We start from the raw sequence: 288,358 nt of genomic DNA, 5'->3' as shown, positions 1-288,358 counted from the left end.
GCAGACGAGGTGATATCGTGCAACCGTATCACCTCCGGGTAATTCGAAAAGTAGTCCACGATCAGGACATAGTCTCTACCCAGCACATGGAACAGGTCGATGCCCACCTTGGTCTATGGTGATGTGACCAACTCATGGGGCTGCAGGGTCTCACGTGGTTGGGCCGGCTGGAAGCACTGACAAGTAGGGCAGTTGAGCACTGTGTTGGCTATGTCCTCATTAATGCCGGGCCAGTACACTGCCTCTCGGGCCCATCGGCGGCACTTTTCCACACCAAGGTAGCCCTCGTGTTGTTGTTCCAGGACAAGCTGGCGCATGCTATGCGGGATGACAATGCGGTCCAGTTTTAGAAGAACCCCGTCTACTACCGCCAGATGATCTCTGACATTATAGAATTGAGGGCATTGGCCCTTGAGCCACCCGTCCATTAGGTGGCGCATGACACGCTGTAGCAAGGGGTCAGCCGCCATCTCGTGGCAAATTTGGACGAGGCGTTCATCCGAGGCAGGTAGATTGGAGACCGCGAATGCCACATGGGCGTCAACCTGGCAGACAAATCCTGCTAGGTCACATGGAGTGTTGACTGGCCTGGAGAGAGCATCAGCAATGATGAGGTCCTTGCCTGGGGTGTATACCAGCTGGAAGTCGGAGCTTGAGAAGAATACGCTGGAGGCGAGGCGTCATGTCGTTCAAGTCTTTCTGTATTATATTGACCAGTGGGCGATGGTCGGTCTCGACGGTGAATTGAGGAAGCCCGTGGACATAATCGTGAAATTTAACAACACCGGTCAGAAGGCCCAGGCACTCCTTTTCTATATGCAACGGGGGCCCATGATGAGGCCTAATCACGTTGAAGGAGGACTGCCCCAATGACGGATTGACTGACATCGGTCGAAATTTTGATCTCCTTTGCTGGATCAAAGAAGGCTAAGACCGGGGCTGTGGTCAGTTTTGCCTTGGGTTCCCTCCATTCGCGCTCGTGGGCATGGAGCCATTGGAAGTCTGTCGTCTTCCTGTCAGGTTCCTGCGAGCCGTGGTATGAGAGGCGAGGTTAGGGATGAATTTCCGTAAAAAATTGACCATGCCCAGAAACCGGAGGACCGCCTTCTTGTCCTCTGGTGTTTTCATAGCTGTGATGGCAGCTACCTTGTCCGCATCCGGCTGCACACCCAATTGGGAGATGTGGTCCCCGAGGAACTTAAGTTCTGTCTGACCAAAAGAGCATTTGGCCCTGTTGAGGCGGAGGCCATGCTCATGTATACGTCTGAATACGCGCTGGAGGCGACTAACATGCTCCTGCGGGGTGGTGGACCAAATGATTATGTCATCGACATAGACGCGAACACCTTCAATACCTTCCATCATTTGGTCCATAATCCTATGGAACACTTCTGATGCAGAGATGATCCTAAACAGCATCCTGTTGTAACAATATCTTCCAAAGGGGGTGTTAAACGTGCAGAGTTTCCTGCTGGATTAACGAGCTGGATTTGCCAGATTCCTTTTGAGGTGTCGAGTTTGGTAAAGAGCTTGGCACATGTGAGCTCTTCACGCTTGGGAATTGGATCGTGCTCTCTCATAACATTGCAATATAGATCCTTGGGATCAATGCAAATTCTCAATTCGCTGGAAGGCTTTTTTACACATATCATGGAACTGACCCAGTCGGTCGGTTCTGTGACTTTGGAAATCACTCCTTGGTTCTGGAGGTCCTGCAGCTGCTGCTTGAGACGGTCCTTAAGGTGTGCTGGGACCCTGCGAGGTGCGTGCATCACGGGCGTGGCATTCGGTTTTAATAAAATCTTGTAGGTGTACGGGAGCGTGCTCATGCCCTCGAAGACGTCGTGGTACTGGTTGATAATGGCGTCAAGCTGCGCCCTGATGTCAGTGTCCTGAAAGGCAGATGCGTCAACAGGAGAGAGAGAGTGAACTCTCGAACTGGGTTCAACAGCTTGCATGCCTGCGCGCCAAGCAGGGAGGAGTTTGAGGAGCCCATGATTTCAAAGGGAAGGATGGCTTTGCGTGACCTGTGCGTCACTTCAAGTTGGCAAGAGCCGCTGGCAGCAATGGCATTGCCATTATAATCTAATAGCTGGCAGGCTGATGGCAGGATGGCTGGTTTGACACAAAGGCTTTGGAGGTCAGATTGGCGGAGGCACCAGTGTCCAGGCAGAATCGGATTTGGGACCGGTTGACTGTAAGGGTGGCACACCATTCATCGTCCGGATCGATGCTGTATACTGATAGAGGCTGCATTCTTTGCTCCGGGGACACCCTGTTTTTTGTAATGATACCGACTTGAAAAGGCGCCCTCGGGTCCTTGGTGTCAATATCAGGTAGCAGGTCCGAATCGGTCTCGGTGACCGTGGGTTGAATGGCCCGGACATTCCTGCGAGTTTGGCTGGAGCGACGATGGTTGGCAGGCTGAGCTGATCTGCATAAAGCAGCATAGTGGCCAAGTTTGCCACATCGCAGGCATCGTCCGGATTTGACAGGACATTGCCGCTTTAAGTGGACGGAGCCACAGTTGCCGCACATTTTAGCGTCAGTACGTTCGCTGCGCCACCGCGCATGAACGGTGCGGTCGTACGTGGTGCGCGCCTGCGCAGTACGTTTGTCGACATCGCTGTCCCCTCGTTCGGTGCGCACAAGCGCGGGAGTCCGCGAAAAGCGTGTGAAATGGCCCTGGAGTTGCTCTATTGCTTGGAGCCATTCTGCCTCGTGGAGACCTTGCTGCGCTGTTTCAGCCGCTTGGATGTGGGAATACCAACTACTGGCGTGTTCATGTGGCACGCAGGTCTCAATGGCAATCGCTAGGGTGAGCTGCTTTACCTTGAGGAGCTGCTGGCGTAGGGGGTCCGACTGAACACCGAAAACGATCTTGTCGCGTATCATGGAGTCGGAGGTGGACCCGTAAGTACAGGACTGCGCAAGGATGCGGAGGTGGGTGAGAAAGGACTGGAAAGGTTCATCCTTACCCTGCAAACGCTGTTGCAATACATCGCGCTCGAAACTTTCATTCACCTCGATGTCGTAGTGACTGTCAAACTTAAGGAGGACCGTCTTGAATTTTGATTTATCTTCACCATCAGCAAAGGTGAGAGAATTGAAAATGTGGATGGAATGGTCCCCAGCCGTGGATAGGACGAGAGCGATTTTCCTGGTGTCTGAGGCAGCTTCCCGGTCTGTGGCTTCAAGGTAGAGCTGGAAGTGTTGTTTGAATATCTTCCAGTTGGCCCCTAGGTTACCGGTGATGCGGAGCGGCGGACGGACGCTGTCCATTTTGCAGGATGACTGTATGCTGGTGGAAGGCAGATCACTTGCAGGTAGGTCTAAGAAGTTCTAACATCCCTCAACTACTGGTACTATGATGTGTTGGGTGCTTTGGATCCGTGGAACACATACAGGCTACCAACACTTAAAATAGAACAACACTATTTTATTCAGCTAGAAACTGTTGAACATACTTTCACTGTGGGTTAACACGATGTTCGATTAAACTAAAGACCTATGCCTATCCTAACCAGTCTATTCACTCAGCACATGGTGAAGATCTGTGCTGTAAGCTGTAAGCTCTGTCCTTCTGAGAGGCTGCATCCCGAATGAGCGGGAAAACTGATGCCCTCTGTCTTTATAGTGAGTGTGCTCTAACAGGTGATTGGCTGCGGTGTTGTGTGTTGATTGGTCTTGCTGTGTGTCCATCAGTGTGTGTGTCTGCACCATGATATACTGGTGTATATTCTGACAGTCTTCAGCTCCCCTGAACTTTGACTCCATTCTAGAGCCTCCTTTGCAGTGTGTCACTTTGGGATGTTGCCATAAGATCCAATTTCAAAAGCTTCTCACCTCGAGCAACAGACTCAGCTGTTGTCTCTACCTTCTCAGACTGAGACCCTCTCCATCCGAGTGCTGCCTATGCTTACCTGCTGAGATTCACTCCCTCTGTCTGATCACTGCACATCCTATAAAATTGCTTGCCCCATGTAAACTTCCATTTACTTGCATCTTTGATCGCCTCAACTGACAGATAATTGCTCATCTTTGGAAGGTGGGAGGACTCCCGATTTCTCATCACACTTGCATTCTGTATTATTGCAGACAGACATCAAGATGTTCGGTTCGTAAAGGCCAGAATTTAGTGGCAAAGGTATAGAGGAACAAATCTGCAAGGAAATGACTGAGGTTCAAGAAGTAGAGAGTAGTTAATTATGGAGCACTTTAATTATCCTGTCTGCATCGAGTCTGCACCGGCCCTTAGGAAAGAGCACCCCACTTAAGCCCACACATCTACCCTATCCCCGTAACCCAGGAACCCCACTTAACCAACCCACCAATCCACCTAAACTGCACATCTTTGAACTGTGGGAGGAAACCGGAGCACCCGGAGGAAACCCACGCACACAAGGGGAGAACGTGCAGACTCCGCACAGACAGTGACCCAAGCAGGGAATCAAACCTGGGACCCTGGAGCTGTGAAGCAATTATGCTTACCACTGTGCCATTGTGCTGCCCAATGGAGTGAGAAAGTCTTGCCCAGATCAATTGGAATCAACTATTTGCAAAACTATTTGCAAAACCTTTAAAGAGGAGATAGTCTAGGTACAGTTACGATAAATTCCCATGAAGGGGAAAGGTGGGGTAACTAAAGCCAGAGAGCCATGGATGACAAAAGAGTTGGAGGGTAATAAGAAGGAGGAAAAAGGTGCAAATGATAAATGTCAGCCAGGTGGAAGATAAGATTGAGCACAAGGCTGGTTCAGAGGTAAAGTGAAAAAATAAATCGGAGAAGCAAAAATAGAACATGAAAAGAGACTCACAAGTAGCATTAAAGAAATCCAAAAGCCATCTAAAAGCATACAGAGAGTAAAGAAGTAAATAAAAATAAAGCACATTAAAGTGTGATATTAGAAGGTTTGGGGGTGGTTAGGTGGCAAATGGGGCTTTCCACAATGAGGCAGAGGAAATGGCTACGGTATGAAATGAATACTTTGTGCGCAATTCATCAAACACGCAATGGCGAATGGGCGAATCCTGCGAGAGCCCCAAAGCGGGTTCCGCGCCGGGCGTGGGCCGGTCGCAAGTACCCGACTCGCTATGCCTGCCGTAATCTGGATCTCGCCCTCGATGGAAGCAATCCAGATCCGCATGTTTAAATGATCCATTAGTCTCATCTAAATGAGACTCAGTTTGCACTGAGTGCTGAATTTGGTGCTTTTTGAGTGCGATAGTGAGAGTTTGGTGACCGAGGGAGTGCTGAATTTGGTGCATTTGAGTGCGATAGTGAGAGTTTGGTGACCGAGGGAGTGCTGAATTTGGTGCATTTGAGTGCGATAGTGAGAGTTTGGTGACCGAGGGAGTGCTGAATTTGGTGCATTTGAGTGCGATAGTGAGAGTTTGGTGACCGAGGGAGTGCTGAATTTGGTGCATTTGAGTGCGATAGTGAGAGTTTGGTGACCGAAGGAGTGCTGAATTTGGTGCATTTGAGTGCGATAGTGAGAGTTTGGTGACCGAAGGAGTGCTGAATTTGGTGCATTTGAGTGCGATAGTGAGAGTTTGGTGACCGAGGGAGTTAGGTGAGGAGGGAGTAAGGTGCTCCTTTCATTTTGTTTCTGACATTTCCGCAAAGAGTGCGAAGAGAGCCAGGGGTTTACAGGAAGTGTAGCTGACTGGGATAGGAGTCGGAGGGCGGAGATCTAGTTAGTCCACACAGCAGCTATATTCTGTAAGGTAAGAAGGGATGGAGGCTAGGCCAGTTACATGCTCCTCCTGTAGGATGTGGGTGGTGAGGGATACCACCGGTGTCCCCACTGACTATACCTGCGGGAAGTGCACCCAACTTCAGCTCCTCAAAGACCGTGTTAGGGAACTGGAGCTGAAGCTGGATGAACTTCGGATCATCCGGGAGGCAGAGGGGGTGATTGAGAAGAGTTACAGGGAGGTAACCACACCCAAGGTACAGGACAAGAATAGCTGGGTCACAGTCAGGGGGAAAAAAACAAACAGGCAGACAGTGCAGGGATCCCTCGTGGCCGTTCCCCTTCAAAACAAGTATACCGTTTTGGATGCTGTTGGGGGGGATGACCTACCGGGGGAAGGCCCTAGTGGCCAGGTCTCTGGCACTGAGTCTGGCTCTGGGGCTCAGAAGGGAAGGGGGGAGAATAGAAAAGCAATAGTTGTAGGAGATTCAATGGTTAGGGGAATAGATAGGAGATTCTGTGGTCGCGAGCGAGACTCCCGGAAGGTATGTTGCCTCCCGGGTACCAGGGCCAGGGATGTCTCGGATCGTGTCTTCAGGATCCTTAAGGGGGAGGGGGAGCAGCCAGAAGTCGTGGTGCACATTGGTACCAACGACATAGGTAGGAAAAGGGGTGTGGAGGTAATAAACAAGTTTAGGGAGTTAGGCTGGAAGTTGAAAGCCAGGACAGACAGAGTTGTCATCTCTGGTTTGTTGCCGGTGCCACGTGATAGCGAGGCTAGGAATAGGGAGAGAGTGCAGTTGAACACGTGGCTGCAGGAATGGTGTAGGAGGGAGGGCTTCAGGTATTTGGATAATTGGAGCGCATTCTGGGGAAGGTGGGACCTTTACAAGCAGGATGGGTTGCATCTGAACCAGAGGGGCACCAATATCCTGGGAGGGAGGTTTGCTAGTACTCTTCGGGAGGGTTTAAACTAATTTGGCAGGGGAATGGGAACCGGATTTGTAGTCCAGCAACTAAGGTAGCCGATATTCAGGACGCCAAAGCATGTAATGAGGCAGTGGGGAAGGGAACACTGACAAAGGAGAGTATTTGCAGGCACGGAGATGGGTTGAAGTGTGTATACTTCAACGCAAGAAGCATCAGGAATAAGGTGGGTGAACTTAAGGCATGGATCGGTACTTGGGACTACGATGTGGTGGCCATCACGGAAACTTGGATAGAAGAGGGGCAGAAATGGTTGTTGGAGGTCCCTGGTTATAGATGTTTCAATAAGATTAGGGAGGGTGGTAAAAGAGGTGGGGGGGGTGGCATTAATAATTAGAGATAGTATAACAGCTGCAGAAAGGCAGTTCAAGGAGTATCACCCTATTGAGGTAGTATGGGTTGAAGTCAGAAATAGGAAAGGAGCAGTCACCTTGTTAGGAGTTTTCTATAGGCCTCCCAATAGTAGCAGAGATGTGGAGGAACAGATTGGGAAACAGATTTTGGAAAGGTGCAGAAGTCATAGGGTAGTAGTCATGGGCGACTTTAACTTCCCAAATATTGAGTGGAAACTCTTTAGATCAAATAGTTTGGATGGGGTGGTGTTTGTGCAGTGTGTCCAGGAAGCTTTTCTAACACAGTATGTAGATTGTCCAACCAGAGGAGGGGCAATATTGGATTTAGTACTGGGTAATGAACCAGGGCAAGTGATAAATTTGTTAGTGGGGGAGCATTTTGGAGATAGTGACCACAATTCTGTGACTTTCACTTTAGTAATGGAGAGGGATAGGTACGTGCAACAGGGCAAGGTTTACAATTGGGGGAAGGGTAAATACGATGTTGTCAGACAAGAATTGAAGTGCATAAGTTGGGAACATAGGCTGGCAGGGAAGGACACAAGTGAAATGTGGAACTTGTTCAAGGAACAGGTGCTACGTGTCCTTGATATGTATGTCCCTGTCAGGCAGGGAAGAGATGGTCGAGTGAGGGAACCATGGTTGACAAGAGAGGTTGAATGTCTTCTTAAGAGGAAAAAGGTGACTTATGTAAGGCTGAGGAAACAAGGTTCAGACAGGGCATTGGAGGGATACAAGATAGCCAGGAGGGAACTGAAGAAAGGGATTAGGAGAGCTAAGAGAGGGCATGAACAATCTTTGGCGGGTAGGATCAAGGAAATCCCCAAGGCCTTTTACACATATGTGACAAATATGAGAATGACTAGAGCGAAGGTAGGTCCGATCAAGGACAGTAGCGGGAGATTGTGTATTGAGTCTGAAGAGATAGGAGAGGTCTTGAATGAGTACTTTTCTTCTGTATTTACAAATGAGAGGGGCGATATTGTTGGAGAGGACAGTGTGAAACAGATTGGTAAGCTCGAGGAAATACTTGTTAGGAAGGAAGATGTGTTGGGCATTTTGAAAAACTTGAGGATAGACAAGTCCCCCGGGCCTGACGGGATATATCCAAGGATTCTATGGGAAGCAAGAGATGAAATTGCAGAGCCGTTGGCAATGATCTTTTCGTCCTCACTGTTAACAGGGGTGGTACCAGGGGATTGGAGAGTGGCGAATGTCGTGCCCCTGGTCAAAAAAGGAACTAGGGATAACCCTGGGAATTACAGGCCAGTTAGTCTTACTTCGGTGGTAGGCAAAGTAATGGAAAGGGTACTGAAGGATAGGATTTCTGAGCATCTGGAAAGACACTGCTTGATTAGGGATAGTCAGCACGGATTTGTGAGGGGTAGGTCTTGCCTTACAAATCTTATTGAATTCTTTGAGGAGGTGACCAAGCATGTGGATGAAGGTAAAGCAGTGGATGTAGTGTATATGGATTTTAGTAAGGCATTTGATAAAGTTCCCCATGGTAGGCTTCTGCACAAAGTAAGGAGGCATGGGATAGTGGGAAATTTGGCCAGTTGGATAACGAACTGGCTAACCGATAGAAGTCAGAGAGTGGTGGTGGATGGCAAATATTCAGCCTGGATCCCAGTTACCAGTGGTGTACCGCAGGGATCAGTTCTGGGTCCTCTGCTGTTTGTGATTTTCATTAATGACTTGGATGAGGGAGTTGAAGGGTGGGTCAGTAAATTTGCAGACGATACGAAGATTGGTGGAGTTGTGGATAGTAAGGAGGGCTGTTGTCGGCTGCAAAGAGACATAGATAGGATGCAGAGCTGGGCTGAGAAGTGGCAGATGGAGTTTAACCCTGAAAAGTGTGAGGTTGTCCATTTTGGAAGGACAAATATGAATGCGGAATACAGGGTTAACGGTAGAGTTCTTGGCATTGTGGAGGAGCAGAGAGACCTTGGGGTCTATGTTCATACATCTTTGAAAGTTGCCACTCAAGTGGATAGAGCTGTGAAGAAGGCCTATGGTGTGCTCGCGTTCATTAACAGAGGGATTGAATTTAAGAGCCGTGAGGTGATGATGCAGCTGTACAAAACTTTGGTAAGGCCACATTTGGAGTACTGTGTACAGTTCTGGTCGCCTCATTTTAGCAAGGATGTGGAAGCTCTGGAAAAGGTGCAAAGAAGATTTACCAGGATGTTGCCTGGAATGGAGAGTAGGTCTTATGAGGAAAGGTTGAGGGTGCTAGGCCTTTTCTCATTAGAGCGGAGAAGGATGAGGGGCGACTTGATAGAGGTTTATAAGATGATCAGGGGAATAGATAGAGTAGACAGTCAGAGACTTTTTCCCCAGGTGGAACACACCATTACAAGGGGACATAAATTTAAGCTGAAAGGTGGAAGATATAGGAGGGATATCAGAGGTAGGTTCTTTACCCAGAGAGTAGTGGGGGCATGGAATGCACTGCCTGTGGAAGTAGTTGAGTCGGAAACATTAGGGACCTTCAAGCAGCTGTTGGATAGGTACATGGATTACGGGAAAATGATATAGTGTAGATTTATTTGTTCTTAAGGGCAGCACGGTAGCATTGTGGATAGCACAATTGCTTTACAGATCCATGGTCCCAGGTTCAATTCCAGCTTGGGTCATTGTCTGTGCGGAGTCTGCACGTCCTCCCTGTGTCTGCGTGGGTTTCCTCCGGGTGCTCCGGTTTCCTCCCACAGTCCAAAGATGTGCGGGTTAGGTGAATTGGCCAATGATAAATTGCCCTTAATGTCCAAATTGCCCTTGGTGTTGGGTGGAGGTGTTGAGTTTGGGTAGGGTGCTCTTTCCAAGAGCTGGTGCAGACTCAAAGGGCCGAATGGCCTCCTTCTGCACTGTAAATTCAATGATAATCTATGATTAATCTAAGACAAAGGTTCGGCACAACATCGTGGGCCGAAGGGCCTGTTCTGTGCTGTATTTTCTATGTTCTATGTAAACATCCGAAGCTGCTTTCACCCGGCGCCCGGGAGTCAATGGCCGGGTCTGCAAGGCCTCGGCCAGGCGCCGTATAACACTGGTTTCCATCAACTTGCACTAGGCATGACAGCACCTCGGGCATCTTACAGGCCATTAGAGTCCCCCAGGTGGTCGGGGTCAGGGCAGAGCAGTACCCTAGCACTCCCCCTGGTACCAGGGTACCTTGGCACCGCCAGCCTGACACGCTGGCACCCTGGCAGTGCCTCCAGGGAACCCTGGCAGTGCAACCCTGGCAATTCCAGGGTGCATGGGACATTGCCAAGGTGACAGTCTGGCAGTGCCAAGGTGTCCAGGTGCCAGGTTGGCACTGCCAGGGGCCAGGCCTCGGGGGGTCTTGTCGATTGGAGAGGGAGTGAGGGGGATTCCAGGAACCCCAAGAAGGTTGGTGGCGGTGATTGGAGGTCCAGAAAGTGGTGGTGAGGGGGGGGAGGGGGGGGTGCTGAAAGGGGCTGCGGAGATCGGGGCTGTCAGTCAAAATGGTGTCCCAGCCTTCAAGGAGCTATTCCAGCTTGCAAATTCAGCTCGCAACTTCAGGAAATCATTAAAGTGTGGCCTCGATGGGGAGAAACTCTGAGACCCAGAAAAACAGCAAAGTGCCAATGAATAGCCGGGTAAATTTTGGCGGGAAACCGGATGAATGGTGTGATCTAACAAAAAAAATAGAGTCCGTTCTGGGTGGGAGTAGGGGGTCATTTCCAGCGCCAGAAACACCGGGATGACTCCGCCATCTATTGGCACTCTGTGTTTGTTTTAGTGCTCCAGGGGAGAAGGCTCCCCCAGGCCTCACTAAGTGTCATTTCCTGCACTGAGGAGCTCCAGCAAGTGGGCATCGGAGTGCCTTTTTTAACTGTTGTCCCAATATCTCAAACCCCAACGTAACTACTGGACCTTTTCCAAAGTCCCAACTCACCTGTTGGGGGTCCTCAGGCCCCCCCCGCACTCCACCCCACATGGGCAGGGCACCCTCAGGACCGATCCCCGGTATGGGCAAAATGCCAGCCTGGCACCTTGGCACTGTCAATCTTGCACCCTGGCAGCCCCCGGCCAGCCTCCCAATGCCACCTGAGCACCCTCCAATTCCAGGCTATCATCCGGGTAGCACTGTTGGGATGCCCAGGTGGTACTGCCAGGGTGCCATGTTGGCAGTACCAAGGTGCCAGGCTGGTACCAGCAGAACCAGGGTGCCTCCCTGCCTGGAGACCAACCACCCGGGAGCCTCTGATCGCCTGGGAGACCACACCAGGTACAATTCTCCCTGGTCCCCAGCTGTTGCGACCAGTAAAGAACGGTGCCCGGCTGGGGTCTGCTCAGCAAGACCAGTAGATGCTGGGCAGCTGTTAGATTCAGCACGAGCATGGCTAAGCGGGTTCTTAAACTCCATAACTGCATAAATTTGCATGGCGAAGGGTTGGGAATTGCTTCCTGATCTACGCTCCCAGCTCTGACAGGAGAACATAATCTCCCAAACAGAGAATTTCACCCAGTATTACTTTAAATGTACACTGGAGGAGGTGGTGGAAGCAGGGACGATAGTGACATTTAAGGGGCATCTTGACAAATACATGAATAGGATGGGAATAGAGGGATACGGACCCAGGAAGTGTAGAAGATTTTAGTTTAGTCGGGCAGCATGGTCAGCGCAGGCTTGGAGGGCCGAAGGGCCTGTTCCTGTGCTGTACTTTTCTTTGTTCTTTGTTCGTTCTAAATGCAGGTGTTATTTTTGACAGGAAACAAAACACTCTTGCAGGAATCAGTACAAAGAGATCTTGGTTGACTGTTTGCTACTTAAGGTTAAACCTTTGTGAGTCTTTGTATTGTGCATGGAAGTAGTCATGGCTTCCCAAATGAAAGAAGAAAAATCAAACAACACAAATACTTTGAAACATTGCTAGTAGTAATCTGCGCTCTCCCTGCAATATATTTGCACAAAGATAGCATGGATCAGACAGATAAACAATAAGTTCATGGCTTTGTAGTAGTCTGGATGTACTATGTGATATCACATTAAAGGCCTTGCTGTTAACTGTGGATAGTTGGCTGTACTGCATACCTGAATCCTTGCTGTGCCTGAAGATGTTTTCACACTCCTCCTCTATAATGGCACTTTCAATAAACCTAATGCCTTACATAGTACCAGTTGTAACCTACACAGCTTCCACAGTTCCTGAGTTCCTTGGCCTTTTTTCTACCTCCTGTGCAACCTGCCAATTCTTGTTATATCTATGTCCTTGTGGAAGGGATCAAATAACTCCTCTGTATTATTACTTTAATAAAGGCGAAGTGAGTCAGACGAGTAACATAAAGAAGACGTTTATTTATAATACGTACTATTTACAAAGGGGCCCGGTTAGACTTCACTGGGTCCTGTCTCTGCCGATCGGTTCCTAGCTGGCTGACCTTATATACACATGGTAATAGCCCCGTAGTTGGCAGGGGAGCTCATACTTCCCGAGCCACACGGGGAAAACAATGTGTGTTTCGTGCAGGTTAACCTGTGTAACAGCAGGAGGAGTCGTCCTATGCCAAAAGAGGAAGTCTGTCAGCCTGATATCCATCAAACCTGTGGTTTGTTTCTTCAGACCCCGCTTCACTGTTTGCATGGCACGTTCCGCCAATCCACTCAACGGCGGATGATCGGGCGGAGTGCGAACATGGCGGATTCCATTCGCCTTCACGAAGGCAGTAAACTCCTCGCTAGTAAATGAGGCCCCGTTATCCGTGATAAGCATCTCTGGTAATCCATGGGTGGCAAAAGATGTGTACAGCCGCTCAATGGTTCTGGGAATGGTTGAACGTGATGGAGGCCATCTTGTGGACCTCCAGCCACTTCGAGTGCACATCCACCAAAATGAGAAACATGGAGCCCAAAACCTGGCCAGCGAAATCCGCGTGAATGCGGGCTCAGGGATGACCAGGCCACTCCTATGGTTGCAAAGGCCCCGCTGCCGGAAGCTTCTGATGGGTCTGACACACAGGGCAGCACTGGGCCACCAGCTCAATTTCTGCATCGATGCTGGGTAACTCCTGGCCAGAATGAAGGTCTTTCAGAACTAACAGTTGGCCTTTTGCAGGCATGACAACTCTTGTGCCCCACAGGAGGACACTGTCTTCAACGGTCAGTCCCGACATCTTGATTAAAATAGCCTTCAACTCCACTGGATGCTGTCGCCGGTGTTCGCTGGATAAAACACCAGATCAATTCACAATTGACATGCCTGGACAATGTTTGAATGAGTACTGGTACGCAGCCAATTGTCGCCCACCTTTGGATCCAGGCGGATCTAGATGACGGGACTGGGGGCATTCTGGCTAAGTTTGCCGATGATACAAAGATAGGTGGAGGGGCAGGTAGTATGGAGGAGGTGGGGAGGCTGCAGAAAGATTTAGACAGTTTAGGAGAGTGGTCCAAGAAATGGCTGATGAAATTCAACGTGGGCAAGTGCGAGGTCTTGCACTTTGGAAAAAAGAATAGAGGCATGGACTATTTTCTAAACGGTGACAAAATTCATAATGCTGAAGTGCAAAGGGACTTGGGAGTCCTAGTCCAGGATTCTCTAAAGGTAAACTTGCAGGTTGAGTCCGTAATTAAGAAAGCAAATGCAATGTTGTCATTCAGCTCAAGAGGTTTTGAATATAAAAGCAGGGATGTACTTCTGAAGCTTTATAAAGCATTAGTTAGGCCCCATTTAGAATACTGTGAGCAATTTTGGGCCCCACACCTCAGGAAGGACATACTGGCACTGGAGCGGGTCCAGCGGAGATTCACACGGATGATCCCAGGAATGGTAGGCCTAACATACGATGAACGTCTGAGGATCCTGGGATTATATTCATTGGAGTTTAGGAGGTTGAGGGGAGATCTAATAGAAACTTACAAGATAATGAATGGCTTAGATAGGGTGGATGTAGGGAAGTTGTTTCCATTAGCAGGGGAGACTAGGACCCGGGGGCACAGCCTTAGAATAAAAGGGAGTCACTTTAGAACAGAGATGAGGAGAAATTTCTTCAGCCAGAGAGTGGTGGGTCTGTGGAATTCATTGTCACAGGGGGCGGTGGAGGCCGGGACGTTGAGTGTCTTTAAGACAGAAGTTGATAAATTCTTGATTTCTCGAGGAATTAAGGGCTATGGAGAGAGAGCGGGTAAATGGAGTTGAAATCAGCCATGATTGAATGGTGGAGTGGACTCGATGGGCCGAATGGTCTTACTTCCGCTCCTATGTCTTATGGTCTTATGGATGCAATCGGCAGCACTGCCTTATCCTCGCAAAAGAGGCCAAGCAGTGGCTTATGATCCGATATTATGAAAAACTGGGGGCCGTAAATGTACTGGTGGAAGCATTTAACTTGGAAGATGACCGCCAGACCTTCTTTTTCTGTATAGGCATAATTACGCTCTGCAGCCGTCAACATTTTGGATGGAAAATCCTTTTGATGGTCCTGGTCATCACTCATACAGTGGAAAAGGACGGTGTCAATGCTGTACGGCGATGCATCACATGTCAAGAAAAGGGGTTCAGCGGCGTCAAAGTGAGCCAGTACTTTGCACAAAACGAAATATACCACCTCCTTCGCATTGAAGGCGTGCTTCGCTTTACGCAGCCGGATGCCATATTCTGAAAACCGCTGCAAAACTACTTCGTGGTTTTTCAGGTTTTTTGCCTCCGTCGCCCCCATGATGAACACATCATCAAGATAGACAGCAACTCGCAGGAGACCTCGTAATATACTTTCCATTTAAACTTGACACAAACCGAGGAAACTCCGAATGGAAGCCGGGTGTACTCATATAAGCCTTTATGGGTGTTGATCGTAACATATTTAATCGAGACCTTGTGCAGTTTGAGCTGCAAACAAGCATTGCTCATCTTTAATTTTCTGAAGGTGGAGCCTCCTGCCAGCCTGGTGCATAGATCTCCGATACGAGGGAGTGGGTATCGATCCAAACGGGAAGCCATATTTACAGTTCATTTGTAATCGCCGCAGAGGCGGACTGTGCAATCTGATTTCATCACTGGTACCACCGGCGCGCCCTGTCATCAAAACAAACCGGCCGAATGATCCGAGGTTTTCTAATCGCATAGGGGACCGGTCAAGCACGAAAAAATTGAGGCTAGGCCTGCGGATCTACTTGAATTTACATTACCGCCCCTTTTATTTTTCCAAGGCCTGGTCCATAAACGTTGGGGAATTTCTGCAGCACCATAAATAAACCATTGCCAGTCGAGCTGTAAATGGTGCAGCCAATCCTGATCCAGCAATTTGGGACTGTTGTCCTACACTATGATGAGGGGAAGACTCAAAGATTGACATCTGTAAACCACCGAGGTGAGCGTGGAGCCCTAATGCACTATCAATTACGACGAGACGAGAGTAGAATGTAATCGAGGCTTTATTACACAGAGATGTGTGACCTCCTACAGCAGCTTACGAAATGGCTGCTGTTCGGAGAGCACACACATTTATACTCTGCCTCCTGGGCGGAGCCAGCAGGCAGGGATGTACCCCCGTACCTGTAGTCCAGGGGCCTTACCGTAATACCCATATTTACAATATAATACAACAGTGGTGACTACCACATTCACCCCCTGTTAAAAATGAGTCCAGCGGGGGTGGTGGAAAACTATATACATACAGATTGGTTTTTAAATTACAGAGAAGGTTACAAATTTAGATGATCGGGCGCCTTGATCTGTTGATGAGAGCGCCGCAGTGCTGGTGGCGACTCAGGCGTCGGCTTGGTCTTCGGTGACTCCGGGAGCCTGTCGAAATCCTCTTCATCCCCGGGTGGGAGCAAGGGGAGGATGGATTGTCCTGGAGCAGGGGCTGCGGTGGGGTGCGCCCGGGGAGGGTAGGGTGATGCCGGGCCCGTCAGGCGGGGGGGAGGGGGACCCAGCTGGTGTCAGATCCCTGAGGGAGACTGTGTCTTGGCGGCCATCGGGGTATGCTATGTAGGCGTACTTCGGGTTCGCATGGAGTAGCTGTACTCTCTCAACCAACGGGTCCGCCTTGTGGAACCGCACGTGCTTGCAGAGGAGAACGGGTCCTGGAGCTGCCAGCCACGTTGGGAGCGAAACCCCCGAGGTGGACTTCCTGGGGAAGGCAAAGAGACATTCATGGGGGGTTTTGTTGGTCGTGGTGCACAGGAGCAACCGAATGGAGTGAAGTGCGTCGGGGAGGACCTCCTGCCAGCGGGAGGCTGGGGGATTTCTGGACCGTAGGGCCAGCTGGACGGCCGTCCAGACCGTCCCATTCTCCTGCTCCACCTGTCCGTTTCCCCTGGGGTTGTAGTTGGTCGTCCTGTTCGAGGCAATGCCCCTGTTGAGCAGGTACTGGTGCAGCTCCTCGCTCATAAATGAGCATCACCAGTCGCTGTGGACGTAGGCAGGCAAACCGAACAGAGCGAAGACTGTGTTGAGGGCTCTGACGGTGGCAGACATCATATCGGGGCATGGGACAGCGATGGGGAATCGGGAATACTCGTCGACCACATTAAAAAAGTACGCATTGCGGTCGGTGGAGGGGAGGGGCCCTTCGAAGTCCACGCTGAGGCGTTCAAAGGGTCGGGAGGCCTTCACCAAGCGCGCACGGTCTGGGCGGTAGAAGTGTGGTTTACACTCCGCGCAGACCTGGCAGTCTGTGGTGATAGCCCTGACTTCCTCGATGGAGTAGGGCAGATGCAGGCCTTAATGAAGTGGTAAAAGCGTGTGACTCCCGGGTGACAGAGATCATCGTGCAGGGTCCGGAGTCGGTCCACTTGTGCGCTGGCACATGTACCTCAGGACAGGGCATCGAGGGGCTCGATGAGCTTACCGGGGCGATACAAAATCTCGTAATTGTAGGTGGAGCGCTCGATCCTCCACCTCAAGATTTTATCGTTTTTGATCTTACCCCGCTGTGTGTTGTTAAACATGAAGGCAACCGACCGTTGGTCAGTGAGGAGAGTGAATCTCCTGCCGGCCAGGTAATGCCTCCAATGTCGCACAGCTTCAACGATCGCTTGGGCCTTCTTTTCGACAGAGGAGTGCCGAATTTCGGAGGCATGGAAGGTGCAGGAAAAGAATGCCAAGGGCCTGCCTGCCTGGTAGAGGGTGGCGGCCAGAGCGACGTCTGATGCATCGCTCTCGACTTGCAAGGGGAGCGTCTCGTCGACCGCGCCTTGGCGATGTTGGCCTTGATACGGTTGAAGGCCTGGTGAGCCTCGGCCGTCAGTGGGAAAGTGGTGGATTGAATGAGTGGGCGGGCCTTGTCCGCATAGTTTGGGACCCACTGGGCGTAATACGAAAAGAACCCCAGGCATTGTTTGAGGGCCTTGGGGCAGTGGGGGAGGGGGAGTTCCATGAGGGGGTACATGCGATTGGGGTCGGGCCCTAGAACTCCATTCTGAGCCAAAAAGCCGAGGATGGCGAATCGGTTCGTGCTGAACACACACTTCTCCTTGTTGTAAGTTAGGTTGAGGAGTGTGGCGGTGTGGAGAAATTTGGAAAGGTTAGTGTCGTGGTCCTGCTAGTCGTGGCCGCAGATGGTGACATTGTCCAGGTATGGGAAAGTGGCCCGCAGCCCGTGCCAGTCAACCATTCGGTCCATCTCCTGTTGGAAGACCGAGAGCCCGTTGGTGACGCCGAACGGAACCCTAAGGAAATGGTAAAGGCGGCCATCTGCTTCGAACGCAGTGTATGGGCGGTTCGCCTTACGGATGGGGAGCTGGTGGTAGGCAGATTTCAGGTCAACTGTCGAGAAGACCCAGTACTGTGCAATCTGATTGACCATATCAGATATGCGTGGGAGGGGGTACACGTCGAGCTGCGTGTACCGATTGATGGTCTGACTGTAGTAAACGATCATCCTGTTTTTCTCCCCGGTTTTCACCACTACCACTTGGGCTCTCCAGGGGCTGTTGCTGGCCACGATGATACCTTCCCGCAGCAGCTGCAGGACCTCAGACCTGATGAAGGTCTGGTCCTGGGGGCTGTACCATCTGCTCCTGGCGGCGACGGGTTTGCAATCCAAGGTGAGGTTTGCAAACAGGGAAGGCGGGGCGACCTTAAGGGTCGCGAGGCCGCAAACAGGAAGGGGTGGTAAGCGCACACCAAATTTCAGGATTAGGCTCTGGAGGTTGCACTGGAAGTCCAGGCCGAGTAGCAAGAGGTTGGGGAGGACGTAGAGCCGGACGCCGCTGAACTCTACGCCCTGGACGGTGAGGGTGGCGATACAGTAACCCCGGATCACAACGGAGTGGGATCCGGAGGTCAGGGAGATTCTTTGGTTAGCGGGGTGTACCGCGAGGGAGCAGCGCCTTCCCGTATCGGGGTGGATGAAGCTCTCAGTGCTCCCGGAGTCCAGAAAGCAGGATATCTCGTGCCCGTCAACCTTCACCTTTGTCGAAGCGGTCGCGAGGTTGTGCGGTCGGGACTGGTTGATCGTGACGGAGGCGAGATGCGGCTGGTCGGCGGCGGTTGCAGGCGATGAGTGGCCCGATGAGGTCCCTGACGGGCAGGGGTCCTGAGGCGAGTAAGATGGCAACGCCCATGGGCCGCACGTGTCCTGGGGCAGGCAAGATGGCGGCGCCCTCGAGCTGCACGTGTTGTGAGTGGAGCAAGATGGCGGCGCCCACGGGCCGCACGTGGTCTGAGGAGAGGAAGATGGCGGCACCCACTGGCCGCACGTGGGGGGTGCTGGGACAATAGCGGTGATTGAGCGGGCCTGGCACACTGCAACAAAATGTCCCTTCTTGCCACAGGCCTTGCAGAGCGCGCTCCGCGCTGGGCAGCGCTGCCGGGGGGGGTTTTGTCTGTCCGCAGAAGTAGCACTTGGGTCTCCCGGGGTTGGTTGGCTGCCGAGCGGTGCAGGCATGGGGTTGGCTGAGGGCGGTAGCTGATGGGATCTACGATGGAGGTGGCCACTGACGAGATCCACAATGCACAGGGGGGTCTGCCATGCGGTCGGGGGCATAAGTCTGTACGTTGCGTGAGGCGACCGTGAGCGAGAGCGGTAGTTTCTTGGTCGCCGCGAGGTCAAGCGTGGCCCCTTCTAAGAGGCGCTGGCGGATGTAGTCAGACCCTATGCCCGTAACGAACGCGCCTCTCATTAGCAGGTTCGAATGTTCAGTGGCCGAAATGGCCTGGCAGTCACAGTCTCTCACCAGGGCGAGCAGAGCACGCCAAAAATCTTCCACAGACTCACCGGGAAGTTGGCGCCGCGTGGATAGGAGATGCCTGGCATAGATCTTGTTGGTCTGCTGAGCATAATTCTCCTTCAGTAGTGCTGTGGCCTCTGCGTAGGTAGGCGCATCCTGGACAAGGGGAAAAATGTTGGAGCTCAGCTGGTGTACAGAATCTGGAGCTTCTGTGCCTCTGAGATTGGGTCTGGTGCAGACCCGATGTATGGTTCAAAGCAAGCTAGCCAATGTTGGAAGTCCTTTTTGGCGTTGTCTGCTTGAGGATGCAGCTGCAAGCGATCCGTCTTGATGTGGAGGTCCATCTCTGAAAAATCTCTGTGTAATAAATTGATGCACTTTCAATTACGACGAGACGAGAGTAGAATGTAATCGAGGCTTTACTACACAGAGATGTGTGGCCTCCTGCAGCAACTTACGAAATGGCTGCTGTTCGGAGAGCACACACATTTATACTCCCCCTCCTGGGCGGAGCCAGCAGGCAGGGATCTACCCCTGTACCTGAAGTACAGGGGCCTTACCGTAATACCCATATATGCAATATAATACAACAGTGGTGACTACCACAAGCCCACAGTCGACAAACGCTCCCCGGTATATATCATAAGCCGGGCGGCCGAATCAGCGAACGGCAATCTACTCCCTTCATGTCGGATCAAGTCGAACATGTGGTGTGGCCCACTGAGGCGGCAGCACCCGTATCCAATTCCATCTGAATTAAGTAGCCATTAACTCGTAAGGGGATGCGAATAGGGGCCACGCACGGGGCAGCCGCACAGTTCAGCTGCATTTTAGACCCATCTCCAGCTTCTTCAGGATCGTCCAAATGAAAGGCCGGTGAAAGGGGTTGACGTTTACTTCATTCCGAGCGATCAGGATACTGTCCATTACACTGCCGACGTCTGCATTTCCCACAGAGAATGAAAGTCATCCCCTCCCGAATCCGGAGAGAGCCTAGGTTCTCAAGACTTCTGGCCGACTGCATTGCGGCGTACTGTTCCAGTCGCAGAAAGGCGTTGAGGGGGACAGCGTTGAACAACATTAACCTCCATACCTTGGAGCTCCTGCACGCCTCGAGCAACACTTTCCTGTCAAAGGCAAATCTACAAAGCATACTGAAACGTGAGGGAAGCTTCACCCAGAAGTTTGTTTGTCGAGATGTTAATACCGCAAACCAAGCGGTCACGAAGCATATCTGCCAACACAGCCCCACATTCACAATACTCTGCGATTTTCCACAACCTGGAAACATACTCAGCAACTGACTCCCCTTCCGACCTTCCCGCCGTATTGAACCTGTACCATTGTTGTACAATGATGGACAGTGTCAGGTTGAAATGATTCCCCACCAGTGCGCTGAGCTGGTTGAACTGGTTAGTGGGGGTGCTCACACTCCTCGAGCCACACGAGGAATTCAATCAACCCAGCCCCTTGTGTTCCGTGCAGGTTATTACACTTTCTTCTGTCACTGCTGTTGTAACATCCTGACAGGCGGGGGACCACCAGGTAGATTAACGAATAAACAGTTTATTAAAATAAAAGACTATATACAAAGACGAGATAAAAGCTCAATGTTCCAAGATTCCAAACTCCTAACTAACCGGGAAACCCGTCCTCCGCCCCCAGGGTTCGTGTACTCTGGCCCCATTGGCCAATCAGGTCACATTAAAGGGACACACTACCACAGCTAAGATGGTACTTCACAACACCCTTTCTCTGAGCTCATTAACAGCAGGTCTGAGCTGGAGAAAAGTACTTTCTGTTTGCTCTCGATCCACAATCTCAAATTTCAACACAACTGTTTTTATGACTGGCCATTAATGAGACTTTTACAAGCAAAAAATAATAATAGTCTTTATTGTCACAAGTAAGCTTACATTAACACTGCAATGAAATTACTGTGAAAATCCCCTAGTCGCCACATTCCGGCGCCTGTTCGGATACACAGGGGGAGAATTCAGAATGTCCAAATTACCTAATGTGCTTTTCCTCTTGACCCCCGAGTTATCTTCAAATGTTTACCTTGTTTACCTTGTGGTGGTTGAATTATTAGTCCAGATGAGACTATCCACTCAGGATATTCTCAAAACCAATGCCAAATCTCAGCTGAGATTCCAGTATTACGGCCAGGTGGTAATTATCTCACTGTTGCTCAATTTGCTTCAGAAGGGCAAATTCAGGACAGATCTGAGAAAAATGCGAATTCACATGGGTGATCCACAGGCTGTTAGGAAGTGTGTTTGAGTCACGGACACCGGAGTCACTGAAGAAACCATTGGGAAGGACATAAATCTGCTGTTCTGGAAAGATGATGCCAAATGTGCTGAGAGACATATCTTGTACTGCCTCCAAGGCTTTTAGGCCTTTGTTAATTGTCACGTGTACAGAGGTACAGTGAAAAGTACTTTTCTGTGTGCAACTCAAACAGATCAGTTAGTACGTAAATATGTAAAAGGGCAACAATGTAAATACAGACATAGGCATCAGGTGAAGCATACAGGAGTGTAGTATTGATCAAATCAGTCCATAAGAGGGTTGTTTAGGAGTCTGGTAACAGCAGGGAAGAAGACGTTGGAAGAGTGAATAAGGCGCGTGGGAGGGGTCTTTGATTATGCTGCCTGCTTTCCCAAGGCAACAGGAGGTGTAGATAGAGTCAATGGATGGGACACAGGTTTGTGTGATCGACTGGGCGGTGTTCACGACTCAGTGAAGTTTTTTGCGGTCTGGCCTGATTAGTTGCCATAACAGACTGTGATGCAGCCAGACAGGATGCTTTCTATGGTGCACCTGTAAAAGTTGGTAAGAGTCAATGTGGACATGCCGAATTTCCTTAGTTTCCTGAGAAAGTATAGGCGCTATCTTGGTCGTAGCATCGACGTGGGTGGACCAGGACAGATTTTTGGTGGTGTGCACACCTAGGAATTTGAAGCTGTCAACTATCTCTACTTGGGCCCCATTGATGCAGACAGGGGTGTGTACAATACTTTGCTTCCTGAAGTTAATGACCAGCTCTTTAGTTTTGCTGGCATTGAGAGAGAGATTGTTGTCGTTACACCACTCCACTAGGTTCTCTATCTCCCTCCTGTATTCGGACTCATCATTGTTTGAGATCCGACCCACTATGGTCGTGTCGTCAGCAAACTTGTAGATCGAGTTGGAGCCAGATTTTGCCATGCAGTCGTGTGTGTACAGGGAGTATAGAAGGGGGCTAAGTACGCAGCCTTGTGGGGCCCTGGTATTGAAGACTATCGTGGAGGAGGTGTTGTTGTTTATTCTTACTGATTGTAGTCGATGGGTTAGAACGTCGAGGATCCAGTTACAGAGTGAGGAGCCAAGTCCTAGGTTTTGGAGCTTTGATGTGAACTTGGCTGGGATTATGGTGTTGAAGGCGGAGTTGTAGTCTGATGTAGGAATCCTTGTTGTCGAGATGCTCCACAGATGAGTGTAGGGCAAGGAAGATGGCGTCCGCTGTAGACCGGTTGTCATGGTATGCGAATTGCAGTGAATCTAGGCATTCTGGGAGTATGGAGTTGATGTGCCTCATGACCAACCTCTCGAAGCACTTCATTAAGATCGATGTCAGGGCTACTGGATGGTAGTCATTGAGGCACATTGCCTGTTTCTTCTTTGGCACCGGTATGATGGTGGTCTTCTTTAAGCAGGTGGGGACCTCGGAATGGAGTAGGGAGAGATTGAAGATATTCAGGTACCATAAATCCTTATGGAATCTATTAGTTTGTGCTGATTTTTTTTTAGTTTTCAATAAATATCTTGCAATGATTTACATCTCACTATGGACTTACGTCTTCTTTCACAGTGTTAAAAACCACAAGGATATTGATTGATGATTAAGGATAAATTCACCTTATTTAGTAGGATTTAGCAATGGCGTTAGCTGCGGTTATCTGGTGCAAGGAGAAATTTAAAGCCAGGCTGCTGGGAATGCCAATTTGTCCTATTATACATTGATCTCTTCTAAATACTCCCAGAGGGGACTGCCACATGCCCCTTGATGAAAATCAGGCCCATGTTTTTAAGATGTTTTGATATCTGCCCTGGGTTTACAGCTCTCATAAATGTTTGACCTCAGTGGCCCACAAGCATGAGTATTTATCCATTCAGCAGAAATGTACCGATATTTACAACAGAATGACAGTCATGAACTACACAAAGCAAGAAGGTTTGGAAGAGAGCCTTTTTAAAACTAAATTAATCTTGAGCTTTAAAGCTGCAATCGCCGACACTATTAAGCTAGTACTGGTCACATAAACAAAGCTTGTGTTTAGGCTATTTAGTGCTGCACGTGTCCTGTATTCCACATCAAAAAGAAAATGAATGCCAGTGGATACCATGGTGCTGCAACTGACAAACTAGTCTGTGAGCAACAAAGAATTAAAAAGTGCTCAACTTAATTTATGTCAGTAAATTTGCAATGGTGATTATTTAGAAGCAATATAGCTTTGCACAACAATTCTTAATGAGGGCGTGGCATTTCAAGAAAGCAAGCAAAAAATAACTTTCTGTGGCCATTTTCTTTAACAAATAATAAGAATAATCTTTATTGTCACAAGTTAGCTTATATTAACACTGCCATGAAGTTACTGTGAAAATCCTCGAGTCGCCACACTCCGATGCCTGTTCGTGCACACTGAGGGAGAATTCTGAATGTCCAAATTACCAAACAGCACGTCTTTCGGGACGTCTTTCGAGAACGTACCGACTCCGCACAGAAAGTGACCCAAGCCGGGAATTGAACCTGGGACCCTGGCGCAGTGAAGCAGTACTGCTAACCACTATGCTACCATGGCACCCTTTGTCAGGGCCCATAGCCTTTGCAGTATCCAGTGCCTTCAGCCGTTTCTTTATATTATCCGATCTGGCTGCATCACAGCCTGGTATGGCAACTGCTCGGCCCAGGACCGCAAGAAATTTCTGAGAGTCATGAACACCGCCCAGTCCATCACACGAACCTGCCTCCCATCCATCGACTCCATTTACACCTCCCGCTGTCTGGGGAAAGCGGGCAGCATAATCAAAGACCCCTCCCACCCGGCTTACTCACTCTTCCAACTTCTTCCCATGGGCAGGAGATACAGAAGTCTGAGAACACGCACGAACAGACTCAAAAACAGCTTCTTCCCCACTGTAAGCAGACTCCTAAATGACCCTCTTATGGACTGGCCTCATTAACACTATACCCTGTATACTTCATCCGATGCCGGTGCTTATGTAGTTACGTTGTATACCTTGTGTTGCCCTATTATGTATTTTCTTTTATTCCCTTTTCTGCCCATGTACTTAATGATCTGTTGAGTTGCTCGCAGAAAAATACTTTTCACTGTACCTCGATACACGTGACAATAAACAAATCCAATCCAATCCAATCCAATATTATGTTGAACAATAAATGCCTAGGGTGCTTGTGCAAAGGTGACCATTCGCTGTAGAATATTTAAAATAAAAACAGTATCCCCAATCATGAAACACAAATAAAGTTTGATTACATATGAAAATGTAATCACCTTAATTTTTCATCCTGATTGAAGCTGTCAGCCAAGTTGATTACAGCAGTAGTTTAGTTGAAGTTTTAATGTGTGATGTGGCCTGCAACCATCTTCTCTCCAGCTTTGTTGCTTTTGTTGTTCCACCGGCGGAAATGACATGAAATAGGCAACAACATTTCAGGTTTTTGTAGAAATATTCACAATTTCTTTTACTCACCTTCCTCATTTGTCATTTCAGGGGTTGTGCAGCACTGTTAAAATAAATGATATGTATATCTTACTACAGTGCTCTAAAGCTAAATGTGCAATATTTTAAAGTTAATTTCATGCACATTATTAACCCAGTCTCTAGCACACGGGAATCGTTAAGTGCAACATCCTCATGTATTTTGGACTGAAATACTATGACTGCCAAAACACCCAGAACAGCAATAATGAGCAAATTTGGCAATTCCGAATGTGAGCACTAAAACTAGAGATGTCAATGGGACCATCTCTATGAAATTGAAGAGTATTTAAAAAACTCTCGGTGAATTGTAAAGTGTCCCTTAACTTCAATCGACAAAAACAGTGGCACAACTTCTTTTTCAGTCTCATCCTTGTGTTTTATGCCCGCACAAGTCGAAGGAAGACCATGCTGAAGTGAGCAGCTCAGACATCTCTAGATATATTAAGTGCCACAAGGGGGCAGTAGAAGATTTTGTAGCCTCTGAGCCCAGGCCACCAGGCTGCGTGTTGTAAAAAACCATTTAAGTTTCATATTTGCATATTCTTTTTCATCATAACAAGTTTTGTTTGCACATTTACATTTTCTTCATGCAAAGTACCAAGTTAACAGAAATTAGTGATAAGAAAGTTCCACAAGTGTGCATCAAGTAACTTTTTTAATACTGATTCTTTTTACCTCACAATTGTTGTGGATGTAATATATTTATGGCAACTTTGAGTCTTTACTGGAGACTGATGTTATTTTTTCCACTTTAGTGGAATGTTCCTTAGCACCGATAAATTTTGTGATACATAGATTTTGCTTTTTTTTTAAAAAAACTTAATATGTCGCACAACATGCTTAGAATTGTAGAAGCACGATTAGTTGTTCCATTTCAGGAAAACCTGGTTGGTTGTTGATGAGTGAAATGGAACATTAGTTGATTATAGCATGGAACGTGTAATTGATTGTGTGGTCAGCCTCATTAGTTTAGAGCTTGCCAGCTAATCCAGGATGCGATCATAAAGTTCTTTCACTCTTACTCACAAGAACAGTTAAGGGCATCTTAAGACTAAGGCTGGTGATTTCCCAAATTGGACCAAGAGTAGAGGTCTTTGGCGAGACTAGGACACTGCCAACCTGTCTATGAGAGAATTATAATGTAAACGCACGAACATTGCCAAGTACAATTTACAGCACATTAGCAAATTGCACAATAGCGATTGGGCAATAAACCTCTAACGCTGAGGAGACCATTGATACAGCTCTGCTCTCTCGGCCCCCACCCCGTAATCCTCACTACCCCCCAAATATCTCCCCCTTCCCCACCCAACTCTTCCCTGGCCTTAACTAAAGATTATCTTGTGAGAAATGCCACAACTAGGCAAAGAACTGACATATGAACACCTTGTGAAACTAGGGCAGTACTTCAGCATGCAAAGAAAGATCGCAGAGAAGGATGAAAGTTGCAGGGGAGTAACTTTAGTTCCAGCATCTCCAACCACACTGAAAAGAGTTGTGTGAGTTGTTGTGGTTCCTGAACCTCCTCTCTTTCTTCTCTCGGATTTGTTTTTTCTTAAATCTTTAAAAGAAATTATCTTAGGCATGAGATCTTTACTATTCTTTTTCAATTATGGCTGAGTGGACAGACTATATTGTCGCTGGACATTTCCCTCCGATGACACAATGACCGTAACAGTTTTAAATGATGTATTGAGCTAAAAATTGTTTTTCACGATTGGAATTACTGGCCATTTTTAATATGGTTCAATGACCAAGGAACATTTAAGATCCATATGAACTCTAACTGTAGGCGAGCAGAAACAGCAGCTGGTAGTGTTGCAATAACTTCTGAGTCAGTGAGTCAGCTTCAGATGTACAATTCATGAGGACAGAGCCAAGAGATGATGAAGGACTGAGCAGGAGAAATTGGATGTGTCAACAACAAACATTACGATGGGCCAGGGCTTGTCTAGACGGTTAGACGTTTTTTAAAAATGTCATTTATCAAGAAATCATAAATGAACCTACATCATAACCTCAGGACATCCCAAAATCGTACACAATCAATGGTGTGTAGTCACCATTGTAATGTAGGGAAATATGGCAATCAATATATGCACAGCAAAGTTCCCCAAAAGCACTGAGAATGAATAACTAATGATGTTTGTTTCAAGAATAAACATTGGCCAGGATGCCAGCAGAATCTTCCTGCTCTTCGGGTTGAGCCCTGGGACCTTTTAAATATATCCGAAAGAACACACGGAGCCTCAAACATTTGCATTCTGACAAATCTGTACTACCTCAGTACTACCTCAGTTGCATCCCAAGCTGCTGTGGGAAGCAAGTGAGAAATTACAGGTGCTTTGACCCAAATTTGTAATTCCTCTCTGGCTGCAGGGAAGGTGCCAGAGAATTGGAGGACAACTATGTAGTTCCACGTTTCAAGAAGGGTAGTCAAGTCAAACCAGGGAATTACAGACCAGTGAGTCTCGCATCAGTGGTAGGGAAACTATTGGAGAAAATTCTGAAGGAGAGAATCAATTTCCACTTGCAGAGGCAAGTTTTGATCAGGGATATTCAGCATGGCTTTGTTGGAGAGAGGTCATGCCGAACAAATTGGATTGAATTTTTTGAGGAGGTGATAGGGTGTGTAGATGAGGGTCGTGCTGTTGATACAGTTTATATGGATTTCAGCAAAGCCTTTGATAAGGTCCCACATGGGAGGCATAGAAAGAAGGTAAAATTACATGGGGCCCAGGGTAACTGGGCAAGTTGGATCCAAAACTGGCTTTGTGATAGTTGACAGAGAGTGGTGGTAGAAAGCTGTTTGTGTGACTGGAGTTTGGTGTCCAGTGGCGTACCACAGGGATCAGTGCTAGGTCCTTTATTGTTTGTGATATATATGAATGATATAGATGAGAATGTGTGTCGTGGGGCGGGGACAAGTAAGTTTTCGGATGACACGAAGATTTACAGGGTCGTTAATAGTGAGGAAGAAGGTCTTAGGTTACAGTAAAATATAGATGCGTTGGGCAGATGGACAGTGGCAGATGGATTTTAACCATGAAACGTGCGAGGTGATGTATTTTGGAAGGAGTAACAAGACAAAGGTGGACTCAATGAATGGCAGGACACTAGGAAACCCAGAGGTACAGAGGGATCTTAGGGTGCTTGTCCACACATCCCTGAAGATGGCAGGACAGGTTAATAGGGTAGTTATGAAGGCACACGGGACACTTACCTTTATCAGTCGTGGCATAGATTATAAGAGCAGAGAGGTTATGTCAGAGCTGTACAAAACTTTGGTTAGTCCACAGCTGGAGTACTGTTTGCAGTTCTAGTCGCCTCAATATAGGAAGGATGTGATTGCACTGGAGAGGGTGCGGAGGAGATTTACCAAGACGTTACCTGTGATGGAGCATTTGAGCTATGAAGAGAGGCTGGATAGGTTCAGGTTGTTTTCTTTGGAGCAGAGAAGGCTGAGGGGCGACCTGATTGAAGTGTATAAGATTATGGGGTGTATGGATAAGGCGGATAGGAAGCAGCTGTTCCCCTTTGTTGAAGAATCAATAATGAGGGGGCATAAATGTAAGGTGAGGGGGAGAAGGTTTAGAGGGGATTTGAAGAAAAATGTTTTCAACTCGAGTGGTGGGAGTCTGGAATTTAGTGCCTGGGAGGGTGGTCGAGGCGGGAAGCCCCAGCATGGTGGCCTAGTGGTTAGCACAACTATCTCACAATGCCAGGGACCCGGGTGCGATTTCGACCTTGGGTGACTGTGTGGAGTTTGCACATTCTCCCCGTGTCTGCGTGGGTTTCCTTCGGGTTCTCCAGTTTCCACCCACAGTCCAAAGGTGTGCTTATTAGGTGGATTGGCCATGCTAAATTGCCTCTTAGAGTCCAAAGATGTTTAGGTTAGGTTACAGGGGCTGTGGGCCGAGGTCGGGTGCTCTTTAGGAGAGTCGGTGCAGACAAGATGGCCGTTCTGCATTGTAGGGATTCTATGATTCTAAGTACGCGGATGAGCACTTGAAATGTCATAACATTCAGGGCTATGGACCAAGAGGTGGAAGTGGGTTTAGTGTAGAATTAGTGTAGTTTTGTCAGTGCAGACTCAATGGGCCAAAGGGCCTCATCTGTACTGAATGTCTCTATGATGCATTGAAATATCATCCTGGACTATGTGCTCCGATGTTTGTGAATGGATAATGGATAGCCACAACACCAGCAGAATACCCTTGCACTTCTTCAAAAAAGCAATGGGATTTTTTTACATCCATCAAAGGGGTCAGAGAGGTTCTCAAACAGTAAATTAATCAGGGACCCTATTGGTCCACACTTAAGCAGAGTCTTGGAACTCTGTTGTCACGATTGTATAATCATTCCTCTTTCACTTGGTCTAAACTTCAAGATTGGACCTGTTACACCTGTTATAAAGGCTGTCATTTGGGGTGTTTAACGGTGTCCGATGCCACCTCAGCCTCGTAGCCAGAAACCACTTGGAAATGGTGTAAACTTATATGCAGCTTACATTGTGTGGTAGAATGCAGCTTAAATTGTGTGGTAATATGCAGCTTGTATTGTGTGGTAATATGCAGCTTGTATTGTGTGGTAGTATACAGCTTACATTGTGTGGTAGTATGCAGCTTACATTGTGTGGTAGTATGCAGATTACATTGTGCGGTAGTATGCAGCTTACATTGTGTGGTAGTATGCAGATTACATTGTGTGGTAGTATACAGTTTACATTTTGTGGTAGTGTGCAGCTTACATTGTGTGGTAGTATGCAGCTTACATTGTGTGGTAGTATACAGCTTACATTGTGTGGTAGTATGCAGCTTACATTGTGTGGTGGAATACAGCTTACATTGTGTGGTAGTATGCAGCTTACATTGTGTGGTAGTATGCAGATTACATTGTGTGGTAGTATACAGCTTACATTGTGTGGTAGTATGCAGCTTACATTATGTGGTAGTATGCAGCCTACATTGTGTGGTAGTATACAGCTTACATTGTGTGGTAGTATGCAGATTACATTGTGTGGTAGTGTGCAGATTACATTGTGTGGTAGTAGGCAGCTTACATTGCATGGTAGTATGCAACTTATATTGTGTGGTAGTATACAGCTTCTATTGTGTCCTAGTACGCAGCTTATATTGAGTGGTAGTATGCAGATTACATTGTGTGGTAGTATGCAGCTTACATTGTGTGGTAGTATGCAGATTACATTGTGTGGTGGTCTCCAGCTTACATTGTGTGGTAGTAACCGCTTACATTGTGTGGTAGCGTGCAGCTTACATTATGTGGTAGTATGCAGATTACATTGTGTGATAGTATGCAGCTTCCATTGTGTGGTAGTAGGCAGCTTACATTGTGTGGTAGTATGCAGCTTACATTGTGTGGTAGTATGCAGCTTACATTGTGTGGTAGTATGCAGCTTACATTGTGTGGTAGTATGCAGTTTACATTGTGTGGTAGTATGCAGCTTACATTGTGTTGTGGTATGCAGCTTACTTTGTGTGATAGTATGCCGCCTACTTTGTGTGATGGTATGCAGCTTACATTGTGTGGTAGTGTGCAGATTACACTGTGTGGTAGTAGGCAGCTTACATTGTGTGGTAGTATGCAGCTTACATTGTGTGGTAGTATGCAGCTTACATTATGTGGTAGTATGCAGCCTTCATTGTGTGGTAGTATGCAGCTAACATTGTGTGGTAGTATGCAGCTTACATTGTGTGGTAGTATGCAGCTTACATTGTGTGGTAGTAAGCAGCTTACATTATGTGGTAGTATACAGCTTACATTGTGTGGTAGTATGCAGCTAACATTGTGTGGTAGTATGCAGCTTACATTGTGTGGTAGTATGCAGCTTACATTGTGTGGTAGTATACAGCTTACATCGTGTGGTAGTATGCAGCTTACATAGTGTGGTAGTATGCAGCTTACATTGTGTGGTAGTATACAGCTTACACTGTGGGGTAGTATACAGCTTACATTGTGTGGTAGTATGCAGCTTACATTGTGTGGTAGTATGCAGCTTACATAGTGTGGTAGTATGCAGCTTACATTGTGTGGTAGTATACAGCTTACACTGTGTGGTATTAAACAGCTTACATTGAGTGGTAGTATACAGATTACATTGTGTGGTAGTATGCAACTTACATTGTGTGGTAGTATGCAGCTTACATTGTGTGGTAGTATGCAGCTTACATTGTGTGGTAGTATGCAGCTTACATTGTGTGGTACTATACAGCTTATATTGTGTGGTAGTATGCAGCTTACATTGTGTGGTAGTATACAGCTTACATTGTGTAGTAGTCTGCAGCTTACATTGTGTGGTAGTATACAGCTTACATTGTGTAGTACTCTGCAGCTTACATTGTGTGGTAGTATGCAGCTTATATTGTGTGGTAGTATGCAGCTTACTTGTGTAGTAGTCTGCAGCTTACATTGTGTGGTAGTATACAGCTTACATTGTGTGGTAGTATGCAGATTACATTGTGTGGCAGTATACAGCTTACATTGTGTGGTAGTCTGCAGCTTACATTGTGTGGTAGTATACAGCTTACATTGTGTAGTAGTATGCAGCTTACATTGTGTGGCAGTATACAGCTTACATTGTGTGCTAGTATGCAGCTTACATTGTGTGGTAGTATACAGCTTACACTGTGTGGTATTAAACAGCTTACATTGAGTGGTAGTATACAGATTACATTGTGTGGTAGTATGCAACTTACATTGTGTGGTAGTATGCAGCTTACATTGTGTGGTAGTATGCAGCTTACATTGTGTGGTAGTATGCAGATTACATTGTGTGGTAGTATACAGCTTACATTCTGTGGTAGTATGCAGCTTACATTGTGTGGTAGTATACAGCTTACATTGTGTAGTAGTCTGCAGCTTACATTGTGTGGTAGTATACAGCTTACATTGTGTAGTACTCTGCAGCTTACATTGTGTGGTAGTATGCAGCTTACATTGTGTGGTAGTATGCAGCTTACTTGTGTAGTAGTCTGCAGCTTACATTGTGTGGTAGTATACAGCTTACATTGTGTGGTAGTCTGCAGCTTACATTGTGTGGTAGTATACAGCTTACATTGTGTAGTAGTCTGCAGCTTACATTGTGTGGTAGTATGCAGTTTACATTGTGTGGTAGTATGCAGCTTACATTGTGTAGTAGTCTGCAGCTTACATTGTGTGGTAGTATGCAGCTTACATTGTGTGGTAGTATGCAGCATACATTGTGTGGTAGTATACAGCTTACATTGTGTGGTCGTCTGCAGATTACATTGTGTGGTAGTATACAGCTTACATTGTGTGGTAGTATGCAGCTTACATTGTGTGGTAGTATGCAGCTTACATTGTGTGGTAGTATGCAGCTTACATTGTGTGGTAGTATGCAGCTTACATTGTGTGGTAGTATGCAGCTTACATTGTGTGGTAGTGTGCAGCTTACATTGTGTGGTAGTAAGCAGCTTACATTGTGTGGTAGTATACAGCTTACATTGTGTGGTAGTATGCAGCTTACATTGTGTGGTAGTATGCAGTTTACATTGTGTGGTAGTATGCAGCTTACATTGTGTTGTGGTATGCAGCTTACTTTGTGTGATAGTATGCCGCCTACTTTGTGTGATGGTATGCAGCTTACATTGTGTGGTAGTATGCAGATTACACTGTGTGGTTGTATGCAGCTTACATTGTGTGGTAGTATGCAGCTTACATTGTGTGGTAGTATGCAGCTTACATTATGTGGTAGTATGCAGCCTTCATTGTGTGGTAGTATGCAGCTAACATTGTGTGGTAGTATGCAGCTTACATTGTGTGGTAGTATGCAGCTTACATTGTGTGGTAGTAAGCAGCTTACATTATGTGGTAGTATACAGCTTACATTGTGTGGTAGTATGCAGCTAACATTGTGTGGTAGTATGCAGCTTACATTGTGTGGTAGTATGCAGCTTACATTGTGTGGTAGTATACAGCTTACATTGTGTGGTAGTATGCAGCTTACATAGTGTGGTAGTATGCAGCTTACATTGTGTGGTAGTATACAGCTTACACTGTGTGGTAGTATACAGCTTACATTGTGTGGTAGTATGCAGCTTACATAGTGTGGTAGTATGCAGCTTACATTGTGTGGTAGTATACAGCTTACACTGTGTGGTATTAAACAGCTTACATTGAGTGGTAGTATACAGATTACATTGTGTGGTAGTATGCAACTTACATTGTGTGGTAGTATGCAGCTTACATTGTGTGGTAGTATGCAGCTTACATTGTGTGGTAGTATGCAGCTTACATTGTGTGGTAGTATACAGCTTACATTCTGTGGTAGTATGCAGCTTACATTGTGTGGGAGTATAGAGCTTACATTGTGTGGTAGTATGCAGCTTACATTGTGTGGTAGTATACAAGCTTACATTGTGTGGTAGTATGCAGCTTACATTGTATGGTAGTATGCAGCTTACATTGTGTGGTAGTATACAGATTACATTGTGTGATAGTATACAGCGTACATTGTGTGGTAGTAAGCAGATTACATTATGTGGTAGTATGCAGCCTACATTGTGTGGTAGTATACAGCTTACATTGTGTAGTAGTCTGCAGCTTACATTGTGTGGTAGTATGCAGTTTACATTGTGTGGTAGTATGCAGCTTACATTGTGTAGTAGTCTGCAGCTTACATTGTGTGGTAGTATGCAGCTTACATTGTGTGGTAGTATGCAGCATACATTGTGTGGTAGTATACAGCTTACATTGTGTGGTCGTATGCAGATTACATTGTGTGGTAGTATACAGCTTACATTGTGTGGTAGTATGCAGCTTACATTGTGTGGTAGTATGCAGCTTACATTGTGTGGTAGTATGCAGCTTACATTGTGTGGTAGTATGCAGCTTACATTGTGTGGTAGTGTACAGCTTACATTGTGTGGTAGTCAGCAGCTTACATTGTGTGGTAGTATACAGCTTACATTGTGTGGTAGTATGCAGCTTACATTGTGTGGTAGTATGCAGTTTACATTGTGTGGTAGTATGCAGATTACATTGTGTGGCAGTATACAGCTTACATTGTGTGCTAGTATGCAGCTTATATTGTGTGGTAGTATACAGCTTACACTGTGTGGTATTAAACAGCTTACATTGTGTGCTAGTATGCAGCTTACATTGTGTGGTAGTATACAGCTTACACTGTGTGGTATTAAACAGCTTACATTGAGTGGTAGTATACAGATTACATTGTGTGGTAGTATGCAACTTACATTGTGTGGTAGTATGCAGCTTACATTGTGTGGTAGTATGCAGCTTACATTGTGTGGTAGTATGCAGCTTACATTGTGTGGTAGTATACAGCTTACATTGTGTGGTAGTATACAGCTTACATTGTGTGGTAGTATGCAGCTTACATTGTGTGGTAGTATGCAGTTTACATTGTGTGGTAGTATGCAGATTACATTGTGTGGCAGTATACATCTTACATTGTGTGCTAGTACGCAGCTTACATTGTGTGGTAGTATGCAGATTACATTGTGTGGTAGTGTACAGCTTACATTCTGTGGTAGTATGCAGCTTACATTGTGTGGGAGTATACAGCTTACATTGTGTGGTAGTATGCAGCTTACATTGTGTGGTAGTATACAAGCTTACATTGTGTGGTAGTATGCAGCTTACATTGTGTGGTAGCATACAGCTTACATTGTGTGGTAGTATACAGATTACATTGTGTGGTAGTATACAGCGTACATTGTGTGGTAGTAAGCAGATTACATTGTGTGGTAGTATACAGCTTACATTGTGTGGTAGTATGCAGATTACATTGTGTGGTAGTATACAGCTTACATTGTGTGGTAGTATACAGCTTACATTGTGTGGTAGTATGCTGCTTATATTGTATGTTAGTATACAGCTTACATTGTGTGGTAGTATACAGCTTACATTGTGTGGTAGTATACAGCTTATATTGTGTGTTAGTATACAGCTTACATTGTGTGGTAGTATACAGCTTACATTGTGTGGTAGTATGCAGCTTACATAGTGTGGTAGTATGCAGCTTACATTGTGTGGTAGTATACAGCTTACACTGTGTGGTATTAAACAGCTTACATTGAGTGGTAGTATACAGATTACATTGTGTGGTAGTATGCAACTTACATTGTGTGGTAGTATGCAGCTTACATTGTGTGGTAGTATGCAGCTTACATTGTGTGGTAGTATGCAGCTTACATTGTGTGGTAGTATACAGCTTATATTGTGTGGTAGTATGCAGCTTACATTGTGTGCTAGTATACAGCTTACATTGTGTAGTAGTCTGCAGCTTACATTGTGTGGTAGTATACAGCTTACATTGTGTAGTACTCTGCAGCTTACATTGTGTGGTAGTATGCAGCTTACATTGTGTGGTAGTATGCAGCTTACTTGTGTAGTAGTCTGCAGCTTACATTGTGTGGTAGTATACAGCTTACATTGTGTGGTAGTATGCAGATTACATTGTGTGGCAGTATACAGCTTACATTGTGTGGTAGTCTGCAGCTTACATTGTGTGGTAGTATACAGCTTACATTGTGTAGTAGTCTGCAGCTTACATTGTGTGGTAGTATGCAGTTTACATTGTGTGGTAGTATGAGCTTACATTGTGTAGTAGTCTGCAGCTTACATTGTGTGGTAGTATGCAGCTTACATTGTGTGGTAGTATGCAGCATACATTGTGTGGTAGTATACAGCTTACATTGTGTGGTGGTATGCAGATTACATTGTGTGGTAGTATACAGCTTACATTGTGTGGTAGTATGCAGCTTACATTGTGTGGTAGTATGCAGTTTACATTGTGTGGTAGTATGCAGCTTACATTGTGTGGTAGTATGCAGCTTACATTGTGTGGTAGTATGCAGCTTACATTGTGTGGTAGTGTACAGCTTACATTGTGTGGTAGTAAGCAGCTTACATTGTGTGGTAGTATACAGCTTACATTGTGTGGTAGTATGCAGCTTACATTGTGTGGTAGTATGCAGTTTACATTGTGTGGTAGTATGCAGATTACATTGTGTGGCAGTATACAGCTTACATTGTGTGCTAGAATGCAGCTTACATTGTGTGGTAGTATGCAGATTACATTGTGTGGTAGTATACAGCTTACATTCTGTGGTAGTATGCAGCTTACATTGTGTGGGAGTATACAGCTTACATTGTGTGGTAGTATACAAGCTTACATTGTGTGGTAGTATGCAGCTTACATTGTGTGGTAGTATGCAGCTTACATTGTGTGGTATTATACAAGCTTACATTGTGTGGTAGCATGCAGCTTACATTGTGTGGTAGCATACAGCTTACATTGTGTGGTAGTATACAGATTACATTGTGTGGTAGTATACAGCGTACATTGTGTGGTAGTAAGCAGATTACATTGTGTGGTAGTATACAGCTTACATTGTGTGGTAGTATGCAGATTACATTGTGTGGTAGTATACAGCTTACATTGTGTGGTAGTATACAGCTTACATTGTGTGGTAGTATGCTGCTTATATTGTATGTTAGTATACAGCTTACATTGTGTGGTAGTATACAGCTTACATTGTGTGGTAGTATACAGCTTATATTGTGTGTTAGTATACAGCTTACATTGTGTGGTAGTATACAGCTTACATTGTGTGGAAGTATGCAGATTACATTGTGTGGTAGTATGCAGATTACATTGTGTGGTAGTATGCAGCTTTCATTGTGTGGTAGTATGCAGGTTACATTGTGTGATAGTCTGGAGCTTACATTGTGTGGTAGTATACAGCTTACATTGTGTGGTAGTATGCAGCTTACATTGTGTGGTAGTATGCAGATTACATTGTGTGATAGTCTGGAGCTTACATTGTGTGGTAGTATACAGCTTACATTGTGTGGTATGATGCAGCTTACATTGCGTGGTAGTATCCAGCTTACATTGTGTGGTAGTATGCAGCTTACATTGTGTTGTGGTATGCAGCTTACTTTGTGTGATAGTATGCAGCTTACATTGTGTGGTAGTGTGCAGCTTATATTGTGTGGTAGTATGCAGCTTACATTGAGTGGTAGTATGCCGCTTATATTGTGTGGTAGTATGCAGCTTACATTGTGTGGTAGGAAAAAGCTTACATTGTGTGGTAGTATACAGCTTGCATTGTGTGGCAGTGTGCATCTTACATTGTGTGGTAGTATACAGCTTACATTGTGTGGTAGTATGCAGCTTACATTGCGTGGTAGTATGCAGATTACATTGTGTGGTAGTGTGCATCTTACATTGTGTGGTAGTATACAGCTCACATTGTGTTGTAGTATGCAGCTTACATTGTGTGGTAGTATGCAGCTTACATTGTGTGGTAGTATGCAGCTTACATTGTGTGGTAGTATGCAGCTTACATTGAGTGGTAGGAGACACATACATTGCATGGTAGTATGCAGCTTATATTGTGTGGTAGTATGCAGATTACATTGTGTGGTAGTATGCAGATTATATTGTGTGGTAATATGCAGCTTACATTGAGTGTTAGTATACAGCTTACATTGCATGGTAGTATACAGCTTATATTGTGTGGTAGTATGCAGCTTACATTGTGTGGTAGTATACAGCTTACATTGTGTGGTTGTATGCAGCTTATATTGTGTGGTAGCATACAGCTTACATTGTGTGGTAGTATCCAGCTTACATTGTGTGGTTGTATGCAGCTTATATTGTGTGGTAGTATGCAGCTTACATTGTGTGGTAGTATGCAGATTACATTGTGTGGTAGTGTGCAGCTTATATTGTGTGGTAGTATACAGCTCACATTGTGTGTTAGTATGCAGCTCACATTGTGTGGTAGTATGCAGCTTACATTGTGTGGTAGTATGCAGCTTATATTGTGTGGTAGTATGCAGCTTATATTGTGTGGTAGTATGCAGCTTACATTGCATGGTAGTGTGCAGCTTACATTGTGTGGTAGTATGCAGATAACATTGTGTGGTAGTACAAAGAACAAAGAACAAAGAAATGTACAGCACAGGAACAGGCCCTTCGGCCCTCCAAGCCCGTGCCGACCATACTGCCCGACTAAACTACAATCTTCTACACTTCCTGGGTCCGTATCCTTCTATTCCCATCCTATTCATATATTTGTCAAGATGCCCCTTAAATGTCCCTATCGTCCCTGCCTCCACTACCTCCTCCGGTAGTGAGTTCCAGGCACCCACTACCCTCTGCGTAAAAAACTTGCCTCGTACATCTACTCTAAACTTTGCCCCTCTCACCTTAAACCTATGCCCCCTAGTAATTGACCCCTCTACCCTGGGGAAAAGCCTCTGACTATCCACTCTGTCTATGCCCCTCATAATTTTGTATACCTCTATCAGGTCGCCCCTCAACCTCCTTCGTTCCAGTGAGAACAAACCGAGTTTATTCAATCGCTCCTCATAGCTTATGCCCTCCATACCAGGCAACATTCTGGTAAATCTCTTCTGCACCCTCTCTAAAGCCTCCACATCCTTCTGGTAGTGTGGCGACCAGAATTGAACACTATACTCCAAGTGTGGCCTAACTAAGGTTCTATACAGCTGCAACATGACTTGCCAATTCTTATACTCAATGCCCCGGCCAATGAAGGCAAGCATGCCGTATGCCTTCTTGACTACCTTCTCCACCTGTGTAGTCCCTTTCAGTGATCTGTGGACCTGTACTCCTAGATCTCTTTGACTTTCAATACTCTTGAGGGTTCTACCATTCACTGTATATTCCCTACCTGCATTAGCCCTTCCAAAATGCATTACCTCACATTTGTCCAGGTTAAACTCCATCTGCCATCTCTCCGCCCAAGTCTCCAGACAATCTAAATCCTGCTGTATCCTCAGACAGTCCTCATCGCTATCCGCAATTCCACCAACCTTTGTGTCGTCTGCAAACTTACTAATCAGACCAGTTACATTTTCCTCCAAATCATTTATATATACTACAAAGAGCAAAGGTCCCAGCACTGATCCCTGTGGAACACCACTGGTCACAGCCCTCCAATTAGAAAAGCATCCCTCCATTGCTACCCTCTGCCTTCTATGGCCTAGCCAGTTCTGTATCCACCTTGCCAGTTCACCCCTGATCCCATGTGACTTCACCTTTTGTACTAGTCTACCATGAGGGACCTTGTCAAAGGCCTTACTGAAGTCCATATAGACAACATCTACTGCCCTACCTGCATCAATCATCTTAGTGACCTCCTCGAAAAACTCTATCAAGTTAGTGAGACACGACCTCCCCTTCACAAAACCGTGCTGCCTCTCACTAATACGTCCATTTGCTTCCAAATGGGAGTAGATCCTGTCTCGAAGAATTCTCTCCAGTAATTTCCCTACCACGGAAGTAAGGCTCACCGGCCTGTAGTTCCCGGGATTATCCCTGCCACCCTTCTTAAACAGAGGAACAACATTGGCTATTCTCCAGTCCTCCGGGACATCCCCTGAAGACAGCGAGGATCCAAAGATTTCTGTCAAGGCCTCAGCAATTTCCTCTCCAGCCTCCTTCAGTATTCTGGGGTAGATCCCATCCGGCCCTGGGGACTTATCTACCTTAATATTTTTTAAGACACCCAACACCTCGTCTTTTTGGATCACAATGTGACCCAGGCTATCTACACCCCCTTCTCCAGACTCAACATCTACCAATTCCTTCTCTTTGGTGAATACTGATGCAAAGTATTCATTTAGTACCTCGCCCATTTCCTCTGGCTCCACACATAGATTCCCTTGCCTATCCTTCAGTGGGCCAACCCTTTCCCTGGCTACCCTCTTGCTTTTTATGTAAGTGTAAAAAGCCTTGGGATTTTCCTTAACCCTATTTGCCAATGACTTTTCATGACCCCTTCTAGCCCTCCTGACTCCCTGCTTAAGTTCCTTCCTACTTTCCTTATATGCCACACAGGCTTCGTCTGTTCCCAGCCTTTTAGCCCTGACAAATGCCTCCTTTTTCTTTTTGACGAGGCCTACAATATCATTCGTCATCCAAGGTTCCCGAAAATTGCCGTATTTGTCTTTCTTCCTCACAGGAACATGCCTGTCCTGTATTCCTATCAACTGACACTTGAAAGCCTCCCACATGTCAGATGTTGATTTGCCCTCAAACATCCGCCCCCAATCTATGCTCTTCAGTTCCCGCCTAATATTGTTATAATTAGCCTTCCCCCAATTTAGCACATTCATCCTCGGACCACTCTTATCCTTGTCCACCAGTACTTTAAAACTTACTGAATTGTGGTCACTGTTACCGAAATGCTCCCCTACTGAAACATCTACCACCTGGCCGGGCTCATTCCCCAATACCAGGTCCAGTACCGCCTCTTCCCTAGTTGGACTGTTTACATATTGTTTTAAGAAGCCCTCCTGGATGCTCCTTACAAACTCTGCCCCGTCTAAGCCCCTGGCACTAAGTGAGTCCCAGTCAATATTGGGGAAGTTGAAGTCTCCCATCACCACAACCCTGTTGTTTTTACTCTTTTCCAAAATCTGTCTACCTATCTGCTCCTCTATCTCCCGCTGGCTGTTGGGAGGCCTGTAGTATACCCCCAACATTGTGACTGCACCCTTCTTATTCCTGATCTCTACCCATATAGCCTCACTGCCCTCTGAGGTGTCCTCTCGCTGTATAGCTGTGATACTCTCCTGAACAAGTAGCGCAACTCCGCCTCCCCTTTTACATCCCCCTCTATCCCGCCTGAAACATCTAAATCCTGGAACGTTTAGCTGCCAATCCTGCCCTTCCCTCAACCAGGTCTCTGTAATGGCAACAACATCATAGTTCCAAGTAGTAATCCAAGCTCTAAGTTCATCTGCCTTACCCGTAATGCTCCTTGCATTAAAACATATGCACTTCAGGCCACCAGACCCGCTGTGTTCAGCAACTTCTCCCCGTCTGCTCTGCCTCAGAGCCACACTGTCCATATTCCCTAGTTCTCCCTCAACGCTCTCACCTTCTGACCTATTGCTCCCGTGCCCACCCCCCTGCCATACTAGTTTAAACCCTCCCGTGTGACACTAGCAAATCTCGCGGCCAGGATATTTATGCCTCTCCGGTTTAGATGCAACCCGTCCATCTTATACAGGTCACACCTGCCCCGGAAGAGCTCCCAGTGGTCCAGATAACCGAAACCCTCCCTCCTACACCAGCTGTTTAGCCACGTGTTTGTCTGCTCTATCTTCCTATTTCTAGCCTCACTGGCACGTGGCACAGGGAGTAATCCCGAGATTACAACCCTCGAGGTCCTGTCTTTTAACTTTCTGCCTAGCTCCCTGAACTCCTGCTGCAGGACCTCATGCCTCTTCCTGCCTATGTCGTTAGTACCAATATGTACAACGACCTCTACCTGTTTGCCCTCCCCCTTCAGGATTCCCTCTACCCGTTCGGAGACATCCTGGACCCTGGCACCAGGGAGGCAACATACCATCCTGGAGTCTCTTTCACGTCCACAGAAGCGCCTATCTGTTCCCCTGACTATAGAGTCCCCTATAACTATTACTCTTCTGCGCTTTGACCCTCCCTTCTGAACATCAGAGCCAGCCGTGGTGCCACTGCTCTGGCTGCTGCTGTTTTCCCCTGATAGGCTATCCCCCCCGACAGTATCCAAAGGGGTATATCTGTTCGAGAGGGGGACAACCACAGGGGATTCCTGCACTGACTGCCTGCCCTTTCTGGTGGTCACCCATTTCTCTGCCTGCACCTTGGGTGTGACCACACTTACATAACTGCGATCTATGACGCTTTCCGCCACCTGCATGCTCCTAAGTGCATCCAATTGCTGCTCCAACCGAACCATGCGGTCTGTGAGGAGCTGCAGTTGGGTGCACTTTCTGCAGATGAAGCCATCCAGGACGCTGGAAGCCTCCCGGACCTGCCACATCTCACAGTCAGAGCACAGCACCCCTCTAACTGACATTGCGTCAATTAATTAAAATTAAAATTTGTCTTTTTTTTTTTATAAATACTTTTTTTTTTTTAAATTACAAAGTTACTGTCAACTATCTGTTTCCTAGCACTAGATTTCTAATAGAAATGCGATAGCTAACTATAATATCCTCCGATCTCTGGCTTAGATATCCTCTAAATTATAATTAAGTTATTATGTTTAATTAGTTCCCAAATAGTCAAAAAAATTTAGGTTAGAATCCCAACCAGCCACTCAGGTCACAGCTTTTCTGTCCCCCCCGACACACACAATTTGAAAAAAGGTATAAAAGTAAAAATCACTTGCTTACCTTCTGAGATGTTCTCAGGTTCTCTCGCTGACAGAGACTGCTCCTCCACCTCCAATCCTTGGCCTGCACAATGCTAATAATATATAATATAATATGGCACTTACCTTACACCAATGGGTCTTATTATTAGGTTAGAGGAGGAGGGTGGGTGGGAGACACTACACGTATGCAGCTTTTATTGTGTGGTAGTATGCATCTTACATTGATTGGTAGTATGCAGATTATATTGTGTGGTAATATGCAGCTTACATTGAGTGTTAGTATACAGCTCACATTGTGTGGTAGTATGCAGCTCACATTGTGTGGTAGTATGCAGCTTACATTGTGTGGTAGTATGCAGCTTATATTGTGTGGTAGTATGCAGCTTACATTGTGTGGTAGTATACAGCTTACATTGTGTGGTCATATGCAGCTTATATTGTGTGGTAGTATGCAGCTTACATTGTGTGGTAGTATGCAGCTTACATTGAGTGGTAGGAGACACATACATTGCATGGTAGTATGCAGCTTATATTGTGTGGTAGTATGCAGATTACATTGTGTGGTAGTATGCAGATTATATTGTGTGGTAATATGCAGCTTACATTGAGTGTTAGTATACAGCTTACATTGCATGGTAGTATACAGCTTATATTGTGTGGTAGTATGCAGCTTACATTGTGTGGTAGTATACAGCTTACATTGTGTGGTTGTATGCAGCTTATATTGTGTGGTAGCATACAGCTAACATTGTGTGGTAGTATCCAGCTTACATTGTGTGGTTGTATGCAGCTTATATTGTGTGGTAGTATGCAGCTTACATTGTGTGGTAGTATGCAGATTACATTGTGTGGTAGTGTGCAGCTTATATTGTGTGGTAGTATACAGCTCACATTGTGTGGTAGTATGCAGCTCACATTGTGTGGTAGTATGCAGCTTACATTGTGTGGTAGTATGCAGCTTATATTGTGTGGTAGTATGCAGCTTACATTGTGTGGTAGTATACAGCTTACATTGTGTGGTCATATGCAGCTTATATTGTGTGGTAGTATGCAGCTTACATTGCATGGTAGTGTGCAGCTTACATTGTGTGGTAGTATGCAGATTACATTGTGTGGTAGTATGCAGCTTTTATTGTGTGGTAGTATGCATCTTACATTGATTGGTAGTATAGAGTTTACATTGCATGGTATTATGCAGCTTATATTGTGTGGTAGTTTGCAGCTTACATTGTGTGGTAGTATACAGCTTGCATTGTGTGGTAGTATACAGCTTATATTGTGTGGTAGTATGCAGCTTACATTGTGTGGTAGTATGCAGCTTACATTGTGTGGTAGTATACAGCTTACATTGTGAGGTAGAATGCAGATTACATTGTGTGGTAGTATGCAGCTTATATTGTGTGGTAGTATGCAGCTTACATTGAGTGGTAGTATACAGCTAACATTGTGTGGGAGTATCCCGCTTACATTGTGTGGTAGTATGCTGCTTATATTGTGTGGTAGTATGCAGCTTACATTGAGTGGTAGTATACAGCTAACATTGTGTGGGAGTATCCCGCTTACATTGTGTGGTAGTATGCTGCTTATACTGTGTGGTAGTATGCAGCTTACATTGTGTGATAGTATGCAGCTTACATTGTGTGGTAGTATGCAGCTTACATTGTGTGGTAGTATACAGCTTACATTGCATGGTAGTTAACAGCTTACATTGTGTGGTAGTATGCAGCTTATATTGTGTGGTAGTATGCAGCTTATATTGAGTGGAAGAATGCAGATTACATTGTGTGGTAGTATACAGCTTACATTGCATGGTAGTATGCAGCTTATATTGTGTGGTAGTGTACAGCTTATATTGTGTGGTAGTATGCAGCTTACATGGTGAGGTAGTATGCAGCTTATATTGTATGGTAGTATGCAGCTTACATTGAGTGGTAGTATACAGCTTACATTTTGTGGTAGTATCCCGCTTAAATTGTGTGGTAGTACGCAGCTTATATTGTGTTGCAGTATGCAGCTTACATTGTGTGGTACTATGCAGCTTATATTGTGTGGTAGTATGCAGCTTACATTGTGTGGTAGCATGCAGCTTACATTGTGTGGATGTATGCAGATTACATTGTGTTGTAGGATACAGCTTACATTGCATGGAAGTATGCAGCTTATATTGTGTGGTAGTATACAGCTTACATTGTGTGGTAGTATACAGCTTACATTGTGTGGTAGTATGCAGCTTACATTGTGTGGTTGTTTGAAGCTTACATTGTGTGGTAGTACGCAGATTACACTCTGTGGTGGTCTCCAGTTTACATTGTGTGGTAGTACGCAGCTTACATTGTGTGGTAGTACGCAGCTTCTATTGTGTGGTAGTATGCAGATTACATTGTGTGGTGGTCTCCAGTTCACATTGTGTGGTAGTAACAGCTTACATTGTGTGGTAGTGTGCAGCTTACATTGTGTGGTAGTATGCAGATTACATTGTGTGGTAGTATGCAGCTTACATTGTGTGGTAGCATGGAGTTTATATTGTGTGGTAGTATGCACCTTATATTGAGTGGAAGAATGCAGATTACATTGTGTGGTAGTATACAGCTTACATTGCATGGTAGTATGCAGCTTATATTGTGTGGTAGTGTACAGCTTATATTGTGTGGTAGTATGCAGCTTACATTGTGAGGTAGTATGCAGCTTATATTGTGTGGTAGTATGCAGCTTACATTGTGTGGTAGTATGCAGCTTACATTGTGTGGTAGTATGCAGCTTTCATTGAGTGGAAGTATGCAGATTACATTGTGTGGCAGTATACAGCTTACATTGCATGGAAGTATGCAGCTTATATTGTGTGGTAGTATACAGCTTATATTGTGTGGTAGTATGCAGCTTACATTGAGTGGTAGTATGCAGATTACATTGTGTTGTAGGATACAGCTTACATTGCATGGAAGTATGCAGCTTATATTGTGTGGTAGTATACAGCCTACATTGTGTGGTAGTATACAGCTTACATTGTGTGGTAGTATGCAGCTTACATTGTGTGGTAGTATGCAGCTTACATTGCATTGAAGTATGCAGCTTATATTGTGTGGTAGTATACAGCTTACATTGTGTGGTAGTATACAGCTTTCATTGCATGGAAGTATGCAGCTTATATTGTGTGGTAGTATACAGCTTATATTTTGTGGTAGTATGCAGCTTACATTGTGTGGTTGTATGAAGCTTACATTGTGTGGTAGTACGCAGATTACACTCTGTGGTGGTCTCCAGTTTACATTGTGTGGTAGTACGCAGCTTACATTGTGTGGTAGTACGCAGCTTCTATTGTGTGGTAGTATGCAGATTACATTGTGTGGTGGTCTCCAGTTCACATTGTGTGGTGGTCTCCAGTTCACATTGTGTGGTAGTAACAGCTTACATTGTGTGGTAGTATACAGCTTACATTGTGTGGTAGTATGTAGCTTACATTGTATGGTAGTATACAGCTTACATTGTGTGGTAGTATACAGCTTACATTGTGTGGTAGTATGCAGATTAAATTGTGTGGTAGTATGCAGCTTACATTGTGTGGTAGCATGGAGTTTATATTGTGTGGTAGTATGCACCTTATATTGAGTGGAAGAATGCAGATTACATTGTGTGGTAGTATACAGCTTACATTGCATGGTAGTATGCAGCTTATATTGTGTGGTAGTGTACAGCTTATATTGTGTGGTAGTATGCAGCTTACATTGTGAGGTAGTATGCAGCTTATATTGTGTGGTAGTATGCAGCTTACATTGTGTGGTAGTATGCAGCTTACATTGTGTGGTAGTATGCAGCTTTCATTGAGTGGAAGTATGCAGATTACATTGTGTGGCAGTATACAGCTTACATTGCATGGAAGTATGCAGCTTATATTGTGTGGTAGTATACAGCTTATATTGTGTGGTAGTATGCAGCTTACATTGAGTGGTAGTATGCAGATTACATTGTGTTGTAGGATACAGCTTACATTGCATGGAAGTATGCAGCTTATATTGTGTGGTAGTATACAGCCTACATTGTGTGGTAGTATACAGCTTACATTGTGTGGTAGTATGCAGCTTACATTGTGTGGTAGTATGCAGCTTACATTGCATGGAAGTATGCAGCTTATATTGTGTGGTAGTATACAGCTTACATTGTGTGGTAGTATACAGCTTACATTGCATGGAAGTATGCAGCTTATATTGTGTGGTAGTATACAGCTTAAATTTTGTGGTAGTATGCAGCTTACATTGTGTGGTTGTATGAAGCTTACATTGTGTGGTAGTACGCAGATGACACTCTGTGGTGGTCTCCAGTTTACATTGTGTGGTAGTACGCAGCTTATATTGTGTGGTAGTACGCAGCTTCTATTGTGTGGTAGTATGCAGATTACACTGTGTGGTAGTACGCAGCTTCTATTGTGTGGTAGTATGCAGATTACATTGTGTGGTGGTCTCCAGTTCACATTGTGTGGTGGTCTCCAGTTCACATTGTGTGGTAGTAACAGCTTACATTGTGTGGTAGTGTGCAGCTTACATTGTGTGGTAGTATGCAGATTACATTGTGTGGTAGTATGCAGCTTACATTGTGTGGTAGTATACAGCTTACATTGCGTGGTAGTATGCAGCTTACATTGTGTGGTAGTTTACAGCTTACATTGTGTGGTAGTACGCAGCTTACTTTGTATGGTAGTATACAGCTTACATTGTGTGGTAGTATACAGCTTACATTGTGTGGTAGTATGCAGCTTACATTGTGTGGTAGTATGCAGCTTACATTGTGTGGTAGGAAAAAGCTTACATTGTGTGGTTGTATACAGCTTACATTGTGTGGTAGTATACAGCTTATATTGTGTGGTAGTATACAGCTTGCATTGTGTGGTAGTATTCAGCTTACATTGCGTGGTAGTATGCAGATTACATTGTGTGGTAGTGTGCATCTTACATTGTGTGGTAGTATACAGCTTACATTGTGTGGTAGTATGCAGCTTACATTGCGTGGTAGTATGCAGATTACATTGTGTGGTAGTGTGCATCTTACATTGTGTGGTAGTATACAGCTCACATTGTGTTGTAGTATGCAGCTTACATTGTGTGGTAGTATACAGCTTACATTGCATGGAAGTATGCAGCTTACATTGTGTGGTAGTATGCAGCTTACATTGAGTGGTAGGAGACACATACATTGCATGGTAGTATGCAGCTTATGTTGTGTGGTAGTATGCAGATTACATTGTGTGATAGTATGCAGATTATATTGTGTGGTAATATGCAGCTTACATTGAGTGTTAGTATACAGCTTACATTGCATGGTAGTATACAGCTTATATTGTGTGGTAGCATGCAGCTTACATTGTGTGGTAGTATACAGCTTACATAGTGTGATAGTATACAGCTTACATTGTGTGGTTGTATGCAGCTTATATTGTGTGGTATTATGCAGCTTACATTGTGTGGTAGTATACAGCTTTCATTGTGTGGTAGTATACAGCTTACATTGCATGGTAGTATGCAGCTTACATTGTGTGGTAGTATACAGCTTACATTGTGTGGTAGTATGCAGCTTACATTGTGTGGTAGTATACAGCTTACATTGTGTGGTAGTATGCAGCTTACATGGTGTGGTAGTTTACAGCTTACATTGTGTGGTAGTATGCAGATTACATTGTGTGGTTGTATACAGCTTATATTGTGTGGTAGTATCCCGCTTACATTGTGTGGTAGTATGCAGCTTACATTGTGTGGTAGTATACAGCTTACATTGTGTGGTAGTACGCAGCTTACATTGTGTGGTAGTAAGCAGCTTACATTGTGTGGTAGTATACAGCTTTCATTGTGTGGTAGTATACAGCTTACATTGTGTGGTAGTATGCAGCTTACATTGTGTGGTAGTATACAAATATTGTGTGGTAGTATACAGCTTACATTGTGTGGTAGAATGCAGCTTATATTGTCTGGTAGCATACAGCTTAGATTGTGTGGTTGTCTCCAGTTTACATTGTGTGGTTGAATACAGCTTACATTGTGTGGTAGGATACAGCTTACATTGTGTGTTAGTATACAGCTTACATTGTGTGGTAGTATATAGCTTATATTGTGTGGTAGTATGCAGCTTACATTGTGTTGTGGTATGCAGCTTACTTTGTGTGGCAGTATGCAGTTTACATTGCATGGAAGTATGCAGCTTATATTGTGTGGTAGTATACAGCTTACATTGTGTGGTAGTATACAGCTTACATTGCATGGAAGTATGCAGCTTATATTGTGTGGTAGTATACAGCTTATATTGTGTGGTAGTACACAGCTTACATTGTGTGGTAGTATGCAGCTTACATTGAGTTGTAGTATACAGCTTACATTGCATTGTAGTTAACAGCTTACATTGTGTGGTAGTATGCAGCTTATATTGTGTGGTAGTATGCAGCTTACATTGTGTGGTAGTCTGCAGCTTTCATTGAGTGGAAGTATGCAGATTACATTGTGTGGTAGTATACAGCTTACATTGTGTGGTAGTATGCAGCTTACATTGTATGGTAGTATACAGCTTACATTGTGTGGTAGTATACAGCTTACATTGTGTGGTAGTATGCAGATTAAATTGTGTGGTAGTATGCAGCTTACATTGTGTGGTAGCATGGAGTTTATATTGTGTGGTAGTATGCACCTTATATTGAGTGGAAGAATGCAGATTACATTGTGTGGTAGTATGCAGCTTTCATTGAGTGGAAGTATGCAGATTACATTGTGTGGCAGTATACAGCTTACATTGCATGGAAGTATGCAGCTTATATTGTGTGGTAGTATACAGCTTATATTGTGTGGTAGTATGCAGCTTACATTGAGTGGTAGTATGCAGATTACATTGTGTTGTCGGATACAGCTTACATTGCATGGATGTATGCAGCTTATATTGTGTGATAGTATACAGCCTACATTGTGTGGTAGTATACAGCTTACATTGTGTGGTAGTATGCAGCTTACATTGTGTGGTAGTATGCAGCTTACATTGCATGGAAGTATGCAGCTTATATTGTGTGGTAGTATACAGCTTACATTGTGTGGTAGTATACAGCTTACATTGCATGGAAGTATGCAGCTTATATTGTGTGGTAGTATACAGCTTAAATTTTGTGGTAGTATGCAGCTTACATTGTGTGGTTGTATGAAGCTTACATTGTGTGGTAGTACGCAGGTGACACTCTGTGGTGGTCTCCAGTTTACATTGTGTGGTAGTACGCAGCTTATATTGTGTGGTAGTACGCAGCTTCTATTGTGTGGTAGTATGCAGATTACACTGTGTGGTAGTACGCAGCTTCTATTGTGTGGTAGTATGCAGATTACATTGTGTGGTGGTCTCCAGTTCACATTGTGTGGTGGTCTCCAGTTCACATTGTGTGGTAGTAACAGCTTACATTGTGTGGTAGTGTGCAGCTTACATTGTGTGGTAGTATGCAGATTACATTGTGTGGTAGTATGCAGCTTACATTGTGTGGTAGTATACAGCTTACATTGCGTGGTAGTATGCAGCTTACATTGTGTGGTAGTTTACAGCTTACATTGTGTGGTAGTACGCAGCTTACTTTGTATGGTAGTATACAGCTTACATTGTGTGGTAGTATACAGCTTACATTGTGTGGTAGTATGCAGCTTACATTGTGTGGTAGTATGCAGCTTACATTGTGTGGTAGGAAAAAGCTTACATTGTGTGGTTGTATACAGCTTACATTGTGTGGTAGTATACAGCTTATATTGTGTGGTAGTATACAGCTTGCATTGTGTGGTAGTATTCAGCTTACATTGCGTGGTAGTATGCAGATTACATTGTGTGGTAGTGTGCATCTTACATTGTGTGGTAGTATACAGCTTACATTGTGTGGTAGTATGCAGCTTACATTGCGTGGTAGTATGCAGATTACATTGTGTGGTAGTGTGCATCTTACATTGTGTGGTAGTACACAGCTCACATTGTGTTGTAGTATGCAGCTTACATTGTGTGGTAGTATACAGCTTACATTGCATGGAAGTATGCAGCTTACATTGTGTGGTAGTATGCAGCTTACATTGAGTGGTAGGAGACACATACATTGCATGGTAGTATGCAGCTTATATTGTGTGGTAGTATGCAGCTTACATTGTGTGGTAGTATGCAGCTTACATTGTGTGGTAGGAAAAAGCTTACATTGTGTGGTTGTATACAGCTTACATTGTGTGGTAGTATACAGCTTATATTGTGTGGTAGTATACAGCTTGCATTGTGTGGTAGTATTCAGCTTACATTGCGTGGTAGTATGCAGATTACATTGTGTGGTAGTGTGCATCTTACATTGTGTGGTAGTATACAGCTTACATTGTGTGGTAGTATGCAGCTTACATTGCGTGGTAGTATGCAGATTACATTGTGTGGTAGTGTGCATCTTACATTGTGTGGTAGTATACAGCTCACATTGTGTTGTAGTATGCAGCTTACATTGTGTGGTAGTATACAGCTTACATTGCATGGAAGTATGCAGCTTACATTGTGTGGTAGTATGCAGCTTACATTGAGTGGTAGGAGACACATACATTGCATGGTAGTATGCAGCTTATATTGTGTGGTAGTATGCAGATTACATTGTGTGATAGTATGCAGATTATATTGTGTGGTAATATGCAGCTTACATTGAGTGTTAGTATACAGCTTACATTGCATGGTAGTATACAGCTTATATTGTGTGGTAGCATGCAGCTTACATTGTGTGGTAGTATACAGCTTACATAGTGTGATAGTATACAGCTTACATTGTGTGGTTGTATGCAGCTTATATTGTGTGGTATTATGCAGCTTACATTGTGTGGTAGTATACAGCTTTCATTGTGTGGTAGTATACAGCTTACATTGCATGGTAGTATGCAGCTTACATTGTGTGGTAGTATACAGCTTACATTGTGTGGTAGTATGCAGCTTACATTGTGTGGTAGTATACAGCTTACATTGTGTGGTAGTATGCAGCTTACATGGTGTGGTAGTTTACAGCTTACATTGTGTGGTAGTATGCAGATTACATTGTGTGGTTGTATACAGCTTATATTGTGTGGTAGTATCCCGCTTACATTGTGTGGTAGTATGCAGCTTACATTGTGTGGTAGTATACAGCTTACATTGTGTGGTAGTACGCAGCTTACATTGTGTGGTAGTAAGCAGCTTACATTGTGTGGTAGTATACAGCTTTCATTGTGTGGTAGTATACAGCTTACATTGTGTGGTAGTATGCAGCTTACATTGTGTGGTAGTATACAAATATTGTGTGGTAGTATACAGCTTACATTGTGTGGTAGAATGCAGCTTATATTGTCTGGTAGCATACAGCTTAGATTGTGTGGTTGTCTCCAGTTTACATTGTGTGGTTGAATACAGCTTACATTGTGTGGTAGGATACAGCTTACATTGTGTGTTAGTATACAGCTTACATTGTGTGGTAGTATATAGCTTATATTGTGTGGTAGTATGCAGCTTACATTGTGTTGTGGTATGCAGCTTACTTTGTGTGGCAGTATGCAGTTTACATTGCATGGAAGTATGCAGCTTATATTGTGTGGTAGTATACAGCTTACATTGTGTGGTAGTATACAGCTTACATTGCATGGAAGTATGCAGCTTATATTGTGTGGTAGTATACAGCTTATATTGTGTGGTAGTACACAGCTTACATTGTGTGGTAGTATGCAGCTTACATTGAGTTGTAGTATACAGCTTACATTGCATTGTAGTTAACAGCTTACATTGTGTGGTAGTATGCAGCTTATATTGTGTGGTAGTATGCAGCTTACATTGTGTGGTAGTATGCAGCTTTCATTGAGTGGAAGTATGCAGATTACATTGTGTGGTAGTATACAGCTTACATTGTGTGGTAGTATGCAGCTTACATTGTATGGTAGTATACAGCTTACATTGTGTGGTAGTATACAGCTTACATTGTGTGGTAGTATGCAGATTAAATTGTGTGGTAGTATGCAGCTTACATTGTGTGGTAGCATGGAGTTTATATTGTGTGGTAGTATGCACCTTATATTGAGTGGAAGAATGCAGATTACATTGTGTGGTAGTATGCAGCTTTCATTGAGTGGAAGTATGCAGATTACATTGTGTGGCAGTATACAGCTTACATTGCATGGAAGTATGCAGCTTATATTGTGTGGTAGTATACAGCTTATATTGTGTGGTAGTATGCAGCTTACATTGAGTGGTAGTATGCAGATTACATTGTGTTGTCGGATACAGCTTACATTGCATGGATGTATGCAGCTTATATTGTGTGATAGTATACAGCCTACATTGTGTGGTAGTATACAGCTTACATTGTGTGGTAGTATGCAGCTTACATTGTGTGGTAGTATGCAGCTTACATTGCATGGAAGTATGCAGCTTATATTGTGTGGTAGTATACAGCTTACATTGTGTGGTAGTATACAGCTTACATTGCATGGAAGTATGCAGCTTATATTGTGTGGTAGTATACAGCTTAAATTTTGTGGTAGTATGCAGCTTACATTGTGTGGTTGTATGAAGCTTACATTGTGTGGTAGTACGCAGGTGACACTCTGTGGTGGTCTCCAGTTTACATTGTGTGGTAGTACGCAGCTTATATTGTGTGGTAGTACGCAGCTTCTATTGTGTGGTAGTATGCAGATTACACTGTGTGGTAGTACGCAGCTTCTATTGTGTGGTAGTATGCAGATTACATTGTGTGGTGGTCTCCAGTTCACATTGTGTGGTGGTCTCCAGTTCACATTGTGTGGTAGTAACAGCTTACATTGTGTGGTAGTGTGCAGCTTACATTGTGTGGTAGTATGCAGATTACATTGTGTGGTAGTATGCAGCTTACATTGTGTGGTAGTATACAGCTTACATTGCGTGGTAGTATGCAGCTTACATTGTGTGGTAGTTTACAGCTTACATTGTGTGGTAGTACGCAGCTTACTTTGTATGGTAGTATACAGCTTACATTGTGTGGTAGTATACAGCTTACATTGTGTGGTAGTATGCAGCTTACATTGTGTGGTAGTATGCAGCTTACATTGTGTGGTAGGAAAAAGCTTACATTGTGTGGTTGTATACAGCTTACATTGTGTGGTAGTATACAGCTTATATTGTGTGGTAGTATACAGCTTGCATTGTGTGGTAGTATTCAGCTTACATTGCGTGGTAGTATGCAGATTACATTGTGTGGTAGTGTGCATCTTACATTGTGTGGTAGTATACAGCTTACATTGTGTGGTAGTATGCAGCTTACATTGCGTGGTAGTATGCAGATTACATTGTGTGGTAGTGTGCATCTTACATTGTGTGGTAGTATACAGCTCACATTGTGTTGTAGTATGCAGCTTACATTGTGTGGTAGTATACAGCTTACATTGCATGGAAGTATGCAGCTTACATTGTGTGGTAGTATGCAGCTTACATTGAGTGGTAGGAGACACATACATTGCATGGTAGTATGCAGCTTATATTGTGTGGTAGTATGCAGATTACATTGTGTGATAGTATGCAGATTATATTGTGTGGTAATATGCAGCTTACATTGAGTGTTAGTATACAGCTTACATTGCATGGTAGTATACAGCTTATATTGTGTGGTAGCATGCAGCTTACATTGTGTGGTAGTATACAGCTTACATAGTGTGATAGTATACAGCTTACATTGTGTGGTTGTATGCAGCTTATATTGTGTGGTATTATGCAGCTTACATTGTGTGGTAGTATACAGCTTTCATTGTGTGGTAGTATACAGCTTACATTGCATGGTAGTATGCAGCTTACATTGTGTGGTAGTATACAGCTTACATTGTGTGGTAGTATGCAGCTTACATTGTGTAGTAGTATACAGCTTACATTGTGTGGTAGTATGCAGCTTACATGGTGTGGTAGTTTACAGCTTACATTGTGTGGTAGTATGCAGATTACATTGTGTGGTTGTATACAGCTTATATTGTGTGGTAGTATCCCGCTTACATTGTGTGGTAGTATGCAGCTTACATTGTGTGGTAGTATACAGCTTACATTGTGTGGTAGTACGCAGCTTACATTGTGTGGTAGTAAGCACCTTACATTGCGTGGTAGTATACAGCTTTCATTGTGTGGTAGTATACAGCTTACATTGTGTGGTAGTATGCAGCTTACATTGTGTGGTAGTATACAAATATTGTGTGGTAGTATACAGCTTACATTGTGTGGTAGAATGCAGCTTATATTGTCTGGTAGCATACAGCTTAGATTGTGTGGTTGTCTCCAGTTTACATTGTGTGGTTGAATACAGCTTACATTGTGTGGTAGGATACAGCTTACATTGTGTGTTAGTATACAGCTTACATTGTGTGGTAGTATATAGCTTATATTGTGTGGTAGTATGCAGCTTACATTGTGTTGTGGTATGCAGCTTACTTTGTGTGGCAGTATGCAGTTTACATTGCATGGAAGTATGCAGCTTATATTGTGTGGTAGTATACAGCTTACATTGTGTGGTAGTATACAGCTTACATTGCATGGAAGTATGCAGCTTATATTGTGTGGTAGTATACAGCTTATATTGTGTGGTAGTACACAGCTTACATTGTGTGGTAGTATGCAGCTTACATTGAGTTGTAGTATACAGCTTACATTGCATTGTAGTTAACAGCTTACATTGTGTGGTAGTATGCAGCTTATATTGTGTGGTAGTATGCAGCTTACATTGTGTGGTAGTATGCAGCTTTCATTGAGTGGAAGTATGCAGATTACATTGTGTGGTAGTATACAGCTTACATTGCATGGAAGTATGCAGCTTATATTGTGTGGTAGTATACAGCTTATATTGTGTGGTAGTATGCAGCTTACATTGAGTGGTAGTATGCAGATTACATTGTGTGGTAGTATAGAGCTTACATTGTGTGGTAGTATGCAGCTTATATTGTGTGGTAGGATGCAGCTTACTTTGTGTGGTAGTATGCAGCTTACATTGAGTGAATGTATGCAGATTACATTGTGTTGTAGGATACAGCTTACATTGCATGGAAGTATGCAGCTTATATTGTGTGGTAGTATGCAGCTTACATTGTGTGGTAGTATGCAGCTTACATTGCATGGAAGTATGCAGCTTATATTGTGTGGTAGTATACAGCTTACATTGCATGGAAGTATGCAGCTTATATTGTGTGGTAGTATACAGCTTAAATTTTGTGGTAGTATGCAGCTTACATTGTGTGGTTGTATGAAGCTTACATTGTGTGGTAGTACGCAGATGACACTCTGTGGTGGTCTCCAGTTTACATTGTGTGGTAGTACGCAGCTTATATTGTGTGGTAGTACGCAGCTTCTATTGTGTGGTAGTATGCAGATTACACTGTGTGGTAGTACGCAGCTTCTATTGTGTGGTAGTATGCAGATTACATTGTGTGGTGGTCTCCAGTTCACATTGTGTGGTGGTCTCCAGTTCACATTGTGTGGTAGTAACAGCTTACATTGTGTGGTAGTGTGCAGCTTACATTGTGTGGTAGTATGCAGATTACATTGTGTGGTAGTATGCAGCTTACATTGTGTGGTAGTATACAGCTTACATTGCGTGGTAGTATGCAGCTTACATTGTGTGGTAGTTTACAGCTTACATTGTGTGGTAGTACGCAGCTTACTTTGTATGGTAGTATACAGCTTACATTGTGTGGTAGTATACAGCTTACATTGTGTGGTAGTATGCAGCTTACATTGTGTGGTAGTATGCAGCTTACATTGTGTGGTAGGAAAAAGCTTACATTGTGTGGTTGTATACAGCTTACATTGTGTGGTAGTATACAGCTTATATTGTGTGGTAGTATACAGCTTGCATTGTGTGGTAGTATTCAGCTTACATTGCGTGGTAGTATGCAGATTACATTGTGTGGTAGTGTGCATCTTACATTGTGTGGTAGTATACAGCTTACATTGTGTGGTAGTATGCAGCTTACATTGCGTGGTAGTATGCAGATTACATTGTGTGGTAGTGTGCATCTTACATTGTGTGGTAGTATACAGCTCACATTGTGTTGTAGTATGCAGCTTACATTGTGTGGTAGTATACAGCTTACATTGCATGGAAGTATGCAGCTTACATTGTGTGGTAGTATGCAGCTTACATTGAGTGGTAGGAGACACATACATTGCATGGTAGTATGCAGCTTATATTGTGTGGTAGTATGCAGATTACATTGTTTGATAGTATGCAGATTATATTGTGTGGTAATATGCAGCTTACATTGAGTGTTAGGATACAGCTTACATTGCATGGTAGTATACAGCTTATATTGTGTGGTAGCATGCAGCTTACATTGTGTGGTAGTATACAGCTTACATAGTGTGATAGTATACAGCTTACATTGTGTGGTTGTATGCAGCTTATATTGTGTGGTATTATGCAGCTTACATTGTGTGGTAGTATACAGCTTTCATTGTGTGGTATTATACAGCTTACATTGCATGGTAGTATGCAGCTTACATTGTGTGGTAGTATACAGCTTACATTGTGTGGTAGTATGCAGCTTACATTGTGTAGTAGTATACAGCTTACATTGTGTGGTAGTATGCAGCTTACATGGTGTGGTAGTTTACAGCTTACATTGTGTGGTAGTATGCAGATTACATTGTGTGGTTGTATACAGCTTATATTGTGTGGTAGTATCCCGCTTACATTGTGTGGTAGTATGCAGCTTACATTGTGTGGTAGTATACAGCTTACATTGTGTGGTAGTACGCAGCTTACATTGTGTGGTAGTAAGCACCTTACATTGCGTGGTAGTATACAGCTTTCATTGTGTGGTAGTATACAGCTTACATTGTGTGGTAGTATGCAGCTTACATTGTGTGGTAGTATACAAATATTGTGTGGTAGTATACAGCTTACATTGTGTGGTAGAATGCAGCTTATATTGTCTGGTAGCATACAGCTTAGATTGTGTGGTTGTCTCCAGTTTACATTGTGTGGTTGAATACAGCTTACATTGTGTGGTAGGATACAGCTTACATTGTGTGTTAGTATACAGCTTACATTGTGTGGTAGTATATAGCTTATATTGTGTGGTAGTATGCAGCTTACATTGTGTTGTGGTATGCAGCTTACTTTGTGCGGCAGTATGCAGTTTACATTGCATGGAAGTATGCAGCTTATATTGTGTGGTAGTATACAGCTTACATTGTGTGGTAGTATACAGCTTACATTGCATGGAAGTATGCAGCTTATATTGTGTGGTAGTATACAGCTTATATTGTGTGGTAGTACACAGCTTACATTGTGTGGTAGTATGCAGCTTACATTGAGTTGTAGTATACAGCTTACATTGCATTGTAGTTAACAGCTTACATTGTGTGGTAGTATGCAGCTTATATTGTGTGGTAGTATGCAGCTTACATTGTGTGGTAGTATGCAGCTTTCATTGAGTGGAAGTATGCAGATTACATTGTGTGGTAGTATACAGCTTACATTGCATGGAAGTATGCAGCTTATATTGTGTGGTAGTATACAGCTTATATTGTGTGGTAGTATGCAGCTTACATTGAGTGGTAGTATGCAGATTACATTGTGTGGTAGTATAGAGCTTACATTGTGTGGTAGTATGCAGCTTATATTGTGTGGTAGGATGCAGCTTACTTTGTGTGGTAGTATGCAGCTTACATTGAGTGAATGTATGCAGATTACATTGTGTTGTAGGATACAGCTTACATTGCATGGAAGTATGCAGCTTATATTGTGTGGTAGTATGCAGCTTACATTGTGTGGTAGTATGCAGCTTACATTGCATGGAAGTATGCAGCTTATATTGTGTGGTAGTATACAGCTTACATTGCGTGGTAGTATACAGCTTACATTGCATGGAAGTATGCAGCTTATATTGTGTGGTAGTATACAGCTTATATTGTGTGGTAGCATGCAGCTTACATTGTGTGGTTGTATGAAGCTTACATTGTGTGGTAGTACGCAGATTACACTCTGTGGTGGTCTCCAGTTTACATTGTGTGGTAGTACGCAGCTTAAATTGTGTGGTAGTACGCAGCTTCTATTGTGTGGTAGTATGCAGATTACATTGAGTTGTAGTATACAGCTTACATTGCATTGTAGTTAACAGCTTACATTGTGTGGTAGTATGCAGCTTATATTGTGTGGTAGTATGCAGCTTACATTGTGTGGTAGTATGCAGCTTTCATTGAGTGGAAGTATGCAGATTACATTGTGTGGTAGTATGCAGCTGAAATTGTGTGGTAGTATACAGCTTATATTTTGTGGTAGTATGCAGCTTACATTGAGTGGTAGTATGCAGCTTACATTGTGTGGAAGTATAGAGCTTACATTGTGTGGTAGTATGCAGCTTATATTGTGTGGTAGGATGCAGCTTACTTTGTGTGGTAGTATGCAGCTTACATTGAGTGGATGTATGCAGATTACATTGTGTTGTAGGATACAGCTTACATTGCATGGAAGTATGCAGCTTATATTGTGTGGTAGTATACAGCTTACATTGTGTGGTAGTATACAGCTTACATTGTGTGGTAGTATGCAGCTTACATTGTGTGGTAGTATGCAGCTTACATTGCATGGAAGTATGCAGCTTATATTGTGTGGTAGTATACAGCTTACATTGTGTGGTAGTATACAGATTACATTGTGTGGTAGTATACAGCTTACATTGCATGGAAGTATGCAGATTACATTGTTTGGTAGTATGCAGCTTACATTGTGTGGTAGTATGCAGCTTACATTGTGTGGTAGTATGCAGCTTACATTGTGTGGTAGTATGCAGCTTGCATTGTGTGGTAGTATACAGCTTACATTGCGTGGTAGTATGCAGCTTACATTGTGTGGTAGTACGCAGCTTACATTGTGTGGTAGTACGCAGCTTACATTGTGTGGTAGTATACAGCTTACATTGTGTGGTAGTATACAGCTTTCCTTGTGTGGTAGTATACAGCTTACATTGTGTGGTAGTATACAGCTTATATTGTGTGGTAGAATGCAGCTTATATTGTCTGGTAGCATACAGCTTACATTGTGTGGTTGTCTCCAGTTTACATTGTGTGGTTGAATACAGCTTACATTGTGTGGTAGTATACAGCTTACATTGTGTGGTAGTATACAGCTTACATTGTGTGGTAGTATATAGCTTATATTGTGTGGTAGTATGCAGCTTACATTGTGTTGTGGTATGCAGCTTACTTTGTGTGATGGTATGCAGCTTTCATTGTGTGGTACTATGCAGATTACATTGTGTGATAGTATGGAGCTTACATTGTGTGGTAGTATACAGCTTACATGGTGTGGTAGTATACAGCTTACATTGTGTGGTAGTATGCAGATTCCATTGTGTGGTAGTTGGTGTAATGCCCCCCTGTGGTCTTGTCACCTCCTTGTGTATCGTGAATGTCTATTTGTCGTGTCCTATCTACTTGATCTATGGGTTGAGCATGTGTGTGTGATGTTTCTGGTGCTGCCTCTAGTGTCTAGCTAGACTACATGTATTTACATTGATGCACATCACACATCCCCCTTTTTTTATATGTTACATATTTTCTGCACACTTTGAGAAAATTGAACAAAGAACAGGTAGATAAGGTAAGGTATCTTCAAGTCATGGGAACAGTGATTAAACAATAAGTCCAAATCATTTGTGCGAGTCCAAAAACCATCAATCATCATGGTCAAATGTCTGTCTTGGTTATGAACGCCATCAATGTCCCTGTGCCACAGGAACCAAGAAGTGGTCAAATCACTTCGCTGTCTGATTTGGACTCCCTTTCTTTTTTCGATGTTTGTGATGGTGCTGATGGATGGCATCTTGTAGCTGATAAAGTGTTGATGTTGAAGAGGTATCATCAACAGTATCATTCAAGGTCATGGATGTGCCATATGTTGAAGTTCGATAAGACTGTACATACTGGTTCTGGCCACATGCTGTGCTGGAAGGGTGATCCTGCTGAGAACCGTTGAAGCTTGTCGAATTGGAAACAGAATTGCTGCTCGCATAAATACCTGGTGATGGTGTGAAACTAGAACCTTGCATCTGATAGGAATATGCCGTCTGGCCAGGCTCGGTTGCAGAAAATCCTGGGCTGTAACTAAGGCATCCAGTCTGTAGTGCATCTTGCGCTTGTGGTAGTCCTCCTTCGGTCTTGATTCCATTGGTGGGCAATCCGTAGTGCTGGCCTGTTTGAGAATATGCTGCATAGACTGCTGGCTGCTGCATGCCTGAATACTGGGTTTGTCCAGCCTGAGCTGTCATTGGCTGCACTGCTGGTGTGGAAAAAATGTGTGGATATAGCTGTGGTGAATATTGGTGTATTCCTCTTGGACTGTAGCTGCTGCTTGTTATTACTAACCCAGTGTAATTGTTAAGTGATCCATCTCCTGTCGTTGTGGTATCTGCTGTCACCCTGAGCGTGCCATCACTGAGGTTGCGGCACTCCCTGTCTGGAGTAAAGTCCGGCTTATGTGAATAAGAGTCGGCGTTTGGTTGCTCCCCATCAGGAGTCTGGTTTGCTGAAACTGAGTTGTGTTGGTTTGTTGACTCCCCGTCCGGTGTCTTACCAGGTTCACTGGAGTCAGCTGAGATTTCTTGAAGCTGCACGTCTGGAGTCGGAACATGCAGGAATGCATTGACTTGTGGAGAGGCTCGAGCGAATGAGTGTGGAAGTATCGTGGTGTCACCGGAGTCACCAGTGGTCTCACAGTGATCGGCGGGTGCCTCTGTACACACTAGCTGAGGTCTGTCACTTTGCACATCTTGCATGGGAAGTGGGATGCTGTCGTCACTCGTCTCACATACCATGGGTAGAGCCTCAGTAGCTGCTTGTTGTTCACTTGGGTAGGGTAAATTGTCAGAGTCTTTATCTGGTGGTGCAAACAATGTGGGTGGACTGTCATTGTCTTGCTGTTGCCTTCATTTGGGCTTGGACTGTCATCGTCGCTTTGTTCTTCACTGTAGCATGATAAACCGTCATGGTCGTCCTGCTGTGCACTGGAGCATGGTAGACTGTCATAGTCTTCTTGATGTTTAATTGAGCATGGCAGAATTGCATTGTCTGCCGCTAGTTGGTCAGAGGAGGTTGCTAGACCCTCGTGGTCTTGTTCCTGCAAGGACTGTGCGTCGGAGTCTTGCATTGCTTCTATCGTGGAGGCTGTCAACGAGCCGCTGCGGAGGCTTATGGAGAATAGCCAATGTTGTTCCTCTGTTTAAGAAGGGTAGCAAGGATAATCCAGGGAACTACAGGCCGGTGAGCCTTACGTCAGTGGTAGGGAAATTACTGGAGAGAATTCTTCGAGACAGGATCTACTCTCATTTGGAAGCAAATGGACGTATTAGTGAGAGGCAGCACGGTTTTGTGAAGGGGAGGTCGTGTCTCACTAACTTGATAGAGTTTTTCGAAGGGGTCACAAAGATGATTGATGCAGGTAGGGCAGTGGATGTTGTCTATATGGACTTCAGTAAGGCCTTTGACAAGGTCCCTCATGGTAGACTAGTACAAAAGGTGAAGTCACACGGGATCAGGGGTGAGCTGGCAAGGTGGATACAGAACTGGCTAGGTCATAGAAGGCAGAGAGTAGCAATGGAAGGATGCTTTTCTAATTGGAGAGCTGTGACTAGTGGTGTTCCGCAGGGACCTTTGCTGTTTGTAGTATATATAAATGATTTGGGGGAAAATGTAACTGGTATGATTAGTAAGTTTGCAGACGACACAAAGGTTGGTGGAATTGCGGATAGCAATGAGGACTGTCAGAGGATACAGCAGGATTTAGATTGTTTGGAGACTTGAGCGGAGAGATGGCAGATAGAGTTTAATCCAGACAAATGTGAGGTAATGCATTTTGGAAAGTCTAATGCAGGTAGGGAATATACAGTGAATGGTAGAACCCTCAAGAGTATTGAAAGTCAGAGAGATCTAGGTGTACAGGTCCACAGATCACTGAAAGGGGCAACACAGGAAGAGAAGGTAATCAAGAAGGCATACGGCATGCTTGCCTTCATTGGCCGGGGCATTAAGTATAAGAATTGGCAAGTTATGTTGCAGCTGTATAGAACCTTAGTTAGGCCACGCTTGGAGTATAGTGTTCAATTCTGGTCGCCACACTACCAGAAGGATGTGGAGGCTTTAGAGAGCGTGCAGAAGAGATTTACCAGAATGTTGCCTGGAATGGAGGGCATTAGCTATGAGGAGCGGTTGAATAAACTCGGTTTGTTCTCACTGGAACGACGGAGGTTGAGGGGCGACCTGATAGAGGTCTACAAAATTATGAGGGCATAGACAGAGTGGATAGTCAGAGGTTTTTCCCAGGGTAGAGGGGTCAATTACTTGGGGGCATAGGTTTAAGGTGCGAGGGGCAAGGTTTAGAGTAGATGTACGAGGCAAGTTTTTTTACACAGAGGGTAGTGGGTGCCTGGAACTCGCTGCCGGAGGAGGTGGTGGAAGCAGGGACGATAGTGACATTTAAGGGGCATCTTGACAAATACATGAATAGGATGGGAATAGAGGGATACGGACCCCGGAAATGTAGAAGATTGTATTTTAGTCGGGCAGCATGGTCGGCACGGGCTTGGAGGGCCGAACGGCCTGTTCCTGAGCTGTATTTTTCTTTGTTCTTTGTTCTTGTTCTTTGAATGGGTCTTCACATGACCAGGAGACCTCAAAGCATTTCCTGGATACTGGCAGCAGCCAGGAGCCTGTAAGTTACACCTTAGCATTGGGTTGCAGTGCTTTTAGAGCAGCTATGGGGGGGGGGGGGGGGGTCTGCCAGGGCACCCCAATCCTGAGGGCGACATCTCAAGTCCACACACTTGCCACAATGTTGGTCTCCACTGTGGTGATATACCTGCACAGTTTTGTATATAGTTAGCGATGCAACCTCCAACCAGCTTGTGGTGATGGAGATCTACCATGTGACTTGAGCCACCCAGCAGTTGGTAGTAAGTCGTAGAGGACAGTCGCACAAGAAGTAGCTCCAGCAGAATTCACTGAAGTCAATCTCTAGTCATTGCCTATATTATAGTTCATTAGTTATCTTTCCATGTGTTTGTTAATAAATCATTTTACCAGTTAAAGAACTAGATGTTCTGTGTACATCATGTCTACGGCCATAACGCAGAACAGAACACCCACTGGTCCCAGAGCTCCACAGAGAGACACGGGCATTTCAATGCGGCCAGTGAGCCCAATTAATGTAAAAAGTTTTTTTACTTCCTTGGTCCCCCTCACAGGCCATGGCAGATGGGCCCTGCTTGTAAATATTTGCATCAAATCACACCCACGTGATTTGTGTCTGAGAGGGGTGGTGCATACCCGGGAGGGTGGAGAATTTGGCTTGCAGCCTGTTAATCACATTGAAATATATGCAAATCGGTGGTTTGCATGTGTGTGCCAAAGCGGGTGAGTAACTCACTGCGGCGGATGGTGGGGGAGCAGAGAATGGGAATGTGCCTGGCAGCCGATGCCAATTCCATTCTTCTGCTGACGCTCCCACAGGAATTCCCGATCGCAGCAGCAGGGAACAGAGTATCCCGCCCACAAATTTTCATTGAAAGTCATAGTTAAAATAAACAACTCATTAAGTGGATGAATTCATCCTCTTAAAGAGATAATGTCAATATGCTTAAATACCTAGCAATGATTGTTTTCTGGTTTCTCAGTTCTCATAAGGAGTGTTGTTGTTTCCTGAAATTAAAAGCTGAAGAACAAACCCTTTGCATCCAAACCAACTTTCAATCAGATAGATCGGTCTTTGAAATGTGGGGAATGCTGTGTATACCCCAGCTTGTATAATGGGGAGTTACGTTACACGGCAAACAGTGTATTATGCACAGAGAGACACAGGCATTTCAATGACGGCATGTTTAGTTGCTTACTACGAATACATTTAATTTTAAATTTCTATTCATCTCTCTGCTCAGAGTGCTTTTTAAAATAACTCCCTATTAGTTTCAGGTTCACTAATGCAGTCTACAAGTCCAGCCTCCCAGTAGGATACCGATTTGCTGCAGGCTGCAATGGGTTCCTGGAATTAGAATCCGTCAGTTTTGCCGGTAGCGTTCATTAGCAGGTCCATACAGCTACTACTGTACTGATTGCAGTCCATCTTTAACACTTAATGTCTGGTGTATATTGTTTGATTGCTTCTAGATATTGAAAGACAGACTCCAGTTGTTTCTTTAAGTTTCACAGGCAAAGCAATGTTTTTTTAATCTATTTTTAAGCGTTTCCAGACTCTTTTAAGTAAAACCATTGAAGCTTTTTCATCTTTTTGTTAAATCTAAACAATGGAATCCAACACGTTCTGACCCTGCAGTTTATAGTACTTTTTTGGTGCTTTTATTTATATTTCAGCAAATAATGAGGGAACACAGTGCAGGGTCATTGTTGTCATCACTTACACAAGGTTCATTTAGTTTTATCCAGTGTATGACAACGATATTTTTTTAAGGGTTTGAATTGCTTGATGTGATCACAGAAGAATGCCTCATTTGTAACAGATCACCTCCATTTCTGGAAACTTGCCTGAACCTTGTCCCAAAATCACAACTTCTTCCAAAACAGTATTTCTCTTTGTTTGCATTCTGGGAATACTTGGATCATCTTTGATTTAAGTCTTTGTGATCACTTAGATGAGACAAACCTTTGCTTATTAATGGACCTCAATTTTGGTTCACGCTTTGATACCAACACTAATGTTCCCAACCCAACTATTGGAACAAGATAAATTATGCACCATCATAATGACACCTCTTGATGTAAGTCCTATTCATTTTCATTCTTTTACACTCTCTCACTTCTTGTTTTCTTGTTTTTCCCTTTACTTCCATATCTTGTCCTTACTCCTTGGTCATAAATGTTTCCCTCTGTCATTATATATGACACATGCAAGTTGCATTTCTTAAACAAAATGTGTGAATCTATGTAAATCCATAAGCAGATATGTGTATTCACAAAAATGACCATTTCAGTCCATTTGGTGAGCACTAAAGTTTCCAAACTGAATGCATAATTACCAACATATATTGCTCATTGATTTTCTTGTCAAATATCTCTCACATCCCCTTGAAAATTACTGCTTTAGAAGCCACACTTGGCTCGCAGGACATTTCTTTTTAATCATTCACCATTATCAATGTGAATTAATTGTATATGATTTCAGCATTCACTTCCCTCGGAGATTCATCTCATGACTCCCCATTGTCATTCACAAGGCTACGATAAACAGTTTCTCAAGGATGAACATGCTAATCCCCTCAACAACCTTGACCACCTTTTCTTCGTCTTTTCTAAAATAAACAATCTCAAATTCTTGAAACTCGGGCATCCAATGCCAGGTCTTAGAGAGAGAACCCTTTGCTACATGTATAACAGTATCACAATGTCCTTCTTTTAACATGGTAACCAGACTGTATACAGTACAATGGGACAATTCTATTTCTTACATAGGCTTACAATCATATTCTGTGATTTCTGTTCTACTCCAGCAATACACCATGCACTTGCTTCCTCTACCACTGTTTTACATTGGTTCCAACTACATGTCTATCAATAATCCCAATTTATTTTCCTGTACAATTTCGTTTACAGTTTCAATATTTATTCTCCTTCCCTCGTCTCATCACTTTGCACTTGTCAACGTCAAATTTAATTTGTCATTCTCGGTGTGACATCCCAATCTATCTAGATCTCTTGACACCTGATAAACCCGCTCTTGATTGTTAGCAACCGCCGTTCCCTCACCTTGGTGGCCAGCAGAATGTTGACAGCTTTGTCTCTATTCTCACTTTCAAGTAATTAATATACAATATGAACGGCAAAGGTCTCATCACCGATCCTTGTGTCACCCCATTAGTCACTTCCCACCATTCAGTTGCTGTTCCAAGCACCTTAACTGAATCACTGCTTCACATGTCACATTGACGGCTGCTGCTCCCTCCAATGCTACGGTAATAATTGACATTGAATCAAAGCCTACTGCTCTTTGCTTCACAGTGATTGGAAATCATAAAATAGATAACATGTCTTTATTCTGCATCACATATATTGAGGTAAATCCAGACTTGTTATGCGCCAATTAATCATCGTTATTACAGGTGTATTGAGAACGAGAGAGGCAGAAAATGTTTTTGCTTAACACTGAATTCTTTCAGCTCTCATTAAGATCACTCAAGGCATCATATTAGGACTAAGTTCAAACAAAGAATTAGTAAGGGTTATATGCAGACTGTGATATGTTATTCCCAGTAAAGCTACAATTTGTTAAAAGTCCAGGTCAATATTGTTGGTACTGAAGTCTCTTTAAGATAAATTGTTTGCCTGTGGAAATGTTCGGTCCCATAAACCACATCTAAATTCTATTTCTTCCATCACTCTTTACCTATAAATTTACATCTTGGTTGTAGAGGATCATGATTCGATAAACCACAAAGAAAAATTGTTGAATTCTCTCAAAATCCCATAAATATCCATTAGATCTCCCAGTCGGGGGAAAATAAAGTTTTGTCTTGAAAAATAGAAATAAAACGAATGTTTGCTGGATAATTGTTTTTGCAAATAAATTCTATTCTCTGCCTTCAAATATTGGCACACTAGTATGACAAATGTTTGATTTTAAAGAAAAGTTATTTATTACATATCTCTAGCAGCACCATAAATCTACCATACAGTCATAATCTTCTCAGATTTATAATCCCCTATTATTCCATAAGAATTCAAATGTCTTCAATGATATTTTGATAGGACTCAGTGGCATGGATTAAAGCTGTGCCTGGGCTGAGCCTCAAAGTAAATGTCAAATTGTAACTGAGGAAGAATTTGGATATCCAAAAATCCAATTTTTGTCCCAGTTCAAAACATTTTATCTACTGTTTGGCTGGAATTTTACCTCGAGGAAGCAAGTCCTGCCACTGGGACTAAAGCGGATGACATGGCCATGTGGCCAGGGTTATGAACCCGATAGTACCAGAACACACCACTACATTATCCAAGACGTTTGCGAAGCTATGTTGCAGGGCTCCACCAGATCTATCCAGGTATCGCAACCATGAGTGGGATTTTCTGGCCATTTACGCTGGCGGGACCTTACCGTTCTGCCAACGGTGCATCCCACCATAGGTTTCAAGATGACGAGTGTGCGTTCAACAGGAAACCCTATTGACCACAAAGTAAGTACAACTAACTCGAGGCATTCTTTTTCGATTTGAGCGTACCTCTGCTCTGTTGTCGTCATGGATCATGATGCATATGTGACTGGTTTACAATCTGGGGCTGGATTCTCTGCATCCCAACGGCAAAATTGCGTCTGGTGCCGGGGCGGTGAATCCACTTTTGCGCATGGAATCGGGACAGCCTCCGGTTCCTCAATTTTCTGGCCCCCGAAAAGCGTACGCCATGCCGCTTATCACCCACCGGCAGCCATTGCCAGAGGCCCGCCCAGCTATTCTCCACCCCCGACCAGCCGAAGTCCTGACGGCGTGGATCGAATGTAGTCCTGCCGTTCGGGATACTCGCGTGGTGACTGCGGACTCAGTCCGCGGCTGCCATTGTCGGGGGTGGGTCAATCGGAGGGCCGGGGGGGCCTCACACAGAATCAGGCTATTTTGGGGGGTGGCGGTCCGGGTATGTGGCCGATCGAGGGCACTGTTTGCGAGGTCCAGCTCCGTGGTCTGATTCCGCCATGGAGCACAGCGCGGCCGCTGGAGGCTGCCGCCGTGCGCATGCACGGTCTCTGACCCGGACCCAGTTTCTGGCGTGAAAAGGCCACAGTTTTTACGACAGCGTGGGGACATAGTCCCTGAAACGGAGAACCCAGCCACTGGTTTCCGATTGCCATGCTTTAGTTGCAGAAGAACTGCTCCTAGACCATCTTTCGACCCATCTGTTGACACTTTAATCTGCTTAGATGCATCAAAAAATGAGAGAACTGGCTTGGTGGTTAGTGAAGTCTTGAGATCCTTCCTCTCTTGCTCATGTTGCTCAATCCAAGTGAATTCTATTGTCTTGTGCTGGAGATCACATAGATATGTTGTTTTTGCTGAAAGGTTTGGAATGAATTTCCCTATAAAAGTGATCATTCCCATTACTCTTAAGATGACTTTCTTGTTGTGTGGTTTTGGCACGTTGAGAATTGCTTTGATTTTGTCCTTGTCAGGTTCAATGCCATGCGATGAGAGCTTGTCACCTCAGGGATGTGACCTCAGTTACTCCAAATTGGCACTTTTACTTGTTGAGCTTCAGCCCATTTCTTCTGACACTCGTTAGAACTTTAAGCAACCTCATATTGTGCTCTTCTATGGTTGAGCCCCAAATAATGATGTCATTCATGTACACATGTGCACACTCAATGCCTTCGATTATGTGCTCCATGGTACAGTGAAAAATTTCTGATGCCGAGAATTATGCCAAACGGTATTCTCAGTACCTGGGACTGCTTTAGCATGTTGACGTGTGGCAACTTCTCAGCATCCTTGCACAAATCTGAAGGATCTGTTTGCAGTGGGCCCAGGCCAGTTGCACAATAAGCAAGTGGAAGCTCTTCCTGTCGATGAAGGCTGGGGTTTGATCTAGGAGTGCGTTGATGGCCACTTACATGCATTGATGGCACCATTCACCTAGAGAAATCTGGCAATAGTCCGGAAACGATTATCTTCATAGTCTTACGATCCAAATTGGTACGGAAATGCACATGCAGGCTGGCCCACTTAACATGGCATTGGTAAACATCTTGATGCAGCAGTAATCTGCAGACTGCAAAATCCCAGAGGGGATTGTTTGAATTATAAGACCATAAGACATAGGAGCGGAAGTAAGGCCATTCGGCCCATCGAGTCCACTCCACCATTCAATCATGGCTGATTTCAACTCCATTTACCCGCTCTCTCCATAGCCCTTAATTCCTCGAGAAATCAAGAATTTATCAACTTCTGTCTTAAAGACACTCAACGTCCTGGCCTCCACCACCCTCTGTGGCAATGAATTCCACAGACCCACCACTCTCTGGCTGAAGAAATTTCTCCTCATCTCTGTTCTAAAGTAACTCCCTTTTATTCTAAGGCTGTGCCCCCGGGTCCTAGTCTCCCCTGCTAATGGAAACAACTTCCCTACATCCACCCTATCTAAGCCATTCATTATCTTGTAAGTTTCTATTAGATCTCCCCTCAACCTCCTAAACTCCAATGAATATAATCCCAGGATCCTCAGACGTTCATCGTATGTTAGGCCTACCATTCCTGGGATTATCCGTGTGAATCTCCGCTGGACCCGCTCCAGTGCCAGTACGTCCTTCCTGAGGTGTGGGGCCCAAAATTGCTCACAGTATTGTAAATGGGGCCTAACTAATGCTTTATAAAGCTTCAGAAGTAATCCCTGCTTTTATATTCCAAGCCTCTTGAGATGAATGACAACATTGCATTTGCTTTCTTAATTACGGACTCAACCTGCAAGTTTACCTTTAGAGAATCCTGGACTAGGACTCCCAAGTCCCTTTGCACTTCAGCATTATGAATTTTGTCACCGTTTAGAAACTAGTCCACGCCTCTATTCTTTTTTCCAAAGTGCAAGACCTCGCACTTGCCCACGTTGAATTTAATCAGCCATTTCTTGGACCACTCTCCTAAACTGTCTAAATCTTTCTGCAGCCTCCCCACCTCCTCCATATATTGAGGCATAGATATTCAGCACCAACCCCAATGCTAAAATTCAGCTAGTTATGACTCTTCTAATCTGTTATATATTAGCACGTTTTCATCACCTTAGCTTTTGGTATTTGTGATGTTGAAGCAAATAATAGGACTGTTGTTCCATTTTCTGGTGGTGCAGCAGTATTAGGAATTAATCTTGAATGAGGGATGGTGAATCGTTGTAAAATCATCTCAGAGAAATACAGTCATTCTTTGGTAGTGGAAGAGGAGGATAGGTCAGATCACAGATTGTTAGCAGGAGAGATGTAAACCAGAGAGCCTCTGCTTGGTTGAAATGGCAACATAGCCTTGCTTATTTGTAAAGGAGAGGAAATTAAACCAGAATTCATTTCAAGATTTTATTTAAGACTCATTTAACAGAATATCCTTTAAATAATATATAACACGCATATATGTATAATAGTTGTGTTTTGTATCACAGACTATCCTTTCCATTCTCGACAGCTCAGAGCTTCATGACCAATATTCTGCCATAAAATTGACTGTTAAATACCTGTGGATATTTGTATCAATCTAAAAAAAAAAGGTTCATTCAACATTTCAAATTTTAAATAATAAACAAAATTGGAAGCTAAAGCTTTGGAGTCTGAAGTTACCATAGTCCCAGGTGACCGTAGGCTGCTTTCTCTGTTGAGAGGGAGAGCTGACTGGTAGTGATTTAACCTGAGGATCACCACACCTCAGGTGGTAGGTAAGGTTGAGAAGGCAGGGCCTCCATGAATAACCTCAGCCAGTATGGGAATTGAACCCACACTGTTGGCCTCACCCTGCATCGTGAACCAGCTGTCCAGACAACTGAGCTCTGATCACAGATCGCTCTGTGGTTTCGACCATTTCATTGTTAGTGTAAATAATTAAGCAGAATAATATATTATTTAATGGCAAACTAGCCAAATCATTAAAAATGTTCTACAAGGAGAGCGACCTGTTCAATATTATTGGTGCACCTGTCATGAAAGTTTGCATATTGAAAACCAAACTGTGGTCATATACAAATGAGACACAAAACGGTTGAACAGTTTCCTCACCAGTGATAAACAGTTGTGTTGTACTGCTGAACAGAACTATCTGATGGTTTAGTTGTTGCACTAATCAGGAAAATTCTCGGTTCTTCGGGCTGTGGTGCAGTGGATAGCATTGCTGCCTCACCATGCCGAGGTCCCAGGTTTGATCCCGGCTCTGGGTCACTGTGTGGAGTTTGCACATCCTCCCTGTGTTTGTGTGGGTTTTGCCCCCACAACCCAAAATATGTTCAGGGTAGGGTGGATTGGCCACGCTAAATTGCCCCATAATTGGAAAAAATGAATTGGGTACTCTAACCGTTGGTTGAAGCAGCATTTTCTCATCTCAGTCAGGGTGGCAATTTGGCCTCGCTACTGCAGGATTAGGATGAGAAGAGTGAGCGGGAATTCCTGTTCCTCATTGCTCAATATGGTGAATTAATGTCCTGGTTTAAATAAACCTCAAAGTAAATTCGAAATTGTAATTGAAACAAGTAACTCCTAAATTGTGTGCATGCATTGTTACAATCCATTTCGAGATCAGTAACTTTATGTTCGAAGTAGATAAAGTTTGAAATCCCAAGTACTTACTAAGTGACTAAAGCCACAATAATCCAGTTTTAAACAAACAAAATAAACGTGACCCCCCTTCCTGTTCATGAAGGCTCCCAGATGCCACGGATGTGTAGACTGACATGGGTGCAGTCGATCGCCCGCTGCATCTGTGGCAGACCAGCAATTGTGTCGAATCCAGTAGCCCTTTTCACTTGCTGGGCCTGGCCCTGGTCAAAATGAATGAAGCCATAAGCCCTTGCATAGAGTGCATCGGTTACCTCAAAGATGCACTTATGCGGAATGCCTGTGAGATGCCACACAAGTCACCAGTGGAGCCCTGGACCGACCCCGTTGTGAAAAGCTGAGGCTGCCGTGACCTTTACGGCCTCAGGGAGTGGAAGTTGTCTGCTGCCATGTGGCACCAAGTCTGCAAGGATGTGACACAGGTACCACACAGCCTCCCTGATGAGGCAGAGTTTACCACGGTACTTGTTGTCCGACTGCTCCGTGAAGGGTTCTATACACCCTCGGTCTCTTTCTGCATCTTCATGCCCCCTGCACGGCTGATCTGGCCCCTGGCCCCTGGGCCAGCTTTGTGCCCCATTGTCTCCTGTCGATGGGTTTTCCATGGGTCCTGCCGCTCGTTGCTGCTGGAATCTGTGCTCTGCCAGTGCAGTGATAAGAAGAATAGTCAGCCCCATTCACACTGTACCGATATTGCATGGTGATCTGCGACGGGTAAGATTGAGAGAGGGACAGATAGTCAGGTTGTTGTCTTAGCAGCATAACACTAGCGCCTCCCCTGACCTAATAGCTTCTCAGGCCTGGGAGCAGCCAGTCCCACACCTTAACTGACAGCTGCCACTCACTCACAGCTCAGGTGCTCTCCCATCTCCATAACATGACTGTTCTTGTCCAGTCAGAGTCACCTTCGGCCTCTCATCCGGTTCTCCACTACCTTATTCTGTACCTCACTGGGGGTTCTGACAGGAGGTTTATATGCTCGCAGATCCCTAATGGGCAGGTTCAACTGGACGGTGATATCCGCCTTGGGGTCCAATGGATCCTCACTGGCAGGCATTGGGATCTGGCACATAAGCAAGACCAGTGCTTCACGATCCTGCATACTCAAACATTGAGCCTTGAACCATTCATCCCATTCCTTGAGTTACAACCTGTGGGCAGCTGACATTGTTAAGCCAATTACTTTGACGAGCATGAGTCTCAGGCATGTTAAAGGACATAATTGCTTACTGATTCAGGGATAGACAAAGGTAATAGGCACATTTCTTACTCAGGCTACATCATTCAGTGATCTCATTGCATCATGCCTCATCACTTAAGACTTCTGGACAGCCACTGCAGACCTTGGCCAGCCGCCACTGGCCCCCTCCCGCAGCAAGACTGGGTACCCTTTGCCTTCGCTTTCAGCATCTCATCCATCCAGCCCAATGGACCTGCCTCCTTGACTCTCATCACACCCCAACACCCACCACATCTGGCCCACAACTGGAGCTGCCCCATACCCCCATGCCAGAGTCGGCCGACTAACACAGCTCTCTAAGAATTTTAAAGCAGCACAGGTAGCAGATCTCAGGACCACCTGTACTTGCCGCGACCCCCAACATTGTAACTGCCAACCCTCCCCCACTCCCTCCACCAGATAGCCCGAGCTTCCACAACCACCTCTCCCCTCCCCCCACCCCCCCACCCCCCCCCCCCACCCCCCACCCCCCCCACCCTCCCCGCAGGACAACCCAAGCTACCACCACGCCTCCATCCCCCCCCCTACTACAAGCTGGCCAGTGAGCTTTGGCCCCTTGGATTCCCTGGTTCTAGATGGAGACAGTGGTGGAATCTGTGCTCTGCCAGTACAGTGATAAGAAGAATAGTCAGCTCCATTCACTCTGTATGGGGCGGCAAGATGGCACAGTGTTGGAGACACCTCCTTCCTCCCTCTCGGAGGTCATGGCGCCTGGTTCCCATTTTTAAAAAAGCAGTAGTAATTTGCGCCAGTGTGATATCACGTATGTGAGGGCTAAGATGCTATGTTAACCACGCTAAGTATATTATAATGCATTCAAATTGACTCAAATCAGGTCGGCACACTCTCTGGGCATGAAACTGGGGAAAGTCCGGGGAAAATTGGGTTCCGAAATCTCGCTGCCACAAATCTCGTTTTTGGCCTATCGGGAGATTTTGTGGCCATGACGGGATATGGGCCCACAGCTAATGGACCCACTAAATCCCACCCATTACCTTTCAGTATGCAAAATACATCTCATGAGTACTTATCAGCTCGCTTTCAGTCACTGCCTTGTGGCTATAACAATATGCTTTGTCTTTACGGTTCAAATTAGCACAATTGCTGAAATGTTTGTACAATTCTCTATGAATTATTATCAGGATAATAGTTATATTGACAAATCTTCCTACGTGTTTAGTCAAAATTATAGTCTATTAATTGCTTATTTCCTTAAATGGTCTAAAGCACATAATGTTATGACTGACTTTAGTCCTTCAAATCCTTGAAACCATGTTGTCTTCTTTTATGATAAATTGGGAAAAACATCTTATGACTTTGGTTTCTCACACAGTTGAAGACTGAAGGAAGAATTTAAATTATTTTTCCTCATGTTGGGCGGAGATATAGCTGCTTCTTGTGTCTTGTAAAAGATGCGTGTTAGGTCTCTACAACGTGGAGGTACACAATGTTATGCATTACTTTCGGGCACAATAAAAAGGAAAAAAGCCTTTAATGTGCCACACAGTGTGTTGACAGTCTCCTGGTTCACCACATGGTGCCTTTCTGAGATCTGCTTGGAGGTATGTTGATTGGGAGAGGCTAGGATTTAACTGAAGCATTTCAAATGCATCTGCTAGTAATTAGGTGTGATATTCGTAGAGGGTAAAATGGTTGTCCACTTTCACCATGAGGAGATGGTATGTGTCCAGGGAAAACTAAATGGTAGAATATTTTTGACGTTGGAATGGGGTGGACTTACTGTTTATTTTGTAAAATACTTTGAATAAAATGTTAGATGATATTTTAACGTGCTAACTAACAAATAACACTAAATAACATCTGGAAAGGAGATTGCAAACATTGCTGAAGTAAAAAGTTCTCAACCCATGATAATCAAGATGTGGAGATGCCGGCGTTGGACTGGGGTGAGCACAGTAAGAAGTCTTACAATACCAGGTTAAAGTCCAACAGGTTTGTTTCAAACACTAGCTTTCGGAGCACTGCTCCTTCCTCAGGTGAATGAAGAGGTATGTTCCTGAAACATATATATATAGACAAATTCAAAGATGCAAGACAATGCTTAGAATGCGGGCATTTTCAGGTAATTAGGTCTTTGCAGATCCAGAGACAAATCTATGATAATCAATGCAAAGGGGAGATTGGGATGTGCAATGGGGTTTGTAGCGTTAGCTAGGTGGACATAGGAAGAGTGTCAGCGAGTGTCTTGCAAGGTTTATGGTTGATGTGCCTGTCAAGCTAAGAGCTTGATGTGTGGGGAGGCTGCAAGATGTGGGCGTAAGACTTGCAGTCTTGGTAAATGTGTGAGGGTGATGTGGAACATCCAATTTTCAGGTATGAATCCTGACCGCTAGAAGTGGCAGATGGATGAGCGATGGGGAATGCGGCGCAATGAGCAGTGCATGATGTTTGGGGTGTGGTGGGTCACATGTGGCACTTGGCACTGATGCTGATCAACCATGTGAGGTCATTGAACTTTTTGCTATGCTGCAGCCAGGACCGCAGGGTTAGACTCCTTGAAATGGGGCGGCAAGGTGGCACAGTGGTTAGCACTGCTGCCTCACAGTGCCAGAGACCCGGTTCAATTCTGACCTCAGGGGACTGTGCAGAGTTTGCGCTTTCTCCCAGTGTCTGCATAGGTTTCCTCTGGGTGCTCTGGTTTCCTCCTACAGTCCAAAGATGCGAGGTTAGTTGGATTGGCTCGGCTAAATTGCCCCAAGGTGTGGGATTGGGCCTAGGTAGGGGGCTCTTTCAGAGGGTCGGTGCAGACTCAGTGGGCCGAGTGGCCTCCTTCTGCACTGCAGGGATTCTATGAAATGATGTCCACAGATACCTGCTCCTATTTATTTCACACAGTATGCCAGTAGGGCCTCTCCCTCCAGAACTTTAACCTCTCTGTGAAGTTATTCCTTTTTTATTGTTGACAAACATACATTATCATAATATAACTGTCTCACCATTGTGACACATAGCTCTTCTGGCACTTTCACCCCCACACACAAAATGCTTGACAAACACTTTTTCATAAAAGCATTCTCTTTGAGATACTTACTTTTGTACGGGCCACGAAGAATCCAGCACGAGTTTTAAGGATACAAAATAATAACGTTTATTTATTATAACAATATATACATAACAGTAGCAGTAACTCCCCTTGCTACCTTCTCCTTCCTGCTGGTTCCTGAACTGGCCAGCTTATTTATACTAGGAGTTTCTCCGCCCCCCTCATTGGGGAAGTTCATACTCCCATAGGATTGTGGGATAGTCATTAGTTCCCAGCCAATCGTAAGTAGGCAGGTTATAACATCCCTCCCCCCCAAAGTCCAAGGAATCCACCGAAGACCCTGGCGAGGGAAGGCGTCAAACTCGTTTGGCCGCAGGCCGGACGCCATTTGCACGCGGCGCTGGATCAGGTGGCGTGTAACGAGACGGAGATCGGCGCTTCCGTGATGAACGGCGCGGTTGTACATCCACGGCCTGTGGCCCCGAGGATTCCCCCTCTGATGCATCCTGTGTCTCCATCTCGGAGTCAGAGTCTGCTGCATCCATCATGTCAGCGTCTCTATCTCCATTCGGTCCCGTAACGACCTGCGCAGGCTTCGAGTGAGGCACCAGTGGAAGATTGTGAGGACTACCTTCCCTTGTCTCTGGTCTTTGCGGCTGTTGAAATGAGCTCCGGGGGCGGGGAATCTTTTGAGGGGATGATCTTCTGGACCGGACGTGGTCTACATGTTTTCACTGGAGACGACCCTGGGCTTGCACTTGGTACGATATAGGGCCCGTTTGGCGAGAGATTACACCAGGAACCCATTGGGCACCACCAGCAAAATTCCGCACGAATACTGGGTCACCGGGCGCAAACTGCCGAATCGGACGATGCCGAGACAATCCCTGTCCCTGCCGTTCTTGTGTGCGGCGTACTTTTGCGCCAATGTCCGGGAAGACCATACTAAGGCGGGTGCGAAGTCTTCGGCCCATTAGGAGTTCTGCGGGAGCTACCCCAGTCACTGCATGGGGGGTGGTCCTGTACGTAAACAAAAAGCGAGCCAGTCTTGTGTCCATTGATCCGGAAGACTGCTTCTTTAGGCCTCTTTTGAATGTTTGCACTGCACGCTCTGCCAACCCATTTGAAGCCGGGTGATAAGGGGCAGTGCGGATATGGCGGATGCCGTTCATCTTTGTAAACCTAGCAAACTCCTCACTCGTGAATGGAGTGCCATTATCCGTGACCAGCACCTCGGGGAGGCCATGCGTACTAAATGATAAACGCATCTTTTCAATTGTTGCGCAGGACGTTGTCCCCTGCATCTTATGCACCTCCAGCCATTTGGACTGGGCGTCAATTAGTAGAAGGAACATGGATCCCTGAAAAGGGCCTGCGAAATCTGCATGTAAGCGTGCCCAAGGCCGCCCTGGCCATTCCCAGTGATGTAGGGGCGCGGCCGGCAGAAGCTTCTGATGCTCCTGGCAAATGGAGCAGTTTTGGCCACCTTCTCAATGTCGGTGTCGAGGCCTGGCCACCAGACATAACTCCGGGCCAACATTTTCATCTTGGTCACGCCCGGATGCCCATTGTGCAAGCCTGATAATATCAGCTCCTGGCCTTTTTCCGGGACAATCACACACGTCCCCCACAAGAGGATGCCGTCTTCCATGCTGAACTCTGACAGCTTGGAGGAAAATGCCCGCAACTAGCCTGGGAGCAATCTACGCTGCCCACCATACAGGACTATGTGCCGAACCTTTGAGAAGACTGGCTCCGTCTGGGTCCACTCACGGATCTGTGATGCCGTGACAGGCAAGGAGTCCATAAAATTTAGGGTTGCAACCACCTCACCGGTCGTGGGGGTCGACATGGGGCCGGTCGATAAAGGCAATCGGCTCAGTGCGTCGGCATTTGCTATCTGCGTACCTGGTTTGTGCTCCAGAGAATACTCATATGCAGCAAGCAACAAAGCCCAGCGCTGGATCCGTGCAGAAGCAATGGGGGTATTGGCTTATCCTCTCTGAAGAGTCCCAGCAGGGGCTTATGATCAGTCACGATAGTGAAATGGCGGCCGTACACATACTGGTGGAAGCGTTTCACCGCGAAAACCACTGCCAGGCCCTCCTTCTCGATCTGCGCGTACTTTTTCTCCGCTGCAGTCAATGTGCGGGAGGCGAAAGCTATCGGTTGCTCGGCCCCGTTCTCCATCTTGTGGGACAGGACAGCCCCAATACCATACGGGGATGCATCACATGTGACGAGCAAAGGCTTTCCCGGATCATAGTGGGTTAGTAACCCAGACGACGACAATTGTTGCTTTACCCGCCAGAAAGCGGTTTCTTGCGGCTGACCCCAAACCCAGGTGTGATTTTTCTTTAGCAGCAGGTGCAAGGGGGCCAGCGTAGTTGCCAGATTGGGGAGGAACTTCCCGTAATAGTTTACGAGACCGAGAAAAGAACGAAGATGCGAAGTGTCAGTCGGGGTGGGGGCATGTTGAATTGCACGCACCTTCTCTGCGACGGGGTGCAGACCCTCGCGGTCCACCCGTTAACCTAGGTAGACTACTTATTTTGCCTGAAATACGCACTTTGTGTGACGTAAACGGACTCCAGCCTCCGAAAGGCGTCTAAGGACAGCCTCCAGATTTTCCAAATGCTCTTGCTCCGACGTCCCTGTAATCAACACGTCATCTAGGTAGATAGCCACACGTGGTAAACCTCTCAAAATGCCCTCCATAACACGTTGAAAAATTGCGCAGGATACTCCAAAGGGCAACCGTGTATATTCATACAGGCCCCGGTGTGTGTTAATTGTTACATATGGTCGGGAGGCAGAGTCCAGCTCCAACTGCAGGTAGGCGTGACTCATATCTAATTTTGTGAATGAGAGTCCACCTGCAAGTTTCGCGTAGAGATCCTCTATGCGAGGCATTGGGTATCGGTCGAGTCGGGAAACTGTATTCACTGTAAGTTTATAGTCGCCACACAAGCGAACTGTGGCATCTGGCTTCATTACTGGTACAATTGGTGCTGCCCAGTCAGCAAAACGGACGGGCCTGATAATACCCAAACTCTCCAAACGAGTGAGCTCCCCTTCTACCTTCTCAAGCAAAGCGTAAGGCACTGGGCGCGCCCGGAAATAGCGCGGCATGGCTCCTGGTTCAACTTGAATACGGGCTACGGCCCCTTTTATTTTCCCCAAACCAGGCTGGAATACCTCTGGGTATCGTCCTAGCACCTCAGTCAACCCTCCAGAAACTGTTTGGAGGATGTGCTGCCATTGCAACCGCAAATGGCGCAACCAGTCCCGACCCAACAGGCTGGGCCCATGGCCACGCACTACGATAAGTGGGAAACGCCCCTCCTGGCGTCCATAGAGAACAGGGGTCATTGTAGTTCATGCAATGTCCAGTGGTTCCCCCGTGTAGGTGGCCAACCTGGCCTGTGAGTCAGTTAATGTAAGGGTCTGTATACCCTGCTTGATGCGGTCGAATGTCCTCTGGGCGATCACGGAGACCGCTGCGCCAGTATCCAACTCCATCTCCAGCGGGTGACCATTGACCCGTACTGTCACCTTAATGGGGGCCACACGGGGAGCTGCCACACAATGCAGCTGCAGGCAGTCGTCCTCCGTCTCCACGTCCTCAGGAGTGGTCGCCGCAGGTTCATCCACATGGAAGGTATGGCCTCTGGGCTGGTCCCAGTTACGGCCCCTGGGCTGGTCCCAGTTTCGGTCGAAACGACGGCGCCTCTGGCGTCCCCAGGACCGCCGTCCGCGACGGTGTCGGCGCCCACAAATCTGACACGGACATGGCTCCTCATCCATTGGCTCTGGAGAAGGCTCCCTTCGGGGAGGAATGTCCGATGGCCACTGGCGTCAGTCCGGTCGTTGCCTCGCCCAAGGTACCGCAGGAGTGCGGGGGGACGTTTTTGGGCGGAAAGGGTTGCGCCCCAAGGCATGCACTTCCATTCCCTGTAGCTCCTGTACTCCTCGCTCCGCGCTCTCTCGGGACAAGACTATTTGTATTGCCTGTTGAAAAGTCAATGTTGGCTCCGCTAACAACTTTCTCTGGGTTGCTGCATTGTTAATACCGCAAACCAAATGGTCGCGTAACATTTCTGACAAGGTCTCACCATAGTCACAGTATTCCGCAATCCCGCGTAGCCTGGATAAAAAATCGGCAAAGGATTCTCCAGGGGTCCTCTCAGCGGTATTAAACCGGTAACGCTGGACTATCGTGGACGGGGTTGGGTTAAAGTGTTGCCCCACTATATTCACGAGTTCGTCAAACGTTTTGGTGTCCGGCGCAGCTGGGTACGTAAGGCTCCTAATCACCCCAAACGTATGCGGCCCGCAGGCGGTGAGCAATATGACCACCTGGCGCTCGTTTTCAGTGATATTGTTTGCCCGGAAATAGTAACGCATCCGTTGTGTGTACTGGTTCCAGCTTTCCAGCGCAGCATCAAAAACATCCAAACGTCCGTACAGGGGCATGGTATAATAGAAAACAACTTCCAACCTGTATCCAACAAAAATCCAGGGAGGTGGCTTCAGCAGTGTAGACAGCTATTCACTTTTACCTTCGTCGCCAGTTTTGTAAGGGCCACGAAGAATCCAGCACGAGTTTTAAGGATACAAAATAATAACGTTTATTTACTATAACAATATATACATAACAGTAGCAGTAACTTCCCTTGCTACCTTCTCCTTCCTGCTGGTTCCTGAACTGGCCAGCTTATTTATACTAGGAGTTTCTCCGCCCCCCTCATTGGGGAAGTTCATACTCCCATAGGATTGTGGGCTAGTCATTAGCTCCCAGCCAATCGTAAGTAGGCAGGTTATAACACTTACCTTGGTCCATGAGTGCTGTGTTTTATTTATTTTTTGTTCTTTCATGCGATGTGGGCATCGCTGGCTGGGCCAGCATTCTTTGCCCATTCCTAATTGCACTTGAGAGAGCATTTAAGAATCAACCTCATTGCTCTGGATCTAGAGGAACATGTCGGCCAGGCCAGGTAAGGATGGCATATTTCCTTCGCTAAAGGACATTAATGAACCAGGCGGGTTTTTATGACAATCAACAAATGGTCATTATTATGAAATGAAAATCGCTTATTGTCACAAGTAGGCTTCAATGAAGTTACTGTGAAAAGTGGGTCCCCAGAGCATGGCCCTGTGTCTCTGGATTACCAGCCCAGTGACAATATCACTATGCCACTGCCTTGCCTTTATTGGAGAGGCACTCTCTAATGTTGTCCTCTAAATGTGGTTCATGGTCCTGTTGCTGCAGAATCATCCCTTTCTATGTTGTAGCAGATTTTGTACAGCAATTGGTTTTATTTAAAAGCAACAATATGTGTCTCAGCTTCAAATTATCAAGAGCTTGGGTGTCAACGTTGCTCTGTATCGCCTCACCAAACCTTAGTCAGATCACCACTTTTCATGCTGGATTGTTCTTAACAATACAGCTTAATGTCAACTAACTGAATGAAAATTTGGCAAAAATCACAGATGAACTTTTTTTTAATCTTCATATCTGTAGGCGCAAAAGAGTTTAATAGATTTGGGCACAATCCGGATGCCTAAATAGTCTGGTGGCAGAACCGCAGGGAATTGATCGATCAGTATCACTTGTTATCACTGCTTAACTGACACTCCATCCATCATGTTAAACATTCATTCCCTCCATCACAGGCACGCAGTGGCTGCAGTGTGCACCACATACACGATTCAAAGCAACAACTTGCCAAGCTTCCTTCAACATCACCTTCCAAACCAGCTACCTCTACCACCTTTAAGGACAATGTTAACAGAGCAGACACATACGAACACCAGCACCCACAAGGATCCCCATCAAGCCTCACATACTACCAGAACTTGAAACTATATTTCCATTCTTTCATTGCCGCTTTGTCAAAATCCTGGAACTACTTCTGATTGCCCTTAAACCGGGAAGCAATAACAGTACGGATATTTTGTAATTACTTTAAAATACTTTGCGAATCTGTAATTGTTTTTAACCAATGTTTGAAAGGGACTTTTAAGAGTTTGCATAAATTGTAAGTGATCATTTGTTGGTAATTTCTTCATTTGGAGTCTTTTGCTAAATCTTGTTTATCCCCACTGGGATTGTTACAGTCCTTTCCTAACAACAGTGGTTCGACATTACATGGCTTGCAGCTGTTCAAGAGAGTGACTCAACGCCAACTTCACTCGCTGGAGATGGACAGCATATGCTGGCCTTGTCAGTGAAGCTCACATCACAGGAAAGAATGTAAAGAAAATACCAACAATCTGCAGGTAGCATTACCTAACCTGGGCAGCAAGGCCGTTGCAGGAGGGGCAGTGACGAGAGCAGTATGGAATGGAGGTGAGGAGCAAGAGACAGAGAGCTGGTCTAGCAATGATTCACAGTTTAAATGTGGAGCCAATTGGAATATTCCTGCTCCTACTCTTTCTAGATCCTCTGTCATTTTGATGGCAATCTCAAGCAGTCCCCTCAATAATTGCAGTTTTAACAGCCATATTCTTGAGAAAAAAGACTGCAACTTGCATTGCAAATCCTACACTCATGCATGGCCCAATATGGTAAAATGAGGCCTGAAACAGACATTGGGGTGCTGATTTGCATGTACAATGGATGCCAAAAATATGGCAGGCAGCATACTTCCGGCACAGACTGAGCATGTGCATGCCATGTTAAATCCTTCAATGCTGATTCAAGCATAAAATGGGCATTATGCAATCAAATGTCTAAAGCATCACACTTGTGCACAAATAAGCAAGCTCTATGGTTCTAGCCAAATTATGTAACGCCACTAGTTTTGTTATATTAGAGTTCGAGGCAAATTATCTTAATTTTCTTGCTGGAGACAGTCAAACGTGATTGTAGAAGTAAATGCATTATGACAAGTTTTACCTTTTAAATCAAATGATATATAACCACAAATTTTGAAACTGGACCACATTAGCTAAGTTCAGAACAATTCATATGCAAACGCTAAAGGTTGCTTTTTGCTGCTTTTGAAAGGAGCCAGAATAATTATCTGATTTAAAAGCACTCACTGCGATGACACAGTGTGTAACATTTAGTTTTTTTAAACCACAAAAAAGCAATATTTAAAGCGATGATGGGCCATGCTTGTCACATAATCCACTTTGATTTGGTCTTTTTACACTTTCTTTGGCTCAGCGTCCACTTCCTTTCCATCTCAGTGAAGTACTTTGGATATTTTTCTTAATTAAAGGTGACATATGAATTAAAGTCACAGTTGTGCTATGGTTAACACTCAGCCATTTTGCGGGACTGCGTCATTAAAACAAAATGATTTGCTACACAGCGAAAGCCATTTTGTTTCAGCACGATTCCTGCAATGCCGATGGTTGTGGGGAAGCAACAAATTTAGTCGCATCCTGAAACCACTTTGCCTGTTGTTAAAAAAGGATAAGGACCCAGTGGACCCTGCTAAATGTGGATGCCAACGTTCTTGCCAAAGTGTTGCCGCTTAGGTTGGAGGAGTGCCTTCTGCAGGTAGTTGGGGAGGATCAGATAGGTTTTTAAAGGATCGGCAGTTGTCTTTGAATGTGTGGCGCTTGTTAAACATGGTGCTTTCCCCATCAGAAGGGGGCTGGATGGAGGTGGTGGTGGTGCTGGATGCGGAGAAGGCGTTTGATTGAGTAGATTGGAGTTATTTGTTCGTGGTGTTGGAATGGTTTGGGATTGGGCCTAAATTTGTGGCGTGGGTTAAATTGTTGTATAAGGAACCGAATGCGAGTGTTCGCACGAATAAGGTGAACTCAGGATATTTTCAGCTGCATTGGGGAATGAGGTAGGGGGGGCCCCATGTTTTGTTTGCACTGGCGATAGAGCCCTTGGCCATTGTGCTGAGGAGCTCAGCTCAGTGGAAGGGGTTAGTGAGGGGGAGAGTTGTGAAGCATAGGGTGTCCCTGTATCCTGATGACCTTTTGTTGTATTTTTCCAACCCGGTTCCCACGGTGGGGGATATAATGAAGCTGCTTACGCAATTTGGGGCTTTTTTGTGATACACATTTAATTTGAGAATGCTTTTTGGTCTCTCCGCCAGGAATGGGAGGTCACTTGGTGGGACTGCCGTTTCGTGTAGCGACTACTCACTTCAGGTATTGGGATTGCAGGTGGCTTGAGGTGGGCTCAGCTCCGTAAATTGGATTTTACGAGCCTGGTGGGGAGGGTCAAGGTGGATTTGTTGAGGTGGGACAGCCTTCCCCTATCATTGGCAGGCTGTGTGCAGGCAGTAAAGATGAATGTTTTGCCATGGTTTTTATTTTTATTCCAGTCTTTACCGGTCTTCTTAAGGAAAACAATTTTTATGTGGGTGGAATGGTTGAGTTTGTCGTTTGTCTGGGCAGGTAAGGTAGCGAGGATTAACAGCTAGAGCTTTTGGCTCTGCCGAATCTGACGTATTATTATTGGGCAGCAAAAGCTGACAAGGTGTGGGGCTGGGATAGGGAGCTGAAGGTAATGTGGGTGAGAATGGAGGCAGGCCCTTGTAGGGGTTTGGGGCTGCGGGCGCTGCTTCCATTTGCCCGAGGAGGATATTCGGGTAGTTTGGTGGTGGTGGCCATGCTGAAGATATGGAGGCAATTTCGACAACTCTTTAAGTTAGGGCAGGGTCGAAACTGATGCCGATCTAAGAGAATCATGGGCGGGATTCTCTGACCCCCCCCTGCCGGGTCGGAGAATCGCCGGGGGACGGCGTAAATCCCGCTCCGACGCCGGCTGCCAAATTCTCCGGCACCAGTTTTTAGAGCGTGGGCAGGGATCACACCATGCCGGTCGGGGGCCGTTGGCAGCGGCCCCCCCCAGCAATTCTCCGGGCCCCGATAAGCCGAGGGGCTGTCCATTTTCGGCCAGTCCCGCTGGCGTGAAATGGACATTATCCATTATGGCGAGACCTGGCTTGACGGCCGTCTATCGGAGTCCTCGGGGGGTGGGGTGGGGGGGTCAGGCTCCCGGGGGGGGGGGGGGGTCAGGCTCCGGGGGGGGGGGGGTCAGGCTCCGGGGGGGGGGGGGGGTCAGGCTCCGGGGGGGGGGGGGTGTCAGGCTCCCGGGGGGGGGGGGGGGGCAGTAGCCTGGTCCACGATCGGGGCCCACCAATCTGCGGGCAGGCCTGTGTCATGGGAGCACTCTTTCCCTCCACGCCGGCCTCTGTAGGTCTCCGCCATGGCCGACACAGAGAAGAAACTGCCTGCACATGCACAGGAAACACGCCGGCGGTTCTGCACATGCGCCAGAATACGCCGGCGGTTCTGCGCATGCGTCAACTCGCGCCGGCCACGGTGGCCCTTCAGCGGCGGTTGCCGCGGCGCCAACCCCTCCGCTGCCGGCCTAGCCCCCAGATGTGCGGAGGAATCCGTCACTTCCAGGCGGCCCGATGCCGGAGTGCTTCGCACCGCTCTTGGCGTCGGCCTATCCAGCCAGTTGCAGGAGAATCCCGTCCCATGTGTTTGAGCCAGGGGGAGTATTATTCTTTGAATCATATGTGGGTTGGTTGGTGGGGTGGGGGGGGGGGGGCGTCTTCTGTTATTCTTTTCCTCTTGTGTTGTCTTGTTTTATGTATAAAATGTTAAAAACAAATAAAAATATGTTTTTTGAAAGAAACTGAGGAAAAGGCTATTAGATGACCCGATTAATCTCCCCATGAGCCTTGTGGGGTATAAGCTCCCCACTGAGGGGTGGAGGCCAATCAGCGGGCTCGTTAATTCTTTGCCATAAAAGCTGACCCAGGTAGGAACCGTGCTGTGACTGGCACTTGGACTGCTACTTGTAAATACTTTCCTTTTGGAAATAAACCATTTCTTGACTCTCCTTTCCGGACTCATCCATGACCACTAAATTGGCGACAAGGATAAAGTGGCAACTTGGCTCTGCTAGTCATTTGGAGCAAACAACATCTTTTCACAGATGAATAAAGTTTACACCATTTTGAAAATGCAGGGGCGTCATTCTCCGACCCCCCGCCGGGTCGGAGAATGGCCGTTGGCCGCCGTAAATCCCGCCCCCGCCGAAGTCTCTGGTACCGGAGATTGGGCGGGGCGGGAATCGGGCCGCGCTAGTTGGTGGGACCCCCCGCTGGATTCTCCGGCCCGCATGGGCCGAAGTCCCGCCCAGAACTTGCCTGTCCCGCCGGCGTAAATCAAAGCTGGTATTTACCGGCGGGACCAGGCGGCGTGGGTGGGCTCCGGGGTCCTGGGGGGGGCGCGGGGCGATCTGACCCCGGGGGGGTGCCCCCACGGTGGCCTGGCCCGCGATCAGGGCCCACCGATCTGCGGGCGGGCCTGTGCCGTGGGGGCACTCTTTCCCTTCCGCCTCCGCCACCATGGCGGAGGCGGAAGAGACTCTCCCCACTGCGCATGCGCGGGAAGCTGACAGCGGCCGCTGACGCTCCCGCGCATGCGCCAGGAAACTGACAGCGGCCGCTGACGCTCCCGCGCATGCGCCGCATTTCCGCGCCAGCTGGCGGGGCAACAAACGCCATTTCCGCCAGCTGGCGGGGCGGAAATCCCTCCGGCGTCGGCCTATCCCCTCAATGTTGGGGCTAGGCCGCCAAAGATGCGGAGCATTCCGCACCTTTGGGCCGGCGCGATGCCCGCCTGATTGGCGCCGTCTTTGGCGCCAGTCGGCGGACATCACGCCGTTGGGGGAGAATTCCACCCCAGGTCTTTGGCAGAGTTAATGCATTCAAGGCGGGTGTAGAGGACTGGGCTCAGTACGTGGGGTCTATGTGTTTTTTGTAAGGCAAACGCTATGGCCCGGGATGAGTGCCAGACGATAATTCCTTTGACCGCACTTGTGCCCCACTTTCAGTGTCTTAAAGAGCCTAACATACCCTGTGGCCCCAGCCTCCAAGAGATTCAAGGAGCTGGTGGCGCTCATGACAAACCACTACGACCCCAAGCCATCGGTTACCATACAGAGATACCGATGTAATACGGCTGAGAGAACCCCAGGGGAGTCCGTTACTGGGTTTTTGGCAGGATTGCGCAAACTGAGTTTTGGGATGAGTTTTGGGCCATCCCTACCCGAGGTGCTACAGGACCGCCTTATTATGTAGAGTTAATAACATGGCAACCCAACGGAAATTGCTGACCGCGCCGTTGCTGGACCTGAAAAAGGTCATCGAGATCTTCCTCTCATGGGAGAGAGCTGAGAAGAAGGTTCAGGAACTCCAGGGGTGTTAGGGATGGAGGTAAACAGCATAGGATGCTTCCCTCTCCCCCTGCCTATTCTGGAAGCAGCACTCCTAGGGCTGGGACCCCCGGACCCCACCCGGGCCTGAACACCATCAGGACCAGACTCATTGGCCAAGGGCCACTACAGCCATGGGGACACCTCCCCGGCTACATTGGTTCCAAGGTAGTGCGGCACTTGTGGTCAACAAAACCACAGGGATGGGAAACTGCAGGTCAGCCAGCAAACTCACTGCTCTATCCAAAGGAGACAGCCCAGAGCCAGAACCCTCTATTTAGAACAACCTCATGTTGAGGAATGTATGCAATTTATGCATTGCCATGCCATGAGTTACCCCCAGCAGGATTACTCTCCGGGTGAATGAGCAACCATTAGAGATGGAGTTGGACAAGGAGGCTGCAATTTCTGTAATCGAGAGGCAGACCTTCGAAAAAATCAGGACTGGAGTTCAACAGTTGTGTATATGGGACACCAAAGCAAGGCCAGCAACCTATACGGTGCAGGCACATTGATGACCCAGGTTTCTCATGAGCAGCAGCCCATTAGGCTGCATCAATAATAGTGCAGGGTCTCAGAACGAGTCTGCTGGGCCATGACTGCTACTACATCAGCTTCGACTGGTAACAGGTCTTCCGGATGGGCACCGGAGGACTTCACAAAGATTTGGGAAGTACCCAAAAAGTCTTTCAGGAAGGCCTGGGTAAAATTAAAAGGACTATGGCGAGGGTATATGTGGACCTTGAGGCCCAGCCAAAGTACTTCTGGGCGCGCCTGGTCCCCTATGCGTTGCTGGCGAAAGCCCAGGATGAACTCAGCCAATTGGAAGGTCTCGGTATTATCCGGTTCGTATGGTTTGTTGATTGGGCAGTGCCGGTGGTCCCAGCAGTAAAACCAGACAAAATGATATGCCTGTGCAGAGACTATAAATTGACCGTAAACAAGGCTCCCATCTGGATAGTACCCAATGCCGTCGATAGAAGACCTATATGCGAAGCTGGCCGGGGGTCATTCCTTTTCCAAGCTTAACATGAGCCATGCCTATCTGCAGCTGGAGCTGGCTGCCGATTCCAGGCGTTATGTAACTATCAATACCCATTTGGGCCTCTATGAATATGCAAGATTACTGATTGGTTTGCGCAATTTTTCAGTGCGTTTTGGAGAAATTACTGAGAGCCCTACCGCATGTGGCGGTCTTCTTGGATGACGTCCTGGTCACCAGAGCCATGGAAAAAGAGAACCTGAGCAACCTGGAGGGAGTCCTTCCCCCATTTTCCAAGACAGGTGTCTACCTCAAGAGGAGAAAGCACATTTTCTGCGCCAAGGGAGTTACATACTTAGGTATCGTGTAGATTCAGACGGACTACACTCCGGTTGAGGAGAATGTGGGAGTGATAAAGCAAGCTCCCACTCCGGAAAACGCAACGGAACTGCAGTCATTCTTAGGTTTTGTTAACTATTACGGGAAATTGATTCCTAGCCTAGCGACCATCCTCGCCCCACTGCACCCATTGCTGAAAAAGCACCAAGAATGCGCGTGGAGAGCGTCTCAGTCGGAAGCCTTTGCCAGGGTGAACGAGCAGCTGACATCATCAGGGTTATTGACAGATTACGACCCCTCCAAGCTCCTTTTGGTGATGTGCGATGCCTCGCCTTGTGGAATCGGATCTGTATTGTCCCACCGCATAGCTGATGGCAAGGAAATAATATCATCAAGGACTTTGGCCACTGCGGAGCGCAATTACACCCTCTTTGAAAAGGAAGGGCTGCCCATTGTATTCTTGATGAAGAAATTTCATCAGTGCATGTATGGATGTCAATTCACCATTGTGATAGACTACCAAGCCATTGCTAGAGCTTTTTAAAGAGGACAAGGCGATCCCACCAATTGCATCCACCTGGATGTAGCGATGGGCCCTGTTGCTAGCAGCGTATGAGTATGCCTTAAAGCATCACCCAGGCAAGTAATTTGCAAATGCGGATGCACTGAGCAGGCTCCCAGTGTTGCAACGTCACCCCCATTCCCACCGAGGACTTACAAAGTCGTTTTGACGCTTAACTACATGGACACAATGCTGGTTACCGCCACCCAGATACGTGACTGGACACAAAAGAATTCAGTATTGTTTTACACGGGAACCAGCAAGGGAAGCTGCCGACAGAACTATGGGCCTTTGACACCAAGATGCAGGAGCTATTTGTGGAAGATGGCATCCTCCTGTGGGAGGCTCGCATAGTGGTCGCAAACCAGGGCGGACAGGCCATTCTCCAGAATCTGCCCAACAGACACCCAACGGTTTTGAAAATGAAGATGCTGGCCAGAAGTTATGTGTGGTCGTCAGGCCTGGATGGTGAGATCAGATGACTGACCCAACAATGTACCACATGCCAAGAGAAGTAGAATCTCCCACCTGCCGCCCCACTGCATCCATGGAATGGCCAGGCCGGCTATGGGTGCCCCTGCACGCCTATTTTGCCGGACCATTTCAAGGATCAATGATTTTACTCGTGCTACTTACTCATTCCAAGTGGCTGAAAGTCCATTGGATGTCGTCCACCCATCGAAGGCTACCGTTGAGGATCTACGGCTCTCCTTCAGCACCCATGGCATCACAGAGGTGCTAGTCACAGACAAGAGCACCCTGTTCACTGGTGACAAGTTCAAATGCTTTGTGATGGCAAATGGGGTGCAGCACATCCGCAAAGCCCCATTTCAACCTTCCTCGAGCGGGCTGGCCAAGCGAGCAGTGCAGACTTTCAAGCGAGGAATGATGAAACAGTTCACGGGATCCGTGAAGACAAGATTAGCACAATTTTTGTTTTGCTACCAGACCATGCCACATGCTGCGACTGGCACAGCACCGGTGGAGCTGTTTATGGGCCGGTGGCTCAGGACGCCACACAGTCTCATGTTCCCCGATATTGACGGGAGTGTGTAACTTGGTCGGGACCAGCAGAGGTGACACCATGACAGGCAGACGCGGATCAAGAGTTTCCAATTAGGGGATGCGGTGTACGTCTAAAACTTTGGGAATGGTGCCCGTTGGATTCCAGGGACAGTGGTACAATAGACTGGACCAGTTTCATACCACGTGCAGATGAAAACGGACCGTGTGGAAACACCTTGATCACCTCAAGAGGAGGGGGCCAGTGTTAGGGCATGCCCCACCAGAAGAACCGTCTTCCAGCTACCCGCCCCCCCCAGCACATCAGGGCTGAGGGTGTCGCCCCTGGGGGCCCTGTCATCGAGATGCACGAGGAGGCGGACTCTAACTCCAAAACGGAGACTCAGGTGTCCAAGCTTTCCTACGGCGGCCTTGCCAGGGATTAGTCACCTGCGATATCTCCAGACATTTGTCATGAAGACAACGTTCCTGACACGCTCCTCCTCCCAACCCAGCCCCGCAGCCACCAGAGTTGCAACCATGGGCAAAGAGGAGCAGACAATCTCCTGCACTCACTTCTTCAGAAGGACTTATGGATTTCGGGCAGAGGGGTGTTATCAACCCCTCGACATCCATGGGGATGACCCGATTAATCTCCCTGTGAACCTCATGGAGTATGACTCCTCTGCTGAGAGGCAGAGGCCCATCAGCGGGCTCATTAATTCATTGCCATAAAAGCCGGCCCAGGTAGGAGGTGAGCTGTAGAGAAATACCAACGGGGACTGAGACTGTTAGTTGTAAATACTTTCATTTTAGAAATAAACCATTTTTTGACTCTCTTTTCTGGACTCCTCTGTTGTGTTATACTTCTTCATGTAGCATAAGCTGTTTCCTTGATGTATGCTCTGACAAAGGAAAGTTCAGACTTGGAGATAGGTTTAACACATTTATTGAACAGTTAACAATTCTCCTACTTGAGTTCGACTCTCCTGCTAATCTTGCTCTAGTAACTCAATCTAACTAACCAGTCTGCTCTAATCCATGCGGTGGGTGTGATGATCTGCCCCTGTCTCTCTGAGTGTCGCCTATGGAAAGAGAAAAAGCATGTGTGCCCTGTCCTTTTATATGGGTAGCCCCCTTGTGGTAGTGTCACCTCTGTGTGTGTCTTGACTGCCCATTGGTCGTGCCCTATCTTACTGACCTATTGGTTGAATACCTGTGTGTCATGATGTCTCTAGTGCTCCCTCTAGTGTTTACTTAGTCTTAATGTATTTGCATTAACCCCTTGTGTATTTACAGTGATGTATATCACCACATCCTCCATGACTAAAAAATGCTCCAATGCCTGAAATTTCAGCATGGTGAGTATTCGCAGCATGGTAGCAGTCATCTTGAAAGTCAGTAAAGATACCCACCAACTCTGAAAGGCCTGCTGCCATTTTATGTTCAATTGAGCGTTGATTGGCAGCAGACAAGACTTCTATCCACACTTGTACAGAAGTTCTGCCTTGGGAAGGTGGTGGCCAATTAGATTGGCCAACAGTTCTCTAGTCCCCTCCAGGGCAAGTACTGAAGTGGCCAGAAGAGGTACTGCAGTACCGTATCTAAGACTAATTCCCGGTACTGCACTTCAGGTACGTACCAGAGGTCCCGGGAAGCAGAGAGTAGGGGATGCCCTGGGGGGTTGGGAGGGGGGGACAATCTCAGTGTCAGGGGTAGGCGGGGGAGGAGGGAAAAGAAGCACCCAGGTCCCTGAGGGGAGGGCACCCCAGTCTGAAGGGGCCTTTTGAATGAGGCGTCTCCACCCTTATTCCCGCGCGAGATCGAGGGTGTAAACCTTTTCAGTTTCCCACTCTCAGTCATCTGGCATCCGCCAGCCTAGTCATTGAGACTGGGCAGGAAAAAGTCTTTCAGCATCCATTAGGTGGACACATAAGGGCCTTAATAGGGGCATGGGTGAGCTTCCTGTCAGAGGCCCTGCCTGCCCCACCATAAAATCACGTCTGGGTTGGCGCGGGCAACATCCCGGAGGAAACCCCCATCCAGGCAATTTTACGCAGCCCCTGCCTCAGAACCTGCTGGAGAGGATTGTACAATGCTGGCCCTAAAGAAATAGGCTCCTAAAGGGATACATTGTTGTTCACTGCAGAAGCTTTAAAAGTTACAGGACATTGGTGTAAATTGCTTGCATTTTCCCACTATTTTTGATAGCTATTCCTCCCAGTGCAATTTAAATTTAACTTTTACACTTCTAGATTACATCAACAACCATTACAGAACTAAACACAGTGTTAATAAAAATGCATGTTTCCATGAACTTACTTAGATGTAGGATTAATTAAAACATGATGGGTTGTATTCTCCATTGGCGGGATCCTTCGATTCGCCGGCAGTGCACTCACACCAGTGGATTTCCCAAAGACGTAGGGTGCCAAAAATGGGAAACCTCATTGGCCGGCTCTTGGGATAGAGGATCCCACTGCCAGCGGGGATGCGTCACAGCAGAAAACAGGTGTGGCGGGACGGAGAATCCCGCCTGATGTCTCTTTCATAAATTATTATTTGTGCATCAGAGATCATTATAAAATCCCTATCAGTAATAAATGGTAGTTGATTTTCTTTGTTCCAGGCAATATGAACAAAAAGAACAAGAAGGGAATGTTGAACTTGTAGACACTAGTTCAGCCACAGCTGGAGCATTGTGTCCAGTTCTGGACACCACACTTCAGGAAAGATGTGAAGGCATTGGAAAGAATGCAGAAAAGATTAACGAGAATGATTCCAGGGTTAAAACTTTAGTTATGAAGATAATTTGCAATAGCTGGGACTTTTTTCCTTGGCGATAAGAAGGCTGAGATTTGATAGGCAAAATAACGAGGGATTGGGGAAAAATAAATAGGGAGAAACTATCCCCAATTGGGAAAGGAGCAAGAACAAAGGATACAGATTCAAGGTAATATTCAAAAGAGACAACCAACCGCAAGGTGGTTTGCAGGCAGTGAGTGATTAAGGTCTGGACTGCACTGTCAGAGAGTCAATCAAGGTATCCAAAAGGAAATTAGACTGCTATTTGAAAGAGAACAATGTGAAGGATTATGGGGAGCAGGCAGGCACAAGGCACTAAGTGAACTGCTCATTCGGGACGCCAGTGCAGACACAATGGGCCGAATAGCCATCTTCTGTGCTGTAAACATTTCTGTGGACTTCGTGCTTCTGTGACCTGCTTGCGGCTTTCACGTAGAGGATGGACAACGTTTTCTAGACAAGACGGTAGACGACAGGGTTATGCACCTTTGTGTCTCTTAATAAGTTGTCAGTATTTATGGAGATTAAGCTGGTCAGTTGTTTTTGACAGACAGAGAAATCTTCAAGTTATTTTGCTTAAGCTTCTTTTCCAAAGTTTCAAATTGCACATCGGCACAATAAAGTATTAGGAGTTAAAACACGCAATGAATCATACTATGTGGCACTGCAAACCACATATTGTCAAAAATTAAAATCAAATTTTTGCATTTCTATGCATTCAACTGCTGTGGTTGCTGCATCAACACCACTGTTAAATGCAATTTAAATTATTTGCCTAGATATAAGTGTAGATTGCAAGATTTCAATTAAAAATACACAACATAGCTTCACAAGTTTTGAAACATTTCTGCAAAAATTGATCCATCTAAAAGTCAATTTGGCGAATAAAAATAAATGTGTTGCCTATTTTGCATAACACTGCTGTTATCGTTTATTTTTTTGCACCTTTCTTCTAAGTCTACCTTCCCGAATTAAAACCAGGTGGTTCCATACTTTCAAGCACTCTGATCCCTTTACCCTGATCGGAGTTTACGAAAAGGGACATTTCTGAACAGAACCTTTGTGTTATTGTTTCCAACACCATTTGATACTTCAACGGTGGAAGAAGGGGGGGGGGGGCGAGGATGGAGAGCGAGAGAGAGAGAAAAGGAGGGAGGAATGAAGATTGAAAAAGAGAAACAGCTGCCTATGTGCACAACAATTAACCTTTTCACAAGCACAAACCTATATTTAGGTTTGAACAAACTGTGCTCCAGATGTCATTAACTTATATTACAGCCTGTTTTACAACTTATAATTTATGCTTTGAACAATAAGATTTCACACTTTTTATGACATTCTATGAATGAAATAGGCAGAGCTTAGATGCAACTTCAATTTCAGCAAAATGTGCTAAAATATTGCCTAGATATGAGTAACTCCCAGCATATAGAGCAAGTTGGCATTCTCACAATCATCCAGTGAAAGCAGCAGTCCCCACCTGGGTCAAGTGGTTGGAAACATGCATGTAAGGCATGAGGTTAGCTTTGTGGAGTGTCACTGTCACAGGACAGTTCCTGCAACCCTTTTACAGAGTTTAATTAAAATATAAGTGAAACATAGCTGAATGGTTTTACAGCAATCTGGACAGCAGCAGATGTAGCACAAACTGCACTTCAAACTGCTCCCAGTCGCAATCACTCTGAAGGTTTTGGCATGGGCTGCTCATGCAATTGAATCCGATTGGGGAAAAAACTCCCCAAGAAGATATCAGTGCCCCAAGCTCACCTCCTGTTGACCAACCTACAGGGAAGCCTTGGCTTCATAAAGCGTAGAGGCATCTGGGAGCCACTCGATTAATGAAAAGAGGAATGAAAATATACAGGCAGCGAGGGAAAGAAAATGAAATGACAAAAGTGCATTCTAATTAAAGCCTTAATTAATCTCCTCTGCTGCAGAAGGAAATATGGTGTTACAGATGTCTTTTACTGTATGGAAATGATGGCGTACAGGAATTGAAGGGTGCTTAACATCTTCAAATTTTAACTTACTGCCTTCCAGCCCCACAAAATGTATTAGGAAAATATGATCAGCAAATATATATTCCTGGTACCTGTGAAAACAAAACCATTACAGTAAACCCGTTGCTATGAAGTTTCCGAGTTTTATTTTCTTTGCCTAGTGATAATTTGAAAATAATTTAGTTCAAAATTGACATTTATTAAGTTCTCCTGTGTTCAGCCCAGCCAAGCCTTTCTCTCTGTGTGAATAATTGTTGTGCTATATCCATATCTGCATGCAAAACAGGCTCCTCACACCTGTGACAAGCACTTGCTGTTGTTCTCACAAATGTAAGCCGGATTTTCAAAACTTCACAATTTTGACACACACCAGTGGGTAATGTATGTAACCACATCACAAATGTCCTATCTTGAGCAGATTTCTGCACATTTTTGTACATCTCTTTAACATGCCAATTGCATTCAAATGTGCTTCTGATAGGAATTGAGTTTGAATCCCCTGCTCTCCGCTGATTCAAATCCAGCCGGACTTAACAGAAATAAATTATTCTATTTCTGGTGGTCGTAAGGATCTTTAAGAACAACATAAGAACTAGAAGCAGGAATAGGCCATCTGGCCCCTCGAGTCTGGTCGACCATTCAATGAGATCATGGCTGACCTTTTGTGGACTCAGCTCCACTTTCCGGCCTGAACACCATAACCCTTAATCCCTTTATTCTTCAAAAAACTATCTATCTTTATCTTAAAAACATTTAATGAAGGAGCCTCAACTGCTTCACTGGGCAAGGAATTCCATAGATTCACAACCCTTTGGGTGAAGAAGTTCCTCCTAAACTCAGTCCTAAATCTACTTCCCCTTATTTTGAGGCTATGCCCCCTAGTTCTGCTTTCACCCGCCAGTGGAAACAACCAGCCCGCATCTATCCTATCTATTCCCTTCATAATTTTATATGTTTCTATAAGATACCCCCTCATCCTTCTATATTCCAACGAGTACAGTCCCAGTCTACTCAACCTCTCCTCGTAATCCAACCCCTTCAGCTCTGGGATTAACCTAGTGAATCTCCTCTGCATACCCTCCAGTGCCAGTACGTCCTTTCTCAAGTAAGGAGACCAAAACTGAACACAATACTCCAGGTGTGGCCTCACTAACACCTTATACAATTGCAGCATAACCTCCCTAGTCTTAAACTCCATCCCTCTAGCAATGAAGGACAAAATTCCATTTACCTTCTTAATCATCTGTTGCACCTGTAAACCAACTTTTTGCGACTCATGCATTAGCACACCCAGGTCTCTCTGCACAGCAGCATGTTTTAATATTTTATCATTTAAATAATAATCCCTTTTGCTGTTATTCCTACCAAAATGGATAACCTCACATTTGTCAACATTGTATTCCATCTGCCAGACCCTAGCCCATTTACTTAGCCTATCCAAATCCCTCTGCAGACTTCCAGTATCCTCTGCACTTTATGCTTTACCACTTATCTTAGTGTCATCTGCAAACTTGGACACATTGCCCTTGGTCCCCAACTCCAAATCATCTATGTAAATTGTGAACAGTTGTGGGCCCAACACTGATCCCTGAGGGACACCACTAGCTACTGATTGCCAACCATAAAACACCCATTAATCCCCATTCTTTGCTTTCTATTAATTAACCAATCCTCTATCCATGCTACTACTTTCCCCTTAATGCCATGCATCTTTATCTTATGCAGCAACCTTTTGTGTGGCACCTTGTCAAAGGCTTTCTGGAAATCCAGATATACCACATCCATTGGCTCCCCGTTATCTACTGCACTGGTAGTGTCCTCAAAAAATTCCACTAAATTAGTTAGGCACGACCTGCCCTGTATGAACCCATGCTGCGTCTGCCCAATGGGACAATTTCCATCCAGATGCCTCACTATTTCTTCCTTGATGATAGATTCCAGCATCTTCCCTACTACCGAAGTTAAGCTCACTGGTCTATAGTTACCCGCTTTCTGCCTACCTCCTTTTTTAAACAGTGGTGTCACGTTTGCTAATTTCCAATCCGCCGGGACCACCCCAGAGTCTAGTGAATTTTGGTAAATGATCACTAGTGCATTTGCAATTTCCCTAGCCATCTCTTTTAGCACTCTGGGATGCATTCCATCAGGGCCAGGAGACTTGTCTACCTTTAGCCCCATTAGCTTGCCCATCACTACCTCCTTGGTGATAACAATCCTCTCAAGGTCCTCACCTGTCATAGCCTCATTTCCATCAGTCACTGGCATGTTATTTGTGTCTTCCACTGTGAAGACCGACCCAAAAAACCTGTTCAGTTCCTCAGCCATTTCCTCATCTCCCATTATTAAATCTCCCTTCTCATCCTCAAAAGGACCAATATTTACCTTAGCCACTCTTTTTTGCTTTATATATTTGTAGAACCTTTTACTATCTGTTTTTATATTCTGAGTAACTTTACTCTCATAATCTATCTTACTCTTCTTTATAGCTTTTTTAGTAGCTTTCTGTTGCCCCCTTAAGATTTCCCAGTCCTCTAGTCTCCCACTAATCTTTGCTACTTTGTATGCTTTTTCCTTCAATTTGATACTCTCCCTTATTTCTTTAGATATCCACGGTCGATTTTCCCTCTTTCTACCGTCCTTCCTTTTTGTCGGTATAAACCTTTGCTGAGCACTGTGCAAAATCGCTTGGAAGGTTCTCCACTGTTCCTCAACTGTTTCACCATAAAGTCTTTGCTCCCAGTCTACCTTAGCTAGTTCTTCTCTCATCCCATTGTAATCTCCTTTGTTTAAGCACAAAACACTAGTGCTTGATTTTACCTTCTGACTCTTCATCTGTATTTTAAATTCCACCATATTGTGATCGCTCCTTCTGAGAGGATCCCTAACTATGAGATCCTGAATCAATCCTGTCTCATTACACAGGACCAGATCTAGGACCGCTTGTTGCCTCATAGGTTCCATTACATACTGTTCTAGGAAACTATCGCGGATACATTCTATAAACTCCTCCTCAAGGCTACCTGGTTAAACCAATCGACATGTAGATTAAAATCCCCCATGGTAACTGCTGTACCATTTCTACATGCATCAGTTATTTCTTTGTTTATTGCCTGCCCCACCATAATGTTACTATTTGGTGGCCTATAGACTACTCCTATCAGTGACTTTTTCGCCTTACTATTCCTGATTTCCGCCCAAATGGATTCAACCTTATCCTTCATAGCACCGATGTCATCCCTTACTGTTGCCCGGATGTCATCCTTAAATAACAGAGCTACACCACCTCCCTTACTATCCAGTCTGTCCTTCCGAATAGTTTGATACCCTCGGATATTTAACTCTCAGTCGTGACCATCCTTTAACCATGTTTCAGTAATGGCCACTAAATCATAGTCATTCATGATGATTTGCGCCATCAACTCATTCACCTTATTCCGAATACTACGAACATTCAGGTAAAGTAAACTTACGTTGGCTTATTTACCTCTGTTCTGAATCTTAACACCTCGATCAGTAACCTATCCTAAGTTATATTTCCTCTTAACCTTTCTCCTAATTTTCCTTGTCGTTGAACCCATATCTTCATGTAACAACCTTACCATTAATGTTTTCGCTTACCATTAATGTTTTCACTTCCCGTTTTATTCCTTTTAATATTCCTGGTCCTATTCACTGAGCTCCCCTCAGTCACTGTACCGTGTACTGTCACCCTTTTTGATTTTTGACTATGGCTTCTCTTCCTTACACTTTCCCCCTTACTGCCTTTTGTTTCTGTCCCTATTTTACTACCTTCCAATATCCTGCACCGGTTCCCATCCCCCTGCCACATTAGTTTAAACTCTCCCCAACAGCTCTAGCAAACACCCCCCCTAGGACATCGGTTCCAGTCCTGCCCAGGTGCAGACCGTCCGGTTTGTACTGGTCCCACCTCCCCAGAACCGGTTCCAATGCCCCAGGTATTTGAATCCCTCCCTCTTGCACCATCTCTCGAGCCACGCATTCATCCTATCTATCCTGACATCCCTACTCTGACAAGCTCGTGGCACTGGTAGCAATCCTGAGATTACTACCTTTGAGGTCCTACTTTTTAGTTTAACTCCTAACTCCCTGAATTCAGCTTGTAGGACCTCGTCCTGTTTTTTACCTGTATCGTTGGTGCCTATGTGCACCACGACAGCTGGCTGTTCACCCTCCCCCCCCAGAATGTCCTGCGGCCGCTCCGAGACATCCTTGACCCTTGCACCAGGGAGGCAACATACCATCCTGGGGTCTCGATTGCGTCCCAGAACCGCCTGCCTATTCCCCTTACAATTGAGTCCCCTGTCACTATAGCCCTGCCATTCTTCTTCCTGCCCAGCTGCGCAGCAGAGCCAGCCATGGTGCCATGAACCTGGCTGCTGCTGCCTTCCCCTGGTGAGCCATCTCCCTCAACAGTATCCAAAGCGGTATATCTGTTTTGCAGGGAGATGACCGCAGAGGACACCTGCACTGCCTTCCTACTCTTGGTCTTTCTTTTGGTCACCCATTTTCTATCTCCCTCAGTACCTTTCACCTGAGGTGTGACCAATTCGCTAAACGTGCTATCCACGACGTCCTCAGCATCGCGGATGCTCCAAAGTGAGTCCATCCGCAGCTCCAGAGCCGTCAAGCGGTCTAACAGGAGCTGCAACTGGACACATTTCTTACACGTGAAAGAGCCAGGGACAGTGGACGTGTCCCTGAGCTCCCACATCGCACACGAGGAGCATGACACGGGTCTGAGATCTCCTGCCATGTCTTAAACCTTCGGTTAACTTCAACAATTATAATTTCCCAAAAAATAAATAAATAAACAACGAAGAAAAAAATAAATAAATATACCAATGAAAAGAAAAAGAAAACAGAAACACTACTTACCAGTCACTTACCAGGGATAAAAAGCACCTCCTCCCCACCCAGCTTTGAATTCCCACCTAGATTCAAATTCCCAAACTCACTCTTGGTTCTGCCTCACTCTGGCTGTGTCTTCTCTGGCTCACTGGGAGAACTCACTGGGAGTGAGTTTACAAGTTGCTCTTTTTATATTATCCTGAATTGACTCCCCCCCCCCCACCTGCTTTTAGATCAAGGTAGATTTAAGTGATTGACACTTAACTGCCAACCAGTTATGTGAGTGGGTGGGGCAGCCCTTGTTAACCTACACTGCACAATTCTACCTTAGTTTAAATTAATTTAAACTCCTGAAAGTTAAAAGGAGCTGCCTTACTGATTTGATTCAATTCCCACCTAGATTCAAATTCCCAAACTCACTCTTGGTTCTGTCTCACTCTGGCTGTGTCTTCTCTGGCTCACTGGGAGAACTCACTGTTGTTAAGTACGGCAAGCACTACCCAGTTCCTGGCAGGTGCACAACTATTTGTAATTTACCACAAATTGACACTAAATTGGAAATTACACTCGGGGGCTACAGGGGAGGCTGATGTGAAAGCTGAAATCTCATAGTGGTATGGTAGAGAGCTCTTCTGAGGTTGGGATTAAAACACAAGAGTTGTGGGCAATGTTATAGACATTTTTATTTTTCACCTAACCTTGGTTGCATGTATGTGACGCCTACACTGGGTGTGAAACTGTGAAACCCTTCCCCGCACTGAACTCATTATCATCCTTTTAAAAAAATGTATTTGGTACAAGAGAAGGCTAAATATGTTATTACCAGTAATTTATCTTTTGGGGGAAATCTCAATTTGTAAACAAATAGGATATTTTAAGGATCAGAAATAATGATAGAAGAAAATGTCCCTCAGTATGAACAAAATGAGGTTAAGCTATGCAGTTTTATTGTATTAGTTTCAATTTCCATAAACATTAAAACATAATCAAATACAGCACTTTTCCTATTATAACTGAACATATGGATCAGCCTCAATATTAACATGAGGCCTCTCATCTCGGCTCATTAATGTAAAGCCCAGGTTATTATAACTGACAGGCCTCATTAACATCATCCAGGTTTGACTCCTGCCTGAAGCGGGCTGGTATTGAGGCCAGTGGGTGGGAACTAACTGGGCAAGCACAACAGAAGACCTTTCACTATCTGAGGCCCACCATGACATGCCCCTCTGACAGTCTGGTAACTTGGGAGCAAGACAGCAGGTGCTTCAAATTTGATCACCATCAGCAGATGGAGGAACAATTGGGAAGCTCACGGATTCCTTGTGTGGCTCACTTCTCCTGGCACACAATAAAACATTTGAAATGCTTAAACCCTTGCTTTCAGGCCCTCATTTAGTCCCTTGCACCCAACATTCCTGGTGAAGCTAGCAACACTAGAGTCCAAAAATGCTGCAGGAATTCAAAGTGGGTCCCTACTTTTAAATCTCAAGGAGATTCTCAGCCTGCTTGAGGTGAGAGCCTCTCACTGAAAACTAACTAAAATGGTGCAAGGTCAGCGAGAAAATGGTGAATAGCACACTGCCACAATACTAACTACCTCTTGGCCCCTTCAATTGTAATTAACCAATAGGACTATTGGTGGAGTATCCCAAACTTGTAGCACATCTTGCTTTGTGTGCATAACGTAAAGCTGTATTGCAAGTCACCACAATCATGATGGTTGCTGTTCATATTTAGGAAAGAAATCTTGAACATCATAGCAGTAACAAAAGGTGAGAAAATTCACAAATGGAGAAACATTAAAGAGTTGCATAGATTTTCTTTATAATAAAGGATGAAAGATTGGTGATAGAAGTGTTAATTGCTCAGGTCTGTATAAACCACTTCAGTTTGACTCTCATAATTACGACATCATGCTACATCTTCAAGAGTCTTGCAAGCATGTAAAACATTGCCTACCAGCTGTTATACTCTACATAATGGTTCTGAGATTGCAGCTTATTGGGGTTCTCATAAATTTTTATTCTGTGTTCTAATAATGATATTTTGTTTAAGTCTCACCTTGCCTCCTCTCATCATTTACAACAAATTGTTGTTTGTATGAAGGAGTCCACAAGTGGACAGTTTCTCCTTCCAGTTAAATAAACAGATTAATGAAGCACACTTGAATCACATTGAAGACTATCTTTGCATTGTGTTTTCTACAATATCAGCATATTTTGAAATGATCTGCATTATCTGTGTTTTTAAAGATTATAGACCTAATCAAAATAGTGAGAAATTCTGGTTTAAAATGGATTCCCTTTTTAGATTAAAGTAATTTTTTGAAAAGAAAAACTTTAGTAATTAAGATAAATGCCATTCAGCCCAATTACTACCAGAGCACGTCTCTCCCAAGTAATGAAGTAGATCGCAGACTGAAACGTTAACTCTCAGCGCGATCTCCTGGCCGCATTACTCCCAAAAGGCAGCGCAGCGTGACACGGCCGGTAAATGCCACTAGAACTGGGATCCACTCGGCTCGCCACAACTCGCAAGATCTAACCCGATCCCGCGAGATGCCATGATGTGAATCGCGCCCATTGTGGGCGGATCACCTTTTAGCAAATCTGCATCTAAGAGTGAGACAGCTAGTCTCACTCTAATATGTGCTCCCACGATCTACCCAAAGCTTTGGGATCTAACCCCTTTGCTTTAGAGACTTTGGGTCAGCACTGTTTAGTGCTGGTCTCCACAATGGGGACCAGAATAAATAGCAGCCATGGGGATCTCCCAGGGGATTGGAGGCCCCCAGGTGCTTGACCTCTGAGCATGGTGGCACCCTGGCACTGCTGGTGCCACCCAAGCACCTTGACACTGCCAGCCTGGCACCCTCGCAGTGTCATCTAGGTGCCAGCCTTGCACTGCCAAGGTGCCCAGGTGGCACTGCCAACTGGCAAGAGCACTGTCAGGCTGGCAGTCCCAAGCTGCAAAGCTGGCATTTTTCCCATGACAGGGATCGGGCCTGTGCGTGTGGGGGGCCTAAGGAACCTATCATAGGTGGGTTGGGGGCACCGGGGGGCGAATCGGGGGTTGAGGGATCGGAACATCATTTAAAAATGGCATCCCGATCTCCTTCTGCACTGAGGAGTTTCGGCAAGCAGAACTCCTCAGTGCAGAAAATGTGACTAAGTGTGGCCATGTCGGGGAGTTCCCTGCTGAGGCCCCAAAACTACCCGAATGGGAACAGACTGCCGTTCAATAGCGTGGGTTTTCTCGGTACTCTGAATACTGGGATCACCCAGGTAAATGCGCTCGTTATGGGACGCTGTTCCCATTCGGGTAGATCGCACCCTCTGTTTCTTTCTTCACAGATGCTGCATTTTCTATTTTTATTTCAGATTTTCAACATGGAGCATTTTCAATTTGTATGAGTGATGTGTCCAGCTTTGACTTGCGATGCACATTGCTTTCCTCACGAGGGTGAGTTCTGTCACTGCCAGGCACAAGGGAACGAAAGCTGCTTCAGAGGAGGAGAGCCTTCCAATTCCTTTTGAATATCTGTCAAGTTGGAGCACAATTATCACGTCTGGTGCAACAGACGCCCCCTCGCCAACAAGGAGAGGAGTGTCAAATGGGGAAAAGAAAAATATGAAGCAGTTACAAAATTTTAGAAATGATTCTTTACTGAACTGAAAAAATAATGAAAGAAAGTGGATTAATTGGTCTTTCCACTTTTGTGAAGGACACTTTCTCTTGTCAAAATATGGGAGTGGCTGCAAATAAACAAGTCGGGTCTAAAAAGAACGATTGCATTTTCCCACCCCACCCTGCTGCAACACATTCTAAAACATGTGAAGCTGAAAGCCTAATAATTTATGAGATCAGGGTGTGTTCTGTAATAAAGGAACATTTGTTTGATGAGTTTGCAAATTTAACTGTTTTCACTGATCAATAACAGAATGGTTGCAAATGTATGAATAATATTTTGGTTAAAATCATCAGCAGAGTAGCGTCATTACAAGAACCCAGGCATTTTCCTCATTTTTATTTCTGTCACTCTTCTGTAGTCTCGCAGTTGCAGTTGAAGAAGGTATGTTGGCAAATCATTCTATTCTGCTGTAATTCTTGACGTGACCAGTAAGGTGTGCGTAAAAGGTGAACTCAACTGAGTAATCTTCTACTTTTTCTTTCTTTCTGTTTGGAACTACCTAGTCTCAGCTCTAAGCCTCTTATTTCTGGGTGGGGAATGGGCATGTTGGAATTTTGTTGGAACATTTTCCCAGTATCGAATGATGATGAAGATCACAGATAACAATCACTTGTTGTACTCTTGACTTTTGTTTTGTAACTTGTCATTACTTCTGGAAAATAAATAGCATTTCAGTCATTTAAGGAAAGGAACACAACATATGGGAAACTGGAGACAACATGTTTTACAAACCCTTTGCACAGCACGCCTTTGTTGTACTTTGCAGTGTGCCATAGGGTCATAGAGTCGAAGAGATCCCCAGCACAGAAAAGGTCCTTTGGCCCATTGCATCTGCGCCGGTCAGAAACAACCATCTTCTAATCCCATTTTCCAGCACTTGGCCCATAGCCTTGTATGCTTTAGCATCGCAAGTACACATCTAAATGCTTCCGAAATGTTATGAGGGTCTCTGCCTCCACCACCCTTTCAGGCAGTGAATTATAGACTCCCACCACCCTCTGGATGAATAAGGTTTTCCTCACATCCCTTCTAAACCTCCTGCCCTTCACCTTACATTTATGCACCCTGGTTATTGATCCCTCCACCAAGGGGGAAAGTTTCATCCTGTCTAATCTACCTATGCCCCTTATAATTTTATACATCTCAATCATGTTACTCCTCAGTCTCCTCTGTTCCAAGGAAAACAGTCTATCCAATCTCTCTTCATACCTAAATCTTTCCAGCCCAGGCAATATCCTGGTAAATCTCCTCTCCACCCTTTCAAGTGCTATCACATCCCTCCTATAGAACTGCGCACAATACTCTAGTTGTGGCCTAACCAATGTTTTATACAGTTCCAGCATAACCTCCCTGCTCTTAAACTCTATGCCCGGCTAATAAAGGCAAGTATACCATATACCTTCTTAACACTGTATTTGCCTGCTTTGCTACCTCAAGAAACTGGAATACATGCATCCTGCCATTTATCATGTATTCCCTTTCCTTGTCCTGCCCGAGTGCATCACCTCACACTTATCTGATTGAATTCCATTTGCCACTGATCAGCCCATCTGACCAACCGTCTATATTCCCTTGTAATCTAAGGCTAGCATCCTCACTATTTACCACCCCACCAATTTTCATATCATCTGCAAACTTACTGATTAACCCTCCTACATTCATGTCTAAATTCTTTATATGAACCACAAACAAACGGCAAGGGCCCAGAACTGAGCCCTGCAGGACACCACTGTATCCCGGCGTCCAGTCAGGAAAATACCCCTCAACCATCACCCTCTGCTTCCTGCCACTCAGCCAATTCTGGATCCAATTTGCCAAATTTCCTTGGATCCCATGGGCGCTTACCTTCATTATCAGTATCCCATGTGGGACCTTATCAAAAGTCTTGCTGAAGTCCAAGTAGACTACGCTAAATGCATTTCTCTGATCTACACACCTGGTTACCGCTTTGAAAAATTCAATCAAGTTGGTCAGACATGACCTTCCCTTAACAAAACCATGCTGACTGTTCTTGGTTAATCCCTGCCTCTTCAAATGCAGATTAATTCTGTCTCTTTATTGGTCAACATCAATACGAGTGATCAAGATACGGCCCAATTAATTGGGGCCAAGTTCAAGGCCCGCCCAAAAGCGGCGAAGCCCCTTCGGGTATAAGAAGAAGGCCCCAAGAGAGAATCGATCTCTTGGACTCGGCTCTCAAAGCAGAGAGACCCGTCCACCAGCTGCACCAGAAGCAAGTAAGTCCAAGGTCAATGCTCGCTACCAGACGGACGACCTTAGCTGTTCTCCTGTACCCTCCTTCGACCCCAGCAGTTTCAGACCCGAACAACGGCCACTGTTCCTCTGACTAAGTGGATGCCCGAAGCTAAGTGTAGGCTTTAGCAGTAGTGATAGTTTAGTCTGTAGTATTTCGTGCATGAGTAGATATTGCTGTGTGTGTAAATAAATGGTATTGACTTTGAACTAACTAACTGGTGTATTGGCTCTTTGATCAGTATTCGGGTTTGAACCTTGTGGCGGTATCGAAAGATACGTGGCAACTCTAAAGCAAACGTAATTAGAATTAAGGAAGGCGATCATATTGACCGCCATATTTAGAACCAAATAAAGAGAGCAACATCCCTTAATGTACTCGTAAAATAATTTTGGATTTTACTTTATTTTACCTGCCAGTATCCTTTCATGTCTCCTTTTTGCTCTCCTAATTTCCTTTTTAAGTTCCCTTTTGCACATTTTATACACCTCGAGGGCTTCTGCTATTTTGAGCCCTCGATATCTACCATAAGCCTCCCTTTTTCTCCTTATCCAATGCTGTATCTCCCTCGATATCCAGGTTTCACTGGATTTGTTGGTCCCACCCTTTTCCTTGATTGGAACATGTTGGCCCTGTACTCTCCCTATTTCCTTCTTGAATGTATCCCACTGTTCTGTCACAGATTTACCTAAAAGTGTCTTCACCCTGTCCACTCTGACCAAATCATATCTGATCTTACTAAAATTGGCCTTCCCCTAGTTTAGAACTTTGATCTCAGGCCCATCGTTGTCCTTTTCCATTACAATCTTGAATCTAATGGAGTTATGATCACTGTCTGCAAAATGCTCCCCCATTGATACTTCAAACACTTGACTGGCTTTGTTACCTAAAATTAAGTCCAGGACAACCCCCACTCTTGTAGGACCTTCCACGTACTGGTTTGAAATGTTCTCCTGGATGCATTTTAAGAATTACAATCCCTGTAAACCCATGGCTACTCCAGTTAATGTTGAGAAAGTTAAAATCCCCAACCAGTCCTACCCTATTGCTTTTACACTTCTCTTAAATTTGCCTATATATCTGTTCTTCTATTTCTCTCGGACTGTTAGGAGGTCTATAGAACACTCGCAGCAATGTGATTGCTCCTTTTCAAGTTTTAAATTCTATCCATATGACTTTGGTTGAAGAGCCTTCTAAGATGTCGTCCCTCCTTGCTGCTGTAATTGATTCCCTGATCAAAATTGTGATTCTTTTACATCCTTGCCCTCCCCCTCCTCTTTTACATCCTTGCCCATCTCACTTGAAGATCCTCCTGTATCCTAGAATATTGAGCTGTCAATCCTGCCCCTCTCTCAACCAATAAGGGACCAGTGACATCAGAATAATTTTACTTGGCTCAAGCTCACATTCATTTGCTTTCATTTTTCAGTGGTTTACTTGTTATTCTTATAGTTGTCTATCATTTCTCATTTTAAAAACAATCTCTTACAGGATGAGCAAGGCCAACATTCATTGTCTATTTTAAATTGCTCTTGTGAAGGTGGTGAATGTCTGCAATCCATGTGGTGTAGGGTACACCCAGAGTGATGTGAGGGAGGATCTTCCAGGATTTGACCCAGCAACAGGGAAGGAACGGCAATATAATTCCAAATCAGGATGGTGAGTGACCTGGCAGGCAACCTGCAGGTGATGGTGTTCCCATCCTGTTGTTTTGGTTCTTCTAGATGGTAGAGGCTCTGAATTTGAAAGATGCTGTTGACAAAGCTTAGGCAATTTGCCTCTTGTAGATGGTACATGCTGCTGCCTGCAGTGTCCTGGAGCTGGATCATGAATGTTAGAGATGTTAAATCTAAACAAGCAATCAAGCAGGGTGCATTGCCTTGGATGTTGTCAAGCTTCTTGAGTGTTTTTTGGAGTCACACTCATCCAGGTAAGCGGAGAATATTCCATTACACTCCTGGCATTTGCCTTTTAGATGGTGCATAGGCTTTGGAGAGACACAAGGTGAGTGAATGATACTTCATGTGGTTTTGTGAGGGCCACAAAGAATCCAGCATGAGTTTTAAGGATACAAAGTAATAACATTTATTTACAATAACATATATATATAACAGCAGCAGCAACGTCCCTTGCTGCTCACTCCTTCCTGCTGGTTCCAAACTGGCCAGCTTTATTTATACATGGAGTCTACTAATGGTTTCTCCGCCCCCCTCATTGGGGAAGCTCATACTCCCACAGGATTGTGGGATTGTCATTAGTCCCCAGCCAATGGTAAGCAGGCAGGTTATAACATGTGGGTTGGATTTTGTATCCATTGATGGTTCTTCATCTGTTTCCCAGAATTAGTCAGCAAATTTACATCGCTCACATGCTTACCAGTGTTCAAATATTCCCACTCCACAGAACTGGGCTCTCACATTTGTGTTCTGGTTTCCACAGTCCAAAGATGTGCAGGTTAAGTGGATTGGCCATGCTAAATTGCCCTTAATGTCCAAAAGGTTAGGTGGGATTACTGGGTTTTCGGAGATAAGGTGGAGGTGTGGGCTTAAATAGGGTGCTTTTTCCAAGGGCTGATGCAGACTCATTGAGCCGAATGGCCTCCTTCTGCACTATAAATTCTATGATTCTCTACCATCCCAAAAACATAGCTTCACAGCTTTCTCAATGGCTAATTAATTTACTTCATCATTAATTATTAATTCATCAGTTGAAGGGGATGAAATTTAACATGAAGTGAATAGCAGGCTGCATAATGGATGGCTGATTTAACCACTGAGTGATCATTAAAGTAACTTGTGTTAAAGAACTGAGAGTGGTGAATGGGAACATGCAAGTACTTTCAACCACATTTACAAGTGATAAATGTGTCCTTCAGTTAAAAAAATATTTTTGAATGAATATGATGCTTAATAAAGTGAGGAGTTAGAATCCTCAGGAATTGGTCATTTTATATTTCAGAAAAACAGATTGACATAGGATGTTGTATGGTAATGTAATTTTTTCTACACTGCCTGGTTGGAATTTCAGTATCAACTTCAGAAAGGTGCTCTCTAGAGTACCATGTGCCTTTGTTCCACTTCTTCCTCCAGCCACTTACTGAGATTGATTGAGTGAGATTGTCAATGTGGGGCAGTTTTGTTCTAGGACAATTGATAACAGCAAAATGTATCTCAGAAATGATCCTTAGAGTTGCAAATTTCTGTGTCACTGAATTGAACCCAGATCTTAAAGACAAAACACCAGTGTCTAACTCACTAAATCAGCCGGTCACCCAATATGTTTTGTAACTAAACAGAAACTGGAATTAGATTTGTAGATACATGGAAGTTTACAGCACAGAAGGAGGCCATTCGGCCCATTTATGTCCACACCAGTGAACAAAGATCTGACTGCACTAATCCCATTTTCCAGTATTTGACCCATAGCCCCGGAGGTTATGGCAGCGCAAGTGAATATCCAAATACTTCTAAAATGTTACGAGAGTTTCTATTCAGCCTTTCAGGCAGTGTTTCCAGACTCCCATCGCCCTCTGGGTGAAAATGTTTCTCCTCAACTTCCCTCTTAGCCTTTTACGTCTTACATTAAATATATGCCACCTGGTTATTGATCCCTCTACTAACGGAAAAAGTGTCTTCCTATCCTCCTTATCTTTGCCGCTCATAATCTTATTCACTTCTATCAGTTCCGCTCTCAATCTTTGTTGCTCCAAGGAAAACAACTCTTGGCAATCCAATCTCTCATTATAGCTCAGACTCCTCCAGCCCAGACAACATCCTGGTAAAATCTCCTCTGCATCTTCTCCAGTGCAATCACATCCTTCCTAAAAGGTCGTGACTAGAACTGCACGCAGTGCTCCAGTTGTGGTCTAACCAGTGTTTTAATATCTGTTAGAAAATCACATAATTATCTTCTTCTGAGAAAGTAATACTTAACAAATCAACAGAAACATAAATCTTGCTTATCAAGCTGCATTGTTGGCGCTTGTGCTTGTGATGACTCATTCTACGCACACAAGCGTTGGTCTGGTTGTGTGACATCAGGCTGGCGGTGAGGATGGGGGCCTGGCCTGCTCTACTGTATGGCCTCAGCCATGGCTTTCCATGACAGTAACTTACATTTTGGATCAGCCTGTGGGCAACTTTGAGGACCCTCGCAGACCACCAGTGTTCTGCAGACCACACTTTGAGAACCACTGCTTTAGACCGATATTCCACATTAGATTTCATTAAATGTATTTTTTTCTTGATATAAGTATATATATATCCTTTGGCCTTGTGTGTACAGTGTCAAAATTCCAAACAATTTCCTGTTCCCATTGTACTCAGTCATAACTGTGAAGTCTGTGATGGTTCCAACATTTTTCTCCATCCTTTGTAGCAGTGACATCTACTTTGTCCTTGTTGTCTGTGCCTTTCATGGAAAAGCTGCATTTTTATCTCAGATGTAATTGTACTGAATTTTAGTGAAAGCTTTGTGTCATTATTCGAAATGTTTGATGACATTATCTAAGATAAAATTCTATAAAATGACAGTTACAGGCTGATCCCTCAGTTTTCTTTAATACAAAACTGGAAATTAATTTCATGATCAACATCCGTCATATTTAAAGCTGGTTATTCACGCTGTCAGTAGCTGTTCAGTCAAGTCCCATTCAGAGACGCAGAGAATGTGAGCAATGGATGATCACCAATGACATGGTTCAAAAATACTTCTCTCCCAAAGTAAGTAATTAACATTTCTTTTTCAAATTATTTCTCAGACAAAGAACTGTGGATTTAAAAATTTATGAAACATTTACTTCAATGATTTTTTAAAGTGTTTTTATTGTTTTTTTTGGTGTAGATAACAAATATAAATACAAACAGAACATTGAGAGTTATGCATGAGAGTACATAGGGAGTGCCATTAGATTTATTTACATCGAGATCGGTTTTAACTATTTAATAAAATAATCTTAATTATTGTCACATGTAGGCTTACATTAACACTGCAATGAAGTTACTGTGAAAATCTCCTAGTCGTCACATTCTGGCGCATGTTCGGGCACACTGAGGGAGAATTCAGAATGTCCAATTCACTTAATAAGCATGTCTTTCAGGACTTGTGGGAGGAAATCGGAGCACCTGGAAGAAACCCGCGCAGACACAGGGAGAACGTGCAGACTCCACACAGACAGTGACCCAAGCCAGAATCGAAGCTGGGACCCTGGCGCTGTGAAGCAACAGTGCTAACCGCTGTGCTAGCATGTCGCCCAACACGGATGTCTCATAGTTTTCCCTTTTCTTTCTTTTGTCCTTTCCTAACAGTGTTTGCTGTGGAAGTTGTGGTTCCCTGTGTGTTGCTTGACATCAGTTTTCCCCTCTCTTTTTCTCCCCCTGGCTCCTATTGTTGTTACTCCTGCCCTCCACTCCCTTGTGTCCCCTGGCTTTCCTGTTGTGTTTGGTTGAATTTCTTGTTTCCCTGACCCCGCTCCTTCTTTTCTATCTCCTGTCTATTTTTTCCCTTCTGTGTCGTGGCAATTCTTTCTTGCTCTTTGGCTACCTAGTTGTTGGCTACAAACAGGTCTTGAAACAACCGAGTGAATGGCTCCCACGTTCTGTGGAAGCCTGCTTCTGAGCCTGGGATGGCGAATTTGATTTTCTCCATTTGGAGAAATAAGGACAGGTTTGACAGCCAGTCTGCAGCTTTGGGTGGCGCTGCTGACCGCCAGCCGAGCAGGATTCCACGGCGGGCGATCAGGGAGGCAAAGGCAAGGGCGTCGGCGCGCCTCCCCATGAAGAGATCTGGTTATTTTGATGCCTCGAAGACTGTCACTCTCGGGCATGGCTGTACCCTCACCCAACCACTTTGGACATTGCCCGAAGAAGGCTGCCCAGTGCCCAGCAAGTCTGGGGCAAGATCAGAACATGTGGCCATGGTTGGCCGGGCCTCCTTGGCACCATTCACATCTGTCATCCACCTCCGGGAACAACCTGCTCATTCGGGTTCTGGTCAAGTGGGTTCCATGTACCACTTTTAGCTGCGTTGGGTTCAGCCTTGCGCGTGTGGAGGTGGAGTTGACCCTGTGCAGTGATTTGCTCCAGAGTCCCCATGCTATTTAGAACCCAAGTCTTCCTCCCATTTCTCCCTTGTCTTGTCCAGTTGGGTGTTGGCCCCTCTTAGCAGTCGTCCATACATCTAACTACAGTTCCCATTCCCTAAGAAGTCTGCATCTCGTAGTGTCTGTCATGGCTGTCGTGGGTACGTCCTTGTTTCTTTTCGTAGAAAGTTTTTGAGTTGCAGGTACCTGAATTTGTTGACCCCTGTTAGTTGGAATCATTCTGTCAGCTCTTCAAGCGTTGTTACCCTGTTGTTGGTGTGCAGGTCCCTAACTGTCAGCGACCCCCTGTCCTGTCTCCACATATTGACGGAGGCGTCTATGAGCGCTGGCACAAACCTGTGGTTGTTGCAGATGGGGGCTTTGGGGGACATTTTGGTTTGGCCAAAATGTTGTTGCAGTTGATTCATCGACTAGAGTGTTGCCACCACCACTGAGCTGGTTGAATACTTCTTGGGTGGGGATGGGAGTGCCGTCGTGGCTAGGGCCCGGAGGGAGACCACCTTGCTGGAATCGTCCTCCGTAATCACCCATTTGGCTTCCGGCTGCCCAGTGGCAAGTTTGGGAGGGCTAGACCCCCCCATGAATTTTGTTCTCTGTAGCACTTTCTTTGGGATCCTTGCATTCCCCCAACCCCCCCCCCCACCCCACACGCACACTCACACACACACACACACACGAACACCATAATCAGGTTTTCCAGTGAGTTGAAAAAGGCCTTGGGGATGTAGATCGGGATGGATCTAAACAGGAAGAGGTACCTGGGCAGTACGTTCATTTTGATCGTCTGCACCTTCCCCGCCAAGGAGAGTGGGAGCGTGTTCCATCTCTGCAGGTCCTTTTTTACTTCCTCCGTCAGGTTGGTCAGGTTCCATTTGTGGACCCCAAACCAGTTGTGGGCAATTTGGATCCAGAGGAGTGGAATTTGTGCCGGGCCTGTGTAAACGGTAGCCCCTCCAGGTCTGCCCCTCCCCCTTGTGGGTTCACTGTGAAGATCTCGCTTTTGCTCACGTTGAGTTTGTAGCCCGAGAAGGCGCCAAACTCTTTCAAGAGCGCGATGACTCCTTCCATTCTGCTTCACGGGTCCAGGATGTAGAGGAGCAGGTCATCCGCATAGAGCGAGTCTCTGTGATCTCTGTCTCCTCTTTGGATCCCCTTCCAATTCTTTGCAGCTCTGAGCACAATCGCTAGTGGCTCTATCGCTAAGGCAAACAACAGCGGGGATAACGGATATCCCTGCCTCGTGCCCCTGTATAGCTGAAAGTACTTAGAGCTGGTGGTGTTTGTCCGTACACTCACCATGGGGGCGTTCTACAGGAGTTTCACCCAGGAGGTAAACCCTGTTCCAAGCCCAAAACACTCCAGTACCACTATAAGGTACTTCAATTCGTCTCTGGCAAAGGCCTCAGGTGTGCTCTCCCCGGTTGGGGTCATGATCATGTTCAGCAGGCGCCTAATGTTCAAAGTTAGCTGTCTACCTTTGACAAAGCTGTCTGGTCCTCTGCGACCACCTCTGGAATGCAGTCTTCTAGCCTTTTGGCTAGGAACTTGGCCAATATTTTTGCATCAACGTTTACTTGCGAGATAGGTCTTTGTCTTTTTTAGGTCTCAGCAAGATTGAAGCTTGTGTCCGCGTAGGCGGCAGTGTGCCCCTCGCCAGTGAGTCTGTGAACATCACCCACAGGTGCAGGGTCCGTGCTGTGCTGAATCTTTTGTAGAAGATGGCTGGTAAGTCGTCTGGTCTAGGTGCTTTCCCCACCTGCATGGAGTTTCTACTCTCCATGACCTCTCCCAGTTCTAGTGGTGCTTCCAGGCCCCGTCTCCTATCCTCCACCATGACTGGCATGTCCAGTTCATCAAGGAACTGCTTGGATCCCCGGCTGGGGGCTCCGAGGTGTACAGCTCCTGGTAGAAGGTCTCAAAGGCCTAGTTGACCTTTTCTGGATCCATTAGTAGTGTGCCTCTGGTATCCCTAATTTGTGCAATCTCCCTTGTGGCTGCCTGTTTCCTCAGCTGGTGCGCCAGCAGACGACTGGCCTTGTCTCCGTGTTCGTACAGGAACGTGTGCGTGGCGGAGTTGGTGCACCGCTCTCCTCATGGAGAGCAGGTCAAAGTCCATCTGTGGCTTTTTCCTCTACACCAGGAGCTCTACGGTCATGGCCTCGGAGTATCGCCGGTCCACCTCCAGTATAGAGTCAACTAGCTGTTCCCTAGCCGCCCTCTCTTCCCTGTCTCTTTGTGCTTTAAAAGTGATTATTTCTCCCCTGAGCACAGCCTTTAGCGACTCCCATAGCGTGGAGGGTGGAGACCTCCCCATTCTGGTTGTTCGTAGTGTACTCATCAATGGCCTATGATATTTTCTCACAAAAAGCCTTGTCGGCCAGTAAGGCCGTGTCCACCCTCCATGAGAGGCGTTGGGCGTTTCCCACCTCCAACCTCACACCCATATAATATGGAGCGTGGTCGGAGATTACGATCGTGGAGTATTCCGCCATACCCAGCCCTGGAAGCACCGATTTCCCGACTTCAAAGTTGATCCGGGCATAGACGTTTTGTGCTTGGGAGAAGAAGGAGAGCTCCTTCTCTGCTGGGTGGGTGAAACGCCATGGGTCTACCACCCCCATCTGCTCCATAAAACGGCTGAGTTCTTTTGCCAGGTTGGAGGCCTTTCCCATTTTGGGGTTCACCCTGTCCGTCCGTGGGTCCTGTACACAGTTAAAATCCCCTCCAATGATCAGTCAATGTGAATCTATGTCGGGGATTTCCGCCATGGTCTTCTTTATAAACTCTGTGTCATCCCAGTTGGGAATGTACACGCTAACATGGACTACCAGTGCCCCATTTACTTCAATGATGATGAAAAGAGAACTTAATATTAGAGTAGCTGAACTCCATTAAGGTATATGGTAAAGAGGCACTCACTGAAGGAAGTGAACAAATGGTGACATATTTTAGTTGCTACACCACAACTGGATGTTCTGTAGTGATTAGTTGCTGCTACAAATAATAATCATTGACGGAGCTGCTGTCAGCTTATAGGGTCAGCCTGAGCACCCTGTATTTATCTCTATCGTTGCACATCTACGTCCTAATGGTGCTCAAAAATCAAGAACACCATTTAGCCATGTTAAATGTAGTGATCTCTCAAATGGGACATATTCCCCAAGGGGTCATTGACAATGATTTGACTTATCCTGTCTCCATCTTTTGTGTACCTCTTGATAAACTATCCACAGGACAGCATTAAGTGTCAGAATAAGTGCAGTGATCTGACCATTTGAACAATTAGCATTGGGCACACGCAGGAAGCAAGCTGGAGTGAAATGGGAACATTGAGCCTTGGCCTTTTACCAACCCTTTAACCCCTGAATGTTGGTGTATATTGACCATTGTTAACAATGTACTTATGTGATACAATAGCATGCATTGTACAATATAAACTTCCATGTTGTGCTCCACACTTCTTGAGCAATTCATTATTGATCATTCAATTCTTTGTCTGGTACAGCTAGGAAAAATGTATTTTTAAAAGTGCTATTTGAATAGGTTTGCAGTCTTTTGGCTCAGCATCAACTATCAGTTGATGCAGTTTCTGGTTTAGTTTCTTTTCATGCTGTCAAATACCTGCTGAATGCCAGCATGCTTTACATTCCAATGACAACACAACTTCAGTATTCAGGTTAAGGAATTAAAGAGACAATTATTCAACATTCAAAATCACAATGTATTCGCACTATTTGGCCTGCAAGTAACAGTTTTTGCTGATAACAGATTTGTCTTATTCTTGACTGAGTTTACAATATGTTCAAGCATTGCAAAAAACAGTATTGTATTCCAGAGCAGCTCCTTGCTATTCTGTCTGATGTCACCCCTGTGCGATAAACTGAGACAAAATACTTTGCTATGGAAATATTAGTTTGCCGTCATATAACACATATTGTTTGAACCGCTTCAAAATCAGTCCCAAGGGTGTAACTACAGCCCAACTAGGCTGGCATCACTGGCATCATACAGATTACTTTCGGCAGAAAGTAAATGTCGCAGCAAGTAAAACATGTATTGTACAGGGAAGCTCATACAAAATAGAAAGATCTCACCACGGAAACTTGTGCAGGTATATAATCTCCTAACCATGTCCACTATTTCAGTACTGGGACACCAGAGCTGCAACATGGAATCTCCAATATGAGCAGTCACAGCAGTCATGGTCCAAACAAGAGAATTACTTTACTTCTGTTTGGCCTGTCTTCTCTTTCCTCTTACTTTCCCTGGTTTCCATGACCTCATTAGAATTTTTCTCTACTTGCTTCACACACTTTTACATTATTTTCATGGAACACAATACAACTGCCTGGTTCTCCAGCGTTGGAGTTGGGGGAACCCAAATGTGTGCTCGGGAATTTTGCTGGGAAGTTTCTACGTAAGGATTTACCCAGCAATTGTCCAGAAAAGACTAATTTCCCTGGACAATTGCGCTGGGCTGGGAATCATCCGACTAAGTGATCACAAACTTCGGATGGTTCTGCCAGTTTAACCCTGATAGTTACTATGAAAGAGTTAGAAGGAAAAAACAAACTTCTAATTCCAGGCCAACTATTTTAAACACCCCAGACCGAGCCCTGCATGGGACATGCCGCACACCTAGGAGCCCCCAGACCAGTGTTTTTCAAACTTTTTTCCCGGGGTCTCATTTTTACCAACCGGCCAACCTTTGGGACCCACACCGGCCGACCTTCGCGACCCCCACCGGCCGGCCTTCGCGATCCCCGCTGGCCAACCTTCGCAACCCACGCAAGCCGACCTTCATGATCCACTATTTTCTCTTTCTTACCTTGTTTGCTGCTGACAAAATGGAGGAATTGCAATCGCGCACAAAGCATGTGACGTTGACTTTGGGCATTACCTGCTCTCTGCCTCCCTTCAGGCAGGAACATTACATTAAAAAAAAATGTTAATCGTCTGCTGCGACTCCGATTGCACAAATTCGAGTGCAAAGCGTGCTTTTAACAACACGCATGCGTGCCCACTCATTGGTGCGCATGTGCAGAAACACGATGGTTCTGCACGAGCACACCTCTGAGTGGGCATGCATGCTCAGTGCCCATGCATTTTTTTATATGGTCGCGCCCGTCATTTTGCAGGCCGATCGCAACCAGCATTGTTAAAAGCCGGCTGCAGTGGCTGTTGCGCGCAAATCTACGCAATCGGGAGCGCTGCGACGGACGGCTCCACGACCCTCCCGACATCCGCCCATGACCCACCCGCAGGTCATGACCGCAACTTTGAAAATGCCTGCCCCAGACCACACCCCTCCCCAAACCATCGACCTTCCTGAAAGTGAACCCTCGGAAGGCGACAGGTCCTAACGGGATCCATGGTCATGCACTCAGATCCTGCGTGGACAAGCTGGCAGATGTGTTCGCGGATATCTTCAACTTCTCCCTACTCTGTTCTGAAGTCCCCACCTTCTTCAAGAAGACCACCATCATACCAGTGCTAAAGAAGAACCAGGCAACGTGCCTCAACGACAATCCGATGCCTCAACGACTATCATCTGGTGGCCTTGACATCGATTGTAATGAAGTGCTGTGAGAGATTGGTTAAGAGGCACACCAACTTCATGCTCCCAGAATGCCTTGTTCCACTGCAATTCACATACCGCCACAACCGGTCCACAGCAGACACCATCTCCCTGGCCCTACACTCATCTCTGGAGCATCTTGACAACAAGGACTCCTACATCAGACTCCTATTTATTGACTGCAGCTGCACCGTCAACACCACAATGCCAGCCAAGCTCATATCAAAGCTCCAAACCTAGTCCAAAACCTAGGACTTGGCTCCTCACTCTGCAACTGGATTCTTGACTTTCTGACCCACAGACCACAATCAGTAAGAATAAACAACACCACCTCCTCCACAAAAGTCCTCAATACCGGGGCCACGCAAGGCTGCATACTTAGCCCCCTACTCTACTCCCTGTACACACACGACTGCGTGGCAAAACTTGGTTCCATCTCCATCTACAAGTTTGCTGACGATACGACCATAGTGGGCCGGATCTCGAATAACGATGAGTCCGAATACAGGAGGGAGCTAGAGAACCAAGTGGAGTGGTGTAGCGACAACAATCTCTCTCTCAATGCCAGCAAAACTAAAGAGCTGACCATTGGCTTCAGGAAGCAAAGTATTGCACACACCCCTGTCTGCATCAACGGGGCCCAGGTGGAGGTGGTTGACAGCTTCAAATTCCTAGGGGTGCACATCACCAAAAATCTGTCCTGGTCCACCCACGTCAACGCTACGACCAGGAAAGCACAACAGCGCCTATACTTTCTCAGGATACTAAGAACATTCGGCATGTCCACAGTGACTCTTACCATCTTTCACAGGTGCACCATAGAAAACATCATATCTGGCTGCAGCACAGCCTGGTATGGCAACTGCTCAGCCCAAGACCGTAAGAAACTGCAGAGAGTCATGACCACCACCCAGTCCATCACACGAACCCACCTCCCATCCATTGACTCTGTTGTCATGTGAGAGTACCTTTAAGAAATGGGTGTTTGTAAATGGGTGTGTATATAAATATCTGTAGTGAGAGTACCTTTAAGAAATGGGTGTTTATTACTACAGTGATGTCAGAGAGTGGGTGGAGTTGGGCTGTTTGTCAGCTTTTTACTTTTGTTTTAGGCTGTTTGCTGCAGGGTGTGTTTTAGTTTTGTTTTCAGTGTTGGAGCTGAAGCCAGACCAAGCAGGTGTACTGCTGATCTCTCTGCCATGAAAAGACTATCTCTTGATCATTTGGTGAATTCAGAATTATAAATGTTTTCAGTTTGTGACTTTAACCTGATGTGTTTCTGTTAAAGGTTTTGTTTTTAAGTCGTATGGATGTTAAAAGGAATGCTTAAAGGATTACTTAGTGTTGTAGTCTTTGGGGGTTGTATTTGAATTAATGGTTGCTAAGATGTTCACTGTATGTTTTAAAAAGGTTAACTTGAGTTCATAGAATAAACATTGTTTTGCTTTTAAAAAATACTTTTCCATTTCTGCTGTACCACACCTGTAGAGTGGGCCGTGTGCTCCCCATACCACAATCTAGTAAAAGTCGTGGGTCAGGTGAACTCCATGATACACTTTGGGGTTCTCTAAACCTGGCGCATCATAAATTGGGGGCTCGAGCGGGATAAAAGTCTGTCTATTGGATTGGCTTAGTGAACTTAAAGACAGTGAGGTGTGAGCATATTGTGGTTGCTTTTCAGGTGTGGTATTTCAGTTTAAGTGGGGTGTGTGTTGTCAACAATGGCTATTTCAGAGGCTCTGAAGATTTTAGGGGTGGTGACGGTCACACGCAGTACCTTACGGACAGAGACTAAAAGCAGACTGTTGGATTTGGCAAAAACATTGCAGTTAACATTACCTGACAAAATGCGAAAATATGAGGTAGTTATGGCGGTGGCTAAGCATTAAAAGTTGCCTGAGATACAGTTTGACTCATTGGAAATGGCAAAATTTCAGTGACAACTTAAACAAATGGAACATGAGAAAGAATTAAAGCAGCTTGAATACGAAAGAGATAGAGAGGAAAAGGAAAGAGAAAGGAGATCCAGATCAGGGAAAAAGCTAAAGAGAGAGAGTTTGAACTTCAGAAAATGGCCATGAAACATGACAGTCAGTTAAAATTGACAGGCATAAAGGAAAACGTACAGTTGGATAATAGTGATGAGGATAGTGAGAAAGAGCGTCATAGTCGAAGGCTTGGTGGGGATCTATTTAAATATGTCCAAGCATTGCCAAGGTTTGATGAGAAGGAGGGAGAAGCTTTTTTCATTTCATTTGAGAAGGTAGCGAAGCAAATCAAATGGCCACAGGACATGTAGGTATTACTGATTCAAACAAAGCTGGTAGGTATGGCTAGTGAAGTGTTTGCATCACTATCAGAGGAGGTATCTGAGTCGTATGAGGAGGTGAAAAAATCCACCTTAGGTGCATATGAACTAGTGCCTGAAGCCTCCAGACAAAGGTTTAGAAATTTAAGGAAAGAATTTAGTCAAACGTACATGATTTTGATAGGTCCAGGAGGGTGGAAAAGAAATGAAAAATGTCAAATGTTTCCACTGTAATAAACTAGGCCATATAAAGTCACAGTGTTGGTGGTTGAAGAAATGCACTGGGAAGGCTGATGTGGTAAAACAGGATAAGACAGTGGGGTTGTTAAAGTGGTAAAGGAAAGCACAAGTGAAGCGAGGGAGGTGCGAAAAATTGTAGAGGTGATTGATAAGAAGGTGCCAGATCTCTTTAAATAATTTGCTTGTGTGGGTAAAGTTTGCCCATGTGTATCAGGAGGAGCAGGTAAAGAAGTCACAATATTAAGAGGTACGGGAGCTAGTCAATCTTTAATGGTAAGACATGAGGAGTTAGTCTGGGAAGAATATTGCCAGAAAAGGTGGTAATATGTGGAATTCAGGGTGAGAGGAGTAGTGTTCCATTATATAAAGGAAGGTTGGAAAGTACAGTGAAGAGTGGTGAAGTGATAGTATGAGTAATAGAGGAACTATCTTGTCCAGGAATACAGTTTATCTTCAGTAATGATAAGCTGGATCACAGGTGGGAGTGATGCCTAATGTGGTTGATAAGCCAGTGGAATATCAGACAACTGAAGTGTTGAAGGATGAATACCCTGGGATTTTTCCGGATTGTGTAGTAAGAAGGTCGCAAAGTCACAGGTTAAGACAAGAGGAGAAATCAAAGAGTGAAGATGAAGTTGAAGTGCAATTATCAGAAACGACTTTTCATCAGATGGTTGAAAAAGAACAGGTGGAGGATGAGGCGGATGTATTTAGTTCAGGAAAATTGGCGGAGTTACAACAAAAAGACAGAGAAATAAAACGGATGTATCAGAAAGGATGCACAGAAGAGGAATCTGCATGTATACCAGAGTGTTATTACCATAAAAGTGATGTCTTGATGAGAAAATGGAGACCTTTACATAGGCAGGCGGATGAAAAGTGGCAGACGTTCATCAAGTAGTATTGGCGGTAGGGTATAGAAAGGAGGTGTTGCGAGTTGCACATGAGGTACCAGTGGGAGGTCATTTGGGAATAAGGAAAACTCAAGCTAAAATCCCAAAACATTTTTATTGGCCTGCACTACATAAAGATGTAGTGAAATTTTGTATTTCATGTCACACATGTCAAGTGATAGGGAAACCTCAAGCAGTGATAAAACCAGCGCCCTTAATACCCATTCCAGCATTTGAGGAACCTTTTACAAGGGTCCTAATTGATTGCATAGGACCGCTTCCTAAAACAAAAAGTGGAAATTAATATCTTTTGACGATAATGGATGTAACTACCAGGTTTCCAGAGGTCATTCCAGTATGTAATATTACAGCTAATAAGATTGTGGAGGAATTACTTAAACTCTTTACGAGATATGGACTACCCACAGAAATACAATTGGATCAAGGATCAAATTTTACCTCGAGGTTATTCAAAGAAGTTATGGATAGCTTAGGAATAAAACAATTTATATCGACTGCATACCATCCAAAATCGTAGCGAGCTTCAGAAAGGTGGCATCAGACATTAAAGACAATGTTGAGGGCTTCTTGTCACGATTATCCAGAGGATTGGGAGAAAGGAATTCCATTCGTACCGTTTGCAATTAGGGATGCACCTAATGAGTCAACCAAATTCAGTCCTTTTGAACTAATTTTTGGTCATGAGGCAAGAGGACCACTTAAATTGATTAAGGAAAAATTGGTGAGTGAGAAATCGGAAATTACATTATTGGATTACGTGTCAAATTTTAGGGAACGATTAAATAGAGCAGGTGAATTGGCTAGACAACATTTAAAAGTTGCACAAAATGTGATGAAATGTGTAGCGGACAAGAAATCCAAAGTTCGTATTTTTGCCAGTGGAGATAAAGTTTTCATGTTGTTACCAATGGTAGGTGAACCTTTAAAAGCTAGGTTTTGTGGACCTTATCAGATTGAAAGGAAATTAAGTGAGGTGAATTATGTGGTAAAAACACCAGATAGAAGGAAGACTCACCGAGTGTGTCATATTAATATGCTTAAAAGGTACTTTGAAAGGGAAGGAGAGAAAAAAGAGGAGGTTTTAATGATTCTAACTCAAAGTGACAAACCAAATCCTGGGGCAGGATTCTCCGAAAGCTGGCGCGATTTCCGAGACCCGGTGCCAAAAACGGCGCGGATCACTCCGGCGTCGGGCCCCTCAAACAACACAAATTCTCCGGCCCCAAATGGGCTAGGAGCGGCGTGACACCATTCACGATGGCATCACCCGACGCCGCATGGCGTGACGGTTCAAAAGACGCGCCCTCCCCATCCCGGGAGACCCGACAAGGTGGCTGCCCGCTGCGCAGCCCCGAGGTTCCAGGACCGCGACATCGAGGCGCTCCGGAACGCAGTGCAGGAGAAGAGGGAGTCTCTGTACCCCGGACATGGCAACAGGGTCGCCCCACGCCTCAGCCGGCGTCTTTGGAGGGATGTGGCAGAGGTCGTCAGCGCTGTGGCTCTGACACCACGGACAGGCACCCAGTGCCACAAGAAGGTGAACAACCTCCGCCTGCGTGTCTAACTATGCATGCTTCATTGTGTATCGCAGGAGCAAACGTCGAGGCATCCATCCCCTCAGGTGCCGACCGCCCGCAGGATTCCCCAGGGTGACCACGGATACGGAGAGACCCGGACCCTCTGGGATGCGACGCCCGCAGAATGCCCCAGGGTGACCACGGGATACGGAGAGACCCGGACCCTCTGGCACGCGACGCCCGCAGGATGCCACAGGGCAACCACGGGATACGGAGAGTCCCGGACCCTCTAGCACGCGACACCCGCAGGATGCTCCAGGGCGACCACGGGATATGGAGAGACCCGGACCCTCTGGCACGCGACGCCCACAGGATGCCCCAGGGTGACCATGGGAGACGGAGAGACCTGGAGCAATAGGGTGACGACGCCCCAGTCTCGTGCGGGTGCGGCGACGCAGGCGTGTGCCACCCAGCAACGAGGGGGGCAGCCACAGGCCCCCATCGCATCTGAGCCACGAAACCACTACCCAGGACACCCCTACCCAGAACACCCCTACCCAGGACACCACTACCTTGGACAGCCCTCCCCAGGACAGCTCTACCCATGACTCCACTACCCAGAACACCCCTACCCAGTACACCCCTACCCAGGACACCCCTACTCAGGAGACCCCTACCCAGTACATCCCTACCCAGGACACCCCTACCCAGGAGGCCCCTACCCAGGACACCCCTACCCAGGAGGCCCCTACCTAGGACACCCCTACCCAGGATACCCCTACCCAGGACACCCCTACCCAGGACACCCCTACCCAGGAGACCCCTCACCATCCCCCCGGGCAGAGGACGGGACCGTGCGCTGCAGTGTCACAGCCACATGCAGGGATGGTCCGGGTGGATGGTGGTACTGTGGCCATGGGTCAGACATCGTCCAATGATGTGGAGCCAGGAGCTCATCGCAGAGCGGGTTGTCATCATCCTCCACGGCCTGCAATAGACACGCTTCCGTGAGAGCCCGGCCGTCGTGCCGCAGGTTGGTCTGCAATGGAGGGGTGGTGTGCATGCGGGTGGGGTGGGTGTGGTTGGGGGGGGTGAGGGTGCTGGGTGGGTGTGGAGGGTGAGGGTGTTTGGGTGTTGCCATGGTGTGCGGTATGTGGCCATACTCGCTGATTCCCACGCCCCCTAGTCAGTGAAGCAGGCGGCTATCAGCCTGTTCCGTGCCCGCTGGCCCAGCCGGTAACGGTGGACAGCCACCCACCCATGTCTAGCCCGTTTGCCCTGACCATTGCCCCCATCCCTCTCATCTGGGAGGACTGCACCTCTTCATGCTTCTCCTCCACTCCGCCCTCCTCTGCCTGCAGAACATCGCCCCTCTGCTGGGCTATGTTCTGCAGGAGGCAGCACACCACAATGATGCGGCCAACCCGATCTGACGGATACTGGAGGGCGCCCCCAGAGAGGTCCAGGCACCTGAAACGCATTTTGAGCACGCCAAAGCACCTCTCTATCACACCCCTTGTCGCTAAATGGGCATCATTGTCGCTGTTCTCCACGTCATTATGTGGCCTCTGTGATATGGTATGAATTAAGTAATGGCATGATGGGAAAACTGGTCAATGGGAAGACTGGTCAACAGGTTTGAGACAATACCAGATAGACTGAAACTACTCATTCCAGCTCCCCAGGCCCAGGTAAAGAATGCTGCCCTAACCATTTTCAGAGCTGTGTGGCCATGGGCCAATTCTGCCTAACTTGAATTCTGAAAAGATCAGCGAAGGTCGAGCCATTCCAAAACACCGGACCTCGGCAACTCCTGATAAAACTAACTCATCATAACCCAGGGCCGTAGGAATTTAAAACAAAGATAGTTCAGGAAGAAACAAGTCTATTCTGACCTTTCAATGTTCCCTCCGAGGACTAAATAATGGTATGAGTGATATGACCAAACATGGTCTGGTCTTTGCTTCCGTTTGTATTTCCGATCAAACTCCTGACCAAACTGTTGTCACATAATCTTGATAAAGTTAATGTATAAATATTAACTTAATTCTCCGCAAAGCGCGGAACTTGTGAAAGACTGAGCAGTTTTGTTGACTGCCCTCTTGCTTCAAGTTTCAGCCATTACTGCAAGCAGTTGTTTTCGAAAATAAGGCTTATTATTCTGTCTTAACGAGTGTGTTGAATTTTTCTCTCACAGAAGCGAAAGTATTGACTTTCACAGCCTCCGTATAGGTGTCATCAGCCACGACCGCAACGGATAACCCCTGTCGCCCAGCAACCAGCCCCTCAGCCGGGGGTGGCGTCCCTCGTACATGCCGGGGATGTAAGACCGCGACAACACGTATGAGTCATGTACACTTCCCGGGTACCGGGCGCAGACGTGCAGGATAATCATGCGGTGATCGCAGACCACCTGGATGTTCATGGAATAGGTCCCCTTCCTATTGGTCAACACGGCCCTGTTTTCTGCAGCTGGCTGCACGACGACATGCATCCCATCGATCGCGCCCTGGACCATGGGAAACCTGGCCACGGCAGAGAAGCCCATGGCCCGGGCATCCTGGCTGGCCCGGTCCACAGGGAAGCGGATGTAGCAGTCCGCAATGGCATATAGGGCGTCTGTCACTGCCCGGGTGCACTGGTGCACCGATGTCTGCGAGATGCCGGACAGGTCCCCACCTGGCGTTTGGAATGACCCCGTGGCATAAATGTTCAAGGACACCGTAACCTTGATGGACACGGGGAGAGGGTGTGTCCCCCCCCCCCCCCCAGTGCCACGCGGTGCCAGGTGTGCCAGCAGGTGGCAGATGTGTGCCACGGTTTCCCGGCTCATCCGGAGTCTCGTCCTGCATTCTCAGTCCGTGAGGTCCTGGTACGACAGCCGGGGCCGGTACACAGAGGGCCTCCTTGGGTGCCTCCGTTGCCGTGGCGCCATGACGTCCTCTTCCCCCTCCTCGTGTTCCTCCTCTACTACGTGCTCCCCCTGCTCCTCCTCCTCCTCGTCCTGTCGGGCGGGTGTCCTTCCAGCCTGGACGGCTGCCACCTGCCCCTCTGCGGTATGCTCCTCTGCGGCAGCCTGCGCCACCTCTCTGGCACACTCCTCCTCCTCCAGGGCAACATGGAGAATAGCGGCTGCCGCCACGGTGGCCAACATCGCTGGCTGATCAGAAAACATGACGGCCTGCGGGGTGGGGGGGGGGGGGTGTGTGTGTGTGTGTGGAAACGATGACATGTCATCATTGCCCGTACTCCCCCTCCCCCGGCCAGGTGGCATCGGCTGCATGGGCGCGACTGTTGGAGGATGGCACCTGGCCAGTCGGACAAACGCCCTTGCCCTCGCACCCCCCATCCCCGGCACTCATCCCCCCGTACCCGGCACTGATCCCCCCGACCCGGAACTCATCCCCCAGTACCAGGCACTCACCCGTCCCCGTCCCCGGCTCTCATCCCTCCCTCCCCGGCACTCATCCCCCCATACCCGGCACTCATCCCCCCGTCCCTGGCACTCATCCCCCCGTACCCGGCACTCACCTCGCTGAATCAGTCCAGGTGTGCCGCCAGTTTTGCTGTTGTGGAAGTTCACGAATCCTGCCCCCGTGTCAACAGAGAATCACACATATGAATTTCCTAAACTCAGTTCCCCAGCAGCCTTTCCATATTTATTATCAGGGAACTCCTTTCATCACTCTATGCCATACAAAATCACTTAACTTCAAGGGTTGTAAAGCCTTATTAAAAATACAGGTTATGCAAACGAATCCAGACAAGCTGATATTTTGCTGGGGAATCCTCCAAATCCCCCTTCACAAAAAAAACCTAAATAAAATGGAAACCATGTTCCACCTTTCTTAACACTTAAGAATAAATATAAATTAAACTAAAGCTATACACTGCTCCTCACAACATAAAATTCAATATTTGTTTATCCCACCGTTCCCAGTTCAAATGTTGTGGCATTGGTGTGTATTTCAGAATTTTCTTTTAAGTGTAGTTTGTTTGGGGCTGTAGTTACTGCACACATTGCTGTATGCAAAATAATAAATTGCATGGTCAGTAACTTCACCATCGTTAAATAGATTATCCACATTCCATCTATCACCAACTTAGTGGTAGTTTGCAAATTGATGCATGAAAATGTTCAAATGGCTAGTCTCAAGAGCTCTTCTGTCCAGATATCAGTTTATTTGTTTGAGAATACCCTTGTAAGTGGATCAAAAGTAATGGGATGAAGGAACTCTAGGTTCCTTAGCTACAATAATGGCATCTCTATCCCGCATAATCTTTATAATTATGACAAAGATAATGCCATTAAAAGTAGAGAATTGCATATTTTACACAAAATGTTAAATTTATACATCTAACTGACTCCTTTGACATCCAACCACCAAAGTCCAGAGTGGGACGTTTTATCCCTGAATGCATTGAACTAATTTGCAGTCCATCATCAGGGGCTTAAATGTTCAAATCATATATATAATAGGTATAGCTAAAAGTCGAAACACAGGGTCATTAGCAAGTCGGATCATAAAATGCTGGACTTAATTGATTTTAATTCTCTAGTCCCATACGACAATTTCATCTTGGCGCTTTAATTTTATCACTAACCACAGGGAATTTATTCCAGCCCCTTCAATAACTCCTCCCATCTTGATTTATAATTTCAAGGAAGCCTTCCTGTTTCTCTTTCAGGATTTTATTAAGTCTGATTTAGATTTTTTTTCCCTTTGTCTTTTTAGTAATTCAAATGCATACCCAGAATTGTTTGGCATGATTCTAAATGCATTATTCTTCATGCTTTATGTTTATCTGTTGCCATAGAAGTCTTTTTCATGACAGAACACAAGCTACATCCATTAATAAAGGCAGCAGGGTCAGTGCTTATGTCTCATTAGTCATTTAATAATGACACGCCTCCTAATGAGGGCTGGCCTCAGGCCTTTGTACTGTAAACACATAATGATAATGCCTTTAGCATATTTCAGTGTAGCTTCTTGTATGCAATAATGACAAACCACACTTTATCATTATAATCTTCTCTCAGGAAATCATTTTGCAAAAATATGTTTTTTTTATGTGCAAGGCAATCATATATTTACCAATTTTATATTGAGAAAAGCAACTTCTGAATGTAAAAATGGCAGTACCAAACATTCTGAAAAACACACTAAACTGATATGGATGCTCATTTTGGAAATACATGCTTCTATAGTTATAGATTATCCATTTACAGATTTGAAAAACATGTCAAACTGCAAAGTGCATCACACATACATTATTTTAATTTAGGTTCACTATTGCAGTATCTGTTCTTTTTAATACATTCATTCTTGTGATGCATCTATGTCTTTGTCTTTGGCAAATTGAGAAGAGGCATCTAAAGAGGCAATGTGGTGGGACTTGGGACGAATGGGTTCATGGCAGAGTATGAAAAAGATTCAGGGTGCGATCTAACAGAAATGTTTCTTAGTGTGGCAGAGAGCTTGAACTGCCAGGTGTTTTCCAACAGACGACCTGGCGAGGCTGTCACCAGTCTCTAATATTAATTAGGACACTTAATACCCCACCGGATTTATGCCAGAAATTACTGTCCCGTCAGAAGATTTGCCTGGACCACGTTTGGCAGCTCCCCGCTAAAGAGAGGGAACAGCTCTTAAACCGATTCCACAAAGTAAACCCCAGACAGCACGCAACCATGCCACCGCGCAGACCAGCCCAACGTTTTGGTGATGCCAACCTGGCCAGACTGTTGACATGGTGGAGACCAGACGGGATATCCTGTTTCCCCAAGGGGGTCGGAGGGTCAGTTACAGGTCAGCCAGTGTTGTCTGGGAGTCAGTGGCAGCGGCCAGCAGCGTGGGGAGTATAACCAAGAGAAACGCCACCCAGTGCCATGAGAAGCTAAATGCCCTCCAGCGGGCTGCACGGGTAAGTTGGCATCGATCCCCTGGCACCATCTCCTTGTTGAGACGGAGCTTCCAGTGGCACATGATGTCTGACATCTCTTTGAATGAGCAGCGACGCCTGTACACCTTGGGCCATCGCCGGCCTCCCCCTCTGGGTCTGCCGGGTCTACAGGGTGTGGGGTGGGCCCCTGCACATGGGCTTCAGCCTCGAGCCTCTGACCCTGCTGCCACCGTCTTCAACGGCGTCTGGCCACCTGGGCTGCCACTGCTACTGTGTGGGCAGCTGTTGCGGGGTCCAGAATATCATCCACACCCTGATACCTGTAAAGAATTGGAGAGGGTGCGCGAAGAACAATCAGTTAGGGCTTCACCATGGTACTCTCGAATCCCCCAAGCCTCCCCATGCTTACATTCCCTGCCATCTCTCAGGGTGCCAACCAACAAGCAGTTATGCTGGGGGACCCTGCCCTGCACACACACACCCCATGCCACCGTAGGGGCCCCTGGGCACCAAAGCCCACCAGGAACAGCACTGGGAATGTGCTCAGGTACACCCTCCGATCCACGCACACCCACCCACCAGTTGGTCGCGGGAACATACGCAGTGCTGCGGCCCAGCACTTGGGTGTTCGATTGTTGGCTGCTGCCCCAGTGATGTTGAAGCCTCCAGTGTTCAGGTAAGGTGTCCAGGTCTCACAGTCTGATTAGGATGCTAGGCAGTAACACCCGCCTACGACATGGCATGTCTACCCACAGGAATCCACTTGAGAGCTGTGAAGGGCTCACTTCACTTACATTGCCAATTCCCTAATCACGATAGGCTGCCACGGTCAGTGGGAGTTTAAGTGACCATCACGATATTACCAGCGCCGGGGCTCTGTCCTGGAGTTGTTCGGTGGGACGGACAGGCAGAAGCTGGAGTTGCCCCTGTTATGGGTATACACCATCCGGGGGGACAGCATGTCGGAACTACGGGCGCTGAACCCCTCGCCACACTCAACCCAGGGGCAGCCCCCCTAACCAGGTCCATACCCCCCTCCAGGGGGTGCCCCCTCCTTCCCCCCCCCCCTACCTTCTGAGCACTGGGGCTGCCTGGGCTGACTGCCCATTTTCCAAGATGGCCACTCACCTTCTCCAATCACCACAGCAGCCATTGTGCTAGCTTCACGTTTTTAAACAGGTGTGCTAAAGGGCGCCTGCATGACCGCTCGTTGGGGAGCCGAGTAGATCATGTGAGGCCGTTAGTTAGGGGTGCTTCCCGTTAATGGGATGAAGATTGGCCTTAATTGGTGATTATTGGTTTCTCCCCACGCCACAGAGGAATCCGATGGGAACGGGCCGATTAGATCGCAAACTGATCGGCGCCTGGTGCGGTTCCTGATTTTGGACTCTCCCGCGATCTAACCGACTCACTCGGACTCGTGCCTGACATGATGGTCAGATCGCGCCTCAATGTTATACCAGCTGGAATTTGCTGAAGGTGTTCTTGAGCTTTCAAACAAATTATTTAAAATTACTGACTGCTTATTTTTTTGGGGGTGCATAAATTAATATTTATTTTCTTCTTTGAGTTCTCTCTGCTTTTTTGTCACTCATTGTTCCTCCCCGAGATGGTGTATAGGCAATCTTGGTCTCTGGGAAGCTTCATCACCCTTGTTATCCTCTTGGTCATTCATTAATAGTGATCAAGTAGTATAAGTGCAAGAGGAAAAGGAACCAATGAACACTTTTCAGAATAAAGCCACAGTAAAAAGTGACCATTATTGACTGGAATGCGTAATTGAAGTGAAAAACTGGCTGCAGGCATGTCTTTACAACAAGGATAATGGGATGTTCCACCTTGAGATGGTTTCCTGAGGATGGTTGTTTGTTTGACATAAATTACCCTTTATAAATGTTTCAGCAAGACCAGGGTAAAGTTTGTTTTGCACAAGAGATGTAACTTTACAAGGATATATATACGTAACACATCTCAGGCAGTGAAGTTCTGTCCTCCAGAATCAAACAGTGTTTTCAACAGTTCCTGTAATTTATTTTATTACAGATAGTGGAATCCTCTGACCCTTGTATTAATATTTTCCCGAATACCATTTTGTCAACAATAGCTGCTGAATTAATGAATTGTGTCCATGTTTGAACGCAGGATTGTACTTGTCTAATTGTGGCATTGGTTGCTATGGAAACTATCAGCCAATCTGTGAATAAACACCCTTGCTTGGCAATGTTTAGGTGGAACTGCTTTGTGCAGATGTCAGCTTGAGATTTATGATGGCAAAAACTATATTTGGCGCAAAAATCAATGTTCTGACCAGCTTCTTTGTTTTGTCTTGTTTGGTTCAAAGCTGTATGGCTGAAAATCCACCTGTATTTAAACAAATCATGTCTTATATTCCAAGATGTTTCTTTGAATGACTTACATCTGTAAAAAGTTTGTCCGGTGCAACGAGCTGCTTGTAAGCATTCTTTTATAACAGAGCCCTCCAGTTTATAAAAATGCAGATAACATAAATACCAATGTGGTTAAAAATGTGCTTAATGTTGAAGCAAGTTTGAGCAATCAACAAATTATCTGCGCAGATAAATGTTACATTCAGGTTACGAACTCATTAACTGTCACAACCAGAAACTTTGATTTTTAAATTTAAAAAAAAATATTGCAGTTATTTTCACCATTTGTGAAAATTCTTTTGACTAAAAATTGCATCAAGAATGTTCTCTACTTATTTAATGATACATTTTTCATCATGTTTAGTTATTCACAACATGAATACATACTCACACTTTGTAATGTGTGTGTTTTACCTATTTATCATGTATCAAACGTTCTCCATAAGCCAGCAGTTCCTGTATCATATTTACTTCCTTTAACACTATTCCCATCACTCGTTGTTGACTACACCCTCAGTATTATAAATGAGCGTATCCTCTGACTCACTGTTGGCAATGCAATAGGAGATCTGCTGGTAATATCTGAAAAGTTGTATGTAATGTGTGCAATTCCTAAAACTGACAGTTTCCTGTAATGCTTTCTCCATTATATTTTGCGTGCTCAGCCACAATCCTACCAAGATGAAATGCACATCCAGGCACTATGTAAAAGGCTGAAATAAATTTCAAAAGCCAAGTGCAGATATTTGAAAGCTCTGCAGAATCTTTTTTCTCCCCATCGATTTCAGAGGTATTTTTGTTGCACATACCAATTTCTTGAGTAACTTCCCCTCTGCCATTGCAGTCCACTCGCCCTACCCACCACCATATTTCCACCCCGCCACCAAATCATTGGAGAGATCACAAAGGATTTTCTGTTGGAGATTCCTCTTTAACCTCACTTCCTGCAGGAAGAAGAGGAGCTGCAGCAGGAGGCAAGGTTACCTAGGCTGGACTGGAGATGTGTGACATCCACCAGATGATACAGTTAAGTATATTCCTTGCTGTATTTTCCTGAAGAACAAAAGAAGCAGAGTCCCGAAAGTGATACAGAGGACAACCTTCTGCTGGCGGTAAAGCAAAATTTTGCCACACTGATTCTGGACACAATCTGGCCATTGCATGAATAGTCCCCTACATATCTCCCCACTATCCACCACTAACACATCACTTACAGAACATTTCCTATGTGTTAAAAATCACATGGACCTTTCATTCCACCTGATTAGAGTTCAAAATGTTGGCCAGCTAATTTTGTGTATACAAAATTCTTATGCATTCTGTTTTATGTGTGAGTGCCTACTCTTTTCTCTGCCATAGTTTTCCGAGGTGCCAGTGTGTGATATGTTGGCTGCTGCAGTAGTAGAGGAGCCTCTAGTAGTGGCAACTAATTTCTGAGATGGATCCACTACAGGCTGCACCCCAATGTGGATGTATGCGCAATCTGGCCCTGCATTCTTTCAACAATATGTACAAACTGTGGAGGAGGTAGATCAGAAGACAGACAAATATTGTCATCCTGAGACACAGCCTTATCATCTGCGTGCATCCTTCCTGATATGCCGTTATCACTGATCTGCAGGGGAAAAAAGATCCAGTTGTACCAATGCACAAGACAAGCAGATAGAGGAAAGAAAATCACTGCATAACTTCAGGCCTGCCAAAGTGACTCGCTCCCAATTAAATGCTTCTGAAATATTATCATAGCTGGAATATAAGGAAATATGGTAGCCAATCTGCAAACAGCAAGATCCCATAAAGAGGATAACTAATTTGAGAATGTATTTGTTGGTGGTAGAGGGCTGAGTACAGGCCACCAATCAGGCTCCTACCTTTCCTCAGATAGTGACACATCTTTTACATACAGTGGAGAGAACAGTTTAACATCTCAGTCCACAGACGTCTCCATACAAATTTGCTTTTGCCGCCCCCTTACTTGACTATTCTAATGCTGTTCTGACCAATCTCTCATCATTCACCCTCCTCAGACATCTTTTCTGGCCTTAAAGTAACTCGCAGCAGATCTGTTCACCCATCATTCCTGTGCTCATTGACCTACACCGGTCCTCGGCCCAGTGACACACTAAATTTAAAATTCTCTTTGTGGTATTCAAATCTAGCTTTGGCCTCCACTCTCCCTTTCTCAGTAACCTCGTCAATGTTTACAATCCTCCAAGAACATTGCATTCCTCTAATTCTGGATTTGTGCATCCTCAATTTCCTTTGTGCAATGATTGGTGGTCTTCAACTGTCCAGGCCCTAAGCTTTGGAATTACTTGCCTAAACCTCTCAGCCTTTCTACCTCACTTCTCCTTTGAAAACTATTGATTTAACCAAGGTTTTATTCACAAGTCTTAATATCTCTTCACGTATTTCAATGGCAGATTAAGTCTTCCAAGACGCCTGAGAATATTTTACTATGTTGAAGGCCTCTGTTGTTGTTGCTGTTGTATAGTGTTCCCTCAGCAATGTGTCATAATATCCACTCATGTATATAATGAGATGCAGACAGGCAGTGATTGACACACAGGATAACCAATGAACACACACGACACAGAACAACCAATCACCAGACAGGACACTACCACTATAAAACACACAAGGCATTAAGACTCTCCCTCTTCTCACAGGATACAGCTACAGAGATAGTTAGAGTGCACAAGGCCGTGAGCACCGTCTCCATGTGACAGAGAGTTAGTCTGGTCAAGCCAGTCAGAGGTTACCAGTTTAGATTAATAGAGTGTCAACCCACAGCAGATTATGTACAGCAACCAGCCGGTTCAATAAAACAGTGTTGGACCATCTCCAAGAGCTTCCCAACTCTCGGCCGGCGAGGCCGTCGTCACTATCGAACATCAATTGGTCAACTTAACAAGGCGCCCAGGATTCACGCCGCAGATCATACTTTACTGGCTGATTCACAAGGAACCCGCTCGTTAGGCGCCTGCTAACAAGTGACACCAGCATTTAAACTGCTGCTGCACAGCCGACTGCACTCCACTAGCAACCATGGCATCAAGGAGACCAGCGCCCCGATTCAGAGAAGACGAACTGGGCAGACTGCTGGCTATGGTAGGGGCAGGAGGGCTGTCCTGTTCTCCCAAAGGGCCAGGAGAGTGAGCCACCAGACAGCCATCGCCGCCTGGGAGGAAGTGGCAGCAGCCATCAGCTCGGAGAGTGTGACCTAGAGGACCAGCACCCAGAGCCGCAAGAAGATCAATGACCTCCACCGGGCCGTTCAGGTGAGTTTGCACCAGGCACCCGACCCACCCAACCCCGCCTGCATACTCTTTCCCACCACTACATATGACCCATCTCCCCAAACCCCTTCCCACAACGCCCAAGCCCCCAACCCATGGGTAACCACGTGTGTGGCTAACGATCCCCCTTCTGTGTCCCGCAGGAGTAGATGGCCCATAACTGCAGAGAAAGAGCTCAGATGGGCGGGGGGCGGGGGGTGGGGGGGGGGGGGGATGTATAGCTGCTGGACATATGAGGACACTATGAGGAATGAGCCATGGAGGTCATGAGGATGGCCGAGGATAGAGCGGTGACTGACGCAGAGGTCGGCTTGCGGCACACGGGTGAGGGTCCACGGGCCCCCACTCAGATGGACTGTCACACGTGAGGAGTTATTGCCACACAGGCTGACCCATCCCTCCCACTGACCATTCTCCCACACGACGTGCAACTGATGATGCCGGGAAATCCGGGGTGACTCCCTCCCCACCTCCCAAGTGAACACTTCGGAGGAGAGCTCCGAGAACACCATCGGATTTACGTCACAGCTGTCACCCCCACCCTCCACCAGCGCAGAGACACACCTCAGTGGGAGAATGTGGTGATCAGGCTTCTGCAGCACATTCTGGTGAGCATCACACAGTTGCATCACATCAGGTGGAGGCAGGAACGTCCGGGAGACAGCAATCGGAGGTCTGCTGCATTTCAGGACCCAGCTGGGCCCTAGTCAGATGATGAGCCTCTGGATCAAGTTTACCCGGATAGGGTGTGTCCGCAAGATTCAATGGTGGATGTCAGCAACACTCCAGCAATTCCATAGCCGATTGGAGGAGCCCCAGAGGCTATGGGCTCAGGAGATGGTGCTGGCAATGAGTGGCACCGAGGCCAATACTGCTAGGGAGGCGACCGCAGTGGAGAGCCTGGTGCACGATGACGGCAGCATGAGTGGAGGTGTCCAAGGTGTTATGGGCTAGGGTTTAGAAAACTCAAAAAATGTTATGGAGTTCACCTGATTTCTGTTTATTGATTTTGTTACAATGAGCACAAGAGCCTGCCTTTCAGGAGTTATTCAACAGAGTTCTTAGGTGATTTTAATCAAGAAAACAAGCTTTATTCTAACAATTTAATTAACATTTGTATAAACACACAAACTTATTATTGATACTCTTGTTCCCCTTTCCAAACAGCAGGCTTGAATTACTTCTAGAAAGCAATTAGCTCTTTTAAGTTACCAACTAGTCTGGAAACAGCTTTTAAAATGAAGATAGAGATCTTCTTTCAACCTGTGCAGTTCAAACTAGTCCAAACTCAAAGTGAAAGTAAAACCCTGAGCCACAGCCCAGCTCCACTCACACAATGACATCACTGAAGCCAAGAGACAAGGCAAAAACATTTCTTAAAGGGACACTCCCATGACAAAGGCGAGGCTCAGTCAGTGATGGCCATGGCTGAGCTCCTTGACAGCATGTTCGGTTCACTGGGGGAGCATAATGCAGGAGCAGAAGGACCTCGATGAGGCACTGCGGAGCATGTCTCAGTCTCAGGTGAGCATTGCCGGGGCATTCCAGAGCACATCCCAGTCAATGGGGGACGTGTCCCAGTCACTGAGGAGCATCGCTGAGTGTGTCAACACAATGGTGCAGACACTGTGGAACCACCAGGGCTGGCAGAGCCAGATGACGCAGGGCAGCCGGGGCTCGATCCAGCTATCCCTCCATCTCGAGGCAAACCCCAAGACCTATGGGAACCGACTGGGCGGAGGGGGAGTTGGGTGCCAACCCGGAGCCACCCTACGGGGATGGGCGACGGGGGCCACCTGTCCCCCTAACACCCACCCAACTGACAAGGGCACCTCAAGTAGTCAGCACCCGGAACAGGGCGGCATGGCAGTGCCTGTGCCGCCGACAAGTGCGCCGGGTCCCTCCGGCCTCAGAGCCTCCAGAGGACACCAGCCAGGGGCATTGAGGGCCACGGGACATGGCGGGCAGCAGGTTGCCTCCACGTCTGATGTGCATCTCGGGGACTCACGAAAACATAGTGGTGGAGCAATGAGGGCTAAGCAGCAGGAGGAACACTGAGAGGGCACGGGGGGTTAGTAGGGATGTAGGTGGTACGGGGGTACGTAGGGTGCTGGTGGTACAGGGGGGTCGGTGAGGGGTGAGGTGAGTGGGGCAGCACCATTGGGAGAGTGGGGAAGTTGGGACACATTTGTTCACCATGAAAGTCTGTTGGGCTCAATCAGTATGACGCCTCTGTCCCTTTGTTCAGCGATGCAGGTTGAGCTTCAATCTCCTGCCCAATCCCCTCCCCCAGTTATGGGGGTCCTAGGATTCTTGCCCCCCCCCTTCATCCCCACCGTCACACCACGTGCAGATGATGGGTGTGAGAAAGCACTCAACAGACAGGCAGGGGTCAGTCGGAGCATTGAACGAGGAGATCCAGCGTTCAGCTCTCTGTGTGTTATCATCACCCTCCTGCCCTCGACAGTAACCCACTGACAGTCCCATCACCCTGGAGTGATGTTACACAGACCCTTAGAGGGTGGGAATGGGGGGGGGGGGAAGAGCATGGTGAGGGGGGGCGGAGGGGACAGACAGAGGGATTGGTGGGAGGGGGCGGGAAGGCGAATGACGGACGGGGCCAAGTCCTATGCGAAGCGGGCAGGGGTGAGGGTCGCCCTGGACCTCTGGGCTTGCCGTACCCTCGTCGCTCCCGCATGCCATCCGTCCTCCTGCTGGTCCTGCGGGTCCTCCCCGGGCCTGTCTTCCAGCCCCTCCTTGTCCGGCACCTCCTCGTCCTCCTCCTTGGAGGTGGCCACATGTTCCTCCCCCTCCACCTCCAGCACGTCGTCCCGCTGCTATGCCAGGTTGTGGAGGGCACAGCAGACAACCACAAAACAAGTAACCCTCTTGCTACCAGAGCGTTTGAGGCATCAGAACCACATTTTGAGGAGTCCAATGCGCCACTTAGTGACAGCCCAGGTGGCCGCATGGGCATCATTAGCCAGGTCCTCAGCAAGGGCCCCTGCTCAGACCCTACACCCCAGACACCCGCATGTAACATTTCCTGGACTGGGCGCTGGTCCCCTCCCCGTGCACGCACCCACCCGCTGGCCATGGTACTGACCCCGGTGCTGGGGTCCAGCCCCTGGGTGGTCAGATACTGCCTGCTGCGTCCATGGTGTAGACTCCCACAGTGTTCAGGCATCATGGTCTGTTTGGGATGTTAGGCAATAAGCTCCACATTCTCCATGGCACGTCTACCTACGGGAGTCCATTTGGGAGGTAACTACAATTACCAATTCCCAATTTCCAATTGGGGCAGGTGGGCAGAGGCTGGGGCTGATCCCGGAATGGGGGTACATGGTCCAGGGGTCGGCATGGCGGACCCGCGGGTGCAGGAGCATCATCTTCCCCCCCCCACCCTGATGACGGTCCGACCCAACCGAGGCTTAGCATCCGGGAGCTCCCCCATCCGTCTACGAGCATTGGGGCAACAGCACCAGTGCCCCCAAGCTCTGTGCCTGTGAACGAAGATGGCTGCTCACCTCCTCGGGTCCCCGGAGCAGCCCATCTGCCAGGTTCACGTTTTTGAAAATGTGTACTAATCGGTGCCCGCATGACCACTCGCTGGGGAAGTGGTTCAATCACAGGAGGCCATTTGATAGGAGGGTGATATTGTTAATTGTATGGAGATTGGGCTTAAGTAGTGATAATTGGTTTCTCGCCACGCTACTGCGAGATCCTGATTTCGCCAACGGGAGCAGGTTGGTTAGATCGCAAACTGATTGCCACCCGGCGCGGTTCTCAATGCTGGTCTCTCCCGCGATTTAACGCTTTGTCATGCTCTCGCTGAGCGCGACATGGCCACAAAGTGCTCCTGATGCCACAGAATCATCGCTGACATTGAAGACTAGCAAAATGTCATGAAAAACCTTCTGCTGGCAGAGCTGGAGGTTATCCTACTTCCTTGACCCTGTTTCTTCCTCATGGGGAGCAAGGGATCACAGGTTTGGCGTCCATTGCCTAACACCAATCTGTCAAATCAGTCTGTTTCAGACCATTTTTGTCTTGAAGAAAAAATGCACAGGGAGTGAGGATAGGGATTAACTTTTCCTCACAGGACATGCAGTCAAAACCAGATATCAGTGTGGTGCCCATAGTACACGCAAGCAAGCAATATTTGCGGAGTCAATGCATGCACTGATATGAGTGAAGAAACATTTTTAGACCAAGAGCTTGACAAGCAACAGGAATTGCATTACTTCATTTAACATGCTGAGAAGGAAGTGATTGGATATTGCAAATATAATAAGAATGTTGCATACTTGGAAGTTTTATCATAGAATTTACAGTGCAGAAGGAGGCCATTCGGCCCATCGAGTCTGCACCGGCTCTTGGAAAGAGCACCCTACCCAAGGTCAACACCTCCCCCCTATCCCCATAACCCAGTAACCCCACCCAACACTAAGGGCAATTTTCGACACTAAGGGCAATTTATCATGGCCAATCCACCTAACCTGCACATCTTTGGACTGTGGGAGGAAACCAGAGCACCCGGAGGAAACCCACGCAGACACGGGGAGGATGTGCAGACTCCGCACAGACAGTGACCCAAGCCGGAATCGAACCTGGGACCCTGGAGCTGTGAAGCAATTGTGCTATCCACAATGCTACCGTGCTGCCCTAAGTTGGATTCCTTTTATATTACTTAACCTGATAAGATAATCACATATTTTGAGCTGTTGAGTGCAGCAAATGTTTGAATTAGCATTGATGCTTTTGGCCACCTCCTCCCACATATCTGCTGCAGTTCTACTCAGGGCCTCACTTTTGTCCATTGTAAAGAAGGTCTCTTTCCTGAGAACAAATCTCCTCAAGCAGCACTCTTGTGCCGTCAACTGCAAACAACTGAACACTTCAGGTTTTCTCTGATAGTCTCAGATGAAAAAACATTATCCACATGGAGAAATAAGAGTAAGGTTCTACAGAACTTTGGTTCTTCAGAAGCACAATATTTTCTGATCTTCAGTAGGTAGTTTGTCAATGGCAGATTTGCCCTGCGCCTAAGACTCACCCACATGATACACATAAAAACACATACACCAGCATATGTGCTAATAATTAATTCCAGTTTACTCGGACAATGGGACTGAAAGTCATGACAAGAAGTAATGTTTGTGGGCGTAAAATTTTTATATTTTAATGCAGTGAAATAATTAGTTTGTATCTGACCCATTCTATTTGTGACCTGGAAGAGAAGGATGCTAATAGATTTTTAAAAAAGTGTTAAATGTTCCATTCCATTGAACAAAAGGTGAAGTCACAAGGGATCAGGGGTGAGCTGGCAAGGTGGATACAGAACTGGCTGGGTCATAGAAGGCAGAGAGTAGCAATGGAAGGATGCTTTTCTAATTGGAGGGCTGTGACCAGTGGTGTTCCACGGGGATCAGTGCTGGGACCTTTGCTCTTTGTAGTATATATAAATGATTTGGAGGAAAATGTAACTGGTCTGATTAGTAAGTTTGCAGACGACACAAAGGTTGGTGGAATTGCGGATAGCGATGAGGACTGTCAGAGGATACAGCAGGATTTAGATTGTTTGGAGACTTGGGCGGAGAGATGGCAGATGGAGTTTAATCCGGACAAATGTGAGGTAATGCATTTTGGAAGGTCTAATGCAGGTAGGGAATATACAGTGAATGGTAGAACCCTCAAGAGTATTGAAAGTCAAAGAGATCTAGGAGTACAGGTCCACAGGTCATTGAAAGGGGCAACACAGGTGGAGAAGGTAGTCAAGAAGGCATACGGCATGCTTGCCTTCATTGGCCGGGGCATTGAGTATAAGAATTGGCAAGTCATGTTGCAGCTGTATAGAACCTTAGTTAGGCCACACTTGGAGTATAGTGTTCAATTCTGGTCGCCACACTACCAGAAGGATGTGGAGGCTTTAGAGAGGGTGCAGAAGAGATTTACCAGAATGTTGCCTGGTATGGAAGGCATTAGCTATGAGGAGCGGTTGAATAAACTCGGTTTGTTCTCACTGGAACGAAGGAGGTTGAGGGGAGATCTGGGGCATCATTCTCCGCCGGCGGGAGTCTCCGTTTTGCCGGCGCCCGGGAGTTTCCCGACGGCGTGGGGCTGCCCCACAATGGGAAACCCATTTGACCGGCCGGTGTTACGGAGACTCCCGCCGGCCGGTCGGGGCAGAAATGTGGCGGGGCGGGTAGGAGAATTTCGCCCCTGATAGAGGTCTACAAAATTATGAGGGGCATAGACAGAGTGGATAGTCAGAGGCTTTTCCCCAGGGTAGAGGGGTCAATTACTAGGGGGCATAGGTTTAAGGTGAGAGGGGCAAGGTTTAGAGTAGATGTGCGAGGCAAGTTTTTTACGCAGAGAGTAGTGGGTGCCTGGAACTCGCTACCGGAGGAGGTGGTGGAAGCAGGGACGATAGTGACATTTAAGGGGCATCTTGACAAATACATCAATAGGATGGGAATAGAGGGATACGGACCGAGGAAGTGAAGAAGATTGTAGTTTAGTCGGGCAGCATGGTCGGCACGGGCTTGGAGGGCCGAAGGGCCTGTTCCTGTGCTGTACATTTCTTTGTTCTTTGTTTGTTCTTATAATCCATCAAACAAAAGTATAAACATCTTCCCCTCCACATTGCAACTCTGTCTGACTCAAAGACGAATGCAATATTTTTTCAAATGGGATAAATGGAAGATGAAACCTTACCTCATGTGACTTCCTTCTGAGTGATTACACAATGAAACAATGTGCACACTGTGACTAAACCATGGTCTAAAAATATTTTACTTATCGGAAAATCACTTGTTTATATTTGCATATTGTGAATGTGGGCTTTGATGCACAGCAATGTAAGGTAGGCACTACCCATTTAACTGTGCTAATTAGCCATTTTTAAAAGATCTTTTTTGACGTTGCAATTCACTGAATTCATACATCCTTGTCAGATGTTTGGATTTCCATTTCCTAATTTCAGTTCTTAGCCTAATGTACATAAACCTTTACTACATTATTGGCATATTCTTTCCAGTATAAACAGTTGAATATTTTCATAGTGGCAACTTTCAACACATCAAAATGTGTTTGTTCAGCAGAAAAATATTTGTGGCACCCAGTTTGTTGACACAAGTGTTTGGTTCAGTTTACTCCTGGATTTCTGACATGAAGTACCCATCTGTTAAGGCATTTCCACTCTTTCCTAATGTTCATTTTTCTTCTCCTCCTTTTGAGAAAAAAATGTGCTCCTTTCATTTGGGTTAAGTTGAAGCACATGAATGCAGGGACTGTCTGCTGGTATCCAAACATTTTCCAACTTTTTCACGATTTCACTATTACCGTATTCGTACCTCAGGTACAGTATGGATCACACAGAGGGTGAAGATTATATACTCTTCACCTCAGTATCGGAAGAGGGATACAACATTTCCACTTCCTATACAGGTTATTCATGTGGCTTTTCTTGGTGAGGGAGCATTTTACTGCCAAATTGTGCTGAATTAGAGGCAGTATGTTGTGGACTAGTATCCATTCACAGTTGCGCAAAGACCTAGGTCCAAATTTTCTGCTTCAGCAGGGTTCCCACTTGCAGTGCATTCTACCTGTCAGCATGACCTTGCAATAACCTTGCTGCATTTTTCAGGGACAGCCTCATTTGTTTATTCTGGGCATGCTCCCAGTATTTCTGCCTGCCATTGGGAAAGTGCCACAAGCGGCATCAGAAAACTGGAAGCTGCAGCAGCATTTAAGATGCTGTGACAACTTAAAGGGACAGACCATCCTTGCAGCAGCAGAATTGGATGTAGGCTTGACCATCTATGGTGGCAACTGGTTCAAAACCATCATCGCCAGATCTGCCTGGGCCATATAAAACATGATCGGATCCTGATCTTGTCTACCAAACTGCTCATCTTTCCAGCAAACTGCCTTTTCCACAACAAGTTTTCTTCTTAAATCCCTCTCTCCAGCCTCTTCCATCCACATCAGCAACAACAAGTATGAGGAGCTCAAAGAATTCTTTTTCACAAAGATCACAAATACCCACTCAGCTCACTGCCATTTTCCTTCCTTCCCTTAATCCCTCCACTGGTCCAATCATCCTTCAACTCTTCTCTGCTCCTCCAGTTCTAGCTTCTTGTGCATCCATGGTTTTAATTGCTCCACCCTTCGTGACCATACATTTATTTGTCTCGGCCCAAACCTTTGGAATTTCCTACCCTCTCCTTTCCTGCACCTCTCTCTCCTCCTTTAAGATACTCCTTAAAATCTTGAAAGCTTTTGGTCATCTAAATATCTTTTTGTGTGGTATTTGGCAAATTTTGTTTGATAACCTCCTTTTATGCTCTTTGGGATATTTTTCTATGTTAAAAATGCAACATAAATATAAATTGTAATTGCTGTACTTGACGTTTAAAGAAATAATTTAGTACTTTCTGCTGAGGAAAGGTAAAGCAGATAAAATGCAAGTGAATACCCTGGTTGCCAATGTCACACCCAAGGTACAGGACAAGAATAGCTGGGTTACAGTCAGGGGGAAAAAAACAAACAGGCAGACAGTGCAGGGATCCCTCGTGGCCGTTCCCCTTCAAAACAAGTATACCGTTTTGGATGCTGTTGGGGGGGATGACCTACCGGGGGAAGGCCCTAGCGGTCAGGTCTCTGGCACGGAGTCTGGCTCTGGGGCTCAGAAGGGAAGGGGGGAGAATAGAAAAGCAATAGTTGTAGGAGATTCAATGGTTAGGGGAATAGATAGGAGATTCTGTGGTCGCGAGCGAGACTCCCGGAAGGTATGTTGCCTCCCGGGTGCCAGGGCCAGGGATGTCTCGGATCGTGTCTTCAGGATCCTTAAGGGGGAGGGTGAACAGCCAGAAGTCGTGGTGCACATTGGTACCAACGACATAGGTAGGAAAAGGGGTGTGGAGGTAATAAACAAGTTTAGGGAGTTAGGCTGGAAGTTGAAAGCCAGGACAGACAGAGTTGTCATCTCTGGTTTGTTGCCGGTGCCACGTGATAGCGAGGCTAGGAATAGGGAGAGAGTGCAGTTGAACACGTGGCTGCAGGAATGGTGTAGGAGGGAGGGCTTCAGGTATTTGGATAATTGGAGCGCATTCTGGGGAAGGTGGGACCTGTACAAGCAGGACGGGTTGCATCTGAACCAGAGGGGCACCAATATCCTGGGAGGGAGGTTTGCTAGTACTCTTCGGGAGGGTTTAAACTAATTTGGCAGGGGAATGGGAACCGGATTTGTAGTCCAGCAACTAAGGTAGCCGATATTCAGGACGCCAAAGCATGTAATGAGGCAGTGGGGAAGGGAACACTGACAAAGGAAAGTATTTGCAGGCACAGAGATGGGTTGAAGTGTGTATACTTCAACGCAAGAAGCATCAGGAATAAGGTGGGTGAACTTAAGGCATGGATCGGTACTTGGGACTACGATGTGGTGGCCATCACGGAAACTTGGATAGAAGAGGGGCAGAAATGGTTGTTGGAGGTCCCTGGTTATAGATGTTTCAATAAGATTAGGGAGGGTGGTAAAAGAGGTGGGGGGGTGGCATTATTAATTAGAGATAGTATAACAGCTGCAGAAAGGCAGTTCGAGGAGTATCACCCTATTGAGGTAGTATGGGTTGAAGTCAGAAATAGGAAAGGAGCAGTCACCTTGTTAGGAGTTTTCTATAGGCCCCCCAATAGTAACAGAGATGTGGAGGAACAGATTGGGAAACAGATTTTGGAAAGGTGCAGAAGTCATAGGGTAGTAGTCATGGGCGACTTTAACTTCCCAAATATTGAGTGGAAACTCCTTAGATCAAATAGTTTGGATGGGGTGGTGTTTGTGCAGTGTGTCCAGGATGCTTTTCTAACACAGTATGTAGATTGTCCGACCAGAGGAGGGGCAATATTGGATTTAGTACTGGGTAATGAACCAGGGCAAGTGATAGATTTGTTAGTGGGGGAGCATTTCGGAGATAGTGACCACAATTCTGTGACTTTCACTTTAGTAATGGAGAGGGATAGGTACGTGCAACAGGGCAAGGTTTACAATTGGGGGAAGGGTAAATACGATGTTGTCAGACAAGAATTGAAGTGCATAAGTTGGGAACATAGGCTGGCAGGGAAGGACACAAGTGAAATGTGGAACTTGTTCAAGGAACAGGTGCTACGTGTCCTTGATATGTATGTCCCTGTCAGGCAGGGAAGAGATGGTCGAGTGAGGGAACCATGGTTTACAAGAGAGGTTGGATGTCTTGTTAAGAGGAAAAAGGTGACTTATGTAAGGCTGAGGAAACAAGGTTCAGACAGGGCATTGGAGGGATACAAGATAGCCAGGAGGGAACTGAAGAAAGGGATTAGGAGAGCTAAGAGAGGGCATGAACAATCTTTGGCGGGTAGGATCAAGGAAAACCCCAAGGCCTTTTACACATATGTGAGAAATATGAGAATGACTAGAGCGAGGGTAGGTCCGATCAAGGACAGTAGCGGGAGATTGTGTATTGAGTCTGAAGAGATAGGAGAGGTCTTGAATGAGTATTTTTCTTCTGTATTTACAAATGAGAGGGGCGATATTGTTGGAGAGGACAGTGTGAAACAGATTGGTAAGCTCGAGGAAATACTTGTCAGGAAGGAAGATGTGTTGGGCATTTTGAAAAACTTGAGGATAGACAAGTCCCCCGGGCCTGACGGGATATATCCAAGGATTCTATGGGAAGCAAGAGATGAAATTGCAGAGCCGTTGGCAATGATCTTTTCGTCCTCACTGTCAACAGGGGTGGTACCAGGGGATTGGAGAGTGGCGAATGTCGTGCCCCTGTTCAAAAAAGGAACTAGGGATAACCCTGGGAATTACAGGCCAGTTAGTCTTACTTCGGTGGTAGGCAAAGTAATGGAAAGGGTACTGAAGGATAGGATTTCTGAGCATCTGGAAAGACACTGCTTGATTAGGGATAGTCAGCACGGATTTGTGAGGGGTAGGTCTTGCCTTACAAATCTTATTGAATTCTTTGAGGAGGTGACCAAGCATGTGGATGAAGGTAAAGCAGTGGATGTAGTGTACATGGATTTTAGTAAGGCATTTGATAAAGTTCCCCATGGTAGGCTTCTGCACAAAGTAAGGAGGCATGGGATAGTGGGAAATTTGGCCAGTTGGATAACGAACTGGCTAACCGATAGAAGTCAGAGAGTGGTGGTGGATGGCAAATATTCAGCCTGGATCCCAGTTACCAGTGGCGTACCGCAGGGATCAGTTCTGGGTCCTCTGCTCTTTGTGATTTTCATTAATGACTTGGATGAGGGAGTTGAAGGGTGGGTCAGTAAATTTGCAGACGATACGAAGATTGGTGGAGTTGTGGATAGTAAGGAGGGCTGTTGTCGGCTGCAAAGAGACATAGATAGGATGCAGAGCTGGGCTGAGAAGTGGCAGATGGAGTTTAACCCTGAAAAGTGTGAGGTTGTCCATTTTGGAAGGACAAATATGAATGCGGAATATAGGGTTAACGGTAGAGTTCTTGGCAATGTGGAGGAGCAGAGAGATCTTGGGGTCTATGTTCATACATCTTTGAAAGTTGCCACTCAAGTGGATAGAGCTGTGAAGAAGGCCTATGGTGTGCTCGCGTTCATTAACAGAGGGATTGAATTTAAGAGCCGTGAGGTGATGATGCAGCTGTACAAAACTTTGGTAAGGCCACATTTGGAGTGCTGTGTACAGTTCTGGTCGCCTCATTTTAGGAAGGATGTGGAAGCTCTGGAAAAGGTGCAAAGAAGATTTACCAGGATGTTGCCTGGAATGGAGAGTAGGTCTTACGAGGAAAGGTTGAGGGTCCTAGGCCTTTTCTCATTAGAGCGGAGAAGGATGAGGGGCGACTTGATAGAGGTTTATAAGATGATCAGGGGAATAGATAGAGTAGACAGTCAGAGACTTTTTCCCCGGGTGGAACACACCATGACAAGGGGACATAAATTTAAGGTGAAAGGTGGAAGATATAGGAGGGATATCAGAGGTAGGTTCTTTACCCAGAGAGTAGTGGGGGCATGGAATGCACTACCTGTGGAAGTAGTTGAGTCGGAAACATTAGGGACCTTCAAGCAGCTATTGGATAGGTACATGGATGACGGTAAAATGATATAGTGTAGATTTATTTGTTCTTAAGGGCAGCACGGTAGCATTGTGGATAGCGCAGTTGCTTCGCAGCTCCATGGTCCCGGGTTCGATTCCGGCTTGGGTCATTGTCTGTGCGGAGTCTGCACGGCCTCCCCGTGTCTGCGTGGGTTTCCTCCGGGTGCTCCGGTTTCCTCCCACAGTCCAAAGATGTGCGGGTTAGGTGAATTGGCCAATGATAAATTGCCCTTAATGTCCAAATTGCCCTTGGTGTTGGGTGGAGGTGTTGAGTTTGGGTATGGTGCTCTTTCCAAGAGCCGGTGCAGACTCAAAGGGCCGAATGGCCTCCTTCTGCACTGTAAATTCAATGATAATCTATGATTAATCTAGGACAAAGGTTCGGCACAACATCGTGGGCCGAAGGGCCTGTTCTGTGCTGTATTTTCTATGTTCTATGTTCTATGTTCTAAGCCCTCTTTGAAATAGAAACAATGCAGAGAAAACGTCCAGTAATCTCATTTCGCCTCACCAGGTGATGCCAGATGCACAGCAGGGTGTGTAAGGCTATTCACACCAATTATCCTCAATGACACCTGTGTCTTCTAATCACAAGATTTATGCCCTGAAGGCTTTGTTTGATAAACTCAGAGGGAATGGCAGTATAGTGTTTATGCCACAGGACTAGTCATCCAGTAGGCCTAGATATGAGTTTAAATCCAACCACAGACAGCTAGGGAATTCAAATTCTGTTAATTAAATAAATCTGAAATCAATGTTAGTACCAGTAATAATGACCCTGGAACCACGAGATTATTATAAAAGTGCATCTGGTTGACTGACATTCTGGTTTATATCTGACTTCAGACCCACAGAATTTGGTTGATCCTTAGCTGTCCTCTAGTTGTAACAAACCATCCAAAACCAGCTGTCACAAAGGGCCATTAGGAATAGGCCATGAAGCTGGCCTTGTTTCCTTGGAGGGGAACTTGCAGGTGGTGGTATTTCCATGTGTCTGCTGCCCTTGTCCATCTAGATGGTAGCAGTTGTAGTTTTGGAAGGTCTTGGTCAGTTCCTCAGTGCATCTTGCAGAAGGTACACATTGCTGCAACTGTGCATCAGTGGTGGAGGGAATTAATGTTTGTGGATGGGGTGCCAATCAAATGGGTTGCTTTGTTCTGGATGATGTTGAGCTTCTTGAGCATTGTGGAAGCTGCACTCATCCAGGCATGTGAGGAGTATTCCATCATACTCCTGACTTGTGCTTTGTAGATGGTGGACAGGCTTTGGGGAGTCAGATAGCGTATTACACACCGCAGGATTCCTCACATCTGACCTGCTCTGGTTGTCACAGTATTTATCGGACTAGTCCAGTTCAATTTCTGATCAGTGATAACCCCTAAGATGTTGATAGTGCGGGAGTTAACAATGGCAATACCATTGGATGTCATGGGACGGTGATTAGCTTCTCTATTGTTGGAGATGATCATTGCCTGGCACTTGTGTGGTGCCAATGTTACTTGCCACTTATCAGCTCAAACCTGGATATTGTCCAGGTCTTGCTGCATTTGGACCTGAATTGTTTCAGTATCTGAGGAGGCAAGCATGGTGCTGAACATTGCACAGTCATCAGCGAACATTCCCACTTCTGACCTTATGATAGAAGGAAGGTCATTGATGAAGCAGCTGAAGATGGTTGGATCTAGAACACCACACAGAGGCTCCTGCAGTGATGTCCTGGAACAGAAATGACTGACCGCCAACAACCACAAGCATCTTTCTTTGTGCCAGGCATGACTCCAACCAGCAGAGAGTTATCCCCTTGATTCCCATTGACTCCAGTTTTGATCAGGCTCCTTGATGCCATACTTGGTCAAATGCTGCCTTGATGACAAAGGCAGTCACTCTCACCTCACCTCTGGAGTTCACTCTTTTTCCCATGTTTAAACAAAGGCTGTAATGAGATCAGGAGCTGAGTGACCCTGCCTGAACTCCAACTGAGCATCAGTGAGCAGGTTATTGCTAATCCAGTGCCGCTTGGAAACATGTTGATGATCCCTTCCACCACAACTGATAATTAACAGTAGATTGATGGGGCGGTCATTGGCCAGGTTGGATTTGTCCTGCTTTTTGTGTACAGGGCATACTTGTGCAATTTTCACATTGCCGCGTAGATGCCAGTGTTATGGCTAGACTGGAACAGCTTGGCTAGTTCCAGTGGGCAAGTGGGCAAGAGGTACTGGAGTGACAAAGTATGTTGTGTAGATGTTCAGGAGTCATTTTCCTTCAGATGAAAAGCTTTGCAACACATTAGTGAGCGATCAAACTTTTAAATGCATGTTACTGTCAAAGTATACAACATGTTCTGACGACAGTCTCCAAGAATATGCAGCAGGTGATGTGTTGTTTAGAACAGTCCACTTGTTGGCATCTCTGCTTGACCGTTCCCAGGGATTCCATGTTCAAAAGCCCTCAGAGCATATTCGAGGTACCCAGCATCCAGAAGCGGGGCTTAGGGGACGGCTGCTGGAAACTGCTTCTTGCTGCTGAACCGCTTCCCCCCAGACCCCCACACCATGACCCCCTTCCTGTCATCACTCACCTGTGTCCTGGGTCCATCCACAATCTGACGCCACTGGTGGACGTAGTACGGGCAGCAGCCACCGCCTCCTCAGCTGCTGAGTACATAAGAGCTGCCAGTTTCTGGTTCGCAGCTCTCAACGGCCAAGACTTCCACCCCCCACATCGTTGATCCCGGGAGAAAGTTTGGTACTATCCTATTAAGTGCTTGATTGATAGAAGATGCACCAGGCCTTCCCTAAAAGAAGCAAAATGGGGCTTTCACCAGCTCTCCACAAGCCAAAATCTCATCGCCTTTGCATGGTTCCACCCTATGCCTCTATTTGTAAAGCACAGGATCCCACATGCATTTTTGATCACATATTCAACCTTCCCGGCCACCTTCAGGGATTGGTGCACATACTGCCAAGTCTCTATGCTCCTGCACTCCTTGTAGAGTTGTATCTTTTATTTTCCATTGCTGCTCCTCATTCTTCCTACCAGAATGTAGCATCTCTATAAGCTTTCCCACCACCATGTTCAAACTGATTGGCCTGTAGTTGTTGGCCTTACCCTTCGGTCCTTTTCTGAACAAGGGATAACATTTGTCATTCTCCAGTCCTCTGGCACCATCACTGTTTCAAAGGAGGATTGGAAGATTATGGTCAGTGCCTCATCTGCAATTTCCCTCCATACCCTCAGATGCATCTGATCTTGTCCTCAGGACTTACCAAATGAAAGTACCGACAGCCTTTTTAATCCTGCCTCTTTATCAATTTTTAGTCTATTGAGTATCTCAACTACCTCCTGATTCATCTTGACCTGGACAGCACCTTTATTCTTGGTAAAGGCAGATGTAAAGTATTCATCAGCCATGCCCTCTGCCTCAATGCCTAAATCCCCTTTCAGTCCACATTTACCATATTATACTGTATTTGTATGCTGATAGGAGATTCTTGGATTCCCTATAATGTTGGTGACAGTCTCTTTTCATGCTTCATTGCTCCCCATATTTCTTTTTTGACTTCCCCACTGAACTTTATATATTGAGCCTGGGTTCACACAGTATTGCCAACCTGACATTTGTCAAATGTACACTTTATTTTGCTTCATCCCACTCTCTGTTTTTTTGCCATTTTCTATGTTCTTTGACCATACCTGAACGATCCCTTCCTTAAATATAGGTCATTGTTCCATTATCATTTTGCCTGCAAATCTTTGATTACAATTTACTTGGGCCAGATCTATTCTCACCTCATTGAAATTAGCACAACCCCAATTAATAATTTTTATTCTGGGTTGTTCCTTGTCTGTTTCCATGACCAACCTAAACCTTATGATATTGTGACCACTGTCCCCTAAATGATCCCCCATTCATGCTTAGAATTGCTACAGTGCAGAAGGAGGTAATTCGGGCTATCGAGTGTGCACCGACTCTCTGAAAGAGCACCCTCCCTAGGCCCACTCTCCAGGCCTATCCCTGTAAACCCGTAACCCAACCTAACCTGCACGTCCCTGGACATTAAGGGGCAATTTAGCATGGCCAAACCACCTAACCTGCACATCTTTGGATTGTGGGAGGAAACTGGAGCACCCGGAGGAAACCCATGCAGACATGGGGAAGATGTGCAAACTCCACACAGTCACCCAAGGCCGGAAATGAACCTTGGTCTCTGGTGCTATGAGGCTGCAGTGCTAACCTCTGTGCCACCTCATTGACCCACCTCATTCCCACATCCCCAGCAATGCCAGCTTCTTCATTGGGCCTGAAACATACTGATATGGAAAATTCTCTCGAAGACACTTCAGAAACTCTTGCCTTTTTCTCGAAGACACTTCAGAAACTCTTGCCTTCAGGAGCTCATTCCTCTTTCACCATATGTCATTGGTGTTAGTGTAGATCACAAAATCTGGCTGTTGGAGTACTTTGTAGCTGCTCAATTAAATTGTAGGCCATGGTGCCAGGGAGACAACATATCATCCTGCATTCATGTCTACAGCTATAGAAAAGCCTGTCTGTTCCCCTATCTATATAATCTCCTATTGCTATTCCTTTCCTGGTCTTATTTCTATCTCCCTGAACAGCTGCCATGGACATGACTCTGGCTGCACCCTCCAGAGGAACCCTCACTCTCACCAGAAATTAATATTCCTTGGAAAGTGAGGTACATTCTGGGGACACCTGTACTATCCACCTGGTCCTCCTTGGCTGCCTGGTTGTTATCCATTTTCTTTCTGTCTGTACACCAGACCACACCCAGAATTGTCCACAAACCTCTCAGCCTCACCGGTGCACCGCAGTGATGTCAGCTGGCCCTCAAGCTCCAAAAACAAGCGCTCAAGTATCCCAGTTGATGGCAGCTCTTGCACATGTAATTGTCCAGGACACAAGAAGCATACTGGAGTTCCCACATGGAACATGACATACATTCCATGCACTGAGATGCCTGTTGCTAATTAAAAGACTACTAACTGCTTTACAGAAATAAACCTAACAATTAAACAAGTAAAGATTCATGAGGTAGTCACAAAATCAACTTCTTTTCTTGTGCTGATGTCACTTTATTTGATATAGAATTTACTTCAGTTTTCACATAACTATTACTATCTCTAATCCTCATTTTAATTTTGCACAGGTGCCATGTCTGAGAGGATGATTAGTGGACTGGATGTCCTGCAAACTTTGATGCCTGAACATTGTGCTTGAACACTAGGAGTGTCAGCACCTTAGAGGCAGGTGCAAACAATCAAAGATTAAAGAGCCGGGCTTCACCACTGAGGACTCTCTCGCAGCCGAAGGTTAAGTGTCTGGATGAGCGGAGGGCAGCTGCTCACGGGCTAGTGTTGCCGGTAAAGGTCTGGGGGTAGGGGCACCTAATGTGGCCAGGGGTGAGTGTGCAGAGCAAGGTTTGCCAGCAGAACTGGCTCGTTGAATGGCACTCTGAGAGAAGGCAGGACAGTCATGGTAAGGGGGGGAGCTTGGGGGATTTGAGGGTCCAGGGGTGGAAATTATAACGGATTGTTGGTCCTTCTCCAGTTCCGTCTTGATAAAACAATGTGTGCTGGTGTGGATACCGCAGAGGCTGCCCTCACTGCGCTTGTGGCAACTGAGGCAGGCAGATGCCGTAGAAAACACTAACGGCAGCAGAGGCTGGAGGTGGCAGCCCATTTTACAGCAGGCTGCCGCACACCCTGAAGGCCTGACCGCCCATCAAGCTGAGGAGGGAGCCAGAAAGAGAGGCCAGTGATGCCCAAGGTGTACAAGCGTTGTTGGTCCTTCCATGAGCTGACCAACAGCATATGTCGCAGAAGACTCCATTACAACAGGGAGACAGTGCGGCACATGTGCCACATCCTTGCGAACATGGCACCCTGTGGAGGAGGAGCACACCGTCTCCAGGTGGCCGTGAATGTAACCGCAGCCCTAAACCTCTATGTCTCTGGGTCATTCCAGGGCTTGAGTGGGAACTTGTAAGGTATATCGCAGTGATCCAACCGCAGGTGCATCCAGGAGGTGACGGATGCTCTGTATGCTCGAGCATCAGACTATATCACTTTTGACCTGTACCAGGCCCAACAAGATGCCCGGGATGCAGGTTTCACTGCCATTGCTGGGATACCCCAGGTCCCCGGGGGCCATCGATGGCATGCATGTCACCCTGTGAGGACCGGAGCAACAAGGAGAGCCCTATGCAACAGGAAGGAGTCCCAATTCCTGAATGCTCAGATCAGGGGCGACTACCACCTCAGAATCATGTACGTGTGTGCCCAATTCCCTGGGAGAGTGCATGATAGCTACATCCTGGGGTGGTGATTAACATGACAGTGGCTTCACATGTATGAGGTGTGACATGTTTCAATAGTGAACATTTTACTATCACTGATTTCCATTCCCCCTAGCTACAGATAGTGACCCCACCCAGTGCCCGCTCAGTGTTCCTCACTCTTGTTGATCTTCCATGGTATGTGCTACATCTAGGTGTGCCACCAGGATGCATATCAGACATAGAGGCAGCCTGCTGCTTTCCGTGTCCTGTGGTCTTTGATGACCTTGCGGATGTACTTTTGAGGGCCTGGACATGGAGGGCTCTGGCCCACTTAATGATGCCACCTGTTCGGCGGTGGTCTACTCAGAGCTCTCCTCCGATATGGTCTCTTGGGTGGTGGGGGGTGGGATAGGGGGGGACGGGACCGGACGGCGAGACTTCAACAGGGATATTCTTCAAGACAATGGACATGTCTGACATGAACTACTCACTTGAGACAGGTTATCTGAATGATGGAGCAGCGGATCCTCATCTCTGTGGCGCAGGCCACCTTCGCTGTCGATGAATGCTCTCTCCTCGGACAAACCCGCAATTTCCAGGGTCCGTTCCTCATAGGGTGTGAGGACTCGAATCTCTGGGACTCCTCCCCTCTCTTTGCCCTTTCGTACTCCTGCAGAGACAAAGAAAGAACATGATGAGCCGCACGCTTGATGGGTCAGGGGCGTCTGGAGAAGGTGGCATGTATGGGCAATGCACCTAGGCATGAAGGGGTTGTGCTGGTGGGTGCCGGGGAATTCTGAGAAACATGCCTGATGTGGTGAGGGAGCGAGTTGTCAGCCAAAGGATAGGGGGAGAGGAGGTGTGAGTTTGGGAATTTCTGGGCTTGCAGGCAGAAGTGATGCCAGGAGAGAGGTGGTAACTTACCCTTGCAGCTCGTTGGAGGTCATTGGTTTTCTTCCAACATTGGCCAGCAGTCCTCCTGGTCATGCTGCCCGAATTGACAGCCACTGCCTCCCAGGTGGCATTGCTGACACTGCTGCTGGCGTCCAATCCCCTCAGAGGAACAGGGAGCCCTGCCCCTCATCCACGGTGTCAAGAAGCCTTGTCAGGTCAGCATCACCAAAGTGAGGAGCAGGTCTGCGCCCTGCCATGCTTGTGTGTTGGCAGGGGTTGTCTCATGCGAACACAGGTGACACTGAATTACCAAAAGGGAAAAACAGAACATTGTAAGCTGGAATCATTGCCATCAGAGAAAAACTACAAAATCCTGCCGTGCAAGACTTTAAACTGGACCTCCATCCTGCCATGCTAGAAGTCAAAATGGCGCAAAACACTGTGGAAAAACCTTCAAAAATGTAAGGTTTTGCAGCAGTTTTGCCAGGAACTATTAATGCCTTTAAAATAAGTTCTACCTTAACGTGCTCACCTAGTAATGCTGGATGCCTGTTTTATTGAGATTTCCTCAGGAGTGAGGGGAAGTGCAGCAGGAGCAGCACACAATGCAATGTCACATTGCAGAACTTTATGAGCACATCATTTGTATTCTCCCAGCTGGGTACTATTTCCCACCATTTTCACTTAGTGTAGGGCTGCATCGAGTCACAACCTGATCAAGGGTGGAATGCTAACATCAGGCACGAATCACGCAGGAAACACAACCCTTAGGATGATGGATCCTTCAGGATTGAGGATATGGTTAACCTATCACTCCCGTCTCGATTCTATTCCATAGCCCAGCTTCAAGTGAACAGTCTTCCAACGCAACGCACTACCTAGTAAGTTTGCAATACTGGTGAGATATTTTTTTTTAATTTATAAATTTAGAGTACCCAGTTCATTTTTTCCAATGAAGGAAGGAGCAATTTAGCGTGGCCAATCCACCTACATGGCACATCTTTTGGGTTGTGGGGGTGAAACCCACGCAAACAAGTGGAGAATGTGCTAACTCCACACGGACAGTGACCCAGGGCCGCGATCGAACCTGGGACCTCGGCGACATGAGGCAGCAGTGCTAACCACTGCACCACCATCCGGCCCCTCAATACTGGTGAGAATGACTTTGGGCGCGATTCTCTGGCCTCGTTGGGCTTACGGTCGAGCGTAACGAGGTCGGTGAATAGCAGGACAGGCCAAAAATGTGAATCATGACAGGCACGGTTGTGATGGAACCGGCCCGCTCCTGTAGTGTGGCGAGAAACCAATTATCACCACTTAAACTGTATTTTTATACAATTAACGGTACCCACCCCAGATCCAACGGCCTCCCGTTATTCACCGGCCTAGCCAGCAAGTGGTCACGCTGACGCCGATTAGCACTCCTTTTGAAAAATGTGAACCTGGCGGAAGGGCTTCTGTGGGGAGCCGAGGAGGTGAGTATCCATCTTTGCTCAGAGGCAAAGAGCCCGGGGCGCTGGGCTTGCAGCCCCAGTGCTCGGCAGGGAGTGGGGGACCCTTGGCTGGGTGGTGTGTGGGGAAACACTCAGCAGGGCACGGTGGGCGAGGCGCTGGGGTGGCAACTTGGATCATGTGTACCCGTTCCAGGGCAACCCTTGTCCCTGCCCATCTCTCCGAATGACCACCCATAACCCCCACCGAGTGCCGAGGTCTCTGCCCGTGCGGCTGAAGTCTATTGCGAATACAGAATTGGCAATCATGGTTAAGTGAGCACATCATACAACCCAAGTGGCTTCCTGCGGGTGGGCAGGCCATGTAGTATGTGGTAGTCATTGCCTAGTATTTTAATCAGACCACAGTGCCTGGACACTGTGCCTGAACACTGCGGGAAGCAACACCACACACGCAGAAGCCAATATCCGAACACCCAGGGGATCGGACACGGCTTCAGGGACATGTCCACGGCCGGAGGGTGAATGAGTGCCAGGGAGGGGACAAGCGCCCGCTCCAGGTAATGTTATGAGTGGGACTCTAGGGTACGGGGTCCGGGGTCTGGTGAGGGAGGCCTGCTGCGGCAGGGTGTGTGTGGGCCAGGCATTCCGGGTGGGGGGCATCAATGGGGGAATGGGAGGTCCTGGGGTGGGAGCCACCCCCGTTTGTTGGTCTAACACCCTCTCTCAATGCCTTACAGGTATTGCATGCTACAGCAGGAATTTTGGACCCAGAACTTGCTCTACTGATGCTGCTGTTAGGCCAGGCGGCCAGATGCCAGGTGGCAGCAGCAGCAGCGTCAGCAGATGCTAGACACAGCGGCCCATGTGCCAGACCTCGCTCCACATCTTGAAGACCTGGCCGCCCAACAGACCAGGGAGGGACTCAGAAGGGGAGCCCTGCAACAGCCCAGGGTGTACAGGCATTGCTGGACGTTTGAACAGGTCACGGACAGCGCATGTCACAGGAGGCTCTCCCTCAACAAGGAAACATTGCGGCACCTGTGCCATGTCCTCATGGACTTGGCACCATGTGGAGGAGAAGGCCACCGCAGCTTTTAACGTTTACACCTCAGAACCATTCCAGGACTCCAGTGGGAACCTGTGTGGCTCTCGCAGGCCTCAGCCCACAGGTACATCTGACACCTCACTGATGCCTTGTTTGCCCATTGGAAAACTACATCAACTTTGACATGGACGTAGCCCAGCAAGATGCCCGGGCAGCAGGTTTCTCCGCCATCATCGGGATGCCCCAGATCCAGGGGTAATAGATGGCAGGCATGTTGCCTTGCGCTCACTGGGCCATTGGAGAGTGCCCTATTTTAACCAAAAGGGGTTCCACTCCGTGAACATACAGCTCGTGTGTGACCACAACATGAAGATAATGCACGTGTGTGCACGCTTCCCAGGGACCGACCACAACTGCTACATCTTGGGGCAGTCGATCATCCCGGCCTCTTCGAGGAACACCCCAGGATGGCCGGCTGGCTCTTGGGGAAAAGCAGTACCCGGTGAGGACCTGGCTAAGGATGCCAGTATGGCGCCGAAGCAGAGACCCGGTACAATGAGGCCGATGTGGCCACTCAGACTGTGATTGAGCAGTGTATCGCACTGCTCAAAATTCGGTTACGATGCCTCGAGCGCTCCGGTGGTGCACTCCAGTACACCCCTCACCCCCAGTGGCTCGCCAGCTTTGTGATGGCCTGCTGTGCCCTCCACAACCTGACAAAGCAGCGGGGCGACATGCTGGAGGTTGGTGATAAGGACCATGTGCGCACTCCAAGGAGGAGGAGAAGGATGAGGTTGAAATTTATGAGGCGGGGCGGACCAGCAGGTGCTGGAGGACAAGCCCAGGGAGGAACTGGATAACCAGCTGGAGACTGCAGGACAGGCGGCAGTGGTGAGGGTCCGGCAAGCCCGGAGATCCAGAGAGTCCTTCATACTCGCCCGATTCACTTAGGTCCGTCATCGCTATCTTACCCACCCCTCACCCCCATCTTCCACCCTTCCAGGGTCTAAGTCACATTATTTCATGGTGCTGGGACTGTGTTGGCACCCTCAGCAGGTCGTCAGGGGCATGGGGGTGATGATAACCTGCAGAGAGCTGAGCACCAGTGCTCCTCAGTCTATGCCATTAGCTCATAGGCTCTCCACTGTGGGTACCACTCTAGCAGCGTTGACCTCGGTGCCAGTCATTGCTGGCAACATCTCCTGCACCCGTAGGCTCTGGTACTGCTCCAATCGGCCATGTATCTGATGGACTGTCTCTGACATCTTCCTCTGAATGTCCTCACCACACCCTAACGTCTCCATCTGTGCCAGGATTACATCTTCAATAGGCTCAGCATCAGGCTGGGACCCAGCTGGGTCCTGGGGTCCAGCAGACCTTGACTGCTGTCTCGCCTGGGGTACCTGCCTCCACCTGGTGCTCACCAGATTCTGCCCGAGAAGCCTGACCACTAACATTTCCCACTGAGGTCAATGTATCTGCGCTCGTGGAGGATGGGGATGACAGCTGTGGTGCATCGATCGTGTCTTCCTCAGAGCTGTCCTCTGAGGTGTTCTCCTGGGAGACGAGATGGTGTTGCCCAGTGTAGATCATTGATCTTTCTCAGGCACTGAATGCCACTTCTCCTGGTCACACACCCGACGCTCACAGCTTCCGCCACCTCATCCCAGGCAGCACTGGCTGCCTTGTGGCTGACCCCCTGGGACCCTTGGGGGAATAGGACATCCCTCCTGGCCCCCACTGCATCTAGGAGCCTCCGCAGATCAATGTCCCCGAATCTTGGGCCTCTCTCCTGGGCGCCATTGTTGTGAGCTGGCTGGGGTTGGCAGAGCAAGTGCTGTTTACGTGCTGCTCGCCCTTGTTAGCAGGGGGCTGGCGAGCTTTCATTTATGGTGAGAAGCCCATCTGGCCTCGTTAAGTGGTCTAATTAACGTTAAATAGCGTTGCCAGCCTCGCTGGGCGAAGCGCCGGAAAGCTCACGGCAGTTCCCGCTCACTACCACATTTCGAAATGTTTTACAGGAGAATCTCGCCCTATGTTTCTTTGCATGGCAGGCAAGAAAATAGTTACTGCAAGTGAAAAATATCCAGGCAGTTCATGTTACCTCGCAGACAGCAGACCAGCTGCCTGCTTCGATCTGTTCATGTCTGTTATGGTGAATTAGTAAAGAAATTACAGAAGTTGCATCAATTCAAGAGGCCATACAGAGAAAAATTAAACATATCAAATACAGGTAATTAGTTGCCTTTTATTGTTAAATTATACAGATTTATAATGAATGTTTTCAATGAACCATCAACTTAAAGCTACAGTCCACAATTATTAGTTAAAATCAATAGTGTCTGACAAAAAGCAGTTGTTGCAAAATTGCAGTTTAAGAGTTTTATTTTGAAAAATTACAATGTGAACTCTGCTGAATGAACAAAGCGATATTTTATTGCTGTACTGTTCAAGTCCAGCTTACCAGTTATGCCATAGTGTTTTGCGAATCAGGATCAGAGCCAACATCCATTTGTATTGTGTATCTGTAGCTGAGGCGAGGAAGAGGAAAAAAAACAATCAGCTGGATCCGCCGTCGGTGGGATCCTCCGTTTCGCCGGCAGCGCACTCACGCTCGCGGATTTTCCGACGGCGTGGGATGGCCACAATGGGAAACCCCATTGGCTGGCTGCCGGAACGGAGAATCCCGCTAACTTGGAATGCTGCGTGGTGTCCACTTTTCAACGTGGAACAATATTATTAGTATGGTAATTAGACATAATTTTCAAATACTTACTGCATCAATCATAGAAAAAGGCTTTCTCCATAACTCAAAAGCCAGAAGTACCTTTTTAATAAAATAATTGTAATTTGTTCACACTATAATTGTTATTTTTTGAAATTTTAATGAGTATTTCTGAAACATAGCTGTACTAAATCGACATGAATACGAGTGCAGGTGCAATTATATACAGTTTAGAAAAGATGTTAAAATTCAGCATAAATGGATCAATGCAATGCTTACCAAACCACCAGTTCATATTGCACAGAATTTTCACATATTTATTTCTATTCACTTCTAATATATAGAAACACCAATGTCAACATAATTATACATTTATAAGAACACAACTAATTAACATGTCAAATGCCATGAGCAATCCTTACATTTTCGCAGCTCAAGGCCTTTTTCATTACTTTGATGGGGCACGGGGGTCTACACCGAGTAAAATAAAGAACTTTGATTTATTTACAATAATGTATTCACTTCCCGGTAGATTCCTACCGGGTCTCTTTCTGGTCGATGCCTTACTGGCTGACCTTTTATACAATGCTAGATTGTGTTCCCCGTCCCTCGGTGGAGTAACTCCTACTCCGCGAGAACGACGTCACAGATACTCATTCCGTAAGTCCCGTACGTGATATTACACTGACCGTCCATCTTTGTGTTTCACCTTCCCCACAATTCACAATTAGAATTCTTTCAGTCAGGATTTTCATGCCGATATTGCCAATTGTGGCCTAAAATCACCCAGTAGGATAGAAATGAAGAGTGGTAGTGACTTTAAGAGGAACCAGCAGACGTTTGCCTGCAGTGGAGATGAGTTACAGTCTCCTTGTAGCTTGTGATACTATTCAACGATGGCTTCCTTGGGATACGAAGCTGCCATAAGTCCAGCTGTTCAGTGAGATGCAGGTAAGTAACAGCTCTGACCTGTACACTATAATGCGGGGGTACCAGTGACTGGATGTCATAAGCCTCTGGTGCAACCTCACCAGCCTAGCATTATGTTCTTCCGTCTCTTCTTCCAAGAAAGATCAAGGAAAAGACATTCTGCACTTGTTGAAATAAGGAGAGAGAAGGAAAATTAGCAGTTCTTCAGCAAATTGCACAAAAATAGAAGGGAAAGTAATTTTTTTTTTCCTTTTTAAAATAAATTTAGAGTACCCAATTATTGTGTTTTCCAATTAAGGGGCAATTTAGTGTGGGCAATCCACCTAACCTGCACATCTTTGGGTTGAGGGGATGAAACCCACGCGGACATGGAGAGAATGTGCAAACTCCACACGGACAGTGACCCGGGGCCGGGGTTGAACACAGGTCCTCAGCGCCGTAGGCAGCAGTGCTAACCACTGTGCCACCGTGCCACCCGAAGAGAAAGTAATTGGGAAAAACAAAAATATGCAACACAAATTATGGGAAGGAAGCTGCTAAAAGGATTTATGAAAACTGGTCACGAGATTCAGCCATGCAGAGTGTGTTTCCCAGGTGCTAAACATGCTCCTAAGCCACCAACATGTTGGGCAGGAAGCGAATGCTTATTATGAGTCACAAGTGAGTCATTTTGTCATGTTAAAAAAATCGTCATGCAGTGCCCATGTCTGAAACAAGGCTGAGGGCCTTTGCAGGTAAAGGAGCCTAATGCTTGCTTAAAGTTCAGATTGTAAGATTTGTTTGTGCTAAACCAGATGGCACAGGCTGCATTCTGAAAATTCAGGTCAGCAGGCAGCCTGAGGAGTGGTTCTTAAAGGAATGACTGCAGGCTGCAAACAACAAGGTAAGGTTGTAAAATATATTTACCTAAACCAAAATCCTGCTCTTGCCAGTTCCACATTCAAAGTGCGCAGCCTCCTCCTATTGCTGCTGCCACCTCCCCTCGATTATCACAATGTGTAGTCAACCAGAGCCCAATTTACCACCTATGCCCCAGCCACCACCCCTTGGCCCACACTTCCTTCCCAACTTGATGTTTCCCTCCTTGAAAGCCCCCTCCTTCGCAAACACAGCCTGATGCAGTCACCCTTGTTCATTATTGACCTGAGCGCCACTGTTGGTATCACCTTGACCTTCAATGCCACCACCAGTGAATTGCTACTGTTCATTGTTCATTGGAAATTAGGCCTGTAAGGCCCAATATCAGGTCCTTTGCAGTCTTGGCCACCTATGTGGAGCAATTGATCCCTGCACATCCATATAATGGCTGCACCTGAATTTCTAGGCCTTTTGCCGTCCAGCACCTTTTAATTCTTAATGCCTTCTCTGTCACAATTAGCAGCCATGATGCCCATTTTATACTGTTGTGAGTGCATATGGAACGGCGTACTGGCATTGAATCCTGTACTATACCATGGGAGCAGAAACTACCAATGTAAGGTATCTGAATCCTGAGGCCGACTCCTATTAACATTTTTGTGGATAGACAGAGGCTCCATCCTTTATAACACCAACGAGGAAATCTGGATTCAGTAGGGACCCAGCACAACTAGATTCCTAGTAGTTTCTAATAAATTGCCACTGGATGTCCAGCAGAACACCCAGAAGATCTGGACATTGTGGGCAGGATTCCACGTTGGTTGATGCCGAAATCGCGAAACGCGATAGGGCGGAGAATCGGTTCTGGCGCCAAAATCGCAGTGGGCGCCGGTTTGATGCCAAATCACAGTTCTCTGTCACCTTGACAGCAGCGTCATTGCATTCTGGAACACACATACAGTAATCGCCGTTTGCATATCATTACGAGGCCTGACCCGATATATTCCGGGGCCTCCGTGAATCTCCTCCACCGATGAGTTCCCGATGGCGTGGTTCACTTGTGCTTTTAAAAATCATGAAACCGGCGTTGTGGCTGCTGAGGGAGAGACAGCAGGTAGGACACAGAGAGGCGCGACTGTGGTTTGCCGGGAAGGACACTGTCCAGGCTGGCTGTGGTGAGGGAGCCCTGCCAGGGCTGGGGGAGCGGGGTGATGGGAGAACAGGCCGTGTGGCCAGGGTGACACCCCCCAGGACCGGAGTGGTGTCCAGACATGGACCACCATTACTGCAAGCTGCAAGGAAGCCATCTTGCGGCACGCCCCACTGACCCAACAGGCCAAGGAGGAGGTGCCAAGGAAGTGCCGCATGAGGCCTCGTGTGTACTGGCAGCACCTATCATTCGAGGACCTGCTGGACCGGACAGACCGTCGAAGGTGCCAGCTGAGCAGAAAGACAATGCGACAAAGCTGCCAGATCATGGCACACCTGCACTGTGGGGATATGGGGGTGGACACCCGCTCTCAGTGACCGTCAATGTGACCGTCACTCTGAACTTTTACGCCACAGGTTCCTTCCAGGCGCCGAATGGGGACCTGTCCGGGATCTCACTGACCTCGGTGCACAGGTGTATCCACGCCATCATGGAGGCCCTGTACGCCCAGGCGGCACAATACATCCACTTCAAACGGGGCCTAGCCAACTAGGATGCCCGAGCAGCGGGGTTCGCTGTCATCAACGGGAAGCCCTGATCCAGGGGGCGATAGACAGAATGCACATCCCCTTACGAGCACCTGCAGATGACAGTCCGTGCTACACAAACTGAAAGTGGTTCCACTCACTGAATGTGCAGGTGATATGTGACCATCAGCTGCACAGCATGCACGTCTGTGCCTGATACCCGGGCACTATGCACGACATCTACATGCTGGCACACTCGATGATTCCTGACATGTTCAAGACGCTCCCTGCCGACTGCGGGGGGGTTGGCTCCTGGGCGACAGGGGCTATCCACTGCGGTCGTAGCTGGTGATACCGATCTGGAGATCACAGATGCACAGAGACCCACCAATACGATGTCCATACAGTGACCAGGAGCGTGATCGAGCAGTGCTTCGACCACCTGAAGATACGGTTTAGGTGCTTGGACCGCTCTGGAGGGGCCCTCCAGTATGACGTTAAGAGGGTTGCCCACATCATGACGGCCTGCTGCACAACATCACGGAGCAGAGGGGTGATGTGCTGGAAGAGCAGGAGGAACGGCAGGCCTTGACCGACGCGGAGGATGTGCGGAGGGCGGATTTGGGCAATATATGGGGCCCAGGCAGGCAAAGGAGACTGCACAATGTGGGCGCAAGGGCCAATACGCACCGGATGCTCTAATCGCCTCCAGGTTCACCAACTGGGGGGAGGAGGGGGGCGGTATTGGCCAGGGGCACTGACACAGCAGCCCACCCCCCCTACGGCCACCCACCCTGGCTGCAACCCCTTCTGTGATACATACCTGCCGCACTATGGGGTGTGGCCTCGGGGTTGGCAGTAACAGCGGATATGGTCCATGGGATGGAGGATGATGACAATCGGCTCTGCGATGATCTCTGAGGCTCCGCATCGTATGACAACGTCTAATTCCTGCACATGGTTTCACTTTCCACCGTCCACCTGGGTGAACACTGCATGCGAGCTGGTCATTTCATCACATGGTGCCATGGGATCTCTGGGGTGACGTTGGTGGTGACAGTTGGTGCGGGGGGGGGGGTGGGTGGAGCACGGGCCACCCACAGGGTCGACCCCTTCGTTCCCCGCACCTCCTCTCTGGCCAACCCAGACCAGTCCACCCCTAATATCCTTCTGACAGAGCACCGAGGCAGGTTGTAACAGTGGTAACAGGTGTTTAATTTGCACAAATATATAAATATACGTGCCCTGGCCCCTAGAACTAAACTGTGCCCTGCACCTGTGCCAACTTAACTGGTGTCTAACTTGCAGGCCTTACGGGCCCTAAAGCTACATCTAGGTGGGTTCCCAGATGCTACATCAGGTGTGGAGGCGATCACCCCGTGATTTCCACCCTGTGACCTGGGTCCCCGTTGGCTGGCGTCTTCTATGGCGACCAGGCCTGGATGGGCCCAGCTGCTGCTCGGATGTCCCAGGTGGTGTGGTGCTGCCCTGTTCTACCCATTGCCCAGCAGATGAGGGGGGTGTCCGTGGTGCTGCGGTGTTTCGGCACCTCCTTTGCGGAAGTCACTGGCAAGGGCCCCATCACCTCCTCTTCCCTCAGGGTGCCCGATGGCCCCTTGGCTACTCCATGGGACGGGGCTGTGAGTGGAGCTATTATCTGAGGCTTCCCCGCCACCAGGCGCTGCCAGTCCTGGAGGCCTAATCTGGTCTTGGCCAGATTTCACATGCTCACGGCCATGGAGCACAAGGAGTGGACCATCTCCGCCTGGGACTGCGCCATATCACCCATTGACTGTGCCATGACCTTCTAGGTTTGTGTCACATCAGCCAGTGATTGCGGCATCTCCCTCTGGGACTGGGCCATCTCCCTCTGCGTCTGCGCCACTGGCTGTGAGCGGGGGACATCAGATGGACCCGTCCCATCTCCAGCAGCTCCTGCAAGACACAAGATATGATGGAAGATTAGACCGCGGGCCGGGGGGGCAGTGGGGGTGAGCGTGTAGGTGGGGAGTGGTGAGGGTGGGGGTGGCGTAGGGTGAGGGGGTAGAGTGGTGTAGGGTGAGGATGTTGTGAGGGTGATGTAGGGTGAGAGTGGTGTGGGGGTGAGGGTGGTGTGGCGGTGATGTTGGAGGGGGTTGGCACACATGTCACTAAGCAGAGTCTTACTTCCTCGCCCACGGCCAAACTCCACCTCGGCAACGTCCCTTTCCTCCGGGCCATCGACCACATCCAGGGCCACGGTGATGGACTGCAGGTCTGATGGTCCCCCCTCCTGCCTTTTCCCATTCCCGACGGTTGTGGGCGGCTTTCTCCTGGGAGGGGTGGGAGAAACAGAAAATGACAATGTTAGACAGTCCGATGCATGCAGCCCAGGGGGTGGGCAGCTGGTGGCCTCAGTGGCCAGGGCACCCGGCCATGGTGGCCATATGGGTGGGGGGGGGTGGTTACGGGCGTGTGAGGCGGGGTTAGTGCCAGGGACTGCCTACTCACCCTGGCCACCTTGAGGAGGCCATGCAGTTTTTTCAGCACTGCTGGCCGGACTGGATAGTGTTGCCCACGGTGCTGACCGCCTCTGCCACCTGCACCCTGGGACGGCGAATTCCTGCGGCTGGCAGTCTCCTTCCCAGGCTGGAGTACAGGGTCATCCCCCTCCCCTCCACCGTATCCAGGAAGGTCTCCAGCTCAGCGTTGGTGAATCTTGGGGCAGCGCATCTTGTTGCCATTTTGTTGGCTGGAATGGTGTGTGTGGGGAGTGAAGAGTGTAAATGCGGCTGCTACTTGTCAGCCTCCTGGTTGTCAGTCATGAAACCGGCGAATCTTGCACCGTTTCTCATTGGAATAAATTGTGTTCCACGTGGTGCCGGTGCTAGCCCATTAACAGTGGCGGAATTGGTGCAGGTGCGGCACCAGTTTCGCTGTCGTGGAACTCCATGAATTCTGCATTGGTGTCAGCACTCAAATGGAGAATCCCGCCTTGTGTATTTATTTATTAATTATAAATTTAGAGTACCCAATTATTTTTTTCCAATGAAGGGGCAATTTAGCGTGGCCAATCCACCTAACCTGCACATTTTGGGTTATGGGGGTGAAACCCACGCAGACACGAGGAGAATGTGCAAACTCCACACGGACAGTGACGCAGGGCCGGGATTCGAACCCGGGTCCTCAGCGCCGTAGTCCCAGTGCCGCCCTCCGCCCTGTGTATTTATATATTTCCTCTTTCAGTTCATTTTGCACATAGACTTTGGTTTCAATTTTTTTTTACAATTTCTGCAATCCTGATTCTAAGTAATACTTGTAAAGTACACCAGCAAGATGAAAATTTTAGCTGTAGATGCTGTTGAGTAGATTACTGCTACACAGTATCTAAATCTCCTCAAGTGCGTATGATATTCTCAATGTACATACACACTGATATCATTGAGACAAACCTCAGTAACCTCTACCAGTCATAACCCAGATAAAATTCATCATTTCATTTTACTACATATGATCTTATTGGGTCTTAATCCCCTGCTGGACTTGTACAGACTGGCTATGCTAAAAGTCAGCGAGCAGCAGCTGGCACTAAAAATGATAAATTAGGGTTTATACTTAGAACACATCCTGTCTTAATCTGAAGCGTAGCGTTCCAGACACAGAACCTTTTTTTTTAGAAACACCTTTAATAGATGGCATAACTGAAAAAAAGTTTGGAATATAGTTTGAAACTTAAACTTTGATGAAACATTCAGATTTTTTCTTTGTTCTGTGCAGATGTTCTAATGTGACCAATTTTGGGTAATTTTGAGTAATCAAGTTCTCACATTAGTGCTACTCAATCAGCTTACAGGCTGCCTGACAGCACTTAAATATGTCGAAGAAAGATGTGAATTTATATAGCATATTTCACATCCTCAAGATGCTCCAAAGCGCTTTGCAGTCAATTAAATACTTACTTCCAATGTTGTCTCTCTTTTGTAGACCCTGAATCCACATTTCCTTAAATAAATTTAGAGTACACAATTATTTTTTTTCCAATTAAGGGGCAATTTAGCATGGCCAATCCACCTAACCTGGATAGTGGGGGTGAAACCCATGCAGACACGGGGCGAATGTGCTAACTCCACGCGGACAGTGACCCAGGGCCGGGATCGAACCCGGGCTCTCAGTGCCATAGGCAGCTGTGCTAACCACTTTGCCACCGTGCCGCCCGAATCCACTTTTTATAACTAACCAGACAGGGATAAATGAAAAAAACCTTCCTGTCCTTCGACTACATAAACCAAGTCACCTAACTCTGGTGGGATTGCTAGTAAAAGACTGGCAAATTTATCTTGTATGTTCAACATGTTGAGCCTAAATTTTGTTGGAATTTGTAAACTATTATTATATTGCTATCCAGTTAAATATACTTCTTCAATTGCATCTATTGTGAATAAATCACTAATCTTTAAAAGAATACAGGAGGAATAACATTCAACAGGCAGTGGTGGATTGGGTGCCCGGTGCGTACCTTCAGGGCGTGGCTGTGAATGAACTCCGAATCTAACCCAACCAGTTATTGTGTCCCACAAAAGTTGAAAGCTACATGCGGCGCATGTGCTAACCACTTGAGATTTTTCCTAACTTTGCTTTCAAGCTGGAATAAGGAGTGTTAATTTGTGACTCAATACAGATACTGCACACTCAGCTCCTTCCAGATATTTAATTTTATTAGCTGTATCTCCTGTTGTTCTGTTTACTGGCAGAATTGACATGTTAATGATTTTACCCAGACCGGAGAAACTAGAAGTTCATATGTATTCATTAATGCTGAATTTATTAGCTAATTATCGCTGGAAACATTTTGTTCGCCATCTGCTAAACTAGACATTGCTTGCATCACTATTGTGCTATATTATTTTTGTTATTGATTATTGCCCCTGTCTTGCCAAAAACCATGAAAGAACTTCATGTTTGGTTTTTATTTATTATTAATGTGAATAATCATTACGGTCCCATTTCTCTCCCTCGTCATATGGCTCTTTAATCAATTCCTTAATGCCAGAATGAAATACAAGCACAATGCTTGCACGTTTGGAGCTGGTATTTTTGGTGCTTACTTTAACCTGGCTGAGACAAGAATGCAATATGTGGTCAGAATTTCTTTCAGGAATGTTAAATTAGGAATTGTGAAGTTTTCTGCAAATGAAAAATTAATTTGTCCAACTACACACTCACACCATTTCATTTCCTATTCGAACATTTAGCAAAGAGATTGATCCTTAGTGTGACCAGTGAATTGATAGTAATATATTCATAAAAATACCAATAGCATTGGACGAGAAAAATGTGCCTAATTCACACTAAAATTATAGTTAATGTTTCCACGGATAGAATGTATCCTATTCATGTGCATTATTTAGAAAATCAAAACAAAAGCCATAAACTAAATTATAAAGAAATTTGAAGCTATGTTAATACTTGTGGCAGCCCCAGTTATTATTTTGCATGTACTACATTCATAATCCTTTCCCCTGTCCCCAGTTTGCTGACTTTTACCTTTTTAAAGAGAGAAATGCAGGCGCTTTTTAGTCTACGTCTATACAGGCCATACTTAGACAAAAATAAATAAGGCTTATATTACAGAGTCACATCTGCAAATGTAGACCATATTCCTGCCGCCTTGTTTATCCAACACAATTTACTTATGACAAATGCGGTTGGATTATGGAGCCGTGATTATAGTTGGAACGGTTCCTAGAACAACAGTACCTTCTGGTAAATTGAAAAAGAACAAAACCTAGTTAGAGGTTATTACCAGAAAACTTTTCATGCTGCAGCTCCTTCAGGCTGTGTGATACTTATGTTCCTTGGAATGGTTATGAAGCTATTTATACACCTGTAGTTTGTTTGCTCCAGCAGAGGACAAATCAGCTCCAGAGTATTTTGTTAGATTATGGCAAAGCTGCAACATGGGAATGGTACGTCAAGTATTGCCCCAGGGTCAGAATAGTTGGCATTTGTTTCAATGCTATTCAGCTCTGTTGTCTCTTTCAGATGGAGTACAGATCTGAAGAGGGAATGAAGAATTCCCACAGAATGAGTGATCGTTTAGGAAGTAAGTCTTCTAAAAGAGTGTTAAGTTTTAAAAGAACGAATAACCTAAAAGCACTGGGGCGAGATTTGAGTTCAGTGGTTCGTCAGTCCTTTGGATCTTGAAAGCAGGCCACAACAAAGGCACGAGTTAGTGAATGAGGTGGAGTAGTATTGAAATGACAGCTTGTGTTTGAAGAGAAAATGCTTAATTTTGTCACATTTTTCTATGATTCGGGAAGGTTGGGCAACAACTCCGCAATTCTGGCTAAATATAACCATTAAACAAATCCAATAGTATAAGGAAACAAAAACTATTTGAGAGCCATTTTGTCCTTTCGTCAATTAAATCTGCTCTTTACCCACCTGTAATTCTTCTGGTAATTCACAAGAACTAAACCTGTCAAAATATGCTTGAAGAGGCCTAAAGGTTCTGTCAATGTTTGTGAGACATTTTCAAAATATTCCTTTAATCTGAAAATGGAAATGATCTTAATATTCCTAAGGTTCATGCTCACCACTTCTGTGTTTATATCCTAGTCTGCTGAGAATGTTTTTAAAATATTGGGCAATTTAAGACTGGCTGCAGTCTCCACTGCTTTGCACCTCTGAAGACAGTCAGTCTAGGAACAATAAAGGAAATTTGATAAAGTAGAAATACTGAAAATAAAATTTAGCACAGACGGAATTGTTTCAAAAAGGTTTTTTTGGACTAACTGAATTTGTTAAAAACAGGTTGAAGTGAAGTGGCCTTGCAATCAAGATATCAGCCGTTCCCCCATGTGGCTATGGGCTGGAGGCCCAGTGCTGGCTGGCACCCAAATCTGCCAGCCACATGTGTAATGATTGAATCGGATCTGAGCCAGGCAACTGGGTAGGATGTCTCACAGAAGTAAAGTGTTCAACCTTGAGAAAAAACAAACATTTGAGATGCAGTCCTACTATATTAAAAAAAAGGTTTAAAATTCATTAAAAGAAAGAACAACCTCATAGTTTCCATTGCTCGTGCAATCTTCATGCTATTTGAGCCAGAGAAATATTAAAGAAACGTTTTCAAATACACATTTATTCAAACCATTCCCATGGTGTTGGGTGGGTTAGCATTAATAGAGCAGATGGTCTCACATTTTTCCTTTGTTTCTGGAACTTTCCCATTTCTATTCACATCACATATTTTACCTTGACGTTTTAAGTAGGTCCAGACATGGGCAGGAATTTTATACTCTCCCCACAGTGGGCTCTTAGGTGGGTGGAGGGGGAAGGGGCAGGGAGCGAGAAATTGCAGAGACGGAATTCCCTCCGGGTTCTCGCCCGCCCCAAACTCACAGCCATTTTACACAGGGGTGGGTAAGGCATCAGATGGGAAGCCCACCGTCGCCCCAATTGAGGCCCTTAGGTGGTCAATTAATGGTCACTTTAGGGCCATTTCTCACCCAGCCTTTATTTTAAGGCTGCTGGATGGACTGAGGCTCTGTGGGGAAAGCCGGAAAGAAAGCAATTTGGATCTCGGGTGATGAAACTCCCATCTGACTGGGGGTGTCCTCCTCTGAAGAAGGCCTGGTGACCTCGCTTATCCCCCAAGACCCCAATTGCCCCCAACACAACCCCAAAGGCCTTCCCTACCCTCACCACCCTCCTACTCCTTACACTTAGGTGGGACTCCGGTTCTTGGGACTTTGAGCGGAATTCTCCCAAGTTCCCACCGGCGTTTTCGATGGCGGACATAGTGGGAGAATATGGCGGGAGACCCAGAAATTGGTTTCACACCAACGTGAGTTTATCGCGGGATCTTTGGCTGGTGCCCACGATGGTGGGTCAGAAAACCTGCCAGAGGCTGGTGTGAACCTAATTTGTATCCCCTTAATGGGATGCAGTTGTAGGCCAGACTCCCCCATGCAGATTCTCCATGGTGGCGGCGGGAGAACACACCGGTGTGAAATATCTCCGGAACAACGTGCCGTGCATATGTCTGGGCTCATATGAACAGTGCCTGAGGCTGCCTCTGGAGTTCAGGATGGAGGCAGCCTGTAGCCCTGGACCCTGGGACACCACAGCAGTGGGTCGGGGGAGCATCTACATGTGATCCTTCCAGGTTCGGTGTCCTGGAGGGGTCCACCTTCCAGCCTCAGAATCTTCCTATAGACCCATCTTCTTCCTCAGGCTGTGCATCTTCCAGTCTCAGAGTGACCATGAGAGAAAGGACAAGGGTGGCACGTTAGCACAGTGGTTAGCACTGTTGCTTCACAGCGCCAGGATCCCGGGTTCGATTCCCGGCTTGGGTCACTGTCTGTGTAGAGTCTGCATGTTCTCCCCGTGTCTGTGTGGGTTTCCTCCGGGTGCTCTGGTTTCCTCCCACAAGTCCCGAAAGACATGCTTGTTAAGTGAATTGAACATTCTGAATTATCCCTCAGTGTACCTGAACAGGCGCCGGACTGTGGCAACTAGTGGATTTTCACAGTAACTTCATTGCACTGTTAATGTAGGCCTACTTGTGACAATAATAAAGATTAAAATTCTTTAGAATTAGGCCATTCGACCTCTCATGCCTGCTCCGCCATTTGATTATGGCTGATATGTTTCTCATCCCCATTCTCCTGCCTTCTCCCCATAACCCCTGATACCCTTGACCTCCACAGACCTCTGCAGAAATGAGCTCCAAGAGATCTATCTTCATTTCCAGAAGTCCACTTTCTTTCTTGAATTGTGGCTCAGTGATGTTGGGTACCTTTTTAATACAACACCTGGATAGGATGGTGGACCACGTGGCATGCAGGCCTGTCCCACCACTGAACACGGCGTGAAACACTCGCACGCATAATCAATGAGACAGGGCTGGAAGGTTTGACGTGTTTTCCCGCCAGTTGTAGCAATAGGAAGCATTCTATGTCGTCGGCTGTACCACAGCATTTTGTCAGCAAATGGGAGAATTCTGCCCTTGGTCTCAGACAGCTCCATGCAGCTCTTCTTCCCGTCACTGTAGTGGGACTGGAGGGTTGCCGGCCACTCAGATGGTTGGCAGTTCTCCAAGGCGGGACATCTTCCCAAGTGAAGGGCGAAAGTCTTGCTTAATACCAATTAACACTCCTTAGAGTGTAAACTGGCAGCGGGGCAGTCGGAGTGGGTGAGGAACTCCTCAGATGGGGGCAGGGGGGGGGGAGGCTGAGCTCCTGCCAACCTAACAAATTGGGTGATGATAAATCAGCCACCGTTGCCTGCATGCCCACTGTAATAATTCAGCAAGGTAGCAGCCTGGCTCCTGGGTATGCTGATACTGCCAAAGTGGCATCCTTAAAGTGCCACCTGGGCACCCTAGCATTATGATCCTGGTACTGTCTGCTTGCCGGAACTCCCCGTTGTAGCGAGTGATCGAGACACCATTTTTAACCGGAGCGTGGCACCCAAATTGGCGCCGGAGTTTCCTGAGTTGTGAGCTGGCCAATCCAGCCCTATGTTCTCCCGCCAGAGCTCAATTGTACCTGAATTTGCACACACTGAGAGCGCAAATCAGGAAGCGATTCCAAATCGTTTGCCAGGCAAATTGTCATGTGAGAGTACCTTTAAGAAATGGGTGTTTATAAATGGGTGTGGATATAAATATCTGTAGTGAGTACCTTTAAGAAATGGGTGTTTACTACTGCAGTGATGTCAGAGAGTGAGTGGAGCTGGGCTGTATGTCAGCTTTTTACTTTCATTTTAGGCTGTTTGCTGCAGGGTGTGTTTTAGTTTCATGTTCAGTGTTGGAGCTGAAGCTAAACAGAGCAGGTGTACTGTTGATCTCTCTGCCATGAAAAGACTATCTCTTGATCATTTGGTGAATTCAGAATTATAAATGTTCACAGTAGTGAATGTAAACCTAATGTGCTTCTGCTAAAAGGGGTTTCTTCTGTCTTCTGGATGTTGTTTGGGAAGTTATTAAGCATTACTTAGTGTTGTATTCTTTGGGGGTTGTATTTGAATTAATGGTTGCTAAGATGTTCACTGTATGTTTTAAAAGGTTAACTTGAGTTCATAGAATAAACATTGTTTTGCTTTAAAAAATACTTTTCCATTTCTGCTGTACCACACCTGTAGAGTGGGCCGTGTGCTCCCCATACCACAATCTATTAAAAGTTGAACTCCATGATACACTTTGGGGTTCCCTAAACCCTGGCTCATAACAAAATTTTTGCATGCCGGAGATTGCGAGGGATTCACTAGGGAATCCGACAATCAGTCTGCCATTTTGAGAGGGCGGCCCGATAACGAGGTCCAATGGCTAGTCCCCCCTCCTCCCTGAAAAGCAATTCAACGCCCCCCCCCCCCCCCGTGATTTCCTGGGTCACTCTTCCCCACCCCCCCACTCTGGTGTAGGGGTGACCCAACCGCCTCAATACTCCCCCCAGAGACCCTTGACCCCCAAATTAAAGAGACCCCCCTGAGACCCCCAATTAAAGAGACCCCCTAATTAAAGAAACCCCCGAGACTCTTTGACAGCTCCTGGACCACATCAAAGAAAGTTATGTGCTTTCTGTTAGTTTCACAACTGACTAAGTCAAAGCCACTCATGCCTGAAGGGAGATGAATGAAACAATGCAGACAGCTGGGGATGTGTGGAAGCTGTCAATCACAGCCTGGTAAAATTGATATCACAGAGAAATTAGTGAACGGCTAGCAATTCAAAGATTTGAGGGGATTTAAACCCAGCTATCTGGTTTTCTCTTTCTAGAAATTGACAGGTGCTGCTTCCTGTGCCTGAGCCAGCAAGTGTATTGCACAGATGAGTTTTTAAAAAGTGATTTTTTTTTTCACTGCCTCTGTGTGGACTGCTCTTTAGCTACCACACAGGTAGCTCTTCTGGGACACTTCCTAACAGGGCTCTCTCTTCTGGGAGGTCCCTGGGTGAGGGGGGAGAAGATGGCCCTTTAATTAGGGGTCTATATTGGAGGTTTCATTAATTATGGGATCTCTGGTGGGGGGTATCTAAAATTAGGGAGTCTCTGGGTGGGGTCTCTTTAATTAGGGGTCTCTGGTGGGGCGGTCTCATGTGTGTGGGGTTGGCAGGTATTGCATTGGGGGGGAGGATGGCCCTCCAATGGACTTTGGGGGCAACTCCCTTAAAGAGTTACTCCCTTGGCCCACCGTGAGATCCACCGTGTCAGTTACATGATTGTAAAGATCAGCACCAATTCTTGCCCGTGTGATTTCCAGCCTAAAGAACTAGAGAAACACGAGGGTCCGGAGAATAAGGTGCCCGGCCCGTTAATAGAATGCAAATGGGTCTTTATGATGCAAGCGCGGGGCAAGAACCTCAATCCCGACACCAGTGGGGGATCGAGCATCGGAACACGATCAGTGCCGTTCCGATCCCGATTTCTCCCGAAGCTGGATTCACCGCCGCTTGCCGCCTGGAGAGGGAAGAGTTTTCAGACTCGATGGGCTGAATGGCCTCCTTCTGCACTGTAAATTCTATGATTCTATGAATGAGGAACTCGCAGCCAAGTCTGCACATTGCCCCATTTTGTATAATGGGGACCTCCGCTCTCCAGAATTCCCCAGTGTAGCGAGAGATCGGGACATCATTTTTAAATGGCGTCCCGATCTCCAAGGCCCCCGAAATGATCCCTGATCTCGCTACCCCAGCCCGAATATATATGGGAGGGTCCCCCCCGAATATACTATGGGAGGGTTCCCCCCGCCCCCCACCGCCCGAGCCCCCCAGCACCCTTGTAGGGCATATTGGCCTGATCACGCATGTGCAACAAAATGCCAGCTTGGCACCTTGGCAGTGCTAACCTGATACCTTGGCAGTGCCCATGCCAGCTGGCAATTCCATCTGGGCACCTTGACAGTGCCAGGCTGGCACCATGTGGCATTGCCATGATGCCAGGCTGGCATTGCAAGGGTGCTCAAGTGGCACCAGTAGTGCCAGGGCACCACCCTGCCCAACGGGCATGCAGCAGGGGGCCATCAATCCCCTGGGAGTCCCCCCACAAGTGCCATTCTGTCTGGTCCCCATTTGTGAGGACCAATGCTAGCCCGAGGTCTCTGAGGCGAAGGGGTTGAATCTCAAAGCCTCACGCATGTTGGGAATATGCCTCGCTCAAATATGCAGATTTGTCAAAAAGTAATCCCGCCCATTGTGGACAGGATTTACATTGCAACGTCTCTCGAGATCGTGTTTGATCTTGTGAGATTTGCAAGCCGGGTAAATCCAGGGAGCGGTGTCTACCAGCTTTCATCAGCCATGCTGCATTACGCCAAGCTATTTTCGGACTGTTGGATCGCACCCATATTCTTTAAATGAATTTGAAGAAGAAAATCTATCCTGTTCATTTTGAACAAACCCATTTCACATTCACTAAACAAAACAACTTATCCCACAAGTTAACCAAATTATTTGGAGTGAATTCTTTTGAAATAAATAGCTGTTTTCATTATTCGCCTGTCTCCAGTTAGCGTGCGGCTCGACTGCTGCCATTCCTTCCATTCAAATATCACGTGGCAGTGGGAAGACGTCGGAACTCACCTCCCCTTCCACTACCATTTTACCAGGCTCCCTACCTCCCAGCAAGACTATCTGAGGTTGGTAAAATCCAGTATTTCAGCGAATTAGGAGGTGGCCTGCTAAAGGATTACCTGATTGAGTCATTGGAACAGCAACTGAAATCTTCTGTGTGTCTTTCAGCCGATTCTTTCAATGTCAGGAAGTGGACATTTCCAAATTAAGCATTTGGTCAGCCAGATTAAAGGATGCTCCAAAAGCACGATTTTTCATTGGTAGCACAGAGGAAGGTGCAAAATTGCAACCAGGCAGGGACCCAATGAAGAAACCAATTGCTCCTTGTGCCTATGCTGAGTTGTCTTTCATTTAATCTCTGTGTTAAGCCTTCTAAGAGACAATATGCAATTACTCCTAAATCCTTCATCAAAGAATAACCATTTTCCCTCAAATTAAAGTTAATTGCATTGATTACCCTGAAAATTTTCTCACCAAATTTTATGTTTCAATGGCTCTTCTGTCACCTTTGAATAACATCAGTCTCTTGATGCAGTTTGCGATCCCACAAAAAATTGTGTCGTCAGCAAATGTAGAATTTCTACTTTTAATGTAAGTAATTTATGCAGATTGAGAAAATCGTGATCCAAGTAGTGATCCCGAGGGCATCTCACAAGTCACCTCCCCCCAGCACAAATCATATCCATTTATAATTAATCTCTGTTTCTTATTTTTTTAGCCAGCTTCTGATTCATTTTGCTACTTTTCTCCTAATTACGTCCTTACCGTCAATTCCAATTTCTTAAGGGAGACTTTACAAAGCATATTTTAAAAGTCAAGATCCACAATATTTGCTGGGCTGTCCCACTTACTAATTTGATCACATCCTCAAAGCCCAGAAAATTTGTAGAGCATGTTTTCACATTTATGAATCTATGCTGGATTTCGTTAATCACATTTGTTCTTGATAGATGATGCTGAATTGTGTCCCTTTCAATGCTCTCAGGTATTTTTTTAATTAGTAATGATTCAAGCTAACCACTCCACGATTCCCAGGGCCATGCCTCTGTGCTACCACATTATGCAGTTTCTACTCTTCAGACATCTCCCTTGTTTCCAATGAGCTATTGAATATTTCATCCAAATCTCCACTACTTCCTTCCTTATTTCCTTACCAATCCCCAGGTGCATGTTATCAGGTCATCCTGCCTTATCTACTCTCAGTGTCTTGAGTTTTTGAAACGAAACTTTCTCTAATATTTCTCTGCTTTGCACATTCTCCTAATGACCCAATCACCTTGATTTCAAAATCAGGAATATTCTCTCGCTTGTTTATCCTTTCCCTTTTGAACATTTAAAAAATGCATCTATGTATATATTGATCAACTCAAGGATATAACTGTGCACGTTGCCATGGTTGCATATACACTTTGCCAGCCCACTTAAATGCCTGGACACAGGAACTAATTTTTCTCACAACCAGTTATAATTTACACATCCAAATGTCCGGTATTCAGATGTGAGGCCAGCCAATAAGTGTTGGGAAGGTTATCATAGATGGGGGGGGGGGGGGGGGGTGAAATGGGGACCGGACAGGAATGCAGAGTGTGATGTGGAGCAGAGGAGGTGCTGGAGGAGGGAAAGGGTGAAGGTGTGGTGGAATAGAGCAGGGATGGTAGAGGGGGGGAATGAGTGCAGGAGGAGGGTGGCGGAGCGGATGAGATTGGTGGAGGGGGTAACGGATGGAGGAGCAAGGTTGTGGAGGAGAGAAGCGTGTGGCAAGGCTGGGGGAGGGAGTGAAATGAGGGGCGGGATGCTGAAGGGCTGAGGAATGACAGACGGGGAACGGATGGGGGGGAGAGAGATGATGGAAGCGGAGAAGCATGGTGAAGGGCAGAGGGGTGAAAGGAGACAGATGATGGTGGTAGAGAGGGAGAATGATAAAGTGAAGGGATGAGCGCCACAAGGAACCAGGGGCGAAATTCTCCCGAAACGGCGCAATGTCTGCCGACTGGCGCCCAAAACGGCGCCAATCAGACGGGCATCGAGCCGCCCCACAGGTGCGGAATGCTCCGCATCTTTGGGGGCCGAGCCCCAACATTGAGGGGCTAGGCCGGCGCCGGAGGAATTTCCGCCCCGCCAGCTGGCGGAAACGGCCTTTGTTGCCCCGTCAGCTCGCGCGGAAATGACATCCCCGGGCGGCGCATGCGCAGGAGCGTCAGCGGCCGCTGACAGTTTCCCACGCATGCGCAGTGGAGGGAGTCTCCTCTTCCGCCTCCGCCATGGTGGAGACTGTGGCGGAGGCAGAAGGGAAAGAGTGCCCCCACGGCACAGGCCCGCCCACGGATCGGTGGGCCCCGATTGTGGGCCAGGCCACCGTGGGGGCACCCCCCCGGGGCCAGATCGCCCCGTGCCCCCCCCCCATGACCCCGGAGCCCGCCCACGCCGCCTTGTCCCGCCATTCAAAAGGTGGTTTAATCCACGCCGGCGGGACAGGCAATTTATCGGCGGGACTTTGGCCCATTCGGGCCGGAGAATCGAGTGGGGGGGCCCGCCAACCGGCGCGATTCCCCCCCCCCCCCGCCGAATCTCCGGTGCCGGAGACTTCGGCAACCGGCGGGGGCGGGATTCACGCCAGCCCCCGGCGATTCTCCGACCCGGCGGGGGGGTCGGAGAATGACGCCCCCGATTCTGTTTGGACATCCCAAACATGTACACCTTCCAAATGAGAAACTAGATAGCAGGCAGCAATGGGGCCCACAGTAATTTTCTCTTTGTAACTCGGGACTGCTTTTCCTATTTGTAGTATTTCTGTGGCTAGTGATTACCTTGCAGCTGACCAGGGATAGCATCTGAAAGCGTTATTCTTAATCATGCGCTACAAGAACAAATAATTATTTTTTTATTTGCAGAGTCCCTCTTTATCTTTTTATCAGTATAAATTCTCATGATGCTTAGTTCCGTCCCATACATTTTGGATGTCAAGTTTTCAAAATATCTTTCTCCTTCCTTACCATTCAAGTGTTTAACCTCAACAATTTCTGTAGCTTGGGTTCATATTCACCATCAAATGTGAGATTGAGGTTAGGAATAGGCTGCTATTTCCAGGCAAAGTTTTCCCTCCATCCACAGAGTAAATCCAAAATTGTTGGCTTGCCAAAAGAAAAGGATTGTTTATCCACTTGTTGGTTTCTGATTGCATTTTTCAAATAATCATTTTAAACTCACATCGGTATTTCTGGCTGCCCGACGAACTGTGCAATTCCATTTCTCTATTATTTCTGCATGTGACTTCCCCCGTCAACTGAGTGAAAAACAAACATCATGGGCTATGTTTTCTTACGTTGCCAAATGTGGTGTCAGCAATTACGTCGCCCAGTGTTAGAACTGAGTCATGCAGATCAGATGGGACCAGGTCCTTGGTCTCCGCTGAATTTGCTCATTTCACCCAATGCAGCAGTCAAGGAATTACAAACTTCCTCAGTCCCCTTGGTCTTGGAAGCAAAGAATCCACATGAGTTACCACTCTAATTGTTGGTTCCAGTTGGAGTGTAGGTATGTATGTATAAGGCAAGCATGGGCTGGAACAGGTGTGGTTGCAATGTGTCTCCCCACCCCCGACCCAACTCTTCAATGTAACCTTGCTGCCTGGAAACCCATGTGCAAGGTGACAAAGGCCAGCAGCTGTAAAAGAAAGGGGAGAAGATAGAGAAATAAAATGCTGCAAATCTTTCCCTTTGTGAATATCAATCAAGAACAGCTTTGTAGGGTGTGAAGAGGGAAAGGGGGGGGGGGGGGGGGGAAGACAAACATTGGATTATTTAGAGTGAAGTTGGATGTATGTAAATTACTTAAAATTCAGATAGTACAGTGCAAGAAAATTGGCTGGTGGAAAAAATATCCAACTACGTTTTGTCTGTAAGTGAGTAGTTTCCACCTTGAAGGAATTTAAAAACCTCATAATTCAAAATCAGTGAAGCTGTTACTGTTTTGTGTTCAAGTCCATTGCACTGTAGTCACTTTAATGAAGCACATACACAAACACAAACACACATACATACAAAAATATGAATTCTCTGCCCTGTTCCAGCGGAAGCTGTCAAAAGCACCTGGTAAAATTGCCTGCAGATTTTATTTTTATAATGAGTCTTATGAATCAGCTTAACAAGGGTGATATTGTTGTCCGTTGGCGATATGGGCTCACGCAGTTTAATGAAGTCAAGCCCATGCAAGACTCAATAAACAAATGACAATATTTAGAAAAGAGAGAAACTCATTTCCTTTGATACAGTGCAGAGAAACCAGGCAATGTGTGTTTATACTTACTGTCTCGTCAAGTTAATGCAAAAGAATCTACCCATTTATAAATAAACAGAATAACAAATTCTACCTTCCAAATTCAATGTTAGTGCTGTTGAATTTATTTTTGTTCAATTATTTGATACTGCACAGTAAACAACTGGTAATTTGTGTCCATTATAATCCATTGCACCTTAGATTGTAGACTCTCTCAATTTTAAGAACCAAACGTTAAAAACATATACCATGGGCGGGATTCTCCCTTCTGGGGACTAAGTCCCCACGCTCGCCGGAAAACGGGCGGGAATCACTCTGGACATTTTCCTAGAAAGTCCGGGGTGATTCTCCGTCTTCAAGGGGGTCAGCAGGGCCCCGGTGTGCATCCCGCAGCTCCTGCTGCCGGCAGGGCCCTGCAGTTATGTTCCTCCGTGCCGGGCCCTACAGGGGCCCGGCACGGAGGAACATAGGCACCCCCCCTCAGAATGAGCGCGCCCGCCAATCGGTAGCCACTGATCGCAGGCCTGGCCACTGTGGAGGCCCCCCCTAAGTTGGATTCCCCCGCCCACCCACCAGGACGGCCCCCGCAGCCAGAACGCCGAGGTCCCGCTGGGTGGGACCAGACGTGAACCACGCCGGCGGGACTCAGAGGAACTCGGCGAGCATTCGGCCAGTCAAGCGCGGAGAATCGCTGCAGGGGCCGCTTTCAATGGCACCCGACCGGCGCCGTGTCGATCTCGCGTGCGTGACTGCGGCGATTCTCTGGTCGCCGGAGAATCACGTGCCGGTGTGGGAGCCTATTTTGGGTAATTCTCCGCCCCCGGAGGGTCAGAGAATCCCGCCCCATGTTTACACGGTAGAGCAGAGGACATTATAAAAGGTAGACATGTTTGAGAACTCATGAATATTAATACTCAAGGTCAAACTTGCTTGAAAATCTAAACTTCTATTTGAGGCATTAGCAATCAATTGGTCAAATTTAGGAAGACCTGGTGTAATCCCCCAAAAAATCATTTCACTTGGCAATGCATCTATGGGACAAGTTGCTACTGGCTCTAAAGTGGTAAGCCAAAAGCAAATTCACACTCCTGGGCACCAGCTGATCAGAAATTATATAATTTGGAATGAAATCCACCCCTTCTGTGGATTAGAAAGAAATATTCCAGTGTTGTCTGGACCAAAACGTCCCATGGGACATACTTGTGTCTTGTGGTTCCTTCGTGTGCCACCAGCTAATTTCTTTATATTTTTATGGATTCCTTGGTGTTCAGTGCTATTTTACAAGCAGACAGTTTTTATTGGACTGTGAATATAGCTTTTATTCAGATTCTTTTTCAAAGTGCATAAAACTATCAGGAAATTTTTAATATCTATAAATCATTTTACTACTGGACATTTGTGAAAGAACGAGTACTTTCCAGATGTGCTCGCAGCTATCTATTATTAAAAAGAGAATGCTGTTTTATTTCAAAATTTGGAGAATAACTGTTGACATTACTTTTGAAGTTAAAAGTGCTGTTGGTCCAATTATTTCTCTTATGCTCTTTTTAACTGATGCTACATACACAGTTGGCCAATCTCTATGTGTGTTCATATTACATTCTGGCATCTTGTTCATGTGTTTTCCATCAAGGAAGTCTGTGGTTACCTTCATGATTCCATTGGACTGGAAAAACACAGCTAATATGTTGAGATCTGGAAAAGCTTTGATGCTGAGTTTTACAAATAAACCCCTAGAACCCATATGTTTTACATTCGTTTCTTTAATTTATTTCCTATAAATGTCTATTAAATATTCCATTGAACCAGCATATGTCCAAGTGCAGTTGAAAAACAGAAAAATAAAATAATTGGTCGAGGGCTGTGATTATGCTATTTCTTTTACCTACAGTGCTACTGTTCTCCCTGAAGAATACAATAAGTAAATCAACTGTCTGTCAGGCTCTCCGGCACAGAGATAAATGCTTTGATTTACACAACTTTAAAGATTGTCAGAACGTTAAAATAAATATTGCCCCATTATTTGTTGTTTTGAAGATTGCAGTTGCTGCCAAGATTGTGCAGTTTATTGCAGCTGTTACTGTAAATGTAAATGTGTTGAAATCCAACAGCTATAGTCTGCAGCACCGTGAAGCTTAGGTCTGTCCTTTTTAATGATTGATGTTGCTTTGTCTTTTACAAATCATACAAATCAACACTCTTCTCTGTTCCTTAATATGGATGGTGGAAACAATTAAAGATCACTCAACATTTCAGAGGTGTTTTCTACAAGTGAGATCTACCTTTCTACCGGAAAGCGGCCGGCATTATCTGATCTTCTCTACAATATTTAGTCGAAGAAAAGCTTTAGGAAGCCAAATCATGCCTTCAAATAGCCGCTAAACCTCAGCAGATCACTGAGGTGGTGTAAAGTTGAATCCAGTCATCTTCTGTTGCATTGAATTCTACTTTAAAAATGGGCATCATGCAACAAAAAACAAATCTGAAAACAGGAATGAATGGAGATTTGGGACGGCGGCGGGGTGGTGGAGGGGTGGGGGGGGGGGGGGGGGGGTGGGGGGGGGTGTTGCATCAGTATTTCTTTTCAGATACGACTGAAACACAGTGACTATTCTTTCCATGAGATGGATTCTAAACTCCATGGGTCGGATTCTCCATAGCCCGAGGGCGAAATCGGGAACGGCGATTGGGCGGAGAATAGCTTCCGACGCCGGAATCGGGGCAGGCGCCAGTTTGACGCCGATTCGGGATGCTCCACCCCCTCCAAATCGGCATCATCGGGCCGCGTGCCACTTGCAGCCGCAACATCATTGGCGCATCATCAACCCGCCCACCCGTGATACTCTGCCTCCAATGGGCCGAGTTCCCAATGGCGCATGACGTCTGCGGACAGTGTCCAACGCCACCACACTCGGCCGAGATCCATGCCGCTGCCCGGGGTGGGGGGGGCTTCTGTAGTGCTGGAGGGAGTGATGGGGGGGTGGCCAGGGGGTGGGTTGTGGGGTCGGGGTGGGTGGGTGGGTACGTGGTCCAGCATTGCCAGTGCCATGTTTCCTGGTGTGACCTGTGGGGTGTTGGCGTGCGAGGCTGCAGCTTGTCAGCTCTGCGCATGCGCGGCCCAGGATCCGGCGATTCTCCAGTCATTCTCCGCGTGATCCACAGATGTTCCACACGACGCTGGTGCTCGCCCCTCACCGGTACCAGAATTGGTGAGGAATTTGCGCTGACTTTCCCGTCGTGGAGCACCACAGATTCTCTGTTGGCACCGGCACTTAGCCTCAGAAATGGAGAATCCAGCCCCTTATTTTAAATTCAGTATTATTTCCATTCAAATTTCTATTAACTCATCAGTCTCACTAGATAACTACAACAAGCCCTGTAACTAAATGTATTTGCCATCACTGGGCAACTATAGTTCCCTTTCTCTTCAGGCAGCTTTCCCGGCACCTTGAGGTTGCTAAGCAACAACCTACACTGGTGTTGGAAAGGTGCTAATAATGTAATTATGAACTATTAAAAAAATAAAAAGTTTATTGGATGTCATAAACATAACAGCATTTTCTGGCTCTGTTAGTCCTACCACAGAATAGTTTTGAGATTACAGTTAATGGTGTAAATGTGGCTGCATGGGTGTAATATATTTTGCCAGACATTGTGCTGGGACTGTTGGTTTTACTTGCCTATTAAAGCAGAAAATCAAAAACAAAATACAGAGAACCAGTCTGGCGATTAATTTCAGATCCAGATTCTCAGGCTAATTCAGAGTTTTCAATATCAAGGCTGGCGTGTCTACGTGTCGAATGAGGGCCTTTTGACTGCACAAAAACTACGGATGCTGCTTCAGGTCAAAAGTGGTGCCTGTACCGCACACACATGCTTCTTGTGCTGACTGCATAGACACCATTCTGGTTGGATAGTTAACAGGGGCACTGGGAGGATGCGCTGGAAATATACAGACTATGCTGAACGTGACTTCAGCCAGAGTATAATGCTGATTTGACTCAAACAGTGCCTTTTTAAACTCAAAGCTTCAGCTAACACCCTCTCTCAACTTTGCACTGCTGACTATGTGTTCAGCAGCAGGAATAAACTCCCACCAGAGCTATTAAAAGGGGCCATCAAACACTTTCAGGTTAGTTGCTGATGATTTCTGCTGACTGTTGCTGAGTTTGTAGAAGTGTATGGTGGGTTTTACTGCTACTTAAAGTTGTTGACGTCTACAGAGTGTGGTGTGACATATGGTGAAGGCCTTAGTTCTGACTTCAAGGGTTCAGCTGAAAACACTTACTCCGAGGCACGTAGTTTCATTTCTCCTTTACCTGCAGCATGACAGAGAGATTCAGAAAAGGCAACACAGAGGAAGACAAGCTGCTCACAGAGGGAGGAAAAGGAAAAGGACTTTCAGTAGGTGGCCCGATCCACCAAGTATTTTCAGGGAGTAATTCTTCTCTCGCAAACTCAATCAAAAACAGTGCAGGGCTTTTTAACAGACATGGGGAGATGGGTTTGGGTGCATGTGTGGTGTTAAATCCCTTAAATTTAGCATCAGGTTGGGATCCTTACCTTGTTGTACTCTCTTCCTATCTTCACCCACATAGGTTTGAAGGCAAGAGGGGAACCCCATGCACCGTTCGGTAAGTCATTTAAAACTTCAAATAAGTAATTATGTTGTGTTTTTACAAAGGATTCTGGCTTTAACGATCATTCAGGTTTTCAGCAACTCAGTCGAGTTTTCGGGCAAATACACAGTGGGTAGTGCTTCTTCAGAGCCAGGGGGTGCCGAGTGGATGGTGGGGTGAGTAGAGCCAGGATGCCCAGTGGGTGGTGGAGAGTGAGAAGAGCCTGGGTGCCCAGTGGGAGGTGGGGGTGAGCAGAGCTGAGGGGTGCCCAGTGGGCGGTAGGGAGTGAGCCGAGCTAGGGTCCCAATGGGTGATGGGAATGCCCAGTGGGTGGTGGGGGTGACCAGAGCCAGCAGTGCTCGAGTGTGGTGGAGGTGAGCAGAGCTGAGGTGCCCAGTGGGTGGTGGATAGATATTCCAGGGAGTGTGGGAATACCTTCTATATTCTTCTGATTTAATGGAGTGTACTCTTGGAGGGCCCTTCTCGGAATAACTGGGAAAAAATCATTGCAAATAACTGGTAAGTACTGGCTAAACAGCCCAGGTTTACATGCAGACAGGTCTCAGTGAGACCATCGGCGTGGACTCACAAGGAACCATTTCTGATCAACCACAATGTCCGGGTTCCAAGATAAGTCAGCTCACCGGAACTTGTGGTGCCATTGTGGCCCTCAATAATATCAAACATCTGAACATTCATTAATACATGGACCAGAAGATATGGGCCAATGCCTTATGAACTATTGAGATTTTGGAAATATAAAGGGCTGATTTCTGGCCTTTGAGTCAGAAAACGTGAGTTGGAGTGATTTCCCGACATTGTGCTCCTGCCTTCTAAAAGTTAGCCCATTCAAACATTGTTTTCATCTTCCATTTTTGGAGCTATGTTGCAGTCATGGCTATCAATTCCCGAGGTAGGCTTGAAACAGGAACGGATACAGGAGGAAGCTGAGGCCTGCAGGTTAGAAGTCCCACTTCCGTTTGCTAGAATATCAGCCGAGTTCTCTAAATAGGTCTTCCAGTGCTCACCCCATCACCATCCCATCTCTCTTCATTCGTCCACGTCCCCTCAATGCCACATACCATTTCCATTCCCCTTAGGTCCACTCTATTCCTCCCCATATTCCTTATCTCTCATACACTCATGCCAATTCCATGCCCCCCATATCTCCCACGCCACCTACATACTCCCAAGCCCTTCATGAACCCTCTATGCCCTTTCATATCTCCCATGGCCACTCCATGTTCCCTCTCATGCGCCCATGCCAGTTCTATGCCTGCTTTATTCCCACCCACCCAGTATTCTCTATGTACAGAACTCGTGAACCATATAATAATATGGGAAGTAACTGAAATGATCAGGATTTTTTTTTTAATCAGCCTCTCTTATAAGTTCATAAAACTGTCAATCAAACACCTGGCCTTTACATAACCCCTTGGAAAAAATACTCGCATCTCAACTGCAGACCCTCATAGACCTACCTTTGCATTCTTCTTGGCCCTTATCTCTTTTATAGCCTTAAAAACTCATCCATTTTTATCTGTCTTTCATTCAGTTGGCCATCAGCCTGAAGCATTGAGTGGTATTCAACAGCCTCATCCCGCTCGACTCAGGGACCCGACGAAACCATTGAATCTCGCAAGAGGCCTCTCACGAGATCCCACGAGAGGTCATGATCTGGTTCTCGCACTCACTGGGCGAGATCCAGATTAACATATTTAAATGACTGCCCACCTTGGGGGTCTCCCAGGCCAATAGAGTCTCCTGCATGGTCGGGCTAGGGGCCGGGTGATACCCTGGCACTCCCGCTGGCACCCAGGCACCTTGGCACTGCAGCCTGGCACTTCCAGGGTGTCGGCCGGGTTGCCCCAGCCAGGGATCGGGTCCAGGGATGCCTTGTCCTTAAGAGGTGGGGTGAGATAGGACTCGAGGACATCCTAAGAGGTAACTTGGGTGGATTGGGGGGTTCGGAAGCTGCAGTTGGGTGGCTGAGGTGGGTCAAAAGATCGGTGCGGCATTTAAAAATTGCACCCCAATCTACGAGTCGTATTCTTGAACTGGGGAGCTGAGCTCGTCAATGCCAAAAATTAGGTAAGTGTCGGCGGGACGTTTCTCGCTGAGGCCAAAATCAATGACAAAGTCCTGTTATATATCGCAATGTTTCTTGGCGCTGCAGGCTCCCGCTAAACGACTCTGAAATGGGATTCTGCTTTTGTCCCATTGAATCGCACCCATGAAGTCTGGACTGGATTTTGCAGCCCTTTCCGCCAGCGGGATCCTCCTGTCCCACTGACGGCGATGCCGCACAGCAGGTTCCCAAGCGTTGGGATAGGAGAGCCTTTCAAAACGCCGTGGACATCAGCTTGACCGGAAGATCCTGCCAGCAGCCAATGGCGAGCCTCTGCTGCCAGTAACATACCATGGTGGGGCTGGAAAATCCTGGGGCTGGACTCTCCGCTGGTGGGATGCTCCGTTTTGCTGGCAGCCCGACGGTTTCCCGGCGGTTTCCCGGCAGTGTGGGGCTGGAAAATCCCAGCCTCGGTTTCTCTCCACAAATTCTGCCTGACCTGCTGAGTCTTTTCTGGGTTTTTTTTACCATTTTTAAATGGATCTATTCTGTAAAGCAGCATTCTCAAAACATGTGTAACAATGTGTAATTAGGAACACGTATAGACGCATAGATTAAAGTGAAACATTTTAGGGGAATGTACTTTCTCAAGAGGTGAGTGCGCTTGATGATGCAGATTGTGTGTGAGACAGTGCAAAATGCAAGGAACGGGTATAGTTAACAGGACTATTAAAGAATGTTTTATTTGCACCAGATGGAGCAAGCAATGTAATTTGACCCAACTGACATTTATTTTTCGGCTTTTACAGTATTGGATGACTTATTTCTCGCTTTGCACACGATGCTTCAGTAATTCAGTGGTGGGTTTCTGCTTTGTGAGACCTGAGGTTTGAGCATGAGGCATGGGGCCTCTTTTGTGTGCAAAATTAACTTGTTTTCTTCAATTCTCCAGAAACTTTCCTGAGATTCAGCTGCTCCTTTTCAAATTGCCTGAGATACTTCACCTCTAGTTTATTGAATGCTAAGATTCTTTCTAAAGGCTGGCAATCCCCACCCATTCCGTATCATCCCTTTAATAAGCATCCATACCATTCATCAAGGCTGCTGAAGGTTGTCTTAACATCATTCCAACAAGGTGGTAAATCCTATTAGAGTGTCTCAAGATGAACAAATATTTGCTTCCCATGAGGGACTTACACCTACATTTCTTAGGGTTAAAGGGGCATATATATCCTCTAGACATTCAGAAGGCACAGGTATGTTTGGTAATAAATTGTTAATCTTTCTACTCCCCTGTTGGCAAGGTTCCTTAAATAGGACCTCCTGTATCTTAAAATAAGATGCAATAATATCAAGATATAAAGATTAAGGATCTTGAATAACGACGAGTCACAATACAGGCGGGAGATAGAGAATGTAGTGGAGTGGTGTAGCGACAACAATCTCTCCCTCAATGCCAGCAAAACTAAAGAGCTGGTAATTGACTTCAGGAAGCAAAGTACTGTACACACCCCTGTCAGCATCAATGGGGCCGAGGTGGAGATGGTTAGCAGTTTCAAATTCCTAGGGGTGCGCATCTCCAAAAATCTGTCCTGGTCCACCCACGTCGACGCTACCACCAAGAAAGCACAACAGCCCCTATACTTCCTCAGGAAACTAAGGAAATTCGGCATGTCCACATTGACTCTTACCATCTTTTACAGATGCACCATAGAAAGCATTCTATCGGGCTGCATCACAGCCTGGTATGGCAACTGCTCGGCCCAGGACTGCAAGAAACTTCAGAGAGTCGTGAACACAGCCCAGTCCATCACACGAACCTGCCTCCCATCCATTGACTCCATCTACACCTCCCGCTGCCTGGGGAAAGCGGGCAGTATAACCAAAGATCCCTCCCACCCGGCTTACTCACTCTTCCAACTTGTTCCATCGGGCAGGAGATACAGAAGTCCGAGAACACGCACGAACAGACTCAAAAACAGCTTCTTCCCCACTGTCACCAGACTCCTAAATGACCCTCTTATGGACTGACCTCATTGACACTACACCCTGTATGCTTCATCCGATGCCAGTGCTTATGTAGTTACATTGTATACGTTGTGTTGCCCTATTATGTATTTTCTTTTATTCCCTTTTCTTCCCATGTATTTAATGATCTGTTGAGTTGCTCGCAGAAAAATACTTTTCACTGTACCTCGGTACACGTGACAATAAACAAATCCAATCCAATCCAATCCAATAATTGAGAAAAAAAGGAACCCATGTTACTTGGCAGACATTGGAAGGGGAAACATTATTTTCTTGATAATGCTGTTCCTGTGTCCCCACAGAGTTATCTCCCTCACATGGGATCTGGCAGTGTTTCCCAGATGGGCTAGGCTTTCAGCAGGCCATCCATCATGTTGAAAAAAATGAACTGATGGATTTTTTACAGCATCTAACTGAGGTTCTTTCCTACCAAAATGCGACTTTGTGGTGTTTCGGAATATTTACGTTTGGCTGAAAATGTTCATTTAAGCTGCAAAGACCCATTTGGTTCTGCTAGTACTCTCTACTCCTTAATCTGTGTAAGATTGGGAGCGTCCAAGCTAGAAATCCAACAATAATGTGGGATTCTTTCAATCGTTGATTATTGTCCATTCTAAATGAGGTAAAACGAGGATTTTGAAGAAACAAAATGCCGGATGCACCTGGTGGGCTCATTGGATTATGAATGCTACCTCAAAGTATTTTTTGGCCATTTTGTGATTCTGTGAATGTGCTAGATAGTGACATCATATCTAATGCTCAAACTTTATTCTGACTGATGAACTGTACTAATTGTGACGTGCATTTATTGGATGTTTTTTGTGAAAAATATTTATGGACTTGATTTTAAGTTCTCCCTACATCGACCCCCACCCAATGGGTTTGAAGATGGCTGCCTGCCTGCCACCTAGCTACCCACCCCCACCTCCGCACCACAATTGCATCCGCCAGTGGGCCACTTAAGAGCCTCATCCTGTTACTGCCGGAATTTAATTGGCAGCGGGAGAGGCCATGCCAAGCAGCCAGCCTGGCAGGTTTTATTTTGTGGATGGTGATGGGCAAGCCGCTGGGGGTGGGAGGTGGACAATACAACCCCACCCCCCATCGAGCCATTGGAGGTTTGGTCCGCCAGGATTCTCTACCCTAATTGACATCTCAAACTCCACCTCCCTCGCCTCCCCTCAGTGTTATCTGCCAACTGGACACCCTGCAAGACCGCAACACACTTAATCTTTATTATTGTCACAAGTAGGCTTACATTAACACTGCAATGAAGTTACTGTGAAAAGCCCCTAGTCGCCACTGTCATGATATGCAGACATGCAGATAATGATATACAGACAGGCATAGACAGGCAGCTAATCAACACAGAGAACAGGACATGACCAATGAACAGGCAGGACACTCAGGGGTGATATCTCACTATAAAAGGCACGAGGCACTCACACACCAGCTCTTTCCAGAGGCGACGCTTAAAGAGTAGGACAGGGACAGATCAGAAGCATTACACCAACCACGTGGCTTAGAGTAGACTGGTTAGTTAGACTGAGTTACTATAGCAAGATTAGCAGGAGAGTCAAACTCATAGAGAACTGTGCTAATGGTTCAATAAATCACATTGAACTTACTTCAAAGTATGGAATATCTTTTGGTCAAAGCTGCATCGGGTTGCAGCCTGTGTTATCCCAGAAGTACATAACACATCATGGTACCAGTAGTGCCTGTTGAATCTCTATAGTTCAACTCAGCAAGATCCGTGACAACCAGCTCCAGCACCCAGGCAAGATTATCGAGATTCCGGTTCCTCAGCAACCCAGGTACCACGGCAATCTTAGTGCCAACTGGCATGCATTCAAGCAGAGATTTCAGCATTACCTGGAAGCAGCCGACCTAAATGGCGTGGCTGATGCTAAAAAGATAGCTCTTCTACTCACCACTGTGGGTGAGCATGCAACAGAGATCTACAACACCTTCGAATACTCCAAAAGGCAGGACAAAAAAGGCTTCCTGACAGTCTTGGACAAGTTTGAAAACTACTTCGAGGTAAACACAACAGAAATCGGTAAAACTGGCGCCTATATGCACCACGAGGCAGAGATAGGGATGCAACAGAAGCAAACGGCAATTTTGATTGACAGCCATCCTGCGCAAGGAGCCGCAAATGCGCAGTTCCCGAGAAGACGCGATCCGGCAAACCAGTGTCTCACGCATGCGCAGTTCCGAAAAACGCGCACAGTAAAGGAAAGTCCATTTGCGCATGTCCAACGACGTGCGGAGAGTCAGGACGCCAACGTCATGACGTGCTCGAACTGCAGCAATGCCCACTTAAAGAAACACTGCCCTACAAGAGGCAGGCGACGTTTAAACTGCGGGAAGCCTGAACACTATGCAGCCTTGAGCAGGTCTGCACCACCAGTCAGGGGCCAGCGCTCCCAATTCCGACGATGGCACGTTCAGAGTGTGCAACAACGATTACAGGACTCTGATCCTGGCAGCACAACGGATCCAGAGGAAGAATGCCTGGACTCCGCCTACTGTGTCGGCATCATTACCAAATGTGAATATGCCACATCCAACTCATCAAAAATTCAATCCATCCTCGCTGTGGATTCTGCGGATGAATGGCGTGCGGTGATGCAGGTCAACCACTGCTCCATCCAGTTTAAGCTGGACACAGGTGCTTCTGCCAACCTCTCACGGGCAGATTTCAAACGCATCAAGAAGCCCCCCCAAGGTCTTTCCAGCAGCCTCCAGGCTCCTGGACTACAAATGAAATGCCATCACGGCACTGGGATCCTGCCACCTACTCGTCTCCAACCGGGGCACCCATGCATGGTTACATTTTGAAATTGCCTGCAAGCAGCTGAACCTCGTGCAGCGGGTTTACACAACAAATCCTCCAATATGGATCTTCAGGCCGGCATTGACGACATCCTCACTCAATATCTGGATGTGTTCGACGGGATGGGCATGCTACCATATCGACAGAAGATTCTGCTACAACCTGATGCCAAGCCAGTGGTCCACGTACCACACCGGGTCCCGGCTCCGCTGAGGGAGCACCTGAAGGCACATCTCAAGGACCTTCAGCAACAGGGCATCATTTCCAAGGTAACCGAACCAACCGACTGGGTCAGCTCAATGGTATGTGTTAGAAAGCCTTCGGGAGACCTACATATCTGCCTTGATCCTAAGGATCTCAATAAGAATATAATGCGTGAACACTACCCCACCCCGTAGCAGGAGGAACTCACCAGTGAGATGGCACACTCACGTTTTTCACCAAGTTAGATGCGTCACATGGATTTTGGCAAATCCAGCTGGATGAGTCCAGCAGAAGGCTCTGCACCTTCAACACACTGTTTGGCAGATACTGCTTTAATCGCATGCCGTTTGGCATTGTAACGGCATCAGAGATCTTCCATCGCATCATGGAGCAGATGATGGAGGGCATTGAAGGGGTTCGTGTGTACGTGGACGACATCATCATTTGGTCCACGACCCCTGAAGAGCATGTTTCCTGTCTCCAGCAGGTATTCTGCCGTGTCCATGCCAATGGCCTGAAGCTGAACAGGTCCAAATGTTGCTTTGGCATGTCGACACTCAAGTTCCTAGGTGACCAGATTTCTCAGCAGGGCGTGTGCCCGATCACAGACAAGGTCAAGGCCATCGAAGCCATGAAGGTCCCTGAAGACAAGAAGGCGGTGTTGCGCTTCCTGGGCATGATCAATTTTCTGGGCAAGTTCATCCCAAACCTGGCCTCACACACCACGGCCCTACGAAACCTGGTGAAAAAGTGCACTGCCTTCGAGTGGACGGCAGCACATTAGGCAGAGTGGTTGGAGCTGAAAGCCGAGCTCACCACTGCACCCGTCTTGGCATTTTTCGACCCAGTCAGGGAGACGAAGATCTCGCCAGATGCGAGCCAGGATGGCATCGTTGTGGTGCTGCAATGACACTTCATCCTGGGCACTGGTAGCCTACGCATCGAGGGCCATGGCGCCCACCGAAACAAGGTATGCACAAATAGAGAGGAAATGCCTGGGTCTTCTCACTGGCATTCTCAAGTTTCACGACTATGTCTACGGCCTGCCGACATTCACTGTCGAGACGGATCATAGGCCTCTGGTCCACATTATCCACAAGGACCTGAACGACATGACGCCTCGGTTGCAGCGCATCCTCCTCAAACTCAGAAGGTACGACTTTGACTTAGTGTACACGCCTGGCAAGGAGCTCATCATCGCTGATGCATTGTCCCGCTCCATCACATTGCCCAGTGAACTGCTGGAAATCATCCGGCAGATTAAATCACAGGTGCAGCTGTGTGCTAGCACCCTCCCGGCGTCTGATGAGAAGGTGGTTCATATCCGTGAGGAGATAGCCAAAGACCCCCTCTTGCAGCGTGTCGTGCACCACCTCGCCAATGGCTGGCAGAAAGGGCAGTGCCCTCAATTTTACAATGTAAAGGACGAACTGACGGTGATTGATGGTATCCTCCTCAAGCTGGACTGGATTGTCATTCCACTCAGTCTCCAGAGCTTGGTGTTCTGCCAAATCCATGAGGGACACCTGGGCGTCGAGAAGTGCAGGCGCAGAGCCAGGCAGACTGTCTACTGGCCCGGTATTAGCCAGGACATCTCAAACATGGTCCTCAACTGTGCAACCTGTCAACGCTTCCAGCCAGCGCAGAGCAAGGACACGCTCCAGCAGCATGAAATCGAGACCTCCCCATGGTCCAAGGTTGGCATCGACCTCTTTTGTGCGAATGGTCGTGATTACGTGTTGATTATTGACTATTTCTCCAATTACCCTGAAGTCGTGAAGCTCTCAGACCTCACATCTCGGACCGTCATCAAGGCCTGTAAGGAATGTTCTCCAGGCATGGTGTCTCACTCATTGTCATGAGTGACAATGGCCCATGCTTCAACAGCCATGAGTGGTCTATGTTTGCCAAGTCATACCATTTCAAACATGTCACTTCCAGCCCACACTATCCGCAGTCCAATGGGAAGGTTGAAAAAGGGGTGCACATTGTGAAACAGCTCATCGGCAAGGCCGCGGATTCTGCTTCTGACATCTACCTCACACTGCTTGCGTACAGGGCGACCCCACTGTCCACTGGCATGTCGCAGCTCAACTCCTGATGAAGAGGGACCTGTGGACGACACTTCCAGCCATACACTTGCCCAACCTGGATCATCTCCTGGTGCTGCAGAAGGTGCAGCAGCTCCGAAACGAGCAAAAGCAAGGCTATGATGCTCATGCCACCGATTTGCCCATGTTATCCCCGGAAGACACTGTCAGAATCAAGATACCGGATGGTGGCTGGTCTGCTCCCGTTGTCGTTGTTCGACAGGCTGCGCCCTGCCCGTATGTTGTACGTATGGCTGATGGTTCTGTTGTGCAACGGAACAGACAAGCACTGTGCAAGGTTGCCTGCCAGCAATCACTTTCTTATCCTTTTCCGTCCGTTGTTTGCCACCTCCTGATACCTCGAACTATGAGGCCATCAGTCAGGCTTCCATCCTGCCTGTCAAGGCGCCGTCGTCCCCTCCACCACCTCTCCGGCGGACGACAAGGATCAGACGCAAGCCCCAGAGACTGGACTTATGAACATTTGTTTTGTTTGCTATGTTCTATTTTCTCACATTAGATAGCTGCCTTCACATGTAATAATGTTCACATATGCCACTGCTTGTAAATATATTAATATATGCCACCACTTGTAAGTACGTTCCCATATGCCAACAAAATATTTTTTAAAAGGGCAGATGTCATGATATGCAGACATGCAGATAATGATATACAGACAGGCATAGACAGGCAGCTAATCAACACAGAGAACAGGACATGACCAATGAGCAGGCAGGACATTCAGGGGTGGTATCTCATTATAAAAGGCACGAGGCACTCACACTCCGGTTCTTTCCACAGCTGACAGTCAGAGAGTAGGACAGGGGCAGGTCAGAAGCATCACACCCACCACGTGGCTTAGAGCAGACTGGTTAGTTAGACTGAGTTACTATAGCAAGATTAGCAGGCGAGTTGAACTCATAGAGAACTGTGCTAATGGTTCAATAAATCACATTGAACTTACTTCAAAGTCTGGAGTATCTTTTGGTCAAAGCTGCATCGATTTGCAGCCTGTGTTATCCCAGAGTACATAACACATCAGCCACACTCTGGCGACTGTTCGGGTACATAGAGGGAGAATACACAGTGTCAAATTCACCAAACAAGCACGTCTTTCAGGACTTGTGGGATGAAACCGGAGCACCTAGAGGAAACCCACGCAGACACGGGGAGAACATGCAGACTCCGTACAGACAGTGACCCAAGTATAACTTTAGAATCATAGAATCCCTACAATGCAAAAGGCGGCCAGTTTGCCCATCACGTCTGCACTGACGCTCCCAAGGAGCACACCACCCCTGCCCTGCCCCACCCTATCCCTCATGGCCAATCCACCTAACCTGTACATCTTTGGACTGTGGGAGGAAACCAGAACACCTGGAGGAAACCCACGCAGACAGTCACCCATGATCGGAATCAAACCTGGGTCCCTGGTGCTGTGAGGCAGCAGTGCTAACCTCTGTGCCACTGTGTTTCAAAATACTAATACTTCAAAACTGTGTTGATAAAGCAACACAGCAACATTTATAATGATCGTGCAAGTAATATATTGTGAATTTTATAGCCTCCTTCTCCGCATAGCAGTCTATATTATGGGAAAAGGTGATATTGTAGTATGCAACAGGAAAAAAACACCTGTGATATCAGGATAGGAAATAAGAACCTGGATTTTAAGCAACAATGCTCGCTCCTAACAATGAAGAAAGTTGCCTGAAAACCTCTAGCAATCTCTGTATTATGAATTATCCCTTTTATGTCTTATTGAACATGGTGCCAAGTAAAGGGGATCACCAGGCATCCAGCAACAATGATGTCAGCAAGAAATAAAGCAACCAATTGCACTGAAGCATCCTCACAGGCAACAAACCAGGAAATGAAAAGTACTGAAACACTTCATTCTTACCTAAATTTTACAAGTTGCAAAGTAATGTTTGGGACATACACCAGGCACATGAAACAGAAATATCATAAACCAACTGTTGTTTTTAAAAAAATACAGATATTATTTAAAAGTTATGTGGATGTTTTTAAATCAAAAAGAAGATAGCTATCCTTCCACAAATTTATTTCAGGGCCAGTGAGGCTATTTGGCACAACAATGAACGTAGTATGTTTTAAAAATAAATTTAGAGTACCCAATTATCTTTTCCCCCAATTAACGGGCAATTTAGTGAGGCCAATCCACCTAACCTGCACATTTTTGGGTTGCGGGGGTGAAACCCACGCAGACACGGGGAAAATGTGCAAACTCCACACGGACAGTGACCGAGGGTTGGGGTCGAACCCGGCTCCTCAGCGCCGCCGGCAGTGGTGCTAATTACTGTGCCACATGCTGCCTCTTGTCTATGTTACCTTGAATAACTGTGATCTGACTCAGGATAGTTCCTTCAAACTACTTTAGTTACACTATATACACCATACTAGGTAGGCACATCTCTCTTGAGTACAGACGGGTCCATCTGCTCTACTGAGTGTCTGGCACATGCTTGATGGTGTAACTGTTACACCTTGATCCACATCACTAAGTCATTACCATAATTATTAACCCATTACACTATACTCAGCCCCATGTCTACCATCAACTTCTTTAATAATGATGTTAAACAATTTCTTAGACTATTTACATTGCATTTGCCCTACCTCCTCCTGCCCCCAAAGTCCACAGGTAACAGTTTAAGTCTTTATCGTGCCTTCATGGCTCTCCCTAACCTTTGAAGAGGATATAAGAACATAAGAACATAAGAACTAGAAGCAGGAGTAGGCCATCTGGCCCCTCAAGCCAGCTCCACCGTTCAATGAGATCATGGCTGATCTTTTGTGGACTCAGCTCCACTTTCCGGCCCGAACACCATAACCTTTACTCCCTTTATTCTTCAAAAAACTATCTATCTTTATCTTAAAAACATTTAATGAAGGAGCCTCTACTGCTTCACTGGGCAAGGAATTTATAGATTCACAACCCTTTGGGTGAAGAAGTTCCTCCTAAACTCAGTCCTAAATCTACTTCCCCTTATTTTGAGGCTATGCCCCCTAGTTCTGCTTCCACCCACCAGTGGAAACAACCTGCCCGCATCTATCCTATCTATTCCCATCATAATTTTATATGTTTCTATAAGATCCCCCCTCATCCTTCTAAATTCCAATGAGTACAGTCCCAGTCTACTCAACCTCTCCTCATAATCCAACCCTTCAGCTCTGGGATTAGCCTAGTGAATCTCCTCTGCACACCCTCCAGTGCCAGTACATCCTTTCTCAAGTAAGGAGACCAAAACTGAACACAATACTTCAGGTGTGGCCTCACTAACACCTTATACAATTGCAGCATGACCTCCCTAGTCTTAAACTCCATCGCTCTAGCAATGAAGGACAAAATTCCATTTGCCTTCTTAATCACCTGTTGCACCTGTAAACCAACTTTTTGTGACTCGTGCACTAGCACACCCAGGTCTCTCTGCACAGCAGCATGTTTTAATATTTTATCATTTAAATTATAATCCCTTTTGCTGTTATTCCTACCAAAATGGATAACCTCACATTTGTCAACATTGTATTCCATCTGCCAGACCCTAGCCCATTCACTTAGCCTATCCAAATCCCTCTGCAGACTTCTAGTATCCTCTGCACTTTTTGCTTTACCACTTATCTTAGTGCCGTCTGCAAACCTGGACACATTGCCCTTGTCCCCAACTCCAAATCATCTATGTAAATTGTGAACAGTTGTGGGCCCAACACTGATCCCTGAGGGACACCACTAGCTACTGATTGCCAACCAGAGAAACACCCATTATTCCCCACTCTTTGCTTTCTATTAATTAACCAATCCTCTATCCATGCTACTACTTTCCCCTTAATGCCATGCATCTTTATCTTATGCAGCAACCTTTTGTGTGGCACCTTGTCAAAGGCTTTCTGGAAATCCAGATATACCACATCCATTGGCTCCCCGTTATCTACCGCACTGGTAATATCCTCAAAAAATTCCACTAAATTAGTTTGGCATAACCTGCCCTTTATGAACCCATGCTGCGTCTGCCCAATGGGATAATTTCCATCCAGATGCCTCGCTATTTCTTCCTTAATGATAGATTCCAGCATCTTCCCTACTACCGAAGTTAAGCTCACTGGCCTATAATTACCCACTTTCTGCCGACCTCCTTTTTTAAACAGTGGTGTCATGTTTGCTAATTTCCAATCCGCCGGGACCACCCCAGAGTCTAGTGAATTTTGGTAAATTTTCACTAGTGCATTTGCAATTTCCCTAGCCATCTCTTTTAGCACTCTGGGATGCATTCCATCAGGGCCAGGAGACTTGTCTACATTTATCCCCATTAGCTTGCCCATCACTACCTCCTTGGTGATAACAATCCTCTCAAGGTCCTCACCTGTCATAGCCACATTTCCACCAGTCACTGGCATGTTATTTGTGTCTTCCACTGTGAAGACAGACCCAAAAAACCTGTTCAGTTCCTCAGCCATTTCCTCATCTCCCATTATTAAATCTCCCTTCTCATCCTCAAAAGGACCAATATTTACCTTAGCCACTCTTTTTTGTTTTATATATTTGTAGAAACTTTTACTATCTGTTTTTATATTCTGAGCAAGTTTACTCTCATAATCTATCTTACTCTTCTTTATAGCTTTTTTAGTAGCTTTCTGTTGCCCCCTAAAGATTTCCCAGTCCTCCAGTCTCCCACTAATCTTTGCTACTTTGTATGCTTTTTCCTTCAATTTGATACTCTCCCTTATTTCCTTAGATATCCAGTCGATTTTCCCTCTTTCTACCGTCCTTCCTTTTTGTTGGTATAAACCTTTGCTGAGCACTGTGAAAAATCACTTGGAAGGTTCTCCACTGGTCCTCAACTGTTTCACCATAAAGTCTTTGCTCCCAGTCTACCTTAGCTAGTTCTTCTCTCATCCCATTGTAATCTCCTTTGTTTATGCACAAAACACTAGTGTTTGATTTTACCTTCTCACCCTCCATCTGTGTTTTAAATTCCACCATATTGTGATCGCTCCTTCCGAGAGGATCCCTAACTATGAGATCATTAATCATTCCTCTCTCATTACACAGGACCAGATCTAGGACCGCTTGTTCCCTCGTAGGTTCCATTACATACTATTCTAGGAAACTATCGTGGATACATTCTATAAACTCCTCCTCAAGGCTGCCTTGACCGACCTGGTTAAACCAATCGACATGTAGATTAAAATCCCCCATGATAATTGCTGTACCATTTCTATGTGCATCAGTTATTTCTTTGTTTATTGCCTGCCCCACCATAATGTTACTTTTTGGTGGCCTATAGACTATTCCTATCAGTGACTTTTTCGCCTTACTATTCCTGATTTCTACCCAAATGGATTCAACCTTATCCTCCATAGCACCGATGTCATCCCTTACTGTTGCCCGGATGTCATCCTTAAATAACAGAGCTACACCACCTCCCTTACCATCCACTCTGTCCTTCCGAATAGTTTGATACCCTCGGTTATTTAACTCCCAGTCGTGACCATCCTTTAACCATGTTTCAGTAATGGCCACTAAATCATAGTCATTCACGATGATTTGTGCCATCAACTCATTTACCTTATTGCGAATACTATGAGCATTCAGGTAAAGTACACTTATGTTGGCTTATTTACCTCTGTTCTGAATCTTAACACCTCGATCAGTAACCTCCCCTAAGTTATATTTCCTCTTAACCTTTCTCCTAATTTTCCTTGTCGTTGAGCCCATATCTTCATGTAACAACCTGCCACGTCGCTTACCATTAATGTTTTCACGTCCCGTTTTATTCCTTTTAGTAGTCCTGGTCCTATTCACTGAGCTCCCCTCAGTCACTGTACCTTGTACTGTTGCCCTTTTTGATTTTTGACTGTGGCTTCTCTGCCTTACACTTTCCCCCTTACTGCCTTTTGTTTCTGTCCCTGTTTTACTACCTTCCAACTTCCTGCATCGGTTCCCATTCCCCTGCCACATTAGCTTAAACTCTCCCCAACATATAGGACATGGATAGGTTAAGTGAGTGGGAAAAGAGTATAATGAAGTATAATGTGGGAAAATGTGAAATTGTCCATTTTGGCAGGAAGAATAAAAAATAACGGTATTATCTAAATAGTGAACGAGTGCAGCTCTGAGATTCAGAGGGATCTGGGTGTCTTAAGTGAATCAAAAAGGCTAGGGTTGCACAGTGGTTCTAACTGTTGCCTCACAGCGCTAGGGACCCAGGATGGATTCTGGCATTGGATGTCTGTCTGTGCGGTGTTTGCATTTTCTCCCCATATCTGCGTGGGTTTCCTCCCACAGTCCAAAGATGTGCAGGTTAGGTGGATTGGCCACGCTAAAATTGTCCCTTAGTCCAAAGATCTGCAGGTTAGATGGAATTATGGTGTTACGGGTAGGGCTGGGGAGTGTGCCTAGGTAGGGTGCTCTTTCAGAGGATTGATGCAGACGTGATGGGCCGAATGGCCCCCTTCTGCGCAGTAGAAATACTACGATTCCAGTGTGCAGGTAAAGCCAGTAATTAGGCAAGTTAATAGCATGTTGTTTATTGTGAGGGGAATTGCGTACAAACATAGGGTAGTTTTGCTTCAGATGCACAGGGCACTGATGAGGCCATATCTGGAGTATTGTGTACAGTATTGGTCTCCTTACTTAAGGAAAGATGTAAATGCATTGGAAGATGTTGACCAAACTAATACCTGGACTTGGCAGGTTGTCTTCTGAGGAAAAGTTGGACATCCACTGGAGTTTATAAGAATAAAAGTGACATGATTGAATCCTTTAATATCCTGAGGATTATTGACAGTGTGGCCGTGAGAGGATGTTCCCGATTGTGGGAGAATCTAGAAATTAGGGACACTGTTTAAAAATAAGGAGTTACAGTTGGGGAGAAGGTAGGAGAATGAGAATGAGAAAATAGCAGCCATGAGTGAACAGTGGAGCACTCGATGGGCTGAGTGGCCTAATTCTGCTCCTATGACTTATGGTCTTATATAGGATAGAGATGAGGACATTTTCTTTCTCTCAGTCTCTGGAACTCTCTTCCAGAAATGGCGATGGAAGCAGAGGCAAGGATTCTCCATTGTCCAACGGCGGTATAATAATCGGCGATCGGGCGGAGAATCCCTTCCGACTGCCAAATCGGGAGCAGCACCAGTTTGACACCGCTTTTCGAGTCTCTGCCCCCCCAAAATGGCATCATCGCATCATGCAGCGCACGCCGTTGATGTGGTGTTGGCGCATCATCGGAAGGCCTTCTCGCGCTGCTCCGCCCCCAATGGGAAAGTTCCCGACCGTATGGTCGACGTGTGGTGTGAGCAGTCGGGAACCCGGTGTGGCGGGCTGGGGGGACTGGTGGGGGGTGGCCAGGGGGTGACCAGGAGCTGGCCTACGGGGCCGCATTTGGCGGGTCGGGTCCGCGCATGGCCGGCACATTGTTGTACGGCGCAATTGCTGCAGGTCGTCGGCGTGTGCATGCGCTTCCAGGAGTTTCCAGGAGAAATGCCGGGAGTTTCACCGGTGCCGCTGCTTGCCCTTCACCAGTCCAGTGAGGGTTTGGCGCCGATTTTGGAATCGTAAAACGTTTGCGAGTTCTCCATTTCAGCCGGCACTTAGCCGCTAAAATGAAGAATCCAGCTCTGAGTCTTTGAATATTTTTAAGGCAGAGCTAAATAAAAGTTTGATCAACGAGGGCTGAAGGTTATCAGAGGTAGGCAGGAATGTGGGGTTGAAGTTACAGTCAGATCATCCATGATCTATTAAATGGTGGAGCATGTATATATCGTATTGTGATCGCTGAACAGGGATGGTGGTCTCAAACCCTGTCATTGGATGGGTCAACATTCCGTAAGCTGATCAGTGTATTATTGGGACCTTCATCCCAAATCTTGTAGTAATGAAGCACATGTGTTCTCATAGGTAGCAATGAGATTAGGGTTTGACTGTTTCGTCTGAGAGAGCCTGATGGTTTTTGGACATGGTAGGGACATGGATGTTTTGTTCTTGAAGTACAATGCCTCAGATTCACAATCATGAAATCTACCTTCTGGCCTCAGAGTTAAACAGTGTTGACTCTCTGTCTGGAATTATACTAGTTGTTCTGCTTCTCGCGTAGGTCAATCTTCATGGTCATCTGCTTGTAATGTTGGTTAGCAGTTTCTGTAAAGGCAGATGGACTTGTATCTTCAGCCATCAGGCCAGGAGCAGTTCTGCTGATGAAAAAACGTTAACGGTCTAACTCTATATTCACAGCTCTTGGCCATTAACCTCTTAACAGTTTTCAAGCCTCTCCATTGGTTTGCGAGTGAAGAGGAGAACTGGTTATATCAGTGATCCCACAGTTGTCCACAAATTCCTTGAAGTATTCATTGATGAATTGTGGCTCATTCTTTGAGACAATTTCATCTGGAAACCTGTGCATGGAGAATATGTTCCATAGTGGCCTTCTTATAGGCTCAGCCATTGTTGGGCAGGATTTTCTGGTTCCCGCCAGTGGAATAACCGGCAGTGAAGGGTGCTAGCAACGGGAAACCCTGTTGACAGCAGCAGGATTGGAAGATCCTACCTCTGGCCCCAATGGCGGACTGCGTCCACTGCCAAAAAACATGCTACGGGGGTGGTGGGTGGGGGGGTCAGGAAACCCCGCCCGCAGTGTAGGGTCTGGCAGCTTCTGACCATCTGCAGTAAAAGTCAACAGCAATATGTCTTTTTCCTCGAAAGTCAAAGAGGCCGAGTCCCAGTTTCTGCGAAGGATTATCTAGCAAGTGGGAAGGTAATTGAGGCTCTGAGGGCAGCTGGCTGTTAATTTTGCAAGTGGGGCAGGACAAATCTCAGATAGCTTTTCAAACACCAGGTCACCACACAGTTCGCTGTGTACATGGTCTGCACTTTGGTTATCCCAAATGACCACAATGGCATCTGTGGAGAATCTCTCCCCTCATCGCTTTGGGAATATCCAGGTGATGGTTGATGGCCAGAAGGTCATCCACTATCGTCAGATGCTTGCGATGTTCATGGTATTTGCACAGGAGCTGGTCAGTGGGGCTGTATTTGAACCAACCTTATAGGCAGAATTCTTGGACTTGGGCACACTTCATCTCATCCTTCCGCCCTTTTCTGACCTCATACAGCTTTTGTGTGAAGACTGGAATTCGTTAAAATTGATGAGAATACTTCCACCTCAGAAACAAGTATGGAAGTCTTAAGTAACGGCTTGATCCACTGTGGCTCTGGATAGGGTACCAGATGTGGTCTATGCTTTTCGTGCCATGTACCTGTGTCTGTGTGGGTTTCCTCCGGGTGCTCCGGTTTCCTCCCACAGTCCAAAGATGTGTAGGTTAGGTGGACTGGCCATGCTAAATTGCCCTTAGTGCCCAAAAAGGATTAGGTGGGGTTACTGGGTTCCGGGTGTGGTCTTAAGTGGGGTGCTATTTCCAAGGGCCGGTGCAGACTCGATGGGCCAAATGGCCTCCTTCTGCACTGTAATTTCTATGATTCTACTTGTTTTATGAAGAGAGATTGAGCAGTTTAGGCCTATACTCGCTGGAATTTAGAAGACTGAGAGGAGATCTGGTTGAGGTACACTATTAATTTTAAAGCCGCCATAGTCCCAGATGACAATCGGCTGCTTTTCCCTTTGAGTGTATTATGGATCAGGGTTTAGAATACTCCAAAGTATATCATGGAGTTAACCTGACCCACAATTTTTAATAGATTTTGGTTGTGGGGAGCACAAAGGCCTACTTTCCAAGTGTGATGCAACAGAGACTTTAAGATTCTTAAAACAAAAACAATGTTTATTTTTATGAATCCAGTTAATACTTTATAAACACCCATATTAACATCTTATCAAATACTAACCCTGCTACTTTCCCCAAAGATAATATTCTATAGGTAACGCTCAACAACTTTCCCAACAAGGGGCTGGTTTAGCACAGGGCTAAATAGCTGGCTTTTAAAGCAGACCAAGGCAGCCCAGCAGCATGGTTCAATTCCCGTACCAGCCTCCCCGAACAGGCGCCGGAATGTGGCGACTAGGGGCTTTTCACAGTAACTCATTTGAAGCCTACTTGTGATAATAAGCGATTTTCATTTCATTTTCAGTTCATTTTTCATTTCATTTTTTTTCACAACATCCATTAAGCCACAAACCCTTTTTTAAACAAGTTTGCATTCCTTACAGAAACAGGTACTATGTTGAAATCATCAAATGAGCTGAAAACATTCCTTAGATTGCAGGGAGAGATTGATACACATGTGTTTGCAATCACTGCACCACTCCAACTCACAGCCAAAACTAAAACACACCGAGCTACAAAAATGGCTTCTGGCTCAAACCGGCTCAAACCGGCTCAAACCAGTTCAAACCGAAAATAAAAGACAGAGCAGAGCTCAGCTCCACACACACTGACATCACCGTAGCTATTTGATAAACACCAAATTCTTATAGGTACACACACACATGACACCTTACCCCAAGAAAGAGAAATAAACCATCAACTTCAAGATGGTTTCATTTTTCACCTTTTCACTTTCCTTTAAGAAATACTGACAGTAAGTAGTGTTATGGGCGAGGCGTTTTCAGAACCCCAAATTGTATCATGGAGTTCAACTAACCTCTCCCTTTAATGGATTTGTTGCTTTTGCTAGCACACGGCTTTTTCCCTAGGTGTGGGATTACAATTATGGACACGTGGGTTTTTAAACACAAAACACTGTTTATTCCATGAACTCAACTTAACATCTTAAATAAACATTGGATCTCTTAACACCCCTTTACATCAAAGGTAACACAGAAAATATTGCAACAGTAAATAATTCCCTAAAATGTTCCTTCAAACTTCCAAGAGACTTCACACCTTTATACAAAATCACATCCGGTTAAAGGTTTTAATTTTATGAGTTTAAATCACCCAAATGATCCAGAGACGGTCTTTTATGGCAGACATCACAGCAAATCCAGCTCACTGCAAAACACAGACATTCACAAGCTCTTTTCAAACTAACTGCAGCTCTCTGGAAACACACAGACACACACCAGCTCTTTTTAAACTGAAACTAAAAACCTGCAAAATGGCTGACCTAAAGCCCAGCTCTACCCACTCTCTGACATCACTATTTTCTTAAAGGTACATTGCTTAAACATCCATGTCTTAAAGGTACTCTCACACGACAATAGATATATACAGTACTTTTTTTTAAACAAAACAAAACAGCAAACATTTAGAATAACATATTCCTTTTTAGTTCTTCCTCCAACTGGACTCATTCTTGATTGACAGTCTCTTTGGTCAAGAAGGTCTCTGCACGATCCATCCATTTCCCTATGTCTCAGCATTTCTCTTTCAAGTCAGATACTTTAGTTCAATCTGATCACAGAGCCCCTTGTAATTCTCCAACACAGGAGCATTGGTTATCACAGCCTGAAGGCCTTCAAATGCCTGTTGAAACTCCGCTGTCCACTGAAATGTTCGACGTTTATTCAGCAAGTTCATCAGTTGCTTTAAATGTTCTTTCAGACCGTCAATGTATACCGCACAATTGGGTAATCCTGAAACGACTTTGTTCGTTCACCGTTGCAATGTGGCTGGGGCATTTTTCATGCCAAATGGCATAACTTCGAATTGGTATATACCATCTGGAGTCACAAAAGCTGAAATCTCCTTCACCCTTTTGGATAAAGGTACCTGCCAGTAACCTTTAAGTAAATCCAATTTGGAAATAGAAGTGTACTGTCCCACCTTCTCAATGCAATCCTCCAAGCGTGGGATAGGATAGGAGTCCACTCTCGTAACTGCATTAACCTTTCGAGAGTCCACACACAACCGTTGGGTACCGTCTGGTTTTGGTACCATCACTATGGGTGAGCTCCATTGGCTGCAACCAACTTCAATTATGCCATTTTAATGCATACTTAAAATGTTGTTGTTAACCTGTGCCAATTTTAAAGGGTTAAGTCTATATGGATGTTTTTTAATAGGCACAAAATTTCCCACATCTGCGTTATGTATAGCCATTTTAGTACTTCCCAATTTATCCCCACAAACTTGCCCATGTGATATCAATAACTCTTTCAGGTCAGTTTTTTTCTGGAAGGTAACTCAACAATTTATCCCGTACCGGTCCAACAATCGGTCCATTGTTCTTTGGAACACCGAAACCCCGTTTGTGACGCTAAAGGGGACCCGGAGGAAGTGGAAAAGGTGGCCGTCTGCCTCAAAAGCCATGTAGTGGCGGTCCTTCGGGCGGATTGGGAGCTGGTGGTATGCAGACTTCAGATCCACCGTGGAGAACACCCGGTAGTGTGCGATCTGGTTTACCATGTCTGCAATCCGGGGAAGGGGATACGCATCGAGTTGCGTGTACCGGTTTATGGTTTGGCTGTAATCTACAACAATCCGATTCTTTTCCCCGGTCTTGACGACCACCACCTGAGCTCTCCAGGGGCTATTGCTGGCCTTGATGACTCCCTCCTACAAGAGTCGCTGGACTTCGGACCTGATAAAAGTCCTGTCCTGTATGCTATACCGCCTGCTTCTGGTGGTGACTGGTTTGCAGTCGGTGGTGAGGTTTGCGAAGAGTGGGGGAAGGTCGACTTTTAGGGTCACGAGGCTGCATATGGTGAGTCGGGGTTGGGGCCCCCCCGAACTTCAGCGTTAGGCTCCTGAGATTACATTGGAAATCTAGTCCCAATAGGAGAGGAGCGCAGAGGTCTGGGAGCACATATAATTTAAAATTGGCGTACTCAGCACCCTGTATTGCTAGGGTTGTGGCAGTGCACCCTTGGATTTGTACCGAGTGCGACCCAGAGGCGAGGGAGATGGTTTGGTGCGCCGGGAAAATTGGGAACGAGCAGCGTCTTACCATGTCCGGGTGAATGAAGCTCTCTGTGCTCCCGGAATTGAAAAGGCAAGGCGTCTCGTGCCCGTTTACCCGGACGGTCATCATGCAGCTCCAGAGGTGCTTGGGTCACGACTGGTCCAGGGTGACCGTGCTGAGTTGCGGGTAGCCGGCATGGTCGGAGGTGCTGGGGCGGTTCCGCAATGGCTGCCCTTGTTGATCGTATGCGTCGAGCGGCGTAGCAGATGGCGGCCAAGATGGTGGCCACTGTTGGTCGAGCATGGTGGGCGGTGAGGAAGATGGCGTCCAAGATGGCGGCCCCCATGGATCGCACGTGGCCGGCCGCGTGGGGGAGGATGGCCAAGATGGCGGCCCCCGTGAGTCGTATGTGCTGTGAGGGCTGGAAGATGGCTGCCCCCACGGATAGCACAAGGCTGATGACGCGTCTACAAGGGGCGGAGTCGGCAGACACGCTGCCACACTGCGGGGTCTGCGGGCCTGTGAATCTGAGGATCAGGCCTGTGAGTTCGAGGTCTTGGACCTGGCCAGGCAACTTTGGTGAAATGTCCTTTTCTCCCTCAGCTGCTGCAGTACGCGTTATGGGCCGGGCAGTGCTGTCGGGGGTGTTGGGACTAGCCACAGAAATAGCAGGGTAGCCCCCCTGGTAGGTGGACAGCCGTGTGGCATAGGCCTGGGGTAGTCTTTGGTCGGGGGTCCACGAGGGGGTCGCGTGGTCAGCCGGGAACGCATTAAGGCTTAAGGCTCTGGAACGCTACTTCCAGAGTGGAGGCTAACTTTACCGTCTGATCCAGGTCCAGGGCCCCCTTTTCGAGTAGGCGCTGTCTAACATAGTTGGACCGGACTCCCGCCACGTAGACGTCTCGGACGGCGAGTTCCATATGTTGAGTGGCCGTAACGGACTGGCAGTTGCAGCTGTGTGTGAGGGCTTTGAGGTCGAGTAGCTAGTCTTCTAGCGATTCGCACAGGGCGCTGGCGGTGAGTGGTGAGGGTGTGTCACGTGTAGATCTCGTTCACGGGCCGTACTTAGAGGCGTTCGAGCAATGTGAGGGTGTCTCCGTAGGAGGAGACCTCGTCGAGTTGAACAGAGATTCGATGGCTCACCCGTGCGTGGAGGAGGCTCAGCTTCTGTTCGTCGGTGATGGAAGGTGTGGAGGAGGCTGCGAGATAGGCCTTGAAGCAGCGGAGCCAGTGCGAAAAAATGTATTTCGCCTCTGCAGCCCAAACCGGTTCAAACTGGCTCAAACCAAAAATAAAAGACAGACCAGAGCTCAGCTCCACCCACACACTGACATCACTGCAGCTATGTGATAAACATCAATTTCTTAAAGGTACACACACACATGACAAGTGGAAGAGCCGACTGGCGGTGGTTTAACCTGTGGATCATCACACCTCAGTCGAGGCATGCCTTCTGGTATATAAGATGAAAAAGGGGGTTGACAGGGGAAACGTAGAGCAGATGGTTCCCCTTAGAACAAAGAACAAAGAAAAGTAGAGCGAAGGAACAGGCCCTTTGGCTCTCCAAGCCTGTGCCGATCACGATGCCCTAACTAAAAAAAAACCTTCTGCCCTTACTCGGTTCATATCCCTCCATTTCCTCCCTATTCATGTGACAATCCAGATGCCTCCTAAATGTTGCTAATGTGTCTGCTTCCACCATATCCTCTGGCAGCGCAATGCAGGCCAGTTTCTGTGTGAAAAAATTCCCCCGCACATCTCCCTTAAAATTTCCCCCACTCACCTTGAACCTGTGCCTCCTTGTAATTGACACTTGCACCTTTTGAAATAGCCTCTGACTATCCACCCTGTCTATGCCTCTCATAATTTTGTAGACCTCTATCATGTCTCCCCTCAGCCTCTGACTTTCCAGTGAAAACAATCCTTGTTTATTTAATCTCTCCTCATAGCCAACACCCTCGAGACCAGGCAGCATCCTAGTGAACCTTCTTTGTACTCTCTCCAAAGCTTCCATGTGGTGACCAAAACTGCAGGCAATTCTCTAAATGCGGCCGAACCAAGGTTTTATACAGCTGCTTTCCCAATTCCTGTACTCAGTGCCCTGGCTGATGAATGAAAGCATGCCACATTCCTTCTTAATCACCTTGGCCACCTGTGTTGCCATTAATAGGGAACTGTGGACCTGCATGCCCAGATCCCTCTGTGTGTTAATGTTCTGCCATTTACAGTGTAATCCTCCATAATGCATCACTTCACATTTGTCTGGGTTAAACTCCATCTGCCAATTCTGTGCCCAAGTCTCCAACCTATCAATATCCTGTTGTATCCCCTGACAATCCTCAGCACTGTCAGCAACTCCGCCAATCTTCATGTCATCTGCAAACTTACTAATCAGCCCACCCACATTTTCCTCCAGATCATTTATATATACTACAAACAACAGAGGTCCTAGCACTGATCCCTGTGGAACACTATTAGCTACAAATCTCCATTCTGAAAAATAACCTTCCACCGCTACTCTCTGTCTTCTATAACCAAGCCAATTCTGTAACCATCTAGCCAGCCCACCCTGAATCCCATGTGATTTTAGTTTTTGTACCAGTCTGCCATGTGGGACCTTGTCAAACGCCTTACTAAAGTCCATATAAACTACATCCACAGCCGTTTCCTCATCAATTTTCTTTGTCACCTCTTCAAAAAACTCAATCAAGTTGGTGAGACATGACCTTCCCTGTACAAATCCATGCTGCCTGTCACTAACTAGTCCATTTTCCACCAAATGTGCATATATCCTGTCCCTCAGTATCTTTTCTATAAGCAGCCCTACCACTGATGCCAGTCTCACTGGCCTATAATTTGCTGGATTATCCCTGCTTCCTTTCTTAAACAAGAGAATAACATTGGTTATTCCCAGTCCTCTGGAGCCTCACCTGTGGTCAAAGAGGATGTGAAGATATCTGTTAAGGTCCAGCTATTTCTCCCCCTGTCTCCCGCAGTAACCTGGGTTAGATCCCATATGGAACCGGGGACTTGTCTATCTTAATGCAATTTAATCTACTCAACACTTCCTCCTTTGATATATTGACATTCTCAACTGCATTCACACACCTATCCTTGACCTCAACATCCATCATGTCCTTCTCCCTGGTGAATATCGATACAAAGTACTCATTAAGGATTTCACCTGTGTTGCAGGTGTTGCAACTCGAATGAACGGGAACTCTGATGCTCCCTGTCTTTATAGTGCGTGTGCTCTCACTGGTGATTGGCTGCAGTGTTGTGTATGTTGATTGGTCCCACTGTGTGTTCATCAGTGTGTGTCTGCACCATGATATACTGGTGTATATTATGACATCCCCCCTTTTATAAAAAACGTATCTGAATGGCAATAAATAGTGTATAGTGAATGTTCCTGACTATGTGCGTGCAAAATATTTACAGGACTATGCACATAAAAACTAAGCTATTTACAAGGGAAGGTGCCTGGTGCAGAAAAAAACAGTGTGTCACAAGAATAACGAGATGACCACTATATACAAACCACTTGAACGATTAAACGGAAGAACAGAACAAATCAGAAAGTCCATGGGCGCGATTCTCCACTCCCACGCTGAAGTGTCCGCGCCGTCGGGAACGCCGTCGAGGTTCACAACGGCGCGGACCGGCCCCGATCCCGACCGATTCTGGGCCCGAAAAAGCGCTAGGATCGGGGCCGCGAGAACCTCGGGCGGGCCTTCCGCGAAGGCCGCGTCATCACCGTGCGACGCCCAAATGACGCACCGCTGCGTCATAAATTGCGCGAACCGCGCACAGAGGACTCGGAGGAGAATTGAGGAGATGGCTGAGCCCCGAAGAGCCGCACCGAGGTTCCGGGATATAGGACCTGGACACCCTGGTGGATGAGGTGGAGTGGAGAAGGGACACCCTCTGCCCAAGACGTGGGCATCGCCAGCCATCCAGCGCGGTGAGGCGCGGCTGGCGGGAGGTGGGCACTGCAGTCAGTGCTGTGGGGCAGACCCCCTGGACGGGGGGGGAGCAGTGCCACAAGAAGCTGCACGACCTCACCCGGGCTGCCAGGGTAAGTGCCATGAGGGTGCCCCCAGGCTCCCCCCCCCCCCCCCCCTCGGCACGGGGGGGGGGGGGCGGAGTGTGGTTGGGGTTGCGGGGGGGGGGGGGCGTTGGGAGTGTTGGGGGGGACTGGGACATCAGGGGCGATGTTGGGGGGGTTTGGGGGGTGTCACGCTGCCCAACTATCTACTCGACCCACATGAGCCCCAGGACCCCCCTGGAGCAAACCCATGGCGTGCTGTCTCCTGAACCAGCAACAATGTTGTCAATATCTGCATGCACTGATGATACCCGCCTAATGGTGATGCTTTATCCAACCCCCCCCCCCAGGACAAGACAGCGCATAACCAGCGGGAGCGCATGAGAACCGGAGGGGGTTCTCCGGTCCTGCACCCCCTAACCGTTCACGAGCAGAGGGCCCTGGACCTCGCTGGGGGATCTGCCACCCGGGAGATCGCGCCATGCCAGGTCGGAGGCGCAGAAGCAAGTGAGAGAACCCTGCATGTCCTCTCCACCGCCAACCCGTCATCGCCCCCCCTCACACTCTGGCCACTGCACCCCAGATCCCATCCCCCCTCACACTCTGGCCACTGCACCCCAGATCCCATCCCCCCTCACACTCTGGCCACTGCACCCCAGATCCCATCCCCCCTCACACTCTGGCCACTGCACCCCAGATCCCATCCTCCCATACACTCTGGCCACTGCACCCCAGATCCCATCCCCCCATACACTCTGGCCACTGCACCCCAGATCCCATCCCCCCTCACACTCTGGCCACTGCACCCCAGATCCCATCCCCCCTCACACTCTGGCCACTGCACCCCAGATCCCACCCCCCCTCACACTCTGGCCACTGCACCCCAGATCCCATCCCCCCTCACACTGTGCACCCACCACCACCATACACCCGGGCCACCGTGTCTAACGAACCCCAAATCTTTTATGTTCCCCAGGGCCATCCGCCAAACCTTCAGGGACGTCTCGCCCAGGAAGCAGCGCAACGCCACCCACCGCAACGGCACCCAGGGACGCACGCCAGAGGTTGGCAGTTGGTCGGACAGGAGGGCAGACCTCAGTCTGGGACACAGGACCGGGACACTGAGACCTCCGGGACAGACATTAGTCAGGGGCACAGGGTGGACAGTAATGCCGAAGCCCACATCACGGCCACACACCCGCTGGATCGAACTGGAGGTCAAGACGACATGGCCCGCATGGAGCTTGCGCCTGGCCATGAGGGGGACCAATACACACCAGACTTCTTGACGGATGATGACCTCGAGCTTGCGGCACTGCTGTCTCCCACACCGTTCACCATCACAGAGACACTCACCTCGGTTGGGCATATAAGTGATGAGGCTCCCGGGTCACGGTCCGGCGCGCACCCCACAGCCGAGCCGGTACAGCAGGTGGAGTTTGGAGCAGCCGAGGGGCTGGACGGTCGGAGGGCAGACCAGGCCCAGCAACCAGCTGCCACCCAGACGGTTCCCGGGTTTCTGGATGTAATTGACCCACCCGGACAACCGATACGTATGGACACCCAGGGACTGAGTAACGGGATGAGGGCCATCTTCCAGGACCTGCACACGCAGCTGGAGGAGTCTATCCGCGTCCAGGAGCAGGGAGTGGTGCTGCTCATCGCAGCCACCCAGACCGACACCGCACGGGTGGCGTCCGCGGTGGAGGCAATGGGTGAAGTGGTTTGGCCATGGGTCAGGTTCTGCAAGGCGTTGGGCTTCACATGCCCGCATCATCCATGGCCCAGGAGCGGGCTGCCCTCTCACAGGTAGCCATGCGCCAGAGCCAACACGACATTGCCGCCGCTCTCCGGGCCCTGGCTGAGTCTCACCATGCCATGGCCCGGTCCCAGCAAGCGATGGCTCAGTCCCAGCAGTCAGTCGCGGAGAGCATAGACCGCCTGGCACACGTGATGGATGGCGTAGCGCACTCACAGGTCGAGATCGCACAGACCTTGGCAGGAATGTGGCACTCCCTGGGCCCCGTCTCGGCGAACATTCGGACCGTGGTCGATACCGCTGCAGGCCTCCAGGACTGGCAGCGCCAGGTGTCGGGGGTGCGATGGGGCATGTCTCCGAGCGCATCTCCGTCCCACAGTGAGGCCCAGGGGCCACCGGGCTCCCCGAGGGAGGAGGAGGTTCTGGGGCCCGTCCCGGTAGCTCCACCAAGGGACGTTGCCCCGTTCCGTCCCTGGCGCATCTGGTGGGGAGCGGGCAGGTCAGGGCAGCACCACGCCATCCAGCACGCCCGCAGAGCAGCCTGGCCCATCGAAGCCGGGCCGCCCCAGGAAACGTGTGCCGAAGGGGAGCTATGTCGAATGGCGTGATTCACAGCAGTCAACCTCCACTCCTGCTGTACCATCTGGGAACTCACCTAGACGTAGCGGTAGGGCCCGTAAGGCAAAGTCGTTAGGCACATAAGAAGTTGGCACGGGTGCAGGGCACAGTCTAGTTGTAGTGGGTAGGGCGCCTATGTTCACCACACGAATAAACGCACTGTTAAATTTGACTTGTGAGACTGTGTGCTATGTCCGGTGCTAGGGGGCTCGGGAGGGTGCCCGATTGGCGTCGTGGTATACGAGCCGTTCAAGGTCTGTTCCGGATGTGGTGACTCCCCCCCCCCCCATAATCGGACGCCGTTGTCCTCGGTACACCGACGCCAGCCACCCCACACGGGCATGTGGTGAAATATCCGTCAGGAAGGCCGTGACCACCGGAGTGCACGGTTCAGCTAAAGCCATGAGTCAGACCTCGGCTGGTGAATCTGAGCACACAGCTCATCGCTGAGTGGGCTGTCATCATTCAACATGGCACTGATCACACCCGCTTACCCAATCATCACTGTTGTGCAATCCCGTAGTGCCGCAGTGGTAAGGTGATGTGGAATTGTTGCCGTGAACGCGGTGCGGGGGTGCGGGGGGGCGGGGGGGGGGGGGGGGTTGTTGGTGTGTGGTGCCCGTGTGCAGGACTGACGGTGCAAGTGGCAGTGTTCAGCGAATCCCACCCCCACAGAGCGTGAACCGTGCGGCCACCAACACGTCGCGTGCCCGCTGTCCCCGGCGGTGCCGTCGCGCAGCCTCCTGGGCGTAACGAGCTGCCGGGCAGTGTCTGCGTCCTGCGCCTCTCCCCCCACCCTGATGCGCGATGGCACACAGGGCGTCGGTGACGGCCCTGTTGCACCTGTGAGATCCCGGATAGGTCCCCGCTCGGCGCCTGGAAGGAACCGGTAGCGTAAAAGTTTAGGGCAACCGTCACCTTGACGGAGACTGGTATCGCGTGTCTTCCACCCATTTCAAGTGGTGCGAGGTGCGCCATATATGTGCGACCGTCTCCCTGCTGAACCGTAGTCTCCTCCTGCATGTGATGTCCGGTAGGGCCTCGAACGACATCCTGCCACGGTACACCCTCGGCCTTGCTCCACCTGCTCCTCCTCCTCCTGCTCCCCCCCCAAGCACTTCCTCTGCATTCCTCGCCGTCTGGCGGTCAATGTTCCCCTCGGCATCCCCCTGTACATTCGGGTCCTGAGCGCCTTCGGCCTGCGTGTCGACGACGGGCCACTCTGCGGCCATCCCCTCTGCTGCACCGGCGACTGCTGCATCTGCAGCCACTGTGGGCCGTCCGACTCTATGCTGCCGGATGGCAAATTCCAGAGCTGCTGCTCCAACCACGGCAGTGAACATCGCTGTCTGGTTGGCAAACATGGTGACCTGCAGGAGGGTGGTGGGGGGCAGAGAAACGACATGTTACACGGAGGTTCTTCCACACCTCGTCAGCTGGGCTGCATGGGATACCTGTGTGCCCCGGTGGCCTGGGCGGACTGCAGACACGCAGCCAGCCTAACACCTGGTCACTGTCTGCGCCCAACGGTCACTTCACACCGTACTGCTCACCAGTGTGCCACTCGCCTGTGCCCATCAGCCACTCGCACCCTGCGGCCGTGTCCTCGTCACCGTCCTGCCATATCAGGGCGGCTGACATGTGGCATCCGCGGATGGACGATACCATCCAGACTCTCACGCCCCCCCCCCCCACCTGCACACTCTCCCTCCCCCCCCACCTGCACACTCTCCCTCATCCCCCCCACCTGCACACTCTCCCCCATCCCCCCCCAACCTGCACACTCTCCCTCCCCCCCCCAACCTGCACACTCTCCCTCCCCCCCCACCTGCACACTCTCCCTCATCCCCCACCCATCTGCACACTCTCCCGCATCCCCCCCCCAACCTGCACACTCTCCCTCCCCCCACACCTGCACACTCTCCCTCCCCCCCACCTGCACACTCTCCCTCATCCCCCCCCACCGGCACACTCTCCCTCATCCCTCCCCCACCTGCACACTCTCCCTCACCCCCCCCCCACCTGCACACTCTCCCTCATCCCCCACCCACCTGCACACTCTCCCGCATCCCCCCCCCAACCTGCACACTCTCCCTCCCCCCCCCACCTGCACACTCTCCCTCACCCCCTCCCACCTGCACACTCTCCCGCCCCCCCCCACCTGCACACTCTCCCTCCCCCCCACCTGCACACTCTCCCTCATCCCCCCCACCTGCACACTCTCCCCCATCCCCCCCAACCTGCACACTCTCCCTCCCCCCCCCAACCTGCACACTCTCCCTCCCCCCCCCACCTGCACACTCTCCCTCATCCCCCACCCATCTGCACACTCTCCCGCATCCCCCCCCAACCTGCACACTCTCCCTCCCCCCCCCCACCTGCACACTCTCCCTCCCCCCCCACCTGCACACTCTCCCTCATTCCCCCCCACCTGCACACTCTCCCTCATCCCTCCCCCCACCTGCACACTCTCCCTCACCCCCCCCCCCACCTGCACACTCTCCCTCATCCCCCACCCACCTGCACACTCTCCCGCATCCCCCCCCAACCTGCACACTCTCCCTCCCCCCCCACCTGCACACTCTCCCTCACCCCCCTCCCACCTGCACACTCTCCCTCATCCCCCCCCCCACCTGCACACTCTCCCGCCCCCCCCCACCTGCACACTCTCCCTCCCCCCCCACCTGCACACTCTCCCTCCCCCCACCTGCACACTCTCCCTCATCCCCCCCCCACCTGCACACTCTCCCTCATCCCCCCCCCCCACCTGCACACTCTCCCGCCCCCCCCACCTGCACACTCTCCCTCATCCCTCCCCCCACCTGCACACTCTCCCTCATCCCCCCCCCCACCTGCACACTCTCCCTCCCCCCCCCACCTGCACACTCTCCCGCACCCCCCCCCACCTGCACACTCTCCCGCCCCCCCCACCTGCACATTCTCCCTCATCCCCCCCCCCACCTGCACACTCTCCCTCATCCCTCCCCCCACCTGCACACTCTCCCTCATCCCCCCCCCCCACCTGCACACTCTCCCGCCCCACCCCCCACCTGCACACTCTCCCGCCCCACCCCCCACCTGCACACTCTCCCGCACCCCCCCCTTTGGCCGCAGCCTTCTCAGGGAAGCCGACCCGGTCTCCGGGCGCTGCGCTACAGTTCGCTCAGCTCCTCCCTGCTCAGCGTCAGCCAGCACGACTGGCTGACGACTTTAAATAGGTGTGAATGGCGACGGCGTGAACTGGGGTCACACCGTCGGGACTTCAGCCCCTCCGGGCCTGAGAATAGAAGGGGTGCCGGAGAATCGCCGTTTTGGGTGTCTCGGGCGATTCTCCGGCCTTCGGCCCACGAAACTCGACCGTGCCGTTCCCGGCGCTTAGGAGAATCGCGGGAGGGCGTCGGACCGGCGTCACGGGAAATTTTGGCGGCCCAGGCGATTCTCCCAACCGGCGCGGGAGTGGAGAATCGCGCCCCATAAGTCCACAAAGTTCACAAATTAAGTCTCTGAGGTGGGCGACGAATTCTGGTTGACCGCCTCAAGGGTAGGTCGGCAGCCGCCGGCTGAGGAGTGGGCTGGACTGCGTCAGAGTGAGGAGGATGCAGAGTGACCGGGATCTCTGCATCGTCCAGGTCAGGGTCAACCGGAGGGCGTGGCAATGGTGGAGGATCACGTAGCGAGCGTGGAACGAGACGAAGGGCACGTCGATTGCGGCGCAGAATGGAGCCATCCGGTCGACGAACCAGGACCGAAGGGGGGGCCACCTGCCGAAGAACAACAGCAGTTGCAGACCAGCCACCATCCGGAAGATGGATGCGGACGTTGTCATCTGGAGCCAGAGCAGGGAGATCAGCTGTACGGGAGTCATGAGTCGCCTTGTGCTGTGCACGAGACAGTTGCATTCATTGAAGGACCAGAAAGTGGTCGAGGTCTGGGACATGAATGGAACACACCGTCGTCCTCAGGGTGCGACCCATGAGCATCTGGGCTGGCGACAGGCCAGTGGACAGTGGGGCCGAGCGATAGGCCAGCAGGGTGAGGTAGAAATCAGACCCAGCATCGGCAGCCTTGCAGGGGAGCCGTTTGACTATGTGGACGCCCTTCTCCGCTTTGCCATTGGATTGGGGGTACAGGGGACTGGATGTTACATGCACAAAGTTGTACCTCCTGGCAAAGTTGGACCATTCCTGGCTTGCGAAGCGTGGGCCATTGTCCGACATCACAGTGAGTGGGATGCCGTGTCGAGCAAAGGTGGCCTTCCAGGCACGGATGACTGCAGACGATGTGATGTCGTGTAAACGTACCATCTCTTGGTAGTTTGAAAAGTAGTCTACAATCAGGACATAGTCCCTGCCCAGCACGTGGAACAGATCAATGCCGAACCTGGACCAAGGGAACGTAACCAACTCATGGGGCTGTAGGGTTTCACGTGGTTGGACCGGCTGGAAGCGCTGACAAGTTGCGCAGTTGAGCACTGTGTTGGCGATGTCGTCATTGATGCCGGGCCAGTACACAGCCTCTCGGGCCCGTCGGCGGCACTTCTCCACGCCAAGATGGCCCTCGTGTAGCTGTTCCAAGACGAGCTGGCGCATGCTGTGCGGGATGACAATGCGGTCCAGCTTCAGGAGAACACCATCGACTACCGCCAGATCGTCTCTGATGTTGTAGAACTGTGGGAATTGACCCTTGAGCCACCCGTCTGTTAGGTGGCGCATGACACACTGTAGCAAAGGGTCAGCCGCCGTCTCGCGGCGAATTTGGACGAGGCGTTCATCCGTGGCAGGTAGATTGGAGGCCATGAAGGCCACATGGGCGTCAACCTGGCAGACGAATCCCGCTGGGTCACACGGAGTGTTGACTGACCTGGAGAGAGCGTCAGCAATGATGAGGTTCTTGCCTGTGGTGTATACCAGCTGGAAGTCATATCGCCGGAGCTTGAGAAGAATACGCTGGAGGCGAGGCGTCATGTCGTTCAAGTCTTTCTGTATTATATTGACCAGCGGGCAATGGTCGGCCTCGATGGTGCATTGGGGAAGGCAGTACACACAATAATGAAACTTGACGACACCGGTCAACAGGCCCAGGCACTCCTTTTCTATCTGCGCGTGGTGCTGTTCCGTGGGTGTCATGGCGCGTGACGTTACGCATATGCAACGGGGCCCATGATGAGTCCTCATCGCATTGCAGGAGCACTGCCCCAATGCCGGATTGGCTGGCATTGGTCGAACTTTTTGTCTCTTTCGCTGGATCAAAAAAGGCTAAGACCGGGGCCGTGGTGAGTTTGGTTTTGAGTTCTCTCCATTTGTGCTCGTGGGCAGAAAGCCTTTGGAAGTCTGTCGTCTTCCTGATCAGGTTCCTGAGAGCCGTGGTATGAGAGGCGAGGTTAGGGATGAACTTCCCTAGGAAGTTGACCATGCCCAGAAATCGGAGGACCGCCTTCTTGTCCTCTGGCGTTTTCATGGCTGTGATAGCAGCCACCTTCTCCGCATCCGATCGCACACCTAGGAACTTGAGTTCCGTCTGACCAAAGGAGAATTTGGCTCTGTTGAGGCGTAGGCCCTGCTCACGTATGCGTTTGAACACGCGCTGGAGGCGACTGACATGCTCCTGCGGGGTGGTGGACCAAATGATTATGTCGTCGACATAGACGCGAACACCTTCAATGACTTCCATCATTTGTTCCATGATCCTGTGGAACACTTCTGAAGCCGATATGATCCCAAACGCATCCTGTTGTAACAATATCTGCCAAAGGGAGTGTTAAAGGTACATAGTTTCCTGATGGATTTGTCGAGCTAGATTTGCCAGAAACCTTTTGAGGCGTCGAGTTTGGTGAAGAGCTTGGCGCGAGTCATCTCGCATGTGATCTCTTCGCGCTTGGGAATTGGATAATGCTCCCTCATGATATTGCGATTCAGATCCTTGGGATCAATGCAAATTCTCAGCTCGCCGGAAGGCGTTTTTACGCACACCATGGAACTGACCAAGTCGGTTGGTTCCGTAACTCTTAAGATCACTCCTTGGTCTTGGAGGTCCTGCAGCTGCTGCTTGAGGCGGTCCTTGAGGGTCGCTGGTACTCTGCGAGGTGCATGCACTACAGATTCTGTTTGAGTAGGATCTTTTAAGTATATGGGAGCGTGCCCATGCCTTCGAAGACGTCGCGGTGCTGGTCGATGATGGCGTCGAGGTGCGCCCTGAAGTCAGCGTCCTGGAAGGCAGGCGTGTCATCAGGAGAGAGAGAGTGAACTCTTTGAATGAGGTTCAACATCTTGCATGCCTGTGCGCCAAGCAGGGAGTCTTTTGAGGAGCCCACAATCTCGAAAGGAAGGATGGCTTTCCGTGACTTGTGCGTCACTTCAAGTTGGCACGAGCCGGTAGCAGGAATGATGTTGCCATTGTAGTCCAATAGCTGGCAGGCCGATGGAAGGATGGCTGGTTTGACACAAAGTCTTTGGAAAGCAGACCACGCCATGAGATTGACGGAGGCACCATTGTCCAGGCGGAATCGTATTTGGGACCGGTTGACCGTCAGGGTGGCACACCACTCATCGTCTGGATCGATGATGTATAACGACAGCGGCTGGTGTCTTTGCTTCGGGGACAGCCTGTCTTTCGTTCCGACACCGACTCGAAAAGGCGCCTGGAGGTTTGCATTGGACTCGGTGACCGTGGGTGGAATTGCCCGAACATTCCTGCGAGGCTGGCTGAACCGATGGGACTTGCTGAGCTGCTCGGCAGAAGGCAGCATAGTGTCCAAGTCTTCCACATCGTAGACATTGTCGAGATTTTGCGGATCATTGTCGCTTTAAATGGGCGGAGCCACAGTTGCCGCACGTCGTGATGTCAGCACGTTCGCGGTGTGGTCATGCGTGGTGCGCGCCTGCGCATTATGTTCCTCAATGTCGCCGTCCCCTCGTTTGGTGCGTACAAGCGCGAGAGTCCGCGAAAAGCGTGCGAAATGGTCGCCCTCATCCAGGCTGAGGCCCTGGAGGTGCTCAATCACTTGGACCCGTTCCGCCTCGAGGGGACATTGCCGCGCCGTTTCAGCCGCTTGTATATGGGAATACCGACTCGTGGCGTTTTCATGTTAGACACAGGTCTCGATGGCGGTCGCTAGGGTGAGTTGCTTTACTTTGAGGAGCTGCTGACGTAGGGGGTCCTGACTGAACACCAAAAATGATCTGGTCGCGTATCATGGAGTCGGAGGTGGGCCCGTAGCTGCAAGATTGCGCAAGGATGCAGAGGTGCGTGAGAAAGGATTGGAAAGGTTCATCCTTACCCTGCAAACGCTGCTGAAACACGTAGCGTTCGAAACTTTCATTCACCTCTACGCTGCAGTGAGTGTCAAACTTGTGGAGGACCGTCTTGGACTTCATCTTATCTTCGTCATCTGCAAAGGGGAGAGAGTTGAAAATGTAGATGGCATGGTCCCCGGCCGTGGAGAGGAGAAGAGCAGTCTTTCTGGTGTCCGAGACGCCCTCCCTGTCCATGGCTTCGAGGAAGAGCTGGAAGCGCTGTTTGAAAGTCTTCCAGTTGGCCCCGAGGCTGCCGGCGATGCGGAGCGGCGGCGGCGGGCTGATGTTGTCCATGTTGCAGGATGACGGAATCCTGGCGGAAGGCAGATCACTTGCAGGTAGGTCTAAGAAGTGCTAGTATGCAACCACCCCTGGTATCATGATGTGTTGGGTGTTCTGGATCACATACAGGTCACCAACACTTGAAATAGTGCAACACTATTTTATTGAATAATTAACTGTTTAAACATACTTAGACTGTGGGTTAATACAATACTAGCTTTAACTAAAGACCTCTGCCTTGTCTTAACCAGTCGATGCACTCAGCACATGGTGAATGTCTGTGTTGCAGGCTGTGAGCTCTGTCCTCCTAGCTAGCTGCAACTCGAATGAGCGGGAACTCTGATGCTCCCTGTCTTTATAGTGCGTGTGCTCTCAGTGGTGATTGGCTGCGGTGTTGTGTATGTTGATTGGTCCCACTGTGTGTCCATCAGTGTGTGACTGCACCATGATATACTGGTGTATATTATGACAGTTTCGAGTCCAAATGATCCTTTGTCAAAGCTAAAAGACAGAGAAAGTGGAAAATATTTATCGGAAATATTTATACTTTGGAGTGAGAGAATGACAGGCGAGACATGGCCACAGAAACCAAGGGAACAGGGTGCTAATAGCCACAGAAACCAAGGGAAAGAGTGCTAATGGCAGTCCCCAGAGAGAACAAAAGATGTGAAAGGCCAAACAGCAGAGAAACTAACATCAGAGGCGAAACTGTGACAGATGTAGATGTGGGGGAGGGCAAGGGGGAAGCAAAGGGGAGAAAAGGTAAGGAAAGGGGGATAAGATAGGAGGGGTTTAAATGTATCTCAAGAAAGACAAGACAGAAGGAAATGGTAAAAGGCAGTTAAAATGAAATGGGATGAAAACAAAGGGGTCGAAGTGGGGTAGAGCTAATCATCTGAAGTTGTTGAATTTGATGTTGAGACTGGAAGGCTGTAGCGTGCCTAACCGGAAGGTGAGATGTTGTTCCTCCAGTTTGTGTTGACCTTCACTGGAACATTGCAGCAGGTCAAGGACAGACATGAGGTCATGGAAGCAGGGTCTTGTGTTGAAATGGCAAGCAACGGGAATGTCAGGGTCCTGAATATGCACAGCCCGAAGATGCTCAGTGAAGCGATCACCCAGTCTTCATTTGGTCTCTCCGATATAGAGGAGACCACATTGAGAGCAGCGAATGCAAAAGACCAAATTGAAAGAGGTGCAAGTGAAACGTTGCTTAACCTGGAATGAGTGTTTTGGGCCTGGGATGTTAAGCATGGAAGAAGTAAAAGGGCAGGTGTTACACTTTCTGAAATTGTATAGGAAGGTGCCATGGCTGATGGGAGAGGTGTTGGGTATGGTGGAGGAGTGGACTAGATTATCTCGGAGGGAACGGTCTCTGTGGAATGCTGACAGAGGGTATGAAGGGAAGATGTGTTTGGCGGTGGCACCACGCTGGAGTTGGCGAAAATGGGGGAGGAAGTGTCAATCAGATGGCAAGACAGCCAATAATGGCGAGATGTCCGTGGGGGCTCATTTTCATACGGGCCGTGATCTCGCCAACATGGCCATCAAGAAACATCCCGTCAATTGCACCCAAAATGTCACATTAAAACTTTTCTGTTAAATCATGCCCCCTGTCTTTGAATGATGTGCCCCATACTCACAACTGCTAGCCAACCTGCACAGGTCAATAAGAAATGATTTGATGTATTCCTCTGGTCTTAGGGATCTCTCATTAAATCACGCTTGCTTGATGATAAGGTTCCTTTTTTGTGTAAAATACACATCAAAGGCCTTTGAATTGTTTTGAGGCCTGCAGAGGTATCTTCTATCTCTTGTCTCAGAATGACATCATTGGTGATAGGCTGTACAGTGTAGAGGAATTAAGTAACCTGGTGTTTCTGTTCTTTTGTAAGTAGACCCAATGCTGCTCAATAACTTCTGAAGTATTCCTTCCACGACTTCCAACATTGGCCTTTGTGCAAGCCTGTGAGACTCTCGAACAGGCAGGGTTGGAACAATAACTGCTCGCCTGGTGCTGACATCACTAGCACTTTCCTGTTTGCCCCCTCTGAGGTACTTCTGCAGGTTCTAGTTTCGGTCAGGTTTCCTTCCAGTTTCACGCTGTGGGTGTTTCGTCAATGGCACCAACCCTTCATTAGATTGCTGTCATGACTGCTGCTACCATGTTTTGTTTGCTGGTTGCGTGGTCTATCTTATTTTGAGCAACTGTGGTCTGACTCAAAAGGATCACTTCAAACTGCTTTATTTACACTACAGACATGATGAACTACTAGTTAGGCAGAGCTTTCTTGAGTACAGACTGTCATAATATCCACTCATGTATATAATGAGATGCAGACAGGCAGTGACAGGCAGACACATAGGATGACCAGTAAGCATACAACACAGCACAGCCAATCAGCAGACAGGACACTACCACTATAAAGCCAGAGGGCACTGGGTTTCCCGCTCTCTCGGGACCCAGCTACTGAGACAGTCAGACTCTAGCAAGCACAAACACCAAGCGGTAGCTAGTAAGTCTGGTCAGGCTACTACAAGGTCAATAGTCAGATCAGTAGAGTGTCGACCCACAGCTGAATAGGTACAGCAGTTCATCTAGTTGAATAAAACATGGTTGGATCTTCTCCTGCGTTAGACGTCTGTCTCTAACTTCCCTGCATCGAGTGCAGTCTACATCGAACCAACCTGCCTAACACATCATGGTACCAGAGTGATATTGATCTTGACGGACCTACCTCGAGTGAATCAGCATTGACCAGCAAACAGCCATCCAGCGAAATGGAAAACATCCAGCCTCCTCCACAACTCCGCATCTCCGGCAACCTCGGCGCCAACTGGAAAATCTTCAAGCTAAAGTTCCTCTTGTACATCGAGGCCTCCGACCTCGATGCAGCATCGGATGCCAGGAAGATTGCGCTATTTCTCTCCACTGCGGGGGACCACGCCATCCATATCTACAATTCGCTTATGTTCGCTGACGGCAAAGACAAAACAAAATTCAAAACAGTCCTGCTGAAGTTCGACAGCCACTGCGACATTGAGGTGAATGAGAGCTTTGAACGGTGCATTTCCCAGCAGTGGCTTCAGGGTAAGGATGACCCTTTTCAGTCCTTCTTGACCCATCTCCGCATCCTAGCGCAGTCAGGTAACTATGACTCGACGGCTGATTCCATGGTCCGGAATCAGATCATTTTTGGGGTCCACTCCGACTCCCTGCGGTAGCAGCTCCTTAAAATCAAACAGTTGACCCTCTATGTCATTATCGAGATGTGCGTTGTCCATGAGCATGCCAAGAATCGTTACTCCCACATCAGGGCGGTAGAAACTGCAAAGCTGGCCTCCCACGAGGCAGAAAGGGTGCAGGCCATTGCACAGATGCAGGCCTGAGCATCGAGGAGAGTGGCCGTTTTGCGCGCTTTTCTCGGATCCCTGCGCATGCGCGCCACGACCGAGTGGACGACGAGACTGAAAACCCGACTGCGCAGGTGCGTACATCGGCCGACCGCACTGCGCATGCATGATGACGCACGGATGACACTGACGTCAGCGTCATGACGTGTCCGAATTGTGGCCCCGCCCACTTAAAGCGGCAATGTCCGGCAAGAGAACACCGATGTCTCTAATGTGGCAAGCTTGGCCACTACGCAGCCCTCTGCAGATCCGCTCCACCAATCTGCCAGCGATCCTGCCGGCCCACGTGACCACCGCAATGGCAGCGATCCCACCTCTCCACGTTCAGGCGGCTCCTGATCTACCTCTGCGGCGATCGACAAGAATTTGTCGCCCGCCACAAAGACTGAATCTGTAGACATAACTTGTGTAAAATTTTGTGACTGAATCCATCGACTTAACTCTTGTAAATATTGCTTTGTTTGCCATGTATCTGCACTATCGACACCTCCCATGTATATACATGTTCAATCACCGTTTGTATATAGTTAGGCATATATATATATATACATACCTCAGTATTTATTTAACTAAAAAAAAAGGGGAGATGTCATAATATCCTCTCATGTATATAATGAGATGCAGACAGGCAGTGATTGACACATAGGATGACCAGTAAGCATACAACACAGCACAGCCAATCACCAGACAGGACACTACCACTATAAAGCCAGAGGGCACTAGGTTTCCCGCTCTCTCAGGACCCAGGTACTGAGACAGTCAGAGTCCACGAGCTAGCAAGTACAAACACCATGCGGTAGCTAGTTAGTCTGGTCAGGCTACTACAAGGTCACTAGCCAGATCAGTATAGTGTCGACCCACAGCTGAATATGTACAGCAGTTCATCTAGTTTAATAAAACAGTGTTGGATCTTCTCCTGTGTTAGACGTCTGTTTCTAACTTCCCTGCATTGAGTGCAGTCCATATCGAACCAACCTGCCTAACACATCACAGACTATTCCATCTTTTCTACTAAGTGTCTAGCACATGACTGCTGATGCCACCGTTGCATCTTGCTCTACTTCACTAACTTATTACGATAAATATTAACCCACAAAAACAGAACAAGGAGAGAATTCACCTGAACTTCACATTCAAAATGAGTTTCATAAACTCTCCTGCTGAAACTCCATATATAAATTGAAGCAAATTTTCACACAGTCTTGTATATTGTTGGTAATTACAGAATATAGTTGCCCTTCCAAGAAGAGGAGTTTGAGAGTTATTCTGCTGAATCTCATGATTAGAAGGAATCCCATGTCACACTGAGTTTGGTACTGGAGTTAGGTACAGGTACAAGAGTGCTTTTGTTCTGGAAGTGTTTGAGATTGTTCTGGAGTTACCTGAGTTTCCTGTGACCATCAGAATATGTTGAAACCTGGGAGTTGTCTCCTCTTACTTGTCATGTGTGTTAGTGACAAATGGCTGACACAACAGATTGAACTATCCTTTCCAATTCTGGGTTTGTTAAAATCTATTCAAACTGATCTGATACAATTTTCCTTTTGAATGATAATAAAGATTCTAAACTTAGCCAGTTGGAATCTAATTTTCAGTGGGCATATGAGCTTAGATGACCTGATGATATTGAGTTATTTTAACAGTCTGACTTAAAAATGGTGCCATCATTCAGAACAAAAATGAAACTTTCATTTTTTTCTAGGGAGCACAGAGGAATCATTTCAATACCGAGTTCTCCTCCATCAAGGTAGTTCAAGAAGCAGTAGAAGAATTTGAAACCCGGCAAAGAGTGATCATTGCTAAATCAGTCTATTTTACATATTGGAAATACTCAGCTGGTTAGGCAACATCTGTGGTGAAAGCATCAGTGAACATTTTTGTTAACTATGTTTCTCTCTCTGTAGGCTGCCTGACCAGCTGAGTGTTTTTAGCATTTTCTATTTAGATTTCCAGAAGCAAAATTTTGCTTTTCTATGCCACATATTCTGGGCTTCAAAATTGGTTTTGGCTCATTTTTCAGTATGGAACCGATAACTCACTCAGTGTGCATGGCCAAAAGCAAGATGCCAAGGATATATTTTATGTAGCCGTTGTGTTTGTAATGAAACCTTTTCACATGTCACACACTTTGCAAATTGGACACTTTTTTGGCAGCTTGCCTCCTATTAACAATTGGTTCTCTTTTGCTACATTACCTAAGCAACATTAGAATTTCAACCTTTTTTTCTCATTTAAGGGTTGCGTCTATTGAACTTGTTCTGTTGAATCTTTAACTTTGTAGAAATGTTTTCCCAGTAACCTCAAAGAAAACATATATCAGCATACATTAAAAGTTAAAATTCAGGGTTCAAAACATGTGTCAAGTAAACAACTTTATTGTTATGGATTTTTACGGAAAGAGGTTTTAGATATAACAACTGTCCCGCACACAATATACAGTGAATCAAATGACATGATTGATGACCAGTCTAAATAGAGTTTGTTTATTCAGCTTTACCATGTAGGATTTCTGCAGCTTTGAACATTTTCTTTCCTGTCTAAGCATTCATTGTGTTCAAATGAAAAACAGATAAATATTTCACAGTACTTGTTTTCTCAGAAAAAAAGGCTTCCACTAATCAACAACAAATTAATTTGATACTTTGAGCAGAGCAGCACAAATGCGAATATAGTCTTACAGTTTAATATTCTGAAAGTTAAAATATTTCACAAGATGCACAATTATTACTCACTAAAGAACAGGTAATGTGTTCCTGTAGCCCAGGAAGCGTTGGACTTCAAGGCAAAGTACATAGCTTTTATAGGCTGTAGCATTCATGAGTTGAGCTGTGTTGTATTTTTTAAAAATCTATTCACATTCAAACTTTGCTCAAATTTAATTTGCTGTTTCCAGGACCCATAATTCTGTTCAATTTCTGCACCTTTCTCCAGCATAAAAAGCTTTTATTACAGATATGTGTAATATTTTAAATTGTCTGTTGTTTTAAAACAGAACAAACTTGCTGCGATTAAGACATTGTATCGTACTGCCAATTCCTTTGAAGATATTAGCACTGTACAGGCGCTATTTTGCTTACCCTTTGCCCTCGCAGCCTTGATTAAATATAACAGTAAGAAAAGTAAACCATAACAAGTATTTAATATAACATTTAATATAATAGGGGCTGGTTTAGCACACTGGGCTAAATTGCTGGCTTTTAAAGCAGACCAAGCAGGCCAGCAGCACGGTTTAATTCCCGTACCAGCCTCCCTGAACATGCGCCGGAATGTGGCGACTAGGGGCTTTTCACAGTAACTTCATTGAAGCCTACTTGTGACAATAAACGATTTTCATTTCATTTCATTTCATGTTATATTAAATTCATGAAAACTGGTGAGCTGTTTTCATTGATGAAAATGTGTGTTGAGTAAGTTCCATATTTTGTATTATTTTGTTTAGATTATGCTAGACCTGTCAAACCGTACTTGAAAAATTCAAGAGACCAGTTAATATTCAGAGGAGTAATGTTGTAATACATTTAACAAAGCATTTCACTGACCCAAATAATTCCTATGAGTCAATATATATATAGCACATTTAGTTTTTACTGTCACGTTTGGCAGTATGCATTCTCTTTTTTGTGTCATACTTCAAAGAGCTATTAAAAGAAAAAAAACTAATCATTTTCAATATAAACAGAAATATTTCACTGGGAGAACAGTCAGAATGTCTATGCCCTCTGATTGACCTCAGCAGTCACACTTTAAAAAAGTGGGGGGAAAAGGCAGTTATTTAATGCTAGTTATTTCTGGTTTGTAATTTGTAAAAACATATAATAACTATTTGCACAGTTCCCATACCGAACAATAATTAAGCTCTGACTGACCTGACCCTGTGTTTACTGAACAACAATTACATTTTGTAACCTTAAAGACTGCAACTCCACCCTAGCAGAAGAATAGTGCCGTATGCATTACAGGATGTGACCCTTCTGCTCTTGTGAAATAGTACAAAATTTTACTTAGAATCATAGGATTTACAGTGCAGAAGGAGGCAATTAGGCCCATCGAGTCTACACCAGTCCTTGGAAAGAGCACCCGACCTAAGCCCACGCCTGCACCCTATCCCCGTAACCCAACCCAACCTTTTGGACACTAAGGGGCAATTTAGCATGGCCAATCCACCTAACCTGCACATCTTTGGACTGTGGGAGGAAACCGGAGCATTCGGAGGAAACCCACGCAGACATGGGGAGAATGTGCAGACTCCGCACATACAGTGACCCAAGGCTGGAATTGAATCTGGGACCCTGCAGCTGTGAGGCAGCACTGTGCCGCCGTGCCGCCCTTAGCATAAGCAATGTCTTAACCGATCTTATGCCTCTTCCTCTCTCTCGTTCTTTCCCCATCTCTATAGCTTGCTCGCAGTAGATAAAGAAAATTGCTTCTCGTGTGTGTCGTTGCGTTTCTCATGTCACACTTATATATTTCTCATAGATATATATATACACACACACAATAAACACATTTCTCGAAGTTGGAGATCAAATTTTGCATTCATCAAATTGAAACAAATCAAGCAAACAGATATCGAAGGTAAAGCCCAGGAAAAATACAAAGGTACGGTTACAATGACAAGCTATTAAGATGCTTGACCCTAAATTTCCGGTATCACTGCCCAGCCAGTAAAAGAGTGGTGAGTTGAATCTTCGGTTCAGAACCTGTCAGGAATCCCGAGGGCGGAATCACCTGCATGGATGGTGCCCTCCACCCAGCAAGGATATCACCAGGAAAATTGGACAGAGTAATTACGTTATTGAGTGATTTAGATCTTTCTGTGTTGTATTATGTCTTTCCATATTTTGGAATACTCCATATGCTCAATGTACAATGAGAGCCTGGCAATAGAATATGTAATGGCTAAAAAGCCAAGATCACCCAAGTAATTATTAAAAATATAACACCTGGTGCCACAAAATTTGTTTTTTGCATGTTATTTGTGGCCTTATGGTCCAAAATGGCATCTGTGCTGAATAGGCACACACTTCTGAAATATGCAAGTAGACCAACAAAAGATGGCCAAAACAAAAAAAAGAGGGAGAAGATGAACTGTGAGGGTAAACGAGAAAGTGATATAGAAATAGACAGTAGGAGCTTCTTTAAATATATAAAAAGGAAGAGATAGGCCAAAGTGAACATAGGCCCCTTAGAGAATGTGACTGGGGAAATAATAATGGGGAACCAGGAAATGGTGGAAGAGTTAAATGAGTACTTTGTGTCGGTCTTCATGGTAGAAGACACTAACAGCATTCCAAAAATACTAAATAATCAAGGGGCAAAAAGCGGGGAGGAAATAAATACAATAACAACCACTAGAGAAAAAGTACTGGGAAAACTAATGGGGCTAAAGGCCGCTAAGACTCCTGGACCTGATTGATTGCATGCTAGAACATTAAGGAAGTGGCTACCTCGATAGTGGATGCACTGGTCGTAAACTTCCAAGAATCCTTCAATTCTGGAAAAGTCCCAGATGATTGGGGAACTGCCAAAGTAGCACTCTTATTCAAAAAAGAAGGGAGACAAAAAACAGGTAACCATAGGCCAATTAGTTTAAAATCTGCAATGGGAAAATGTTAGAGTCCATTATGAAGAATGTAATAGCAGAGCATTTAGAAATACATAATATAACCAAGCAGACTCAGCATGGCTTCATGAAGTGGAAATCAAGCCTGACAAATTCATTCAAAGTCTTTGAGTTGGCAATGAGAAAGATAGATAAGGGGGAATCAGTAGATGTAATGTACTTGGATTTCCCAAAAGCTTTTGACAAGGTATCGCACACAATGCTACTTAATAACATAAAAACCTATAGTGTTGGGAATAGTACATTAGCATGGATGGAAGATTGGTTAAGTAATGGAAGACAGAGAGTTGGGATAAAAGGGACATTTTCAAGATGGCAATCTGTAATTAGTGGAGAGTCACAGGGATGTGTGCTGGGGCCACAATTATTTACAAAATATATTAATGATTTGGATGAGGGAAGTTAATGCACTATTGCCAAGTTTATAGATGACACAAAAATAGATGGGAAGGCAAGTGGTGAGGATGACAAAAAGAGTTTACAGAGGAATACAGGCAGGCTAAGTGCATGGGCAAAAACTTGACAGATGGAATATAATGTAGGAAATGCACTTTGGTAGGAAGAAAAAAGGAGCTGAATATTATTTAGATGGAGAAAGACTGCAGAAAACTGCAGCACAGAGGGATTTGGGGGTCTTCGTGCATAAATCACACAAGCTAGCATGCAAGTTCAGCAGGTAATTGAGATGGCAAATGGAATGTTGCCCTTTATTTCAAAGTGAATGGAATATAATAATAGGGAAGTCCTGCTAAAACTATACAAGGCACTAGTTAGACCACACCTGGAATACTGTGAACCGTTTTGGTCCCTTTATCTAAGGAAAGATAGGCTGGCATTGAAGGCAGTTCAGAGAAGGTTAATTGGGTTGATCCTGGGAATGGAGGGATTTTCAGATGAGGAGAGGTTGAATAGGTTAGGCCTGTATTAATTAGAGGTTAGAAGAATGAGAGGTGACCTTATTGAGACATATGGGATTCTTAGAGGGCTTGACAGGCTATATGCTGAGAGGTTGCTTCCCCTTGTGGGAGAGTCTAGAGCCAGAGGACATAATATCAGAGCAAGACATGTGGAGGAAGTTCTTCTCTCGGAGGGTAGTGAATCTTTACTGCAGAGGGTTGTAGCGGCTGAATGTTTAAGTATGTTCAAGGCTGAGATAGACAGATTTTTAATTAATGAAGGAATCAAGGGTGATGGAGATAAGATGGGAAAATGGAGTTAAGGACTATCATATCAGATCAGCCTTGATCTCATTGAATGGCAGAGCAGACTTGTTGGACCGAATGGCCTTCTTCTGCTCCGACATCTTACGATCTTTCCATGACATCAATCAATGTGTGATGCTAATTTGGCATCAGCATTTCCAGTTCGGAGCTCAACATTCAACTAATGCCAACCCTTGATCACATGCGGCTGAACACGCATTCAGCAGCTAAAATGAGCTACCGGCACAATTTAAAAGAATCATCAACTTTGTTGCTGATTTATTTTTACTGATTGTTGCTTTATTGTGAAAGACTTAGATGATCTCTAAAGCTGTTAAATTTGCTGAAGTTTACAGGGAGATCTTATGGCACAGTATTGTTGCTAACTTTGGTTGGCTCTTAATTCGTTGCCCGTTGGGTCTTTACTGAATTTGCTCTGTTTCTATAACCTTTGCTCTAGAGTCGCCAGATATCTTTATGATACCACCACGAGGTTCAAGTTCAAGTACTGATCAATAACTCGACACACCAATTAGTAAGATTCAAATCAAAACACATTTATTATACACAGTAAATCACTACTCATGCATAAAACTCTACTTACTAGACTATCTCTATCACTAAAAGGCCTATACTTAGCTTGGAACTGGCCCACCAGGTCAGGAGAACAAATGGCCTTTCGTTCGATTCTGAGCCTGCAGGATTCAAAAGCTGGAATGGACTGGTAGCTTGGAGCGCCTATCTCGTAGCGTGCATTGACTGGAGACTTACTTGGTTGGTGCAGCTGGTAGGCAGTTCATTGTCAAGGGTTGGTTCGCTGCTGAGTGACCCTGCCAAGAAGACCGATTTGAACTTGGGGGCTTTACTTTATAGTCCCCAGGGGCTTCGCGCCATTCGGGGCGGACCCCGTATCTGGTTCCAAGTGATTGGACTACGTTCCGATCACTTGGATCGATTTCTCCAATACTGGAGTTGTTCCCTGATCGCTGGGTGGTCCCTGAGTGTCCATTGGCCTTCCTTTGTCTTGGCTGCTGCTGGCGCCGAGGAGTCTGGCTTGGCCTTATTCACCTTACATGTTTCAATTGTAACCCAGGGATCGCTCATTAGTATGCAAATGGCTGTGAGTTTCAGTGCTGTCTGGGCTTTTGCAAGTTCTAATACACAGGATTTCTGCACTTGCTAGTTTTTCCTGGCTTGGCTGAATTTCCCTGCAGTCTTTGCGGATCTCCATTTTAAGTCGGGAAGTGGCCAACCCAGGTGGCTACGGTATCCTTACCTCTGGCCTGGATGCTCCGGGTTCATGTCCCGCTTCAGGGCTTGCTGGCTATGGAAGGTTCATTCATAACATCAACCTTTTAATCCTTCAAATACACCTGATGGCATATATAAAGAGCAGGAGAGTTTCCTGGCCAGCCATACTGTAGAAGGCAATGGCAAACCACTGGAAGTGCTGATGCCAAGCAATGTCATGTACCAATCCAATGGAAGTCCATAGTTACCAATGCCCTCTTAGGGTACAGCATGATACCTGAAATAGGAGGATAGTTTACAGGGAGTGGTTGACAGATGCTGAAGTAGCTGCCCCTGACTTCAAGCCTTCGGCACAAAAACGTTGCTCTCAGACGCAGGAGGTGAAACGGGAATTCCCCTTGTTGGAATATTTGACTGGAAGAATGGCCAGAGGCCACACAGAGCAGGACAAACTGGAAGGGGAACAAGGCGGAGGCAGAGAAACCAGGTGGCTATATCCAGCCAAGGTGTTCAGGAAATAATTCTTCCACACGACCTCAGTGTGTGAGCTATCCGGGATGTAAGAAGGATGTTCTCACTACAATCTGTCTGACCTACAACTTCAGTGAAAGGTGATGCCTCATTGCTATTGACTGTGGCCATGTACTCCTTTCGGGTGGGAGATGGACATGCTTTGTGGAAGGGAGGTCTCTGGCACTTTCTATTTCTCATGATGTAGATTAAAAACAATTGCGCTTAAGCCATTTTGCGGACACCACATGGCAGCGCTGACATGTAGCACACCTAAAAGGAATTCCACTTCCTCAACATTCAGCTAGTGTGTGACCAAACACAAGAAATAATGTTGCCTAGTTCCAGTTATGATAGTTTTTTCAGGAAAACAGGCCTTATGATGTGTTGTACCTGCATGATGTGGGAGCTGGTGGACCCCATTGAACACATCTGTAGTAAGTGTTGGTTGCTTGAGGAACTTTGGCTCAGAGCTGATGAGGTGGAGTTTGAGATTTGGGTGCTGCGACACATCAGGGAGGGGGAGAGTTACTGGATCCTGTGTTTCAAGAGGTAATCACACCCCTTAGATTAACTACCTTGAATTCAGCCAGTGGTCAGGGGCAGGAGGGTGTGATCATGAGTGAGGTAGGTAGAGGGATCCAGGATTGAGGGCTGCAGGAGCCTCAGCCCTTGTCCTTGTCCAATACGTTTGAAATACTTGCTCCTTGTGCCGACAAGAGCGTGGACTGTAGAGAGAATGAACAAACTGACCACAGTAACATGGTACAGGAAGCCATTCATGTGCGGGAAGAGAAAAGAAATGTAGTCATAATCGGGGATAGTACAGTTAGGGGCATAGACACCGTTCTCTGTGAACAGGATCGAGAATCCCGAAGCTTGGTGCTCGGATTTGGGATATCTCATCTGGGCTGCAGAGGAACTTGGAGTGGGAAGGTAAAGATCCAGTTGTCATGGTCCATGGAGGTACCTACAACATAGGTAGAACAAGAATAGATGTTCTGCTCAGCAATATAAGCAGCTAGGGGCTAAATTAAAAAGCAGAACCAAAATGGTAATAATCTCCGGAATGCTACCTGAGCCACAAGCTAATTGGCATAGGGTCAATAAGATTAAAGAGGTAAATACATGGCTCAACAGTTGGTGTTGGAGAAACAGGTTTGAATTCACGAGACAGCGGTACCAGTATTGGGGAAGGAGGAAGCTGTTCCGATGAAACGGCCTTCACCTGAATCATGCTGGGACCAGAGTCCTGGCGAATCACATAACTAGAGCTTTAAACAAAATAGTGTGAGTGGTGTGGCTGATCATCAGGTTCAATACCCTGATCCCGCCTTCCCCCCATATCCTTTGATCCCTTTAACCCCAAGAGCTATATCTAATTCCTTCTTGAAATTACACGTTTTGGCCTCAACTACTTTCTATGGTGATGAATTCCACAGATTCACCACTCTCTGGGCAAACAAATTTCTCCTCACTTCAGTACTAAAAGGTTTACCCCTTATCCTCGAATTATGACCCCTAGTTCTGGACTCCCCCACCATCAGGAACATTTCTTTTGAATCTATACTGTCTAAAGATTGTTATACGTTTCTATGAGATCCCTTCTCACTCTTCTAAACTCCACTGTATATAATCCCAACTGATTTAGTCGCTCCTCAAATGATAATCCCACCATCCCAAGAATCAGCCTGGTAAACATTTGCTGCACTCCCTCCATAGCAAAAACATCCTTCCTCGGATAAGGACATCAAAACTGCACACAATAATCCAGGTGTGGCCTCACCAATACCCTAAGCAGTAAAACATCCCTACTCCCATATTCAAATCCTCTCAATATGAAGACCAACATACCATTTGCCTTCTTTACTGCCTGCTGTACCTGCGCGCTTACTTTCAGCGACTGATGCACAAGGTCACCAAGGTCTCGCTGAGTATCCACCTATCTCAATTTACACCCATTCAAATAATAATCAGCCTTCCTATTTTTGCTACCATAATGGATACCCTCACATTTATCCCATTATACTCTATCTGCCATGCATATGCCCACTCACTCAGCCTGTCCAAATCCCATTGAAGCATCTCTGCATCCTCTTCACAGCTCACCCTCCCACCCAACTTTGTATCAGCTGCAAATTTGGAGTTTATGCATTTAGTTCCCTTATCAAAATCATTAATATCTAATGTGAACAGTTGGGGTCCCTGCACAGATCCCTGTGGTACCCTACTAGTCACTGCCGGCCAATCAGAAAAATACCCATTGATCAAACTTTATGCTTCCTGTCTGTTAACCAGCTTTCTGTCAATCTCAAGACACTACACACAATCCCATGTGCTTTAACTTTATATAGTAATCTGTTGTGTGACACCTTATCAAAAACATTCTGAAAATCTAAATAGACCACATCCACCAGTTCTCCCTGGTCAACTCTACTAGTTACATCTTCAAAGAATTCTGGTCGATTTATCAAGCATGATTTCTCTTTTTTTAATCCATTCTGCCTTTGGCTGATTATACCACTACTATTCAAATGCTGTGCTATGAAATCCTTGATAATGGACTCCAGCAACTTCCCTACTACTGAAATTGGGTTCACTGGTCTCTGCTTCCCTGTTTTCTCTCTAACTCCCTTTTTGAATAGCGTGGCTACCCTCCGATCTGCAAGAGCCAGTCCAAAGTCCAAAGTATTTTGGAAAATGACCACCAATGGATCTACTATTTCTAGGGCCATTTCCTTAAGTACTCTGGAATGAAGATTATTAGGATTTGGAGAGTAATCCGTCTTTAATCCCATTAATTTCCCCCAAACCATTTTTCTGCTAATATTAATTTTCTCAGCCCCTCACTAAAACTTGTGTTTCCCAGAACTTCTGGTATATTATTCATGCCTTCTTTTGTGAAGACAGAAGCAAAGTACGAATTTAGTTCCTTGGCCATTTCTTAGTTTCCGGTTATGAAGTCCCCATTTCTGACTGAAAGGGCTCATGTTAGTTTCCATCAATCTTTTTCTCTTTACATACCTATAGAAACATTTACAATCAGTTTTTATGTTTCTCAGTAGCTTACTTTCATATTGTATTTTCCCCTTCTTAGTCAATCCCTTGTTAATCTTTTACCTTTTCTTTGAACCTAAGACTATCTCAAATTTCCCTTGTAAGCCATTGTTTGGCAGTAATTTCCTTTCTACTCTTGTGCCAAATAGGAATAAACAACTTTTGGAGTTCACCTATTCGTTCCTTGAATGTCTGCCATTTCCTGTCCACTGTTCTTCCTTTCAGGAATGCTTCCCAGTCCATCATAGCCAATTCATGTCTCATACCATCATAGTTACCTTTATTGATATTCAGGACCCTGTTCTCAGAAACAACTACCTCACAATCCAGCTTGATAAAGAATTCTACCATATTATGGTCACTCATCTCCAAGTGTTCTCTCACCACTAGATTGCCAACTAATCCTTTCTCATTACACATCACCCAGTCCAAGATGGTCCATTTTCTTGTTGGTTCCTCAACATATTGGTCTAGAAAACCATGCTGTATACACTCCAGAAATCCCTCCTCCAATGTACTGTGACTAATTTGACTTACCCAATCTATATGCAGATTAAAGTCACCCATAATCACAGATGTTCCTTTGTTACATTCATCTCTGATTTCCTATCTAATGCTATTCCAAACATTACCACTGCAGTTTGGTGGTCTGTACACCATCCCTATGAATGTTTTTTGCCCCTTGGTGTTTCTTAACTCGACCCATACATATTAAATATCGTCTGTGCTAATATCTTTCTTCAATATTGTATCAGCATCTTCTTTAATCAACAATGCAACTCCACCATTTATTCCTTTCTGTCTGTCCTTAAAAACTGAATAGCCCTCAATGTGTGGTTTCCATCCTTGGTCACCTTGAAACCATGGCCGGGCTTCTCCGAAATCCCAGCCAAGTGCTGACGCCAGCGTCAAAACCAGCGCAAGCGACACCGCCGTCAACGGGCCTCCAGGCCCAGTCATTCTCCCCTTCCTCGGGGGCTAGAATGGCGCGAGAGTGCTGTGCGCTGCTCTGGTGCCGAAAGCTGGCCCTGAATGGCAGGCGCGTGTCCGCGCAATAGCGTCACGGCCGGCATGGGTCCGCACATGCACGCCACGGCCGTCTCCGCACCGGCCCGCGGGCAACATGGCGGAGCCCTACAGGGGCCCAGCATGGAGGAACATAGGCCCCCCTTGGAATGAGCGCGCCCGCCGATCGGTTGCCCCCGATCACAGCCCTCCCCGGAGTCGGCTCCACCCCCACAACCAGAAAGCCAAGGTCCCGCCGGGTAGGACCAGACGCGAATGACACTGGTGGGACTCGGCGGACACTCGGCCAGTCGAGCGCGAAGAATCGCCGTGGGGGCTGTTGAAAGCGGCGACCGCGGTGGCGCGATTGGCGCCGATTCTCCAGTTGCCGAAGAATCGGCAGCCCGGCATCGGAGCGGCATGGTGTGATTCGAGCGCACCCCCCCCCCGGCGATTCTCTGACCCAGCGCGGGCTTGGAGAATCCCCCCCCATGTCTCCGTAATCCCAATTATACCATACTCCTTTACATCTATCCATGCAACTAATTCAACCATTTTATTTTGGATATCCCCCGAGCGCTCAGGCACAAAACCTTAAGGCTAGTCCTTTTACTGTTCCTTGTCCCATCCCGACTATTTTTTACAGTGTCATCCCTTGATTCCTCTGCCTATCACTCTTCTTTTTCTCCTTGCTGTCTTTTTGTCTTGTTCTTCATTCTCCTGCTCTGAATCTTTACATAGGTTCCCATCACCCTGCCATATTAAACCCTCCCCAATGCTCTAGCAAGTATCTCCCCAGGATATCAGTAACAGATCATTGAAGATGTAACAAGCCATGTGAATATCCTGTAGATGTAGTATATCTGGACTTCAAAAAGAATTTGATAAGGTGCCGCACAAAAGGTTATACACAAGGTACGATCACATGGTATTGGGGCAATATATTCGCTTGGATAAATGACTGGCTAACCGTCAGAAGGCAGAGAGCCAGGATAAATGGGTCTTTTTCTGGCAAAGGTTCAGTCCTCAGGCCCCAACTATTTACAATCTATATCAATGACTTGGACGTGGGAATAGAAGAGACCAGAGCCAAATTTTCAGATGCCACTAAAAGAGGTGGGATAGTAAGTTGCAATGAGGAAATAAGTGGCTGGATTCTCTGTCGGCAGCATCCTCCGTTTTGCCGGCAGTGCACTCACGCCCGCGGATTTCCCGACGGCGTGTGGATGCCCACAATAGGAAACCCCGTTGGCAGGCTGCCGGGATAGCGGATCCCGCTTCCAGCGGGGACGCGCCACACCAGAAAACGGGAGCTGCTGGATGGAGAATCCCACCCCAGGCATTTACAAATGGAGCTGGATAGGCTAGGTGAGTTGGCCTAAATTTGGCAGATGGAGTTTAATGTATAAGTGTGAGGTTACCCATTTTGGTCAGAAAAATTAAAAGGCAACTTATATGAATTATTGAGAAAGAAAATAGCTAAAGTTTCGAGTCCAGATGACTCTTTGTCAAAGCAGATTCCGCTTTGACAAAGGGTCACCTGGACTTGAAAGGTTAGGTCTTATCTCTCCCTACAGATGCTGTCAGACCTGCTGAGATTTTCCAGTATTTTCTCTTTGGTTTCAGATTTCAGCATTCGCAGTAGTTTGCTTTAGTATAAATTATTCATAGATTCATAGTATTTACAGTGCATAAGGAGGCCATTCGGCCCATTGAGTCTCCATCGGCCCTTGGAAAGAGCACTCTACTTAATCTCTCACCTCCACCCTATCCCCACAGCCCAGTAACCCCACCTAACCTTTTGGACACTCAGGGGCAATTTGGCGTGGCCAATCCACCTAACCTGTACACCTTTGGACTGTGGGAGGAAACCGGAGCACCCGGAGGAAACCCATGCACAGGGAGAACGTGCAAATTACACACAGACGGTCACCCGAGGCCAGAATTGAACCCGGACCCTGGAGCTCTGAGGCAGCAGTGCTAACCTCTGTGTCACCATGCCAACCATTTTAAATATGCTATAACTTCAGTGATGATCATCCATAATGACCCTCACTGGGAATGATTTCAGGTGATCATTACAGCCAAGTAATCTCATTCTAATCTTTATTAATGTCATAAGTAGGCTTACATTATCACTGCTATTAAGTTACTGTGAAAACCCCCCAGTGGCCACATGCCGGCACCTGTTCAGGTGCACTGAGGTAGAATTCAGAATGTCCAATTCACCTAAGAAGCTCGTCTTTCGGGACTAGTGGGAAACCGAAGCATCCGGAGGAAACCCACACAGACACGAGGAGAATGTGCAGACTCCATACAGACAGTGACCGAGCTGAGAATCGAACCCGGGTCCCTGGCGCTGTGAAGCAACAGTGCTAACCACTGTGCTACCTTGCCACCCAGAAAGAGAAACTTCAGAATGCTTCGGTGCAGAGGGATCTGGGTGTCCTCGTGCATGAACCTCAGAAAAATAGTATGCAGGTACAGCAGGTAATAAGGAAGGCAAATGGAATTTTGGCATTTACAGCGAAAGGGTTAGAGTATAGAAATAGGGAAGTTTTGCTGAAACTGTATAAGGGATTGATGAGATCACACCTGAAGTACTGTGTCCAGTTTTGGTCCCCTTTATTTGAGAAAGGATGTAGTTGCATTCGAGGCAGTTCAGAGGAGGTTCATTAAATTCCAGAGAGACGTGTTTGATTTATGAAGAGATTGAGCGGTTTTGGCCTATATTCTCTTGGGTTTAGAAGAATGAGAGGAGATCTAATCGAGGTGTATAAGATGATAAAAGGTATTGATAAAGTAGACATAGAGCGGTTGCTTCCTCTTGTGGGTCAGTCTGGAAAGAAAGGCCTTAGTTTCAGGATAAGGATATAAATCATGTTTAAATCAGAGCTGAGGAGAAATTACTTCTCTCAAAGGTCGTGAATCTGCAGTGTACTTTGAGTAAATTTAATTAGGAGATTGACAGATTTTTAATTAGTAATGGGTTGAAGAGATATGGAGAACCGGCTGGAAAATGAAGGGGGACCAGCCATGATGGTATTGAATGGCAGAGTGGGTTCGAGGGGCTGAATTGCCTACTCCTGCTCCTAGTTCTTATGTTATGTTAACTGATATTCTTGATTTGGGCCTTCTGTTCAGGTGTGAATCCACTCAACCAGAGCTGTGCTGGCTTTATTCTGTAATCAAGTAAATTAACAGGAAACCTGAAGTTGTTGTACTGTTTGTTACAAAAACAATGGCCACGGGATTAATCCCAAATCACAATCCCTACATCTGTTCTGGAGGGCTCTCGAATTTAACCCCCATGGTGTTCCTACCCACTGCAATGAGTAGCGCTAAATGTAGCATTGACAAATGACAAATGTAGCCAACGAGTATAACTAATAAAGAACTCTGTTTAGAAATAATGCTGTGAACTGTTGCCAAACAAAGTCTTGGTATGTTGGAAGTTACCTTCACCATTATTTTAACAGAAGTGAATATTTGAAGCAAGTGCTTATCTACTGTCTTGGGGAATGGCAGATGATTTAAGTGGAAATTAAATAGAATGAGAAAATACTTTTGAGATCCAATTTGAGATTAATGAACCATAATTGCAGGTAATGTTTCTGCTTGATCAAAGAGAAATATAAAAAGAAGAGAATTGGATTAATCCAAAATGTTTAGAAACAATTTGATTTACTGGTTTATATCAAATAGCTATTTGGTAATATTTAACTTGAGTGTTACTGAAAAAAAGAGATATTTGTTGTCAAAGTTTTGCATCTTGCACTCATCAGCACAGTTCACAAAAATGTTAGGGGAAACAACAAATTTATGCTATATGAGAAGAGAGTGCTGATTGGTTGGCAAGTGGACTCTGCCATAGAGAATTCACTAGGTGCTATGGAGAATGGCCCATCAACTGATGCATTCTCCATGGCAATGTCCGACCAATCAGAGTCCACTTGCCAACAAATCCGCAATCTTTTCTCACGCAGTAGAATTTTGTTGTTCCCCCAACATTGATATGCTTGGAAACTGTCCTGATAAGTGCAAGATGAAAAGTTTCGACAACGAATGTCTCTTTTTCAGCAATACTGTTTGATGTCGCTTCGTCAGAACTCAGTAAGTTAATGCTTAATAGGCAGAATCTTTCCGTAACTAACCTACAGACATTGTACAGTAAATGTAGTTAATTTTAATTCTCTAACCAGAGTATCTTATGTCATCATGAATCACCATTTATTTTCCAGCACATAGAAATAACAATTATCAAACAATTGCTCATTTGACATAAAGTATTAAGTCCTATAAATGAGCACATGGCAGTTTTGAAGTGGAAACTCAAGGATTCTCACAAACCTGTCCTCCTTAGGCAGCATGACAGATTAAAGAATTCAATTGCAGGCCACGTGCTTCACTGGTAGAGGCCCTTGGGCCAGCTTTGGGGGAAGAAGAGGGCAGCAGAAGAGGGCCAATAGTTGACTGGTCATCGTTATCAGGGATAGTGTGGAGGAAGGAGGCAGTGGAGGGGTCAAGAGAGTTTGGGGTGAGGTAGAACTGGGTTCAACTGGGTAGAACTCAGGTAGAATCAGCTTACTTTGTAACTTTGACAATGTATTTTTGGATGATATCGCGGGGGAGCATGTAGAATGAAATAGAAGGGGACCAAAGTTTGAAAGAAATATTATTTACATGATTTCAGAAAAATCAGATAAAATTATCAATGTGTAACATTGCATAATTTATGTCATTTAACATAATTAATTCTGTGAAACATTAATATATGGATGAGATTTTTTTTCTTGTATTTTTTAATCCATTCATTCTTAGGATGAAAAAAATGAAATGAAAATTGCTTATTGTCACAAGTAGGCTTCAAATGAAGTTACTGTGAAAAGCCCCTAGTCGCCACATTCCGGCACCTGTTTGGGGAGGCTGTTACGGGAATTGAACCGTGCTGCTGGCCTGCCTTGGTCTGCTTTCAAAGCCAACGATTTAGTCCTGTGCTAAACAGCCTCTAGTGAGGGCATCGCTAGCTTGGCCATCAATTATTGCCCATCCCTAATTTCCCGTGATGGTGAGCTGTCTTCTTGTATATCAGCAGCCAGTGGGAAAGATCAACCTTCTGTATGAAGTGTGCATTGCAGTATATACTTGTATTTTATTTTCCAAACTTGCATGTGACAGTGTCAACGTACAAGTGCCAATCATGCGTGGCATGTAAATAGATTGGAAATAAAGTTTAACTCATGATAATGGCAGACACAATATAATAAATGGACAGATTCTGCCATTGTCCCAAAGAATGTGACCACAATAACACAAATTTGGAACTGGACTAGGCCGTTCAGTTCCTCAAGTCTGCTGTGCCCTTTGAGAAGTTCATGGTTGATCTGATTGTGGCCTCAACTCTACTCTCCTGTCTTCCTCCTATAACCTTTGACTCCTTTCTCACTCAAGAATCTATCTAACTCAGCCATAAATGATGTATTCAAAATGGCTGACACTAACCGAATTGAGAGAAGGCAACAAAAGCTTATCAGAGATTTTTGAGTTTAAATTAGTAGCAACCGGAAATCAAAAATTGTTCAGATCTGTTTTACTTCACAGCCACACATACTTGCAGAAGTATACATAGACATTAACTGTATAAAATATGTGCTGACACCCTCCAGAGTTTCTGTTTATGCCACATAATTCATAACTGATCATCCCTGAGATTTATATGCAAAATGAATATTGACTATGTCAGAAACTTAGTACCCAGGACATGGCTCCAAAGCCAAAATAAGTTCAATGAACTCAACAGAGTTGTCAAGGTAACTGTTGAATATTGCATATCTATGCAGAGATTGTAGAAGTGCTCGGTTGCAATAACTGGCAACCAGAGACTAACAACAATAAAGGTTTATTGATAATACTGAGCAGCTCTTCCATGCTTTGTGTCTGCCCGTGCCCATGGTGAGAACTCACACGCTCCTGGCATGTGGCCATTAATGTACCCACATCACCCCAGCATCCACGTGACCACCTGTCCCATTTAAGTTGGGACAACTGGTAATACTGAGGTTTGGCAGTGTAAGAAAACAACAAGGTCCAAACTATTTAAAACATACAAAGTTGTACAGGGTTAACAACACATAACTATTTACATTGTGGACTGATTTGGTTACTGTGTCTGATGCATAGCCCATCACATCTCCTTCCTCCCATTGCCTTTAAAAAGACATAGTCGCTTCCGGTGGCGGCTATGAAGGAGTAGGTCGCACATTTGGTAGATCCCGCTCGGGTCGGAATTTTGGACCTTTTTCCCTGATTTTGTCGGATCTGATTTGGAAAATTTATGTTGGATGCAACTGTGATGAGGAATCCTACATCAGTGCATTGAGAGGCGGACCAGAAGTGCTCGCAAAGGAAGAAATAGGCGAACAGAGAAGGCTTGGGCTGAGGCTGCAGCGGGCGAAAGCATGGCAGACAACCGGAGTCCTGGCTTGACGACCCAGCAGTCGACGGAGCAGCTGATGCAGTTTATACAGGAGGGCTTCGCCAAGCAGAAACAGGAATGCTTGGACCAGATTAAGGAATCGATTGCGCGGTTGGAACTCAGACTGGATGCTCCAGACCGGTCGATCCAGAAAGTGGAGAAGGCACTGACTGAGCAGGAGGAACACCAAGCTGCAGCGGAGTTGGAGGTGGGGATGTTGAGAGACCAACAGAAAAGGCTTCAGGAGAAGGTGGAGAATCTAGAGAACAGGTCCCACTGGCAGAATCTGAGAATCGTGGGTCTCCCGGAGGGATCCGAAGGAACAGATGCAGGGGCATACATAGTGGGTATGTTCGAGAAGTTACTGGGGGAGGGGATGTTCACCCGACCCTTGGAGGTGGATAGGGCGCACAGAGCGCTAGTGAGGAAACCACGTGTAGGGGACCCCCGAGAGCAATGGTGGTGAGATTCCACAGGTACCTGGACAAGGAGTGTATCCTACGGTGGGCCAGGCAGACACGGAACTGTAAATGGGAGAGCAGCATTCTGCGTATATATCAGGATCTGAGCGCGGACGTGGCCAGGAGAAGAGCAGGATTCAACCAGATAAAATCGATCATTTTCAAGAAGAAGGTTAAGTTCGGACTGCTGTATCCGGCCCATCTTTGGCTCACTCACGAAGAGCAACATTTCTATTTCGAGTCACCCGAGGAAGCGATGGACTTCGCTAGAAGGAAAGGGCTGGTAGCTGACTGAGGTCTTTGGACTGAACTTTGCTGCAGCGTTCATGTTTATAAAAGTTTTTGTTTTTGGACGTTATCTGTAATGCCTCCCGTATCAATTTGGGACCTGCGGATGAGCTGTATGAGTTAAACTTTGCATTTGCACTGATGGGGGATGGAGGTGTGAATGTTAGATGTTCGATCTTCTTTTTGACTTTCTTTGTGTTTCTTTTGGGCAATTGGGTTGGGATAGTTTTTGTTTGCATATGTGCGTCCGAGCCGGGGGGGGGGGACAATAGGTGGGAAAATGTCTGGCGCCATGGGCGGAGACCACCAAGCTAGCTGGGCGGGCTAGCTCACGGAAGCGCAGTGGGGGGTGAGCAGATGGTATGCTTGTTGAAAGGGGCTGTTTATAGAGTGCTGTTACTGGGGGGGGGGGGGGGGGGGTGGAAATGTTCTGCTGATGGGGAGGGACTTTTGCTGTGGGATAATAGGGAGGTTGGGGACGGAGGCTGCCAGGGGTGGGCCTGTGGATGCGTGGAGCGTGGGCTGGAGACTGGCCCAAGGAAGGTGATGGCTGATCGGTGGAGCGGGGGCGGCGAGAATCCCCCAACCAGGCTGATCACATGGAACGTAAGAGGGCTAAACAGGCCGGTTAAGAGGGCACGCATGTTCGCACATTTGAGGGGACTGAAGGCAGATGTGGCAATGTTGCAGGAGATGCATCTTAGAGTAACTGACCAGGTCAGATTAAGGAAGGGATGGGTCGGGCAGGTTTTCCACTCGGGGCTGGACTCAAAAACTAGAGAGGTCGCGATCCTGATCAACAAGCGAGTGTCATTCGAGGCGGGAAGAATAGTTGCGGATGTGGGGGGTCGGTACATCATGGTCAGCGGGAGGGGCTGTTGGTGGTGCTCGTGAATGTGTACGCGCCAAATTGGGATGATATGAAGTTCATAAGGAGGATGTTGGGGAAGATCCCGGACCTGGATTCGCATAAACTGGTCATGGGGGTAACTTCAACACAGTCATTAACCCAGGGCTAGACCGGTCAAGCTCAAGGACAGGCAGGGTGCCAGCAATGGCAAAGGAGCTAAAGGGGTTTATGGAGCAGCTGGAGGGGTGGACCCATGGAGATTTGGGGGGCCGAGAGTGAAGGAGTTTTCCTTCTACTCTCACGGAATAAAGTGTACTCCCGGATTGACTTTTTCATCCTGAATAGGGCTTTACTGACAGGGGTAGTGGACACTGAGTATTCAGTGATCACGATCTCGGATCATGCCCCCCACTGGGTTGACCTACAGGGGTGGCCAACACCCGCACTGGAGGCTAGACGTGGGACTTTTAGCGGATGAGGAGGTGTGTGGGTGGCTGAGGAAATGTATCCGGAACTATCTGGAAGTCAACGACACGGGGGAAGATTCGGCTGCAGTGGTCTGGGAGGCGCTGAAAGCGGTGGTTAGAGGGGAGCTGATCTCGACACGGGCCCACAGGGAGAAGGTAGACAGAGCAGAGATGGACCGACTGATAAAAGAAATACTACAGGTCGACAGGAGTTATGCGGAGGCCCCAGAGGCAGGGCTTCTAAGGGAACAACGGAGGCTGCAGGCAGAGTTTGGCTTGTTAACTACAGGGAAGGCGGTGGAGCAGCTGAGTAAGGCGAGGGGGGCGATCTATGAATATGGGGAGAAGGCCAGCAGAATGCTTGCACAGCAGCTTAGAAAGAGGGAGGCAGCCAGGGAGATAGGGAAAGTAAATGACAGAGATGGGAACCTGGTCGGAGATTCAGCTGGGGTCAAGAAGGTATTTAAGGAATTCTACAGCAGGCTGTATGAGTTGGAGCCCCCAGCTGGGCCGGAGGGGATGAGGCAATTCTTAGGGAGGCTGAGGTTCCTGAAGGTTGATGAAGAGTTGGTAGAAGGGCTGGGGGCCTTGATCAGGTTGAAAGAGTTAGCAGAAGAGCTGAAGGCCATACAGTCGGGTAAAGTCCCAGGACCGGACGGGTACCCAGTGGAGTTTTACAAAAGGTTTTCTGGGATACTGGGGTCACTGCTGATGAGAACATTTAATGAGGCAAGGGAGAGAAGGGGGCTTCCCCCGACGATGTCACAGACCTCTATCTCATTGATCCTGAAGTGGGATAAGGACCCGGAACTATGCGGGTCCTACAGACCGATCTCCCTAATAAATGTAAATGGCATACTGTTGGCTAAGATCGTGTCCTCAAGGATTGAAGGCTGCGTTCCGGACGTGATTGGGGAGGACCAGACGGGATTTGTTATGGGGAGGCAGTTGGCAGCCAACGTAAGAAGGCTGTTGAATTTTATTATGGTGCCCCCAGAGGGTAGGGACGTAGAGGTAGTGGTCGCAATGGACGCAGAGAAGGCATTTGATCGAGCGTAATGGGATTATCTGTGGGAGGTACTGGGTTGGTTGGATTTGGGCGGAGCTTCATTGACTGGGTCAGGCTGCTGTATCAGGCATCCGTGGTGAGTGTTCGGACCTATTTTACATCGAGCTATTTTAGGCTGCACCGGCGGACGAGGCAGGGATGGCCCCTCTCCCCGCTGTTGTTCGCACTGTCCATAGAGCTGCTGGCAATTGAGTTGAGAACCTCAAGGGACTGGAAGGGGCTGGTCCGGGGTGGGGGGGGGGGTGGGGGGTGTTGGGGGGTGGAACACAGAGTCTCGCTATATGCAGACGGCCTGCTCTTATATGTGTCAGACCCACTGGAAGGATGAAAGAAATTATGTGGATTCTGGGGGATTTTGGCCGGTTTTCGGGTTCTCAATTGAACATGGGGGAAAATGAGATGTTCGCGAACCAGGCAAGGGGACAGGAGAGGCGATTGGGGGAGCTGCCGTTTAGAGTGGTGGGGTGGGGGGGGGGGGGGGGGGGGGAAGCTTCCGGTACCTCGGCATCCAGGTGGCACGGAAATGGGAACGACTGCACAAGCTAAATCTGGCCTGACTAGTCGACCAAATCAAGGAGGATTTTCAAAGGTGGGACGTGCTCCTGCTGTCACTGGCTGGGAGGGTACAGACAGTGAAAATGACGGTCCTCCCGAGATTCCTGATTGTGTTTTAGTGTCTTCCCATCTTTATTCCGTGGTCCTATTTTAAACGGGTCAACAAGGTGATCTCTGGCTTGTATGGGCGGGTAAGACCCCACGAGTTAAAAAGGGGATGCTGGAGCGCAGCCAGGGGGAGGCCGGGCTGGCGCTGCCGAACTTTAGTACTTATTACTGAGCGGCGAATATAGCCATGATTAGGAAGTGGGGGGGGCATGGTACTCCACCAGCCCGGTGGTGGTTGTGGCCCTGAGAGAATGGGGGCAATGGATGATACATGTGGGAGCAGAGGGATCATCGGTTTGTAGGCAGGTCTCAACCTTCCTGCTCCTACCACCAAGGGGAATACAGGACAGGGTAGTTTCCAGAATGTGGGTGGGAGAAGGGAGGGTTTTGGACATTTATAAGGAACTCATGGGGTCAGAGGAAACGCAGACCGAGGAGCTGAAACACAAATAGGAAGAGGAGTTAGGAGGAGAGATAGAGGACGGTCTCTGGGCGGACGCGTTGAGCAGAGTCAACGAGTCCACATAATGTGCCAGGCTCAGCCTGATACAGTTCAAGGCCGTTCACCGGGCTCACATGACAGTGGCCCGGATGAGCAGGTTCTTTGGGGGTAGAGGATAGGTGCGCAAGGCGTGCGGGAGTACCAGCGAACCATGTTCCTATGTTCTGGGCATGTCCGAAGCTTAGGTGATTCTGGCAGGGGCTTGCGGATGTCATGTCCAAGGTATTGAAAACAAGGGTGGCGCCGAGTCCAGAGGTGGCGATTTTCGGAGTGTCGGAAGATCCGGGATTCCAGGAGGAGGAAGAGGCAGACGTTCTGGCCTTTGCCTCTCTGGTAGCCCTGAGACGGATATTATTAGCTTGGAGGGACTCAAAGCCCCCGAAGTCAGTTACCTGGCTAACTGACATGGCTAGCTTTCTCTGTCTGGAGAAAATCAAGTTCGCCCTGAGAGGGTCAATGTTAGGGTTCGTCCTGAGGTGGCGGCCGTTCGTCGACTTCTTTGGGGAAAATTAACCGTCAGCAGAAGGTGCGGGGGGGGGTGCGGGTTTAGTTTAGTATAGAGTAGGGTGTTAGAAAAGGTGGGACCTGTGAGGGAGGAAGACAGCTTTTGCATTATGTTTATATTTGTATGTACACTGTTTCTTCTGTTATTGTTATAAGAACTTAAATACCTCAATAAAATATTTATATTTTAAAAAAGACATAGTCCATTTGTAGACTAGTTCATCACATAGACCTTGAAACGTTTATTCAGTGTACTCATGTGCCTGAGCGTATGATTGTGCCAATTCGCTGTGCTTGAGATGCCCTTGGGTTGTGTCCTCAGGGTGGATGGTATCAAGCATCCTTGCGGTGAACCCAGTTGCTGCAAAGTTTACTGCGTGTCTCTGGAGAAGCCTCCATTTCCATATGTGTAAGGGGCTTGGATTGCAAACCAGATGCAAGAGGTATGGCGCTGGTTGCTGGTGCTAGTTCTGATACCTGCAGTAGGTGATGCTGGTTTTATACGTAATGAACACCTGTTTGGCTGTGTGGCATGGCTGTGTACCACCGCCAGTTTGTTGTGGCTGTGAGTGGTCTTGATCCTGACCATTTGAACAGCGTCTAAGGGCAGAGTCTGTGAGCATTTTGATCGCAATATCTCTTTCCGTTTTCTTGCTGCTTTATATGGGCATACTCACGTTGGTTTTGACTTTCAATTGCTAGAGGGCCTTGGCGATGGGAATTGTGGTCCTGGTGCACCTGGAGAACATTCGCCGTGCTGCCGAGATAAGATTCTGTCTCGGTATGTTTCACAATCTGAGGAGTGCAGATAGAAACCTGTGTGATCTGGGGCATATTTATGGAGTAGGTGCCTGGGTGAGCCTAGTGCCTGTTATTCCAGACCATTAGACTGTTGGTGCAGGGGATTGCTTGTAATGTGCTCAAAGTCCAATGTACGTGTAAAGTCCCTGAATTCCCTGGAGATGGACTGGTGAGCATTGTCTGTCATTGGTTATGATATTTGCCTGGTTTCTGGAAGAGTACCGGTGGATTGGAAACACGCTAATGTGACACTGCTATTCAAAAGGGAGAGAGGCAAAAAGTAGAAAACTATAGACCGGTTAGCTTGACCTCTGTGGTGGGGAAGTTCTTGGAACCAATAAATAAGGAGGGGATGACTGAACATTTAGAAAGACAAAGCTCAATCCACCATTGTCAGCATGGTTTTTGTGAAGGGTGAGTCAAGCTTGACAAACTTGCTTGAGATCTTTGAGGATGTAACCAGCAAGGTGGATAATGGGGAACCTGTGGATGTGGTATTTCTAGACTTCCAGAAGGCGTTTGATAAGGTGCCACATAAAAGACCGACCTAAAAGGTGAGATCACAGGGGATTGGGGTAGAGTACTAGATTGGATTGGGGATTGGCTGACTGACAGAAAGCAGAGAGTCAGGTTAAATGGATCTTTCTCTGGCTCGCAAACTGTAACTAGTGGAGTGCCGCAGGGATCAGTCCTCAGACCTCAACTGTTTACAATTTATATAAATGATCTGCAAGCAGGAACAGAGTGTAATATAGCAAAAGATGATACCAAAATAGGTAGGAAAATAGGCAGTGAAGAGGAGATAAAGATTTTACAGATGGATATAGATAGGCCAGGAGATTGGGTCAAAATTTGGCAGGTGGGGTTTAATGTAGATAAGTGTGAGGTTATCCATTTTGGCCGAAAAAATAGAAATACAAATTAATATCTAAATGGAAAGCAGATTCATGATGCGTCTGGGCAGAGGGATCTGGGAGTCTTTGATCATGAATCGCAGAAAACTGGTATGGTGGTACAGCATGTAATAAAAAAGGCAAATGGAATATTAGCATTTATTGCAAAAGGACTGGAGAATAAAAGTAGAGAAGTATTGTTGCAATTGTACAGGGTGTTGGTGTGACCACATCTGGAGTATTGTGTCCAGTTTTGCACTGAGTGCTGAATTTGGTGCTTCTTGAGTGCTATAGTAAGAGTTTGGTGACCGAGGGAGTTAGGTGAGGAGGGAGTAAGGTGCTCCTTTCATTTTGTTTCCGACATTTCCGCAAAGAGTGCAAAGAGAGCCAGGGGTTTACAGAAAGTGTAGCTGACTGGGAGCAGAGTCGGAGGGCGGAGATCTAGTTAGTCCACTCGGCAGCTATATTCTGTAAGGTAAGAGGGGATGGAGGCTAGGCCAGTTGCATGCTCCTCCTGTAGGATGTGGGTGGTGAGGGATACCACTGGTGTCCCCGCTGACTATACCTGCGGGAAGTGCACCCAACTTCAGCTCCTCAAAGACTGTGTTAGGGAACTGGAGCTGAAGCTGGATGAACTTCGGATCATCCGGGAGGCAGAGGGGGTGATTGAGAAGAGTTACAGGGAGGTAACCACACCCAAGGTACAGGACAAGAATAGCTGGGTTACAGTCAGGGGGAAAAAAACAAACAGGCAAACGGGCAGGGATCCCTCGTGGCCATTCCCCTTCAAAACAAGTATACCATTTTGGATGCTGTTGGGGGGGATGACCTACCGGGGGAAGGCCCTAGCGGCCAGGTCTCTGGCACTGAGTCTGGCTCTGGGGCTCAGAAGGGAAGGGGGGAGAATAGAAAAGCAATAGTTGGAGCAGATTCAATGGTTAGGGGAATAGATAGGAGATTCTGTGGTCGCAAGCGAGACTCCCGGAAGGTATGTTGCCTCCCGGGTGCCAGGGCCAGGGATGTCTTGGATCGTGTCTTCAGGATCCTTAAGGGGGAGGGGGAGCAGCCAGAAGTCGTGGTGCACATTGGTACCAACGGCATAGGTAGGAAAAGGGGTGTGGAGGTAATAAACACGTTTAGGGAGTTAGGCTGGAAGTTAAAAGCCAGGACAGACAGAGTTGTCATCTCTGGTTTGTTGCCGGTGCCACGTGATAGCGAGGCTAGGAATAGGGAGAGAGTGCAGTTGAACACGTGGCTGCAGGAATGGTGTAGGAGGGAGGGCTTCAGGTATTTGGATAATTGGAGCGCATTCTGGGGAATGTGGGACCTGTACAAGCAGGACGGGTTGCATCTGAACCAGAGGGGCACCAATATCCTTGGAGGGAGGTTTTCCAGTACTCTTCGGGAGGGTTTAAACTAATTTGGCAGGGGAATGGGAACCGGATTTGTAGTCCAGCAACTAAGGTAGCCGATATTCAGGACGCCAAAGCGTGTAGTGAGGCAGTGGGGAAGGGAACACTGACAAAGGAGAGTACTTGCAGGCACGGAGATGGGTTGAAGTGTGTATACTTCAACGCAAGAAGCATCAGGAATAAGGTGGGTGAACCTAAGGCATGGATCGGTACTTGGGACTACGATGTGGTGGCCATCACGGAAACTTGGATAGAAGAGGGGCAGAAATGGTTGTTGGAGGTCCCTGGTTATAGATGTTTCAATAAGATTAGGGAGGGTGGTAAAAGAGGTGGGGGGGTGGCATTATTAATTAGAGATAGTATAACAGCTGCAGAAAGGCAGTTCGAGGAGTATCACCCTATTGAGGTAGTATGGGTTGAAGTCAGAAATAGGAAAGGAGCAGTCACCTTGTTAGGAGTTTTCTATAGGCCCCCCAATAGTAGCAGAGATGGGGAGGAACAGATTGGGAAACAGATTTTGGAAAGGTGCAGAAGTCATAGGGTAGTAGTCATGGGCGACTTTAACTTCCCAAATATTGAGTGGAAACTCTTTAGATCAAATAGTTTGGATGGGGTGGTGTTTGTGCAGTGTGTCCAGGAAGCTTTTCTAACACAGTATGTAGATTGTCCGACCAGAGGAGGGGCAATATTGGATTTAGTACTTGGTAATGAACCAGGGCAAGTGATAGATTTGTTAGTGGGGGAGCATTTTGGAGATAGTGACCACAATTCTGTGACTTTCACTTTAGTAATGGAGAGGGATAGGTACGTGCAACAGGGCAAGGTTTACAATTGGGGGAAGGGTAAATACGATGTTGTCAGACAAGAATTGAAGTGCATAAGTTGGGAACATAGGCTGGCAGGGAAGGACACAAGTGAAATGTGGAACTTGTTCAAGGAACAGGTGCTACGTGTCCTTGATATGTATGTCCCTGTCAGGCAGGGAAGAGATGGTCGAGTGAGGGAACCATGGTTGACAAGAGAGGTTGAATGTCTTGTTAAGAGGAAAAAGGAGACTTATGTAAGGCTGAGGAAACAAGGTTCAGACAGGGCATTGGAGGGATACAAGATAGCCAGGAGGGAACTGAAGAAAGGGATTAGGAGAGCTAAGAGAGGGCATGAACAATCTTTGGCGGGTAGGATCAAGGAAAACCCCAAGGCCTTTTACACATATGTGAGAAATATGAGAATGACTAGAGCGAGGGTAGGTCCGATCAAGGACAGTAGCGGGAGATTGTGTATTGAGTCTGAAGAGATAGGAGAGGTCTTGAACGAGTACTTTTCTTCTGTATTTACAAAAGAGAGGGGCGATATTGTTGGAGAGGACAGTGTGAAACAGATTGGTAAGCTCGAGGAAATACTTGTTAGGAAGGAAGATGTGTTGGGCATTTTGAAAAACTTGAGGATAGACAAGTCCCCCGGGCCTGACGGGATATATCTAAGGATTCTATGGGAAGCAAGAGATGAAATTGCAGAGCCGTTGGCAATGATCTTTTCGTCCTCACTGTCAACAGGGGTGGTACCAGAGGATTGGAGAGTGGTGAATGTCGTGCCCCTGTTCAAAAAAGGGACTAGGGATAAGCCTGGGAATTACAGGCCAGTTAGTCTTGCTTCGGTGGTAGGCAAAGTAATGGAAAGGGTACTGAAGGATAGGATTTCTGAGCATCTGGAAAGACACTGCTTGATTAGGGATAGTCAGCACGGATTTGTGAGGGGTAGGTCTTGCCTTACAAGTCTTATTGAATTCTTTAAGGAGGTGACCAAGCATGTGGATGAAGGTAAAGCAGTGGATGTAGTGTACATGGATTTTAGTAAGGCATTTGATAAGGTTCCCCATGGTAGGCTTATGCAGAAAGTAAGGAGGCATGGGATAGTGGGAAATTTGGCCAGTTGGACAACGAACTGGCTAACCGATAGAAGTCAGAGAGTGGTGGTGGATGGCAAATATTCAGCCTGGATGCCAGTTACCAGTGGCGTACCGCAGGGATCAGTTCTGGGTCCTCTGCTGTTTGTGATTTTCATTAATGACTTGAATGAGGGAATTGAAGGGTGGGTCAGTAAATTTGCAGACGATACGAAGATTGGTGGAGTTGTGGATAGTAAGGAGGGCTGTTGTCGGCTGCAAAGAGACATAGATAGGATGCAGAGCTGGGCTGAGAAGTGGCAGATGGAGTTTAACCCTGAAAAGTGTGAGGTTGTCCATTTTGGAAGGACAAATATGAATGCGGAATACAGGGTAAACGGTAGAGTTCTTGGCAATGTGGAGGAGCAGAGAGATCTTGGGGTCTATGTTCATACATCTTTGAAAGTTGCCACTCAAGTGGATAGAGCTGTGAAGAAGGCCTATGGTGTGCTTGCGTTCATTAACAGAGGGATTGAATTTAAGAGCCGTGAGGTGATGATGCAGCTGTACAAAACTTTGGTAAGGCCACATTTGGAGTACTGTGTACAGTTCTGGTCACCTCATTTTAGGAAGGATGTGGAAGCTTTGGAAAAGGTGCAAAGAAGATTTGCCTGGATGTTGCCTGGAATGGAGAGTAGGTCTTACGAGGAAAGGTTGAGGGTGCTAGGCCTTTTCTCATTAGAACGGAGAAGGATGAGGGGCGACTTGATAGAGGTTTATAAGATGATCAGGGGAATAGATAGAGTAGACAGTCAGAGACTTTTTCCCCGGGTGGAACAAACCATTACAAGGGGACATAAATTTAAGGTGAAAGGTGGAAGATATAGGAGGGATATCAGAGGTAGGTTCTTTACCCAGAGAATAGTGGGGCATGGAATGCACTGCCTGTGGAAGTAGTTGAGTCGGAAACATTAGGGACCTTCAAGCAGCTATTGGATAGGTACATGGATTACGGTAAAATGATATAGTGTAGATTTATTTGTTCTTAAGGGCAGCACGGTAGCATTGTGGATAGCACAATTGCTTCACAGCTCCAGGGTCCCAGGTTGAATTCCGGCTTGGGTCACTGTCTGTGCGGAGTCTGCACATCCTCCCCGTGTCTGTGTGGGATTCCTCCGGGTGCTCCGGTTTCTTCCCACAGTCCAAAGATGTGCAGGTTAGGTGAATTGGCCAATGATAAATTGCCCTTAATGTCCAAAATTGCCCTTGGTGTTGGGTGGAGGTGTTGAGTTTGGGTAGGGTGCTCTTTCCAAGAGCCGGTGCAGACTCAAAGGGCCAAATGGCCTCCTTCTGCACTGTAAATTCAATGATAATCTATGATTAATCTAGGACAAAGGTTCGGCACAACATCGTGGGCCGAAGGGCCTGTTCTGTGCTGTATTTTCTATGTTCTATGTTCTATTTTGGTCTCCTTATTTGAGGAAAGATGTGGTGCCATTGGAACCAGTTCAGAGGACGTACACCGGATTGATTCCGAGGATGAACGGGTTGATGTATGAGGATAGCTCATCAAACAGTTTGGGCCTATACTCGCTGGAGTTTAGAAGAATGAGAGGAGATCTGATCAAGGTGCATAGTGTACTAAATAGGATTGATAAGGTAAACGTAGACCAAATGTTCCCCCTTGTGGGGACATTTAGAACAAGAGGTAACAAATATAGGTTGAGAGGCAGTAGATTTAGAACTGAGATGAGGAGGAACTACTTCTCTCGGAGGGTGGCGAATTTGTGGAACTCGCTGCCCTATGCTGCAATCAAATCTGAGTCATTAAATGGTTTCAAGAAAGAGAGAGATATAATTATGATTTTAAAACGGGTTAAAGGGATATGGACAACAAGTGGGGAGATGGACTTGAGACCAGGAAGTGATCAGCCATGATCTGATTGAATGATGGAGCAGGTTCGAAGGACTGAATGGTCATTTCCTATGTCCCTTTGTTCCTACAATTCATCATACCAAGGAAGCACAGCGAAGCATGCTTGTCCATGGGAATGGCCATCTGTTGTATACCTGTTGTCTTGGCTGGATCTGGCTTCACACTATCAACTGTGAGTAAGTGACCCATGTAGGGAATCCAGTTGCCCCTGAACCTGAATTTTGCAGGGTTGAGCTTTAACTGTATGGTCCTAATTCTGTTGAGGGTTGAACACAAATGTCCACCATGTTCCTACCAGGATGTCATGAACGATGAGGTTGCAGGGTTGTTCCACTGGAAGACCTCACTGCCCATGGAGAACCCATAGGAAATGTGGAAATAACAGTATCTACCTACCAGAGACATGAATGTAGTGAGGATTCGCCATCCAACAAGATTTGCTAGAATCCACATTTCGCAAACAAGATGCTGAAAACCTTAGCATTGAGCATGTCAGCTATATTCTGTTCAACTGTCTTCATTGGGCGATGAGGTGTGAGCAACAACTTGTTTAGGTGAACTGAGTCGATGCAGATCCTGACTGTGCCATCTTTCTTTACAGCAGCCATCACTGCTAACCCACTATTGGCCATCTATCTGGCCAACCCACTATGGCGGTTATGGCACCCTGTGCTGTTATCTGGTCCAGCTCATCAATTATTTCCTGCTCCATCGCGCGGAACACAGACATGATATATCATATGTGATATATTACAGGTAACTTCCCAATGATGTTGCAATTGAATATGTCTTTATATTCTATCATTCCTGGAGCCTGGCATTGCAGAGAGTGTATGCCTGGACCAAGACGGATGAGCCCCAGTGTGGTGCTGTTCTGAAGACCCAACAGTGGCATTACGTTTTGGTCAACCACACAAAACTGGAAGCTGGCCTGGGTGCAATGGGGAGTGGTCACACCTTCCGTCAGATAGTTTGCCCGCCATACACAGCGCGGTACACCTGAGTGTTAGGACCCAGTGTAGCATATGGGTCTATTTCCCACAGCAACTGCCTGGGCAGGATGTTGCACTTTGCTCCAGTGTCAATCTTTACTTTTAGTTTTGCATTGCAGTGGGCAATGTTTAAAGTAGTGACAATCTCACCCATCTCCGTGATGGAGCCAACGCATTCGAGTAGTGTTGTTGGAGGCTCAGTGCCTTGGTCACTCTGATTGAGTTCCCATTAATTTATCCTGTCCGTTCTCTGAACCCTGGAGAAGTGAGCGGCTGTGATGTGACTGATGGCATAGGCAGGCTACTGTGGCTTGGATCTGCAACATTTGGAAACACCAAATATGTAGTTCTGTTCTGTGAGTGATGGCCGTCACAGCTGGGGCAGGGCATGGTCTGTACCATAAAAACATCTGCTTCTGGGATTTCCGGTGGCAGCCACGTGCTGATCGGTATTACACAAGGCAGCTCCTGCTTGAAGGTTTTGGTTTTGGCCCTTTCTGCCTGATTAATGGGTGCTTTCGTTGGAAAATTCATGGAATAAATGGTGGGGAGTGAATTCTCCTCCGAGATGCAATGCCGGCCGGTTACTGCACCCAGTAGACGTCGAATAAGCTGACTATGTTGGAGGTGGAAGGTCTGCGTGGCGCGAGTACAGAAGATGTGGCGAAGGTTGGAGTGTCATCGTCATCCGTCCCATTGCCAATGGAGCAATTGATGGGTTGATGAGTGGAGAACTTCGACAGCATCAGCTAGAGATGCAGGAGGATCGGTCTAGGGCAATTGAGGGAATGCCCCCATTCGCAGTGCCATGAGGAGGACGGAGAAGCACCTGGAGTCGCAAGGTGTGAAGATATAAGTGGAAAGGGCAGTCACAGACCACAGTGCTCGAATTGTGGAGTTGGAGGCAGAGGTGGTGACGCTGGGATCGATCTGCAAGGAGCTTAAAATAAAGGTGTACGATCGGGCGACAGAACCTGTGCATTGTAGGCCTGCTGGAGGGGGTGGATGAATGATTTCCATGGCCTATGTGTTGAAGATGTTGGCGAAGCTGGTGGATGAGGGGATCTGTGAAAAGGACCCGGTGGTGGATTGGGCACATCGATCACTAAGTCAAAGGATGAAAACAGGGGAGCCATCGATGGCGGTGATAGTGAGAATGCATCGATTCCAGGAAAAGGAGCGGATCTTGGTGTGGGTGACGACGATGAGAGACTGTACTTGGGAGGGCCAGCGGACCTGTATATACCAAGACATTGGTGCTGATCTGGCCAAGCAGCGGGCTGACTTTAATTGGCTAAGGTAGTGCTCTTCCCAAATAAGGTTCGGTTTGGCGTGTTGTACCCGACCATACTTTGAAATGAAAATGAAAATCGTTTATTGTCACAAGTAGGCTTCAAATGAAGTTACTGTGAAAAGCCCCTAGTCGCCACATTCCGGCGCCTGTTCGGGGAGGCTGGTAAAGTGGACTTTTAAGTGGGCCTGAAGAGGCACACAGTTTTATCAAAGAGCAGGGTTTGGAGGAGGGTTGATTACATGTTTGCCTTGTGGGTGTTTTACAATGGTTATGGGGGGATGGGTCGGAATCCGGGCTGTGACTCACTCCTGTTGGTTGGGGGAGAGGGCAGATCTGGGTTGGTGAGGAGGGTCGGGGCTGAGATCTCAACAAATGTTAGGTGTGAGTAGGCAGTGTGGGGGAAGGGCAGTTTGGGTGGTATGAGTGAGGGCTTTAGTTTCAGTCTTCATGCAGTAGTTGCCACATTATCGACCGTGCTGGTGAATGAAAGTAATGTGTGTGGGGGGGGGGGGGGGGGGGGGGGGGGGGGTTGTGATGGGGTTCATCAGGGGGGATTTGGGAGGGGGGGGTGAAGAAGGGGGGGGTGCTGGTGATGCATGTGGGCCGGATAGTTTCAGGGCAGAGGGGAGTGAGAAGCCATTTTGGGTGGGCTGTTATGCTTTGATTGATTAAGTGTTTATGTATGCTCTGGTTTAAATAAAAATACTTTAAAAAAAACATCTGTTTCCCACTTCAACTCTCTGCTGTCTGTTTCTGACTGCTCCTTCAACATACAAATGCAGATGACAGATTCCAGCTCTTTCTCATGAAGAAGTTGCTTGCGGACAACATCACTATCGATCCCGCATACAATGTGATCCCTTCCAAGTTAATTGGTGAGGGTGCGAAACACAAATTTTGTTGCTAGAAGATTTAGGGTCATGGTGTTTGACTAAATAGATCCATCAAATTTTTGGTTGATAATATTGAATGCATGTCTATCCAACATAATATTCTTTACTGGCATGCATATGTGCACAAACTTCGAGTCATAGAGCCATAGAGGTCTACAGCACAGAAAAGGATCTCGGTCCATCACATCTGTGCTGATCAAAAACAACCACATAACTATTCTAGTCTCATTTTCCAGCACTTGACCCATAGTCTTGTATGTCTTGACATTGCAATTGCACACCTGAATACTTCTTAAATGTTATGGGTCTCTGCCTCCACCACCCTTTCAGGCAGTCAGTTCCAGATTCTCACCACCCTCTGGGTGCAAAGTTTTTCTTCACATCCCCTCTAAAAGTCCTGCCCTTTACCTTAAACCTAAGCATTGATCCTTCCACTGGAGAAAAGTTTATTCCTGCCTACTCGATCTAAGCCCTACATAATTTTATACACCTCAATCATGTCGCCCCTCAGTCTCCTCTGCTCCAAGGAAAACAACCCCAGTCTAGCCAATCTCACTTCATAGCTAAAACTCTTCAGCCCAGGCAACATCGTGGTAAATCTCCTCTGCACCCTTTCAAGTACACATTCCTCCTATAATGTGGATTCCAGAGCTGCACACGATACTCTAGCTATGACCTAACTGATGTGTTGGGTGTTCTGGATCACAAACAGGTCACCAAAACTGGAAGTGGTGCAACTCTATTTTATTATAAGGTTAACTATACTAACATACTTGAACTGTGGGTAAATGCAATACCAGCTTTAACTGTTGACCCTTCCCGAGTCCTAACCAGGTGATGCACTCAGCACATGGTGAATGTCTGTGTTGCAGGCTGTGAGCTCTGTGCTCCGAGCTGGCTGCTACTAGAAAAAGCGGGAACTCTCCTGTCCCCTGTCTTTATAGTGCGTGTGCTCTCACTGGTGATTGGCTGCGGTGTTGTGTATGCTGATTGGTCCCACTGCATGTCCATCAGTGTGTGTGTGTGTGTCTGCACCATAATATACTGGTGTATATTATGACACTAACCAAGGTTTTATACAGTTCCAGCATAATCTCCCTGCTCTTAAACAAGAGAAAAAGACAGAAAGGAGAATATGAAAAGTGATAGGCTGAGAAATCAAGGGCCCATATTAGATAAGAATGCTGTAAAAAATAATAGGGATAGGACAAGGTACGTTAAAAGGACCAGTCTTAAGGTTTTGTACCTGAATGCGCAGAGCATTCAAAATAAAATGAATGAATTACTTACACAGATAGATGTGAAGGGATGTGATCTAGTTAGGATTACGGAGACATGGCTACAAGGTGACCAAGGATGGGAACTAAACATTGAGGGCTTTTCAGTTTTTCGGAAGGGCAGCCAGAAAGGAAAAGATGGTGGAGTTGCATTGTTGAGAAGATATTGATACAACAGTGAGGAAAGGTATTAGTACAGATGATGTGGAATCTCTCTGGGTCGAGTTGAGAAACTTCAAGGGCCAAGAAACATTCATGGGAATGATATACAGAGCACTGAACTGCAGTGGTAATGTTGGAAATAGCATTATACAGGAAATCAGAGATGCATGTAATAAAGGAACATTTGAGATTATGAGCGACTTTAATCTGCACATAGATTGGGTGACACAAATTAGTCACAGTACAATAGAGGAGGAATTTCTGGAGTGTATACGGGGTGGTTTTCTGAACTAGTATGTTGAGGAACCAACAAGGAAACAGGCCATCTTGGACTTGGTGTTGTGCAATGAGAAAGGATTAGTTGGCAATCTAGTTGTGAGAGAACCCTTGGGGATGAGTGACCATAATATGACAGAATCCTTTACCAAGGTGAATAGTGAGGTAGTTGATTCTGAGACCAAGGTCCTGAACCTCCGTAAAGGTAACTATGATAGTATGAGGCATGAGCTGGCTCGGATGGACTGTGAAACATTACAGAAAGGAAGGACAGCTGACAGGCAATGGCAGGCATTCAAGGAACAATAGGTGAACTCCAAAAGTTGTTATTCCTATTTGGTGCAAGAGTAGAAAGGGAACTTTGGCCAAACCATGGCTTACAGGGAAAATTAGAGATAGTATTAGATTCAAAGAAAGGGCATACAAATTAGCTAGAAAAAACAATAGACTTGAGGATTGGGAACAGTTTAAATTCAGCAAAGGCAGACCAAGAGAGTGATTAAGAAGGGGAAAATACAATTTAAAAGTAAACTAGTGGGGAACATAAAAACTGACTGTAAATGTTTCTATAGTATGTAAAGATGGACAGAACGGTGACGCAGTAGTTAGCAATGCTGCCTCACAGCACCGAAGTCCCAGTTTTGATCCCGGCTCTCGGTCACTGTCCATGTGGACTTTACACATTCTCCCCGTGTTTGCTTGGGTCTCACCCCCACATCCCAAAGATGTGCAGGGTAGGTGGATTGGCCACACTAAATTGCACCTTAATTGGATCATATGAATTGGGTACTCTAAATTTATATTTAAAAAATGTATGTAAAAAGTCAGAAATGGGGGAATTCATAACAGCGAACAATGAAATGGCTGAGGAACTAAATTTGTACTTTGCTTCTGTCTTCAGAAAGGAAGACATGAATATTGTACCAAAAGTTCAGAGAAGCACAAGTTTTAGTGAGGAGCTGAAGGAAATTAGAATTGGTAAAGAAATGGTTTTGGGGAAATTAATGGGATTGAAGCGGAGCTGGGAGAAGGATGCAGAAATGCTTCAGCGGGATTTTGAGAGGCTAAGTGAGTGGGCACATGAATGGCAGGTACAGTATAATGTGGATAAACGTGAGGTTATCCGCTTCGGTAGCAAAATAGGAAGGCAGATTATTACTTGAATGGGTGTAAATTGAAAGAGGTGGATATTCAGCGAGACCTTGGTGACCTCGTGCATAAGTCGCTGAAAGTAATCGCGCAGGTACAGCAGGCAGTAAAGAAGGTAAATGATATGTTGGCCTCCTTTACTGCCTGCTGTACCTGCGTGCTATTGAGGGGGATTTGAGTATAGGGATAGTGGTGTTTTACAGCAATTGTACAAGGCATTGATGAGGCCACATCTGGAGTAATGTGTGCAGTTTGGTGTCCTTATCTGAGCAACGATGTTCTTACTATGGAGGGAGGGCAGAGAAGGTTTACCAGGTTGATTCCTGGGATGGTGGGACTGTCATATAAGGAGAGGCTAAATCGGTTAGGATTATATTCATTGCAGTTTAGAAGAGTGAGAGGATATCTCATAGAAACTTGCAAAATTCTAAAAGGATTAGACAGGGTAGATTCAGAAAGAGTGTTCCCAATGATGGGGGAGTCCAGAACTAGGGGCCATAGCTTAAGGATAAGGATAAATCTTTTAGGACTGAGGTGAGGAGAAATTTTGTCACCCAGAGAGTGGTGAATCTATGGAATTCGCTACCACAGAAACTAGTTGTAATTTCAAGAAGGAATTAAATATAGCTCTTGGGGCTAAAGAGATCGAGGGGATCAAGGGCTATGGGGGGGAGGTCAGGATCAGGGCATTGAATTTGATGATCAGCCACAATCAGAATGAATGGCGGAGTCGGCACGAAGGCCCAAATGACCTCCTTTTGCTTGTATTTCCTTTTTTTAATATAAATTTAAAGTGCCCAATTAATTTTTTACAATTAAGCGATAATTTAGCGTGGCCAACCCACCTACCATGCACATCTTTGGGTTGTGGGGGTGAAACCCACGCAAACACGGGGAGAATGTGCAAACTTCACACAGACAGTGACCCAGAGCCGGAATCGAACCTGGGACCTCGGATAATAAAGGCAAGTATATCATATGCCTTCTTAACTACTGTATGCACCTGCATTGCTACCTTAAGGGATCGAAGTACATACATACCAAGGTCCTTCTGTTCATCGGTGTTTTCTCGGGTCCTACTGTTTATCATGTATTCCCTTGCTTTGTTTGTCTTACCCACACTTAACCGGATTGAATTCCATTTGCCACTGATCAGCCCATCTATATCCCCCTGTAATCTAAGGCTATCCTACTCACTATTTACCGCCCCACCAATTTTCGTATCATCCTCGAGCTTACTGATCAACCCTACTACATTCATGCCTAAATCATTTATACAAACCACGGACACCACGGGACCCAACGCTGATCCTTGCGGGACGGGACCCCAGTGGATACAGGCTTCCAGTCAAAGAAACACCCCTCAATCATCATCTTCTGCTTCCTGTCACTCAGCCAATTCTGGATCCAATTTGCCAAATTCCCTTGGATCCTTGTGATCTTACCTTCGCTATCGGTCCCCCATATGGGACCTTATCAAAAGCCTTGCTGAAGTCCAAACTTTTTTAGCAATTTCTCGGGGTCCTTTCTCACTTCCCTGTTTGGAAAACAGAAGACTCAAATTTCTCAACAACCTCTGGGCCTGCTAAGTTTCAGATAGTAGTACATCTGTACACTCTTTGATTTGTTTCATAGGCCAGCACCGTAGCAGATATGCCACTCTATTTCAAATCTGTCCAGTTATCTGCGACGTTATCATTAAACATGAGGAGGTCGATGCGGCAAAGTCCCTGTGTAATTTTGCCAACTCCTGACACCAAAGAGAAGTAATGGATTGCAACAGCTGATGACCAAGGACGAACAACAATAAAAGTTTATTGATAATACTGCGCAGCTTACATGCTGTGTGTCTGCCCAGGGGTGACCTCCCTCGTTCCCGACACGTGAGCCCTTTTGTTCCGGTGTCATAGAATCATAAAATTTACAGTGCAGAAGGAGGCCATTCGGCCCATCGAGTCTACACTGGCTCTTGGAAAGAGCACCCTACCCAAGCCCACACTTCCACCCTATCCCCATAACCCAATAACCCCACCCAGCACCAAGGGCAATTTTGAACACTAAGGGCAATTTACCATGGCCAATCCACCTAACCTGCCCATCTTTGGACTGTGGGAGGAAACCGGAGCAACCGGAGGAAACCCACGCACACACAGGAAGGATGTGCAGACTCCGCACAGACAGTGACCCAAGCCGGAATCGAACCTGGGACCCTGGAGCTGTGAAGCAATTGTGCTATCCACAATGCTACCGTGCTGCCGTCATATTAGCGTCCATGTGACCATCCAGTTTACAGACATGACACTAATTTCTTTGTGTGTAAAAGGTTTATTTACAGTGTTTTGAAATATCTATTCCACACTTCAGCTCTGGCTTCCAGCTCTTTCCATAGTTTGTTTACTTTTCTCTGAGTGCATGCCCAGCTTTAACCAATCACGCACAGTGACCATCAATAGTAAACACACTCATAATCAAACACAGAACAACAGGAACAATTAAACACTACGGGCGGAATTTTGTGGTCGCAGCCACCCTGAGACCGGAAATTCCCAACCGAGGTCAACGGACCTTTAAATGATCCATCAAATTTTCCAACTTGCCCACAACACTTCCCATTGCGGGCAGGAATGGAAAATTTATCCCTACATAAAACCAAAGACATTTTCAATCAAACTATCCTAAACAACAAACACACGCGCATTGAGTCATTTTTTTAGTGTGCAGCTTATCCATTTTCTCCAAGTACAGACACAGTCTTTGAGATGCAAAGGTCTTCAACGTTGAGATCAACAAGTTTGAGATTGTGGTTCTGAGCGATTAACTTAATAAGGCAGATGACCGGCATCATCGCCACTCATTGGAAAAGGGAACATATCCTCATAATCGCTGTCCTTGAAATATTCTGCCCTATACACTATCAAACATCTTACATTCAATTTAATGTTGTCATCCAACAGAAAATCATTGGCACCAAGCAATCACTTGATTTGCTTTGGTCCAGATTGAGAGGAATCAGGTTTGTGGTTGCAAATTGGCTGACCGATGTGAGCCCAATGTCCACATTCACATCGTGGTTCCCTTGTGCCTGTTCACTTGTGGATCTATGCTTCTGCTTTACATTGTCTCTTTGCAATTTCTTCTGTTTTTGCCCTGACATTCTCGTTGAATGACGACAGCAGTGACGTGTGAAGGTTATCAGTGTTACAGTTGGATCGATATGTGTGAAGTAGGATGTGAATGAGTTGTCCAAAGGTTTTCCTCTCCGATGTACTAGCTCTCAGGCTGTCCTTTACCACCCTGTTGAATCATTTGATGCTACCATTTGATTGTGGGATTGCATTACAATGACAGATGGTAATGAATTCCAAAGCTGTGAACTGACTGGAAACATTGTCTGTAGTGATAGTCTCCAGCAAACCCTATTTTGTAAATAACTTGCCTGGAATTTCAACGACCAAAGTGGTGGTGATGGCATTTGTTACTGTAATTTCCAGCCAGTTGCAATGTGGATCCTGAGCAACAAACAGAAAACATTGATTCCTAGGGGCTGCTTTAGTTTCTCCAAAAGTATCAACTTTGAGCAGGTGCCATGGCTTTGTTGGTCATGGGGTCAGTTGAAGAGGTGCACTTTAACAGATTTCTCACTGAGAGTGCAAACCACGCAGTTTCTAATGTACTTTTCTATATAACAATCATTCAGAGTGCTTCACCTTGTTTCATCTTCACAACACCTATGTTATTCTCCAAGTCTGAATAAAGATTGTAGACTTCCAGTTAACACAAATACTTTATTCAATGGGTTCGTTCTGTTTCCAGAGCTTAACTAGATATAATACAGTCAAGAGGTATGACCAGTGAAGCTAAGGTAAGCTGCCTATGCTGAGCTGTCTCTGTTTGCTGCTGCTCACTAGGCCCTGTGCTTCTGAAAGAGGCGGATCCTCCCTTGGGCTGGACCCTTTATACCCGTCTCTGATGCTGCCCTCTAGTGATGCTGTGGCTGTTACATCTGTCTGTAGTCCCTGGTGTATGTGCAGATGTATGTACAGATCACTACAACACCCAGATATCTTTCATGGACAAGATGCAATACTCAGGGGCAGCACGTGGTACAGTAGTTAGCACTGGGACTGCAGCGCTGAGGGCCCAAGTTTGAATTCCAGCCCTGGGTCACTGTCGATTGGGAGTTTGCACATTTTCTAGTTGTCTGCATGAGTTTCAACCCCACAGCACAAAGGTGTGCAAGTTAGGTGGATTGGCCACGCTAAATTGTCCCTTAATTGGGAAAAATAATAATAATTGGGAACTCTAAATTTATTTTTAAAATATTTTTTTAAAAAGGATACAATACTCGGTGCTCCAAGAGTTTTTGGGATAAATGCCTGAGTTCCACATGCAATACAGTTGTCACCAAACAATGCACGTTCGTTACATACTCTTTAGTATGGAACCAGTTCTTCCTCTATTTTGTGAGGCCACAAAAGTTTTTAGGTATTGGTTAACTTCCTGCAGTGCACTATCTGACAGCAATTCTGCTTTCCGTTTCTTGCACGTAACAAGATTCACAATTGAAATGGAATTAAATGAAAATCGCTTATTGTCACAAGTAGGCTTCAAATGAAGTTACTGTGAAAAGCCCCTAGTCGCCACATTCCGGCGCCTTTTCGGGGAGGCTGGTACGTGCAAAATCAGTGCAATCCAGTAGTCTTCAATGTCACAAGTCACTTCACTATCACTAACACTGTGATGGTAGCAAGCTCAGCATATTAACTACTTGCAATTGCACGAGCCTGCAGAATACTCAACCTCAAAGCTACACTGATGAAGATAATCTGGCCATCTGTATTTGTGCAGAGGTCAGTAACTAGGGCCTGGATTTTCTGCCCTGCAATGCTGGAAATGAGAATCGATGGTCTGGCCAAAATCAAGGTCCGCGTCCGCCACCGAACCAAACATAATGGTCTCGTACCTCGCTGGTGGTGTTTGCGAGGTTCGTGCCCTGCGCTGTTGGCGGCATGCAAAATCATCATTTGGCATTTAAATCCCATTACCATGTGACTCACTAAGCCCCCCCCCCCGTCTTTGTGATGCTCCTCTCAGGTGGAGGTCACATAGGTACAGTTCACTACAGGTATTTGCAAGCGGGGACTGGGACCATGGTTGCTAAGGGAGAGAGAAGGTAAGCAAAATGTTTCTAAATTGGATCGCTTGCTGGGGGGTGGCTGCCATAGCCGGGGAAGTAGTGGGGAGCAAATTGGTATCAGCTGCATGGATTTGAGGTGTCTCTCTCGGGATCAGGGTTGCCTGGCTCAGACAGCCATTGCTACAGTATTTATTTACAATGCACCTATGTGGTACAAGTTACAGCACTCTTCCGCCCCTCTGGAAACCTTCAGATCCCAGCTGACCCATCAACGGGATGGGCGTGGCCAAGCTCAATCGGTGGCACACCAGGTGTTGCCACGCCTCAGTTCACTCAACAGAAGTGTAGCCTCACTGCAGGGGAAGCAGAGGAATAGCAAAGCTAATCCCAAACAAAGGTTACATGCACAATGGCCTTTGGCACCCTTCCTGGAACACTGCCCCTATTAGGGCAGCGGCCTTATCAGTAATACTGTCAGCTAGCCCACTCCTCAGGACTACCAGCTGTCTCCAAGTGCTGCCTGCCCACTGGGCCCGTGTTCCTATCCATCCGTCCTGAAATGGAGGATTTTGTTTTCGTCTGAAATTTCAAAGAGGGATCAGCTTGTGTACCCGACAAGTTTATTGCAAGGCCTGTCCCAGTATCTTATGTCATTAACTTACAGGGCCGCTAAGTCCAGAAGCATGTATATAATTTGAGACGGTGGGAAGCTGCCGCCCCACAACGAGGTGTGAGGACCCAGTGGTAGTTACCAGTTTACCAGCCACAGAGTCAGCGGTGGTAGGACCATGGAATTCCCAAGGGGAATCTCATGTGTCAGCAGAAGGAGTTGAAGAGGATCACCTCTGGAATCTGTAAATTTGCTTGCCTTAATGTGGACTCTGTTACCTCAAGTATGGAGGAACCAGTTGCAGAGTTGTGGCGCTCGAGAAGACTCCAAACATCCCCTGATCTTATGAACTTTTCCCATTAGCTCCCTTACTGTTAATACTGTTTGACTGTACACAATTTTAAATGATTTTTTTTTGTGTAATTGTAAGAGAACTTAAGGGGTAGGAATGTGGTAGTGAGGCTCCTTTAAGGGGCGATCCTTCATGGCCATGTGACCCTTCTGGAACCTATGGCGATGGAGCATGCAAACCTACACCTATCGGGTGCCAAGGCACAGACTGGAATAGTGGGAATCTTCAGAGTAAGTCCGGGAGTCGAGGGAACTAGTCCTGTGTTGGAGTTGTGTTGAACTGTAAATATAAAGTTCTTCCTTTGTCAATAAATCATCATTGTGATTTAACATTGCCTTGCCGTATTATCTCACGCTACAACAGTAAGAATTTGGTCTCATCCTGTCCTTGTAATCTTTAGGCTATTTTTACCTTTATTTGGAGTGACTCGCCCAACACCCCATGCCCCCTTCCCCCTTTATTGGTTTGACGACCATTGTATATCTTTTCATCAGTGAACTCGGTCCTTGCTCGCATCAGGTGAAGAATATCCTAGCTATACAGTTTCTTTTGTGTGCCGAAATAGGCGTGTTGTACAATAAAATGGAACACCTCTTTCCCACACCAATCCTTTAACTTTCCTGTTTGTCCTGCACATGAAATGATCACCCTTGAGCTCCAGATTTAATTTCACTCCTATCTCCTGGACGTCTCTTAGCAGGACAGCCTCCTTTTCTTCCAATGACAATGGTCCTTCATAAGCTACCACTAACGGGTCTTGCCTTTCCTTTGCCCAGTTTGTTTCTATTGTTTCTAACTACATCGTTATCCATTACCCTGGCATCAAGTAGGCCACACACACTCAAGAATTTTGCTTGTAAATCCAGAGGATGAAGAGACTGTAACTACATTTCTATTCTGCTCCTTCATCATTTGCACAACCCTCTGGGCTGTATTCTCCGTCCCATCGCACCAGATTTCTGGTTCAGCACGCCGGCGGGATGCTCCGTTTCTCCGGCTGGTCAATTGGGTTTCCCATTGTGGGGCAGCCCCACGCCACCTGGAAACCCCCGGGCTACCGTAAAAATGGAGAATCCCGACAGCGGAGGATCCAGCCCTCTGTCCCTGGTACCTAGGTCAACATTATGGCTGTAACCCTTTCAGTCTTTCTCCTTATCTTCACAGGTATTAAATGTATTGGGCCTGTTGGACAGTATCTGAAGGCCTTCCTTCACCTTCATTCCCTCCATACTGCTGTGCGACAATCACACTTACACCTTCCTTCCTCTGCATGTGTTTTCCTGAGTAGTGACTGTACTCTAGTGTAATGTATCCAGAAATTTATCCCATTCCCTTCTGTGTCAGAGGGTGTTTAACTTGCACTCCAGTTCAATGACTTGCAGCTAGAGTGACTTAGAGAGACATTTCCTGCAGATGTGGCATTCCAGGACATTCTTGCTGCCCACAAACTCCCACATACAGACCACCCATGACTCTTGAGAAGGCAGACGAAAACAACAACACCAGCAATATTTTCTTCTTAGAAGTCAAAATTAACTATTCAGGGTCAAATAAAAGTAAACCAACAACCTGACGTGACAAACAAGCAACTAACCTGCATGACCTATTTAAATGGAGCTGGGTAGGCCCATGCAGCTGGTTAGTGCACCAAGTGATGACCATTGTTATGTGTATAAGGTCAGCAGTCTTCATCAGTGTCTGTTTCTGTGAGAGGTTTTATTTAGCTGGTCTTAACATGTCTGCTGCCAGTGGCAGCGTCGTGGCATGGTCACATGACGAGAGGAAGCCAGAGGTGTCAATCAGACTTAAAACACAAACAACCGTGTTTATCACATGTGGAGGAGCTGCTGTGGGATCCAGTCGCAAAAGGGTCTTCCAACTAGCATAGCAACTTTGATTAAATATGTTTTGAACAGCTTCAAACAGTGCTGGTGTGCGACATACATGTCATTAAGGAAGCCCAACATACTAAGGCATATGATACACTTCCTTCCGCCATCTTATAAACTGAATCACAGAATTATTATAGTGCAGAAGAAGGCCATCCAGCCCACTGTTTCAGCACCAGCCCTCCGAATGAACAATTCCGTTAATGCCTTTTACCCATCACCTTGCACATTCTTCCTTTTCAAATAACAACCCAGATATTGAATGGGTAGAATAACTTATAATAATACTTTAAACAGCATTTTTCAACAAATGCATGAGTTAGTAAATGAGCAGCAAGAATATTTGTTTTTGCCAAATCAAATTGAAGGGGTTGGAGGCAATCCACATTTATTGCAGCTGACTACAATCCAGCAATATTTCAATTATCTAATATGCCAACAGTCAGCGTCCCTTTTTCTAACATTTATTTGTTACAGCTTGCTGTTAAATATGGAACAAGAGGAGTTACAATAACAAAGTACATTGGAAATATCTCGATGATTGTTGGCTGAATATCAATGTAGCTGGTAATTATGTAGTGTGTCCACAAGCATAGGATTAAGGAGAGATGTTGGGAGAACAGATACCCAGGGTGGAACTTTCCTAAAAAATGGCAAAGTGTCATTTCCAGCAAGAAAATCGGTGCAATTCCTGTTCCCTCCAGTGGATAAGGAATGCAATTTTCAGGCACTGTGAAAAATGTTTTTCGCCCCACAAGGAAAAAGCCATGCCTAAGGCTCAAAGTTTCTGATTCTCCCACCAGGGGTCATCTGGGCACTTTAACGACAATACAAGAGGCAGGCGGCAGGACCACATACACCAGCCACAACCCCCAACCCATAAGTCCCGAAACGCAACCCAAGCCCCTCCCACCCCCAGCAGCCTTGAACCCCCTCCCGCCCCCGGAGCTGACCAGTGAGCTCTGTAGCTCTGTCTCCTTGGACTCCTTGGTACTGGTTGGCGAGGGGTGCTCATGTCCTTCCTCCCTCTCAGAAGTCACGGCGCCTGGTTCCTATTTTTAAAAACCAGCGGTAATTCTCGACAACATGGCATCACGCCTGGTGGTTGGGAAGATTCAATGAGGGCCGAAGATTTGACTCATTAAGTGCATTATAATGCATTCAAATTGGTGTAAATCAGGTTCGGGCCTTGATTGCAGCATCGGGAAGAGCCCAGGTAGATCGCAATCGGAAGTCCCCTGAGTGCAAATCCATTTTTGGCCTTGCATGATATTTTGCAGCCATTACGGGATTTACGCTCACGGCTAACGGGCCCGCTGAATTCCACCCCTAGACTCAAAGAAGACATATCAAATTGCCAACTGAGGAGGTCAAATTATGAGAAACTGTGGGATGATAATAATTGGAAGCAAAGTGTTAAAAGGCAGTCAAGGGTTGCAATCCTGCAGTTTCACCACTACATTTGCTGGATTTGTCCCGGAATGGCAACTTTCAGCATACAATGGCTGGATGCCATTTTGGGAAGGTCAAGTAGGGCCGGCATTAAGAGCACATACTGGAAGTATGCTGACTAGGAAGTTATGGTGTCAGTCAGTGTTTAATACCAATTTGATGTCCATGCTGCCATTTTCAACTTTGCTGCTCCAGTTAACGGCCTCTTTTAAATATGCACAGCTGAACTTCTGTTAGCAATGATAACATCCAACCTCCAACACACCAGCCCTATTTACAGGGATCATAACCTACTCTCAGATTAGTTTCTGATTAAAACAGAAAGTGCTGGAAAATCTCAGTGGGTCTGTCAGCATCTGTGGAGAGAAAAACAGAGTTAATGTTTCGGTCCAGCACGACCTTTCTTCAAAGGGTACAGGTCAGAGCATTTGCTCCCAGTTATGGCTGCTGTAGTTAGTACCCACCATGGATATCAGAATGGGAGGGAGATGGAGTAGACTCAGAAAAGAGGCTGGAGGAGGAAGGTGAGGTGGGTTCTCATCCTGAAGCCTTATCCAACCAGATCCTCATAGGGCAATTCTCTTACCTCCAACTAAACAAGAGCTACCAGACCTGTAATCTAAGAGAAGAGCAAAGGCAGCACTGCCAGTGGCTGTGAAGGTTGGCTGTGGCTTTGAACTGCATTGTCTTGGGATATTTCCAGGCTGCAGCAAGCGACATTTGTATCATCTCCTACTTTGTCATCTACTGCTATATAAGGGAGTTAACAGGCACATACTACTCTGTCTGACCAGAGTAAAACGGGTGAAGTCTGTGCATGCCTTTTTCACGATTGCAGGCTTCTCCATGGTGCCACTGACTGCTTGCAAATGGCTTTGAGGATGTTGCATCTCAATGGCAAGATGTACCATATTTGCAAAAGATTCTATTCTGTAAATGTGTAGTTGTTTTGTGTCTTTTGAGTTCAGCATGTTGATGAATGTCCACTATCCAGGCAGCTGTCATAATGTATTTATTAACTTATATATATTATTTATTCTCCACCAGCCATTGATCCACCATGTCAAACCAGGGAGTGACTGCTGGGTAACAAAAGTTATTCATTAAACACCTGGCTCATGATTCTGCTCCAAAATCCAACAACATATGCACAGCATACATACAATGAGTGCTATACTGCCACGAGAAACATCATAGAGAAGCCCAATGGTGTGTGTTCGCGGAGTGGTCCCACCACCTGGACTGCTCTGGAGGAGGCCTCCTGTACTCACTGGAGCTGTGTCCTGATTCATTGTAGTCTGTGGTACCCTGCATAACCACTTCAGTATATGTGTACAGCCCTTGCCACCAGGGGCATGACAAGGGATTGAGGAGCAGGACGAGAAGGAGGAAGAAACCATTACACCACTTTCCAGACAGGATATACATGCTCACCTCTTTGATATTAACGCTCCACTGACCACACCCCAAATTATTATTTTTTCATTTATTCTTGGGATGTGGGCATCGCTGGCTGGGCCAGCATTTGTTGCCAATCCCTGATGGTCCTTGAACTGAGTGGCTTGCTAGGCCATTTCCATGGGCGACAGTTAAGAATCAACCGCATCTTTGTGTGGGTCTAGAGTCACGTGTAGGCTAGACTGGGGAAGGCTGTCAGATTTCCTTCCCTGAAGGACATTAATGAACCAGATGGGTTTTTACGACAATCAACAATGGTTTCATGGTCATCATTTGACTTTTCATTCCAGATTTTTATTGAATTCAAATTTCACTATGATGGGATTTGAATCTGGGACCCCAACACATTATACCTGGGTCACTGGTCATGTGATAATACCACGATGCCACCGCCTCCCTCATACAATAGTCCCTATAACAGTCCCACATCTCCCCTTCCCTCTGTCACTGTCCAGCACAGCAGCCTCTTTTACTGCAATGTTGAAATAAAAACCACAACTAAATATAAAGATTTCAAAATACCCTATCAAAAAAACATCTACATTCCCAGCAAAGTCAATCAATAACCTTGCACAATCCTTTAGTGTCTCTTCTCCAGGTGCCTGTCTGGCCTAATCTCCTTTGTCCTGTTACCTCAATGGCTGCAGCAATACTGGTGAAAGAATACTGACTTTCAGTGGGAGAGACTGCAGATGGCATTGCAGGATGGCCTTGAGCAGCTCTGGGCTTAGAAATATCCAGCTTCATACTGCAGCACCTCAGTATGAGTGACAACAGTCCAGCTGACTGGTTGATAGGCAGAGTGCCATGGATCGAAGAACAACTACTGCCATTCTGCGGGTGGATAGCAAGGTTGTGTCCCGCAGAGCTAGAGCCAATGTTATTGCCCCTCAGGAGGTGCCTCCACCATCTGAGTAATCTGTTGGAGAAAACTCCGAGACAGCTGTGAGACCGTGCAAGCCCCATGATGCCAGAAGCCTGAGCTTGAATGACAGCAAGTTACACTAGCGGAGTGCAATACTGAGATTTTATGGCCGGAATTTAACCCCCCCCCCCCCCCCCCCCCCCCCCACACTCCCCCCACCCCACACACACAGAATCCTTCCCTCCCAACCACTGGTGGGTTCTGAGGCTGGGGTGGAGTGCGTACAATTGGATGGATGGGAATCCCTCCAGGAAAAGGCTGATAGGATACTTGCCTTTAGCAATTGAGGCATAGATTACAAAAACAGGGAGGCCATGTTTGAGGTGTATGGAACTTTGATGAGGCCATAAGTGGAGTTTTGTGTAAAATTCTGGTCGCCACATTATAGGAAGGATGTGATGGCACTGAAGGAGGTGTAGAGGAGATTCACCAGGATATTGGCTGGGATGGAACATTTAAGTTATGAAAAAAGGTTAGATCGGCTTGGGTTCTTTTCATTTGAGCAGAGAAAACTGAGGGGTGACCTGATCGAGGTGTACAGGTTTATGAAGGAATGGACATAGTTTCCCCTGAGTTGAAGGGTCAAACACGAGGAGACACAAGTTCAAGTTGAGGGGCAGGAGGTTTGGGGGGATGTGAGGAAAAACATTTTTACCCAGAGTATGGTGATGGTCTGGAATGCACTGCCTGGGAGGGTTGCCTCACATCCTTAAAAAAGTACCTAGATGAGCACTTGGCACATCATAATATTCAAAGCTAGGGGCCAATTACTGGCAAATGGGATGAGATAGGTAGGTCAGATATTTTTCATGTGTCAGTGCAGATTCAATGGCTGAAGGGCCTCTTCTGCACAGTATTTTCTGTAATTCTGTGATTCATTGATTTGCTGAACTGCCCCATGCTCCCTGGAAGTGAAAACAGTCTCTCTGGCAGGCGTGCCAGTGCAACAAGTACTTAATTGTGCATGCCTCTTAACCTTTTACTGTGTGTTGCCTATTATATGTTCACGTTTGTTCCTAGTTGGAACAAGGTCACTTTAAGAATCCGACCACGTAATGTACTGATTATATCATCGGCCGTTTGTGCAGGCAAACAGTCTATCCCAGCAGCCTGTAGAGGAAACACTTTTCCAATAAAGCTCTTGTTTGTTTGTACCTTTGTGGTCTGCAAGGCTATCATTTAAAAATACCTCAAAGAAAAATGGTGACGAGGAGGTCGGTACCACGCTGGCAGACTCTTGGAGAAGTAAAATAAAGAAAATGTGTTGATCCATGCACAGACAACTGAAAAGGATTAAGAAGCTAAACATGTTGCTACACCAAAGCTGATGATGAAGGGGTCCCAAATATTGGTAGCAGCCATCGAAAGAACCAAAATTTTGGTAGATTTTGGAGGAAACAACATCGAAAAGAAACTCGCCACATGCTCTACCCAGAAAGATCAGTACAGGGGCACTGTGAGTAGCAAATACCCTGAAACAATAGCTTAGAGCTGGGCGTGTTCCAAACCTCAGATGGAAACAGCCTGAGCTCAGGGTACCTTGTTTGAAAAAAATAAGTAATGTAGTGTCAAGTGGTTCAAGTTCCATAAACGTAACCAAGAAGTTGAATCAATCACACAGTTCATAGCTTCTTTGAAGAAATTAGCTGAGTACTGTGAATTTGGAGACAGAGTCACACAGTTTCTACAGCACAGAAAGAGGCCTTTCGGCCCATCATGTCCACACTGGCCACCAAGCACCTATTTACTCTAATCCCATTTTCCAACACTTCCTCCGTAGCCTTGTATGTAATGGCAGTTCAAGTGCTCACCTAAATACTTTTTAAATATGGTGAGGGTTCCAGCCTCCACCACCATTTCAGGCAGTGAGTTGCAGATTCCCACTATCTCCTGGGTGAAAAAGCTTTTCCTCAAAGCTCCTCCAAATCTCCTGTCCCTTATCTGAAATCTATGCCCCCTGGTTATTGGCTCCTCTACTATGGGGAAAGCTTTCTTCCTATCTACCCTATCTATGTCACTCATAATTTTATACACCTCAATCAGGTCCCCCCTCAGCCTTCTCTGCTCCAAGGAAAACAACCTCAGCCTATCCAGTCCCTCTTGATAGCTGAAACGCTCCAGTCCTGGCAACATCCTGGGAAATCTTCTCTGCCCCCTCTCTCATGCAATCACATCCTTCCGATAAAGTTAAGTCGCCATAGTTCCAGGTAACCATAGGCTGCTTTCACCTTTGAGGGGGAGAGCTGACTAGTGGTGATTTAACCTGAGGTTGAGAAGGCGGGCCTTTTTGAATAACTTCAGCCAGTACAGGAATTGAACCCATGCTCTGCATCACATACCAGCTGCCCAGCCAACTGACCTAAATGTGGTGACCAGAACTGAACACAGTACTCCAGCTATGGCCTAACCAACGTTTTATACAGCTCCATCGTAACCTCCCTGCTCTCAAAATCTATGTCTTGAATTAGAGACAGATTGGGGGGGGGGTTAAAAAACTAAGCTGTCCTAGTGATTAATAGGAAGCAACATGAACCTAAAAAGTCTTTCGAAATGATGATTTCTATGGGATTAGCAGCTAAAGAAGCCCAGCAATTAAGTTGAGGGCTAGAGACTTCCGGTGTGCTGAGCAGACGCACATCAGGTTGCTCTCCTCCAGAACATAACCAAATAGACAGTTTTAGGCAAATTCTGCCCGAACATTTGACAGCAACTCACCCTTCATCGAGAAAGGAAAGGAATAGAATCCATAAAATGACAACTGAGACGTGAAAACAGACACAAGTTCCGAATTGCAACCAATATGCAAAAACTGGGCACGCAACAGCAGACTGCTGGTGCAAAGATGCAAAATGCTGGAATTGTGGTAAAAACAGACACATCAAATGTCTGTGTTGGAGAAAGGAACAACACTTTCCTATCAAGAACTATAAAAAGTAAGAACCCAGTGTATCAAATGGAAAACCGAATAGGGGAGTCAGGATCCATGTGTTACAAAATGGGTGCGAGAAAGGATCAGAGCCACTGCCATTGCAGGCACAACAAACTGTTGCTAAGTCATTCCTTTACTGAACAACCAGTGAAAATGTCGGTGGACACTGGAGCAGCAGTTACGTTGGTCCCAGAAACTGTTTACCAAGAGAGACTATGACATATCACCTTAAAACCCTCAAAAACACTACCAAAAGCCTTTACGGAAGTGGTTCCATTGAGGGGCCATATCGATGTAAATGTGCATAAACAGACTGACATGTCCCTGAACATCGTTAAAGGTAACTATCCAGCCCTAATGGGGAGAACCTGGGCCGAGGTGAATCTCATGTTAGTGTCTGAAGCAGGTCTACCAAAGATTTTAAAGAAACATGCCATTGTTTTTAATGGAGAACTGGGAAGCATGAAAGAGATCTCGGTCAAGCTAAAGATTAAGGACGAAAGCCAAGCAAGATGCTTAAAGGATAAATCAGGCCTATACTTGAGGCAGAATTAGAGAGGATGGTCAAGATGGGGGTCCTCGAACCCATGAATGTAAGTGATTGGGCCATGGTGATAGAATCTGTGATAAAGCAAGGTGGTTCAGTACACATATGCAGTGATTTTAAAGTTAATCCAATATTTTGCGCAGAGTACCCTCTGCCTTTAATTGATTATTTATTTGCTGGGTTGGCTGCAGGCTTCGACAAGTCTTCAGTGACTGCCTGCCTTTGCTTTTTGAATTTGGTCGATAGGAACCTTAGCAACTTATCCGCCAACCACTGAGCGGGCAATGATGCCACAGGTCCCTCCATTATGTTTTCACCTCCTAAGCCACCCGTGTACTCTGAATCCGAAGAGTGCCCCTTGTTCGACGCACTCTTCATTTGATAACTCTCTGACATTTCTCACTGGAGGAGGAATTGTAATTCTTCCACTGTACCGCTTTTCCACCTGCACAACCCCCGCTAAACATGCAAAAAGGCCACAAAATACATCCTCAGGCAGACCCACTCACTCTATGGCCGCCACCGGAAGTGCTCTCCGGCCTTACTCATGACAAAACATCAGTGAAGCACAGCGTTTGATCTGCTGAAGCATCCTAAAACAAAGGAAATTGTTAAAAAGGAAACAGCGAGTCAGGTTTTGCGCTGTGAGAACAGGGGCTAAACTCTGTGTTTTTCAGAAAGATCAGGAGGTATTGGCAAGGAACTATACCACCAGTGAGAAGTGGATTCCTGCCATTGTCTTAGCACAGACTGGACCGGTCTACTACACCATTCAAATTCAGGACAAAGACACACTGACCAACTTTTAGCAACTAGAACTGGTTTTCCAGAGACAGAGTCAATGGAGAATCCACAATAAACTGTGACAAGTGAAGACCTAGACATTCCTGAGAACCTGACAATACCAGAAACAACTGGAAGACAGTACCCCAGTTGAGGACAATTCAACACCGAGTCAACCTCCGTGCAATGTACAAACTAAGCCAAAAATACGAGAGCAGTCAACATGAAAAAGCAGATGATTGAGGTTCGCTGACAACCACACATAAATGAACATCCTCCAAAACGCCTAACTTATTGATTGTCGTGTTTATTAATTTTTCATATTGTAAATTTTGATTGTTAATGTTAAATTGTGTTTCATTGCAGGTGCCTCCAATGTAAAGAGGGAGAAAAGTGTTGTGCATTCATGTTTGTTCCTAGTTGGAACAAGGTTACTTTAAGAGTCTGATCACGTGACAGTAATGGCATCATCACCTGTTTGTGCTTGCAAAGGACTGTCCATCCTCATAGACTGTGGATTCCAATAAAGCTCTTGTTTACTTTTATCTTTGTGGTCTGCAAGCCTATCCTTTAAAAATACCACACTGCCCCATTAAACTCTTCATGTGCCCTTTGAAGCAGAATATACGTGTGACCTGACCTTTTGGCAAATTGGCATGAGCACTATCATTTCCAGCTGCACTGGATGCAGAATACCTGTGCCTGGTGGCACATCACATGCAGATCCCACCTCTATATTGTCCAAAGCTCCTTCTGCTAATCTCCTGCACCAAGGCCTCGAGCGTGGCATCAGAGAAACTTGGAGCACACCCTGTGCTCTGTTTCATTATTTGCACGGTTCTTCCAGCTCAAGAGCCTTTCCCATCTGTTTCGAGCGCCTGCTACAGCCAAAACACACTTCCCCTTTCAGAGGTGCAGTCTGGCTTTAACCAGTGTAGTCTATCTTTAAATGATGCGAGCCTCGCATTAACTTGGGACTCCTACTGAGATATTGAGTTCCTCAGCCGCATATTTAGTGCTGGGGTGCAAGCTGCTATCATTAAAATGAGCAGGCGGTGCAAAGTTTGATCCCTGCTCCCGTCATCAGGCTTTATCCAATTTTTCTGCTCGGGCTTGAAGTTAGCAGGAGCATCGGTACATAGAAGCAGCACTTGAACTTGTTCTGCAATTCAATCTGAATCTTAACTCCATCTACCCATCTTGGTTAGCCAAGATTCAAAAGAAATAGAGTTTAGTAATTGTGGGAAGTTAAAGGTAGGATTGTGAAGGGCAGGGAGGTGCGAGATAATAAAGCTTTAACTAATGCTATCTTATAACCCCCATCACCGTCATAGTGACATGTTGTACCAGGCCACTGAGTGGTTTGGAAGATGTCATCATGCTCGAACAGAAGGAGGCAGTTTCCCAGGCTGAGAAATAAAATTGAAGTCCGATTTTGTTAGTCTGTTGCTTCGTCCGCGGTGATTATAAACTGTTTTTACAATGCCATTTTTTGTGTGTGCGAAACAAACATCATTAATTATTTTTCAGAAATAAATGCTTTTCATTCTGTATGACATAAACAGTAATAGATTAGGCAAATGCTTTTAGTTTGCACTTGAGTTTAGATTTTAAATCCACATTTGCAATATTAATGTTAAAGATGTACCGAGCCTTTTGCAATGAAATAAAAATGTTGCTCTGGTTTTGGGGTGTGATATTTCTGCAGAATATTCCTCACCAATTGCAGCATCTTTCTGTTATATTCAGCCAACCAATTCAAGGATATGGGCAGCGTCGTGCAGGCAGTTCTCCAGCAGCTCCAGTGAAATGGAATAAGATATACAGGTGTCCATGTCCTTTGACTTTCAGTGAACCACATATGAGTATTTTCAAATTGTGTTGGATTTCTCTTACAAATAATGGCAATCACATATCCCTGGGATGCAATATCTATCTCCGTTATACCAGCATGGGTGCTTGACCATCATTATGGGCGTGATTTAACGGGGAAAAAACAGGGTCCCGTTTTGGGCACGTTTGGCGAGGTGTTTCTCAGCCCAAGCAGCGCCAAGAACGACCCCACTATCAAACGGAATTCTGTTCCTTTTTAGCCTTGGCAAGGAATTCCCCGCCAAGGTTGCACTTACCTCGTTTCCTGCACTGACGAGCTGAGCCCCTGTCGACGGAGGCCCGCCAAGCCTTCAGCCGCATCAAAGCAGACATTGCAAAGGCCACGATGCGCGCCATCGCCGAGTCCCTCCCCTTCCAGGTCGAGAGCGATGCGTCCGACGTAGCTCTGGCCGCCACCCTCAACCAAGCGGGCAGACCCGTGGCCTTCTTCTCCCGTACCCTCCATGCTTCCGAAATTCGCCATTCTTCGGTCGAAAAAGAGGCACAAGCCGACTTCCGGTTGTGGCTATGCGGAGCTAAGTCGCATATTCGGCGGCTCCCGCAAAAACTGACTTTTGGGCTCTTTTCAGGGCCCCCAACGGCACTTTCTCGACGTTTCCCGGTATGGGAAGGAGTCTACAACAGCTCCCCGTCAGTATATGGCTTCAACGAGGAGCGGGGCGACAAAAAAGGTGGTGGTGGACCCGAAGAAGGTGCGAGGGAAGAAGGGCAAAATGACGGCGGGCGGAGACCAGGCAGCGTGGATGCAGTGGGCGGAGGAGCAGCAGGAGGGTAATCAGCGCTGCCTCAGAGAGATTAAAACGGACCTGCTAGAGCCGATGAAGACGTCTCTTGATAAGCTGCTGGAGACACAGACGGCCCAGGGAGTGGCGATCCGCGAGACTCGACAAAAGATCTTTGACAATGAGGACGAGATCTGAGGCCTGGCGGTAAAGGTGGAGGCGCACGAGGCGCTCCACAAGAAATGGCAGGAGCGGTTCGAGGAGATGGAGAATCGGTCGAGGCGGAAGAATCTGCGGATTCTGGGCCTCCCGGAGGGGCTGGAGGGGCCGGACGTGGGGGCCTATGTGGTCACCATGTTGAACTCGCTGATGGGAGCGGGGTCCTTCCAGGGGCCCCTGGAGCTGGAAGGGGCCCATAGAGTGCTGGCGAGGAGGCCCAAGGCTAACCAGCCTCCGCGGGCGGTGCTGGTGAGGTTCCATCGGTTCGTCGATCGGGAGTGTGTGCTCAGGTGGGCAGCAGGAGAGGGGCAGCAGGTGGGAGAACGCGGAGGTTCGGATATATCAGGACTGCAGTGCAGAGGTGGCGAAGAGGAGGGCCGGGTACAATCGAGCGAAGGCGGTGCTGCACAGGAAGGGGGTGAAGTTTGGCATGTTGCAGCCGGCGCGACTGTGGGTTACCTACAAGGACCGGCATCATTATTTTGAGTCTCCGGAGGAGGCGTGGGCCTTTGTTCAGGCCCAGAAGTTGGACACAGATTGAGGGTCAGAACGGGCGACTGGGGACTATGGTTGATATGCTATGTTTATTTTTGTTTCGAGGGGGGGGCCTTTGTATTGCTCCGGGTTTCTTTTTCTTTGTGTTTTTTCTCTTTTGGGTCGGTGAGGGTGGCTGGGGTGGGTTGGGCACTGTTTCGGTTGGGTTGGTCAGGGGGGCTCTTGGAGGTGAGATGGGGCCCCGCGGGGGAGGGGGAGGCCCGGGTCAGGGGTGAGGGGACCGGGCCTGTAAAAGGAGCTGCGTCAGAGGTGGCGGGGCCTGGTAGGTGGAAAGCGCGGGCTTGTTCCCGCGCTGAAGACTGGAGGGGGCGGGGCCAGGGCAGGGAAGCAAGGGTTGTTTCCCATGCTTAGAACAGAAGGGGGAGGGGGAGAGCCTATGGATGGGGACGGGAGAGGAGGGTGTGCCACACAATGGGAGGAGTCGAAGGAGAGGCGGGAGTGGCCGGGGTCAGCAGGAGTCAGCTGACTTGCGGAAGTGCAATGGGGGGAGTAAATCAGCTAGGATGGGTCCGAGCCGGGGCGGGGGTGGGGGGTGGGGGGGCGGGGGGGATTGAATTGCTGCTGCTATGTTCAAAGAGGAGCTGGAGCGAGTGGGGGGGGGTCGAGACGGCGGTATGCCGCTGTGGGGAACGGGCCGGGTGTGGGGTGCGGGCGCGTGACTGACCGAGGAGGGGGTCATGGCTAGTCGGCGGGGGAGGGGGGCGGGTAACCCCCTGATCTGGCTGATAACCTGGAATATACGGGCCGGTTAAGCGGGCCCGCGTGTTCACGCACCTGAAGGGGCTCAAGGCGGATGTGGTTATGCTTCAGGAGACACACCTGAAGGTGGCAGACCAGGTAAGATTGAGGAAAGGGTGGGTAGGTCAGGTGTTTCACTTGGGGCTGGATGCCAAAAATCGAGGGGTGGTGATCTTGGTGGGAAAGAAGGTGTTGTTTGAGGCGTCGAGCATTGTGGCAGATAATGGCGGTAGGTACATAATGGTAAGTGGTAAGTTGCAGGGAGAGAGGGTGGTACTGGCCAATGTGTATGCCCTGAACTGGGACGATGCGGGTTTTATGCGGCGTATGTTGGGTCGGATCCCAGACTTGGAAGTGGGGGGCCTGATAATGGGGGGAGACTTTAACACGATGCTGGAGCCGGCACTGGATCGCTCCAGGTCTAGGACGGGTAGGAAGCCGGCGGCGGCTAGAGTGCTAAGGGACCAGATGGGAGGGGTGGACCCTTGGAGATTTGCAAGGCCGGGGGCTAAGGACTTTTCATTCTTCTCACATGTCCATAAGGCTTATTCTCGAATCGACTTTTTCATTTTGAGTAGGGCGCTGATAGCGAGAGTCGAGGATACTGAGTATTCGGCAATAGCCATTTCGGACCACGCCCCGCATTGAGTGGACTTGCAGATGGGGAGGAGAGGGACCAGCGCCCGCTGTGGCGCTTGGAGGTGGGGCTGTTGGCGGACGAGGAGGTGAGCGAGCGGGTCCGAGGAGTATAGAGAGGTACTTGGAGACCAACGACAACGGGGAAGTCCGAGTGGGGATGGTATGGGAGGCACTGAAGGTGGTGGTGAGGGGAGAGCTGATCTCCATTAGGGCCAAAAAGGAGCGGAGGGAGATGGAGAGGCTGGTGGGGGAGATGGTGAGGGTAGACAGGGGGTATGCGGAGGAGCCCGAGGAAGGATTGTTGAGGAAGAGGCGCAGCCTCCAGGTCGAATTCGACCTGGTGACCACCAGGAAGGCAGAGGTGCTGTGGAGGAAGGCCCAGGGGGCGATTTACGAGTATGGGGAAAAGGCAAGCCGGATGCTGGCGCATCAGCTTCGGAAGCGGGACGCAGCTAGGGAGATCGGGGGAGTTAAGGACAGGGGAGGGAGCGTGGTGCGGAGTGGAGCTGGCATCAATGGGGTCTTCAGGGACTGCTACGAGGAATTGTACCGATCCGAGCCCCCACGGGAGGAGGGAGGGATGGGCCACTTCCTGGACCAATTGTGGTTTCCAAAGGTGGAAGAGGGACTGGTGGCAGGATTTGGGGCCCCGATTGGGCTGGAGGAGATGATCAAAGGGATAGGAATCATGCAGGCGGGGAAGGCACCGGGGCCGGACGGTTTCCCGGTCGAATTCTATAAAAAATATATGGACCTGTTGGGCCCGCTGTTAGTTAGGACCTTCAATGAGGCAAGGGAGGGGGTGGCTTTGCCCCCAACGATGTCCCGGGCACTGATCTCCTTGATCCTGAAGCGGGACAAGGATCCCCTGCAGTGTGGGTCTTACAGACCGATTTCCTTGCTAAATGTAGATGCCAAGGTGCTGGCGAAGGTCTTAGCCACGAGGATTGAGGATTGTGTGCCGCAGATCATCCATGAAGACCAGACGGGGTTTGTGAAGGGGAGGCAGTTGAACGCGAATGTGCGGAGGCTTTTGAACGTTATCATGATGCCTGCGAGGGAGGGGGAGGCGGAGATAGTGGTGGCGATGGACGCTGAGAAAGCCTTCGATAGGGTAGAGTGGGGGTACCTGTGGGAGTTGCTGAAGAGGTTCGGGTTTGGGGAGGGGTTTGTCAGGTGGGTTAGGCTGTTCTATGAGGTCCCGATGGCGAATGTGGCCACAAACAGAAGGAGATCCGAGTAATTTCGGTTGCACCGAGGGACAAGACAGGGGTGTCCCCTATCCCCCCTGCTCTTCGCACTGGCGATTGAACCCCTGGCTATGGTACTGAGGGAGTCAAGGAACTGGAGGGGGTTGGGGCGTGGTGGGGAGGAGCATAGGGTGTCACTTTATGCGGACGACCTGCTGCTGTATGTGGCGGACCCGTTGGGAGGAATGCCGGAGGGAATGAGGATTCTTAGGGGATTCGGGGACTTTTCGGGGTATAAGCTCAACATGGGGAAGAGCGAGCTGTTCGTAGTTCATCCAGGGGACCAGGAGAGGGGGATTGGCGCACTCCCACTAAAAAAGGCGGAGAGGAGCTTCAGGTATCTGGGAGTCCAGGTGGCCAGGAGCTGAGGGGCCCTGCATAGGCTTAATTTTACAAGGCTGGTGGAGCAAATGGAGGAGGAGTTCAAGAGGTGGGGTACGTTGCCGCTGTCCTTGGCGGGTAGGGTGCAGTCAATCAAAATGACGGTGCTCCCAAGGTTTTTGTTCCTGTTCCAGTGCCTCCCCATGTTTGTCCCGAAGGCTTTTTTCAGGCGGGTTAACAGGAGTATAATGGGGTTTGTGTGGGCGCGAGGGCCTCCAAGGGTGAGAAGGCTGTTCCTGGAGCAGAGTAGAGATGATGGAGGGGGAGGGTCCACATGGAAGAGGCTGGAGACGGCATCTTGTGTGGGTATGAGTCTGGGGTGCTGGCAACGGCGCCGCTGCTGCTCTCTCCAAGGAGGTATACCACGAGCCCGGTTGTGGTGGCTTCCCTCAAAATATGGGGGCAGTGGAGGCAGCACAGGGGGGAAGTGGGGGCCTCGGCGGGGACCCCATTACAGGGGAACCACCAGTTCGCCACAGGAAGAACAGGTGGAGGGTTTGCGGGGTGGCACAGGGCAGGGATACGAAAGTTGGGGGACCTGTTTGTGGACGGGAAGTTCGCGAGCCTGGGTGAGCTGGAGGAGAAGTACGGGCTCCCTCCCGGGGAACAACTTCAGGTACTTACAGGTAAGGGCGTTTGCCAGACGGCAGGTGGCGGAATTCCCGCGGCTACGGCCACACACAGTACAGGACAGGGTGCTCTCTGGGGGGGTGGGGAAGATATCAGAAACTTACCAGGTGATGCAGGAGGAGGAGGAGGCCTCGATGGTGGAGGTAAAAGGTAAGTGGGAGGAGGAGTTGGGAGAGGAAATTGAGGAAGGGACGTGAGCAGACGCCCTGGGGAGGGTGAACTCTTCCTCATCGTGCGCGAGGCTCAGCCTCAAACAGTTTAAGGTGCTGCACAGGGCACACATGACCGGGACAAGGATGAGTCGGTTTTTTGGGGGTGAGGACAGTTGTGTTAGGTGCTCAGGGAGCCCAGCAAACCACACCCATATGTTCTGGGCATGCCCAGCGCTGGAGGAATTTTGGAAGGGCGTAGCGAGGATGGTGTCGGGGGTGGTAGGATCCAGGGTCAAGCCAGGCTGGGGGCTTGCAATATTTGGGGTGGCAGAGGAGCCGGGAATGCAGGAGGCAAAAGAGGCTGGTATTCTGGCCTTTGCGTCCCTGGTAGCCCAGCGAAGGATTCTTCTTTAGTGGAAGGATGCTTGGCCCCAATGGCAGCAGCAACTCGGCGGTGGGGGGGGGGTCACTTTATTTTTTTGTTTTTGTTATTTACACTGGAGGGTCTGAGGGGTTGTATATACTTGTTGTATTAAGTCGGGGTGTTAATGTTTATTTATTATTTATGTACGGGGGGGAGGGGGGGTACGGAGGGTTGTTTTTCTGGACTGTGTTTTGTACTTCACCCTGTTGGGTTTCTTTTTAATTTTGTTATTGATATTTTATGAAAACCTTAAATAAAAATTATTAAAAAAAATAAAAGAGGCCCAGGCCATAGTATAAGCTGTGCGACATTGGAGGCATTACTTGGCCGGTAGGCGATTCACTTTCCTCACTGACCAACAGTCGGTGGCGTTCATGTTCGATAATGCACAGCGGGGCAAGATAAAAAATGACAAGATCTTGCGGATTGAACTCTCCATCTACAACTACGAGATCTTGTATCGTCTCGGGAAGCTAAACGAGCCTCCTGATGCCCTGACCCACGGCACATGTGCCACCGCACAAGTGGACCGCCTCCGATCCCTCCACGAGGACCTCTGCCACCCGGGGGTCACTTGTTTTTTCCTCTTCATTGAGACCCGCAACCTGGCCTACTCCATCGAGGTGGTCAGGACAGCCACCAGGGACTGCCAAATCTGTGCGGACTGCAAACCGCACTTCTACCGGCCAGAGCGAGCACACCTGATAAAGGCTTCCCGTCGCTTTGAACGCCTCAGCAGGGACTTCAAAGGCCCCCTCCCCTCCACCGACCGCAACACGTACTTCCTGAACGTGATTGAGGAGTACTCCCGGTTTCCGTTCGCCATCCCCTGCCCGATATGACCACAACCACTGTCATCAAGGCCCTCCAGGGTATCTTTACACTGTTCGGTTTCCCCATGTACATACACAGTGATAGGGGGTCCTCCTTTATGAGCGACGAACTGCGTCAATTCCTGCTCAACACGGGCATTGCCTCAAGCAGGACGACCAGTTACAACCCCCAGGGAAATGGGCAGGTAGAGAGGGAGAACGGAACAGTCTGGAAGACCGTTCTACTGGCCCTACGATCCAGGAATCTCCCCGTCTCCGCTGGCAAGAAGGCCTCCCGGAGGCCCTCCGCACCATACGGTCACTGCTCTGTACAACTACCAACCAGACACCTCATGAACGTCTCCTTGTCTTCCCCAGGAAGTCCTCCTCCGGACCTCGCTCCCAACCTGGCTAGCAACACCCGGACCCATCCTGCTCTGGAAGCACGTGCGGGCGCACAAGTCGGACCCGTTGGTCGAGAGGGTCCACCTGCTGCATGCTAACCCCCAGTACGCCTACGTGGCGTTCCCTGACGGCCGGCAAGATACAGTCTCCCTTCGGGACCTGGCCCCCCCCGGAAACCCATGCGCACCTGAACCATTACCCCCCCCCTCCACAGCACCTCACAGGAGGGTTAGTCCTCCCGCCGCTCCTGCCGAGGCCCTCCCACCCACCGACGCCACCGACAGGCACCCCCATCTCGTGTCAACCGTTTGCCTCACCAGCGACGTCCAGGGGTGACGCCACGCCGAAGCCACCAGAATCACTACTGAAGCTCAGACGATCCAGGAGGACGACCAGGCCACCCGACCGACTGATTGCTTCAGTGTAACTGTAACTGTAAATGTATATATCTTCCACGCTTGAAAATATTCTCGACAACCCTGTAAGGAGGTATCACGGTACCTCCATATCTGATCATACCATGTTAGATGCAATTGTAACCACTGGCCACCACCCCCACCGGACGCTTTTTTAACAAGGGGTGAATGTGGTATTATCAGGTATTGCAGCACCCGAGAGGGTGAAGACCATTGGTTAAACCTAGGAGTTTACCATTGGCTGTTTGGTATGTATCTCTGCCCTGACAGGGGGGGTATAAGAACCGGTGCCGTCCCAGCAGCCCTCATTCTGTACCAAAGCTGCTGGGGAACAGTTCTAGTCTATTAAAGCCTTCAGTTATGTTACTACCTCGTCTTTAATTGTAATTGATCGTGCATCACTATGTTACAGGCATGGCTTTATGGAAAATGAAATGAAAAGAAAATCGCTTATTGTCACAAGTAGGCTTCAAATGAAGTTACTGTGAAAAGCCCCGAGTCGCCAAATTCCGACGCCTGTCCGGGGAGGCTGGTACGGGAATATTTGGTATGTTTTCTGAAGGGGGCCTATGGGGAAGAAAGATCTTTCCGATTGGAAGATACGATAGCCATCTTGGCGGGTTGGGTTTGGTGTTCCAGTTGCAAAAGATTTGGTTTTGTCTATTTGAACTGCAACCTGCTGGATTCTCAAAGTACAAAGAGAAACTTAACAGAACAGAGCTACAAGACGTTTTTTCAACCTGTCAGCCAATAAGCATTACTCTCTTACTAATTTAGAATTAGAAGCAATAAATAAATTAAACCTGCTATCTGGATAATTGGCACAGACATCTGTTGGATCAATACATACCTAATACATTTCCCGTTGTGGGCTGCTTATGGACTCTGCATGGACAGTTACTACATGGACGAGTACAGTTGCCATTCTCCAGGATGTCAAAAAAGCATGAATAATAAAGGATCATTGTTTGTTTCTGATTCAGAAAGCTAAGAAAAGCAAAATTACCTTGAATAATATCGACTGACTGTTGCCTCTGGCTATTCTGCTGGGAGTTGGAAATATGTCAGTAAATAGGTGAGCAGTGGACGTATTCAGAAACACCAGCCGTCAATAATTCATGGGAGCACAATATTCTAGACCCTCTTAACTCCTCACATGGGTCAAAGCACTTTCTTATTGAATGTAAATCCCTGTAAACAGCGCCTGTCAATCCAATCTGTAAAACGAATGTGACATTTGTAAATCATAGGGGTGGCTCTCTTTGTACAACTCACCCGTGGTCGTGCTACCAATACACATTGCCGTCTGTGAAAGGCAACCATTTATAGAGTGCCATGTTTTAAGGTGCTTCAGAGCAGAGCAAATAATGGTGGAGAAAATTGGTCATTTACACCTCAGTGTTCTCTAATAGAATTGCAACTTAGCCAAGTAATGTGCTGAAGCGGTTTATTTACATACATTGATAGGCTGCATTGCACACAATATACAGAACAGAACTAGGTGTCATCATAGAGGCTGAGAAGTTTTTTGAAATTAGTCATACAACTGTTGCCCCTTTTTCCTATAAAAATATATATTTAAAAATCACCTTGTGTTACCCTGTGAGAAGGAGTCAAATGTTGCAGATCTGCTAGAAGTAAATGCATTTCCAAGCTGCAGATAGAACTATAGAATTGATGACTTCCGGTGACGGGGATGTGCTGAGTAGTCGCACATCAGATGGTTCTCCTCCAGAATACAGTCACGTAGGCACTTTTGGATGAATTTAGCCTGGAAATTCAGACTTATTCTCTTAAACAGAAAAGGATGAGAAAAAAAGCAATATGCCAGCAAATGGTAGCTGGGAAACCAGAAGCGGTGGAAAAGGGCAGGAGCAGCGAGCAAGTCGGCAGGCCCATGAGGCGAGGGGTCCCCAGCCACCCCTGAGAGAGGGAGAGTGGTGACCCAGATTGTAGCTCTGGAAGCAGAGGTAAAGAGGTTGGTGGTGACCCAAGGGATCCTAAAGGGGAAAGTCAAGGAACAGGAGAACCGGTCTCGGTGGCAAAGAATTTGAAATATGTGTCTGCCAGAGGGGATCGAAGGCAGAGACCTGACTGACTATGTGGCCCAGATGCTGGGCAACTTGGTTGGAAGGGACAACTTCCCCAAGCCAGCAAAGATCGACAAAGCCCACAGATTATTATTGGAGATCTCTCCAACCAAAGCCCAAGGCCGGAGAAGAGCCAAGGGCAATAACCCCCAAACGACACAGGTACCAGGATTGGGAAAGGATCCTACGTTGGGCTCGGCAGACCAAAGCGAGCAGTTGGGAAGGAAGCAGTGGTGTAGTGGTACTGTCACTGGACAAGCAATCCAGAGACCCAGAGTACTGCTCTAGGGTCTCAGGTTCAAATCCCGCCACTGCAGATGGTGAAATTTGAATAAAAATCTGGAATTAAAATAAAAGCCGATGAAACGATTGTCGATTGTTGTAAAAACCCATCTGGCTCACTAATGTCCTTTAGGGAAGGTAATCTTCCATCCTTATCTTTTCTATGTGTGACTCTAGACCCACAGCACTTGGCTCTTGACTGCCCCTCAAGGGCAATTAGGGATGTGCAATTAGGGCTGGCACAGACTGCAATGCCCACGTCCCACGAACGAATAAAAAAAACACAGGATATGGGTGTTACAAGACATTGGGACAGACCTGGCAAAGCGCTGGGCCAAGTTTAACAAAGCAAAATCAGCCCTTTACTAAGAACAGAATAAAATTTGGGGGGGGCTGGATTCTCTGCCGGCGAGATGCTCCGTTTTGCCGGCAGCCCAGGGTTTTCCCGAAGGCGTGGGGCTGCCCCACAATGGGAAACCCCATTGAGTAGCCGGCGTAATGGAGAATCCCGCCCGCGGGGTGAAATATTAATGTGGTGCGGGGCGGAGAATCCAGCTCGGGATGTTATTCCCAACCAGGGTCTAGGTGATATCCCAGAACACCACCACGGCAGAGGCCGAACCAAAAAAGGTCAACAAAGCATTTGAGGCCTTGTATCGGGCACTATACTCTTCTGAGTCCCGAGACAGTGAGGTAGGGATGAAACAGTTCCTCAATGGACTGGACATGCCAGTCGAGGGGGATGACAAATGGGGGGAGCTGGAAGCACCAATAGAATTGGGAGAGCTCATGGAGAGCATCAACTCAATGCAGGTGGGGAAGATGCAGGGACCTGATGGGTCCCCGGCGGACTTCTACAAAACATTTGCAGCAGCTCTCACCTCGTACCTACGGAAGATGTTCGCAGACTCGCTAGCGAGGGGCTCTGTGCCTCCAACACAATGCGACAGAATGTGAATCATACAGACCCATTTCACTGCTCAATGTGGATGCAAAAATACTCGGAGACTGGAAAACTGCGTAACAGAGATGGTCACAGAGGACCAGACGGGCTTTGTCAAGAGTAGGCAGCTAACTGCGAACATCAGGCTGCTGCTGAATGTGATACTGACCCCATTCAGGGAGAGCAAACCAGAAGTGATCATCTCCCTGGACACAGAAAAGTCCTTCGACAGAGTCAAATGGAAATACCTCATTGAGGCACTGGAGCAGTTTGGGCTGGAGACAGGGTTCACCTC

The 288,358-nt window shown here is 47.0% G+C and overlaps 1 long non-coding RNA gene across 2 annotated transcripts; it reads left to right on the top strand.

Moving 5' to 3' along the window:
- Nucleotides 1-157,539: 157,539 nt before the first annotated feature.
- LOC140387733 (uncharacterized) lies at nt 157,540-276,027 on the top strand. 2 transcript variants are annotated; one of them, XR_011933984.1, is made up of 4 exons: nt 157,540-157,667; nt 167,646-167,706; nt 183,051-183,086; nt 275,879-276,027. It is a non-coding gene; the product is annotated as an uncharacterized lncRNA (long non-coding RNA). The 2 variants fall into 2 exon arrangements; XR_011933983.1 differs by lacking the exon at nt 275,879-276,027 and adding an exon at nt 224,239-224,874.
- The last annotated feature ends 12,331 nt before the right edge of the window (nt 276,028-288,358 follow it).

This window comes from Scyliorhinus torazame, chromosome 13 (assembly GCF_047496885.1).
Source record: "Scyliorhinus torazame isolate Kashiwa2021f chromosome 13, sScyTor2.1, whole genome shotgun sequence".
Classification (NCBI taxonomy): Eukaryota; Metazoa; Chordata; class Chondrichthyes; order Carcharhiniformes; family Scyliorhinidae; genus Scyliorhinus; species Scyliorhinus torazame.
The sequence above is the reverse complement of the archived record's forward strand: the minus strand, read 5'-3'. Positions and strand labels throughout refer to the sequence as shown.